At 40.6% G+C, this 284,336-nt stretch overlaps 10 protein-coding genes across 13 annotated transcripts; 7 read left to right on the forward strand and 3 right to left on the reverse strand.

Moving 5' to 3' along the window:
* Positions 1–7,298: 7,298 nt before the first annotated feature.
* zgc:110329 (uncharacterized protein LOC550500 homolog) lies at positions 7,299–34,395 on the forward strand. The gene is made up of 8 exons (XM_031740880.2): positions 7,299–7,618; positions 12,667–12,852; positions 15,352–15,426; positions 16,910–17,005; positions 23,975–24,091; positions 25,880–25,930; positions 27,437–27,553; positions 32,847–34,395. Exons 1-8 carry the CDS (start codon positions 7,532–7,534, stop codon positions 33,174–33,176), a joined length of 1,059 nt encoding a protein of 352 aa, XP_031596740.1. The 5' UTR covers positions 7,299–7,531; the 3' UTR covers positions 33,177–34,395.
* A 27,546-nt stretch (positions 34,396–61,941) lies between these two features.
* On the forward strand, positions 61,942–92,289 carry slc4a5a (solute carrier family 4 member 5a). The gene is made up of 23 exons (XM_039620928.1): positions 61,942–61,970; positions 62,102–62,262; positions 66,168–66,320; positions 67,037–67,150; positions 68,787–68,842; positions 70,387–70,544; positions 70,638–70,725; positions 73,499–73,653; positions 73,933–74,061; positions 74,699–74,873; positions 80,443–80,576; positions 82,107–82,378; positions 84,611–84,672; positions 85,007–85,198; positions 86,166–86,279; positions 86,628–86,789; positions 86,936–87,114; positions 87,307–87,379; positions 87,800–87,868; positions 88,422–88,595; positions 88,962–89,141; positions 89,245–89,303; positions 91,636–92,289. Exons 1-23 carry the CDS (start codon positions 61,966–61,968, stop codon positions 91,799–91,801), a joined length of 3,030 nt encoding a protein of 1,009 aa, XP_039476862.1. The 5' UTR covers positions 61,942–61,965; the 3' UTR covers positions 91,802–92,289.
* Positions 92,290–92,435: 146 nt separating this feature from the next.
* ogfod2 (2-oxoglutarate and iron-dependent oxygenase domain containing 2) lies at positions 92,436–98,086 on the reverse strand. Of its 2 annotated transcripts, none has more exons than XM_031740877.2 (7): positions 97,852–98,086; positions 97,676–97,732; positions 96,159–96,269; positions 95,971–96,070; positions 95,134–95,258; positions 93,927–94,184; positions 92,436–93,802 (listed from the first exon to the last, which is right to left on the reverse strand). In XM_031740877.2, exons 1-7 carry the CDS (start codon positions 97,984–97,986, stop codon positions 93,536–93,538), a joined length of 1,053 nt encoding a protein of 350 aa, XP_031596737.1. In that variant the 5' UTR covers positions 97,987–98,086; the 3' UTR covers positions 92,436–93,535. The 2 variants fall into 2 exon arrangements, with proteins under 2 accessions (XP_031596737.1, XP_039476863.1); XM_039620929.1 differs by having other exon boundaries at positions 96,159–96,285; positions 97,852–97,926.
* A 1,772-nt stretch (positions 98,087–99,858) lies between these two features.
* zgc:113436 (uncharacterized protein LOC503528 homolog) lies at positions 99,859–105,065 on the forward strand. Of its 3 annotated transcripts, none has more exons than XR_005614994.1 (9): positions 99,859–100,496; positions 101,001–101,194; positions 101,291–101,402; positions 101,511–101,649; positions 101,761–101,815; positions 101,914–102,171; positions 102,250–102,366; positions 103,130–103,254; positions 104,528–104,638. XR_005614994.1 is itself a non-coding variant. In XM_039620290.1 (9 exons), the coding sequence occupies exons 2-9, from the start codon at positions 100,328–100,330 to the stop codon at positions 104,800–104,802; spliced, it is 1,302 nt and encodes a 433-aa protein (XP_039476224.1). In that variant the 5' UTR covers positions 99,860–100,197; positions 100,273–100,327; the 3' UTR covers positions 104,803–105,065. The 3 variants fall into 3 exon arrangements, 2 of the variants coding, with proteins under 2 accessions (XP_039476225.1, XP_039476224.1); XM_039620290.1 differs by lacking the exon at positions 103,130–103,254 and having other exon boundaries at positions 99,860–100,197; positions 100,273–100,496; positions 104,545–105,065; XM_039620291.1 differs by having other exon boundaries at positions 103,130–104,534.
* A 1,288-nt stretch (positions 105,066–106,353) lies between these two features.
* LOC116321090 (ATP-binding cassette sub-family B member 9-like) lies at positions 106,354–117,172 on the forward strand. The gene is given in 12 exon segments (XM_039620882.1): positions 106,354–107,800; positions 109,741–109,855; positions 110,049–110,179; positions 110,267–110,472; positions 113,259–113,456; positions 113,556–113,684; positions 113,769–113,957; positions 114,128–114,301; positions 114,768–114,927; positions 115,409–115,516; positions 115,519–115,544; positions 115,666–117,172. Coding segments are annotated over 12 exon segments (2,427 nt in total). The 5' UTR covers positions 106,354–107,130; the 3' UTR covers positions 115,987–117,172.
* A 1,516-nt stretch (positions 117,173–118,688) lies between these two features.
* Positions 118,689–126,220, forward strand: LOC116321093 (ATP-binding cassette, sub-family B (MDR/TAP), member 9). Its single transcript, XM_031740854.2, has 11 exons — positions 118,689–119,800; positions 121,031–121,145; positions 121,285–121,415; positions 121,503–121,708; positions 122,321–122,518; positions 122,618–122,746; positions 122,831–123,019; positions 123,201–123,374; positions 123,845–124,004; positions 124,486–124,622; positions 124,744–126,220. The coding sequence occupies exons 1-11, from the start codon at positions 119,128–119,130 to the stop codon at positions 125,062–125,064; spliced, it is 2,433 nt and encodes an 810-aa protein (XP_031596714.2). The 5' UTR covers positions 118,689–119,127; the 3' UTR covers positions 125,065–126,220.
* Positions 126,221–128,474: 2,254 nt separating this feature from the next.
* vps37ba (VPS37B subunit of ESCRT-I a) lies at positions 128,475–147,972 on the forward strand. Its single transcript, XM_031740856.2, has 4 exons — positions 128,475–128,677; positions 135,430–135,601; positions 143,283–143,365; positions 145,511–147,972. Exons 1-4 carry the CDS (start codon positions 128,573–128,575, stop codon positions 145,997–145,999), a joined length of 849 nt encoding a protein of 282 aa, XP_031596716.1. The 5' UTR covers positions 128,475–128,572; the 3' UTR covers positions 146,000–147,972.
* Positions 147,973–149,835: 1,863 nt separating this feature from the next.
* On the forward strand, positions 149,836–184,207 carry ppp3cca (protein phosphatase 3, catalytic subunit, gamma isozyme, a). Its single transcript, XM_031740872.2, has 13 exons — positions 149,836–150,752; positions 156,276–156,473; positions 158,651–158,775; positions 167,097–167,208; positions 169,305–169,450; positions 170,985–171,124; positions 174,248–174,325; positions 174,410–174,504; positions 174,618–174,743; positions 174,827–174,904; positions 176,605–176,689; positions 177,571–177,668; positions 183,187–184,207. The coding sequence occupies exons 1-13, from the start codon at positions 150,692–150,694 to the stop codon at positions 183,345–183,347; spliced, it is 1,503 nt and encodes a 500-aa protein (XP_031596732.1). The 5' UTR covers positions 149,836–150,691; the 3' UTR covers positions 183,348–184,207.
* Positions 184,208–191,671: 7,464 nt separating this feature from the next.
* Positions 191,672–208,125, reverse strand: LOC116321094 (zinc metalloproteinase-disintegrin-like batroxstatin-3). The gene is made up of 22 exons (XM_031740855.2): positions 208,042–208,125; positions 204,431–204,519; positions 204,224–204,300; positions 203,972–204,050; positions 203,708–203,784; positions 203,110–203,293; positions 202,897–202,959; positions 202,705–202,776; positions 202,403–202,572; positions 201,892–201,973; positions 200,431–200,564; positions 199,868–200,045; positions 196,100–196,189; positions 195,613–195,808; positions 195,422–195,527; positions 195,147–195,303; positions 194,980–195,060; positions 193,724–193,811; positions 193,522–193,627; positions 193,331–193,421; positions 193,105–193,254; positions 191,672–192,752 (listed from the first exon to the last, which is right to left on the reverse strand). The coding sequence occupies exons 1-22, from the start codon at positions 208,097–208,099 to the stop codon at positions 192,720–192,722; spliced, it is 2,361 nt and encodes a 786-aa protein (XP_031596715.1). The 5' UTR covers positions 208,100–208,125; the 3' UTR covers positions 191,672–192,719.
* A 23,751-nt stretch (positions 208,126–231,876) lies between these two features.
* On the reverse strand, positions 231,877–249,735 carry LOC116321291 (zinc metalloproteinase-disintegrin-like batroxstatin-3). The gene is made up of 19 exons (XM_039621300.1): positions 249,678–249,735; positions 248,451–248,503; positions 248,212–248,288; positions 247,960–248,038; positions 247,696–247,772; positions 246,896–247,079; positions 246,663–246,725; positions 246,471–246,542; positions 246,171–246,340; positions 245,902–245,983; positions 241,931–242,064; positions 241,367–241,544; positions 234,564–234,653; positions 234,078–234,273; positions 233,887–233,992; positions 233,594–233,750; positions 233,427–233,507; positions 232,506–232,593; positions 231,877–232,406 (listed from the first exon to the last, which is right to left on the reverse strand). The coding sequence occupies exons 1-19, from the start codon at positions 249,733–249,735 to the stop codon at positions 232,321–232,323; spliced, it is 2,031 nt and encodes a 676-aa protein (XP_039477234.1). The 3' UTR covers positions 231,877–232,320.
* Positions 249,736–284,336: the final 34,601 nt, after the last annotated feature.

A 284,336-nucleotide genomic window follows, 5' to 3' on the forward strand; every position in this document is an offset into this window, starting at 1 on the left:
TTTAGTTTCACTTTCTCCTGTGGTGTCATCATGTTTGTGTCAGCTGTTTCCCCATGTGTTTCCCTTCCCCTCATCACCTCCTGTGTATTTATTCTGTGTTTTTCCATTCGTTCCTCGTGACGTTGTCTGAGTTATGTTCCCCCACATCTTGTCATAGAAGTCATAGTTTTCATAGTAAGTCATAGCTTTCATAGTAAGTCATAGTAATCATAGTTGTTTCATAGTACCTCAGTCTCGTTTCTCTTGTCTTGTTATTTAGTTTTCCCAGTTAGGTTTTCAGTTTGCTTTTGCCCCTTTTCACTTTTGTTCAAATTTTGATGTTCATGTTCATCAGCCACAATAAAAGGCTCACTTTTGTTTCGAAACTGAGTTTCAAAGCAAAAGCGTGTCCACACTTGGGTTCTCCTCACACACCCCACACGGTCTGCGGGACACTTGCTGCTTGTAAACACCTAAAGCTAACCTAAAGCTAGGTCTTTATTACTTATTTATTTATTTTGGAATATCGGATATTGTAGAGAGACAGGAGAAATCCCAATATAAAATAATATGGTTAGGCTGCATAAACCACACATACACCACTGTTAAACAAACTGTTGTATACTTTAATGAAAAATCTCTCGGCGGACAGACTGGCAGCACACCTTAAACACACAAAATAATTATTTTCTGATTTAAACTTAAAAGCAACGCAAAGCTATAAAGCCACACTGGCAACTATTTGTTGATCTTTCCCTTCCTCTTTCAATTAGTCACACAAAAATCCATCATCTCCTCACTGAATGAAAATGCCAGTTGCAATACTTCTTGACATTACATATATTAACTGCCAACACACATATTTCCCACAAGGTCAGTGAGAGCACCGACCAAATTACACAGAGGTCAAATCAATTTTGCATCCTACCTCCTGCAAGTGACTGAGTTCTAATAGGCAGTTTGAGGATGACGGACCAGGCCCAGGACATATTTAGAAGAATTAGTATTTGATCGCTGTGGGCATTCAATAATCCAGCTTTTTATTGCCTTCATTTTGAAAGTTTATAGTTGCACTTTAAATAAAACTAAAGTGAAAAGTAATGTTCCCTGATGTGCATGTTTCAGAGTAACAACAATTGGGCTGTTGCTCCAAGAAAAAATAACCAGGAGAAATATTAAAATATAATATGGATCCAGTGTTGTGGAAATACTTTATATCAAGGAAAAGAGAGGTGCAACAGCTGTCATTGATGACTCTTTTAATACTTTTTTATTTAAGGTGGATCCACTTGAACACATCAAAGATCCACAGACTGAGATGTAAATGAAAAAGGTATTTTAATAATTTAACAATAACTTTGCTAAATTATCAGGCAGGTTAGTACAAAGTACAGCTATTGCAGATGGCAAGTTGTTTATGTCATACAATCCAGCCTTGGTCATGTGAAGAAGCTGGTGAAACTGAAGCTATTTCCTTCTCTTTTTTTTTAATCAGAAAAAATATTTGCGAGTCACGTCTGATTTTCAGCTTGAAAGAAAAGCTAGCTTCGCCTGAGCTTCTAACAGCTGTCATCAGTGCATCTCTCCACGGCAGCCGGGGCCTTCTTAAACCCAACTGCTGTGATGGAAAGAGGTGTTGCGTGAGTTTGATGTGAATATAATAGCACCAGTCAGTCAGAGTGAAAAGTGGCATAATGTTGTAAGCAATGTGAGCAATAAAAGTCCAAAATGTGACAGATGCTTTTGGTTGTAATGGAAACAGCAAAATGATATAAAATGGCTCTCATTCATTCACCTATGTATATCATCAGTGGAAACATGGCATTTCATAGTCATATAAACGTTACGCAAAATGAATTGATCGCTTGTTTATTGCAAGAGATACTAAAACATTGGGCATCGTATTATTTTCAGAAATAAGCTGTTTAGGCAAACAATACACACAACTTGGGTTCCTCCCTGCGGTCCTTCAACAGTCATATCATCTCCCTCGTTCAATTCTTGATTCCACTGGGCTTTAAGCACAGATATGACTATATGGTTTGAGCAGTGTGGTTTGATCAGCCATGACAGAAACAAGGCAATCTTGTCTGACAAATGCATGTAAGTGATGAGAAGTGCCAAGTTAAGTTCCTCATCTTATTACCTAGTCAGCTAACTTTTTGTGTTGATTCAAAAGTCTTAAATGAAGAATGTGGAGGAGGTTTAACATGTACATCCACCTCTGCACTCACCACTGAAATGATTTACCTGCAACAGCATCTCCAAGTGAAGAATGGCTTGTCAAGCTAAATAAATCAGGCTAAAGTGTATGAAGAAGCCATTAACTAATTGCACAAGTTCATTTTCCTGCTGTTTTTATATGATGAAGATTAAATAGCAAAAATGAAGAGTTGTGATTAACAAGTGCACCTCAAGCTGTGCAGTAGAATGGTGAACTGTCCAGGGTGTATGACAACCATGATTAACGGATGCACCAGAAAACCTAAATTAGAAAAGGGTTTAAGAAACTTTATATATGGATAGATGCACCACACACACCTGCATCTCTCTGCACTTGCTTGCAAAGGGGCATCCACACAGAAAGAGACTGATAGCAACATGGTGACCAGAGAACATAAAGATGGTCACATTCTGTGATTTCAGGCAACAAAGGGATAAATAACCACTAGTGATCCGAAGTAGTCACCAACTTGTCTCAACTTCAAGGTTAGCAATGAGAGCGAGGACGCCTCTGACTGACATGTCACAGGGTGGTAAATATGTTAGGGGGTTATCTAGGCAACTGGATCACAGAGAGTCAGCTAGCAACCCACCATCAGCAATAATGTTATGAGGAACATGGTTTTTGGTCCAATTTCCACTAGTTCCAAGGTGCATGAAGGAAAGTCTGAAGAGATCCAAATCAAGAGACAATTGCAGTATATAGAACAGCTTTATTGATCAGTGCATTTTGTCATATGCCCTTGATGATGACCCTAGTGAAGGCCACTAGCTGACATACATGGATTATTCAGCATTGCCCTGTTGGATTTACCACAGACAGTAGAAGAGAGTGGGTGTGTTTTTATTTTATTTTATTTTATTTTATTTTATTTATTTAGTTTATATATATATACATATATATCTATATTTATATTCCATGCATCTATTTTTCTTTGTAAATTTCCCACATTGCAACTTGACAGTTTGGTCAGACAAACAGGTATATTATACTAGCAATAGTAAAGTAGCCTTGAGCTGTTGCCTCAAGCAGAGGTGAGAAGGACTTTGGGTAGCTCACTTATTTCTAAAGCTATGCCCCGAGGCTCTTTTTCATGGTGTTGAGAATGTATAAAGAGACCTGAGAAGAGATGTTCAAGCCCTGCATATTTTCTCAATCACTGCATAAATTAGCAGTGATTGTTACAGATTACAGAAATTGTGGGATCAAGCAGATCCATCCATCATAATACTGTTCAGACGCTGCTAGGTTAACACATTGACTAGATAATCACACCCCTAACCAGCAGGAGCATGGTTTACCAGAGTTCAGCAACCTCATCCACAGTCCAGACGTCTAAGGCTGGTATCCGGGATTCAGTATCTATTTGCTGTAGTGTCTGGGATTTAGTTTTCAGATGTTGTCAAAGCAGTTGATTAAAGCCAAGCCAAGCAGCTGTGGCTCAGGAGGTAGTGCAGGTCATCTACAAAATGCATCTACAAATTGGAAGGCTGCTGCTCTAGTCTGCATTTTAAAGTATCCACAGTGTCCTCTAGCAGTACATACATACTTTGCATTACAAGGGCTGCAAAATTGATTGCTGTGGATGAGAAGGAGAGCTCTGTTAGCTGGTGAACACAGGTCAGGACAGTGTGTGTGCTATAGCTATTGAGGGTGAAAAAATCAAGCAAGAGCATAATATCAATGTACTCTATCAGGTAAACTGAAAGATCCTTTTCTCACCTGATCTCAGGTGAGGAAAAATGTACCTGAACAGATAATGATATGATAGACAAATTGTTAAAAGAACAGGTCACATGCATCTGATCTTATTGTTATCTGTGATTGAAATTCACAATTCACTGCATAAAATAGAGCAAATGTGGAAAATATACACTATTATATGCTATATGATACAATGTATTACAACATAGAGCAGGAGAGTATGTGCCTTGGAGCTTATTGTCATCATAAAAAGCAGTTTCGGTGAGTGTGTGTGCACTGATGGCTTGAAGCAGGTTGGCAGAGAAAGAGCTGGATTCAGATGACTTAACACAAGCAATGAGCTGAGCTGAAACTCAGTTCTACTCCTGCAAACTGTCTTCCAGTCTCATCCTGAGGTATCGTAGAGTCATGAAAATATTTCTGAATTCTTTTTTTCTGAACTTTTAGATGTTTTGGTTTTTCAGAGGTTTTGGCATAAAGCTCCTCCTACCTATCACGGAGAATGCAATCTCAATTATTTGTGGAAGATGTGAGACTTTTTGTGTTTCCTTTAATAAACTGCTGACACCAAAGAATTCAGAACATATGCAGATAGGGATGATATATTTATTTAATTCAATATAGATCAAAACATATCCTAATGAGAAGCAGCTGGAAAGATGAGGGCTGTCAGTGGGAACCTATCGGAGCACTACCGTTCATTCTTACCTTTGTCCACTAATTTGTGGTGATTGCCCATGTATGCAGTGGAGATAAGCTTCCTTTCATTTGCAATGCTTGATAACATAATTATTTATTGATCTCTAAGGAAAATTCCCCCTTTTTATTTCCCCCTTTTATTCTGAGGTCAGAAGTCAAGGGCAGACATGGAAAAACCACGTCCTACTTAGAGACTAATATGGCACAAGGATTGCAATAATTGATTACATTTAAAATTGGTATGACTCATGCTAGCCCAGCCCTACCTGTGCAACATACAAAGCGGTGCGTACACAGGGGGTGAGGCTGCACGTCATCTAAAAATCCAACACAGCTATATGATTGTCCCGCTACTGAAGAACTTTGAAAAAATGAAAGACAGAGATAAAACATCTTTTAAAGGTGATGATCTCAGAAAAAGAAACGGCTCTGATAACATAATTTTAATCTATTTGTGAATGCCCAAGCAATTACATAAAAGCAAGCCAAACACAGCATGACCAACAAGTAACAAGTGGAGGCAACAAATGACGCAACGTAAAGCAAGAGCTGGGATTAGCTGCGAGTCATTTCAAGGCATTACAAATACTCATAGCAGCTTGTTTCTTCCCCTGAACTGTTTGCACACATGTTCACATTTCTTTTACATACATAGACACATGTTCATTTCAGTATCTTTTATTTATTATATCAATTTTTTGAAATGCAACATACACTCACGGCCACTTTATTAGTCACTTCTTGCTAGTACTGGGTTCAGCTCCCTGTTTGCCTTCAGAACAGAAGCATGTAATTCTGCTCTGCATTGATTGATAAAAAGTGGAAATCTATGTGGAAAGATTCTGTCTAGATTTTGATCAATATTGCCACAACAGCATTAAGCAGCTGCTGCTATTGGTTAAATATCCATGATGCAGATCTCCCATTTTATCATTCCCAAAGATGCTTTATTAGCTTGGGATCTGATGACTGTGGAGACGATCGTGGCTGTGGGGCGATTGTGGCTCAAGAGTTGGCAGTTCGTCTTGTAATCAGAAGGTTGCCGGTTGCCGGTTCGAGCCCCGGCTCCGACAGTCTCAGTCGTTGTGTCCTTGGGCAAGACACTTCACCCGTTGCCTACTGGTGGTGGTCAGAGGGCCCGGTGGCGCCAGTGTCCGGCAGCCTCGCTTCTGTCAGTGCGCCCCAGGGCAGCTGTGGCTACAATGTATCTTGCCATCACCAGTGTGTGAATATGGGTGAATGACTGAATGTAGTGTAAAGCGCTTTGGGGTCCATAGGGACTAAGTAAAGCGCTATACAAATACAGGCCATTTACCATTTGAGCACAATTAACTCACTGTCATGTTCAAGAAGCCAGTTTGAGAGGGTTTGATCATGTGTGACCTGGTGCATTATCTTGCTGGACGCACCATCAGAAGATAAGTACACTGTAGCCATAAAGGGATGGACATGGTTAGCAACAATACTCAGGCAGGCTTTGGTGTTTAAAAGATGCTCTTTTAGTACTAAAGAGCCCTGAGTGTGACAAGAAAAATACCACACATCATTGTACCACCATCATTAGAAGCAGCTCTCATGTTGTTTACCCCAATTTCCAATTTCTGACTCTACCATCCAAATGTTACACCAGAAAATGGGACTTAGCAGACCAGGATTTTTTTTTCCAATGATCTATTTCCAGTTTTGTTGAGACTAAAGCCTGAGTTTCCTGTTTTTAGCTAAAAGGAGTTTAGCCGGTGTGGTCTTCTGCGGCTGAGACCCATCTGCTTCAAAGTTTGATGTACTGTCAGATATGCTCTTATGGAGCAACAACAAATTTGGATCAAATAATAAGTGGTTATTTGAAATACTGTTGCCTTTCTATCAGCTTGAAACAGTCTTCCCATTCTCCTCTGGTCTCTGAAATCAATAAGGCATTTTTACCCTTAAAACTGCTGCTCATTGGGTATTTTGTCTTTTTTGACCGTTCATTGTAAACCCCAGAGATAGTTGTGTGGGAAAATCCCAGCAGATCAAGAGTCTCTGAAATACTCATATCAACCCATTTGCCACCCTCTTTGGATGTTAACAGTCCACTCAATGGACATTATTAGCAGCAAAAAGGTCCATAAACCACTTTTTATCCCCATTCCACAACTTCAACAAGTCGTCATGACCATGACTACATGCCTAAATGTGCTGAGTTGCTGCCACATGACTGGCTGATTAGATATTTGTGTTAACTGCCAGCTGAAATGGTGTAACTAATTAACTGCACATTGATTGCGCACTGCTTGTAATAGTCCCTACTGCCTGTATTCTCATTTTATTTATTTATTTTTTAATCCAAAACCTATTCATTTACAAACATTTTTCACGCATTTATTTAGTTCGGTTTTTTTGGGGGGGGGTATTTTATTTTATTTTTCTTAGAATTCTACTCATTCAAAGACAGACTTTTGTCAGCATCTTGAGGGCATTTTGCTACCTCAGGGAGCCATGAGCACCTTTGATTAAAGTACAGACTGTGTCTTGCTTTACATTGCTATGTTTTTCCCATAAACGCTACAAAAATAAATATATATCAATAAGTGCAAGAATTTGAACTAAGCACCAAATGCTGTTACAGGTGTACAGTATCTGGCTGCTGAATTGAAGTAAATGAGGTTTTGTGCACTGCCCCTTTAAGAATGTAGTCAAAACAAAGCGTGGACTGGCCGGCCGCACGGAAGTGGTTTTGTTTCGGTGGTGAGCCACAATAATATGTGAGAAATGAGAGGTGCTACGTTATTAAAACACAACTAGGTCTCCTAAAAGTTTTTGTTTTGTATTTCTTCAAGAATATTTTATTTTTCATTAATATTTTTTATATCGCTCGAACTAAACGAGAGATAGCTAGTTAGCTTTTTTTTTTTTTTTTAGCTAGCTTTATTATCGCAAGCAACCATGCCTTCTTACAATGAACTAAGGAAAACCAACTACTTCTACTACTTCATCAAATTTACCTTAAATATCTACTCGATGGTCTTCTCGGTAAGTTTCTGGTCCAAAAATTAATGTCAGCCTTGGTAGTAAGTTCATTTGCGCTGCAACAGTGTCTGCTAACTGAAGAACCTAAGCATCCAGTATCATCGCCAAGTCATAATTCCAAAGATCATTGAAAACACTGGTGTTTCAATATATACCACCTTCTCTAGAGTCATGTGTATTTTGTAGCATATAACCTAAACCATATTGCAAAAATACATATTCTACTCTGGAATTCGGCATATGTCACTCAACAAAGATAAATGGTCTTTGAACTGTAATTTGAATGGAAATCACTGATTTGCCTTATACACTGGCTAACTTCCACCTACATATGGGGCACAGCTTCAGATTGGATATGTGTGTGATCAAACTGAAAGAAACCGCCTTGTGTTCGATAGCACACTTTCCACACTTACTAAAATATTATAATTATTAGGAAATTAAGAGTTTCTAATCACTACTTTGTGTTGGGAAATGTAGGATTAAATTGGGTGTGTTTTTCCAATGGTTTTCGGTTTAGAATTGTCTGGATGCTAGCTAGCTGGTTACGTCTGCGGAAAGACATTTTCCCGTAAGGCCCCATGTATCGTCCCAAAGCATAACCTGTTATAACACCTGCCTTTTAAATAAGACAATGCCGAGACATTCATTCCTCAATTTGGCATTGAAACAATACACCGGGGGCTCGGACTATCAAACAGCATCGTGGTGCAGGGCGTTGGATCCAGTTAAGGGTACGATGATGCGAGTAAATAATACGCCGACAGAAAATCCGGCCCCGCTGATAGATGCTAATTTGAGTTCTTTTCCTTCTTATTATAATTCCTAATAATATATCGTATCATGTGTGTAATGCAGGTTAAATCCAGAAATTGTGTTTTTTATTCATGTTCATTCGATTATCTTTATTTAATCATCGCGGTTGTACAAATAGTTTAATGTACATAAATAACATTATTACACACAGATTATTCAGTTTATTACTTTAAGGTGAGGGAAGGTGAGCAAACAGAAATAGATTTCTTTGACTCCTAACTAGCCCAGCAGATAAATTGACTAATTTAAATTTTATCAGTGTAAACACTGACATAAAAATGCCCAGTTTCATTAGGATGGTCAGGCTTATGCAAAGGTGACATCAAAATCTGACATTTCATTATTGCATGTACAGCGCTGTTTTAGTAAGTTGCACTTAACCTTTTAACTTTGGTTTTAGCTGCAGAAGTTCTCTATCCCTGCAGGAATTTTGGCAGCTTAATGAACAATCTGCTTGAATTTTCTCGTGTTATTCCTTCATAAAGCGGCTGGTGATAATTAAGGATCCTTTCTACTTAAAATGCTGGAAGAGTCCATGAATGTCTTGCAAGGGCATTAAGAAGTAAAGATGAGTCATTCTTAGCATGTGTTTTTTTTCTGCCTCCCGGCTTCCATAACCCCACCTCGATACCACTTCCACAAAAAATGTTAGAGCAATGTTCACAGCCAGCTATATATAAGCTTAACTTGTTTCCATTAGCACTGCAAACTACCGTTCATATAGTCAGCCTTCACCTATGTCTCTCTCTTAATGCTTAATTATTAATTATTAAAGTCAAACACGCACAGAATTGTGTCAATGTGTCACTGTTTTTGGCCCCCTCACAACCCACTATGGTTTTGGGGGTTTGTGATCCATTTGTGTTAACTCTTATCTTCTTTACTACTGTGAGAAAGGTTAGTGCTGATATTGGAAATAAGCCAGATGTACCGGATCTGCCAGTGCTTTATAGATGGTTGTGAATTGTAAATAGAGCTGAAGTAGATGGACCCTACTCTTAAAGCAGATTGCATCTGTTTCCAAATGAAAATCAATAACAGGGAAGCAACTACGGGTTGGTCCTTCCCTTTTTGTACCACTTCCATTAGTTAAACAACCCTCTATTTTTCTCATATGTCAGTGGAAAGTAACAAGTAACTAATAAAACTGTCTGGACACCAAAGTGTAAAGCAAGGGTGTGACTATGGACCTGGGGTTGTTTGTGATTATATAATGATGATCATTATTTTTCACCAGCATACAATTTTGCCCCTTTTTCTGTGCCCCATACAATCCTTTCACATTTTCTTGCCTTTATCCAACATTATGTGAGCAACGAGGACAGCTCCAGCCCATTTTGGGGTTTGTTTACAAGAAACCAAAGCTTCTGAATCTGTACATTTAATAGATTGGGAGATTATTTACTTTAGATTTTATCTATAAAGGTCATATCTCTTAGGAACGATTCCTAAATCAGCCATACAAGAGAATTTAGGCAGTAAAATGAGGCCATTATCACTAATATTGCGTAATGCAGATTGAAAATGTCTGAAGGGAGCATTTCCTGCCTTGTGTTACTGCAGCAACAATGTAATTCTGCTCTCATTTGATTTGATTTGCACAGAGTGACAAAACAAACTGAACGCAGGCTAAAAGATGTTCCTGTGTTTTTGCTTTCCCTGTAGGATTGGTGGTGTTATTTATCCAAACTTAAAATACACTGGCTAATCTCTGCTTTCAATTGGGGTTGAAGTCTGAGTTCTGTTAGTATTTGCTGTGAGCTGGGATGGCATAGAAGAAATGAAACATGGGGGCACGGTGGGTTAGAACTGTTGCCTCACAGTAAGAAGGTTGACCAGGTCGACTCCATCTGCTGACCAACCAGTCTGTGGGCCACAGTTGTTGTTGGTCAGCTAGGCGCAGAGAAGAGTGAAGTTATATCATACAAAGGGCTGAAGTGAAACCAAGATTTTAGAAACTGTGAAAAGTGTCACTGTAGCCACTATGTGAACCTTTCATGCTTTCATCCTTTCATGCTCCTTTTCCCAGTGAACTCCGCTATAGCTACCTTCTCTCGGCCCACTTGTCAGCCACTCAACATTTAGCATTAGCTTACGTCATCTACTTCAGCAACCCACACTCAGGACCTTGGAGGACTGCACAGGAGCACATCTCGGGTCTCCCCATGCCCCCCCCCCCCCGTTAGCCCTGTGACAAATGGCAAGATCTATGAAGCTTTTCGCCCTGTGGTAGCTGGGATAGGGTCCAGCCTATAAGCAGAAGAGAATGGATGGATGGATTGATGAAAGACGAGCCTAAATAGGCACATGATGCCGTAATTGAGGCCTAAAAATTCAACAATCAAAAGTAACGCCAGGGACAGTTTTAATTATCTTGAAATTTCACTTAGAAGTTTAATTCAGTATGCTTGACAAAAAAAAAACCAAACTCTCTCTTGCACTCTTTCTTGGTTTTAATCAGACTTAGAATACTTTATTAATCCCTAAGGAAATTATGTGGTTACAGTTGCTCCAAGACAATAACAGTAACAAACTGCACTAAATTAAATAATATAATATATTACAAAGTTTACAAAATATAAGAAATAGCTCTAATATTTTTAAAAAGCTCAATTATAAATATCCATAATATTGCAGAGGTGAAATATACAGACTGACATTTTACTCTAAAGCTTTGTTATTTTACTGTAGAGCACATGCAAAAGGGTTTAACTGTTGCACTGTGTACTGTGCATTAGATGGAGGAGTTGTGCAGGGAGCCACAGGCAGGAATGATTTCCTGTGTAGTTCAGTGGTGCATCTCAGTCTCTCACTGAATGTGCTCCTGTGACTGGCCAGCACATCATGGAGTGGGTGGGAGGTATTGTCCAGCATTGTCGTTATTGTGGACATCTGCCTCTCAAACACCAGACACAACATTACTGGCCTTGTGGATCAGTTTATTAATCAATTTTCCATAACATTAATTATTTAATACATAATTAATTAACATTAATTATGTATGTATTGCAATAACTTCTTTGATTTTGACTGCGTCAGCACCATATTAGGTATACAGCATTGTCCGACTGAGTGACACAACTTTGCTCTAAGTGATAAAGACTGGCAAGAAACCTAGCATAGATTGAGGTTCATCAGGTCATTACTCATAACTCAAAGTTTCTTTGTGTGATCTTGATTAATCTCATTAAAGACTGGTGCAATCTTGTACATGCACGGTGACTTTGCTCAGCTGTGTGAAGCCTGAAACCTCTCACTTCCGATCGCAACTTAAAATTTGAGCTATTGAGCTGCTTCCTCCTTTTAAGTGTAAAATGGTTTGGGCTTATAAATTGCCAGTTGTGACTTCACTTTCTTTCATTCTCTGTGTAACGTCAGTGAGTGGGTATATTGCAGTTGACATAGTGGTGCAGTAGTCGGCTGGCTGTGGCCTTGCATGTTGCATGTTCTCTCTGTGCCTGTATGGGTTCTCTCCAGATTCTCCAGCTTCCTCCCACGGAAGGAGGCATGGGCTGATAGTGTACTGTTGTCTGTCCTCTGTGTTAACACTGTCACGGTCTGGCGGCCTGTCCAGAGTGTACCCAGCTGCTCGCCCAGTGACAGCTGGGACAGGCTCCAGCCCCCACTATGACCTAAGTTGGATGGACAGATATAGTTGAATTTTGAGTGGTCTGGAGCCTCATCCTGGCTGAGACGTAACACTTTCGCCTAACAATAATTTTTTAGTCTGGCCTCCAATAACCTGTGACATTAGAAATTATGTGGAAGTGACCTTTGCTAAACTATTAAAGATACTTTTTAAAGAGGGATTTTTGTCACTTTTCAAATAAATGTGTGAGTCAGCCTTTAAGCAGGCAGGGTAAATTGTTTGCATGCTAAAGCTTTTTTACCCAAGTAAGAGAAACATACCAGTCAAATTCATATCGTTTTTGTTTGTTCCTTTTCAACAAACTGCTTTTAGTTTCCATTTAGTAGCTCAGCCTTGTCAGTTGGCATTGGCATTTCTTCTCAGACAGTTTTGACTAAAAGGGCATCTTAATTCTGAAAAGTATTAAAACAAGTGTTGAAGCAGGAAATTTAGACTTTAAAGTCCTTTAAAGTTGTCAGTCTGTACTACTCACCAAGCAGTATCACAGTAAATATACAGGTAAATATAAAGTTTTTTTGTATAAGATTTACTGAGGTATTCATCGCATGACCTCCCTCCGATTCTCTGTTTCTCTGTCTGTCTCCAGCTGATGGGTCTTTGTGTACTGTGCGTGGGAGTGTATGCTGAAGTGGAAAGGCAGAAGAATCGAACCCTGGAGGGTCTTTTCCTGGCTCCTGCCGTGGTGCTCATCCTGCTGGGCTTGGTCATGTTCACTGTGTCAGTGGTGGGCATGGTTGGATCCCTCAGGGACAATAAGACCCTGCTACACATGGTAAGGGAGATGTAGGCGGACAGGTGGGGGATGTGTCTTGCAGGTCCTGCTCATTTCCTAGCTTCATATTTCCTGGAATCTAATAAAGTTTCACTTTGCGGGCTCCCAGTTCAAAATAATCCTGGTTTATCTTATACTGGGCCTTGGTGCAGCGCCTCCATTCATTCTCAGCTTTGGACATGTTTAATATGAGCGCCTACCATCTTATATATGACAGAAAATAAGAAGAAGCATGAATGGATAAGGTTAACTGTACATGATAAGTAGTTGTCAGAAGTTTATATGCACTCATCATGGGCATGAATGTCATGGTAATTTATGGTTTTTAATTAGTTTTTTTTTTTTTTTTAACTGTTCTTTTTGACAAATGACAAACCATATCGACAGTTTGTGGACTAAGCCAGCTCCGTGTCAGGAAACCAGCCAGTTCAAATGAACTCTACCAAGAAGAACGATCAAATATCCAGTCAGAATTATGCCAGAAGCTTGTTGATGTAAAAGCATCTGGTCAAGGTGCAACTTGCTAATGGACATTTCACTAAAAATATTAGGGAGTGTGTATATATTTGAGCCTTGTGTGGAAATCTAAAACTAATTCAAATGTGTGCACACACTTCTTGTTTTTCAAAGCCAGAAAAATGTATGCCGTATAATCATTCCACCCTGGAAAAAGAACAGTTCAAAGAAACTCAGACGTTCATGACCGTGATGAGTGTATACAAACATCTGACCATGACTGTATTTTATATTTACAGAACGGCATCTGTGTTGATGCTATTCTTTTTGATACAGGATAACTTATTCATGTTTATGTTCACGCTGATAACTTTGTAAACTTGACATTTGGTTTCAGAATGAAATGGGTAATGAAAATTAAAAAAATATTTAAATTTCGTGTTTGTGGACATATTCATGCACAAATTGCCACACGCATCAACTTGCATAAAAATGAATTCACAGAATTTAAAGCACTGATCACTCTTTACTCCTTAAACTCAGCACAGCTCGAGGTTTGACAATAATAGGAGGAAAAAAACTCAAAGGGAGCAGGGAAATGTTCTTTGTGGTTGCTGTGTAACAATCTAATTAGCTAGAGCTAAATAACTTAAATTGAAAGGGGGATTAAAAGTTGGAAATAAAGAAATGTAATGCCTCTGTTTATATTGTGATGAAAAGAACTAATTTTATATCGTGAAAGACATGAAATTAATGGGGAAATATAAATTATGTTCCCTTCTACTGGTATTTGCTTCCATTTATATCAAGCCGATTTTACCAAGTTCTTTTGTTTTTTGTTTAACTCTGTTTCCAACAAACTGAAGAATTAATTGAAGATTTAATAACAGTTTTACTAAAGCAGCGTGCCTGGAACCAGTTCTTAAGTGTTTTCTGTTAAAACAGACACTAATCTAAAGCTTACATTTGAGCCAATCAGTACATGCTTAAGCCAAATTGTATAGTAGCAGAACATCTGCAGATTTGTGTATTGTTGAAATAAATAAATAAAAATACTTTAAATGCTGGAGGACGGGGTTCAAATCAACATATCAGTAAGCTTAATAATAATAATAATGTCAGTGACCTAATAAACTGAAAGTCTGAACTCTTACAATCTATTAATAATTTACAGTAGAATTACAGAGAGGCCATTCCTCACTTATAAATGATCTTTGAACAAGTGTTTATCACAGCTTTCAGATAATGCACAAACAACTCAACAGCCCCGTTCATTTTTGTCCATCATCAAGTTAAAGAAGTAAAATGAGTTAGCTGGCCCTGTTTGGCTTCAGCTGTGACGAGACAGTGCTGGAAGCATGCCACGGAAAAGCCGGGGGTGTATATACACTTAACAAATAAATCCAATTAGCTTTGAACTTTTTTCCATTTCTGTATGACAGCAGGTCTTGGCTTATCCTTTTCAGGGTCGCGGGGGGCGCTGGAGCCTATCCCAGCTGTCATGGGGCGAGAGGCAGGGTACACCCTGGACAGGTCGCCAGTCTGTTGCAGGGCTAACACACAGGGACAGACAACCATTCACACTCCCATTCACACCTAGTGGCAATTTGGATTATCCAATTAACCTATCCCCACAAGCTGCATGTCTTTGGACGGTGGGAGGAAGCTGGAGTACCCGGAGGGAACCCACGCAAACACGGGGAGAACATGCAAACTCCACACAGAAAGACCCCGGCCTGATGGTGGAATTGAACTCAGGACCTTCTTGCTGTGCGGCAACAGTGCTAACCACCGTGCCACCGTGCTTTTTTTGGCTTATTGATTCATTTATTTTTTAAGTTTAATCTGAAACGGATCCATTATGCTGTGCATCTTTGTGTTGAACAACTGAACTGAGCACATTTTGCTCGATTACAGAATAAAATTTATTCTTGGTAAAAAAAAAAAAAAAAAAGTAGATATAGTCTGTTTTCTTAGTTTGTCAGCACACCATTACCCATTATACTTTTATGCTGTGTAACTCTCTTTTTTCTTCTTCCACAGTTCCTTTGTGTTCTCTGTGTCTTGCTGCTTCTCCAGGCAATTGCTCTCGCCACAGCTCTGATCTTTGAAAAAAAGGTAAACATCTCATTTCCTCTGTGCGCCTATTGCAGTCTACTCAGTCCACAGTGCAGTGTTTTTGAGGGGGGGTTTGTATGGTTTTCAGTCCCTTCAGTGTTTTGTTTCCTCATCAGTCTGACTCATCAGTCCCCAAAACTCTATAATGATGAGCCAAAATGGAGAGTTTGGAATTGCTTATTTCTTAGAAATGGAAGACTGGAATGCCTCATTTATATTTGTATTCAGGCCCTTTGTTAAGATACTCGCGGTTGTGCATGCTATACAGCATCCTGTTTCTGGTAAAGGGCCTTAAGATGCTAAAGCTCAAAGAAATATGCCTAATTTAATTCACGGGCATGATTACCAGAGGCTCACTCCTGCCTACAGATGGTCAGACAGTTGATGGTATTTCAGATGGAAAACCAAATCACGAAGTTGAGAGAATTGTCTGTTGACCTAGTTGATGAATCTCCTGCAATCCACAGATCTGAGAAAAGATGCATGAATGTTTCTGGACCATTGCAAGTTGTGACGACTACCCCATGATTAACAAAGGGAAGACGTTGCAGCCAACAACAGTCTTCTTAGATATGGCCTCCTAGGAAAATGTAGTCAACTGGGATGAAAGGCAATCAGTAATCTCAAAAATCACTATAAATGAGCGTTAACCAGGCAAACATTGGTGCAGCTTTTCAGCAATTAGACCTTTAAGGTAGCCTGTCCAAGCAGGAGCCATCCCTCAGTAATAAGTACATGAAGGTCCACTGGGCGTTTGCACAAAGACACCCCAATGACTTTCAGACCATGAGATGGAAAATATTCGATTCTGGTGGATCAGAAACCGCAGGCACTACATGACGGTGGCAGCATCATGCTCTGGGCATAGTCTTCTGCAACAGGTTCAGAATTATCAGAATAAATGGAAGGATGAATGCAGGAAAAGATGGTGCAATCCTGAAGGAAAGTATTTTCCAGTGTTCTTGTTCTTATGAGGGGAAATGGTCTACATGTTAACAGTGGTTTTATGCCCTTGAGTAGCACGGTCCTGATATGAACCTAGTAGAATATCACTGCCTATCACAATATCACAAGCCTGAAAGTTGCTGTACACTGACACTCCCCTACCAAACTGGGTAAGTGTGCGCAGTTCTGCCAACAAGATGACCTTTAAGACGAAAGATGCCAAAATACAAGTGTGTCAGCTGGTACATTAAACTGCTTTTATTTTTTATAAGTATTCAGACTCTTCACTTATTATTTAGTAAGTAAAGCCTTCTAGAGAAAAACAAGTGTAAAAATGAACTGAATCCATTTTAAAATGAGCCCAAAACATAACAAAATATATACAACTTTGAAGGTTCAGAAAACCTTCTGAATGTACTGTACATTACTCCCAGTCAGAACTATGATCAGATCTGGTCAGCCCAGCATTTCTTCACTGTACTTTATGATTGCCATTATTTATAATCATCCTCTGTGTTTCTCCCTCTGTGTCATCTAGACGTCTGCCTTGTTTCAGAGCACTATACGAGAAGGAATAAAACACTACTACGACGATCTCGACTTCAAAAACATCTTGGACTACGTGCAGCAAAAGGTAGTGACGCATTAGAAAATGTTGACAGACAGGGCATCTTTTGTGAAATACTTTTCTATACAGGTGTCGTAGCAGACTGATGAGTCAATGTTGTTGACATAAAAAGGTCTGGGATAATAGGGTGTGAGATGTACCATCTAGAGGTTATCCAGATAACCTTTTAAGTATTTCATTTGCTTGAGTTTGCAGACTGTGTCTAAAGTCTCACTCAGTGATCTGCCAGTGGATAACCAGAGTAATTGTCTCATTATTATAGTATATTAAGCTGCACCTTAATAGGAGACAGTCTCGTGCTAGTTCACCCTTCAGAAGTGCTTGTACATGAAGTAGTTCACACTCACAGTAATTTTTAGTGGTTTTAGGGGTTATGAACTGTTCTTTTTCAGCAGGGCTGAGATGTACCACCTGTCCTGCTCACCACATTCCACTTCCTGAAAAAGAAAGTACCCAGTTTGACACATGGAGGGAGATGGAGTGCTCCCAAGTGCAAGTGGGATTTCCAGGGAGCGATCTCTGATATTAGTACAAGATGTGATCAAAATGTTAGGAGACTGTTCCTGCTGCATAAAAATGTAGTATGGTACGGCTGTGGGCAGTGTTACGGGTCCGAAATTGAGGATGAGAGTAAAACAATGATGGTCCAGAAAAGGCCGTTCAAACAATTGATTTTAATGAATGCACGCAGCGTGGAGAGGTGCAAACTGCAAAGCAGTTGTACATCTCTACCCAAAATACACTCTAGATTGCTTTTATAACATCAGGGTATTGTAACGCCCCTTCTTGCGTTTACAAGCACATAATTTGCATGTAGAGAACATTCATGTATTTTAAGAATTAACTGCAACATAGAGGTTCCTCCTTGTGGCATACTCTTCCGAATATAGTGATGACCTAAGGCCTTTGAGGTCACCATGGACTGGACATCCTTCCGTCACCTGTAACTAAGCAAACTCAAATACCACAAGAAGCTGAATACATTCAGGCCTTTGCTCAGCTACTATTTTACTGTAACCATATACTCAGCATATGAGTTATGATACATATATATTTAACTCAATCATTTTAAAGTAGTTATACTGCACCTGTAATAAACATGTTAATATTTGATTATGATAACCCCTATAATATAAATTATAACATAATGCCAGCAACTTCAATAAACACTTTGATGAAATGATAATTAATGCAATGATAAGATGATGGTTATGTAAAATAATCCCTGTAATTCCACAATTCCCTCTCTTGACGTCTTCCAAAGACGTCACTACACCATTCCCAGGTCCACTACCTTCGCTCTGACCCTCTCTAGCCGCCCCCTGACTCAGCAAATCCGACAACAACCTCATGTCCTCTAGGTGGTCCAGCAATAAAACACCAGCTCCCACTTGTCCTGTTTGTCAACCTTTTATTTATTTCCCCTCTTGGTCCCATCACTCACATTCACTCCCATGCATTCACACATGATATTTTTGCTGATCTGCAGCCTTCTGCGCACGTGATCAGATGCTCCACATCAGCAAAATGAGCTCAATCATTTGTTTTATTTCGTTTTTCCTTTTTAGGAAAATAGTTCTCTATACTTTTGACTGGATTGACTCGCTGCAATCCTTACTTGGTAATTTGTCCGCGCCGTCAGTTCACTCTCTTCCAGGCCTGCTTAGAGCAAAATGAGAAAAAAGAGAGCTGATTGTTAGCTCATCAAAGTACAAAACAAAATCACCTGACAGGTTTTTCTAAGTGCACTGTTATAAAAACTATGGGCCCTTTTAGACCTGTCCATATTTATCAAAACTCCCTCTATTAAAATGAAAACAACAGCCCCAAAAATCTTAAACCATCTTAAATTTCACCCATTCAACACACCGAAAACCTCGCCAAAAGCTACACCGTTTCGTACACAACAATAACCCCGGTTAAGCACTTTACCATACTCAGATTCAGCCTAACACCTTACAACAATGTGTCAACACTAATTTATACACCTCCTAATCAAATTTGCACCTCTGAACAATCTACCCCTCCTTTAAGGCCTCAATCACACACACACAGCAAGCTCCTCTGTCCACATTCACACAAGCTCTCAAACTTTTCCATACTCAGCCATATCTCAACAATTTAACTTGGCAAAAGAAATACATGTTTAAACTTTATCACATTATTTAATTATTTTCATTTTCTTTCTATACTAATCACTTACTTTGATCAATCAGTGCAAGAGCACTCCTGAGTCACTCTTATAGACACTTTTCTTTTGTTTTGTTTTTTTTCCATCTCTTTTAAATCTTTCCATCAATTTTATTAACCATTCACACCATTCTCTCACTCATACAAGCAGCAAGCAGATCTTCATTGCATATGCTTATGTTCTTAGCCAGGTTTTTAATCAATATCTGTTCATTAAGCTTCAGGAGCTTGTCTTTATAAGGTTAATGCATTTTCTGTTTGTGTGTGTGTATGGGTATATGTTATTTTGCATCTATGACTTCACAGTCTCCCAGACTTCTTCCCAACTCTCCAGTTAAGCAGTCAGTTTTCTTTTTCCCCGAGTTACTAACCCACATTTTGATTTCCCACCTTAAATTACCGCCCTCCTGGTCTTCAGCCAGGAGCTGGGCTTGCTTTTCAGGTTCCTGGACACATCATGCTGTGAACAATTCAACCAGAAACTTGCCTTAACTTATCCATAGATGTTAACCTCTAACTTTCTTCCGACTGCTGGATCTGGAGAGCCGGTCCAAGTCTGCTTTACTCCTGAAAATAACAAAACTAAAACATTTTCATTATTATCACGGACGCCTAAACGACCCATTTCTCTTTTTCTAGTCAAAAATACCAATTATGCCATGTATGTAAGCGTGTTCTTCCCTGCATTTTATGTTAATTGGGTGTAAACTGCTTCTTCATTAAATTAATTCGTTGAGTTCTTCGTTGCCTTGCGATGTATTCATGTTAATGTACACTACGTGTAAGCTGTTTCTTCATTGCATCCTATATATTCATATTTAATTTATGCATTTCACCACTGAGCTTTAGATTCAAACTATCTCACTTCTGATTCATTTCAAAAATATCTCACATGTAACAATTTGTATGTGTGTTTTCTATTCATTAAGGTAATGACAATTATTTCTTTCATTATTCTTACCTTTTCTAATGTTTACCTCTTTGTTATGCTGTAGTGGACATCCCTAAACAATTCATGAGTTCAGGCTTCAATTTTCAATCCAATTATATCCTATATTCTCGCAGTCAAACTCGTCCAGCTTCATCTCTCACTGGTCCTCTCTGCACAATGTCCTATTCGGGCTTCAAAGCTCCAGCAAACACAGTCTCAACTCAGCTGCTGTCTTCTTCTCTGTTTCTTTACAGTCTTTCTTTCAGATTAAGTCCCAGCATGGCAAAATATCACTCAATGTCCAGTGCTCTTCCACAATTCTTTATCCCACTGTTCAACTGCCCAGCCTGTATTTTCACAGTACATGTTGCAGTATTCTTACATGCTGCTGCTGGTCGTCAGTCGTCATCAGTGTTAATGGATCAGTGGCACTGTCGTTTGCCTGCTGTATTCAAGTCCACGATGTTCTATCGGTCTTCATCAGGCGATTGACTGTCCTTTACGTGTCTTCTCGGGGTGAAGGACAAAGTAAGAGCTCAAGCTGCACAATTTCGAGCCAAAGACTGGCTTATTTTCTCCCAATTCTTTTAATCTACTTTTCTGCTGCTGAACTCAAGGTTGCAAAGTTGAAAGACGCCCACCTGTATTGACACACTAAACCATATAATTAGTAATATATGCATTTTTCTTAAAGGCTTCATTTGCTTCATGTGCCTAGAGTTAACTCATCTATCTCTCTGTGTTCTTTCTGTACACACTCAGTTCCCATATATGGGCATGCACAGTTCCTGTTCACTATTTCCTGTCGCTGCAGCCCCGGTACATAGAGCAATATTTCCTGTTCCTCAAACTAATCTAACTCCTTTTTTTTTTGTTTTCTTGAATTAAAAACACTTTCAAACTTTAGCACATCCTACTTTTCATCACAGAAGAAATATATTTCACACTCCTTTATTCCATACACACCTTTTAAATGCTCTAACCTCTTTCAGACGCCATAAATCGTCTCACACGCACTGCCTTTCTCTCTCTCAGACTTCCCTTTTCCCTTACTCAGCCTTTGTGTTTTGAAACTAAAAGAGGAAGGACAGCGTAATTTAAAGTGCGCATGTTGTCACTCAACAACACACACACAGAAAATGTAACTGTATATATTATCTCAAACTGAAACAAAACCCATCTAAAAATCCTAAAACATCTTACTTGACACCCCAAAACACACATCGCTACAGACATCTTTATTAATTAAATTATCTCAAATTCACTTTCAGTTCTCAGAACCCAGGTAACGGTCTTAAGTATCAACAGTTTATGTATCCTATCTCAAAACCCCACAAAAGTCATACAGTCATGGCAAGAAATAAAACTTTACTTACATATTGTAATAAACAAAACCAGCGTCTTAAGTACGTGCACCAGCAATGTGTAGCAGTCTCTATTAACTTCCTCATATTCTATTGACCTCTCAGCTGCCTTATTTGCATTCTCACACACACACACACAATCTAAAAATAATACCAGCCTGACTCTCAGACTCAGACAAGTCTCTTAATCTATTTACACAGACGTCCTATGATTACAACTGCACAGATTTTAGGCTTCTCATTTCAAAACCTACACAATTTAGACAATTTTTAAATTAACGGTCTGACCGATAAACTCCCTGAGTTTTTGTCATCAATTTAACCAGTCTCGGCCCCGGCCGTGGCCAAATATCTAAGACCCTACACAATTTAAAAGCATCAATCAACTCAACCCGAAAAGCCCTGTTATGTGGACACCCCACATCCCAGGCTTCCCCAAGTTTTAAGTTAAAGGTAGACGCCCGAAACCCGGTTTCTACTGACCAAAAAGTGCAAACCACCGCCCGGACGGCAAACTGACCCAGTCAGTGGCCTATTTTGGAGTTTCCCAAGTTCTCCACGAAAGGCCAAGTCGGACTATCCCTATCCAAGGAAGATCCCGAGCGTCCTCAGGAAATTTGGGCGTCACCTCCGAGAAATGCACTTGTTAGACTCCCAGAGTCCCGCTCTATACAATTTAATTATTTTGAAGACACCCTAAAATCACAAACCCACCATATCGGTGTCCAAGCCCGGCTTTATATTCAATTGAGACTTTAATGTCACAAACTTCACCAATTACCTATTATTCTAAATTCTCTTTATCCTAAATCCTCTTTATTCTTATTCCTTTGGGACTTTAACCGGTACCTTTAGTGAGACTCTAACTCACTTTTACTCTTTTTCTTATCATTACTTCAACTTCAACTTCTCATGAGATTTTCACCAAAACCAAAACAGACCTTTACCAGTAATTTTCAGTGAGTAGACTTTCAATTTTGTCAGAACCAATTCAGCACTGTTTGGAAATAATTCAACAGGTAGTGCCTTACCTTTGAATAAGCCGGCTTATGTCCACTCACTTCGACCACTGACTCGTGTCTGCCTGTTTGAGCACCTTGGACCCTCTCAGTCTCAACCTCCAACTTTTCTCCCTCAACCGCCAATGCACCAAATGTTACGGGTCCGAAATTGAGGATGAGAGTAAAACAATGATGGTCCAGAAAAGGCCGTTCAAACAATTGATTTTAATGAATACACGCAGCGTGGAGAGGTGCAAACTGCAAAGCAGTTGTACATCTCTACCCAAAATACACTCTAGATTGCTTTTATAACATCAGGGTATTGTAACGCCCCTTCTTGCGTTTACAAGCACATAATTTGCATGTAGAGAACATTCATGTATTTTAAGAATTAACTGCAACATAGAGGTTCCTCCTTGTGGCATACTCTTCCGAATATAGTGATGACCTAAGGCCTTTGAGGTCACCATGGACTGGACATCCTTCCGTCACCTGTAACTAAGCAAACTCAAATACCACAAGAAGCTGAATACATTCAGGCCTTTGCTCAGCTACTATTTTACTGTAACCATATACTCAGCATATGAGTTATGATACATATATATTTAACTCAATCATTTTAAAGTAGTTATACTGCACCTGTAATAAACATGTTAATATTTGATTATGATAACCCCTATAATATAAATTATAACATAATGCCAGCAACTTCAATAAACACTTTGATGAAATGATAATTAATGCAATGATAAGATGATGGTTATGTAAAATAATCCCTGTAATTCCACAGCAGGAACCAAGCGCAGACAATAACTGTGCAGAATTAGGAATCTGTGTGGTGTAGCACAGTAAACATCATGGCCTGTGTACTGCTGCACAGTGTGACTGCTTCATAGGGAATGACAGCCAAATTTAAATCGAGTTCAGTTTGCCTTTTATAAGCACTACACTTAGATTGCACCTAGTGCCAGCTCTGCTGACCTAACACTCTTCAGATACAGGATATTTATTTATTGAACTTTAAAGATCATCTGAAAAGGACATTTAAGCTTTCAGTGTCTACTCAGAAATGATATGTTGCCTCTTAACTATCACAGCGTTTTCAAAGGCTTTCTATCGAGGGACTTTTTCATCAGCGGAGAGTGCAGTAAATCCTGCTCCTGCCTGTCCTCCTGTCTTATCTGTACAGAGAGTGTGCTGTCTTGTGTAACAGCATGCAGCTGTGCTCAGGTGATTGCAGAGATGGAGATGTCCTTTGTCAAGGGGAGAATTTTCTCCTTGAAGTGCTTTAAAATGATAGCCTTTAACTGATTGCCAGAAACTCTCCTGTCTTTACATGACCACTTAATTTCTACTGCATTGCCACAGTGACATTTCTGTAGGAGGTGGATATACAGGCACCGCTTTGAATTGGCCACTCTTTTGTTTTGTTATTGCTTCATGCTTGGCTCCTAACGGCCTTTTCCCTTTACCCTCATTTATTTCCCAGTTTTCATGTTGTGGAGGAGATGAGTATAAGGACTGGAACGTCAACCAGTACCATTTCTGCAATGGTACTGGTCCACTAGCATGTGGGGTTCCATACACATGTTGTATTCGCCACAAGGTGAGTTCAAACAACACACATACACAGACAATACAAACATGGTATGGAAGCTGTTATTAAAACCATGCTGTTTCTGGTGCTTGTTAAGGATTTATTTACACCTTGAATCCAGTCCATTGTAGTTCTGATAATTGAGAGCAAAGTCAGTTGTTACCTTTCAGTTTCAATGCTGGTCAAACAAAACATTTTTTTTTTAAAAAGAAGAAGAGCAGGTAACATAAATCAGCTCACAGAAAACTCAATCATTTGAACATCTGAACCATTAGCTGGACACGAGCCCATGTAAGGGAGTCAAATTTAGAAATGTCTTTAAGCTTCTTTTTTTCAATCAAAGACTCTTATTTATAGTTCAACACTGTATCTAGACACTGTATAAAATATAACCGGGGACATCGGGGTTACATTAGCAGACACATGTTATTAGTTTTCCACTGCTGTTAGTGAGTTTACAGTTCCCAGACACCATAAAAGAGGAAAGAAGACACAGGCAACTTGTACTTAAATATCTAAATGTTTACCTCAGCTGCTTCTTGTTTCTGTTAAGTATGGATCACGATCAGATGACTCTTTCTTTGCACCGAGGCTAACCGAGTTAGAATAATTGGCGTTTGATTGAACATCGATTTCTGCCCCCTTCACTGGAGATATGGAAATAGTTTAATGCTTTAATGCTGTACATTTATGTTCCCGTGCTTACCATATAATTGCATGTGTAAGGCTATGACTTTTGTTGCTCACTCATCAACAGTGAAAATTGATTTGCTGCTTACTCCTTTGCTTGCAGCTACAGGTATTTGAAGTCTTCTGGAAGTTAGAGAGCTTAGCTCGCAGCTAAAGCAGAAACTTAGGTTTGAACTACTTGTTTTTCAGACAGGTGTATGGCTGCATGGGCATATGAACAACACAAAGTTTGTGTATGTTTGGTTATTTCAGAGGCCTCAAACGGCTCTTTAAACCAGCCTCGCAGACATTCTCTCTATAGTGGGAACACATTTTAGAGCCACTTCAGCCCTGTAGTTGGCAAATACTGATATCTTGTGGCCAGGAAAGAGTGATGTCATCAGTGATATTACCTTGCCTTGCTGCTCTGTCTGATTATCTCTGTCCTGCTCATACATGTCCACAAATTCTCATCAGGGTAGCGATGGCCTGTGTTTTATCAAAGAAAGAAGGGGGGATTTTATCTCCACAACCCATTCGTAATTGATTTTGTGAGAGAAAAACATCATCCAGCTAACAGGAAATAGGGTGTGAATCAAAGGTATGAGCCTTTGGATGATTTCTTTCTCTAAAGGAAATGTTGGTCACTTGCGGCCACCTTTATCTCCCATATGCCGAGTATCATTCTTGCTCTTGTGCTCAAAGCACTGATAGCGTCTCTGGAAGCAGTGGAGTGTGCTGAAGAAATTAATGACAGAGTTATCCAGCACTCTCTCTGTCTCTCTCTCTCTCTCTCTTGCTCACGTACGCACGCACGCACGCACGCACACACACACACACACACACACACACACACACACACACAGACAGACAGACACACACACACAGAGCGATAGAAGAATTGCTTATGAACATAGCTGAACGTTGGCTATGTTTGTGCCATTATCAGTTCCTATCTGTCATGGCTGCAGCCATTTTGCCAAGGCTTGAGTTTACGCTCTAGTTGGCAGGGGACAGGACCCCCCCGTGAGGAGCTTCAGTCTACATGTTCCCATGGTGGTGTCTCTGGTCACCGTGGCTCAGCTTAAATCTTGTCTCTGACTCTGGACATCTTTGCTCTTTGCACAGACGGGAGAAGTCATCAACACCCTGTGTGGTTACCAGACTCTGGATAAACAGGTAGGAACAACAAAACAACTTTTATCACATGGTTTTTCTATCTGTGGATCATAACATCAACATTTTTGGAGATGTCATATATACGGGTCAACACAACCACCATGTAACTGAGGGCGAGCCACACCTCCTGATGCACAAAAGTATATTGAAGTAGATGTTGTTGTTTTTCTGTTCAAACGCTGTTTCGTATTACCGACATCTTAATCTTCTGTCGAGTAATATGACATCTACAGTGAATCTTGCAGTCCTGCAGCTGCTTTTTTTGACAGCCTTACTCTGTCCAATCCTGTCAGTGCTTGACTTGAAAACACTTCTGTAGGGGACTAAATGTAATTTGATCTCTTCTCAACACTGCTGTCAAATCTGTCTTGCCTTTAAGTGGAGATCTACATACAAACAAATCTGTCTGAACACTGCTGCCAAAGTAAAACACACACACACACACACACACACACACACACACACACACACACACTGAAAGATACGTGATGAATACAACTTTAATGTGTTCCTCATATATTACTTGAGTAACCCCCTTTTTTCTTTACCTGACTTTAGTATAATGTAGTATTTGGGAAATGCTAATACTGTAAGAATGCATTTATTTTAATGGCTTTCACTCATCTTGTATTCAGTTTCATTTGTATTACTTTATATCTACTTTTATAATATCTACTTTTTAATGTGACTGCAGAAAGTGACTTCTACCTCACACCAGTCAGCCACAGCATTAAAACCACCTGCATGATGTTGCATGGGCAAGACTTCTGCCAATGATCCTCTGTCTGTTGTATTTGGCACGGGTATTGGCACCAGAATTCTTGTGGGTTTTAGGGTGGGGCATCAGGCTTGTTCCAGCACATTCCACGGATGCTTGACTAGATTAGGATCTAAAGATTTGTATTGGCCCGGTCAATGCCTTGAACTCTCTTTTGGGTTCCTTGAACCCAGGGGTAGGCAACTCCAGGCCTCGAGTGCCGGTGTCCTGCAGGTTTTAGATCTCACCCTGTGCCAAGACACCTGAATCAAATGATTAGTTCATTACCAGGCCTCTGGAGATCTTCAAGACATGTTGAGGAGGTAATTTAGCAATTTGAATCAAGGACACATCTAAAACCCACAGGACGCCGGCACTCGATGCCTGGAGTTGCCTACCCCTGCTTGAACCCTTCCTTCCATTTTTGTAGTATAGAGAGGCGTTCTGTCCGGCTGGGATAGAACGCAGCCACTGCTATCAGGGAGCACCGTTAGCATGTATGGAGTGTGCTTGGCTTGTACCAGTGTTTTTGTTGGTGTTCATGTAAAACACAAATTCACACAAGTGTGCCCAGCTGGTCACTGCATTGTAAAGAGATCAATGTGAAACTCTTAACCTGTCTGTGGTTTTAATGTTGCGGCTAATTAGTGTTACAGTTTCTCTACTTCTGCTTTATTTTTAGCGGCAGCTCAGTTTGACTTTGAAAATGAAACTGTCTTGTTGTTGTCTTCGTCTGGTCTGTGTATCAGCGTGAAACCCTGCATGAGCTGATCTATGTGCGAGGCTGCATCCACGCAGTCAACCTCTGGATGAGTGACAACATTGGAAAAACCGTTGGACTCTGCTGCGCCATTGGGCTGCCACAGGTAATTAAAAACTCGAGGCACCGACTCACTGAAACGCGACTCTTTTGGAAACCAGCTTTCAAAGCATTTGCACTTCTTCCGCAGAATCCTTTTATCAAAACTGTAAGCCATCACTTACTCTGACGGTTAGGTTCATTAGCTTTGAAATTTTCCTACCTGGCAAAGAGTCTACCATTTCTGCTGCCAGAAAAAAAAATTTGTTTGTTTGTTTTTTGTTTTTTGTTTTTTCAGTAAAACCTAAGCTAACCTTCAACTGCTTCTGCAGATATTTATTGAGTGTGGATGTTGTTGTTTTTGTTTTCATAGTTTCATTGTAATAAAATCTGTCTACTGCAGTCCTGGTGGTTAACTAACTAACTACCACATTTGTATCTTCTTTTTGTTGTGACAAAAGTAAAATACTCATCATACGTTGTGTCATAATACAATATTTCTGGAGCACTTGTTTTATAGCTTTGCCCTTTGCTTACACAGTGCAGACTTTCAGCTTTAATTTGAGGGGATTCACCAAACCATGACAATAACCATAGAGATGCTGCTTTTCTACACAGTCTCCTGCTTTCAGTTTCCAAAATATAATTTTGGGATTTTCCCAAGTTGACATAATCAAACACAAAATGGTTATTTTTAGCACTTTGGTAGGAATAGAAATAAGATGAAGCAAAACGTGCTGCTTGATATCTGGAAACAGCAGTTTCTCTATATGTTCCAGCCCTTTATTACAGCTGCTTTCTGTTGCTGTAGTAAAGGCTTGCCAAAGGATTTGTGCTCTTTGTTAGTGGGTCTTCCTGGCAGAATTATCATTGCAGAATATTTCTACTCTTTTATCATCTACAACTCCTGGATGCCTTTTACTAATCACTGTTGTCCCCGTGTCGTTGTAAGCCATGTCTCCATGGCATCAAACTACCTCATTTGTGTTTTATACGTTATGCTGCACACTTCTGATCATAAACTGGCATTTTTTTCTTGTGTCATTGAGTTACTGCTTAATCTCAGCATCCCTGGTCCAAAGAATCCTGCTGCAGAATTGCTCTGGCTTTTCAGATTTCTTTTTGCAAATTGTAACCTGGCTTCGCTGTTTCTTGTTTTTTTTCCATCTTGTGGTGAACCCTCCGTATGTCCCCTCACGAAGTAGTCTCCTTTTGCTAAATGTGGATAATTGTATGTCTGTCTCCTTGAAACTGCACTGGGCTCTCTGATGTTGTCATTTTTGGATAAAATATTTATTTTCAAATGAAATGAGATGAGATACATTTGTCATGGATGAGTTAGTGAATTAATATGAAATTTTCTCTAAATATACCTGTAAGGGAAGCAATCTCTTAGTATTATCAGGAGACCTCAACTGATGAGGTACAAAGACACCAAATCGATCTCATCTCTGTTGTTACTCTTCTAATACACTTAGCTAGTTCCTTCTGTTTGCACAGGTTTAAGTTCACATGTGACTTCCCCAAATATTATGAATTATTAGAGCTCCCCAGGTAATACCACCCTGATGTCAATAGGGTTTAAGTTCCACATTTAATAATAAATTAAATTGTAATTTAAAAACTGACTTTTGGACAAAATTAAGAAATCAGGAAAGGGGCGAATACTATTCAACAGCACTGTTTGTTGACTTGGTGCCAATAAATGACAAGTGTTACCTTAACATCTTGCTTATTGTGGAGGATGAGATGGGGTGAGACAGAACGATTTGTCTTCAAAACATGTTTTTTGTTTGCGTTGAAGTCGGGGTCTATGCAGCAAATTAGAGTCCTTGGGCAGAGCAGCATGAATCCGCAATATATCAAACCTTATCTTGGCATGATTTAGGATACCTGCATGTAAGAAGCATGTGGGAGTTGTTAGTAGTTCTCAAAAGCTTTTTGCATGATTGATCAGCCTTGTTAATAAATGCATTAAACACACACAGAAAATTGATTTTTAATGATACATCAGTTTGGATTTGTTGTTGTTGTTGTTGTTGTTGTTGTTTTTTGTTGTTGTTTTTTATCTTGGACTCTACTGGAGCAGCTTGGGATGATCCACAGTGCAAAATAATCTTGGTCTTATTTTAGGCCCTCAGGTTGTCCTCTATCTGACATGAGCAGTTTTGTTCCACAGGAAGGATTTCAGATTTGCTCATTTTAGTCACACTGGTGCTATAATGAACATTCTCCTACACATTCATATATTACATTAAGCAACACTAACTATATGTGTTGATGCCTGATTTATTCATTTGTTGTGTGGGTTCAAAGTGATGTTTCATTCAACTCTGCATAAACTGATACTAATGAATCATTTATTTAATTTGTGGTCTCCTGCAACCTCTAATGGTTGATCTGCATGTGCAATGCCAGGTGACCTTCTGGGAAGACTTTCTCTGTTTGGAAGCAGCTGAAGCTGATCAAGTCTTGGGAATCTAGCGAGCCCCCAGTTTTGTTTGTTGATTTTCATTCTGAATTCTAAATTTACCTCTGATCTGACTTGACTTTTATAAAAGAGTAGCTACTTTTACCCTGTTACAGGTGGATATCATTTTTATAATACAATGCATTCCAACATATCCATTTTAGAGGGCGCTCTACTGCTGCTCTGCTATTGTATTGCAGATCCGGCATTCACATGACCCTCTTCACAGCAGAGTAATGGCCGAAGCTGCATAAGGAAATTATGAATGGAATTTTTCTGTTACCACTGTGAGTGTTTCTCTGCCAAACTGTGCCGGCAGCTCGCATTAACAGAGTCCACTGTTCTGAGTTCAGCACATGAAAGAGCAGCTCTGGCACCAACGTGCAGAACAAATCTTCTGCATTATTGCTGCTGCTTTACTGCCATCAGCGAAACCCCTGACTAGTTCACATACCAACACTGGCATTGTGTGCAGTGTATAGAACAAAACCATGTCCACTAATCCACTAATTGGAAGATGGCTGTTTCGATCCAACTCCTCCAGTCAGCATGTCAGCTGTCCTTAGGCAACTGAACTAATCTGTTTCAAATGATTACTGAGCATTAAAATGTATAGAAAAAGCACTGTGTGTGTGCGTGTGAGAGAGAGAGAAAGAGAATGAATGTGGATGAATGTGCTCAGTGCTTTTTACTGAGTAGAAAAGTGCTATAGTACAAGTCTGTCCACCAGCTTCTCAAAGAAAAGGTAAAATAAGTGACAGCAGAGAACTTGCATGGATGAGTAGCATTTTCTTCTTGTAACTTCCATACCCAGCCCCAATAGCCGCATGTCTTTGGACTGCGGCAGAGAACATGCAAACTCCACACAGAAAGGCCCTGGCCTGATGGTGGAGTCGGACTCGGGACCTTAGCAGCAGTGCTAACCACCACCGTGCTGCCCCCAGCTTCCTCCCAAAGACATGCAGTTATTGGTGTTAGGTTCATTGATGAATTGCATTGCCCAGAGGACTGAGTGCAAGTGGTTGTCTGTCTCTATGTGTTAGCCCTGTGATACACTGGTGACCTGTCCAGGGTGTACTCTGCTTCTCGCCCTATGACTGCTATGATAGGCTCCAGCCCCCCTGTGACCCTAATAAGGAAAAGCAGAAGAGAATGGATGGATGAACTTCCATACTGAATCCAACCTCAAACCTAAACAGAAAATCTGTTTCAATAATAGAGTACTGTGAAAAAGTATAGGTCCCATTCCTGATTTCTTAGAGGTTTTTCTTTTTGCATATTTGTCACACCCTGTGTGAAATAGTTGTCCCCCCGTTAGCATCAATAACTGCTATCAGATATTTCACATCACTGAGGAGAAATTTGGGCAAATGGTAAATGGACTAATTCTTATATGGCACTTTTCTACCCGCCCGGAGTACTCAAAGCGTTGTATACAACATGCCTCATTCAGCCATTCACACCCACTCATACAACACTTCTAAACTCAAGTGCAAACTAATAAACACCCACACACAGTCACACTCTGATGAACGCATCGGAGGGCAACTTGGAGTTAGGATCTTGCCCAAGGATATTTGGCTTGCAGACTGAGGAAGCCAAGGATCGAACCACCAACCTTCCAATCAGTAGCTGATCTGCTCTACCACCTGAGCCACAGCCACCAGCACCCCACTTGTCTTTGCACTTAAAAAAAAATTCAGCTGCATTGGAGGGTTTTTTCAGCATGAACAGCCTGTTTAAGGTCATGCCAAAGCATCTCATTCTCATTGAAGTCTGGACTTTGATAAGGGAACTCCAAAGTGAAACACCCAGAGGTGGACTTCTTGGTATTTTGGATCAGTGTCCTGCTGCATAACCTGAGTGTCCTTGAGCTTCGGAGTATGAACTTTCAGGATTTTCTGGGAGAGAGCAGAATTCAGTCAGTTCAAGCAAGTCGTTCAGGTCCTGAAGCAGCAAAGCAGCTCCATCAAACTACCACCTCCATGTTTGAATGTTGGTGTGATGTTCTTTTTATCAAATGTTGTGTTACTTTTATGCCAAGTAGAGTTGGAAAGTGCGTTTTTCCCTTAATAAATTAAACTGTAATTTAAAAACTGACTTTTGGACAAAGTTAAGAAATCAGGAAAGGGGCGAATACTATTCGACGGCACTGTTTGTTGACTTGGTACCAAATAAATGACAAGTGTTACCTTAACATCTTGCTTATTGTGGAGGATGAGATGGGGTGAGACAGAACGATTTGTCTTCAAAACATGTTTTTTGTTTGAGTTGAAGTCGGGGTCTATGCAGCAAATTAGAGTCCTTGGGCAGAGCAGCATGAATCCGCAATATATCGAACCTTAGCTTGGCATGATTTAGGATACCTGCACGTAAGAAGCACGTGGGAGTTGTTAGTAGTTCTCAAATCCTTTTTGCACAATTGATCTGCCTTGTTTTATAAATGCATTGCACAAGGAAAATTGATTTTCGATGATCCATCAGTTTGGGTTTTTTGTCATTGTTGTTGTTTTTATTCTTGGACTGTACTAGAGTAGCTTTGGAGGATTCACAGTGCAAAATAATCTTGATCTTATCTTAGGCCCTCAGGTTGTCCTCTATCTGACATGAGCAGTTTTGGCCCCTTTGCCTTTAAAGTCACCTTCATTTTAAAGGTGCTCTGATGACCATATTAAGAAAGTCCTTTCCCATTAGAGACTACTTGCAGGTACACTGACCTCATTGTTTCGAACTATGTTTAATGCAAATTTCCACCTTTTTTAGTGTATATATATATATATATATATATGACAGAAAACAAGGGAAAACACTGGTATTTGATAAATTTTTCATGATTAGCAACTCAGATGATGACTGATGGGATGACTGTATCTTGATCCTCTTCCTGCAGCTGCTGGGCATCGTCCTGAGCTGCATCTTCTGGAACCTTCTGGTGGAGATGAGCGAGTCAGCTGACATGGTGGACTTCAAACTAAAGAAGTTTAATTACAGCGAGTTGGACCTGGCTGGTGCCGGGTGGTGCATGTGCCTGCCCAGGGACGGTGGCTACCTGCCCGTCCCAGCCTCAGAGCCTGAGCGTGACCCCATTGATATTCACCTGGAGAAGCTCAAGAAGCAGCCACTCCGTACACACTCTCAACTCCAAAAACTGCAGCAATCCAGATCTGCCACCGGCCTGGATGAAGTAGACGTTGGCCGCAAGCATAAAAGGGAACACTGAATGGTCTTTTTTTTTTTTTTTAATCATTATTTTTTTTAAAGTTATCATTATTATTTTGACCTGTCATGCCTTTCGGGAGGTTTTTTTGCCTTTTTTTCTGTCACTGTAATAATTTTGTTTGTTGGAATTGTGTTGCACTACTTGATAACTGAAACTTTCTGTAACTTGATCAAACAAAATTTGGTCAGTTAAAGTGACTAAATGTACTTTGACACTTTGTGGGTGAATTTGTTTACAACAAAATGTGAGGGAACAACATGCAACAGGAACCTTTTTTACATTTCTTTTGTTTGTGTCTGTTGATCTTCAATGATTTGTGGCACTAAATCATATTTAATTTAATTTGTATAGCCTTTGAAAATGAACTACAGGATGTCTCCATGTGCTAAAGCTTACCTCAGGCTATTTTGAAAATAGCCCAGTAGTCAGAGCACAGTGTGGTGTATAAATTATAAAACCTTGAAAAAATGTTTGGGTTTTTTTTTGTTTGTTTTAAAAGTGTTGGAGAAATAGGAGTAGCCAAGTATGTCTTGCGTGTAGCGTCTGTGACGGATGTATAGAGTTTGTGTATTATTTGGTTTAATTATGATTTCTATTTAATTTTGTGAAGTCGGTGTACATTGTAAGACTGATAGTTGTGGAATAACATGGAATGCATGTTTTGTACTGTATATAAAGTAAGTTTAAAGCGGGGTCGCGGGAGACAACAAAAAAGCTCAGTTTGTGTTACACGTGAATTATATTTCTACATCCCAACTACGTCATAACTTTCGCAATAACCAGAACCCCATTTTAACCATGCGCTGTAACCTTCTACGTAACCCAACGGGAACCTCATGAGAAATCTAACTACACGTCAGGTTGACGCATGCCGCAAAACTTGAATGGCGTGGAAGTTTCCAGTGTAGGGATAAAGGGAGTTTCCGGTTACTACACAAGTTAATACTTTAGTTTCCTGCAGAATTCTTAATCAAGCTTTTGGCTCTCAGCGGGAGGGGGAGGGGTCCATCTACTCATGTTTTTCAACTAATCTTTTTATTCCTCCCATCTTTTAAAGGAACAACTATAAAGGGATTATCCAGACTACTAATCCAGTGGGCCAACAACTCTGACAGTGGCAGTTTTTGTATCTGAGCAATGCACTGTTTTGAGCTTTCCCTCAGCTCTTGCTTGTATCAAAACTACTGTTCATTTCAATAAAGCTGAATTTATGTACTGATCTTTTTAATTCTTTTTTTTCTCAGGGCTGTTTGCATATGAACAGAATAAAGAATAAAATGCTCTTATGACCTCCAAAAGGAATTATTTGACAATAGCAGCATTTCTCTGATAACACTGCTGAAACTTTTTCCAAAAAATTGAGGGGAGAAAGCAACAATAAATGACTTGCCAGAAATCCGAGTAAGTGCTTGGATTTCCATGTGTGACGTCTTCCTTAAAAAGTATCCTAGCTCTAAACTGAAGATTGAAAATTGTTCTCTAGTTTTGGTACTGAGGGGACAGTGCCACGTTAATGTTAGACCTCAGAGGGATAAAACCACTCTGCATGTACGTATATCGACCTAAGCTCAAAGATCCTGTTGGGGCAGGATGTATTTTAAAGGTGTCTGAACTCCAAAACTGGCTTTTTGGCTGTCATATTAGAACTTTGGAGTCCAATGGAGGCCAACCTGTATCCATAAAGTATCCTAATTAACAGACATATAACATGCTAGAGTTTTGTGCACCAACGTTGGAGCACAGTCTTTTTAGACATGCTGCACCTCACAGGAGGTCATAATATTTATCATTCATGGTTCATTCAAATGCACTGACATGCCAAAAAAAGTCAAGAAGTCCAGTTCAGTGTAGTTATTTGACAGGGGTCACTACATCATCGACCGACTTACTTTTGTAGCCAGCATTGTGGCCTCTTCAGAAACCGCAGTTAGACACTTTGACAGTGGCTTCATCTTTCCTAGCCTTCAGGACCTGGATGGCTTGCCCCTCCCTGACCCTGGTTCTGCTGGAGGTTTTTTCCTCTTAAAAGGGAGATCTTCCTTCCTGCCATTTCCTAGTACTTGCTCACAGTGCATTGCTATTGACTCTTTCTGTCTTAGACAAAATGCAAATAGACCAAAAATGATCTTGGTCCACATGTAGATAAGAATTGGCCTCTGCCTTTAGGACAAAGAAAGACTGTTACTTTTTTGGGGCTAAGTTCTTGTTGTTTTTCCTCACCCCATTTCACTTACTGCCTCCATAAGCCCTAGTTTTTTGTTTTTTGTTTTTCATTCTCAAGCAAGGCATAAATGCATACAGCTCGCTCGCTGTCTGCAGGTCATCGTTCTTCACCTACGCACATCACCTCCTCCTGCATTGAGACGATCACACAACATTGGGTGGAATCATTACAAGAACTCAGCTAAAACTTAAAACTAAAAAGAAAACCCTCAATGGCACGAGTGCAGGATGTGAGCACAACCAGATAAGCCATGATTGGGATAATTTACACATGGATTTTATAGACACGTACATATCTACTTTCTACAGCTTTATCTGTCACAGAAGAGGCTTAATATCAGCGTGACCTGCTGCAAAGGTCACATGTGTTGTGCTCAAATACTAATATACAGTCCCAGGATTCTTGGAAAATTGCTGATATTATACCAGTCATTGCAGCATACGCTGTCAACAACCAACAGTGTGTGATGAAGGGAGCCAGGGAAGTAAAATTATATGGTTTTGTTTTTGGTCATTACATTACCACCATCCACAGAATTGAAGCCATTATGAATGAGCTTTTTTTTGGACAAGGTCAAGCAAGCTTTACTGAACAAAATATATTACTACCACAGACCAATAAAACCCATATCATTATACAGGATTGTGCTATAACATGTATCAAGCATATATTCCAAAACAGAACTCAGGTTTAGGAGTCTCTCAGTAGGTAGAAGAACACAATAAACTGAGCACCAAATAACAGATATTGGACTCCAAATTAATGCTGTCAGAGCACAAAACTCGGGACCCTATTGAGGTTTCTTACGTGACGTCATGGGCACATTGCTCAAGATTTTTGTAGCATACTGGATGTGAAAAATGTGTATTCCCTGACTGGTAGGCAGTGGTTCCCGGAGGTTCCTGACTCTCAGAAACCAGTTGCAAATCAGTTCCAAAGACAGTGCTGCACCAACAACCTACTATTATATATTATTATATACAGTTATTCTGGTTGCTAGCAGATTGCCATGGTAGTTATTCAGATTCCCCTTCAAAGTGAAAGCTGACAGAGTAATCTGTAGCGACCAATAAAGTAGCGGGTATGTGAAATGTTCATATACCCACTTATAAAAAAACCAAAACTCAGTTATATTCCTTATATGGCATAACTCTGCACAGTCTGAAATCTTCTCACATTTAAACCATCACTTACAAAATAATACAGTTTACAGTCAACCGCGTTAGCGCAGTTAGCTCGTTAACGCGTTGACCAGGTGTCCAGCCCCGTATTTTGAAATGTATTTTAGCACATATATTTTTTTGGCCATTTTTTGTATATTTTGAAATATATTTCAAATTACAAATTAAAATTATTTAAAATCATTCAAAAATACATATATATTTTATATATACTCATATATTTCAATCTAAGTAAACACATTCACATGAAACGACTGAAAAAAATCTTTATTTGATGTCCAAAACATACATATAGCATATCAATCAAGCAAGGAACATACATTTTATAATTTTATTCTCATAACATACTTAAACATTCTAAAACAAACACACTTCTTTTCCAGCAGTCTGAGTTCCTCCAGCTTTGAATTCACTGCAATCCCCAAAGCCCCTCTGGACACATCTCTTCCTTACGGCCACTGTAACAAACAAAAGTCACAGTTCTATTACTTTTATCAGAGTTAAAATAAAAATATGATTTATGTTAGCTGGCTTCATTTAGCAAACAGATATTTCTGTTTATATAGATACAGATATTAATATAGATATATTTCACACAGAATTTTACCTCTTTTTTTTTTCCCTCGATGGAAAGTCTATCCAGTTCACATTACAGTAATACTAACACCCCTTTAGGTCATCTCTCCTTACCCTCCAGCATTCATAAATCTGTTGACCTTCTTTGTCTGAGACCAACCACTACAATGCATCATCACCTATTTGTGCAATTTTTTTAATGGTTGCAAAGTAAGTTACTTGTGCAGTATGCAATTTTAAATACACAGAAAGTCTTCACTTACTATATATGGCTGTCACAGTTTGCTTATCAAGGGCAGTTCTTCGCTCTGCGCCGATGTCCATTTTGATCTAAAGCGTGAACATTTGAGTGTCTGACTAGTTTTAGATTTCCAAAAATCTGATCTTTGTTCATCTAAACATTTGAACTACAATGATATGCTATTGAGAGAAACTTTTATGGGTACTTTTTAGTAAAGAAAGTGGTGACAGAGAAGTAAGCTTTTTAAAATACTATTAGCTAACCATTTGAACTGACTTTCAAAGCTGTTTACCTTTTAAATTGCTGTGGATCAAAACTGGCTTCCAGCCATTGGAAGAACACGCACCATTGAAGTGGCTGTTTGGGCCTGAAAACAACAAAAACAAACAAAAAACAGGACAATATATAAGAATCTGGAAGGGTAATAAATCTCTTCTGAAGCAACATAGTTCATTTTGGGTGAAAAACAAAACATTCCTCTAAAATATATATACTGACATCAGCAATCAACATCATGATTGTAATTATTTCCCACCTAGTTCCATCTACTGCTCTGTGCATGTGTCAAGCACTACGATTGTATCTATGCATATAAATTCACCATATATATCCTGCAAAAATGTCTTGTTATGGTGAAAAAAGGCCAACAAACAAAGGCATGCAATCAGAGGTGAGAAATTAATCAGGAATATCAATTATAGGTGAACTATTCTTTATCTACTAGCAATCAAGTTTATTTAACTAAGAAGCCTGAGATATTTGAATGTAAAATAAAATAAAATAAAAAAATAATAAAAATAATATGATGTAATAAAAATGCACAATTTACATTAAGGACATCTGCATTTGTATCCACAGGCTAAAAGTAAAACAGTAAATGTGTTAGTAATAGTACAGGTATTTGTAAAAGAAAAAAAAAAGAGGCACAGTAACTGTGACTCTTCTAGTGGGATGCTAAATGCAGAGATCTAAATTTACAGTATAGTACTGCATGTACAGGTAACTGTGGTGTGAACTGTAACTGAATCTCAGAGAATCTCAGAGAAATTAAATGTAGGGCTGCTCAATTAATCGAATTTTAATCTCGATTACGATCTGGGTTTTCAACGATCATTAAAAATGACTGAGCCGATTATTAGCACCTCCCTCGTGCTTTACTCTCGCGCCTCTCCGTGTGGCAAATCGAGCGCACCTCTCTGCGTTTCGAACACGCGTCACAACAATTAAGAGGACCCGAGGGAAGCTCGGAAAGCTAAGCAGAAGTTATGTGGAGAGGAGAGGATAATGGCTGCTGAAGAAAGAATGCCGTTGGTTGAAAAGAGAGGTAAAACGACTTCAGTGGTGTGGAAACCAATGTTCCCTCTAAGTTGCGCACGTGCGCAATTGCGCACTGCTGGCACGGTCTCTGCGCACAGAAAATCTGCGTTGCGCACAAAAAAAATCTAACCTGAATTGAAATTAAAATTAAAACTTTAACAATTCTGTTTTGCAGTGTTAGTAAGTGACTGGCTGCTCCTGTGTGGGATTAGAACGATGCCACCTTATCCTATAGTCCAGCCAATAATGCGATTCACATTCGTATACGCAGCCAATCAACGTTGTTGACAGGCTATGACAGCGTCCTTATGTGCCGACACCGGTGTTTTAGCTAGCAAAGCGGCGTGGCTGATGTGGAGTGAAGCCACGTTAATGACAACGTGTACAACCATTGGAGATGTGAGCAGGACAGACGGAACAATTGACGGAAAAAGTGTGGACTTTATACCAGTTTTTAAATTGTGTTGATAGGCCACGTAAAACCAGAGTTATGATAAAAATATATGCAATGTTTGGTTTTCTTCCTGAATACTATCGTTGTTTATATTTACTGCGGGAAGAAACGGTAAAAACGGCGTTTTATAAGGAAAACGCTCGAAAGCGCTCTCCGCCTGTGAGCAAAAACAAAACCAAAAACCGCCCCACCCTTTCCTATTGGTCGAAAAAAGTACCATGTCGACCAATCAAAAAATGATATGGCAACGTGGCGTCTAGTTGTTAAGAAACGGGGGGATGTTTTAGGAGTGACGGCGGTGTTTTGAGATGTGAGAGATTTGAGACGTTTAGCGCAAATCTTGTGTAGTTAGTGTGTAGTTAGTGTGTAGTGTAGTCAATAGTTTTGTTGGTGTGTCAGGACAATGAGGCGGCTGCTGAATGTTACAGGTGTTACAGGAGTGATACATCTCCTGCTGTCAGGCCTGCAGGTATCAGGCTGTTGTTCTCCTTCATCTCATAGTGGACAGAAATTATTTTTGGAGTGGCACAAATAATTTGTGTGGCATCAGATTTGATGCAGAACACCTGATTGTTCTGTAAATAGTTTGAAATGTTTATTTAAAAACGCCTTGGCTGCATTAAAAAAAATAAATAGCTGCAAAAAACTTTGTTGTTTGCCAAACTGAGTTACTTTTTTGAAGAAGTAACTATATAATTAATTGCCCAACATTGGTCATTATATACTATATTTTGCAGACAGAGTTACAGGACTCTCCCAGATTACAGACTTGTAATACAAGTCAGAGCTTTATGAAGAAAAAAAAAGAAAAAGTTGTGTTTTCAAAATTGGAGTTCAAGTTATTTTTACTTCCAATAATGTTAACATACTACACAGGTCATGAACAGGATTTTTTTTTAATTTTCACTGTAAGTGGGCTAAAGCAGTTAATTAAAAGTAGTCTAACATAAATGTAAATGCTGTAATTTGATTTGATTTTAATAAACCATGTAACTTGGATGGATTAGATGCTGGCGTGACCACAGTGCACACGTCTGATGTCGCTCACAGTGGTCCAAGGGATCGCTCAGGGAGTTTGTGTGTTCGCTCAGACACATGAAATATTTGAGGGAACATTGGTGGAAACATTATGGGTTCGCGGAGTCAGACGTGGATCAAATATTGTGCAGTACCTTGAAGTTCACTAAACATAGATGTTTCCATTTTTCATTTATTTTTTATATTGCAAACATTTGCACTGTAATCAGTATTTGCACACTATTTTATATTATTTTTTGACAATCTTTAAAGCCATTATTCAATACATTGTTATTGTTAAATAAATATCGTCAAATAATCGAGATCTCAATTTCAGTGAAAATAATCGTGATTATCATTTTTGCCATAATCGAGCAGCCCTAATCAGGGGGTCCTTTGTCCCTCTTTGGGGGTAAACTCCCACTGGGTTTAAATCTGGGACTCTCCACCATTTGACCCTTAGAACTGAAGAAGCTTCTCGGATGAGAGGTGAAACATCTTCAAGCAACTCAAAGAAGTCCAGAAGCTTTTCTTTCCAAGCTCCTTAGATGCCTTCAAATAATGTTTCATCAGCGTGTCTCTCACTCCTAACTGGCTCAGCGACGCAAAGAGGCTGATTTTTTATATAGAGTGTATCTCTAAAGTTTGTAAGTGTGCTTTACTTGTTCCCCATTTTGTTATGTTACAGACTTATTCCAAAACCGATTAAATTTGTTTTCCCTCCACAGTACCTCATAATGAAACAAGAATAGATACTGGTGGAAACTGGTAATACTCCTTGGCCACCTAGTAGATGCATCTGTGCACCTTTGCACACTGGGACCAATTCAGCCAAACAGTATGCAGTATGACCAAGATACAGCCAGAGGTTGGCCATAAGATAGACTTCTCCTCTTCAGCTTCCCAAAAAAAGGCTCTCAATCAAAACATAAACAGACCATCCATAGTGACAGGTACAAGAAGCTGTTCTCAAAAAAGAAAAATTCCACCTGCTATTGTGGAGAAGTTGTCTGAACTGATGGGAAAATATTTTTCCAAGCATAGTTCTGTTCTGAATAACCCATAATGTTTTATTTAGGGGGCCATGTAAATAATTTGCATTTACTGAATATGTACTTACTAAGTACCACTGTTCAAAAATTGAATAAAGAAACAAACAAATTTTTGCCTTTTTAAAAAAAATTAAAACCACTTTGTTACTGATGTGATGTTCTACAATGTAGAATCAATGTCTATGTCTATCTATAGTTTTCAAATGACTAAATGTTTACATAAAATCATGACAGCATTTAAATAATATCACCCACTACTAGCATTCTGTAATTTACTGTCTCTTTTGAAAACTTATCACTACATATACAGCACAAGACTTTTAAGAGTATTTAACAAGAGCATTTTTCCCTGGTTTTACTACCACACTGGGGCACATGTTCACCAAAACGCAGCAAACCTTCACCATCTTATCCAGAAGGGTCACCTCTTCACCCTCACATGGAAGTAATCTGATTGGCATGATGGTATGTAGCATGTAGTTTGTAGCAGGGATTTCAGCGTGCCCCATGTGTAGCGTTGGAACCCAGTCACGATGTGTTTCATTCATTTCATAGGCTGGTTTGCCTGCAATAATGCCAAATAATTAGCAACTCTATAAATAGAAGGTAGTTCTGCAAAATCCCTCATTAGGATGTTTGTTCTAATTTGCTATGACATTAGTTTTATTTTCAATGCGCTCTAACAGGCTGTAAAGAGTAATATGAACTTATTTAGAACTTACCTGAATGAAAATGTCTGGAGCACCAACAGATATCTGGGGATGGTAGAGAACTGGATATCAGCTCATCTCACAGCTTCTATCCAGGCTAGACGCCTTCTTTTGGTAACATCCAACACATAAGCTCCCTCATGATGAGAGAGCCCAAAGTTAGGTCCTATTAACCGTAGGTTAATAGCTAACTGGTGCTCTTGCTATATACATATAATAAAAGTACATGGAAATGGAAACTTTTTGGGGGACACAAACCCCAGAAAAGAAAAAGAAAAGATTTCTGCTGTCAGGTCTTTTCCCTCTGATCCTGAGACAGAGGGAGAAGCAACCGGTATCTATGCAAAGAAGGGAAACCCTTCTAAACGGGAAAAGCAGTAGAGGAGCCAAGGCAGTAGGAAATATGAAATTCACGTACATTCTATATATAAAATTTTCAATGTAATTCACTAAAACACTAAAAGTCCCATGAATGATCCATTAAAGATGTGAAGGCGGCGGCGTCCTCCAAACGCCTGAGGGGTCTGACAAAATGCTTTTGCCATTATGTAATCTGTAACTTCCACCTAGTATGTTGATCAGTGTAATTTTCAATGATTAAACTGTAGTAGAGACGAGCAAACAGATTGGCAGATCTGAGAAGAAAGAACCTTTGTTATGAAAGTGATTTTTATCTTTTATTACTTATATCCTTTAGAGCTAAGATTTAAGTTTGTATCATTTATCACTTATATCCTTTGAAGTAAGTTTTAAGTTTCATTTATGTTCAGTTTAAGTAAGTTTCCTTCATGGTTTGAGTATCATTTGAGTGTGACATTTAGTCTAGAAGTCACACATAGTTCAGCTGTGTATGAGCTCAGGCCTTATGTCTGGCTAGGACGAGAGGTGTGAGGTGAGCTGGGGTGCAGAAGTGGTCATGACACATACATAGCATACACAGCAGGCACCCACACACACTCACACACACACGTACACTCCATAGTAGATTCATTTTAGTAGGTAAGAAGTTAAGATGTATTTTTGCTGCAAGTGCAAATTGTGCCGGCGTACTGTCAGATGGTTACAGGAAGTGCACCTGATGTTCTGGGAGATAAGAAGGCGCTCATGGTGCGACACTGGGATGGAGATGAGACGTAATGTTCTTTAAAATTATGGTAAAGGTTAACGGAACATTTTGTGGTTTAGGTTGACGTAAGCTGTATTGTGTCTGTTTTTGCAAAAGAGGGGGCTTTGTTGTCTTACCCATATAAAACCTTTGTCTAATTATTGTAAGTTTAGTTCGATCGCTGACTTTGCCCAGCGTCGGACTCCGCGCGTGAAATCAATAAATCTTTGCTTTGATCACATCTTCTGGACCAGAGTTGTTATTTGCTTGTGAGCCCTCCGTACTCCTTTTCTCCAATTTTTGAACCTTAACACGCCCTATCTCCACCACTTCTCTCCAGCAGCCACCGAGGGACAGGAAGAAAGCGGCAGTCACTCTTCTTTAATTACCCAGAGTACCTTTTAATCATTAACTGAGCGAGACATACCCCGCAGGGGCAGAGCTCCGAGTTACACCCGCTGCTCAAGCATGTGTCAGGTATCTCTTCTCCCGAAGTAGGCGAAGCCATTTCTCCCCCGGATGACATTTCCATCTTTAAGAAGGAGGACCGGAGGGTATGTTCCAACTCCTCAGCCTCACTGTGAAAATCTTTTCCAGGGTGCTGGAAAGGAGAGTCCATCCATTTGTCAAACCTCAGATGCAGGAGAAACAAGTGTTCCTGGTCGTGGAACACTGGACCAGCTCTTTACCCTCTCGAGGATACTTGAGGATGCATGGGAGTTTGCCCAACCAGTCTACATGTGTTTTTGTTGACCTGGAGAAGGCATTTGACCGTGTCCCTCTGAGTGTTCTGTGGGAGTTGCTTCGGCTGTATGGGGGTGTCTGGCCCATTGCTGCAGGCCATTCAATCCTTATACAGCCATTGCAAGAGCTTGGTCCGCATAGCCAGCAATAAGTCGGACTCGTTCCCTGTGGGTAATGGGCTCCGCCTGCCCTTTGCCACTGATTCTGTTTGTAATTTTTATGGACAGAATTTCTAGGCGTACCTAAGTGGTGGAAGGCTTTCACATGGGTGGTCTCAGAATCTCATCTCTGCTTTTCACAGATGATGTGGTTCTACTGGCTTAATCGGGTGATGGCCTCCAGCTCGCACTGGAACAGTTCACAGCCGAGTGTGAAGCGATGGGAATGAGAATCAGAATCTCCAAATCTGAGGCCATGGTCCTCAACCATAAAAGGACGGAGTGCCCACTCCGGGTCAGGGACAAGTTTCTGCTCTAAGTGGAGAAGTTTAAGTATCTTGGGGTCTTGTTCACGAGTGACAGGAGAAGGGTATAAAGGGTACGTACCAGTCTGTCGTGGTGAAAAGAGAGCTGAGTGTAAAAGCGAAGCTCTCAATTTACTGGTCGATCTACATCGCTACCCTCACATACCCTCCTACAAAGGGTGGCTGGCCTCTCCCTTAGAGATAGGGTGAGAAGTTTGGTCATCCAGGAGGGGCTCAGAGTAGAGCCACTGCTCCTCCACATCGAAAGGAGCCAGTTGAGTTGTTTTGGGCATCTGACAAGGATGCCTCCTGGGCGCTTCTTGGTTGAGGTGTTTTGGGCATGTTGCACTGGAGGCCCCAGGGCAGACCCAGGACACACTGAGGAGATTGGCTGGCCTGGGAACACCTTGATGTTCCCCCAGACAAGCTGGAGGAGGTAGCCAGGGAGAGGGAGGTCTGGGCTTCTCTGCTTAGGCTGATGCCCTTGCGACCCGGCCCCAGATAAGTGGAAGAAGATGGATGGATGAAAGGACTGTAGTTAGGTATAAACTAGTTTCTCTAAAACCTTTGACAGAAAAGGGAGTTTAGAAATGGGCCTGAAATTAGAAAGAACAGAAGAGTCCAAGTTTCACTTTTTGAAGAGATGCTTTATGACAGCATGTTTGGAAGCAACTGGGACACAACTGGAATGCTGTCTAGCGTGCAATAAGAAGGCCATATACGCTGAACTATATCAGTTAAAAAGGGGAGAGTGCCAACTGCCATTCAGTGCCAACTGGACTGCTTTCTTTCCCCTTCAAGTGGTCCCCCACAGGTTTTGTATACTTAGGGATATTTATAACTCCAAAATTTAAACAAATGTATAAAGCAAATTTTGTCCCTCTGTTCGAGAAGGTAAAGCAGGATTTGAAGAGAAGGAACTCCCTACCCGTTTCCTGGCTAGGACGTATAGCTTTGGTTAAGATGAATATTTTGCCTCGACTGTTATATGCTGTTCAAATGATTCCAGTTATAGTTTCAAATAGGGTGATGAAGGATCTGAATGGCTGGCTAAGCTCTTTTATATGGCGCAAACACAGACCAAAACTTAAGATGGCTACACTACAGCTCCCAGGTTCAGTAGGGGGTCTAGATTTACCAAATATTAGAAGATCTCAAATGAGTACTCACATGTTTTATTTGTGACTGGGTCACAAATAATTCAGGCTCTATCTAGTTGGGGATTGAAACTTCTCTTTCAAAGTATCCATTAAGGGACTTACTGTTCTTTAAGAACTTTAAAGATATTAGATCTAGCTGTGATAATCCAATCACACTTCATACACTTAAGGCCTGGCGGTCAGTATGTCGACTTGAGGGAAGGTTGAAGTTCACATCTATGTTCACCCCTACTGTGAATAAACTTGACTTTCAACCTGGGATGTTCAATATAGGTTTTAAGCAATGGAGGGACAGGGGGGTTCACAGACTGGGGGACTTATTCTCCAACAATGTGGTTATGCCATTTGACCAAATGGTTGAGAAATATTCTCTCCCAAAACATGACTTTTTCCGTTATTTACAGATAAGACATTATATCTTGCACAGTACTAACTTCAGTGAGAGCCATGAAGTCTCCCCTGTTGAGAAATTATTATTTTTAACAGATAAGGAGGTACCTGTGAAGATATTTTATAAGGCTTTATATTTCGTACCTTCAATGATGTCACAGAGGCTTAAAGGCACATGGGAAAAGGAGCTAAGTATAATAATTGATGATGAAGAGTGGAAAGATGTCTGGAGTTATGCCAAATCAGTCTCAGTCTGTAATCGTACCAAAGCAATACAGTTAAAAATCATACACAGAATGCATATATCCATATTTCACAGACATCAATATAATCCTACCCTTTCACCCATGTGCCTCAAATGCAAGACAGAAATTGGTACCCTAACTCACAGCTTCTGGTCATGTTTGAAATTGCAAGAATATTGCTCTAATGTGTTATCTGAAATGGAGAAGATTCTGGGTTGTGAATTGGAGATGGACCCTGTGTCTCTCATACTGGGCCTCCCCGGTTAATATCTAAGAATAACAGGAGGTTGTATTGTATTCTCACCTATGCGGCGAGGAAGAATATTTTACTCCAATATTTTACTTAATGAAAAAGCACCAACTATTAAAGGCTGGCAAAGAGTAGTGTTGGATCTAGTGCCATTGGAATATCTTACATGTGTACAGCACACAAAAACAGACTAAGGCTACGTTCACACTGCAGGTCTTAATGCTCAATTCCGATTTTTTGATCAAATCCGATTTTTTTGTCTGCTTGTTCACACTACACATAAAATGCGACATCAAACGCTCTCCAGTGTGAACGCTCAAAGCGGCCCGCATGCGCAAAAGAAGAATTCACACACAACTCGCTCTGTTTAGACCCAGAGCAAACAATATTGTTTGACTGATGGCCCTTAATATAAAGACTTCGGACTTTATGTTTCCAGATTTTTGCTTTAAGTTATTTTGTTATTTACATAATAATGTAGATGACCTAATAATGATCCTTTTTGCTGTTTTAGAGGAGCGGTGCTTCAAAGGATAGTTGCAGATTTCTGTCAGAATCTGCAGAAAATACAGTAAAAATAAAATGTTCACATTTCTCCAACGTTGTCTTCCCAACAGTTTCACCGGATGGTAGGAAATCGTTCGCGATGTCCTATCGGGCGCTTCTCCGGGGCTGATAATTGGCGTCTGTCTCGTGTCAGTGACGTAAAAGACGGATTTAATGCGACATGACTGTTCACACAGCAGTCGCTTTCTAAAACATCGGATACGTATCGGATTCAGTACCACATACGAAAGTGACCCAGATCGGATTTGAAAATATTGGATTTGTGCCGTTCACACTGTCATACCATGATCGGATACGGGTCGCATAGGGTAAAAAAAATCGGATTTGATGCGCTTTCGCCTGCAGTGTGAACGTAGCCTAATTCTTCAAGATGTGGGAACCATACTTGAATTATGTGGAACCTGACGTCTCTAATATGGGATATAGGATTCTCTTGAGTGTTCAACCTGCATCGTACTACTGGGACCACGGGTATTGTACTGTGTTGTATTCTTTATTTAGTTAGTTTTTTTATTTATTTATTTATTTATTTTAGATGGATCTGAGCTTTTGTTTTGTTTTGTGCTTAGTTCTCAGTCTGTTTGTTTGTTTTTGGGGGTTTTTTTGGGGGGGGGGGGGGGGTTGTTTTGTTTGTTTGTTTTCGTTTTTTATTGCTGTGAACTGTAAACTTTATTGTGTATGTGAAAATGAAAAAACTAATAAAAATATTGTAAAAAAACAAAAGAGGGGGGGGACACTTGTTCAAAGAGAGACGCTGGGCAAACAGGAGAAACAGCAGGATCTGTCGCAGGATCAGAGGGAAAAGACCTGAGAGCAGAAATCTTTTCTTTTTCTTTTCTGGAGTTTGTGTCCCCCCAAAAAGTTTCCATTTCCATGTACTTTTATTATATGTATATAGCAAGAGGACCAGTTAGCTTTGCACAAAAATACCTGGAAGAATTGTCCTTTAGTGCCTGTGCTTTTTTAGTCTTAATTAAAGTCCAGTTTCCTTAGATGTTTTAAGGACACACTGCATATCATCCCAAGATACAACATCTTTTTGGCAAACAACTCTTTGAGAATCACCTTCCTGGTGCAAAAATACTATTCTATCCCTGTTAAACTATGTTATCTTTTAGCACTTTTTCGTAAATCCAACTAAATGGGAACAAATGATGTGTTTTTGTGGCAGGCTGCTAATAACAAAGTGCCTAAAGATCAATTTTAAAATTGGTTCTTTGCTAATTTTTCCTTTTGTAAAGAGCGAGAAAATGTTAGTCACTGTGAACTCTGACTCTACCTCTTTACATTAGTAAGATGGACAAAAACTCATGCCTTTGTGGAGACTTGATTGAATTCCCCACATATCTGTTTCAGTTAGAGGGAAAAGCTGACCAACCAATCTGCAGTCAATTTCACACCAACCGCTCCATTTGCTGTTGGGTAAAAAGACACATTTGATACCATAAGCTTCTCCTTCAGAGTATCACAGACTTTTTTCCTGCTGAATGATTGCACAGGGGCTTCTCATCATCCATGTCTTGTCTCATCCTCCTGCCGAACTTATGTTATGCTCTTCAGAGCTGTTCATCTTTAGTCCCACTTCATTAGGCTTTAACAAACTACATTTAACAGCTTATCTTTTGTGTGTTATGCTAAATGAGTTTGAACAATATTCAGAGAAACAGGGAGGATTTCCCATCCACACACTCAAACAAACTTCACTCAGAAGAGTTTCTGGGAACAATGAGTATTACTGTCCTTTGTTTTACTATTTATGTAAGAAAACGACTTCATGTCATAAATTCTCTTAGGATGTACCTCATAGAGTTATGACCTGTGGCAGTGCATTAGTGCTAAGTGGCCTCTATCATTGTGTTAGTCAGCATTAGGAGCTTGAACAAATGTTCCAAAACATGTCATGTCAAGACAAAGTGGCCTCTTCTTACTGGATTAATTACGATGATGTAAAAGGCAGAGAAATGCAGCATAGGGAGGAGGTTGGGGTGGATGGACGTGTTAACGAAATGTTTATAAATGTCATCAAAATGTTGATTTTATAGTGAAATCATATGATAAAACTGATGATGTATTAAAATCTTAATATATTAAAAAAAATAATTGAAAAATAAAAAAATAAAGGAGAAGGAGAAAAAAAAAAAAAGGGACTAGGGTTGGAGGGCAGCGGGGTAGGTAGGTTTAGATAGTACTCAGGGTTGTAATATCTTGTACAAAATCACATCTCATATGCTTAACATAGTCCGTCCATTTAGACCATATTCCGTAGAAGTTATCCCTTTGAAGTTTAATAGAATATGCCACTTTTTCCATCGCATAGATTTCTTGTACTGAATGTATCCAGTCTTCCATCATTGGTGGTTCAGGATTTAGCCATCTTCTCATAAGAGGCTTTTTACTTGCGGCCAGTAGGATATACAGGAGTCTTCTGTCGTTGGAATTTAGTTTATCCACTGGTACATTGCACAAAAAATGGTCTCAAAAGTTGAAGGAAAACAAAAGAAAAACATTTTGTAAATGATCATGAATTAAAGACCAATACTGGCGGATGACTTTACAGTCCCAAAAAATGTGGAAATGGTTGGCTCCGTCTCCACCACATCTCCAACATTTATCACCAATTCCTCGGTATCTTTGTTGTGCAGGGGTAATTAGGTTTTTTTCTTTTCTTTTTTTTTCTTTTTTTTTTTATTATTATCTTTTTTTTTTGTTGTTGTTCTGTTTTTTTTTTTTACATATAACTTAAAAATGTAACAGCAAAGAAAGTGTAAAAAGGCATACAATTGTTTTGTTCAACTGCTGTCCAAATAAAATAGATAATTTAAAAAAAAAAAAAAAAATCTTAATATATTGCATCCATTTTATTCTGCTTATCCAATTCAGAGTAGCAGGGAGACTGCAGCCTATCCGAGCTAGCATAGGGTGAGAGGCGGTGTACCTCCTGGACTTGATACTAATCTGTCTCAGGGCTAACACAGAGAGAGACAAACATTTGCACTAACTTCAAACTTATAGAGCATGGCCGTAACAATAAGTCATAATCTGTATATTTGTATGTCTCAGGTGAGCTGTCATAGGCATGCCGGTTTGCAATTCAATCATTTAATACACACACACACACACACACACACACACTATAAAGGTCTATTAAATGTGTATTATAATACACATTTAATAGACCTTTTTTTGGCCATAGGATTGTCACATAAAATTAATTTGCCAGTGGTGTTTGAAACAGTCATCATATTGCTTGGATTGTAGGAAAAATCAGTCTGCATGGTTATTTAAACTGTTGCACTTGTTTCTTTTATATGCTCCATGGCATTGACCTACATTATCAAATACCAATGAACAATAATAATAATAATAATGGATTGGATTTATATAGCGCTTTTCAAGGCACCCAAAGCGCTTTACAATGCCATTATTCATTCACGCACACATTCATACACTGGTGGAGGCAAGCTACGGTTGTAGCCACAGCTGCCCTGGGGCAGACTGACAGAGGCGAGGCTGCCATATCGCGCCATCGGCCCCTCTGGCCAACACCAGTAGGCGTTAGGGTAAAGTGTCTTGCCCAAGGACACAACGACCAGGACAGAAAGGCCAGGACAGAAAGGCCGGGGGATCGAACCGGCGACCTTCCGGTTACAGGTGCGCTTCCCAACCCCCTGAGCCACAAGCCAGTAAAGCCTAGCGTCCTGTAGGTGAAGATTATACAGAGACATAACTATATTTCTCTTATATTTAATATCCATCCATCCATCAGATCATTATGATTTGAGTCCCTAAAACTTGATTGATGAATGACTTTCCACCTAAAAGCCATTAAGGACATTATATGGATAAGTTAGAAGTGACAGTTTAATCGTCCCTGAAGAGATCATTTGGAAGTGGAAAACTTATTTCTAAAACGACATAATCTAATGCCTTTAAATACCTTTACACGATGCTAAAAAAAAAATAAAAAAAAATACTGGTAGTTTGTAGAAAAATTTTTAAAAAGTAAAGAAAAATATGGATAGGGTGGCAACTGTGCACTAGAATGGTAACAATGAGACAATCCCCAACTGGGGTTTTTTTGGCTAGTTTTGCATTTGGCTTGGGTCAGTGTCACTGCTGGTAACATGAGGCAATACTTGGACCCTACAGAGGTTGCACATATAGTCCAACTGCTTTTGAATGGCACATCAATAAATGCCAATGCCAGAAGATTTGTTGTGTCTCCCAGAACAGTTACAAGAGGATGGAGGAGATCCAGGAGACAGACACTTACTAAACAGGCTCATAGAAGGTCCTTAATGCGTCAGCAGGACCTAATCTGATCCTTTGTGCAAGGAGGAACAGGATGAGCACTGCCAGAGCCTGAGTCCTACAAAATGACCTCCAGAAGGCCACTGGTGTGAACGCCTCTGACAAAACAATCAGCAACAGACTTCACTATGTGCCACCCTGTGCTTTTAATAAATGCACAGAAGCACATGGGAGCCCTATAAACTACTGAGTACCGTTTTGGGTTGCTGCAATGAAGTTTCAGGAAAATAAACTAGCCCTGTGCATTATTTTGTCTCTCTGATTTTCCCCAGTCCATATCAGGATAGATATCCACAGCATGATTTTTCCCCCATTAAGATTCAATGTGTTTTGAAAGTGTTACTTTAATTTTTTGAGCAGTGTATATGTTACTTATTTCTGAATTATATTTTACTGTATATTATTCTGAACATTTTGCATAATGAGTATGCTGCTTCAGTTACTTTAATTACATTTTCAATATACAACTTGTGCTAATTTAAAGTTTGTTTGTTTTTTAAAAAGCCTAATTTTTTTCCACTTTGCAAAACATCCATCCATGTAAATGACTTTTCATGTGATAAATCTGTAATAGGACACAGGAGAGCAGCCTGAAAATCACGACCAATGTTTTCTATGCTAATTTTCTATACAGATTTATTTCTGATTAAATATTCTGATTTGATATTATAAAACTGGCCAGACTGGTGCCTGTATTGACTGTGCAGTCAGCCAAGAAATGAGAATGCAGACAGAAATAACAACTAACAGAGAAATAACAACACACTCTGATCAGTGGGTGGCACTACTGGGACAACTGGATGCTCACCAGTGTCAACATTCTTCATCTTGTGGAACTATGAATGTCAAAGACAGCAGCAAGACACTGTGTCTCTACCACCATGACTCAGACTGACTTTTGGCTTAAATGTTATAAAAATCTGAAAACCTACTCCCAGTATGTGTGCTGGGTGATCGCCCAGTTATCCCACTAGTGCCACCCTCTGATCAGAGTACTGTATATACTATTCCCTGATCATATGTCTAGAGTGACCAGTGGGGCACGCTTGTGTGGAGTAATTAAGTAAATTCTAATAAAGCTCAGAGGTGGTCTGCAAAAGAAATACATTTAAAACAGAAAAAACACAAACAAAGGGCTTTCAGGAATAAGTCTGTAAAGGACAATTAGTATGTAATTTCAATGTAACTTAAATCTCTCTTAAAATCTCTATAAAGCTTATCAACAGATGAATGGTTTTGTTTTTAAGTGTTTAAAATCTCGTCGTGGATGATGCAGTGACTACAGACCTGATAATACACAATAGACCAGCAAATACCAACACCCACAGATAACATGGCAGCCCAAGTCATCACACACCAAAGGAACTTCAACACTGACTTCAAACCTCTCCACTCTTCCCCCAGACTTGGAAAAATGAAAAGCAAATTTCTCCTTAGCCCAAGTAAGATGCTTGTGATGTTGTCTCTGGTTCAGGAGCCGCTTGATATTAGAAATGTCACAGCTGTATGTCTTATTGTAACATCTGACACCAGCCTCCTTGTAAAGGTTTTGCCAATCGTTGCACCAACTTTTCATGAGCGTGTTCACAGATCTGTGATCATCCCCGCTGCTTGTTCACATTTTCCTGCCACACTTTTTCCCTGCAGTCAACTTTCCATTATAATGGTTCAATACAGCACTCTGGAAACAGCCAGCCTTTCCAGTAATGACCTTCTGTGGCTTACCCTCCTTGTGGAGGGTGTCGATGACAGCTGTCAGGTCAGCGATCTTCCCCATTTTTGTGGCTGCTAACAAAAACAGAGATATGCTGTATTTATATTGGCTGAATGGTAATTTACTGAGATCAAAATATATATATCCCAGTATTTTGAGTTACCCTTACTGTCAAAACTAAAACCCAAAAAGGCTCAAAATATTCCACTTTTTGGTGAATGAATATGTTTTTGAATTTAATCACAAATAATAAACTCTTAAACAAGTACATGTGTATACTGACAGTATTCTGGTCAAAATTTGCAGTCACTTCAAAGCTGTAATAAATTCCCTTCGAGGCTCACATAAGGTCACTGCTGTGATAGCTTGCTATTCTTTATTGCTTTTCCACAGTCCTATACATATTGACCTATTGGCCCAGTATAGAGATTCTCTACCAGTGGCTGGTGTTAACCATATTCTGAAACAGCTTCCTGCCTGAAGCTCTCTGCTCAGTCCTCGTTGCCCATTATTGACCCAGTCACGAGAGAGAGAGAGAGAGCGAGAGCCAGTTGGAGAGACAGACAGAGACAAATACAAAGGAGCTTTTCGCTTTGCCGACTTTGTACCATTTAATAGTTTGTTGGAGCTCCACTAGCATGTTTTCATTGATGCTTCCCCACAAGCAGCCAAACTCTTTTCTTCTTTTGCTTACTCCAGCTGACAACTAACCCAGGTAGGCTTTAGTATGTTTTTTCTTACTATGTGATTCTTTTTGTTGTTGTTTTTCTTTTTTTCTTTTCCCACCATTGATTTATCTTGTTGCCTGAGCAGTACTGTGTCATTTTCTCAGCCTTTTGAGTCACAGATGACATTTAGTCTCTGTTTTTCCCACCCTTGGCTCCAGGCCTAACACATGTAAATTAAACCAACAGTGTCAGTAATGTGGGGAGTTTGGAGAACTGTGGTCTGTGAAACTAGAATTCTGTCATCTTCAGCTCTTTGTGACAGCTTTGATCATGTCTAAGGCAGTCACACGAGTAGTGTGTGATCAATGGCTCTTAAAACATTTTTGCTTTATTCCCACAAGACACTGGTCTGTTCTAAAGGGAAATAAAGTTTCATAAACAGTCTTTGAAAAACTTTCTGAGAAGCTAATGACATGTGGAATCATTCTTTAAGCTTGCTGAGGCACTAATGAGCCCCACTTATCCAAAGTACTCAGATCCCATCTCACTTGATCTATAGTCGCAAATTTAACACACACTGCCTGATATTAGAAATCGTACTTACAATGTTAATGAGCAAAGCAAGAATTCAACCTGTGAGTGACTGGTGTGTACTGTATGTGCCTGTTTCTTAATATTTATCTTTTGCTTATGAATGTACTGATGTGTAACAAATTAGACACTGTAGTTGTGTCAGTGAAATCATACGACCTTTTTCCTTATTAAAAGTAATTAAACACTTGTCACTGAAGTGAAAAACTATCACTTTCAAAATTATTTTTCCAGTTTCCTCAATTTTCTCCACATTAAGTTTGCTGGACCAGATACATTATTCCACCACAGTCAAAAGATCGACGCTCATTGAACAAATCCGAATTTGGCCTACAGAGACTTGGCAGAGCACTCTGTCCCGTGTGCACGCTTATGTACGAGTATGTTTCATGTCTCTATCAAGTGACATGGGGTGTTTGGAAGCAGGGAGAGCCTATCGATCAGCTGGTGGGGGGAGCGAGAGTTGCGCCTGCAGCTCTCGCTCCATCTGCCCACTGGGTGTGAAGGACACTGATGTGACAGCGCTAATTACAGAGGCAGGAAGCCAGCGCTATAAACATTCACAACAGCAACTCAAGCGGGCTCTGGCTGGCTAAACTCCACCCTCCACCAGCCACTTTACACCTCATCCCTCAGGGCAGATTGTATTTCAAGAGTTCTATGTGAAATGAGGTATTATCCACAAAGTCCCGTTCAAAGAAACACTGCTGTAGAAATCAGATGTGTGTAAAACAGAAACATCTGTGACAAACAGTAAAAAAATGCATGATTACAGTCATCATTTATGTTTTTTTGTTATTCATTTGCTGCCAATTAACTGTCTTACATTTTTTTAAATATAAAAAACAGCAAAATAGGAATCTAAATTTGTGTAAATCTAATTTGAGGTATTTGTGTTTGTCTTGTGAGGACAAGAAGTCTGATTTAAGGAGATACTTGTGTGCTCTGAGTACCTTTTCAGTAAGAGGTCAAGAAAGATTATTTAATTTTACTCTCTATTATGACTTTGAATAATAAATATATACATAAGAATGTTGCCTTTTAAAGCTTGAATAGGCAACATAGCTGTGCCATCATTGGACAAACAATCAATAATATTCTTTCACTGGATAATGAGTTAAGCAGAGGATATAGACCTCTGGGCTTTGAATACTGAGGGAAACCGAACATCAGCACCAGCTTAGTTTTAGTGATGAAGAAGCACATGCCCATTCTCATCTGGTGAATGGAGCTTTGATAGGAGGGGGGAGCTGTAGGAGGGTTTACTTATCTATTTATTTCTACACCTCCCTTTGTCCAACACTCTCTTTAGAAATTTCTGATTATTTCAACTTTAAATTGTAATTATGGCTGTCTTAATTCAGCATCAGCTCTCTGACATGTTTAGGTTCCTAGAGTAGTAGATTTTACTTTATTTTTTACATTTACATAGTAATACTATTTAATAATAGTTTTCTTTTCAGCTGTAAAAAAATATTAACATATTATCAACCCAGCAAATGGATCTGTTGATGCTGAAAGAGCCTTTGCTCCATTGAGCTTAAGGAAACTGAAGAATGGGGCAATGCCTTCATATTAAGTTCATATTCAGTTACATTGTAACATTGTACATTGTTACATTGTAACAATGCAATACACACACACATACACACATCTATCTATCTATCTATCTATCTATCTATCTATCTATCTATCTATCTATCTATCTATCTATCTATCTATCTATCTATCTATCTATATATATATATATATATATACTGTTAACATAAAAAACAATGATAAGCCCAGCTTTGTTATTGCCCTTATGCTGGGAAGCTGACAAAATAGGAAGTAGGGTGCACACGAGCCCCCTTCACTGCCTTGCTCACTATTGTATCTCGTTTAATGTATTTATTTTTTATTTTACTTATATTGCTTTTAATTTACATTTATCATTGTGTGTTTTTAACTTTGGTTATCCATGATACTTTTCTTAAATAATTGTTTTAATGTGCTAAATAAAGATTATTTTTTAGCATTATTACAATAAATATATACATACTGCAATACTGATAACCCTTTTAAAGACAGTTGTATGACAATAAAATATTATTTAAACCCTAGAACAATAATCAGTGATAATGACTGCAGACCTACTTTGCCCATTAATGCAACTGAGCCAATGTTATTTTTTTTAAAAGGGAAAAAAAAATTAAGCTATAAAAGTCTATATTTGGGCTTTTTAACTAACAACACAGACCAGTCCTAACTTGACTAATTCAATTTTTGATTGGTTTCCTCAAACAAATGTTGACCGTGAAGCTGAAAACTGTAATTATTCTGTAATTACTGAATTTCATTCACAGCCTGCAACTGGAGTACTTTAAATAATGCCATCAATGTATAAAGGAAAGCCCACGCTCAACACCCACCAGCAGGAACAAGCTGCCTTTAAGCTCAGCTGGTGGCATCCGATGCCACGTGTGTTACCCTCTCATTTATTTTAATTATGCACCATTCTATCGACTTGGCCACCCTTTAATTATTTTGCCATTGATCCTCACAGTGACCCAATAAGCAGGTCAGTGAACAGGAGCGGCTTCTGCTGCTGCCGCAGGCTTCGTTCTCAGATATAGAGCAACGGCCAACATACACACGTGCACATATGTAGTGCCATCATAGCTACGGTTAACAAAGGGAACTCGAGAGATAAATATGTGCGCACTTTTACACTGTGCATTACACAGCAAACACACACAGTCTGCCTAGAGTGTCTTGTCACTCTCTCTTCCTCTTTAGCAGGATGGAGCATGGAGACCGAGGGATGGGAGTCTCTCACCTTCGCTACGAGGATGAGGAGGGTGAGTGTGTGTGCACCTGTGTGCTATCCATGTATTGGATCTATCACACACTGGCCCTATGAGGTTATAAAAATGGGAAAGTCATTCTACCCATTTTAGATTTTTATGTTAACATGACTGATCACACTAACTTCTAATTTTCAATTTGTTTTTAATTTTTTCTGAGAGCCTGTGTGGGTGACTGTTGTTAATGTGCTGCAAATGAGCAGTGTGTGTGTAATTTGGGGGGCTTTGGGGAGTTGTTGTATGCATGTTTGTGTAGCTTCACGCTAAGCAGCAGCTCGGCAGGTTCTTTATGCAAACATCAAATATTGGCTTGTATCTCTCTGTAGTTTAGAAACTCCATCTGGAGTTATGCGTGCAATTAGTGCAATTAGTTTTACAGCACCATTCAAATTGCTAGCATGTCATCCAAGATTTTGTTGCAAAATGGAGGTTGTGCAAGCCAAGCTATGAGACTGTGACTGTGAATAGGCCTAATTTTCTTTATTTCTGTGTCAACAGTGACAAATCGCAACATGCTGCAGTTGTTAATAACCACACAAGAGCTGCGAAACATAATTTATTCCGTTCGTTATAGTAGTTTAACATTCATTAAAACACTCCTGAGTATGAGGGATTAATGAAAAATCTCATTAGGTAATCTGCCAGTGTTTTTGGCTGTCAGTCAACCAATTCAGAGCGGTTCATTTAGCATTCACCGCAACCGCCTGTGTTACAGAAATCTGTTCTAAATGACACCTGTTCATAAAACATTATTGCCACCGTCTGCATATCTGGAACTCTGCAGTCTATGACCATTGAAGAACTGTATGTATTTGTCCACAGATCATCAGTCCATCTACATTGGTGTCCCAGTAGCTCGAAGATATCGACGTAAACGCAGGCGAAGGCGTTCTAGTCGAGAAGGTAGCGACATGGACAGAGACAGACATTACAGCCACCACAGACACCAAGAGCATGACCGGTACAGAGAGATAGATATGGAGGAGGGATTCATGGATTCAGCAGAGCAAAGTCTCCAAGACATCAACCGTACAAGTAAGTCAGCGGTGAGAGACGTGACATGACACGTGACATGTCTTGTCTGTCAAACACCAGACTCTGAACTGGAAAGGTGCTTTTGTCACACTGAAAAAGAACCCTACTGATAGAGCCTGAACTCTTCTGTTGAGGGTTGGCGTCTACTAATCTCCTGTCAGATGTTTAATGATCCTAGGTAGCTCTAACCAATCAATGAAAACGACATTTTTCACCCTCAGCTTTATTAAATCATGGGAAACAAGACTGTTGTTGTCATTGTGACATACTTTAATGTCACCTTTGCACTGAGGCGACACATTTTTAACATGAAACATGAAATTTATTGGACGTTTCCCTATGCTACAGTCCCACTAGGGAAAATAGTGATTACAGATTGCCGTTCATTGAAAACATGTGCAATGAACTGTTCATTTTTTGAATGACTGCTTCAAAGCTGAGACCAGGTCTGTGACCATTCACAATCAGCTGCCACCTACAAAGTGACTTCAGGTCTCAAGAAGGCTATAACAATATAACAATATAACAATAACAATAACGTGGAGTCAGTCTGCTATCATTCTGCTATCAGTTTGCAATTAAATGTCGTCAGGTTGCAATCCTTTTTTTCTTTTGTTTTCATTGTTTTTTAATCTTTTAAGTTGACCCAGCTTAATAGGAGAAGCACTCCTGAAAAGCCAGAGTGCTCCTTGTCGCTGAAATAACAGTCTGCTCCTCTCTCTGAGCCTTTCATCATCAACAATTTCATGTACTCTTTCAGAAATTGCTTCAGTTATGTCTCATATATATATAACTCATTTTCTACACATTGCTGTCTTTTATTTGAACATTTAAAATAGCTTTTCATATTGCTTCCTCCCAGCTTTTTTAACCAAGAACAGCAGGAGTCCAAGACACAGCCTGAGAGCGGCTACCTTCTGTTTCAGGTTTGAGTAATAAGTAGTCTGGCAGAACGCTGCTGTTGTGGCTTTCAAAACTTTGTCCAGGAAAGTTGCCCACTCTCTTAAATCAGTATGGTGCAATCAGTGGAAAGGCAGCAGAGGTGTTTACTTTGCCTTGATTGTATGCTTACATCAATGCAGCCTTTTGGAATCCACGTGCCACCTCTGTACATGGTGGCACGTGGAGGACAACAACATGGACAAAGACGTACAACAAAACAATGAGAGAAAATAGTAATCCATTACTTAGAATTAAGTAAGTCGTACTCTACACCAAACAGCAAATGTTGGAGGAAGAATGCATTCTTTGATTTTGCAGTATTGATTTCACAATCGCATGCATTCAGAAAAAAAACTAGTGAAAAATATTTAAGTGAAATGTAGTAGTTATCAATAGAAACTTCAATAATATTGATCAATGGTAGATTAAAAGACAAAGCTTGTGGATTTTAATTACAGTCTATAGGTTTACAGCCCTATTCACAGCTGGCAACTCATTACCCCAAAGCGCAACGCATGAACACAGAGTCCTGCTCAATCTCCCTGCAGATAGTACGACGACACAATGGATTGGAAGCGCAGTAGAGTTGTGAATGACTAACTGTAATCAGGTGGCACTGAGAGATCCCAGCTTCAATATGACAGTCATTACTGCTGGGACAGTAGATGAAAATAACAGAATGATTGGGCTCAAAATATGGTGACAATTAAAATATTTAAAGTGAAAACTTTGGTTACACTTTACAGCTTGAAATTTCAAAATGCATTATTGTAGCTGCAGTGGAAGAGAAAGTGACTATATGGAAAAGATTGTATGTTTTAGTTGAATTTTTTTGCAAGATCCTCGGGTCTTTTAAAGCAAATACAAATTCTAATAATGTCAAAAACATCCTTTCCTTCCGTGAAGTGTCTCCAGCGGCAGAGCGGCTACGTTACATCCTAAGTGAAGACGATGACATGCCAACACCAACGCTCTTCACTGAGATGGACACTCTACAGAGAGAAGGAGACGAGCTAGAGTGGAAGGAGTCTGCCAGGTGGATGACACTCAAACAGACAACAAAGTGAAAATATACTTGTGAAACAAATTATGTGCTTTTCCTGGTTGGCTGGTTTAGAATGTCTTCTTGTAAAAAAAAAAGAGACTGAATGTAAACATAAAATGAAGGACAATTTTCCAGCTCCATGGTTTATAGCTTGTTTAAAGCGTATTCAGAACTATAATTTTGTTGGGATGGGATTTCAGAGGAACGACATTTCAAAATTAGAAAAAGAAAACTGGAAAAGAAAATATGTTGAAATCATGATTGAATTTACCGTCTTGAACACAGCTCTCTGGGTTCGCCTAAAATTGCCATTCTTGTTCATGGAGGTGGTTCAAATTGCATATTGTGCTTGCTAAATTGTGCTTGCTAAGGTGTCAGGTAAATCATCAGTAAGGTAAAGCATGATTGGGCCCGTGCAGGCTCTTAGGAGGTTTTATTGCAGAGGGTGACTGCTTTCTCAATGCTAGATTTGTATTAGACAAAGGAGTTATATATCACTTCCATTGTCCACTATCTGTTGTTAGAGAACATCTAGTGCATGGGTCTGTATATCATGGTTAGAGCACACTATGGAAATTTCATGGACTGGGAGCATTTAGTTTCCATATATGCTTGATTACTGCAATATTATGGCAGCAGTGTTCAACACAAAAGTCAAAATCTTAATATCTTTGCATTGCAAATCTTGCACAAATGTCACAGACCAAATTTAAATGTGCTGTAGTGAATAAATGTCAAAGAAGAGATTCTCCAGTTCAGTGGCTACAAATAGCAAAAATGCAGCAGTTGGGCATGACTCCAAGAGTCGTGTTAGTCTGGAACACAGTGTGAAACATGGATTTAGCTACGGTGACATCAACTGTTGATTTCTGATGTCCCATTTTGACGCCTCAAGATTTTGGTTTTAGAAGAACTTTGTGATAAGGAGTTTCTGGTGGTGAAATCAATGAGCATACCGTGAATATTTATCCTTTTTAAAAAAAACATAATATGGTCAAGATTTACAAAACACCCTTAATTTTTGTATTCCATATGACCCAGAATGAAGCTATTACATGATCATGATTGACATATGGTTTTCACATTCATTCAGGCATATCTGGGAGGAAACCAGCAACAAGTAACCTGTTTGTGTCTCCTGTTTAACCAGTAGTCTGCTGTGTTTCAGCTCACAGTCACAAACAAATAAAAGATCATTTTTTAGAGTCCTTGTTAAAGCTCAGCCCAAACACACCTTTACATGCTTCCCAGATCATCTATGATGATTGAAGCTGCTTTTAGGCCTCATGTGGGACAAGATACAGATTTTATGTACTAATTAGAATATTTACAGAAGCCATCTTGCTGCATTTGCATTCTGCTTAGAATCACCTTTAATTAGAATTTCAACTAGTCAAAATTACATTATAGAGTCACCAAAAAGAAACTGATATATATAATTGGTAGTACTGCTCTACCTATTAAATGTTAAAAAGGATTTCAATATTAGCTCAGCATATCTGAAAAGAGTATGCTAATCAGAGCGGCATATCTTAAATATGTTGACTCATCAGAAATGAATATGCTAATTAAGGCAGTAAAATATTGTTATCAAGGACACCATGAGCCCTTGTAATGAGGTGTACGGTGTGAGCTGCTAAAAGCTCAGCCTAATGGTGTTCTATAAATTTATAGCACTAATAACATTAAGTAGAGGCTTGGACCTAAGATAGTGATATTGCTCAGTACTGATTAGTACTTAGAACTTAGTACTGCTCCGAGAGACTGCTACTAAATGAAAATAACCTGCAAAAACCAATCACATATACTTAGCAGTGGCCCTGTTGAGTTTTTTTTTTTTTTTTTTAATAATTGTTTGGGGCTTTTTTTTTTTTAGCCTTTTGTTGTTATTTGATGGTGGAGAGAAGACAGGAAAGCTGGAAAATCGACCAGAGTAAAGTCATGTGGTAATTGGCCTCAGGTTGGATTTGAACCCGGGTCTCTGCATTAGCCATCAACCAGCGCCCCAGACATGAAATTTTAGGTAAATTGCATTCCTCACCTATTCTGTGTCTCTGCATGTTCTTGCTGCCTTTAGGTGGGTGAAGTTCGAGGAAAAGGTAGAGGAGGGAGGGGAGAGGTGGAGTAAACCCCATGTGTCCACACTGTCCCTGCACAGTCTTTTTGAGCTCAGGACATGTCTCCAGACAGGAACAGTGCTGCTGGATTTGGACGGCTACTCGCTGCCTCAAATAGTTGGTGAGATTCACATTTATAACTGCACTTCTTTATGTGTGAATAAGCAGTCAGAATTCACTGTTTTCAATAAGTGCGCTGCAAGCCTAGCAGGTCTTTAGCTATTTGGGTTTTTTGGTGGTGGTGGTGGGGGGGGGTTGCAACGTCTTTCATATTTACAACCATTTAGCTAACATAATTAAGCTAATCATTATGTTAGCTAAATATATTATACTCCATTTCCACATAAGTAATAAAACAACAAATGCATTAATAATACGTGAATAATAGAAGTATATCAAAATATCAGTATGTAATTTTAGTAAGTTATGAGACAGCTGTACTTTATAAAATTAAACATTGAGTTGTTTTTGCTAAACAAACTGGTTCATTTTAACACCTGTACCTGGGTTTCTCAGCTATGACATTTCTGTAAAGTTTATAGTAGTTAACCTTCTACAGACACCCTCTTTATTGAGGTTTTGCAGTCACACAACCACTCACAGGTATGTGATGGCAAGTGAGTTAGAGACTAGAGACTGGTCTGCAACCATCTGGCACCCACTGGTTAGGAAGAAAAGAATATTTATTACATGACTAGTTGGCATGTGGTTGGTAAAGGTTGATGCCAGTTCCTGTAAGATCAGTTGCTAAATCCCCAAACACACAGGTGTAGACACGGGTCAGTGATCTCCTGGCAACCACCAGTCACTAGGGATAAATGTGTATTTCCTGACCGGTTGGCGAAAGCCTTCTTATGACTGTCTTAGTCAATAACAGATTGCTGTTGATACTGACACCCGACAACTTCCATTAACTATTATTTTAGCATAAACTAGTGCCACAGTAACATTACCTACAGTTGTAAATTGCTTTATCAGTATCCCTTGCTTTATGAATAACCCTGCATCATGACCTGTGTCATCTTTCTCTTTTGCATATCCAAAAGCTCAAAGTGTAGCTACAAATGCATTAGTATGGAGTCAATAAAGTATAAAAAGAAATACAGTTAAAAACAAGAAAAAATCAATGAGTAAATGTAATGTTTCCCAGTTCTCAGTAAAGTCAATGCTCAATAAACTGCAGGAACATTTTCTAGCACATATCAGATCTTTTTATATTTCCTTAATTTTCCACTCGCTGGTCAAGTGATTGATAAGATTGTTTTAAGAGTGGTGCTCCAAAAACAGGTTACATTTTTCTCAGTAGTAGTTGGTTGTAGATGGTTATTGATATTTTTTTGTATAGTATAGATGTACCTTTATCCTTCTACATAGACTGAATTTAGATAAGCTTTCTCTTCTTTAAGTATTCTCCAGGAACAGTTCTCCAGGCTCCGTGAAGGAGATTCCAAAGCTCTTTGGCTGTTGGCTGCATTTTGTTTCATTACATGTCATGATGATCCCACACTGCTTCTGTAATGTTGAGGACTCTGAGGAAGTTCTGTTGTGTCTTTTTGTGTTCAAGTATGCCTTTACTGCATTGGCAGTGTGTTGGGGATCATTGTCATGCTGGAAAATGAAGCAGCTGCCAATCACATCCTTTCTAGGTAGCATAGCATAGTGGATCATAATCTGATTAATTGTAATTCCATCAGTTTTGCTGACAGACCCTCCACAATGTTAATGCTTCACAATAATGAATGTTTAAACATTTATTATTGTTCCTTATTGAAACAGAATTTTCAAATTGCATTTTTCACTCCGTAAACCCTGTTGTCACTGATTTTCAGTCCAGTTCTTATGTAACTTGACATACCTCAGCCTTGATTCCCTCTTTCTATTTGTTAAAAATGGCTTCTTGTCAGTTACACTTCTACTGAGACCATTTCTGATGAAGCTTCAGTGAATTGTAGATCTATCAGCTGAGCGTCTCTCAGGTCCTGTGTCAGGTCTTTGTTGGATTCATTGCAATTTCTTCAGGACATGACTTTAGATACTGTTCAGCTCTGTTGTAGATAGTTGTTTTGGCCTGCAACCTATTCTTTTATATATTTATAGAAGAATAATTTATAAAAGAATAAATACTGTAATAAATCTAATAAATATTAAATATTTATTATATATACAATGTTTTCAACTAATAGCTCTTTGGGAATCACCTTGTGGTTGCAAAAATTGGATTTTATGCCTGTCAAACTGTTTTAGCTTTGGCATTTTCATAAATTCAACCAAAGAAATGGGAACAAACAAATTGTGACAGGCTGCTAGTAACAAACATAGATTCATCCCTTGAGTTAGGTCTGTTACCTAACTGTTAGTGAAGTCTTTTTTATGCTTGAATTCAAAAGTAAGTGTTAAATAACTTAACTAAGAAAAAAACTCCATTCTTGTTAAAATAGTCAGATACATAACTGGGCTGAAAATGAGTGAAAAAGCAGACAATCGTTGAAGGGAAAAAACAGGGAACTATTGCTCAAGACAATTTTAAAAGTAAAGGAAGAAGTATACAAGTAAAAATGTCCGGCTTCTATGAAGCAAAATATAAAGAAGTGCTGGCTCAAGATTATTGCACAGTACAGTATAGAAATGGTAGTTTCCTGAATATTTTTTCTTTACCATTTTCTGTGTCAAAGAGAACAGTTGGAGTGTTTCTGAAATGTTAAACCCATTACTGGCCAAAAACTTTCTTCTTGTATCATTTGTGTGATCTGGACCAACACAAGACAACAAATTCACATGACACCACTTTTCATTTTGCGTCTCATACAAACGCATTTTAAGCTGTCCTTGTGTCATTTCACAATATTTTATCTCTGTATTCCCCAAGACATAACCTTAAATTACCCACACAGATTGATAAAAATGTCTTGTCAGTGGTGGTGCAGGCAGTAGAACACTTGACCCTGAATCACAGTGGCGCTGGTCCATTGTGCTGTCCTGTCCTCTTTAAATGTGATTTGATCTTGTTCTGAAATGAGTTTTTTCACTTCCGTCCAAGGTGCTATTAATCTATCTCGATTTTCTGTCTGGAGCTCAAATGAAGCAGGTTTGTGTGCTTTTTAGCACACTGGGATTTTTAAAATGAGCATATGGTGAATAATTCTGACTAATTCGTTCTTGTCTTCTGGTTTGTAAGAATATAATCTTTAATTCATTTGATCTCCTTGTTCATGCACAATAGCTGTCAGCCTTTCTCTCACTATGATAAAAAGCATCCTGCTGTTCATTTAATTGAACTTTTATGCAGCTGCAGAGTCAGACAATTTTTATAGGGTTGATCAGGCTGAGACCATTATTTTAATTGGGGTGGCACAGAAGCTGACGTCTTGTTAATTTAAGAACCAACTTTTTTGGTCACTCACTCGTATAATTCGCTTGTGCGTGCATGACTACCACGTAGAAGCACACCACAAAGAATCACATTATAGTAAGCTTTTTGTGTAACTATAAATAGCTTTTTTATTGACAATGAAACATTTCCTTACTGTTTATAAAGCTCAAATAATAGATTTAAAACATGGCCGTATTGTAACAAGAGTAAATTTCTGCTGGCAATCATGCTTAAAACTTTAATGAGATTCACCATTAGTTGTTTAGTGGCCACTGGTCAGACTCCTAAGAGAACATGCAAATGATAATAGTGTACAGTCATACCACTTTGATAGGCACAAGCACAACCCGTTGTTCCTAAGTGGCATAAGCCAGTCTCAGGGGCAAATGAGACTGCGTCATTTTTTACACTGAACAACAAGTTGCCATTTCAAGTAACAAGTTAGACAATTTTAGATGTAGATGTAGGCAGCATAACAGAACCATAGACGTATAATTTACACAGAAATTTAGTATATACTTATCATCAGTATATGCAACAAAGCATTTCATTGTATTACACAACAGCAGACTACAGTCAGTGTTATGAAATTCTTTTTCAACTCTAACTTCCAGTTAGGAACTCTTAAGATGTGAAATTTTGTGTCTCTTTTCTAGATGACATCATTGAGAGACAGATAGAGGAAGGCATGATATCTCCTGATCTCAGAGAAAAGATCAGCTTTGTCCTGCTGAGGAAGCATCGACACCAGACCAAGAAACCGATCCACCGTTCCTTAGCTGACATTGGCAAGTCCAGCTCTTCTACCAGTGAGTCACCCAACTTGTGACACAGATTGACCTGCCCTGTGTAGCTCTATGTGAATAATCCATGAGAGGAACGATATGCTACCTATAGTAGGGGTGGGTTATTAATTTTCTCAAGGGACCACATGATAAACCGAGACTGTTGGGGAGGGGCGCAGCTGTAAGCGGAACTAATTTCTGCTCAGTGTTAATTTTATCTCATTATAAACGACAACTAGTAAGAGTAGATGTTATAATTTGGCCATAATTGTGGCTAATTGGGAAAATTAATTGCTCATTCCTAGTCTATAGGATAACAGGTCGTTGATCTGACAAACTATTACATCAGTTTGAGTTTCCCATGACTGATAATACTAAACACATTGTTGGAGAGCTAGCATTATGAAATGCCATCACATGAAACAACACTGTGAATCCCTAAGTTATAGCGATTCTTTTTCTTTGTCATTGGCTTCATTCTGGGCTGACACGTCATTTTGATGCCACTGAGAAATGAATTATGCATATATTTAACTCACTCACTGAATGAATGAACACTCTTGAGTCAACAAGGCTCATATCCTCCACAGGGGATGTATTAATGTTTGATGAGTTAATTACCACTGTAGCATTTCCACATCTCATCAAGACAGGGCACATGGTGTTCAATAAATCATAAAGAATCTCCTCCAACAACTGATTCTGTTGTGTTTCTCTTCCTGCTTCCCTTCCCCTGGCAGATCGGAATGTTGGACCCCGAGGTGGAACGGGTCCGGGGCAAATGGCCAACTTCAACAGGTCCACAGAGGACCTCCGAATAAAGCAGCAGTCAGCAGCCAACTATGGCCGCCTGCGTGAGTGTCAGGTTTTGGCTTGTGAAGCCGGTTGATGTTTTTTCAAAATAAAAGTCATTATATTTTTCCTTGTTTTAAGAGCACTGTAAAGAGTCAAAGCCTTTATAACCATAACTGTATCATCCTACAATCTCCAAATAACACATTATAGTTTCACTTGTAGATTGCTGTTTAACATTTCTGCATATGTGAAGACTGAATAACTAAATTCAGGACACCAAGCTCAGATTGTTAGCTGATATTTACAGGCCTCTTCTTATTTATGTACTCAGAGGATACTGATTTGTCAAAGCCATTTCTCCTAATTCTGGATTTTCCTCCTAACACATGGAAAATTTGCTCTTTAGTGATCCTTGAGCATAAATAAGGACGGGACAAAATGTACATTGAAAGTAACTACTTCATGACCTCACGTGGTGGCATTCATAAGAGACTGAGATTGACAATATAGTGTAGATGAAACTGAGATGATGGGGAAAATGGTGGACAGGAGAGGAAAGCAGGTCAGAGAGCAATGAACTGAAATGACGCATTATTTCATTGATCAGTAAAATGCACACACATGCTGACACAAAAGTACTGTCAATAAATGACTGCTTTTTTCATTTTTAGAGGTATTTTTACTTTTTCATTTACATGGATATCACATAGTGCACCATAGATAATTATCCTTCAGTTTAGTGAACGATACATTGTAATAGTATTGAGCCCCTGGATTCCCACCTCTAATGACAAGAATTATGGCTGCTGAAGTATTCAGAATTCAAATAGTGATATATATATATTTATATATTTCAGTATATATACTGAACATAACAAGAAAAAGCGTTCAGAAAAGAAACATCTCGTTTCAACAGTTTCAGTTTGTGATTTTTCTCAGAGATTCGCCATCTTCTGCTAAATAAAGCGGGTGATTTGTGCTACAACTTGAAATTACTTTTGATTTTTTAAAGATTGATTTCCAAGACTTACATCATCCTATAAGTTACACCCAGTGTGGTTAAACTGAAAGTGAAGGAAATGGGAAAAGTAGCACCAAAAGAACAAAAAATACAAAAGACAAACTGTTTGCTGATTTAAAATGATGATCTCCAAATACATTACAATGCAATACAACTTTGCAATACACTCTATACCAGGGGTGGCCAACTCCAGGCCTCAGGGGCCGGTGTCCTGCGGGTTTTAGATGTGTCCTTGATCCATCACAGCTGATTTAAATGGCAAAATTAACACCTCAACATTCTTTGAAGTTCTCCAGAGGCCTGGAAATGAACTAATCAGTTGATTCAGCTGTGTTGACCCAGGGTGAGATCTAAAACCTGCAGGACACCGTCTCTCGAGGCCTAGAGCTGGCCACCCCTGCTCTATACTATATACAATATACTGCAGCCTTTACAACCGCACCACTAACTGGGACAAAACTGAAAACGTACTTTCTGCACCTTACTTCCAAAATGCATGAACATCATAAAATATGACTTTATGGCATCTGTAGTGCATTAGACTGTGAAGATTTACCCAATAGGTGTATCTCATAAAATAACCACTGAATTTATGTGCCAGTTATCAATTTCAGGGCTGAAATGATTCCAAGTAGGTAAAGAGTAATAACTGTATAACTGTCCCAACCTCGCAGGTCACGCCCAGAGTAGGAGTATGAATGATATCGCGGACACTCCAAGCACAGACCAGGTGAGTTATTACTGAAACCAGCTCATTATATTCAGTACATTAGGGATACATCCTTTACGTGCGTAAGGCTTTTTAAAAAGTGTGTTTTATAGTTGTATGGCTGTGGTTTGATCCTGACAATGACCAAATTCATGTTCCTGTCTTTTCTACTGGCAAATGTCTATCTGTCTGCACTGAGGGAATCTCTGGAGGATACCAGTGTTTCCACTCTGTTGCCTTTCATTATTGGACAGATTGCCTACCAGTAAGGCATTTCATTGTATTGAATTGCTGTTTCTTCATCACTCATCAATTTTTCATTGCAGCTGCTCGCTAAGGTGGCAGTAAGTGACAGAGAGAGTGTGCAAACACATAACTCACTCATTAGTGAAGCTGATGCAGTAATGTGAGTTAAACCTGGCGACGCATGCCAGTGCCGCTGCAAAGGCGTGCTGTTGTCGCTTCGATTAGGCTACAGGGCTTTGTAACTGACAGGTCAGATTATGTGTCAGTCACTGGGAGGGATTGTGTAAAAAAAAAGAAATGAATGAGAATTTAAAGGGTGCGATGTTGGCCATAAAATTTGTCCATGACAGTCAGCGGGGGGGCGAGCACTGTTCCAAGGGCTGTACTTATCGTTTGGCTGGCTGTTCAAATTCTATTTTGAGGTCTACATGGGCTGCATGTGACAACGGACAAGCGATTGTTCATTTTGTTACAGCGTGTATTTGTGCTTGTGTGTGCCACATTTTCTGTGTCGATATTGAGCTGGCACTGAGAAAAAGATGGATTTCACTGTCAGTCCATCAGTCCACGTGCTTCGCTCTCACATGGAGCCACAGATTCAGGTTATGGGTTGTTGAAAAGGCTCTCCACTACTCTGTGTTATCGTGCATCAGTCCAATTTCCTGCCGCACCTTTAGATGTAATCAAACAGGTCAGACTGGTTCACCATTTCGGGTCACAGGCAGTTGTTTTGCCTCTCTGATTGTTTGTGTGCATTTCTTTAAGGATTTTATGCCCATAGGATTGCATTTAAAAAAAAGTCCTCCCAGGCTAATCTGCCGGATTTTGAGAGACTGTCAGTAATGGCAGAATGAAACTTGAATGATCCCTGTAGGTAGATCCAATCACTACACCTACCAACACCGTCACAATAAAAGCACACGTCTCAGTTACAGCAGTCTTTGTCTTAACATCCTCTAAACTGAAAAATGACTTTATAAGATAAAGAACTTAAACAGCTCGTTCAGTATTGTTACAATATTTTCACTTTGGTGTCATACATGAGAGAATGAAGAGTAATACATTTTTTAAGTTACACAAATGATTTTGTAAGCAGTTTATTTTCTGTATGTTCAGTTTAAACTATGAGAGCATGACAGTAATACGTATAGGAAACTGAAGATTGCCATAAGATGCAAAAACAAAACAATTAAACATGTAAAATGAAATATGAATACCTCAGAACAAAGTCTATAACATGTAGGAATTACACAAATTCTACCATGCCGAAACGATAATGCTGGACTGCGTTTTCCCCTTTTTCTGCCTTTTTTCTGTAGTTGAAAAATAAATTCATGAAGAAGATCCCCAGAGACGCGGAGGCTTCCAATGTCTTAGTAGGCGAGGTGGACTTCCTCAACAAACCTTTTGTAGCGTTTGTTCGCCTGGCCCAAGCTACAACTCTAGGAGGTCTGACAGAGGTCCCTGTTCCCACCAGGTAAAAATCACTACAATATGTCATTACTCGCCAACCAACAACAAACATCTGCAGTCCCAGGACATACCTCACATTTGTTTCCTCACTCTACAGATTTCTGTTTATTCTGCTGGGGCCCCAAGGAAAGGCCAAGTCGTATAATGAGATCGGCAGAGCAATAGCAACTCTAATGGTGGATGATGTAAGTGCCTGTCACTGTGTGTTAAAATCCTTCCATAGTATGCGTTCTTCATTAGACTTGACAATCTGACGTTGACATTTCTCAGGAAACCTGAGCAAAGATAAATGTAAAGATTCTTCACAGTTCCTGTAAATGATGTGTTCAGCGTCCACTGGAATGTCCAGCATTATGTTTAGAGTACGTCTGGAAGTGATGTTGATTGTTAAGCATCAGTTATGAGCGGGGTTTCTATTTGGATAATGAGTCATTAATTGTTTTCTAATGACAATGTTATTCTCTTCCCTGAAAACAGTTTGAGCTGTTATTCTGTGTTGTGTCACTATGCACAAAGTTACTGTGTGTCATTTTAATGGCAGATACAAACAGTAAGGAAGTGACAGGCTGTTATTTTAAATGGGTCCAAGTGCAAAAGAAGCACATTTCCCATCCACAATTAAAACATGATTATAAGTTTGTGGCTGGTAATTTGAAGCTGACCTATTATTGAGTATTGACTATTATTATGTGGCATCTCAATAGGAGTTCAATCTCTCCTCTCGTGCCACACTGACAAGGTAGTGCTGGTCAAATTTAAGAGCAGAACATGTTTATGTGTAACACTTTATTTAAACCTGTTCAAAAACTTCACCAAGATTAGGTCAGCAGCTGTCAGACTCTTCCCGTAATAAAGACAATATTCCATTAAGTGAAAACATTCAAATTCTTACTTTAGTAAAAAGAAAAATACTTAGTTGGATCAATTATTTTTATAACTTAATTAATTAAGTAATACATGAATTAACAGTACCAGTCAAGAGATTGGACATTCACACTTATTCATACCTTTTCATCTATTCAGATCTTTTTAAGTGGTGCTCTATTTGGTGAACTAGGTAATTGCAGGTCCTTTATATACTGCCTAGCAGCAGTATATAAAGGATGTCAATGTTAATATTGCATCATTCATCTTCCAGAGTAATATTTTACATTAGCAATTCAAATCTTCCAAATAAATGCTACATAAAACTTTAAAATAAATGTTGAGTGGCAAACAGAAACATGTAAGTAACAAGTACCTCAGAACCTCATCAAGTACCTAACTGTTCCAAAGCAGATTACCATAACACACATTATATTCCACCAGTGGTGCAGATTGAAGTGGGAATCAATGTTGGATCAAAGGTGCTCTGATGAAGCTTTAGCACCACCAGCAGACTGACCATTGTGTTTTTGTTAATATTGTTTCAATAACCATCAAAACTATCAGAATGTATTTTCATGACATTTAATGTCCCAAAGGAAGCAAGACAATCTGGGCAGTTATTTTAAGGCCCCTATATAAATTAGTGGGAGAAGTTATAACTCAGTCGGTACATATGGGATATATAATTGTGTATATAATTATCAGGGAAATAGAGTAAAAAAATGAATAATATAAATAAGATAAATCTTTTTAAAAATTGTTTTCCAAGCAAGAGTTTTTCTGTTATATGTGCACAACGTTTCACAACATTAAAGCTTCATTAACAGCACAATCCACAGTAAAGTGCAGAGCAACGCTTCATCCAAACCCAACCCACCAGCACCAACAGTGCTAATTTATCTTAGCTAAGAACAAAACTAGCACTGCTAGCTAAGAACAAAAAAATCTACACTGACCTGTGTCATTTGTCTGATAATGGGTACACAGGTCTGTCAGCACACAGCTGCAGCTGTCATGAAACTCTATGTGTCTGTCATTGCAATAGCATGATTGGCTCATATTAACAGATTTCTATTGAGGATTCTTTGAGTGCCGTGCTTCTCTCCTACAGGCTCTCATGTTCAGTTATTAGGCTTAACTTAGATAACTTTGGCCATGTCCTGTCCTTTCAGTATAACACTTTTTTGCAGTTGATAATTATTATTTGCCATAAAGAACTGAATTTACTCAATAATAATAACTAGCATTAGCATTAACCTCTGATTGGTGCTAAACATTAGCATGTTTAACTAAGAGGGTGAGCATTTACACCACTGCACCGGCTAGATTTAAGCATGTTAATTTAGTCATTGTGATTATGTTAGTGTTCTCTTAAAACAGAGAAAACCATAAGTCCATAGTGCTGGTTATACACACGTTCATTGACTCTATAACATTACCATTACAATCGAAATGTAATGCTAATTTTTCCTAATCTTCTTAGTGGCAAAATGGTCCTTTTGTTTGAAGTTATTCTTACTTCTCTGTATGTGCCAGCCATCTGACTGTAAAGCATCTGTCCTAGGTAAAGCAAATAGCCTGTGCAGTTATTAGCTTGATTTAACTCAACCAAAAAACATGGCAGCACCGTGAAAAAGGGCTCTGATGCATCTAATGACTGTTCTACAGATCAAAACCAAGTTAGGCTATTTGAAGTGTAGTTAGATGGAGAATATCAATAAAGTACCACATCTACTATTTGGAAAATATTTCTAAATGGGGCCAGTGCTCATTAGAACATTGTCACTGCCAATTAGAACCAAACCACTGCTTGATTTTTTCCCCCTGTTGTTGATACAGCCTTATTTAGAAACATATAATGCTGGTGCGCACTAGTCTCTTTGGGTATGATTAGTGGCTGACTGGCAGTTATTCTTGAATTGAATCCAGCTGAGGACAAATGTCGATATAGCCTTAACAACCAATGTTCAATATGTCTCCATCAAAGGTGACAGGCAAACACAGCTTATTAGGGCAGTACGTACTTATTACTATCTCCAAGAGAAACTGTAAAATCTTTTCCTTTTATTTCTCTGTCTTCCTCCCTCCCAGCTCTTCAGTGATGTAGCCTACAAGGCAAGAGATCGGGAAGATCTTATTGCAGGAATAGATGAGTTTCTGGATGAAGTGATTGTGCTTCCACCTGGGGAATGGGATCCCAAAATCCGCATTGAGCCGCCTAAGAAGGTTCCCTCGGCTGACAAAAGGTTGGGGATATCTAACCGCCTGAGTAATACATATAAAGGTCAAAAGCTGTAGGTGAACAATGAGCAATGTGCCAAGAGCAATTGCAAACTATACTAAAATTGTTTAGGTCAAAATATCGAGTTACAGAAAAATAAATGTTCTCTGAAAGAAAGGGTGAAATTGTGCCTTTCAAGGCACAAGGTTGAAACAGCTTATAGTCAGACCCTTCGAGTGAATAAATATATGTGAAAAAAGTTTAAATCTCATATTTGCTCACATGTGTGACATGTCCTTTGCAGGAAGTCAGTATTTTCCCTAAATGAGCTGGGACAGATGAACGGCACAGCTGGCGGAGGAGGAGGCCTGGCAGAAGACGAGGAGATGCCAGTTCAGCATGAGCTTGGAGAGGAGCTGGCATTCACTGGACGGTAGGCAGCCCGGGCCGCGTGGCAAACTGCTGTGAGGTTTACACTAAACACAAGCAGACTCTGGGAATTTGAATATGTCCTTATCAAAATTTGGCAGAATGGGAAAGTTATTTAAGCACACCTGTCCTAAAAGTTGCCGATACTCCCTTATGAGCAGTGTGGCTGTAGGTACAAATTTAATCTCCTGTAAAAATGGACAGTATTGCATTGCCAGTTTCAGCTGTGCCTGCAAAAAGAAAGAAACAAAGAAAATTGAACGTTCCTTGTCTTGTTTTGTTTCAGAGTAGAAAATGTACTATAAAAGGATAAATACAGCTTTATCCAAATCCAATTTGCCAATGATAACCTGAGAAAATTAAGAAAAATTGCACCTGAGAGAGTAGGATTCAGTGGTAAGTAGTACTTACACTTTGTCAAAGTCAAAACACAGAAGTGACTTTTTAAAATTGGAGAAAATAGACTTAAAAGCGACAAGCAGTGACCTCTCCTGCCTGCAAGTATAGCTGTCAAATCACTGTGTAAGTGATTCATGGATATAGTCTCTGCTTTCTTGCTTCAGAGAAAATACTGTGACATGCTGAGAGGCGGAGTGTGTGAAGCATCCTAACCAACTGTGTCGGTTGTTGTTGTGCAACAGGTTCTGTGGGGGTTTGTACCTGGACATAAAGAGGAAATTGCCGTGGTTCCCTAGTGATTTCTACGAAGGGTTCCACATTCAGTCCATCTCCGCTGTGCTTTTCATCTACTTAGGCTGCATCACCAATGCCATCACCTTTGGTGGGCTCCTTGGGGACGCCACTGACAATTACCAGGTAATGCTGAGTGCCGTAATAACGATTTGAACATTTGGAGAAAGCACTGTTTGAAGTGCACTGCAGCTGCTACCTTGCTGGAAAGAAAATTCCTGCTACCCAGATCGATAGTAAGCATTGAAAACAAAGCATCGTTTATTCAAATCACAGCATTTGTGATAATTGCTCAAAATCACCAGGGAAACAGCTCTTTGTGGCTCCTAGCCGTCTCTTGTTTGTCATTTCCCTTTTGTCTGTGGACTGCTATGGGATGAAAATAGCATTAGACTTAATCAGTGATTTGAACAATAAATCTTTATTTTTGTAATTTATTATAGATCCCAAGCAAGCTCAAACAGATGGGGCAAAATCACAAGCTCACTGTTTTTGACATAAAAGGGGCCAATTAAATCCAGTAGGTGCTATTTCTGAAATGGTAGGGGTCTTAATCCTTTTCCCGAAGTATCAAAGCCTGGTGGGAAGGTAGGCAATGAGTTTCAACCTCATTAACTTGTTCATTAAAACAAGTCATCCAACAAGCCAGCCCATAGCTTTGTTAAGTTTGAATCAAAATATCAGAAACTCTGAAACATACACATCTCATATTTTACATCTCTGCTATTAGCATATTGCTGTGCCTGTGTAGTTCATGCTGTTCTGCCTTTTTCTCTCAGTCCTTCTTTCTATGAGTTTTATCTTGAATCTTTTAATCCTTTAACTAACTATATACAAAAAGTTATTTTCTATATTGTTGCCTGTGTTCGACAGAGTAAATGCTGTAACTGTAATAACTGGTATTATTTAGGGGAACTGAATTGTGATTTTTGTTTTTGAAAAGACATTTCATTTTTTTGTCATCATGATGTTTTTTCCTCAAACCAAACGTTTAGAGAATTCCCGCCACACTGTAATTGCATTGAAGATAATCAGATTATTCTTGATATGCTTAGCTAACGTCACTCTAAACCCCTTAATAAAGTTCCTTAACAAGGAAGGCAGAGAGACTTTAAGTCTAGACAGGGACTGAACTCCAAATGAGTACAATTCCACAGTAAGTAAGCATTACATTGTTAAAAATTTTAAAAATGGTGGAGCTGCTGTCTGACCGGTAGAAAGCCTCTGACAAACATTTTTTTTTCTGTTTTTCATCTCTGGTTGTTTGAATATAGAAATGCCCTTTATATATGAGGAGAAACATTATTTTTAATTTAAAGTGATGGCATTAATGATACCCTAGGAATAAGAGGTTATCATATGTTTTTATGTTTTTAAAATTCTTTTTTTGTTGCGACTGGAGAAAATCTTGCAGGGAGACTTAAGGTAAGTGATGTCTGTGTGGGCCTGGAGACTGCACCTTGCTTTGATTGCTTTAATTGTCTGTGATTTTGATGAACTTGGTTGTAAAAAGTCTTTAAAAAATAATTTTAACATTTTGATGGCTGGCAACAAGACATATTTACTATCATTCAGTTTTCAAAAATAACACAGTCACATTAGTTAAAACACAGAAAACAGAACGGTGAGACCAGATAAACAGAAACACCAGCTGTGATGTCACTTGTCATGTTGGCACAACAAGACGCAGATGAATGATTTTCTGTTTTTTGTTCTGGCTCCTTGTGAATGAGGAAACAGCTGCACTTTGGCCTTCTAGTGGTCACAGAACCTGGTGGAAAATTCTGCAATATATGTTTTATGTTATGGTATGAAAGAGACTGATGCTGTCAGCACTGCTGTTTGACAGCATTGGCCATGAATTATTTAATATTACTGTAGATCCACCGTTATTGTTCTGATCTGTCAAGATGGCTCAGCCTTCAGATTTTTTTTATTATTGTTAAAAAATATCCACAATATCTGATGTAATCCAGAGTTATACGAGTTTTAAAAAAACAACTTAACTGTAATTATGCATCTTCAATCTTGCAGGAATGTACAGTACAGTGAAACAGCAAAAACCTGACAAATGTGGCCCTTCGGTTGATGCATCTGTTGTTCACTGAAGCCTCATTAGAAATGGTCTCAGTAGAAGGGTGGCTTTAAGAAGCCATTGGAAACAGGAAGGTATACAGAATTACACAAGAACTGGAAATTCAGTGGCAGTGCATCTTATGTCACTATACATCCAAATTCAAATCAATCTCCTTTCAGTATCCAGGCATCTTTAAAACACAGTGGAGGCTCTGTCATGGTTTGGGGCTATATTTCAGCCAGTGGTGTTGATGAAAATATGAATGCAAACAAATGCCGTCTGATTTTGATTCATCATCTTCACCGGCTTCATTTTTCAGCATAATAGTGATCCCAAACACCGCCTGTCCAAGCATACTTAGAAGTGCACAATGGAATAATGCCAGTCATGGATTGGCGCTACTGGAACATTAAGCATTGTTGTGGGAACATTTTAAGAGAACATTGAACAAAAGGAACAAAAGAAGAGCTTTCAGTGTCCTTGAACAAACCCGAAGAAATGTTCCTGAAGACATTCCAGGTTATACTATCAGATCTTGATGTCAGCTAATCACATCAGTAGTTGAAGCACCAAAAAATAGCAGAAAGAAGATCCCTTTCTTTAACCTATCAGTAATTAGGCCAATGTGTAAGAGGATGGACTTCCGGATTACCTGGAATGTTAACTGGCGACCTTTAGTGATAATTGAGTAGTGTTTTAATAGTATTTCAAGTATTTCAGGATGAGTGTGCATGTCTCATAGTCCACTGTCAATGCATGCTTTGGCCATTGAAGTGGAGCAGCAAGCGCAGGCGACACATGTAAACACAGGCAAGTAGCAGCAGTAGATTAAAATCAATGGGTGTCTGTTCAGGAAGTTCAAGCATAATTTGCGTGTCATGTTTATGAAGTTAGGTAAGATACATATTGAGTCTTAAGGTCTACGCAGCTAGTTTGTCATATCAGTGACACAGTTTTCCTCTGTTTAATTTAGTTTGTCTATAATTAGATAATCTACTTCAGTGCATCATGGTGTTATGTGAGAGAAACTACAAGACACCATCATCAGTTACGTTTTGCTGCACAGTCATAATACAGTGAGTCTGTTATTTCATTAATGTGAACCTGTCCTCACTGGAGTATTTGGCTTTGTAAATAGGCCCCAGAGTCCACTGCAATGAGGTCAGAATATTCAAGATTCTTTATTGTTTATAAATATCTATACAACAAAATTATATTGCACTCAAGACTGACTCAATAAACTATGGAACTCCAAAGTGTTCAATGACAAAGTGAACAAATTTCACTTGAAATTCTTGCAAATGCATTAAAAAAAATAGATATATAATATGTAAATAAACAACTGGTCAAAAGTTTTAGAACACCCCAATTTTTCCATTTTTTTGAAATGAAAAGCATAGTACAAATAAGCAATTGTATTCTAAAACTCATCAAAGTTTCCACCTTTGGCAGATATAACAGCTGAACACACACGTGGAATTCTTTCTACAATAGAAGTCAAATATTCTTCAGAAAGTTCTTCCATATCTGTTGCAGAAGTTCCCATAAATGGTTGCTTGTAGGTTGCTTTGTTTTCACGCCTTTGTCCAGTTCATCCCAAAACAGCTCGATGGGGTTCAAGTCTGGAGACTGTGCCGGCCACGCCATGTTTTTTGGCATCTTGGACTTGTGTTTTGGGTCATTATCTTGCTGTAGGATGAACCCCTGACCAACTAGGTCGATACCAGAGGGTACTGCATGGCCCTGCAGAATGCTGTGGTAACTGCTTTGGTTCAGGGTCCCTCTCACTCTGTACAAGTCACCGACCCTGGAACCAGCAACACAGCCCCAGACCATCACACTTCCTCCTTCATGACTGACAGTTGATGCCACACACTGTAGGCCTACTCAACGGCATACAAAGGTCCTGCGTAATGAATTGACTGCGAAATTTGAAGACTTCAAATTTTGATTCATCAGTCCAGAATACCTTCTTCCAGTCTTCAGTAGTCCAATGGTGGTGTTTCATGGCCAAGGCAGGCCTCTTTGTCTTATTCTGACATCTTAGCAATGATTTTCTGTCCTGTCAAACCTGCAGCTTGACGTCTTCTCTTCACAGTTGAAAAGCCTTGATTAATTTCCATTGCTACAGAACAGCTTAAAATTGGTAACCCACTGTGTGTTCCTTGAAAAAGGCCTTTTTGTATAATTCTGAAATGAACATTATTTTCAGTTGAGTTTTCTAGGATGCTAAGTGTTTTTTTTTTCCTGGAGAGAGAGATGAAGATGTTTTCCAGGACAGATAGCTGTTGGTTTGTGATGTTTTGTGCAGCTCTGCTGCAGAGCTACTTCCATACCAATGAGTGAAGGGGAAATTCTCAAAGGACCACTGATGTCCACTGAGAGGTGTTTACTCAGGAATTTAAATCTGGGCACTTTCTCCACCATCTCCTCATTGATGTATATGGTGTGTGCTTCCTACTAAGGTCAATAATCATTTATTTTTGCTTTTTAAAGTGAAGTATATGCAGCCCCAACATGATCGTGTTGTCTGCAAATTTAACTATGGTGTTGCTTGGGATGGTACGCGGTCATGTGTGTACAAAGACCAAAGGAAGGTACTCAACATACAGCCCTGAGGCACTCCTCTGATGAGTGTTAGAGTGGAAGAGTGGTGAGGATCCATCCTCTCTAACTGCGGTCACTTTGTTAAGAAATTTCAAACAACCCATGAGGAGATATTGTGTTGAATACCTAGGTCAGACATCTTGGAGAACCGTCTGCTGGTGAAGATGGTATTAAATGCAGAGCTGTAGTTCACCAACAGAAGCCGTGCGCATGCCCTGGGTTGCTCCAGGTGGCACAATACCATTTAAAGGGTTGGGGAGATAGTGTTTTCCATTGATCTGTTAGTCCTGTATTTGTACTAGTAGTGGGAGTCCAGGCAGCAGAGCAGCATTAAGGTGTTGCAGGAGCAGTCTTTCCATGGACTTCATGAGCAGAGGTGTCGGTGTCACAAGCCTGTGATCATTATCTGAAGTTACGGCTGCCTGTTTTGGTACCAGCACTATAATGGATGTCTACAGGCAGGCGGGGATGCACTGCATCAGAGATGGTTAAATATTTTTAAGAACACCTCGCCCAGCTCTGCAGCACAGTCTTTGAGAGCTCGTGCTGGGATGCCATCTGGTCCAGCTGCCATCCATGTGTTGATTTTTCTGATATGTTCTAGTTCATTGTGGGCTGTTCTCTTTTTTCTTGTTACGCATCAATATCTTTGCACCACTCAAAAACAAACTGTCATAGACAAACACACAGGTCCCGACAGAAATAACTCCAGATTAGAGCTTTGACTTGCCTGTATTGCTTCCCTGTGAAGCCTTTTGTCTTATGTCTAATGCTCTCAAACACAGCAGTTGCTATCACCTTTCACCCACCAACACACAAAGAAGTCTTTGTTTTTTTGTTACTCTGCTCTCCTCCTCATCTTGAATTGCTGTCTTAATCAGCACCAGAATACTTTGCGATTTTTAGTTGCCTGTAAATTTCACAAATTGGTGTGGGAATCTCATTCCACAGCAGCACTTATTTCAACCCTATTACCTCTCTCTCTCTTTCTCTCTGTCTCTTTGCCAACAGGGTGTGATGGAGAGTTTCCTGGGTACAGCCCTGGCTGGTTCTGTCTTCTGTTTCTTTGGTGGTCAGCCTCTCATCATCCTCAGTTCCACTGGACCCATCCTCATCTTTGAAAAGCTACTGTTTGAATTCAGCAAGTGAGCTGCTTTAGAGCATAGTAGATTTATATACTAGGAAGGTTCATGTTCTGAAGAGACCTCAGTAATGTCAGGATCTCACCTCACCACATTATTATGTTTACGGTTTGCATTAAAATCATTTTAGGTTGAAGAGAGATAGTTGAAATGCTATGTGCAGTATGTAGGAGCATATGGATGGCTGTATTTACTTCAGGCTGAATGCAAATCCAAATTTCTAAAGACCTGCAGAAAGAAGAAGATGAAGAAAAAAAGGATTAATGCCTTGATTCTAATTTGCTGGTTACTTTAACCAGAAAGCAGCCGGAGAAGCTCTTTTGCCGTTCTGATCTTTGCTCTGACTGCAGTTCTGCTGAAGTAATGAGTTCAGCTACTATTAAATACCAACCCTCAAATCCACTTTGCAATCACTTGTACTTACCTCAATTTATACTGACAGCCCTGATACCAGAGCATATACATGTAAACACAGCCTGCTACATAGTGTTTGTACTGAAACAGTGAACTATTTTAAGTGTGAACAAGAACAAAATGTTAGCCAAAAATCAAACTGTCTTTATTGTCACAGTGAAAAATTCTAAGAGGTATATTTGTTTATACGAAACATTTGTTTGCATGAAACAAACTAGGTCAAGTAGATGACATCCCAGCCTGATACATACTGATGCACCCAAAAATACCAGCGCTTTAGCTGGTGTTGTATTTTCCTCGGGAGTCTGCAAAATGTGGTCCTATACAGAGCCAGCGTTGCAGAGACAGCTTTGAGATTTCAGTATGTTAGTTTGTAGAGGGTTTGTTAACAAGACAACATGACAGAAAAATGCAGTCACCTGTATTTAAAGGTGAGATAAAGATTGACAATGGGTGTGATCCGATGCCTTTGTGCAGATGATGCATGTAATAATGTAGTAATCGTTGCTAAACGCTCATGGGTCAGAATATCAGCTTTTTGATGGCCATTAGGGCTGGCGTGATGCAGTGACACAGTGGACCTTCTCAAAGATTAAATAACATTAGTGGGCTTCCACATGAATGCTTATCTAACTTTATCACATTTGACTGTGTATAAAAACTGAATAAACTTGGAAAAACATTCAACAGTTTAAATATACAGAATTATAACCAGTTAAAATGGAATCAATTAAAAAGCAATAATTAAAGCTTTTTTTAACTTGTGTAAATTTAATTGTGGAAAGAATTATAATCATATGCATGCAAAATATATATGCATAATAATAGATCTATTTTCTGCATGTGACTGATAAGATGATGATATAAAGAAGGAAGGATAAGAAGTCCAAACCGAGTCCTTCTTGTTTTAGTTGGTGATTTCGCCTCGCACATATCATGTGTTTGATTACTCAAGCCTTGATATTTGTCTGTAAACACTCCAAGCACAGTTGTTTTTCCCCATCAAGCTGCTCTATATTCAGAGATAATGTACTGTTTGCACAACACTGGATATCTTTGTGTTCTGAGCCTAAATTCATCATTGCTCCCACCTGTTTTTCTGACCTGTCGCTTCCACAGGAACAACAGCATAGATTACATGGAGCTGCGTCTGTGGATCGGCATGCACTCATGCCTGCAGTGTTTCATCCTCGTAGCTACAGATGCCAGTTACATCATCAAATACATGACGCGTTTTACAGAGGAGGGCTTCTCCAGCCTTATATCCTTCATCTTCATCTCCGACGCCATCAAGAAGATGGTGGGCGCCTTCAAATATTATCCCATCAACACAGACTTTAAGCCCGACTATGTCACCACCTACAAGTGCGAGTGCCTGGCCCCAGACCCGAGTGAGTTCACCCCTTGACTCAGGGATAGAGAGAAAAGGGGGATTATTAGTCTCGTTGGACTGACATCACAGGCAGATTACAGAAGCAAACTCGTGTGTGTGTTCACTTTATCAACAGCTTTATTTGAGAATGCCGTCAACTTTAATGTCTTATGATTTAATGGCTTGACTTCATTGGTTTAATTATTATGTATAACAATATGTGAATAAATGCAGTACAGCAAACTAAATAACTTTAATTATGGATAGGACTCATGATAGGGTCATGAACCAGGATTTATTAACAAGATCTGTTGATTGTTGACAAGAAAAGAAATTGTCACTCAGTGTTATTGTCAATTTTATTTATTTCAGCTTTGATACTTATTTCAACATAAGAGTTAAAATATTAAAACTAATTTCAGAAGTATATCAAAAAAAAAAGATTTAAAATGAATGTCTGTCGAGGTAATAATGCACATCAGTTTTTAGTCGATCAGGTAATGATGAAACGTTTGCCTGCTACAAAGAAATGTTAGATCTTTTTTTTTTTGTCCACTGGTTTCCTTTGCAGTGTGCACACACTGACAGAGCAGTGTTCACTTTAATGGCATACATCATTAATGAGTCTCCTAGCAGATGCCTCCTGCGGTTATTTTAGGCTGCCACCGGTCCACATTATTTAGCACACTGAAGATTAAATTATACTGTTTTAGCTGTTTTTGCCCACCTATAGCTGTACAGGCATATCAAGCATATGTTGGAGGCAACTTATTACAACTGTTAACATCACACAGAGTGGACTGACAGATAACTACACCCTAATAGGGCTGTGGATGTCTTTGTCATCATTTGCATATTTATGATGATATCTGGAGTAGAGTTATAATAGTTTTGTATTTTCTAAATACTTTTTATTTTTATTTCATTTTGACTTTTTGGTTGCGATTCAGTATACTCATTTCAGCCACCACCAGTATTTGTATTGTTTGAAAATGCAAAGTTTTAGTTTCAGTTTTAGACTTTATAATTAGTATTACTGTATGGGGGAGGCAGACAGGGGCGCCACGGGAGGGGCGGGGTGCGGGGTGGGCACAAGGTAAGGCTGTCCTAAGTTGGTAATAATGTAATAAGTTTGCAGAAAAGCTGCTGCCAATCCCTGGACAGATCACTGGTGCATCTCAGTGCCAACATAGAGACAGAAAACAGTTCACACTCTTACCTGATCCAACACTTATCTGTCTTTATTGAACACGTTTGCTCTTAAAGTCGACTCCGTTCTCGGAGAGTGAATTTTGAGCTGCTTCTGCTCAGCTCTGCCGAGAATCATTAAAGTGTTAATTGTAACTTTAATCAGTCAATCAATCAGTTAAAGCAGATTATTATGCATTTCAAAATCTTAATTGGTTTTTATATGTACCTATTTTCTGTGATATCAGCTTTAATAGCAGGAAATTAACTAGGCATATCATTCTTTTCTTTCTCTGTTTTTGCCATCTTTTTCAAGTAACCTATATTTGACAACAGCATAATAAAAATGGAAAGTTGTGTTTTTGGTGTGCCACCCCAATATTTTTAGTGCCCCCATATGGCCACGCCTACAAAACAAATCTGGAGCCCCCCCCGATGTAAGAGGCAAGATTTAGCTAAATCACTACAAGTATTACAAGAAAATACAAGCAACTTTTGAAAAGCGGTTGACTCGCAGTCCTGTAGATATACAGAGCCTCAAATATACCACTAAAACAAAGGATATTTCCTCTACATTTTTATGTTATTTTACTTTGTTTTTTGAAGTTCACAAAATTGCTTCAGATAGTTTTGATTTTTTTAAAAGTGATTTAGTCTAGTTTTCTTTTTTTGTTTGTTTTGTTTTAGTTATAGTAACCTTGATCTGCAATGATAAATAACAGCTTTATTCTTCTTGGGTTGAGGGGTTTGATGACGGTAATCTACCCACCTTTTTTCAAGTGCAGGTAATTTGCAGTCATTTCTGCAGACATTGATTTCTGTAACTGATTGTTATCTTGTTTGCTTTTGCCATGCACAAACAATTTGGCTGCCGTCTCTTGCAAGTGAGTACCCCTTTGTCTGTCTGCATGGGACTTGGAGTGCTCTCTGTCCAGCTGCTGGATTCTCATTATATTTTGCGTTTCTTCTTTCCTCCCCTTTCGTTTTCTTCATCACCGCGTCTACACTTCCCGACTCATTACCTGGCTCCTCCCTACTCTCTTTCTCCCCAATCCGTGAACAGTGGCTGCAATGATCTTCAATGGTTTAGCTCCAATGCCAGATAACAGCTCTAGTGTCTCTGGGGTGAGTGCTTGCTTTCATTAAATGTTTAATTTTCTACTTTTTGGTGCTATATTTCAAGATAAATGTCCACAGAGTTGGCGACATTGCAGCTGCAGACAACATTGTAATTGTTAGAGAACAGCAACATGTTTGTTTACAGCTAACCCAGGTGTCAGCTCTGTCTCTAAAAGAAGTCGCTTTCTCTCCTCTGTGTCTGCGTCTCTCCATCAACCCCACTGACCTTTCACTATTACTAACTTTACATCTGCGCCAACAATTTTTCGCTCTCTGCATGTCTTTGTCGAAACACTATGCTCTTCTTCATCCTCTCTTACTGCTGCCACCACCATCCCAGTTGAATGTGACAGCTCTGGACTGGAGCCAGCTAAGCAAGAAGGAGTGTGTGAAGTACGGAGGCTCTCTGGTGGGAAAGTCCTGCAAGTACGTCCCCGATCTGGCCCTCATGTCCTTCATCCTCTTCTTTGGCACCTACTCCATGACCGTCTCCCTCAAGAAGTTCAAGTTTAGCCGCTACTTCCCAACCAAGGTGGGTAAACTATCTGTCTACATACGTGTCCTTTTGAACCAAGTCACACAACATTTTTGCAAACCTCATAATTAACTTTTTCATCATAGTGGAGTGAAAACAAGCATTAAAAACAGTCTATTTAAAAAAAGACCTATACATGCAAGCAAAAAGACGCAAATTAATGAGAATGTACAAACCAGCAGAATTGTTTGAGCAGGTGCAAGAGAGCCTGGAGAGATGGAGGTAAGAAGTTAGACTGAATACATGTATGTGAATGATACTGATATGGGTGGAACAGTGAAACTGCAAGTAGAGGTAGTGAAGGTAGATGTATTTAATACCTGGGATCAGGTATGAACAGGATTTGTAATGAGCATATCAGAGGGACAGCTCAGGTTTACCGGTTTGAAAAAAGTCAAAGAGGCAAGGCTGGTTTGGGCATGTGCAGAAGAGTGATAGTGGATATTTTGAACGAAGGATATTTAATATGGAGCTACCAGGCTGGAGGAAAAGAGGGAGATCCCAGAGAACATTCATGGGTGTAGTGAAGGAGGACAGGAAGAGGGTTGGTGTGACAGAAGAGGATGCTAGGGTGAGATGGAGGCAGATGATTCGCTGTGGCTGAAAGAAGAAGAAGAAGATAGTGTAAACAAATGGCTGCCAGGTTTTTGAAAGTATTAGATGTCTTTTGGGCAGAAAACCTAGCTTTTAGATCATTGTTCTTTCTTTTTACCTGCACAGCAATGCTTCTAACAGGAAGTGGAGAGTCAACCAGACAAAGAAGTAATTCTTCTTATTTTATTGTATTCTTTTTTCAGACACCAGGATTACATTTGACTAAAGTGAAACTTGGCCGGCTACTTTTCTTTTCAGTATTTATGAGCAGCTTCCTGCATATTAGACCTCAGAAGCATCTCATCTGTAAGTTCTGCAAATGTTTGTCTTTGTAATACAGACTGTTCTCTTTTTCTGTGTTTGGCACCAGCTGAGGAAACTCATCAGTGACTTCTCTATCTTCATGTCCATCATGACCTTTGTTGGGCTGGATATGTTAATGGGACTCAAAACCCCCAAGCTTATTGTCCCAACAGAATTTAAGGTAATAGGTTATTTCCAAACTGTTTATATTTAGAAGATAACAAGTAAAAAACAATTTCCAAAATGAGCAGCTCTATGACATGTTGCTGTATTAGGGACTGGTAGGGAATTTTGAATGGAAACACATGAACCTTTTGGATAACAAACGTGCCCAGAGTTAGAAAAGAGGATTCATGCTGCCTTTATATCTGTTAGCGTTGCAGGCAAGCACTTTGACTTTCTACAGATTGGACTAACTTTCCACAACAAAAGAACTTCATCACACTGGCTTAAAATTACGTTCTAATAGTGATCTTGTGGAACTGAATCCTCGCTTTTAATGAAAATAAAGCTTCTTCTCATATAACAGCCAACTCGACCGGGTCGTGGCTGGCTTGTGATGCCTTTTGGGAAGAATCCGTGGTGGGTGTATCTGGCCAGCTTTGTGCCCGCCCTGCTTGTCACCATCCTCATCTTCATGGATCAGCAGATCAGCGCTGTCATTGTTAACCGCAAGGAGAACAAACTTAAGGTAGGTGTGCAACCAGTCCAAACAACATCAAAAGCCAAAGTATCAGTCACGAAACAGCGCTATGAATTCAGAGAGAAGCCTATCAACTCACAGCCTGCACCTTATGAGGTCGCTTTTTATAGAAATGATCTTTGTTTCCCCTGCAGAAAGGCTGTGGCTATCACCTGGATCTGTTCTGGGTTGGAGTCCTGATGGCCACGTGCTCCTTCTTGGGTCTGCCCTGGTACGTGGCTGCCACCGTCATCTCTATCGCTCACATCGACTCTCTGAAGATGGAGAGTGAATCGAGTGCTCCAGGAGAGCAGCCGCAGTTCCTCGGGGTCAGGTCGGTCCATAGTAGCATAAAAACAAAGAGCTTAGAAATAAAAAGGAAAGTGCAGTTTGTCAAATAGGCTGCCACTACCAACATCACAGAGCTACAGAACCACAGTCCTAAATCCTTTGTAGCTGACGTAGACGAAAGCATTGTGAAACTGACTTGACGCTCTCTTGTGTCCCATCAATGTCAAACATACAGAGAACAAAGAATGACAGGCATACTGGTGTTTGTTCTCACTGGAGTCTCCATCTTCCTTGCTCCTGTACTTAAGGTATGAGGCGCATAATGGATGATTTTATTTTTGTTTTTGTAATTGCTAATTGCTGTTTCCTCAAGATTTGTTTTTATTATCAGCAAAACTCAAGATGCTCACCACTTTTCCATACAGGGCAACAAATTCATTCTGAAAATATGTGCAATAAATTGGGATTATGAAATAACGATGTGCAATATATAAATTAAAAAATTAATGAATCAATAAATTATGTTAAATAAATTTAAGGTACCCACATTTTGAAGCCTCCATATTAGTTTTTCAGTTACCCAGTTTGGGTGGTTATTAGCTTGGTTAGCGAGCTGTGTCTACAAACTCTACACATCTACTCTCATTTTTGCTAAGAGTCAGAATTTCACTCTCATTGTGATGCTGTGAACTGTCTTAATTATGGCTGACATGTACTTTCACTTGCAGTTCATCCCCATGCCTGTGCTGTACGGTGTCTTCCTCTACATGGGTGTAGCGTCTCTCAGTGGAATCCAGGTACCGTGCGTATGCCAGCTGGTGTTATTTATGATTTGAGTAATTTGTGGCTGGGCAGCTTACTTATTGAGTTACACACAGCAGATGGAAAGTGGCTTATTTAAAGCTTTTAAGCAAAAAATGTAACAATAACAACCAACAGGTATGCTGATACCATTATGTCCATATAGACCGCAAAGATAAAGAAATTCGACACAATGTGTGAAACAACAATAAATAAACTGCACTGTCAGCGAATGTTTGTGTTTCTCAGGTGTCTCAGTTTACTGTACAATATAAAGCGCCTTGAGGCGACTTTTGTTGTGATTTGGCGCTATATAAATAAAATTGAATTGAATTGAATTGAATTGAAAAGGCACATTTTGAAAGAACAATCAGAAAACTGTAGCTCAGAGTTCTGTGAGCTTCACCTACAACAGTGCATGATCAAGCAGAACCGTGACACATACAAGTCCGCTCTAAATAATTTAAGCATTCATGATCATTGTAAGTTTATTTGTATTTAACATAAATTCCTGCCCCTCAACCCTCTTGTTGTCATTGCCTTCCACAGTTCTGGGACAGGATAAAGTTGTACATGATGCCTTCCAAGCACCAACCTGACTTCACCTACCTGCGTCATGTTCCTCTCAGGAGGGTACACCTGTTCACTCTGATCCAGATTATATGTCTGGCTGTGCTCTGGGTCCTCAAGTCCACCTTCTTGGCCATCATATTTCCCGTTATGGTAAGTGTGATGAAATACTCCCTTTTGCACCACAGCTTTTTTAATGAATCCTGTGTTGTGAGATGGATGGAGCTGAGAGGCAAGTGTTTTGAAATGGAAGAAACATAGCTGCTAAAACTACATGAATCTTTTCCACATATAGAAGCTGTAAATGTGCAGAATGTGTAAAAGCAATAGTTTTAATGGCGTTTTTAAAGCATATAAATACTGCTCTGATTTTACTGTGTCAACCAGTGATTCCTGTTAACATCATCTATGCATGGCATCCAGAAAATCATAGTCATAGCTTAACTCATATATGAGATGAATATTACCAGGAGCTGAAACAAGCTCTGTGTGTTGGTCTGTCTCTGTGTCAAACACCAGATCCTGGGTCTGATGGTGGTCAGAAAGATGCTGGACATGGTCTTCTCCCAGCACGACTTGGCGTGGCTGGATGACCTCCTGCCTGAAAAAGAGAAGAAGAAGAAGGATGATGACAAGAAGAAGGGGAAGGAGAAGGAGAAAGAGAAGAAGAAGCCCAAACCTGATGACAGTGAGGAGGAGGTGAGAAACTCAAGCTTTTGCTGACCCCTACAGGACTGACAAACCATGACATAAGTGTGTGAAGCGCACCGTCTGTACTGTGTGTGTATGTGTTTGCTTGCAGGACAAGTACCACGGCTACGCGAACCACTCACCCAGCTCTGAGTCAGACTTGGATCGAAGGTACTGTGTTCTCAAACTGCACATCCCCTACAAAGACCTCATCTATCCTGATGTCACACAGACTCAGTGGGGAGCATACTGCCAGGCTGCAGCCACACGCAGGGCTCTTTAACACACACAGATATATATATGTCAAAGTGCAATCGTCTGAATGAAAAGTGCACAATTAAAGGGTCAGTTCACAAAATGTACATAAGGATCAGTGATACTCGGTCAGTGATGTAGCATAAAACATAAAACAGTCCAAACTAGGAAAGTGCATTCAGCATAATTTCACACACTGTTTAAATCCTGCATATAAGCACAATTTTGAAGAACTTATAGTATTTTTGTCCACAACATCTCAAAGGCTTGTAATGTACTTCTAGTAGCATTTAGAAGCATTTGTTAATTTGCAGGTTCAGATTATAAAAAGAAAATATAGCCAACAAATACCCTTTGATGTGTTATTATAAATTAAGATATGCAGATGTTCAAAAATAATTAAAAATAGCTCCAACTTTACCAGTTGGTAATCTCCTTTGGTTTAAAGCTATATTAATCCCACCCCCCTCTTTTTTTGCAGGGAATATTTCTTGGGTGGAATGTACCTGCAAAAAAATGTACTTGTTACACTGCACTGATTTCTGTATGGCTCATTACCACTAGAGGGAATTGCATGTTTGTGCAGTTTGGGTGAACTGGAACATAGATAAAAATAAGAAACTTTAACTGAATGGCTCATCAAACTAAACAGGAAACTGACAAATACTTGGATAGACTCGGTCGCATGAAAATTGATCACATAGCCTTTTTATATTGATACACTGACTTATTGCACACCCTTTAACAAGAGATTCAATTCATGGAGTTTTGTAAACATACACATGTTCAGTCCCACGGTTGTCATCATGTGTCATGTTTGAGTTCGGTCTCCTCTCCATGCACTTTAAGGCAATGCAGATGGTTGTTGTGCTGAACAGTGTAATCCTGAGTAATGTTTTAAATGTCTGACAGCCTGTGTCTGAGCTGCCCTCTGCACACACAACTCAGCATGTTGTTACTCTTCACTGCTCGCCTTAAAGCAGTATAGTTTTGCTATGTATCTCAAAGCCTTCAGTGTTTGTTGTGTAGTTTAACATAGTGTGCGAGCAGTCAAACTAGATGAAGAAGTTATTGTGTGGTCTTTTTAGTCCTGTGTGTATCTAGCACATAGAGAGGATATATTGTAGGCCTCTGTATACACAACTGTATAATCATCCATGTGCAGCATACATCATTTGGTTGTTTCTTTTTCTTCCATGTGCTGAATCTCTTTAGTACATCAGTCACACCTGCATGTGAAATGTAGTCAGACCCCAGCTCTCCAACCCGCCTCCGTCCCTCACAGCAGTTTCATTGCATACATTTTGCACTGAAAGTGCCATTTACATTATTTAACCATAACTACTGTAACTTTGGGCTGTTTGCCCTTTGTGGCTGATTCAAATGTTCCCATCATGTCTGCATTGCTTTATTAGAGGCATGGTTTGGAATTGACACTGTGAACTTGTTTGCTTACATGCAGCCATCTGTTGAAGTACATAAATTCTCTGTGACGTTATTTTATTGAAGGATTTATACAAGCACAAAATGCACTGATCGCCGGACCTTTGAAGCTATTGTGTAAGTTTTTATACAAATCTTTACAACATTTGCTGACATAATGCAAAAGGCAGGCATGCATAATAGTGCACAATCAAAAACTCAAAAACACTTGATATCAGAGTCAAAACAAATTTATCATTGCAAATTAACATCTAAAAAAGCAGGATGTTTTATTATTATTTTATTCCAATGTACTCAGTAAATTCAAGCTATGTTTGCTCACGGTTAATTTAAACCACAGGCTGCATATAAAAGATGGGCATGGCCACTATAGCATCACCCAGTGGTTAATGAAGTCCTCTTATGAAAGCTAGACCAGCATATTCACCATCTATTTCCCATAGATGTCTATTCAACAAGACTTGATTTAGAAACCAGGGCTCCCCCTGCTGGCCATTAGAAGGAATATGAGTTTAAGGCACGAGTGCACTGGCTTTACTTTTCAGACCATAATGTAGGTACAGTCTATGTCATTCACAATGTGGGAACCATCAGCTAGTCTGCCTACTCCCTGTGGGAGCAACAGCCAATATTTTGGGACTGATTTCACTGGTTAGCTGAGCGCTAACCTAAACTGCTGTAGTCATCGTGTCTCACAGCCAAGCTCCGCCACATTCCCCTCCCCTCCTGGTAGAACCTCTGTGTCTTTGGCTATGGGTGTGTATGGTACCTGGTGTGTATGGTAACTGGACCTTGCCCTTCTCAGCATCACCCTCCATTTGAAGATCTCCTGCCCGTCGTCTCCAACCATGCCCATGGGCCGAGGAATGCCGTGCCCGGTACCCCAGGTCAAGATTGAGATGGAGTCAGATTACGATTCAGACATCGACCACCACCGGCCTCGTGACATGAGCAGTGAGACCACATTATAAAGCTGAGACACGATATCTCATTGACTGAAGAACATAAAACAAAGTGTGGACAGACTACTGAAAGCAGCCAGTGCTGACCCGCAGACAGCACAGGAGGGCACAGACACCCGACAGCTGAACCCAGTGAGATGGGACTGATGCAATAACTGCACTTAAGATAAGACTGCACTTGGATAGGTTTTTTTTAAAATATTATTTTAAACTGGTCCATTTGGCATACATTGCTCTGAATAGTACATTGAAAACTATATACTTGTGTATGTGTATAATGTAAAGGACTGTAACAAGCGGAAATATTTATCTGTATAGTGTTTGTTGTGAAAATGTATCTTATTATAGCTATATTGTACTATCATTGTAATTACACTAAATCCACACTATTCAAGGCCCAAACTTACTGTACTATGCTCTCATAAGCCTGCGTGTACAGAATTGGATTTCAGTGCAAGAGACATGAAAATAAGCAATACCTTAGCAACCAGAGCCATGCCTTTGTTGCACTTGTGTTTTGGTGTGTTTGAATATGCAACAGTGAACCTGACCCTCCCCACCTCCCAATTTCCCCCCAGTTCAACACTATAATAGCACAAGCAGGAGTAAAAAGAAACAACCAAAAGGCCATGATGTTGTGATGTTTGTTGAAAAGAATCCATTTATTTTGTAAGATGTAGCGAGCAGGTTCATATTAGTGTTCTTAAAAAAATCTGTGAGAAATTAATTACTTCAACCACATAGTGAAGACATTTACACACAAAGAATATTAATGAACTAACAGAATTTGTGTAATTAAACTTCCATTATTTCAAACTGTGCATGTGTTTTTTCCTCAGAGGTATACAGCAGGGATGTATCGCAGCCAAATCTGTGGCTTAGCAAATGTTGATTATTCTAGCAGTGCTTTCATTCTTTCTGATCCAAGACCAATGAGGCACATTTTGCTAAACATTAAACCTCATGTATCGGGTGGGGGAATACAACAAGGCTTTAACATGAGCAATGTGGACTTCTGCAGCCACACACTTCAATAAATACATTTATAAACAAATATGCCATCTTCTTAGAAATGCATTGATCTAAAATATGATAGATGACCCCGTACAAATTCTGACTTTGTAGATTCTCAAACATACAAGAGACACCTACTGATGACTGAAATCCAAAGGACAATTGTGCAACAACAAAGAAGTTGGTAGAAGAAAAACTTCCAGGGCGAAAAAGAGAATTCTAAATCCTTATTTTAGTAAAAAGTCAAAGTTTTAAACTGTTTTAATAAGATCTGATTGGTGATTCTGAAAATGCAATATCCCATGATGACTGGCAATATTATCTCTAGAAAATATTAAAAAACAGGGCACTGCACTGAATATCTGAGCACAGTATTATTATTACTACTATTCACCGCAGATGACTGTTCCTCCCCAAGCCTCCTTCTTCCTGTTCAAACTGAGTTTTTCCTCCCCACTGTCGCAATGTGCTTATTCATAGGGAGGGGTTATCTGATTGTTCGGCTTTTCTCTATTATTGTAGGGTCTTTACCTGACAATATAAAACACCTTGAGGCAACTATTGTTGTGATTTGGCGGTATATAAATAAATCTGAATTGACTATTACTAATATTTATAAAAGAATCATCCCAATTTCAAATGAGTCATAGTGCTCCATAAGAATTCATTCACTTTAACATTTTCCTATAATCAGCCAGTCCAGTCTTTAGTCAAAAGGAACTGGATGCATCACGTCAGCGCACATGAGATGTTCTGTGGTGGCTCAGAGTGTTTTGTGAAGCCATCAGCAAAGCCCTCCGCTTCCACCAATGTGGGGGTCCTGTTGCACATGGGGCACTGTTTATTTCGTTCCTGTGAGGCTCTCATCCAGATGATGAGGTTCCAGCGCTGACCAGAAGAGATGGGTAAAGCACCGTGCATATGTTGACCCCGATGGAGGAGGCCCTCAGTCACCCTGTGTTCAACCTCTGAGCACTCCGTCTCACTTACAGGAACCTACAGAGAGGGCAAAAACGGTTAATTATACGTTTTGTATCAAATAATTTTTAAATTATCTATATGTTTTTAGTTGTACATAAAAGAAATGAAAAACGTATCTTAAATCATAGGAGGACATCACCTGTCTCATATCACCAAAATAAAGGTTGCCCTCAGTGAACTCCTTGCCCAGTGAAACATTCAGGGTGACTTCTGCATTGTCATAGTGGTAGCTCAGGTCCAGATCTTCATTCATGTCATATTTGACCACAAAGGCCTTGTGACTATCCAGACAGCGCCCCCCACAGTCTGGATAAAGCAGGGAGGTGAGTGGCAGCAAGTACTGTTCACGGAGAGGTGTGATGAAGTGCTCGTCAAAGCCCAGCTCATTAAGGAGAATCTGAAGATACAAAGAAGAGCAACGAGACAACTTATACAGCTTTATTTCTAAAAAGGTAGAGACACTCTCTGAAATCTTAATAAAAGCATAAATACAGGAAATTACAAATCATTTAATTAATAAATTGTTATAACTCCAAAAAAGACAGCATATCCATGTAACACACAAACAACCTCCTGTGAAATTTTTAGCTAATTCAGTGAAGTATTAGAAAATAAGTAATTGCATTTATGTAAATTTTTTTTGGCTTACACATACAGCCCCAACCTCCCATCACCCCCACTCGGTTGCAGCAGATGGCTGCTCCTCCTTGAGCCTGGGTCCAGTTTCTTACGGTTAAAAGGACGTTTCTCCTTCCCACTGTCTCCAAGTGCTTGCTCGCAGGAGTTTGTCTGAATGTTTTCGCTGTATTATTGTAGGTTCTTTACCTTAAAATATAAAGTACCTTGAGGTGACTTTTGACTGCACAGATTGCTGGTGGTTGCCGTCTCCAAATAATCATGTCCTGATTTGGACGCTCTGAGATCGGCAAATTTTTGGAAATAACTCATGAGTATGCATTACAATGCATTTCACTGCAGTAAGCAATTCAACTCAGCTGGTTGCCAACCAGTTGTATTTGGTTAAATCCCCATATAAAATCTGTCTACAAAGAAAAAAGAGACAGCATTGTGGGAAATCATGGATGCTGAATCCTCCAAGCTAAAAAGGAGGAACAGCAACAGCTTATCACCGCATAATCCGAAAGCCAGCATCAGTGATGGTATGAAGGTATATTTGGCATGGATCACTTGGACATCAGTGAGATTAGACAAAATCTATAATAATTCAAACTTGTGGCCCCAAATCTTGCTTTTAGAGTCATTATGTAAACATCTGGCCACAACTGTACAGTTAAGGAGATGGTATGGAGTGTTTTTAGCGGTTTCAGAAGGCTTTAATTTATTACCCCATACTGGTTCATTGTGTTGGGTCTTCCTTTAGGGGCTCCAGACTGCTCAAAGTGCTCCAACTCCTCCATCAGATCCTCACAGAAGCTCTTGTCAAACAAAGGAAAGCGATACACTCTTGGAGCTGCAACAGAGAGGAGAGAATGAGTTAAAGATGCTGTGTGGCATAAAGCTGTGGAGTTAACGACAATAAAATGTCTCGATTGTCTTGAGCTGTGGTTGTCTTGAACTTCTGGCACTGTGATTCTAGCTCTTTCTTCTCCACCATTTGTTATAAATCAGTAGTTCTATTAATAGACATCATTGCTTAGCATTCAAACTGAGCCATCACTTCTGTTACGGCCCTAGCAGGGCCTGCCATGACTTTGACCCTGCATGAGTGTGTCCTGCCATCTCTTTTGCCTTAGGTGCTGCCTTTTTTAGTACAACTCAATCTACTCAGCAATTAAACCAGAGAAGTCCAGAGAATGGAGAGCTCTGATGCCAGAGAGCCTTTTATTTTGGCTTGCAGCTTGTGAGCTGTGTTTGCTGTGGCTCTGTGTTACTTTCTGGAGATAAAGCCTTTTTTTAAACTTACTATCTGGTGACTAAGTCCTGGATCTTGCCATTTTTTCCTTTCTTTCAAAGGTGATCACAGCTTGTCCATCTCTTTAGTTGGATTTGTAATAACAATATTAATAAAAGCCTTAATTTAACAATGTCGCCTCCATGTCTCCCTTTTCTCAATTCGCACACTTTTTGTTATTCTCCCACATCACCTGGACTTTTTAGGGAAATGTAACAACTTCATATTTGAATCTCTGTCTCTGAGGAGTTGAAAGCACTTCCCAGCTTACCTGCTTGTTCCTCCAACAAGTCTAAGAGGCCTTCTTCGGTGGCACTGCTGCTTTGACAGTACTCAACAATCTGTTTGAACTCTGAAGCAAGGTAGGACTCCTGAGGGGAAGTGAAGTGCAAATGTGTTTTATAAAGGTGTTAATGTTACATTATTCACAATGCCGATGATGGTTAATGCAGTGACTACCTGGAGATGGTAGACATGAGGATGCAGAGGCTGGTACATATCTTTGATAGCAGCAGCTCTTTGAGCAGATGTCACACCTAGATACTTTCGTCTGGCCACTTCCTGGGAAATCTAAACAGGGCGAACACTTTCAGTTTATTAGTAATGCAACAATTTCTGATTTGTTACGTCAGCCTCTTTTCATAAAATATTAATTCTCTAGTTATCTCAGCTCTGCTTGTTATACCTTCCTAATCAGATAGGCTTGAATGTTTCATGGCATTAACAGGTCATTTATGAATCCCAATGATATTGATACCATCCTGAAAAGAGATGCTCCTTTCTCTATTAAGCTGATCCAGGGCCAGCAAAATTGAAGTGCACATAGATGCCACTAGTGGAGCATCAGCTGTTCTCAAAGAGCTGAAAAACATCTGTACTACAGATGTCAGAGGCAGCAGAGTTTAACTGTTGAGCTGGCTAATCGCTCACATCCAGAACTGCCATGACTTCATCAGCAGCAGCTTAGTTTTCAGTGTTTTTTATATCTGAACACAAATACCAGTACATACAGTATGCCCCAGCAAAATGGCAAAAAAAAAAAAAGGTATGAATAAAAAAAATACCACCAATCCTAAGCTCAATCTTCTGCCACCTTTAACTTCTACCCCTGTCAGGATCCCTCCATCTCTAGAGGAACTCAAAAATAAAATCAACTAAACAGCTGCGTCAGGTTTACGTTCTGCATTATTATGAAATGAACTACAAAAAAGGATACAATGATTTTAAAAAACTACTTTAAACTATGAATGTAGCATCAGGTCCTGTTGCAGTGCCAAGTCAATACCAAAGCATATGCCCACTGCTTCTAAACACAGGCAACTTTTACAAGTCATTCAGAATCTACTACACTTGAAGGTACACTCTTGATGCCATAATACTTTTTGGTTCTTAATTTATAAGTGCTACCTTAAATGTTTTATTATTAGTGGTCCAGTGCGGTTATTTTTTATTTGATTTTTTTTTGGTTTTTTATTGTTGGGTTTGGTTTTGCCAGCTTTAACGTGAATAAATAAGCGGTCTGCAGCAAAACTGGGTTTAGGTCATCACTTTGTCTTCCAAGACAACGACCAAAAACACATTACAGACCAGTCAGCATTACTGACTGGTCTGTAGTCTGAATCCCACTGAAAAGCTGTGGGGTGAACTAAAGACCAAGGTCCATCACAGAAGACCATCAAAACCAGAGGAGCTTGAGAGATCCTCCAAAGTAGGAGGGATTGTTCAGTGTGTGAGACTTGTTGCAAACTACAACAAAGAGCTGCACCCTCTTATCCAGCAAAAAACAAAAACGACTGACTGTTAGCATCAGGCACGCTATTGGAACTGGGAAGTTTTTGTTTTTTGTGTGAAACCATTTTGTTTCTGTGTACAAAGCACAATAATGTAAGATTGTGAAATACAACTGGGATGCTTGAAACAGCTGTGTCAAAAATCCCTTGGCCTGTTTAACAGCACTTGTAAAATACACTTCTTACCTTGTTGAGCACTCCCTCAAACTGTTCATCCGTGACGCAGCCCAACTTCTTCAGCAGCTGCGCGGTAACAATTAACAATAAATACGCACCTGTCAGCTCACAAAGTTGCCATGTCACCATTTCTCATCATATTTGTATTTCTCATATAAAAATGTAGCAAACTGGTATCCACTCACTGCTTGGTAGTCCAGCCTGAACTGCTGCTCGGACACAAAACGAACATGAAGCTTGTATTCCTCCAGGAAAATGTTATCAGTCGTGAAACAGTCACAGGTATAAAACCGAGGCTTTTCTTTGCCCTCATTCGTCATTGCTGCCTGTTCAAAGATAACTGTTTAAGACACAGCGAAAAACATTACCACGGACACTACTGTCAAACGCACGCGCTGTGACGTTGCGCTCAGTGACAAATATGTCACCTCCGGTTCGACGTCCTCCAAATTAAAAGCACCAAACATAAATACATAAATCCAATTCCACCCGTCGTTAGCCTCTCCGTCCAACAGGCGTCAAAAACATGAGACAGTTGTATCAAATATGAACAGCCTTTATATACACTAAGCGTAGGTTCATTTTTTAATGTTTATTTTCATATGTGTGTGTGTGTGTGTGTGTGTGTGTGTGTGTGTGTGTGTGTACTGTATGTCTGTTAGTGCGTGTGTTGGGTGAGTGGTGTTATAATCTGTAGACAAATATAAGTATTAACAAAACATCCACCTGGGAGTTAGATGGAAACAATCATGGACTCCATATACATCAAAAAAGGGACTTTTTGATTTTACATGTTTTACACTGTATGTGCAGTAATGTGTCAGTTTAAAATTGCTCTAGTTGAAGTTATGACGCCTGTGATTAGACTGTAACCATGAGTGTTAACAGAACTAAGGTGCTTTCAGTATGAAACTACACTTTTTAATATGATTTTGAAGGTTCCTGGAGGAACATTGGATGCACTTGTGTCTGGATTATTGCTTAGTGAAACTTGGTTGACACTGAGTCCATATGGATCATGTGCCACATGTTCCCTGAACCAGATGGTGGACAACGGTGGGATGCTGCTGACTTCAACTGAAGGAGTGGGGGCTCGAGTCACAGAGGGGTCTTACTACTCAGCCTCCATCTGAAGTTATATGTCAGTTTGGTTTTTGTTCTGTATGGAACGCTTGACCACCTCTTTATCCTCTCAAGGATATATAAGTGTGCACCAGAGTGCACAACAAGTGTGTTTTGTGGACTTGGGTCGGTCCACCTTCTGTGGGAGGCGCTTTATTAATATGGGGGGTCTGCCCACTTACTGTGAGCCATTTGGTGCCTGTACAACTGCAGTAAGAGCTTGGTATGTATTGCCAGCAGTAAGTCAGACTCTTTCCTGGTGGGTGTTGGACTTCGCCATGGCTGTCCTTTGTTATGATACTCTTCATAATTTTTATGGACAGAATTTTTAGGTGCAGCCAAGTGGTGGAAGGCTTCCATTTTGGTGGCCTCGTGATCTCATCTCTGCTTTTTGTGGATGATGTGGTTTTGTTGCTTTTTTGAGGTCGTGGCCTCCAGCTCACAGTGGAGTGGTTCACAGCCGACTCTGAAGCGGCGGGAATGAGAATTAGCATCGTCAAGCCTGAGGGCATTTATCAGCTGGAAATTGGGTTATTACAAACTCTGGGCCAGACACGAGTTTTTAACCGAATGGAGGAATTTAACTATCTTTCATCTTGCATCCCCACCCTCAAATATGTTCACAAGCTCTATCTAATGACTGAAAGAATTAGATCGCCCATTGTGGCTGGCCTCTCCTTACTTCTGCATCAGATCTACCCTACCCAGCAACATTATAGAATAGAATAGAATAGAATAGAATAAACCTTTATTATCCCACGGATGAGAAATTTCGGTGTTACAGAGCTCTTACAGCAAGGGAAAATAAAATATAAAAGGAAGACACAAGGTGGTCCTATAAACATAACCAACCGAAGTTCGTATATACAGGTATATACAGGTAACAATGTACAGAATATGTATAGAAACATTAAAAAAATTGTACGGAGATATGTATAAGATGTACAGGGTTATGTATAAAATCTACAGAGCTATGTATAAAATGTACAGTGAAATTGCATAACCTGAAGTGCACCACCCACATGAATGGCGTGGAAGGTTGCAGTGTAGGGATAAAAGAAGCTTCCGGTTACTACATAAGTTGGGACGTAAATTTCCAGCTTAAGTCTAAATCAAGCTTTAAGTCGAGATTTACGATAGATGTATACTTTTTAGAGCTACGGTCAGAAGTTAAGTCATTCGAGAGAAAGTGATGCAAATAAACAAAAAACAACCAACCAACAAAAAGATACAAAAAAACTTGTCAAAAATTAGCAAACAGCTACTTCCGGCTAACTTTTAGCTACGATTGTTTTGTTTTTGTTTTTTAACAGACGTCTCTGAGGACTTAGGTCTATACTTCCAGAAGGGGGTGCTAAAGAAACAATAATTGATAGCAACCACCTAAAGGACAAAGTAGAAGAAGACAGGTACAGTATTTTCATCCTGACCTGTAACTCTTGTGTTTCTGTAGTTTAGATGCTAATGATGCCGTTGGGCAAAAGGTATTTCTATGTTTAATAAGGAGCACACTGGCTGTGCTCACTTTCGTCCTGTGAAATGCTGAGCGTGGAGTCGCTGCCAGTGGCTGAGGAGGAGGTGGTTGAATCCAGCTCCAACAAACTCGGAGATATTTACACGTTTGTGGCTAAAGGCAGTTTTCCTCAGACGATGAATCCGATACGAAAGAAGAACCTCAAGAGATACGCTCAGAAATTCATCATCGACGGTAGGGCTTCATTCAGTAACTCGGTTCAGCAGTGGTGTGGGTTGCTTTTGTTCATCTCCAGCAGTCAGTTTAACTACTGACTTCTCACTCCCCTGATTTAAAATTTCCTTGCTAGGCTGGTGTACCGTTTAGGGCATGACTAGGTGGATCAGTAGGGATCTGCAGAAAATTCGGCTACTCAAAATTATTGGTTCCGTGTAACCATCTATATGTTTACGCATTTAAATTCTAAAACTGATCCTCGGTGCTTGCAAAAATGAGCTCTTTGGTACTTTAGGTGAAAGCGATTATAGGAATAATATTCATTTTTAGATAACTTGTTTATATGCCGAATTAAAGAATAGACCACAGCAGTTTAAGGAAGTCGAAAGTTCTGATCATGTAAATGTCTAATTTTATAAGAGATCAAGACAACATTAAATGCCTACATTTATAATGCAATGTGGTGTTACTTGGGACTAAGTCTCTCACTACATGATTCCCTGATTTATATCTGTGTTCAAGAGGGCAAGCTGTACTATGTGGGGCCCAAGAAAGAAGAGAAGAGGGAGGTGGTGATTGAGTCTGAGAGGAAGAGGCAGATCTTTCTCGAATGCCACTTCAGCGATATTGGCCATCACCTGGGCCAGAAGAAGACCGTCCACAGGATCCAGAGCAAGTACTACTGGCTGGGAATTATCAAGGACGTCGTAGACTGGGTACACACATTTTTCTATGTATGGTGTTTGTTTGTTTTTTTCAAATCTGGCGGGAATGCTGATAACAGTGTCTAACTTTTGTTACCACTGTTTCAGATAAAAGTCTGTGAAACGTGTCAGCACACAGAGAGAAATAAGAACCAGTCGAGAACTATTCGGCCAATAAAAGTGGATGCACCTTGGGAAATTGTCGGGATTGACACGATAGGTTTTTGCCTCAGTTCACTTTAGCAAATTCTCTTTTATTATGTCTGCAAGATCAATTCTTTCCACAGATCTTAGGCTGAATGTGTGGTTTTTCTCTTCTCTTCATCAGGGGCCTTGCCAGAGACCCAGAGAGGCAACAAGAATGTCACGGTGGTGATTGATTACTTCACTAAATGGCCAGAGGCTTTCCCAGTGCAAAAGACAGACGTTGCCTCGGTTGCAAGATGCATCTCTAAATGCATATACAGGTTGAAAACAACTTTATTGCAGACCATGCACATGAGCAAAATTAGCAAGAATTGAATGCCTACAGTGGTGCTTTTCAGCCTGATGCTGATCTTTGCTCTGTTTTTAATCAGGTTCGGTGCCCCTAAAATGATAGTTTGTACACAGAATGCTGACTTCTGTGATAAGGTGAGACTGCAGCAGCAGAGTCGTGTAAAATAATAAGATTGAGAACTGTAAGTCAGCACTACGGAGGCGTGTTTTGATCTCGATCTGTAATTTTCTAGGTGACAAAGGTGCTGTGTGAAAGGTGGAGCATCACACAGAAGGTCTCTCCTGTGGATCAACCTCAGCTCAACCCACTCCACGACTGCACAAGCCCTCTGTTGAAAGAAGCCATACTGCAGATGGTGTCGGAGAAGCAGGCAGAATGGGATGATTTTCTCGACCCTGTGCTGTTTCTGTTCAGGACATCCACCAACCCCACAACAAAGTTCACTCCTTACTCTCTCATGTTTAACAGGACAGCCAGTTTGCCAAATGAGGTGAGACTGCAGGAGATAAGTGAGCTCTAAACACCTGGTTGGTTTTCCGGTCGTCAAACATAATTTCTTTTCACGTAGAACGCAGCGAGTCGGCTGAATCGTGACGAGCCGGAGCAGGATGTGTACTCTATGAAGGAGAAGGCCTCTGCGTACATGAGTGTCATTCTGGAGCAGCAGAACTCTGTTAAGCAGCTGGTAATTCTCATCATTCTCTTCTGTCTTCCTTAAGTAAAAATGGATGCTGGTGATCGAGTGTGCGATCGCGCGAATTCAGGCAGAGGTCAGGAAGTCTGTCATAAAACAATAGTTGCATGCTAATAAAGTCGTGTGCAAAAGTCTTGAGCCACCAAACATTTCCTTATATTTTGCCAACAAGGAGCCAGATAGTCTTGTCATTTTCCTAAAGTGGTCTTGAACTGCAGTTCTCCAGGCTCTGATCATTCTTCACTCATTGTCAGTTCAGCCCTTGTACCTTAATATTTGCAGGGGAATGGTTTCTGTTATGTTAAGCCACTTAGCACTGATCTGTGAATCACTCAAGCATAAACAAAATGCAGCTAACTCAAGGGATGAGTCACTGTTGTGTCCACACATAACAGACAACTTGGCAAAGAATCAACTTTAAATTGTACCTATAGGTACTTTGTTACTAGCTGTCTGTTGCAAGAACACACAATTTGTGCACTCTTCTTTAGTTGCCAAAGATAACGCCTTTTGACAGATGTGAAATAGTATTTTTGTACCACTAAAGATGACTGCCAAAAACTTGGCATATGTGGACACATTGTGCGGTGTGTCCTAAGGAAACGGGACAAGTGGAGGACAAATGATGTGGCAGGAATGAAAACAACAATCTACAACAGATGAACCGTATGAGAAAAGTCATGTCTGTAAGAATTAGAAAAATATCCCGTAAAGCTGTGACAAAGAATCTAAGACATGTGTCTGACCCATCTAGCGATCCCTGAAACCTCTTCAGAAATGATCTCAGTGGAACGATGACTGACAGGAAGCTATTGTTAAGGAAGGGAAATGGGGAGAAAAGGCTGAGGAATGCCAAATTCCACAAGAACTGGACTGCAGATAAGTGGCAGCAAGTCTTATGGAGTGATAGATCCAAATTTAAAATATATATTGTATTTTAGTGTGTTTAGATAAATTGTTGTATCTGTTCCCCTGAGCAGTCAGGGCATTCACAGGAAAAGCTGCATTCTCACACACACACACACACACACACACACACACACACACACACACACACACACTTTCATATCTTAGTGAGGACATCTAATTGACTTAATGCTTTCCCTAGCCACTTACGCTGACCATAACCACCAAAAACGAATGCCGAACCATAACTTAATTGTAACCCTGACACTAAAACCACATTTTGAGTCTCGAAAATGCCTTCAAACTCGTGGGGACAGGCATTTTGTCCCCATAAGTGACTGTTGGTCCCCACAGGTATAGTGGCATGCCAATTTTCTGTTCTCACAAAGATGTGTACATGTGTACTCACACACACACACAGAGTTCTCTTATTCTGTTATATTATCTATCAGATATAAATTCACACCCACACGCTGAGGGTTGTGTCGGGGACAGTTTGCTTAGCAACAGTTCCACATGTAGACTGGAGGAGACAGACTTTCTGTCCCGCAGCATTAAATTTTATTTCCAATTCATCTCATCCCTAGAAGGAGCAACAAATGCTATTTTAGTGTATTTATTGTATATAGAAGTTCTAGTCTATCGTGCTAGTATCGTACCAGCAGTGGTATCCATAATATCAATATTTGGATTGATCCGCCCCCAATAAGTGATATATCTCAAATCTGCAGTGAGTTTGGCAATTCTGATGAAAGCTTGGTATGGTATTCAGGACAGCTCGAGCAACCAACCTAAGAGTATTGATAACTTGGCACTTACCTCATGAGCATGAGGTACTTGAATCTTTTGTTTACACAACGCACAGTGAGCTTCTTTGGCTACCTGTGTTCTAGGAAACAAAGCACTGAGCTAGAAGAACTCAAGAAAGAAAAAAGCTCCATAGTTTTTTGGGGTTTTTTACGTTTACTGAGTCACTACAGCTGATAGCAGTCAAGATAAAGTTCTACAGAAGTTAAAAAGGTGATCTCTGGTTAATGAGTCCCTTTTTTGTCGTTGTTGTTGTTGTTGTTGTTACGTCACTGTATTTTTAGACAGGACATGGCAGAAATTTGATTGTAACACCTTAAATTAAATTGATCTATTAGAGAATCCCATTATAACATCCTCCATAATCTCTGTTATTAGCCTTAAATTAAGTGACAACAAACGTGCATGGAAGCTCATTTGGTTTTTGTCTCTTTTATACTTTGGTTCCATGTTCAGGTGTTATCCAATATGAATGCAGCCTACAAACAAGAGAAGAAGAATGCCAAGCGCAAGTCACACAACATGTCCCCAGTGACCTTTAAAGATGCAGACCCCATGTTTTCTCCAGGAGAAGCACCTTCACTGAAAAAAGTGAAAGAGGAGCGTTTGTATTTGACTTTTCCCGTTGAGACGGTGCTGGCCACCGAGCAGAGCAGCTCAGAGGATGTAAAGACTGAGTTAGTGTATCACTTGGCTGAGTCCGATGTAAACTGAGAAGGGTGTAGGTGCAGAAGATGTTCCGGATGTTGGTGATACTCAGGTCAGTGCAAGGCACCAAAGGTACCTGAATTATCTGGAATTTCATCCGGAATCCAACCAGCGGTCCACATCTTCTTTTATGCCCGCACTCTTTTCCCCAATGAACTGTTGTTTCTCCTGAAAATCATCTTAACTTATTTTCATTTTGCAGTACTATAAAGGTATCTGTACCTTTTATTTGCTAAAATACTTTACAAATAAAGGTGTTGTTTCATTTATGTATCCTTGATGTGTAGTTATTATTAAAGCCTAACCAATTTGTCATTGAAAAATTGTTATCCGATCATCGATCATTGATATTGGCATTTACAACAACAGATAAATGAAAATTTAAGAAGTAAAAAAAAGAGAAGAGAGAAACACCCTTTCAATGTGTTACGAGTGTCGATATTGCATGGTTTGTCCACCAGAGGGCACTCTACACCTTGTTGCAAGAGTCCCTGTTGATTTAAAATTTATATCATCTTTGAAAAATATGCTGGCTCTACTGCACAACACACAAACTACAAAAACAAATGTCTCACTGAGCGAATAGGTTTATAAATATTCAAATTTGTTGAATTAGTCATAAGTAATAATAGAATTTTGGTTTCTAAACATGAGCTCAAATAGTAGTTATTTCACTTTAGTTTTAATCCATCCATTCTCTTCCACTTATCCTTGTCAGGGTCGCGGGGCGGCTGGAGCCCATCCCAGCTACCACAAGGTACCAGTCTGTCACAAGGCTAACACACAGAGACACTCACATTCACACCTATTACCAGTTAACCTAACCCCACTAACTGCATGTCTTTGGACTGGGAGGAGCTGGAGTACCCACAGAGAACCCACGCAAACTCCACACAGAAAGGCCACGTGGTTGATTTGAACTGAAGACATTGCTGTGAGGGAGCAGTGCTAATCACCCCGCCACCTTGTTGTCTTAGTTTTTATCTCTTCCAATAAATCACAGATATGTATGAAAGTCACAATCATTTTGAGAATTTCAGTTTAATTCACTAAATAACAAAAAGATCACAGTGACTGTAAAGTTGACTTTCACAAGCTCAAAAGTCAGTGGACAAAATAACACAAACACCAAGATTCTTTAAAACTCTGATGCCATCTTTCAGTCAGATATGACCACAGCTGGGAGGGTTTGCTAGGCTTCAGTTGGCTTGAGTTTACCTTAAGAAGCTCTGTGTTGACTCACATGATAGATGAGATGACCTAAAACGCAATGCAACAACAACCTGTTAGTAAGTCATTAACTTACTGATAGTAATTAACTGATAGTAACTTAGCAAGTCATACCTTTGACCCGCCAACCCAGTGATGTCATATTGGTGTCAGATGGCACTGTACATGCTCTAAAAACAGAAGCTTAAAAGACTGATTGTTTTAAATCCAACTTCACAAACAGAGTCATACATATTATGTTTCATGTCCACTTTAATGGAAAACTGGGAGGAGCCAAACTGGTCATTTTCAGCGAGACTCTATGGTAACATCCGTAAACCTAAAAGGAAAGATGTGTCACTCTGTCTTCTTTCCTGTAACTTTAGCCATTTAAAAGCGGGTTCCTGTAGTCTGCAGAACACGAGTGGGCATTCTTTAACCATCAGATGTTGTTGGCTTCGTATTCGGGTTAGGGACATGTGAACCTCTTGAGTAGAAAAACACAAGATAGCAAAAAGATGAGCTGGTGGTACAAACGCTCAGTAGTGTTCCGCAGATAATCACTGCCTGCTCTTAATCTTCTGTAATCTAGACCCCTCAAACGCCGGTATCGAAGTTCATGTATTCGTTACATGAACTTGAGTCAGTTTGGGTTGTAATGCATGTGTTTGAGGACAAGATTGAATAAGGAGAGGGGTTTCAGTGAGTTACTGAATGCTGTCGAGGCTGGACAGTAACAGGGATTCAATACGGAAGTCTAACGCAACGCAGCTGACCGCCCTCAAGAAGCTAATTCACAAAGCTAGCCAACATTGTAGCAGGATATGTGTTACAGTAATGTTGCGGCATGGCTGGACAATCATTAACGGTGTAGTGACGTCCTAAATGTTGGTAGTTGTAATAAGACTACTTGATATTTTCTGTGCAGCTGTATAAAACGGCAAAAGACCGGAAAGATTATTTAAAATAGTTCGGTTTTCCTGGGTGTGTGTGTTCTTGTCTGGTGTATGTTTTGAGAAACTTTTCTCCCATTTTATTCAAACCGCTGCTGCACTGTAACCGATCATTTCTCAAGCCGCTGTTTGCTGCTTTGTGCCGCTGCTGCTCTCTGTTCTGGTAATCAGCATGGGAATCAACGTGGCTGTGGGCTGCATCGTGTCATTCGTCCTCCTGGATGTTGTCACAACCACTGTCCTGTACGCACATGGATCACAGCTGAGCACCTTCGCAGAGGATGCCCTCAACTTTAACATCCTTCAGTCTGCACTGGACATCTGGGGGACAGTGCTGCTCCGAGCCTCCCTCCTGCTGGGAGCCTCTTTAGGGGTGACATGGAACAAGGTGGACGGCCCGCAGAGGGTTGCTAAATCCACCAGCCTTATTCTCCTCATCTGTCTGATCATCATCACCTATACACTGTCCAAGCTGCTGATGCTGACTGAGGTGAAGACTTTGAGCATCAGTCACCAGCCCTGGCTCTTGAGCCTGATATGTTGGACTTGTGCCTCTTCTCTGGGAGTAATGCTGCTCTGGAGGTGGCTGGGGAAGGAGCCCGAATCTGACAGCAGTCATAGTGGTGACAGCAGCACCAGTAGTGGTAGAGGAGCAAGGGGCCATGAGGACACTGAAAAGCTGGTGGAGACAGTTGGCGAGGAGGAGCAGGAGTTGGGCTCTGAGAGAAAGAAGGAGAAGGCCAGCAGCTCAGGGGCCACACTGGGACGCCTGCTGAGCTACTGCAAAAAGGATGCTGAGCTGCTCTCTGTTGCTGTCCTCTTCCTCATCATCTCTGCTGTGTGTGAGTGTCCTTAATGTCACATTATTTACTGCTGTCTGTTATAAAGGACTTAGACATGCTGCCCAGTGCAACTGACACGACAGTGAGTCTGCAGGTTCTGACTACGCTACTCACGCCACATTACACAACACTTTCAGCTTTTTAACTGCAGATAAGTGCTATGGTAGAAAAACAAGTGCATTCTTTTCAATATGTTCCAGTTATTGATGCTTTCTGTCATTGAATTATTAAAAGGACCCCTAACTCGCCCATATGGGTTCCAGTTGCTAAAAAAACAAATGTTTTTTGTCATAAAGCCCAAAGATATTGATCAGTATATTGATCTACATTACTAACCAGAAGCCTCACCCACCTGCTGTTCAAACCTTCTGTTTCAAAGGACTAGCCAATTAGAAGAAAGTTGACTTAAATAGTGCCTGTGCCAAGGCCCTGTATAATATACGCTGGGATTCATTTCAACTCTGAAGCATACAGCGCGTCTCTATTAGAGTCCTACTAATAAAAATAAAAGAGCTGGAAATGGTATATTAGGTGAATGGTAATAAATGTCTATACCTACATTAATAGGTCTAACTAACTCTAAGGCTCATTATTGTTCATAACAGTGGGCTGAATGCTAGAACCTCCAACAGCACTCAGAGTTTTATCAGTTTCATCAAATCTTTAACTTATGGAATATCATTAAATACACACATTTCATTCAAATAATTTTGGAAGTTTGCTCATTTTCTTTGAAGTGCAATTTAAAAATCTGAGGTATTTTCTTTACTTGTACATCTAAACTATGCATTTGTCCATCCATCCATTGGTTTGTGCTGCTTAAAAAGCGATTACAGGGGCAACAGTCTAAGCCAGGGGTGGGCAATCTCAGTCCACGAGGGCCGGTGTCCCTGCAGGTTTTAGATTTGTCCTCGAACCAACACAGCTGATTTAAATGGCTAAATTAGCTCCTCAACATGTCCTGAAGTTCTCCAGAGGCCTGGTAACGAACTAATCATGTGATTCAGGTGTGTTGACCCAGGGTGAGATCTAAAACCTGCAGGGACACCGGCCCTCGTGGACTGAGATTGCCCACCCCTGGTCTAAGCAGAGACACCAAGAAATCACTTTCCTCCACCTCAGCCTCCAGCTCTTCCACAAGGATATCCCAAACCAGCCGAGAGACATAATTTGTCCAGCATGTCCTTGGTGGGCCCAGGGATCTCTTTCTTGTTGGGTATACAAGAAAAACTTCATATTGGAGGTTTTCAGGAGGCATCTTAACTAATCTTCCCTTGCTGAACTGCTCCCCAGGAACTGAGCATCTGAGCTCTAAGGGTGAGCCCAAATACCTAGAGGTTCTGTTCCTAAATGTTAGAGAAATATTTGGGACAAGGGGAGTCCCAAAAAACAAAAAACACCCTCACTATGAATGTACAGTGACCTTATTTTTCACTCTGATTTAGAACTGAATTAAAAAAAAATGCATGCAGCATGGTGGCATGGAGGTTACCACTGTTGCCGCACAGCAAAAATGTCCTGAGTTCAATTCTCCATCAAGCTGTGGCCTTTCAGTGTGGAGTATGCGTGTTCTCCCCGGGTACTCCGGCTTCCTCCCACAGTCCAAAGACATGCAGTTAGTGGGGATAGGTTAATTGATCAATCTAAATTGCCTATAGGTGTGAATGTGAGCATGAATGGTTGTCTGTATGTGTGTGTTAGCCCTGCGACAGACTGGCGACCTGTCCATTGTGTACCCCGTCTCTCGCCCAATGCCAGCTGGGATAGGCTCCAGCACACCCCGCGACCTTGAAAGGGATAAGCGGAAGCGAATGGATGGATGGATAAAAAAAAATTATATAAAATTTGATGCTCAAGTTGTCACAAATCCTTTATGTATGGATCATCAGTTCAACTTAGACTTTAAAAAACATTAAGTAATGATGACTCTTTGCTTTCAGGTGAGGCTTTCATACCGTACTACTATGGGAAAGCCATAGACAGCATTGTGGTTCACCAAAGCATGGAGTACTTTGCTAAACCTGTGATCATACTTGCAGCACTGGCCTTAGTCAGGTGAGCATCTGCAGTTGTAGGTTTTAATTTTTGTTTTTTATGTCTTGTTTACATTTTGTTGTAAATTACACAGAGGAATGCATTGTGCTTTTATAGTGAGATGACTCAAAGCTGCTTGATTTGTTTAGATGATGACGTGTGTTAAATTCCAAACCACAGAACTGCTTCATGGCAGCCTTTTCTCTCTCCTCAGTTCACTTGCAATCGGAGTACGAGGAGGTGTCTTCACCCTGACGTTTGCGAGATTAAACCTTCGTCTCAGGAACCATCTTTTCCGAACCTTGATGAGGCAAGAAATTGCCTTTTTTGATGAAAATCACACAGGTGATGTTGAACGCGAGTTCCTGTGCACACGTCCCTCCCTTCGTATGATCTGTTCTAATGTAATTCCACGCCCGTGTCACCCTGCAGGTGACATCCTTTCACGTTTGTCTGCTGACACCACCCAGGTGAGCGACCTCATCTCCCAGAATGTCAACATCTTCCTGCGGAGTGTCATTAAGGGCGTTGGCTTCTTCATCTTCATGTTCGGCATGTCCTGGAAGCTCACGCTGGTGACCATCATGGGATTCCCTTTCATCGGTCTGGTCTCAAAACTTTATGGTGAATACTACAAGGTAAAGTAGTTTTGTCTGAATGTTAATTTCTTTATAGTTTGCTTCCAAGAAGTCAGATATTATTGTAATTTTTTTAAGTGGTCTTGAGAAATAGTTATTACAGTTGTTGAGTATTGCAGCATCAACAGCGATCAACTCGAAGGGAAATGACGACGGAGGCAAAAATGTCCTTTACATTTTGGGAACTTTGTTCCACATTAGGGAACGCGGCAAAACCTTTCCTCACGGGTGCCATTTTTGTTGGGTTACACTTTCTCTCTCAGGGGCGTGATGACGCAGCATACGTGTCTGCTTGTGGTGACAAATAAAATACTGTCTCTCTGTTAAACAACACCATAATGCAGTTCAACACTTTGTACAACATGAGTACACATAGGGTGACCAACCGTCCTCTTTTCCCCGGACATGTCCACTTTTCACGTTCTGTCTGGGGCGTCCGGGGGGATTTTCGAGATGGATGAAAATGTCCGGGTTTTCCTGTAGGCATACAGAGGACCCATATGTGCGACTTCGTCCCCGAACTGCTGCGTTGTAAGTGGTTGTTCCGCACTCACAGACGGGACAGAGTGCGCAGCGGCGCACTGAAAGATGCCACAAGATGCCAAAGCGCAAGTGCATCTTTTCAAGCAAACTGCAAAACAAATTTCCCTTGTACCATCCCTCGGAATAAATGGGAGGCGGAGTGCACTATGTGCAGAGCTGGCAAATACGTTTGTGTGTCTAACAAAGGTTTAAAAACGTATAAACAGGGGTGCACATAAGTGGTCCGCAGGTGCGCATTCGCTGTCAAAATAAAAAACGTGCACCAGATAAGAAGTTGCAACGCTCGTTTGCGTACATATAAAAGGCACTGTTTTTGCCCGCTAGAGTGGGATTTTCACGGCATATTCTGCACCACATCTCTGTGCGTTCATCATTTGTTTGAAGCCAGCTCACCTCCTGCAACCACTTTTCCGAGAGTACGAGCTTCTTTTGCGGTTCGGACATTTTTTGGAGGTGGAGGAACACCAAAGTAATTGCTTAAAGGAGCTTGCTTCTTCGACATCTTTAAGAGTTCTAAACAGATGTCTGTCCTCCTCCAGAAAATCTTATGTACGCAAATGCGCGTTGCAACTTCTTATCTGGTGCGCGCCTTTTATTTTGACAGCGAATGCGCACCTGCGGACCACTTATGTGCGTCCTGCATATAAAGGCTGTGCGAGGCGAAAATTCATCTAGTAAGTTCACTGAGTTCTTTGTTACACCTGGGAAAAACGAGGATGTTGTTGTATCTGCAGCAGAAGGTGCACTGGCATTTCATACTATGAAGCGTCACAATAGCTACAGACCCATGGATTGCACTTGTGTGTTGCTAAAAAAAGAAGCATTTCCAGACTTTAACAAAGCAAAAAAGTGCCCGCACCAAGACTGAAGCTATTGTCAATGGTGTCATAGTGCTACATTCAGTTTAAGTCACTCTTTGAGCGCTTAATAAAATCCAGTACTGTGACATTTCTCAGACTTAAGTAACCATGGAACAGAGAATATATTCCCAATCATACTTTGACTGGAAGAATGGTGGCGTGCAAAAAAAATTAATTGAGGTTAGAAACGCGAAATGAGACAGCAGAAACCATTGCACAATACCTCACTGGTCATTTTACTTATACAAATGAGGTATTATTTCTGTAACGTTATTTAATTCTAGAGGTTTTTAAATAATTTTTTTTGCACTTGTTGACTTGTAAAAGCCTATAAGACATTTTTTATTTCACCATTCATTTACCGCACAGAGAAGGCATTATTTAAATATGTTAAAATTGTCTTTAAGCAAACAGTATTATTAAAATTCTTCACGACTGGGCCAAGTGTCCTCTTTTTTGGAAATCAAAATATGGTCACCCTAGTACATACGATGTATATCTTAACAACAGTAAATGTACTGTCAGGTATAATGTTGTTTGGATGAGCTGCTCTGTTATTTTTGGCTAAAAGTAGTTCTCTTTTCTGTGTGGGGATTTGTTTTTAAGAAGAAAGCTACAGTTAGCCTTTTGTGCATTTAGTGAGAGTATAGTGTAACTGTCTTCTTGTCAAAACAGTAACTCTGTGATTGTCTACTTGTGACACATCTGGGGGACATGTGTAGATTGTAAATAGAAAAGTGTGATAAAGGACCTGACACACACTGGATTTCTGTGCTCATGCAAGTGTTTATTTGTGTGTCAGCAGCTGATTCTGTTGTTTCAGCACCAGGGTACCGGGGGAAACAGTCACTCCCTTGTAGGGCTGTGTGATATGACCAAAATTTCATATCCCGATGTAAGACATTTATCGTCCCGACAACGGTATATATCACAAAGTTTTTACATTTTCTGTAAATTCCATGAATGTCGGGCAACTCGATTTGCGTGAGGTTTTTTGGGTTTTTTTTTTTAGCTGGTCGTGTACCTGGAGTCAGGTGTTTTGACCGATAAACGTCAAAGGATAAAATCAGTCGCTTGTCCGTCTGTAGTGTGGTTATCTTAAATGTAAGAGAAAGAGAGAACTTTAAGAAATTCTACAGTGACCATCAAAACGATGAAAAAATATTGCCGTAAACAGTTTATTTTGCGACACCACGAAACAAACAATAGCGTAATATGTAACGATTGACGTTTTCATATCATCATCCGATATACATCGTTATATCGAACAGCCCTACTCCCTTGCGGCTCCATTTATTTCCTCCTCTGTCACCGCCATCACTATATACATAGAGAAGAAAAAGGGTCATTAAACTGAGCACACACACCTGCCCTCTCTTCCAGAATCTGACCAAAAAGGTGCAAACAACCCTCGCAGAGGCCAATAAAGTTGCAGAAGAAACCATCTCAGCCATGAGGACGGTGCGGAGCTTTGCCAACGAGAATGGAGAGGCCGACTCCTATTACGCCAAACTCTTAGTCATGTTCCAGCTCAACAAAAAGCAAGCCCTGGCCTACGCTTGCTACATGTGGTCCAGTTGTGTAGGTATCTGCAGTTACCCTTTACATAATTCATCTGCATGGTTTATTTAGTGGTCTCTGTTTTTACCTTACAGCAAGGGATTTTTGTGTGTTTTCCAGATCTCAGAGCTTGCTCTCGAGCTGGCTATCCTCTACTATGGAGGCCACCTCGTGATTACTAATCAGATGAGTAGCGGCGCCTTGATATCTTTTTTCATATACATGCTAGAGCTTGGCGAATGTCTTGAGGTATTTCATCTATCATTCTCCACAGGTCGTTTGTTTTCTGTTCTGAAGACACGGCAATGAATCCATGTTGTCCTCACTTTGCAGAGCATTGCATCAGTGTACACGGGCCTCATGCAAGGAGTTGGAGCTGCTGAGAAGGTTTTTGAGTATCTGGATAGGAAACCCGAGCACCCCTCTGATGGCACAGAGGCTCCGGAGACATGCGCCGGTCTGGTTGAATTTAAAGACGTCACGTTTGCCTACCCGACACGCCCTGAAACTGATATTCTCAAGGTTTGTCCTCAGGGATCCTGAACACCTGAAGAAATTGGTCTGTTTGACTCATGGTGGTAGAGATGAGGGCAGTTTACTAGAAGATTGCAACAATATAACCAACTAAACGAGGGTGAAGTTAGGATACGGTTGACATTATGTCTGCTTAGTTTGAAATGAGTCTTTTGCAGGGGTGTCATTCCTCCTGCGTCCCCGGAGAAGTGACTGCCCTTGTGGGACCTTCAGGCAGTGGGAAGAGCTCCTGTGTGAGTCTTCTGGAAAATTTCTACCTTCCTCAGCAAGGCCAGGTGCTGCTGGATGGAAAGCCTGTTCAAAGCTTTCAGCATGACTACCTCCACTCCAAGGTTAGTCAGTGTATAAGACATTTTATGTGTAATCTTTGTATAATATCTGGAGACTTGGGTCAGTTTTACTTTTTCACATGTAGAAAACAGCAGGAACTAGACTAAGCAGGAGGCCTGGCTCTGATACAGTGTTCAGGAGGCTATATAAACATACTGACAGTGAATGCACCAAACTATTAGCTGCACTATTTGCACAATCCAACATCACAAGAACTTTTGTTGAGGGGTTGTCTGAAAATCTCCTGAAAAAGCAAAACTGCCAATGCCCATCTCTATGTTTTCTGATTTTCCTGCCCTGTGTCAGTTTCTGCTGGCAATGACAAAACTAGTCTCAAAAAGAAACAAATTAAAAAGGTTTAAAAAACTACCATTACCATACCATACTTTGTATACAAATACACCCCTTGATCATGGCTTGTTAGTCTTCAGCTTACAGTAATTTCTATTCTTTATTGTGTGTCTGCAGGTGGCTCTTGTAGGTCAAGAGCCTGTGCTGTTTGCCCGCACAGTTGAGGAGAACATTACCTATGGCCTGACTGATGTCCCCAGGGAGGCAGTGCTGCAGGCTGCCACCAAGGCTAATGCTCATGATTTTATTACCACTCTTCCTAAAGGCTATGAAACAAGTAATTATTAAATCTGTTCATTTGTACATCAGCTTTTTATGTGCTCTATAATGGACATGCTTATTAAGCTGGGACCTCAAGAGGAAAAGTCACATTTAACATCGGTCCCTGGCAGATTTGTTTTACTATACAGAGCTTTACTGTACATTGCAAAGCTGCTTGCAGAGGCATCAGAAACTATAGGTTGGCTGACACAGCTTAAGTAGCATGCACCATTTGAGATCTGCCAATAGGATGTGTGGAAAAGTAAGAAGTGACCATGACATAGTGTCAGCCACACTGAGATCAGCTGATTTGCCAGGCTTGCCAGCTGAGCCTGACTCCAGGGTCTGCTTAAAACTGACACAGTGCTCAGATTTAAATCCACAAATATCACAGCCATACAAAAAATAGAGCTGTGTTCTGTAATAAAGAAATGAAGATGTGTTTCATAAGATGAAATGATGTATTTGACTGACTTTCACCTTACTGTTTTCTTGAGGTGTTGGTGAGAAGGGCACACAGTTGTCAGGGGGACAGAAACAAAGGGTTGCCATTGCAAGAGCTCTCATCCGCAACCCTCGAGTTCTTGTCCTGGATGAGGCCACTAGCGCCTGGATGCAGAAAGTGAACACATTGTAAGTGTTATCAAAGCCAGAGGAGAGCTTCAGTACAGCAGCTGTTACCAAGCAGACATGCAGCATATTTGCATTATGGAATAATATAGAGGTGCTGATGTATCTGCTGAATTCACTGCAGGTTCAGCAGGCTCTGAACAATATCCTGCGGGACCACACCGTGTTGGTGATCGCCCATCGGCTCAGCACAGTGGAGAAGGCAGACAACATTATTGTAATTGACAGGGGCCACGTGGCAGAACAGGGATCTCACAGTGAGCTGATGGCCAGCGGCGGACTCTACTCTAAGCTGGTTCAGAGGCAGGTCCTGGGCATCGAGACCGGGTCGGAGGTCCTACACTCACCACAAAACGCCAGCTGGAAGTCAGGTGGAGGACAGCAGTGGAGAGGACGAAGCAGCAGCGGCAGCCTGAGCGAGTCTGAGTGTAGTGTGCGTTACTGAGAACGACCTGCAGTGTGGATGTGGCACTGGACTGTAATTAAGTTAAAAATACTGCATTTGGGTTTGTAATCTGTTGGACAAAGACACAAGTTTTGTAGTTTTCCACGTGCACACCACCACAGTGGATTTTAAATTCGTCAGTATGAGACTGATGTGCAGACTTTTAGCTTTAATTCAGGGGGTTTCATTGGCAAAACTTTTCCATTAAGAGATTAATGGTTGCATTATGGGCATTGTTTTAATGCAGTTGTTTTAATTGTTTTTTAAAGAAAGAAAGAATTCTGTCATCATGCACTTTAATTGTTTTGCTGTCTCTCTGATAGGTTAATTTAGGTTTTGCAGCCTAATGATGGCCTCCCTCACTTGCACTGACCTCTCTTTGGGTTCATATTTGAAATTACAGTGAAAAGCTATAAAATACACATTCAACACTTTAAATCAATTTCAGATATTACATTGGTAATGAAATAGCAAGGGAACGGGCCTCAGCTGTCCATGTTAGTGCTTGTACAGCCACAGGGACAAAAAATGACAAAAATTGTACGTCTCCAACAAATTATTGACCTATCTGTTTCCAAACATATAAAACAGGGTGGGGACAAATAAAACTTGAATGAATAGCCTGTTTGGCTATTATATTAGCTTTAAGGAAAATGTGTTGCTGTTGATGTGCTACAAGAAAGGGATGATTGTATTTTGTGTTTTTGTTTACCCCCACATTACACTCCAGCAATAATTATTATTCTCTTGAAACTTCCTCAGGATTTAGTTCTGCTGTTGTATTGTTTTCACTGTAGCAGGCATGGAGATGCTGGTTTGGTTTTACTGTGTGGAGTAGGTGGTATTATTAGTAAAAAGAAAAGACCGGTGCCTTTGTCTGTGGAATAGTGTGCAATAAGAATATTATATGATTGAAAATGAATAGCACTACAGAAACATACTGCAATTGTATTTAACACTGACAATGAAAAGTAAATGTAGCTAAATAAAGTATTCCTTTATTTTTGCAGACATGTTCTCATATATGTATGTATATATGGCAAGTGAATATATTCCGTATATGATGGTAAAATCATATTTTTAAATGGAAATAATGAATCATGAAATATGAATCTTACAGTATGTTGATCTACGGTTTGTCTGTTGTAATACTGGCAATACATCCTAATTAAAATTCTGAATTGTATTTATGTTGCTTCAATGTTGCTTCTGTGACTCTTTCGGAGTAGGGCCCTATGGTATAAATTAGCTTGAGAAACTGGTGCTCTGACAGAGAACCTAAGAGATGTCAAAACTGATGTAGTTATGAACACAGAAGAGTTCAGACAGATTTTTGATCTTCACCATGCAGTCAATCTGGAAAGTATCTGGTTGGCAACAACTTCATTTTAAGTATGAATATGATTCCCCCCCAAAAATTCCAATGCAGTAAAAGCACAACCGAATAGAAAAACACACACTGGAACACTGTCAGTCTTTAACTGAACTATGAATTATTCCTGAAGACTGCTTACAGAAATAATAAGAAAAATTGTCTCACTGAGTTCAGGCTGTGTTAAAGAGTAAAGGTGGTCATACTCACACACACACACACACTCATTTTCATATCTTAATGAGGACATGTAATTGACACAATGCTTTCCCTAAACGCTTACCCCAACCATAACCATCAAAAACGAATGCCTAAACCGAACCATAACTTAATTGTAACCCTGACACTAAAACCACATTTTGAGTCTCACAAATGCCTTCAAACTCGTGGGGACAGGCATTTTGTCCCCATAAGTAACTGTTGGTCCACAGGTATTGTGGCATGCCACTTTTCTGTTCTCACAAAGATGTCTACACACACACACACACACACACACACATAAAGTTCTTTTATTCTGTTCACATTATCTATCAGATATAAATTCACACACACACGCTGAGGGTTGTGTCAAAAAAACAAAAGCTCTGTGTTGACTCACATGATAGATGAGATGACCTAAAACGCAATGCAACAACAACCTGTTAGTAAGTCATTAACTTACTGATAGTAATTAACTGATAGTAACTTAGCAAGTCATACCTTTGACCCGACAACCCAGTGATGTCATATTGGCGTCAGATGGCACTGTACATGCTCCAAAAACAGAAGCTTAAAAGACTGATTGTTTAAATCTAGCTTCACAAACAGAGTTAAATCTGTGAAAGGTTTTCGGAGTAGGGCTCTGTGTTGTAAATTAGCCCAAATACATGTTGTGTTTCATGTCCACTTTAATGGAAAGCTGAACTAATAACACTTACACAAACCGTGACTGACCAGATTTTAGCCTCGGACCTGTGGCTATTAAACATTCACTAAACCCACTGTTTGCTGGGAGGAGCCAAACTGGTCATTTTCAGCGAAACTCTATGGCAACATGCGTAAAGGTAAAAGGAAAGATGTGTCACTCTGTCTTCTTTCCTGTAACTTTAGCAATTTAAAAGCGGGTTTCTGTTGTCTGCAGAACACGAGTGGGCATTCTTTAACCATCAGACGTTGTTGGCTTCGTATTCGGGTTAGGGACATGTGAGTTACTTGAGTAGAAAAACACAAGATAGCAAAAAGATGAGCTGGTGGTAGAAACGCTCACTAGTGTGCCGCAGAGAATCACTGCCTGCTCTTAATCTTCTGTTCTAGACGAGCTTCGATGCCGGCGTCCTCTCAAACGCCGGTATCGAAGTTCATGTATTCGTTACATGAACTTGAGTCAGTTTGACTTGTAATGCATGTGTTTGAGGACAAGATTGAATAAGGAGAGGGGTTTCAGTGAGTTACTGAATGCTGTCTGGACTGGACAGTAACAGGGACTCAACACGGAAGTCTAACGCAACGCAGCTGACCGCCCTCAAGAAGCTAATTCACAAAGCTAGCCAACAATGTAGCAGGATGAGTTGTAATAAAAACTCATGTATATTTTCTGTACAGCTGCAGAAAACCGAAGAAAGAAAGAATATCTAAACTCGTTTTCCTGGGTGTGTGTGTTCTTGTCTGGTGTATGTTTTGAGAAACTTTTCTCACATTTTATTCAAACCGCTGCTGCACTGTAACCGATCATTTCTCAAGCCGCTGTTTGCTGCTTTGTGCCGCTGCTGCTCTCTGTTCTGGTAATCAGCATGGGAATCAACGTGGCTGTGGGCTGCATCGTGTCATACGTCCTTCTAGATGTTGTCACAACCACTGTCCTGTACGCACATGGATCACAGCTGAGCACCTTCGCAGAGGATGCCCTCAACTTTAACATCCTTCAGTCTGCACTGGACATCTGGGGGACAGTGCTGCTCCGAGCCTCCCTCCTGCTGGGAGCCTCTTTAGGGGTGACATGGAACAAGGTGGACGGCCCGCAGAGGGTTGCTAAATCCACCAGCCTTATTCTCCTCATCTGTCTGATCATCATCACCTATACACTGGCCAAGCTGCTGATGCTGACTGAGGTGAAGACTTTGAGCATCAGTCACCAGCCCTGGCTCTTGAGCCTGATATGTTGGACTTGTGCCTCTTCTCTGGGAGTAATGCTGCTCTGGAGGTGGCTGGGGAAGGAGCCCGACTCTGACAGCAGTCATAGTGGTGACAGCAGCAGCAGTAGTGGTAGAGGAGCAAGGGGCCATGAGGACACTGAAAAGCTGGTGGAGACAGTTGGGGAGGAGGAGCAGGAGTTGGGCTCTGAGAGAAAGAAGAAGGAGAAGGCCAGCAGCTCAGGGGCCACACTGGGACGCCTGCTGAGCTACTGCAAAAAGGATGCTGAGCTGCTCTCTGTTGCTGTCCTCTTCCTCATCATCGCTGCTGTGTGTGAGTGTCCTCAGTGTCACATTATTTACTGCTGTCTGTTATAAAGGATTTAGACACACTGCCCAAACGCAACTGACACAACAGTGAGTCTGCAGGTTCTGACTACGCTACTCACGCCACATTACACAACACTTTCAGCTTTTTAATTGCTGATTGCAAGAATAAAATTAAAGGAGCTGGAAATGGTATATTTGGTGAATGCCAATAAATATCTGTACCTACATTAATAGGTCAAAGTAATGCTGAGTAACTCTAAGGCTCATTATTGTTTGTAACGGTGGGCTGAATGCCAGAGCCTCCAACAGCACTCACCGTTTTATCAGTTTAATCAATTCTTTAATTTATGGAATATCATTAAATATACATACATTTCATTCAACTCATTTTGGAAGTTTGCTCATTTTCTTTGAAGTACAATATAGGTATTTTCTTTACTCTAATAACAAATTCCTACATCTAAACTATGCATTTGTCCATCCATCCATTGGTTTTGTGCTGCTTAAAAAGCGATTACAGGGGCAACAGTCTGAGCAGAGACGCCTAGAACTCACTTTCCTTCACTCCAGCCTCCAGCTCCTCCACAAGGATATCCTAAACCAGCCGAGAGACATAATTTGTCCAGCATGTCCTTGGTGGGCCCAGGGATCTCTTTCTTGTTGGGTATACAAGAAAAACTTCATATTGGAGGTTTTCAGGAGGCATCTTAACTAATCTTCCCTTGCTGAACTGCTCCCCAGGAACTGAGCATCTGAGCTCTAAGGGTGAGCCCAAATACCTAGAGGTTCTGTTCCTAAATGTTAGAGAAACATTTGGGACAAGGGGAGTCCCAAAAAACAAAAAACGCCCTCACTATGATTGTACAGTGACCTTATTTTTCACTCTGATTTAGAATTGAATAAAAATAATAATAATTTTGATGCTCAAGTTGTCACAAAAAACATTTATAAATGGATCATCAATTGTACTTAGACCAGGGGTGTCCTGTGGGTTTTAGATGTGTCCTTGATCCAACACAGCTGATTTAAATGGCTAAACTCCCTCCTCAACATATCTTGAAGTTCTCCAGAGGTCTTGTAATGAACTAACCATTTGATTCAGGTGTGTTGACCCAGGGTGAGATCTAAAACCTGCAGGACACCGACCCGTGAGGCCTGGAGTTGGACACTCCTGACTTAGACTTAAAAAAAAGCAGGTAGTCCTAACATTACGTAATAATGACTCTGCTTTCAGGTGAGACCTTCATTCCGTACTACTATGGGAAAGTCATAGACAGCATGGTGGTTCACCAAAGCATGGAGTACTTTGCCAAACCTGTGATCATACTTGCAGTACTCGCCTTAGCTAGGTGAGCATCTGCAGTTGTAGGTTTTTATTTTTGTTGTGTTTACATTTTGTTGTAAATTACACAGAGGAATGCATTGTACTTATATAGTCAGATGCCAAACCACAGAACTGCTTCATGGCAGCCTTTTCTCTCTCCTCAGTTCACTTGCAATTGGAGTACGAGAAGGTGTCTTCACCCTGATGTTTGCGAGATTAAACATTCGTCTCAGGAACCATCTTTTCCGAACCTTGATGAGGCAAGAAATTGCCTTTTTTGATGACAATCACACAGGTGATGTTGAACGCGAGTTCCTGTGCACACGTCCCTCCCTTCATATGATCTGTTCTAATGTAATTCCACGCCCGTGTCACCCTGCAGGTGACATCCTTTCACGCCTGTCTGCTGACACCACCCAGGTGAGCGACCTCATCTCCCAGAACGTCAATGTCTTCCTGGAGAACGTTGTTAAGGGCGTTGGCTTCTTCATCTTCATGTGTGGCATGTCCTGGAAGCTCACGCTGGTGACCATCATGGGATTCCCTTTCATTGGTCTGATCTCAAAACTTTATGGTGAATACTACAAGGTAAAGTAGTTTTGTCTGAATGTTAATTTCTTTATATTTTGCTTCCAAGAAGTCAGATATTATTGTAATTTTTTTAAGTGGTCTTGAGAAATAGTTATTACAGTACAGCGTGCCGCAGCAGGGAAGGCGGACGCAGCTGCGCAGCATCACAATCACACCTCGCCAGCTTAAAATCTGTGCTCTACCTGCTGTTTGTTGTTGTTGTAGAAGTGTTCAGCTGCAAGCTGTGTATGTAATGTGACAACAACTGGTAAATAAAAGAATAAAGATGCTGAAAAGCATGTTCATTTCGTCGGGTCTGCCGTGGTCATTTACGCCAGGTTTGATGTTGTTTGGATGAGCTGCTCTGTTATTTTTGGCTAAAAATAGTTCTCTTTTCTCAGTGTGGAGAGTCGTTTTTACGAAGAAAGCTACAGTTAATCTGTTGTGCTTTCAGAGAGAGTATAATGTAACTGTCTTTTTGTCAAAATAGTAACTTTGTGATTGTCTACTTGTGACAGATCTGGGGGACGTGTAGATTGTAAATAGAAAGGAATCTCTGACACTATTCCCAAACAGGCTCTTTACTATTGATGATTAGATAACTTTTATAGTTTCTTCTGTTCTTTCCAGAATCTGGCCAAAAAGGTGCAAACAACCCTCGCAGAGGCCAATAAAGTTGCAGAAGAAACCATCTCAGCCATGAGGACGGTGCGGAGCTTTGCCAACGAGAATGGAGAGGCCGACTCCTATTACGCCAAACTCTTAGTCATGTTCCAGTTCAACAAAAAGCAAGCCCTGGCCTACGCTTGCTACATGTTTTCCAGTTGTGTCGGTATCTGCAGTTACCCTTTACATAATTCATCTGCATGCTTTATTTAGTGGTCTCTGTTTTTACCTTACAGCAAGGGATTTTTGTGTGTTTTCCAGGTCTCACAGCTTGCTCTCGAGCTGGCTATCCTCTACTATGGAGGCCACCTTGTGATTACTAATCAGATGAGTAGCGGCGCCTTGGTATCTTTTTTCCTATACATGCTCAAGGTCGGCGAATGTCTTGAGGTATTTCATCTATCATTCTCCACAGGTCGTTTGTTTTCTGTTCTGAAGACACGGCAATGAATCCATGTTGTCTTCACTTTGCAGAGCATTGCATCAGTGTACACGGGCCTCATGCAAGGAGTTGGAGCTGCTGAGAAGGTTTTTGAGTATCTGGACAGGAAACCCGAGCACCCCTCTGATGGCACAGAGGCTCCGGAGACATGCGCCGGTCTGGTTGAATTTAAAGACGTCACGTTTGCCTACCCGACACGCCCTGAAACTGATATTCTCAAGGTTTGTCCTCAGGGATCCTGAACACCTGAAGAAATTATTCACAGGTGGTCTGTTTGACTCATGGTGGTAGAGATGAGGGCAGTTTACTAGAAGATTGCAACAATATAACCAACTAAACGAGGGTGAAGTTAGGATACGGTTGACATTATGTCTGCTTAGTTTGAAATGAGTCTTTTTGCAGGGGGTGTCATTCCTCCTGCGTCCCGGAGAAGTGACTGCCCTTGTGGGACCTTCAGGCAGTGGGAAGAGCTCCTGTGTGAGTCTTCTGGAAAATTTCTACCTTCCTCAGCAAGGCCAGGTGCTGCTGGATGGAAAGCCTGTTCAAAGCTTTCAGCATGACTACCTCCACTCCAAGGTTAGTCAGTGTATAAGACATTTTATGTGTAATCTTTGTATAATATCTGGAGACTTGGGTCAGTTTTACTTTTTCACATGTAGAAAACAGCAGGAACTAGACTAAGCAGGAGGCCTGGCTCTGATACAGTGTTCAGGAGGCTATAAACATACTGACAGTGAATGCACCAAACTATTAGCTGCACTATTTGCACAATCCAACATCACAAGAACTTTTGTTGAGGGGTTGTCTGAAAATCTCCTGAAAAAAGCAAAACTGCCAATGCCCATCTCTATGTTTTCTGATTTTCCTGCCCTGTGTCAGTTTCTGCTGGCAATGACAAAAACTAGTCTCAAAAAAGAAACAAATTAAAAAAGGTTTAAAAAAAACTACCATTACCATACCATACTTTGTATACAAATACACCCCTTGATCATGGCTTGTTAGTCTTCAGCTTACAGTAATTTCTATTCTTTATTGTGTGTCTGCAGGTGGCTCTTGTAGGTCAAGAGCCTGTGCTGTTTGCCCGCACAGTTGAGGAGAACATTACCTATGGCCTGACTGATGTCCCCAGGGAGGCAGTGCTGCAGGCTGCCACCAAGGCTAATGCTCATGATTTTATTACCACTCTTCCTAAAGGCTATGAAACAAGTAATTATTAAATCTGTTCATTTGTACATCAGCTTTTTATGTGCTCTATAATGGACATGCTTATTAAGCTGGGACCTCAAGAGGAAAAGTCACATTTAACATCGGTCCCTGGCAGATTTGTTTTACTATACAGAGCTTTACTGTACATTGCAAAGCTGCTTGCAGAGGCATCAGAAACTATAGGTTGGCTGACACAGCTTAAGTAGCATGCACCATTTGAGATCTGCCAATAGGATGTGTGGAAAAGTAAGAAGTGACCATGACATAGTGTCAGCCACACTGAGATCAGCTGATTTGCCAGGCTTGCCAGCTGAGCCTGACACCAGGGTCTGCTTAAAACTGACACAGTGCTCAGATTTAAATCCACAAATATCACAGCCATACAAAAAATAGAGCTGTGTTCTGTAATAAAGAAATGAAGATGTGTTTCATAAGATGAAATGATGTATTTGACTGACTTTCACCTTACTGTTTTCTTGAGGTGTTGGCGAGAAGGGCACACAGTTGTCAGGGGGACAGAAACAAAGGGTTGCCATTGCAAGAGCTCTCATCCGCAACCCTCGTGTTCTTGTCCTGGATGAGGCCACTAGCGCTCTGGATGCAGAAAGTGAACACATTGTAAGTGTTATCAAAGCCAGAGGAGAGCTTCAGTACAGCAGCTGTTACCAAGCAGACATGCAGCATATTTGCATTATGGAATAATATAGAGGTGCTGATGTATCTGCTGAATTCACTGCAGGTTCAGCAGGCTCTGAACAATATCCTGCGGGACCACACCGTGTTGGTGATCGCCCATCGGCTCAGCACAGTGGAGAAGGCAGACAACATTATTGTAATTGACAGGGGCCACGTGGCAGAACAGGGATCTCACAGTGAGCTGATGGCCAGCGGCGGACTCTACTCTAAGCTGGTTCAGAGGCAGGTCCTGGGCATCGAGACCGGGTCGGAGGTCCTACACTCACCACAAAACGCCAGCTGGAAGTCAGGTGGAGGACAGCAGTGGAGAGGACGAAGCAGCAGCAGCAGCCTGAGCGAGTCTGAGTGTAGTGTGCGTTACTGAGAACGACCTGCAGTGTGGATGTGGCACTGGACTGTAATTAAGTTAAGTTCCCTTGTGCCATTAGCTATGAAGAGCTGTCCACTCAGCTTTTCTCTAGTCTTTGCACATCCACATTACCAATGAGCACTTGCTACCCAGTTCTGCTGGTAGCCATACATACACATGTTTGACAAATGATGTGGTATGCTTCACATCTTGAGCTGTTCTGTTCCTTCTCCATAATTTTCTCTTCCTCTTATTCTGTTTTTCATAACCATTGAAAGAATTCTGTCATCATGCACTTTAATTGTTTTGCTCTCTCTCTGATAGGTTAATTTAGGTTTTGCAGCCTAATGATGGCCTCCCTCACTTGCACTGACCTCTCTTTGGGTTCATATTTAAAATAACAGTGAAAAGCTATAAAATACAAATTCAACACTTTAAATCAATTTCAGATATTATGTTGGTAATGAAATAGCAAGGGAACGGGCCTCAGCTGTCCATGTTAGTGCTTGTACAGCTACAGGGACAAAAAAACGACAAAAATTGTATGTCTCCAACAAATTATTGACCTATCTGTTTCCAAACATATAAAACAGGGTTGGGACAAATAAAACTTGAATGAATAGCCTGTTTGGCTATTATATTAGCTTTAACAATAGGAAATGCAGGAGAGGCGTTGTTGTATTTTGTGTTTTAGCTTTTAATACCTCCTTATTACACTCCAGCCATAATTAGTTTTTTTTTTTTTTAAAATTCATCAATATTTAGTTCTGCTGTTGTATTCTTTTCACTGTAGCAGGCATGGAGATGCTGGTTTGGTTTTACTGTGTGGAGTAGGTGGTATTATTAGTAAAAAGAAAAGACCGGTGCCTTTGTCTGTGGAATAGTGTGCAATAAGAATATTATATGATTGAAAATGAATAGCACTACAGAAACATACTGCAATTGTATTTAACACTGACAATGAAAAGTAAATGTGGCTAAATAAAGTATTCCTTTATTTTTGCAGACATGTTCTTATATATGTATGTATATATGGCAAGTGAATATATTCCGTATATGATGGTAAAATCCCTTTTTTAAATGGCAATAATGGATCATGAAATATGAATCTTACACCCGCTGTGTCTGTTGTAATACTGGTAAAATATCCCAAATAAAATTCTGAATTATATTTATGTTGCTTCAATGACAACGACTACAACTGAAATAACATTTATTTATAGACTGAAAATGACTGAAACCTTAGTAACTAACCAATATGCAAATTTTAAAGCAAAAATTGACTAGTAACCATAAAGTCCATATAATTGCCAATTAGCTGTTTCTTCTACGTTGCTCCATCAAAATAAGAAGGCTTCAGGAATCTATGATGGATATTTTACACTATAGTACGATTATAAAAATAATTGTCAGATTAATTAATTGTTGTCCTCGCGACAAACCGTCATCCACTGGGCTCAGGCCACCTCTTTGCTTTTACACAAGCGCCATCTAGTGTTGTTGTCACGGTCACGCATTTCAAATAAAGACTTGGGAATCTTTAAGTCATTAGCAATAAAACTCTCTCTATAAAAACTGTGTTAAACGCATATTTCCTGATTAAAACCTAATTTCTTTTTTCTTTTTTTTAAAGATGAATAATTTGCAAATCATCTAAGCTTTTCATTTTAAATTGTGCAAAAACAAATTGTGTATGTGTATGTAGTATTTGTAAAGCTAAAAATGGCCAATGTACATTAAACTAAGTAGATTAACTGACAAAGGTTCAGTAACATGGTTTGATATAAATGGAGCATTCCAAATCTTCCTCCCTGCTTAGTAAAAGAAAACTGTGGGCAGATAGTTTGCTATTTACGAATACTGTTGCTCAACGCAAAGTTAAAAGAGTTAGAGGATTTCAGTAACAACTTTTGTGTGTGTGTGTGTGTGTGTGTGTGTGTGTGTGTGTGTGTGTGTGTGTGTGTGTGTGTGTGTGTGTGTGTAAATGATCGAGATTGCATCCTCAATACTAAAAAGAAGAGGAACCATATAATTCTATATAGGGTTTTAATTTTGGGGGTTTTGTTTTTTGTTTTTTTTAATTAATAAAAAACCCTTATTTCATTAAGATACTGCCAAAACACATTCCTTATGTATTACAGCAACATGGCTTTTTAACAAATGAGCGCAGGTTCTACTCTGGCCTGTCTACAGTCCAGAACTGTCACCCACTGGAAATATTTGGCCTACTGTTACCTGACAAAGCATTGACGCATCAGCATTCAGCTGAAATCTAATATCAATTTTTCAAACTACAGCAATTGATCTTCTCAGTTCCCAAAAGCTTGTAGAGTGCTGTTAAAAGCAAACCATGATGCCACATATGGGAAGCATGCTCCTGTTCTCACATTAAAAAAAAAAAAATCTTGCTATTCAACTATATACACTATATATAGATTGCAATATATAGAGTGTAAAGATTTACATACCTTGTCCATCTCCTGTACCATTTTTGGTTGCACCATATATACTGTAATCTAAATGCGTTTATTTTACGTTTTGTTTTTTTGTCATTTTCAACATTTCATATGTTATTTTTGTACTTAAAAAAATAAAACTTCTTATTGAACATGAACAAAGTTTCAAATAATGAAGTCACTGTATGTGTAAGTAATCCCTGTGGGTCAAAGATGGCTTCCGATACGTCAGACAGATTCTTTGCTCTAGCTCTGTACGTTGTCACTGAGAATGGATATCCCCAATATGGTCATCACAGGCATACAGCTCTGGTTGTGAGCTTATAAGTCCTGCCCACCTGCTGTTTGTGAAGCGACTGTGATTTATAAACCTATTCTCAAGCATAATAGTTCACATGTAGCTGTGTTTAAAGGCCTTGGTTAAAGAGAGTGAACATGTGGAAACAGTGTGAATCACATTTACACTAATAACATACAGTATTTTGACATAATATTATTAACAATTAATATAGATTTTTTTAATATAGTAATGATGGTAATGGTGGTGATAGTGATAATGATATTAGTGGCTTTACCAACAAGTGCAGTTCCTGTAATGGCCATATGAGGGTTGTCTCTAAAAGTCAATGAAATTCTATTAATTTATCAGTCTTAGCTTTAACTGATAGATGTCTGTCTGCATTGCACCATGCAGTTTTCGGGTACATTTTTTATAAGGAGGATTGCTTAATACCTTACATTCAGGCCATTCAGGCCACACAAATCAAGTCTAAACTATTACCATCTTTTACGTCCAGTCTATAACCTCTGTATGTTGCTAAAATCATAAAGAAATGTAATTTTGGTTTGTGGCCCATGAACTCGGAATGAGTTTGACACTCCTGCCTCGTCGGGTTGCACACTATTGGTTCATTTTCCCATCGAAAGCAATATTTCTGACAGCACCTGAAGGCGGCACTAGGCCTGTATTCTCTCTACTTCCTGTAAGGGAAGCTCAGTCAGCTGTCACAATTTGAGGCGAGAAGAGAGGGACCACAGCGGAGGAGAAACACACAACAGCAGCTAAAATGTCTAGTTTTTCCAACAAGTTGAGCGGGTACACGATGGTTCAGCTCAACGAAATTCTTGAGAACGACGAGAAGCTCACAAAAATGGTACAGGAGATGGACGAGGTATGTAAATCTTTTGTAGTCCAGTGTTAGCTACTGACTCTCCTTTCTCGGTCACTGTGTGTGTTTTTTCCCTCTCAAGCCTTTGTTGTGCTTTCCCAACACTCGCTTGGTTCAGTTACTGGAAATGGCTGTTTCTGGTCGCGGTGAGGATTTAATGTTGAACGTGTGTTGTCAAGCGAACTTAAACGTCTCGTAGCCCAAAACAGGGTTAACCACGGGCCGGAGCATTGTCTTAAGTTTTAACGCTCCGGAGTTCCAAGGTTTCGACATAGCTTCTTCACAAACCTTTCGTTTCCCAGATAACAAAAGCCTGTCAGTCTTTTGTAGTAATCACATACAAGAGTACGACTTAATAGTTACATTTTGGCTCATATATTGACTGTCTGGCTCTGCTCCAGCAGCACAAGGACTCAGCAGTTTCTTTTCACGGTGTCATAAGTCTGTCTTTCTGATAAGCCCACTTTCCCCCCCATATGCACAACGATTACAGCCATGCTGCCCAGAATGGTTAAAGCGCAGACAGATATTTGGCATATCAAGACGAAAGGCTAAAAGATTAGCATTTTATACAGGATTTGCCCTTCTGATTATTTCCCTTGCGGCTGCTCCTCTTAAAACCGTCTCTTCCACTGAGGGTTTTAATCTTCCCTTATGTTCTCCTGCTGAATCAGCCCCGCCACCAGGGGCGTTTCCAGGATATTTCAATAGGGGAGCATTGGAAAAAAAATGCCCCAAAACAAGACTCCCCCACCACCACTCTCTCTCCAGGAAGGATAGATAATCAGATTAAAATTTTAAAAAGCGTAGAAAGCAAGTCCAGGTAACATTATTTACGGATACTTGCGTAAAAGCCACAGTCCTACTTAAGTAATGCAAACAAAATTAGCATTAAATATACTTAAAATAGTTAAAGTCAAATTGGTCACCCTTCTTATTAATATATATTTATTACAAGATCATAACTATTTAATTATTGTGTATATGAGTTTAATATTGGCACTGAATGTGATTTTAATTGTACTCAGTCGAATACTCCTGAGTAGCCAATACAGCGTATTATATAAGTAGATTAACTGTACCCCTGCCCACCAGAGACGTGCTGCTGGAACTTTTTCCCTACCAAGTGCTAAATCCAGAGGAAACTCTTCACACCTCCGCTTTTCACCCAACAGCTTGGACCCGATTGTTTATCACAAACATTAAATGCACATTGTCAGGACATGGGAATTTCTTGTCTGTTGTCATGACGCTGAGGTGTTGTCTAATTTTAGCTTATTTTTTGCGCAATAGTGACTCGCTGCCTGAGAGGTGATGAAAAGCCTCTATTCACAGAGCCGAGAAACTTGAGCACAAGCTTCTGTATATCAACATAAGCTCAGTTTCAGCTTGTAAAAGCAAGACTACAGGCCTTAGCCACTTGGATGAATGCTGAGCTGTGAGTTGGCCTTTTGTGTTGTCGCTCCTGTTTTTCATCCACACCCTGTCTGATTGTCTCTATGGTTTCGTTTTCCCAAGTCCCATAGGTTACAGAGAGGGAGGAACAGGAATGACACTGCAGCTGTTGACTTGCGTTAGTCATAAGATTACAGGAGATAGTCAGAAGAATGGGACAGTTGAAAACATGCCTGAACCACACTTGAAACTGTCTGGGAAATTTTCTGCTTACAGTACAGTGGATAAGAACAAAGGCAGTAGGTGTCATAAGGCACTGAGTGAAACATGAGAGTGCTGAGAGGCACTGAGTATCCAGTTGTAGTATCCTGAATGGAAGTACGCTTTTCTGTAAGCAACAATCTTCTTGTTCTGTAAAAAACACACTGGCTGTGTTGGCATTTGAATAATGCAAATAGCCGTGTTGTGAATTTGTTTAGATTCAGTGCGTCCTGTTTTTGAATGACTAACAATTGCTGGTACGCTCCATCAGGCTGCTAAGATGTTGATTACCCAGTTTTTTTTTGTTAATTCTGTGTGATGTTTCATCTTATTTAGGCTTCCTTTTATGCTGTCCATTGTGTAAATCAGGAAGTATCACTTTAAAGTCTATGTGGTTGTGGGTGCAATCAGACATTGACTTGCTTTCTTAATGACACAAATTATACCCATACCAATCCTGTTGATGGTGTTGGTGAAGAGCCAGCTTTCCATTATGCTGTCCGTTTTGAATTAAGATTAATGTGGCTTATCTTTTAAGACCTTCACTAATCCAGGAATTGTGTTGGTCAAGGTTGTAGAATGTTATTTTCAAGTTTTACTAATGATGCCAGTAACATGTCATGGTGTCAATGAAGACCTAGCAGCTAACTTAAGTAGCACGAGCGTCCGTAAAATCTGGAATATCAGAAATTTGTGGGACACAAGGCTATTCTAAAGTAATTATCCATACAATGCAAGGCATTCTCTCCATTACAAGTTGAGGCATTTTATTTACAGCCACATTTTTTTAAAATGCTGACCAAAGAGCCAAAGCTCTATTAAGAATGTATAAAAATCCCATCTGACAGTAATAAATGGACAATTACCCCTTAATTAATGTTTTCAGAGAGCAGACACAGAAATTTTTTAAGGTTTTACTATGTTCATTTTTGGAGAAAAACATCTGACACTATATCATGTGCTGTTTTACCTAAACATGACAAATACATGCCATCTGTGTTTACTAATATTATTCAACAATTAGAACACAGCTTATTATAAACTAGTCTTTGCATTCCAATGCAGTGGCAGGAAACCTCGCGTGTGTGGGACGTGCACAGTTTTCCCACGCTCACTAAAATGGCAGCTCAGGTGCTTGTATAACCTTATGTTCCTCCCAACCCCGCCTTTACTCTGTTAGTTCACAGTAAAAGGATTCTAATTTGTTTATTTTGAGATTATTTGGTTACATTGCAGGTGGACTGTGCCTATGTGTCAAGGTTCCCCCTGACCCTCTGTCTGACCTCTACTTCTCCTGTTGTGCACCATATGTGGTCAAATTTAACCCAAACTGTATCTAAGGAAGCACTTCTTAAGCACTTCTATACAACATTTCTTTTTTTTTTAATGCTTATTTTACTGTCCATTTTGAAGCCAGTTAAGATAAAGATGGCTTTTATTATTTTGTAAAGGGGAAAGTGTCTTGCTCAAGGTTTGTTTAGTTGGGGAGTGTACATAATCATTCTTATTCTTTTGTAATGATGACAAAGGAAACCCGGGGTTCATCCTTTTGATCATGTTGTTGAAGAGCTAGGAAAACAGCGCTAGGTTAGCTAGCTTTGGGCCTAGCTTTGGGATAGCTTGTTAGCTCAGTAACAGTAACGAGAGAATTGAGACTTTGATACTGGTGCTTTGACCTGTAGTACCTGGTATTGACCATGCAATACCAGGTCTTCCAACACTAGATTTGCTAATTTGCTAGCTATCTTTGATGAGAATCTCCATCAGTAAAACATTTCACTTTATCTCAAAACAACAAAAAGGAATAAGGCGTTGGAATAGCGTCTTAGATGCAGGAATGGAAACTTCCACACTGGTGTTTGGATCTACAGTACTTGTTGTCGAGCATACAATTCCCCTTTTTGTGCCAGCAACCTAAGAATCCTGATTACTAGAAATAACTGAACAGTTGAGTCTTTTGACATTACATCACACTGTCTGAACGTTTAGACACAGCAAAACTGATTTGCCACAATTGTTCCTCTTCTCTGAGTGGAATTCTTCTGACCCATGCTGTAGATTCGAAAGAGCCTGAACTTTTCACCTTTCCACTTAAGAACTCTGCAGCCAGTCTGCAGTTTCAGACTTCATCATTGTATTTCTCACTTCCATAACCGATGCAAGATGTGATTCTAGTTTTTTCATGTTTCTGTGAGTGCTGCGTTACAGTGACCTGAATTCAGTTGTGGTTGTTTCAGCATCTCTCCAAAGTTCAGGTCTGTGGTCCATCCAGGCAAGCGCTCAACCTACATTTGTTGTCATTATTTCAGGAGGGAGGGCAGCGATGTAGAGCATTTCCGCAAGTAAACAATAACATGGTTTTGCTCTGACAGAACAAGCCTGCAGTTATAGATGCTATTTAAAGCTCTGTGTCCTTAGTGGGGCCATAATGAATGAGCAAATCAGATCTTCCAGTAGGAAGACCAGTCACCTGAAGATGTGACAGTGCAAAGTATAGTTATAGTAGACTTGTTTAGCTGCTTTTACTGCATAAAATGTTTCCTCCCCTCATTCAGTCCAACCACTGACTACTTTTAGAAACTATTCCATAAGCCTGGCCTACGCTGTGGAGTATTTTTAGAGTCTTCCTGTGTTCTCGCCCAGCCATAGTTGAGTTTGCACATAGAACATGTTGGATGTGTGAAATGAGTCATCAGAGAAGGAACAAGAGATTTTTTTCTTCTTCTTCTTTAATCCCCTGCTGTTCCAACTGTAACATGTTATTTATCCCATTTGTCTCCATTGTTTCAGTTCATATTTGTGTTGACGTAATACTGCACCGGTTATTCAAGAGCTCGTCATTTAAAAACAGGCGTGGATGGAGTTTTCCACAGTGAAAAAAAAAATGATGACATCAAGATGTTTGTCAGACTTGTTTCTATTGCTTATGGCTCATGATTCATATATATATTTTTAAATCTCTGAATGTTCCTTTTATTATTCATGATTTTAACATTGAATCGTAAGTTGCTACAAACATCAGCACGGTTCAAATTGCTACTGTGCCCCCAGCATTTTTCTCTCACGTCTTTGTTTTGGTCCTCTAGCTAAAACTGCACAAGTAGTAGATGTTTTTTTTGAGTTTTACCAACAGTCATATGAGCTCATTCACTGCGTCTTCCAGGTAAAGAAGCTTATAGTCATTGCTTCCTGCCCACTGTGTGTGTTGAGGTTAACAAGTGGTTAAGTGGGTAATAAATATATTCTGCAGTATAATTTTCAATTATTCTGTTCTACTTTCCCACACTGAGTAGAATAGAGAGCAAAAACACATTTTGACTTACTTGTATGTTATTCTAGGGTTGTTGGCACCACTGTTACACTTTCAGTCATTTACAAGTCTGATTTTTGTCTCTTTTGTCGACTGTTTGTAACAGTTGATGAGTTAATAATTTCTTTAAGAATTCTTGTATCAAGTGTTTTCAGAACTACGACGATGTGTTGAGCAACAATGTAAAAAAACCCCCCAAAATGTCAAAATGTGCACATATGTGTGGGAACATTTATCTAAGATACTTTTAAAGCAAAACTTTTGCAAATTGCTGCTCATATAAAAGTCCTAGCTGTTCTTTGTTACATTTGTATAGAAGAGAAAGCCTTTGGTCTTGCAGCCAAACAGTTGTTTGAAGATGTCACTTTAGATTCTTCACATTTGTTACAGGTGGGTTTTTTTTTTTCTGCTATTTTTTTGATTTCATAGACTGAAAATTTAAAGACTCAAACATTTTTGGCATGATATTTGAAAACAAAGCTGTTGTTAGTTGTATTATTTTTTCTATTAGCATTGATATGACAGTATATTCTGATGAAATTGTCAGTGTGTGCACTAACATTTATGTGGAAAATAAAGAAATCCTTCATATCTTGGATTTAGAATTACAAATGTGACCGTTTCTTTCCTATCTAAATTATCTTCTTGTCATTTTGTAAAATTTTGCGCTGTTATTAAAAAAACAGTTGGTTTGATTGTAGGTGTACAGGACTGTGCAAAGGTCTGAGCCACCTCTTGTTTCTTTGTTTTGTTTTCAGGGTATTTTTCTTTGGACTGCTTTTGCACTCATTTTCAGTCCAGTCCTTGAGCATTTTCAGAAAAATGTTTTGTTGAGCTACTTATCACTCACCAAAACATTTGAACTCGTCTGCACACAACAGATAACTTGGCAAAGAACACATTTTAAATTTGATCTTCATGCACTTTATTACAAGCAGCCTGTCATAAAAACACATACCAAAAAAGCCAGCCAACGTTCAAGTAATGGCTTTGGAATATCCACAAGGAGCCCAGAGAATCATTTCGGAAGAATAGAAATGAGAAGAATTTCTATTCTACTGGAATTGTACAAACTCTGTTTCTGTCCTACATAGTGTATTTCCATGCAAGCTGGCACGTTTCAATAAATCGCTGCACCCGTTCCCCATTTTCCAAGCAATATTTAAAGAAATGAGGCTGCCTCTGTGCCTCTACATTAAGTGTGCCTGCTTAATGTAGAGGCACACAACAAGTGAGTCATCAGGAAACAGGTGTTTACACACCTGAATGGAATGGAGCCCAGAACATGATTTGACCTGCAGGTTTCCTGCCATGACAAATCAAAAACGTGTCCTCACGTCAGGCTCATTGTTTGCTAATAAAGTGTACTGGTTAGGAAGGTTCATGTTTCCTCTCTTTATATTCTTTTTGTTGTCTGCTGCTCTACTCGAAACTTTTAAAGAGTTTAAATTTGACCAATGATGATATTTTTCTTTTTAGATGGAAAATATCCAAAATGACAAACTATAGCCTTGAGCAAGGCTGTTCAGGACTTTCTTTTTTGTTTATATAGATTTTTTTTCATGCATGGTTAAAGCTGTTTAAAAATACTGAATATTTGATGTCGATCAAGGCAGATGAAAGTTTGGGGTTTTGTGGTCAGAATTTGTCTTTCTAAATATGTGCAGATGTTTGTAGAAGATTCCTCTAACCAAACATCTTAATTATTGATGATTATATTAGTGTTCAGTGTTGAAAAAAGACACTTTCTCAAGACAGATATTAATAACACTTATTTCTTGTTTTGTAGATCCAAGAAGTCCAGCAGAACAAGGAAAGGACACTGGGCAACAACCGAACCCTGGCAGAGCAAAACCTCGCCCTGCAGCCCAGACTGGAGCACAAGAAAGAGCAGCTCATCAAGCGCTACAGCTGTCTGCAGGAGAGCTTTGAATCCTATCAACTCCGCAAGTCCACCTTAGGTACGGCAGTAGCAGTGTGGCTACTATAACAAGATAGTTTTAGAGACATTTTTTATTGATCGGTTTGTCTTGAATTTTTAACGTCCAAAGGAAATTTGAACACGGTTATCCGTGAAGTCACTGAGAAGTGATACTTGCAGAAATGCTCGAGGGAACAGCCTGAAACGGAAAAGGCACACACACGGGGTGTTTTGCTTATCGCAGCTGTGCTTTTTAAACTCCTTGTTTAAATAATATAATACACTGTGGAGAAAACAAGTTTACGCTCACATGTTAACATCCTAACAGTAAGTACATGTAAATATCTGCGTACACGCCCTTCACATCATTTCTGAACAGAGTTAACATTTCTGTTTGTGATCAGAAACAGAAGCAAGTCATGCCTGAGCTACTCTGTTTCAGACTGCAAATGATAAACATCTTAACCAATGACCTAGTTAGCTAATAGTTTGTTAAACAGAGGACTGTATTAAATCTTTTTAATATCTTTTGTTCTATTCATTGATTAGTAGTGGAATCAGTTATTGTATTCAATTTTGAGACATTTCTATCCTTTACATTTTTTAACATGTGACTGAGTAGAAAAAAATGAAGTTTTCATAGTGCCAGTAATCAACGTCCCCATCACCCTTCTCTAAGTTTTGATGACGGAGCCAAGGAATGGATCGCTTTTCATTTTTAAAACCCTAAATGGCTAATGAGTAGATGGGTTTGGTTACTTATTGATCTAGTGGTGGAAATGCTCAGTTAATCTTACTTTGGCACTTGTAAGGGTAAAAACAAAGTTCTCTCTAAGCTTCTGTTTTGTTTTGGATTTTTTTTTTTTTGTCTTTTTTTTAATCAGTCTTCCTGTTTACATGACACTTAAAGGTAACCATTTACAACACAACTGTCATTTCACAGTCACTACAGTGTCTGGGGTACTTTTAAGATCTGTTTAGGATTATTTTAGGTTTTTTGTTTTTTGTTTTTTTTTACCTTTGAGAACCCTTTCTTTGCTGCGAGCTACACGTGAGAAAGAACAGCTTTATATGTCAAGCGGTGTCCTGACGTGATTCTATCTGTGTAGATCTACAGGTCCTTCTTAAAAAATTACCATATTGTGATAAAGTTCATTATTTCCTGTAATGTACTGATAAACATTAGACTTTGATATATTTTAGATTCATTACACACAACTGAAGTAGTTCAAGCCTTTCATTGTTTTTAATATTGATGATTTTGGCATACAGCTCATGAAAACCCAAAATTCCTATCTCAAAAAATTAGCATATCATGAAAAGGTTCTCTAAACGAGCTATTAACCTAACCATCTGAATCAACGAATTAACTCTAAGGCTACGTTCACACTGCAGGTCTTAATGCTCAATTCCGATTTTTTGATCAAATCCGATTTTTTTTGTCTGCTTGTTCACACTACACATAAAATGCGACATCAAACGCTCTCCAGTGTGAACGCTCAAAGCGGCCCGCATGCGCAAAAGAAGATATCACACACAACTCGCTCTGTTTAGACCCAGAGCAAACAATATTGTTTGACTGATTGCCCTTAATATAAAGACTTCGGACTTTATGTTTCCAGATTTTTGCTTTAAGTTATTTTGTTATTTACATAATAATGCAAATAACCTAATAATGATCCTTTTTGCTGTTTTAGAGGAGCGGTGCTTCAAAGGATAGTTGCAGATTTCTGTCAGAATCTGCAGAAAATACAGTAAAAATAAAATGTTCACATTTCTCCAACGTTGTCTTCCCAACAGTTTCACCGGATGGTAGGAAATCGTTCGCGATGTCCTATCGGGCGCTTCTCCGGCGCTGATAATTGGCGTCTGTCTTGTGTCAGTGACGTAAAAGACGGATTTAATGCGATTTGACCGTTCACACAGCAGTCGCTTTCTAAAACATCGGATATGTATCGGATTCAGTACCACATACGAAAGTGACCGAGATCGGATTTGTGCCGTTCACACTGTCATACCAAGATCGGATACGGGTCGCATAGGGGCGAAAAAATCGGATTTGATGCGCTTTCGCCTGCAGTGTGAACGTAGCCTAAACACCTGCAAAAGATTCCTGAAGCTCCCAGCCTGGTTCATTACTCAAAACCGCAATCATGGGTAAGACTGCCGACCTGACTGCTGTCCAGAAGGCCATCATTGATACCCTCAAGCAAGAGGGTAAGACACAGAAAGAAATTTCTGAACGAATAGGCTGTTCCCAGAGTGCTGTATCAAGGCACCTCAGTGGGGAGTCTGTGGGAAGGAAAAAGTGTGGCAGAAAACACTGCACAACGAGAAGAGGTTACCGGACCCTGAGGAAGATTGTGGAGAAGGACCGATTCCAGACCTTGGGGGACCTGCGGAAGCAGTGGACTGAGTCTGGAGTAGAAACATCCAGAGCCACCGTGTACAGGCGTGTGCAGGAAATGGGCTACAGGTGCCGCATTCCCCAGGTCAAGCCACTTTTGAACCAGAAACAGCGGCAGAAGCGCCTGACCTGGGCTACAGAGAAGCAGCACTGGACTGTTGCTCAGTGGTCCAAAGTACTTTTTTCGGATGAAAGCAACTTTTGCATGTCATTCGGAAATCAAGGTGCCAGAGTCTGGAGGAAGACTGGGGAGAGGGAAATGCCAAAATGCCTGAAGTCCAGTGTCAAGTACCCACAGTCAGTGATGGTCTGGGGTGCCATGTCAGCTGCTGGTGTTGGTCCACTGTGTTTTATCAAGGGCAGGGTCAATGCAGCTAGCTATCAGGAGATTTTGGAGCACTTCATGCTTTCATCTGCTGAAAAGCTTTACGGAGATGAAGATTTCATTTTTCAGCATGACCTGGCACCTGCTCACAGTGCCAAAACCACTGGTAAACGGTTTACTGACCATGGTATTACTGTGCTCAATTGTCCTGCCAACTCTCCTGACCTGAACCCCATAGAGAATCTGTGGGATATTGTGAAGAGGAAAGTTGAGAGACGCAAGACCCAACACTCTGGATGAGCTTAAGGCCGCTATCGAAGCATCCTGGGCCTCCATAACACCTCAGCAGTGCCACAGGCTGATTGCCTCCATGCCACGCCGCATTGAAGCAGTCATTTCTGCAAAAGGATTCCCGACCAAGTATTGAGTGCATAACTGAACATAATTATTTGAAGGTTGACTTTTTTTGTATTAAAAACACTTTTCTTTTATTGGTCGGATGAAATATGCTAATTTTTTGAGATAAGAATTTGGGGTTTTCATGTGCTGTATGCCAAAATCATCAATATTAAAACAATAACGGGCTTGAACTACTTCAGTTGTGTGTAATGAATCTCAAATATATGACAGTCTAATGTTTATCAGTACATTACAGGAAAATAATGGACTTTATCACAATATGCTAATTTTTTGAGAAGGACCTGTATCTATCTAATCTATGTGATCCAGTCAAAAGCAGTTTTTACACTACATATTTGATGTAATCAACATGTCATTATGGGTGTACTGCAGAATGTGCATTATGGTCATATTTGGTGAGGAAACACTAAGAAACTAAAGGTGATAGCAGTTTCCTGTTGCCAGGAAGGTGATGTGGTACATAGCCTTCGTTCCTCATTGTTTCTTCTGTTTGTCTACATGAACACATACTCGAGAGACCTGTTTGACCAGTCGTCACATTTACTGTAGCAGGCCTCAGCCGCCTTGTTGCCAGAAGTGCTGTTCAACATGTAATTGCACCTCAGGTTGAGAAACTCTTGAAAGCGTTACAGGCTTGTAGCGTCCCTCACCGGCACACCTTCACTGCACTTCAGTGTGCGAAGAAGACGGCGTGACGATGTTTGTGACCTTGGTGACGCAACGGTTGCTAAGCAGCTCACTCAGAATAGAATGCGAGTCATTTATTCCTCTTGTGCACTGATAAAAGTTTGACTTTGGCTCCGTCTCTGCTGGAAAGACAGGCTCTCACAGCTTTCAAAGGTTGTCACGGTCAACGGGAGATTTCTCAGCATGTTGTGAAAATGAAGTTCTGCTAAATAAGTTTTAGTTGTCAAGGAATCTTTTCGCTTGTTACCGTGTTATCAGTGTCAAATATTTCAAGCTCTCTTCTTGGTGCTTGGACTGGTGTTATACCAATCCAGTGTGTTTTTGTGACCTTGTGATTTTGTTTGTTGCCAGCATGAAGTGGCTTTTGTCAAATGTAGGTTACCCAGTGCCCCCCACCCCCACCTGCCATGTAGTAGTTGTCCTAGTTGTGGATTTGCTGGAGAGTAGCTGGGGAGGGACAGCGATGCTCAGAGCTGAGAGAAACACAGTCATTTGACCCAGATGGGAGATTAGACGTACAGTAGCTTGTTGTGCGCTCGTTTGCATATTGTCAAACACCAGCTCTCCCTCATTTCCTGTCTTTTTCTCCAGAAATTATATGGCCTCTGCTTTACCCTTTACTGTCCAGTAGGCACTCCCCCTCTTTTCTACCACCACTATCCACTGCCTTTGAGGACGCCAGCCCTCAGTGGAGCATTGTGCTGCCAGGCAAGCTGCTATAAAACAGCCACAGTGGGTGGGAGGGAGTGTGGAAGTAGGATGAAAGAGGGAGGGAGAGAGAGGCAGGCAGGCCAACAACTCCCCCTTTCCACATATTCACAGCAGAAGTTGATGTGGATTCATTTACTAAATGGCCGTCCCATGATCTCTAGGCCCAGACTGGTGTTGTGTTCACCCAATTCTCCACTGAGCCAGAGAATTGGAGCTTTGTGCGAAAGAGTGCCGCTGATGTGCCTGAGAATCTGCCTTGTTATGGGAGCGAGGTGGAAACAATAAGAGATGGGAGTTCACCCCGGCAAAAGGCTTCGTGTCAAGCATGAAGCCCCGGCCAGGGAGTTTTTTCTTTTTTTGAAATCTAATGGCAGCATTTTGGATTTCCAGGAAAATCTGACCTCTTAACACAGTTTCCAAAGGCTGAAATTCAATTCAAGAAAAATAAAGTTTTACGTTGTCTTGTATTTCCTGAAAGTTTGCCCTAGGTAATAAAGGTAGAGATGGTCTGTTCTTCACAAAGTCAGTGGAAATGATGAATTTTGTAAATCTGTTTCTACTATTGTCCATTATCATTGTCGTGGCCTAAAAGAATAATAATAATGGATTGGATTTATATAGCGCTTTTCAAGGCACCCAAAGCGCTTTACAATTCATTCACGCTCACATTCATACACTGGTGGAGGCAAGCTACGGTTGTAGCCACAGCTGCCCTGGGGCAGACTGACAGAGGCGAGGCTGCCATATCGTGCCATCGGCCCCTCTGGCCAACACCAGTAGGCGGTAGGGTAAAGTGTCTTGCCCAAGGACACAACGACCAGGACAGAAAGGCCGGGGATCGAACCGGCGACCTTCCGGTTACAGGTGCGACCTTCCGGTTACAGGTGCGACCTTCCGGTTACAGGTGCGACCTTCCGGTTACAGGTGCGACCTTCCGGTTACAGGTGCGACCTTCCGGTTACAGGTGCGCTTCCCAACCCCCTGAGCCACGGTCGCCCGTATAAGAATAAGAAGTGTTCTTCTATCAGTCTATCAGCAACTTAATGATGGAATCAAACGTCTCCAGCATTCGGCACATATCATGTAGATGATGATCATAAAAAAGTGCAAAGAAGGTGAGAGCTCAGAGTTTCTTTCTCACATCCTGCATAAAGAGAAAGCAATGTAGGCTATAACAGTTAACCTTGACCTGTTTAGCGACAAGTGATTTAACTTATAGTAATTGTTGAACATAAGTGGAAAGAAATATCTGAAACAAGATGTATACACTAAGAATGTTTTTGTCTTAGTCTTAAAAGAATAAACTTAAGCTGCTGTTTTACGACCTTGACCCACTTAAGCATCATGTGTGGCAAAGAAGAGCATCAAATAATGTCCATTATTTATGGTTTTTGTTTTTGTACTGAAAGGGTTAAAAGGGTTTAAAGTTGTTATTTCTTGATGAGATGACAAGCGGCCAAGCTGCAGCTTTTATCTGAAGTTGATCATTAACTAAAACCGTCATGTTGCTCTTCTGTGTGTTTGAGCTCTCATGGACTCTGTCAGTCTAATTCTCATTGTGTTAGTATTCAAGTCCTCAGCTAGTGTGTTAAATGTGGTCTGATCACAACAAGGACAACATTTGCTGGTATATTTCAGTGTTGGTGTTTAAAAGGGTTAGACAGGTAACTACAATTACCCACTGTGTAATTGTCAAGACTATTAACAAGGTGTGTCTGAAAAAGCCTTCACTATCTGTCATGTTTTCCACGCGACCTTTGGATTCATTTAATGAAGCGTCTTTATCCCAGCATTCACCCATACTGATTAAAAAGGTTACCACTAACTTCCCTGGTTTTCTGTTTCCCTTAATAAAAGACCAACATTCGGAACTAATACACCAGAAAAGCTGCATGAGACTTTGACTGTGGCCTTGGAACACAACTTGGCGTGCTTAGTCTCATGTGGGAGGAAGCACATGTTCAGACAGCTGGGAAATCTTAGAGTGGTGCTGCCAGGGAAAGTGGGACCAGACTGAGATGAGGGGTAGGATTAGGTGCTTTAGCAGTTCCTTTTGGGGAACCCTAAGCTTGTTGTTATAATAATAATAATAATGATAGTAGTAATAATAATAATAATGATGATAATATATGTAATGTAATATATTGATGAAGGGACACTCGGATTGTCTTTACAATTTCTTGGACTTTTCAAGCGATGGCAGCATTTTTGAAGCTCTACAGCTAGTCTGTCTCTGCCTTAGATGGCCACGCTGTACAGTCACAATGTAACCAATTGCAAAAAAGAACGCCTGCTGTTCAGTATAGACCACCAATGAGCCAACCTGTACTGTATTTTTCTCTTGAAATCAAGCTCCCTTAGACCAGTGGATGGTCTGTTCCAGCTGTCATAGGGTAGCATGTTAATGTTTGCACTTTTGAGCTACAGGTAGCTTTCTAGCATGGATGTATACCAGTGTTGCTCTATGTCAGCTCAAAATCTTGATTTATTTGCTCCTCTTCCAGAAAGTCCAGAAGAGCTCATCAAGTTAGACTGGACTGTGTGTAGATGGAGAATAGTTTGGTGTTCTTGGTCTCACTGCCAGGATGCTGTCCCAGCTCCAACTGGTATAGACTTTCATCCCTGCATAGAAACACAAACAAAACTGTGCTCCTCCTTGGAGACACCAGGGCAGTTTCAGTTGACTCAGTTGAGCTTTGCAAGTTCATGGCAAACAGATGTGCTCTGACGGTTTGGAAGTGCCAGTCCCAGGACACTGACTGGCAGCATTCACACGTCCCGCCTCAGCTTTGTGTAACAGGCTCATTGAAACCTTTTAATGCCAGAACATTTGTGTTTAAAGCGATGTCTTTTTATGAGCTCCTTGGTTTGAGAATACATCTGTGTTCCTTTGAGCAGTGTGTAAACACTACGTAATCATCCCGTCACTCAAATGCCTGAAGAATTGTGAACAGCTCTACTATTTCACTTCCGTCAGAGAGCTTACAAGAGATAAGAAATTATGGGTTTGACTTGCTACCTGTATTTGCTTTGTTACATCGTGGAAAACGATTCCGGTTATACAACCAAGCACTGTTAACTCTGACTGCTGCAAACAGCGACCACGCCTCCTCCCAGTTCAGGCCCAGCACAGTAATCTTTGTGTCGTTCCTCTGTCTTCCTCTTCAACAGACCACAAGTCCGGAAACACCTCCCTGGATATTCTGCTGGCCCTGCTTCAGGCAGAAGGAGCCAAAATAGAGGAGGAAACAGAGGTAAGCATTCTTCAGCTGTCACCACGGATGACTTCAGGTATCCTCAGTCAGTAATTCTTATACCTGCTGCTCTAGTTGCTGGTGTGTTGTCCTACAGAGGCTTCATTGTTCATATCTAAGATCCCTGTTGGAGAGTATGTGGGCAGCAAAACAGCTGACATAGAGGTGACAGCTACCTGTCCCATCAGTGTTTTAAGCTGTTCTTCATCAGATTATACACAGTCATGTAAGAACTGTGCTTATCATTAAAAATATTCCAACATCTTTTTTTTTCTCATTTATTTTTCAACTGTACAGAAACCCCTAGCATGAACCAGTACCACACAACCCTAAATAGGCCTTAAAATGTAATAAAAAAATACAAAACAAAACACAAGTGCTACAGCTACAATCTAAACTCACAAAGGAACAATAAAATATAGACGGAACAATACAGTGTGGTGTAAATCGCATTCTGCAGTAGCTCGCTACGAGTTGTTCTCAGTTGACATTTTAATAACAGTGGTGAAGTTCCCAAACATGAGCCTGTTTCTAATGAACTACTCTGAGCTATTCTTTGTCAGTACAAACTTCCTCCTACATTCCAGGCACTTCCCACACTGGATTCATTTGCCATATTCTGCAAATCAATCAGATTACTTAAGTATATATTTGTCAGGGATATGCAATCGGTTTTACAGCTTGAATAACTGTAAATCAGGGCAGCCTAAAACTGTTTCCTCTACAAAAACATTTGTGGTCATCATGGTTGTGATAGTGATTTTTGGTATGAACAGTCATGGCCTAATTACACAGGGGTTAAATCTCAGATTTGTGCAGCTGAACTTCTGACTTTTTTAAGAGCGTGTGGGCACAGATCATATTAGAATGTGACATTTCTTCTGCTAGTCTCAGCACTGATTGGCTGCTTAAAATCAGCTGCTGTGCAAGTCTTTTACTCTTTACGCTCCCAAGAGCACACGCATGTAGTTCTTTGGTTGCAAGTATTGTTAAAAATACTGATACTTGGATGGCAGCATCACATTTCACAAATGTTGACAGAGTCAAGTATATCACTGTATGGCATCAGGTCCTGACAGCATTTTTAAAGTGTCCCAGTTTATTTGGAAACAAGGATGTGCGTCGGCTGTTTTTTCTGGTGTGTTAAAAACATTAGAATACAAGCTACTTGTAAACTGGTATGGTTGCCAGTGTGTACACGGAGTACTCTAATTCTTTTTAGGTACAGTGACTCTAATTGTAACAGATGTTTTACTTGGTGTTTCTAAAAAGTTTGCTTCTTCAAGCATCAAACGCAGAGCTACTCATTGATGATTAATCTCAATCTTCGATCTTACAGTCAATAACTGTACACTGACTGTTGTCATTATAAAATATATACTGTAAATGTGGTAGATGGATGTGGAAAAGATGAGACTCGTGCTTCTGTACGTGTCTGATAAATACCAGACTTCTTATATGTGCATTGCAGTCTCTAACCTACATAGAGAGCAGGCTGCTGCCATTGATGAGTAGTGTTAATATAGTTTAGTAGTGTAGTGCTAAAGTGATATTTGAATTAGTTTGATATGTTAATGTGGGAAAATTGTCACTTTTTGTGATATTTTACTAAATGGAAGTGAGTGAACAGAGAACCCACCATTAGATGAATCATTTTAAATGTTACATTCGTCAACAGTGAGTGATTCTCCCACGATGCTATTCCTATCAGTGTGACTCATGTTGACTCTCTCTCAGTCTTATCAATTCAGTTTTAGTCATATAGCAGCAGTTCACAAAAAAACATCATCTCAAGACACTTTTTGTAGCCAGGTAGAGAGCCCACAGTATCAGGAACAGAACTCTAAGGATCACATGATCCCTTATCAGCATGCACTTTGTGACAGTCGGGAAGAAGGAAGTCCCGTTCTGCTTTTAGAAATTTCGAAACACCAGTAAAGGCCTTTGCACACCAGAGCCCTAAAATTTGTACAAATATTTTGTGTGTTTAAAAAATATTTTTCAGACCCCTTTTCTTATTGCAGCCATTCACACTGACAGCGTAATTTCAGTGGAATCTTTTGCAGCATTTTTATTTATTTATTTTTTTGGATTAATCTTGTTTATTCTCTCTCTAACTCTGCTCCAAATCCCTTCTGTCCACAGAACATGGCTGATTCTTTACTGGATGGGGAGATGACTCTGGATTCGTTTATCGATGCCTACCAGAACAAGAGGAAGCTGGCCCACCTGAGACGGGTTAAAATCGAGAAGCTGCAGGAGATGGTGATGAAGGGCCAGCGGCTGCCCCAGGTGTCAGTCCCTCCCTCCCGCTCTCAGGAAATTTCCGGAGCTGCTTCTCTCCTCAGCGAGGCTGGCAGCAGCTCCTCTTCTCCCCTCGCTCAGCCCAGAAGGAAGCCACCGCCACCACCATCCCAGCCAGCACCAATTCTAAGTCCACCTCCAACCGCTGAGCCACAGCCTCCCTTCTCGTACCCAGCATCTCCATACCCACCCATTCCTCCCCGAACAGGGCAACCCTTCCCCAGCGTCCCCTCTGGCTACCCCAACAGCTACCTCTCTCAGTACCCCCCTGCTTTGCCTCAGAGGGCCCCACCCCGGATGGCCCCACAGCCTGGATTCATCATGCAGTAAATTTAAAAAAGTTGTCACTACTGGAACTCGTCTGAGAACAATTTATTTCCTGTGTTGTCTGCCTTCTTGGATTACGACCAAACACAACACAAGAAAGCAGACCTGCACCGGCTGGTCTGGTCGGCCGAAGCAGATCTCCAATAAACCTCTATGGATTCCTGCTCACATCTCATTCTCACCAACAATCCTCCAACAACAAAAAGATGAGCTCGTCTTCGACTCTTGTCCAGCCTGAGCACCTTTAGAGGAAGTGCAGCAGGCTGTGGTGACAGCGTGAGTCTGCAGGCTGCTGAGCTGGGACTCCTCATTTATCAGCACTTTCTGTCTCCCAGCCATCTTCTCACCTTCCCTCAAACATGTTCCTCAACTTTTTATGATTATTGCGAAAAAAAAAAAAAAAAAAGGGTTCGATTAGTCATTTCCATCTGCAGAGCACTAATTTACTGATACCTTCAATGCAAGCAAGGAGAGACCCTAATTACTGTGCAGTTTAGATGAAAATAGTTCCCAGAATATTCAGGCGAAAACTGCATCTATGCTGTGACTTTTTTTTCTAAATAGGAAACATTCATAAGGTACATAGAAATCTTTGAATTTCAGCATCTTCTTATAATAGAGTACTGAGTTATGTTAATAATAGCCAGGATAGACTGATCGACACGTGTAAAAGAATGGCTGACTGGTCCATCTCAGGGCACAAGTTTTTAAAGGGGTTGTTGAGGAAGGCGATGGGAGGCTGAGCTTGTAAGAAATAGAGAGCGAGTAGGCCGGTGTGGCCTCGCATAATGAAGGATTCGTGTATAGCCATACAGTACACTCAAGATGTGTGTTGTTGTTCGTTTTGTTTGTTTGTTTGTGGGTTCCTGTGCTACACTCCTCTTTTATGATGTCGTTAACACCCTCAGTTGGGGTTGGAAGTGATGCCAACAGTTCTTTGGATCTCATCAGTTTTCTGTCACACTGAGCACCAAAGACTTCCCACATCATTCCGCGTTAGTTTTTTCTTTTTAATGTAAACAGTAGGGTTATGTACCATCGTTCCTAACGTATCTGTTTGTGATATTGAGCTAAAACACTCTTCTTATGTACATGCAAGCCAGGTGTGCTGATGGGAGGCAGAGGTCAACCTGGTGTGGGAGAAACATTATTCTGGTGCAATTGTTTTGGAAAAAAAATCCATTTTTTCCCCTCTCCTCCTGACTGCGGTCGCTGTGCACTGTTGAAGAGCCACGAGTGCCTACACTTGAAGTGACGTTGATGACGTCTTGCTGACTACTCCAAGTTTCTTTATGTTCACATGGAGAACCCCCACCTCCCACCCCGGCCTCAGATTAACATGAAAAATGAAAACAAAACAGGTTGAGCGTTATCTCCTCCCTCTCTCGCTGACTCTCTGTTCCACGAGACAGTTTAGAAAAAGAAAAAAAAAGCCTGACTGTTTTTGCTTTCTCACCGGTAGCAGAAAGCCCATACTTATGTGCCAGAGAGACGGGACACTCCCCCAGGCTCTGTGCCAAGTGGTGCTTTTATTTCTGCTTCCAACTCCTGGAGGGATCTTACTGGTTTTTGTATTTAGTGTTTCCCTTTCTCTTTAATTGGTAAAATAACAGGGCTCGTCAATCACTTGTGTCATGTCTCATGTGGTTGAACTTCACATGCAAGCAAATGTCAGCAGGAAAAAGCAGAAGCTAAAGCATCAACGTCTCTATGAACCAGCATTTCTAACGACTAACAACTGATAAATCTTTCGTGCATGGCCTTTGTTCTGTGTTCATTTTGAGGATTCCTATTTAATACTACTTCCTTTTTTTAGCTCTTGAGCTGCTTTTTGTGTTCGAACTGATCCTCTGCATCCATGGTTTTATATGTGATTGGTGATAATTTCAGTGTAATGTTGTAGGTATTTACTTATAATGAATGTTTAAGTGGAATTTATTGCTATTTTCAAGTTCAATAAATCTGTTCTTTTTGTATCTGTTTTTCTGCAGGGCTTTTTCTGTAATCCACAGTTTCCTCAGAGTTTCACAGAACGGTTGCTTTTTGACAATGAAATAAGACTGCCATCTAGTGTTCCATAGTTTTTATGCAATGAAAATGTCCTCTAATGTGGGCAACGGTGCCACAATTCGCACAGTGCTGTGCAAAAGTCTCGAACCACCCCTCGTTTCTTCTGTATTTTTTTTTCCAGGAAAATGCAAAGTAGGTGCAGCAATTTATCGAAAGGCACAAACATAAATGGCAAAAACAGGCAAAAGCAGTTTGTACAAATCTTCTGTGAACAGATGTACAGCTGTACGTGATTGTTGGACCTGCCCTTTCTTCTTTTGTCCTCCATGCCTCTAGTTTTAGACTAATAGCTCTTTGGGAATCACCTTGTTGCTGCAAAAATGCTATTTTATGTCTGTTGTCTGAGTTGTCTATTGTGCATAGAGACAGCTTTGATCTATCCCTTGGTTGGTGCCTTTTGATGCTGGAATTCACGGGTCAATGTTAAGTAGCCTAGCAAACAAAACAAAACAAAAAACCATTCCTGTAAAATTGGTTAGATACAAAGACTCAACTGAAAAGCGGCTAGTGTCCAAAGAAAAACTTTTAAAGACCGACAGAGAGCCTGGAGGCTTATTGCTCAAGAGCACTTAAAAGAATTACAAAGAAGTCTAATTCCTTTAAAGGAAGGCATAAAGAAATGAGGGGTGGCTCAACAGTTATGCACGATGCTCTAAATCTACAAATACATGAGCTGGGGGAAAAAACAACTAAACTCTGGATTTCTGCATCTTAATCTAATTCACACTGTTATACAAAACAAAACAGAATTATATTCAGAACTGCTTTTCCCAGCCTGCACTGTGAGTAATTACTCACTGTGCTAAAAATAAATACAGCGGATTGTATAGAAATCTATCACAATTTCAAATTAAACTCTACATTTATTTGATATAAACGTGTGTCCATGCAGAGTGGTTGTCCACTACAATATGATTAGGTTAAATAGGCTACTACATCATAAATGTTGTGTCTTAATAAGAGGTGTTTTTGAATGCATGCAATGGAAAAACCTACTTTGTCTCTCGTTGGACCTGTAAGTGCACTGAAACACAACAGTGTGCACCTTTACTGAATTCAAAGCTATTCCTTGAGAAAAAACATGAGCCTTTAGTCACACTTCTATGGGTACTAAATAATCTCTAAAGTGGATCTACTTAGCTAGCTTTACATGATTCAATAAAAAATATCTATCTTAAATGGGTGAGGCTCGTCCTCCATTGACAAAGACAAGCATTTTTTCCTCTTATGCCACACCCTCTCTTAAGCCAGCTTTCTTCTAATTGGCTGCTTCTAACAAACAGAAGGTCTAAACAGCAGGATAGTGGAGCAGAGTTGCTGCACTGAACAGTAAGAGCTGAGATTCTGAGATGACCGTATTAAGCATATCCCCTCAATTTGACATCATTCCGATTCAGGTTTTTAAAAAATGTATGAGCTGAGCAATTAAAGCAGTCTGAAGCCTGAGCTGCTGGCTCACATGATTACTTTTACCTCGTAATCGGACATTTTAACAATAACCATTCACATGTTTAAGTCTTCCTATAGATTCTAAATCCTTTCTTATGTATACATTTTCTATATAAGATCACACATTCTAAAGTATCAGCTAAAACCAGTTTCCAAGTTATACGATCGAACTTTGCACTTGGAAACCAATAAAACTAAGGAAGCGTTCAATGACAGTTAGTAAAATGACAATCCAAATGAGAACGCCAGAGGGAGACATTGTCACGTTTGACATAGTAACTTGTTATTAGCTGGCGTGGTATTTGGTGGCAGTCTCTCCATTCGCTTATATGTAGCAACCAAGCAAACTGCGGGTTACTTTAAAAAACAGACAATACGAAGAAGTGGGTTTGTGGTTTCGAACCCACCCTTAAATCACGTGTTGCGTTTCCATAGTCACGTCACATGGGCTCCACCATGTTGTAGGAAACCCGCCGCTGCTCCTCACTCACTGCCAGATTAGAGTTTAATCCGAGGAGGAGGAGGAGGAGGAGGTGGAGGAGGATACTCTGTCAAGACGCTGTCTGCATCTCGGGAGGACTTGCGCTCTTTATGCATTCAGAATAATCGCGATTCGCGTGCTGCTGTCACTGTTTCCTTCAACGAGCGCCCTGCACACTGAAGATGAAACGCCAGTCTTCCGCTGCTGTCTTTGCCTGTCCGCCGACTTGCCAATACGTTAAGATGTTAGCTGGCTAACTAGCTGAAAAAGAGTAACTAAATCGGATTAGCTGCTAACGGCAGCCTCCCTCTGGGTAACAACCGGGTATTATTTGCTGCGCTTGACAAATATAGACCATCAAGCGCTTGTCAGTGTTTGCGTTAATTGTATTTCTACGACAGTGTCAAAATTCCTATTTTGTGCTTTAGTTATTCGCTAGTGTTAATGTTTCTGCAAGCTAGCTACGTTATTAGCTAGTCAAACCACAACAAAAGCTGGACCTCTGTCGTTCTCTAGTCTGTACAGTTCGTTAGGGAGGGCGAACATAGAAGTAGTAGTGCCTCTGAACCCCCACCCCCCCAGCCGAAAGTCAAGACGGAGGTGACGGCCAGACTTGGGTGCTAGCTGGTCCTGAGGCTAGCGGGCTGAGAAGTGTTCGAGATTTAAGCCCCGACACATTAGCGTTCAGTGGAAACATGTCAGGAAAGGATAAAGACAAGCCGGAGAAACAGTCCACAACGGAACGGCTCATAAAAGGTGAGAGTCTCTCACAGTACCAGCGCATCATGCATGATTTGACTAGAAGCTAACGTTTGGTACAGAAAACCACCTGTAGCTTTTGAAGAAACTTTGTTTAAACACACTCGGGCTGTTGCATGACAGAGTTGCACTTGATGGTTATACCTGGTCACACAAGTCACGCTTTATAAAGTGACATATACACTTAAAGTCTCACCTTATCATCAGTACGTGTGTGAATACTAATGTGTATTAGTGCAGTCTCATAAGCCTTTCAGTTTTATCAGGGGGATGCTCAGATATCTGTGGATGGACCTGAATCAGGTCAAGATCATGATTTCATAAAAGTATTATTTCCACACTTGGCCACTGGTACCTATGCCAGTGATCGCAGCTTGGCACAAATCAAAGCTGAGAAGCCGCTCTCTCCGGTTACCTTGATATTTCAGATGAATGAAATCTAAAATCGTGAGGCCTTCTCTTGGGAATACCCGAGGTCTGCTCGGGTTACCAGCGGAGCTCGACAAGACAGATTCCTTCACGCTTACATCGTCCAGGCTCATTGGACAGACTGGGCGAACATCTGTTGTGTCTCCCGTATGATGGCTGAGGCATAGCTAAGTCTGAGGTAGCCCCCCAAAGAAAGAGAGTCTAACCCCACCCCTGTAACCACCACCACTTGCTTCTTAATGCCAAAGCAGCCTCCATCTCTGTCTGCAAGGGCACTAGTAGAGTGTCCTGCCAGGGGACTGGAATGCTGAAGTGTGAGCCAGGAGGGAGAGAGTGAGTTAATTGTGGAAAGAATCTCCCCAGTGATGTTCCCAACATGGCCAGCCACATGGTGGAGAGAGAGAGAGAGAGCGCATCAAAGTGACAGGGAAGAGAGAAGGACTGTAGATTGAAGTGAGGCTCGGTTTCTTATTAGTGCAGTTAAAAAAAAAGTTTAAAAACCCACCGCAAAACACTGCTATGGGTTTGGGTCTACCGTCTAACCTGTGACTGTAAGAGGGCTTAACTGATAGACCTGTTAAGACTAATGCTCCTCTGGTTGTGTAAGTCAGCAGTTAAGCTCATTCACTTCCTTTGACCTGGTAGCTCAATCATTCGGTCATTAAACCTGGTATTTCGTCCCTCAGGCTGAGTTGGGTCTGACAACTGAGTGATGCCGCAAGACCCTCAGTGAAGATGAGATTTGGCCCTTCGTAAAGATTCGTGTCACTTTTGATCCGCATCGAACTCGATTATTGCTCCGTGTTAAATCTGACCCTGCGCCTAAAATAAAATCAGAGACGGGCTACAGGGGCAGCGGATGCAACTACCACCCCACTTGATCGAGTGACTGAGACGGGAAATTAAAACCCAGGCTGTGCCTGTTTAGCTCGTGAAGGGTAATGCATTCACTGATAATTAGAGCAATCTGAAGTGGACTTGACAATTCATGCAGCCACAGTGCACTGCATTCATCTCTGCCCAGCCGCATCTTTGTAATTCAATCCTCCCCCATTGTGTGGATTTTGAAACAATAGCGAACATATTCGAGACGCCGGCTCATATCACTGTCCAAAACATTATCCTCAGCGGGCAGGATGGCAGATAGTCGCGTCTTTGTTTCTTGAATCGTTTGTTGTCCTGCCAGGCTGTGGGTGTTGATGCGGTGCAGTAGCGGCCCTGCGTCTGTGTGTGTGTGTAGTTTTGAAGAGTTCATCAAACATTAATGCTAATTAGGCCAGGCAGCCTCTAATAAGAAGCCACTCTCAGGGCGGTGGCAGCTTAATGTTATATTATTAGCTTATTATTTTTAACAAAACATTTTTCTTCACTGGGTAAATGAGCGGGTTGCTTCGCTCCCCCCCCTACCACAAAGTGGAGTGTGTGTGTGTGTGAGTGAGTGAGTGAGTGAGTGAGTGAGTGAGTGAGTGAGTGAGTGAGTGAGCGTATGTGTTTACTGGCAGCCAGAGGTTCATTTGTATCTGTGTTTGAACAGACAGCTCCAGTCTTGATTGTGCAGGCAAATCAACCCCAGAATTTATTATTACTGCTATTATTATCATTACTGGAGGACAGCAGGCTCTTTCCTGTTGAGCTGCATGGCTTGTTCACTCCACTGGCACTGAGAAAAGTTATTGTCAAGCATGTGAGGGGAATGGGGGGGGGGGATTACCAGCTAGCCTCCAGGCAATTGCTTGTAAATTTGGTCAGCGCTGCTATTGCCTGAAATGTTTAACAGTCAGGTTATGTCACGTGCACGACACAACCCATTCTGTATCTTTATGATTTTTTTTTTTTTCTCAAACAGGGCCTGCTCTGTCTGTACAGGAACCTTCTTCCAGTGTGACAAAGCTTTTAAGTAAACAGCCCCTGAATCTCGAAGCCCTTGCTAATAGAGGCTTTACCTAATCTGTTCTTAAGGCTCGTACCTCAGCTTACAGCTCTCTTTGCGGCCGTGCCTCGTAGGCCTGGGAGCACTTACTGTTTATTTATACCACACTAGCCAGTGCATGACAGCTTGTCCTCAACACAGGCTAGTCAAGTCGGAGCTTTTCCACTACAAGCCAGGCTGTAGTCTGTCGCCCAAATAACATCTTGTGACTTATTCACTTGCTTTATTGCACCAGCAATAAAAACATGGCATTTATTTCCTTGTGGGGGGAAAAAAAACAATCTGCAGATCTGCCTCTAAACTCCTAGTCTAGACTCATGGCATGAGCTTGAGTGACAAATACATTTGGCAACCCCAGGCACCACATCACTGATTAGTAAAAACACCCACACTTAAGTCTGAATCCCCTTTTTTTTCTCCTCAAATTGCAGTTTGATTTACTGTGTGTGGGTGTGACAGTATTCTCAGAATTCCTCTCTCTCGCCTTTCTGCAATCATTGCCGCCTGCACCACTTAGCCGATACTGGTGTTTGTCTCCTTCCACGGTTCCTGTGAGGAATGAGTTTAAAAGAAGGGTCATCTGCACGATCCCAGATCGGCTCACCTCATTATGTGTGCCATACAGACGGTGGCTTTACACCATAATTAATTGGTAGCATAATGCATTTGTGTTTGCTTGGTCTGTTGTTGGGCGTACCAGGCATAATCCGTTTTACCTCTCAGACCCAGGCAGTGAGAGCTTGGATCTCCCTCCACTATTGTTTTGAACTAGCGCAGATTAGTCGGCAGCTATCTGCTCCTGCAGCTTTATGAACCCATGATGCCAGTGTTGGAGCACTAATCTGCACTGTGGACACTGTTTTAAAACAGTTATGCAATTTTGATATAATTCCCTTCATTATAGTCTCTTGTCAGAGAGCTAGATTAAATATTGCTTCCGTGATTACTGGCTAAACTAAAACGTGTTGTTTTCCATACACGGTAAGCTAATGCCCCAACTGCATTGCTGTCACACTGCCGGGTTCTCTGTGATACATTTTCCAGGTTTACTTGTTACTCGCTTAATTGTGTTTTGATCGTGATGCTTTCAGGTCTCAGCCTCAAAAGCACTGACCTTTAGTGATGATGGTAAAAGGATTGTGTAGGTGGTGTGGAGCAGCTTATGGGGGGAGGGAGGGTGCGGCTGGGGGAGGGGGGGTTAAGTGAGGTGCAGGGCTTCTTGTTGTCTGTCTTGTGCATCTCTCACATGGAGTTATCATGTAGGTGTATGCGTCGCTGCTTCTGTGCAAGTAACTTTGTCTTGGCTCAGTCAAGGAAAATGTCACACCTCATGATTTCAACTGAAGTGAATACAGGCTGAGATCCATAATGTTTTTTTTTTTTCTTTACTGCTTTTTTCTTTTGTGTTACTTCTGGGATAATCTGTCCTTATGTATCAGTACTACTTCTAAATTAACATTTTGATCCAAGGTGGACTGCTGGGACCACACAGTCTTATTCTTCTGATGCCTTCTTCCTTTTCAAAGGGAGGTTTTCCTCCCCGCTGTCACCAAGTGCTAATCGGGGTAGCGTTATTGTATTTGTCTCTATATTATTGAAATGAAAACTCTAATAAAACTGTTATGAAACTACATCAACAGAACTAACGCACACCAGCTGTTTGACACGCTGCCCTCTGGTCGGCCATCTGATCAGTCCCACACCTCCAGACTCACAAACAGCTTCTTCCCCTGGGCCATTCGGACTGTTAACAAACACTGGCCCCCCCACACCCCACCCTGCCCACTCACCAGTAACCCTCATCATTCAGGCCACTCACACACGGACTCTATTCAGATCAAGTCTGCTCTTTGCACTTTGCAACTTGTTCTCTAATGTGTGCCTTGCTATTGTTTTTGTATATATTGCTCTTGTTTATATTTTTCCTGTTTGTTATTTAGTTATAATGTCTACTGGTTATATTTTATTCTAGCACAGTTGGTTTGGTGCACCCACATTTTTGTTGTACATGTACAATGACAATAAAGGGCTATTCTATTCTGTTCTATTCTATTGTAATTAATGAACGCAATAATGAACGTTGAAAGTATTTTTGGTGATCTGCAAATATACTAAATAAGTCCTATGATTTCTTTTTTCTCCAAGCCGTCTCCTTTTTTTCTGTCTATATAAAAATAAGATTGAATCATAATCTGCGGCTGCCCACAAATGGTGAAAATCAGTTTATCCTTAATTGGTGATGGTAGTTTCTTCTGGAGAATCAGGCCTTCAGACTTTGCATGCAATGGTACCAGATGAAAACTTTTATTTTCACATCATGCTGGAGTTTTTCTTTAGATGAGATTAAAAACCAAAAAAGGGAAAAATTATTTTTGACTGGAATCTTGATCATTACCAAGAAACCCAAAGAAACTTCTTATCATGATGTATTTCCACTTCACTTGATTTGCTAGACAGTCTTACAACATTACTACCAGACTAGTATGTCTGAAGTGGACATTAACAGCTCTGTGCTGGTGCTGTGGTGGGACCAGATTACACCATTACAGATTGTCTTTGTTTCACACTGGTTACGCCCTTAATGTTAGTTAATTCCAATAAAAATTCCACTAATGCACTTCATCTTAAGAATGCAGCGATTTTTGATGTTTAGACACACTGAGCCACATTTGAACAACTGGGCCAATAATCTTAATGCAGCAATTTTGGCAGCATTGGCTGTATAAACACGAATGAATATGTTGCCAGCAACTTAGTTACTGTCGATGTCCTTATAGGCTTGACTTTGACAGCTTTTTAACTTTTCATCATCATTCAGGAGGAAGCACCACATCCCGTGACAATATCAAGATTTGGTCCCACCCCTATCATGGAAGGTTTTTCTCAAATGATTGAGGATTTGTTGATGTTTATTGGTGAACTATAATGACGTCATCTTGGATGGTTAAGAACAAGCAAATCTAATAAACGATAAATAATGAGCATCATCATGCTTGCGTTTTTCAAAATTGTCTGAGTCATGAATCCAGGCAGAAGTTTGAATTTTGGTACAGATTGTCTCACTCCTCTGACGGCATCGCTCCCCTTCAGTTGTCATGCAGCTGCCAACCTAAGCTCAAATATGACTATCATAATGATTTTTTTTTTTTGTTAATCAACAGCTGTGCCATACCCTCCACAACATAAACTGACTATGAAAGAGCTGTATGAAGATGGCAAGCCCAATGCTGAGCTGCTCCGCAACCACCTCGTCAAGGAGGGCCGCGTGGAAGAGGACGTGGCTCTCAAGATCATCAATGACGGCGCCAACATCCTCCGTCAAGAGAAGTGCATGCTGGAGGTGGAGGCACCTATTACAGGTGAAATGCTCGATATTAGGAGCTTAAGGAGGACTGTGTCATGTATTTAGTGAATTTGGAAATTATTATTTACGTATTACTTGCATATTTTTTCAGATCTATGTTTCCAGGATAATCCAACAAAAATGCAGGTTACCCTTGAGCTGGAGGTCTACTGTTTGGACTCTCGATAATATTGCCCACCCACCTGTGCTGTACCCTACACTAGATCCATTTAAGAAATTGTGCTGCTCCTCTGTAGCTGACTTTGAACTTTGACATACAGTAAAGAGGACAGTTCAACAGACAATCACTGTCAAGTAGTGTAAAGCAGGTGGATGTAGAATAAACAAGCTATTTGAAGACATCTGAGCAGATGTTTAAAGTCGGTGATGCTTCAGCATTATTCCACTGCAGGCTTGTTTATGTTCTATGGCTGACGCCTCACTCTTTCACCAGACCAGAGAGCCTCGCAGGCTGTCAGTCAGGCTTTGAAAAGTGTCGGCTCCTTCTCAGCTGACCTTTGCATACTCTGTTTTGTTTTTCAACCACAGGAAGCAAAACCCTGTTAAAACTACTAAAGCTAAACTCTGGGGGAGGGGATGACAAGCATGATAAATTGGCTTTGCATGTTTATGTGATTGATTAGAATAGCTCATTTAGCTCATATAGCTTGTATAGCTGAGTAGTCCTAGGTAAAGAGATATGAGAAGTATTCCTTGGTCAGTTGTTCTTTAAATACACATGAAGTATTTGTACAAAGTCCTGGCTGTGCTCCTGTTTCGTTCTCATTGAACCCACAGATAGGTGGCTTTCATTTGCTGCATAATTCAGAAGTAGTGACTTCAGTGACAGTGAATAATAAAGAAATCTGCAATTTCAACTTAAAAAGAATTCCCCCCTCCACCTCTACAATGTTTGAAAAGGTTAGAGAGGTACCGCCACGGTCCGTATTGTTATGATAAAGGAAGTGACTTTTTTCTGCTCCCATGTCACAAGTGGTCACTGCAGCAGGTAGCTCCACATGCTTGTTTTGTTTTGAGTTTTACTTCAGATGCCTTTTCTGACGCAACCCCAAAGGGCCTTGTGTGTCTAGCTGGAGTCGAACGAGCGACCGTTGGCGTGCCAAGCAAACATCAGCATTTACCACTTAGCTTAAAATTTAGCATGCAGTATACTCAATCTTTAATAATCTGTTGCAGTGTCTATAATCCTTCTATGTATATATTTCCATTCATTGAGGGGATTCTACGCTTTGTCCAGTCACAGGTATAGCTGATGCATTGGTCACTGCTCTCACAAACTGTGAGATCAGCACAGCTGAGTAACCATCTATCTGTATGCTTGAGTATGAACTCGCCTCACTGCACTCTTCATCTAAAAGGTGCGTGTCTGTACTCAGGGAAAAGCACAGCTTTAGTAACTGGAAATGAAGCGAATGTAGGTTTTTATTTTTATTTTTCCAACTTCTTGCCCCTGTGCCATCTGGATTATTTATAGTCCTACAATAATATGAAATAGATAGAAAGACCGACCTGCTTGTGGGCATGAATATCTGAAACAACATTAAACCATCCTGCACGTCAGCAGTTGTGATGTCACATTAGCATGGTTTGAGCCCACTGGTAACCTTAGTTTCACCGTTCGCTATTGACCTAAGTTGACCTGGTTCCAGGTTCCACGTGGATATGTACATGCTTTCACACCTGTGATCACACAGGCTACAAAGCATGCATCCTCTAGTCACACTATATAAGGTATAACAAGAAAAACTGTTGGTTGGTGAAAAGGAGAACGCAGTGACCCTTCTCAGCTTCAGAGTGAAGCAATACCTACTTTATCTGAGTGATTGCCTTCTCCCTATGATTCTATTTCTATGCAATGCACGTTTTCCAGGATTACAGGTCACAGATATACTATCACTGATCATAGCAGAGTTTCCATCAGAAGAGTTGTTAAGCCTGGTGGGTGCAGCAGTGGCAGCCACCAGTGCAGTTCAGAAATGGGCACTATACAATTATCATGAGATCAGATCTTGATCTGAACTATCACGTGTTAATCACGTGCATATAATAGAGCCTTTTGGTTATTTTATGGCCATTACTTACATAAGAGAAGCATCTATATCCACAATAAGTAATATGGTTATAATATGAAACTGAGAAATTAAGAGCAATGTGTTTGTCTGTCTTTGGCAGTATGTGGAGATGTACACGGACAGTTCTTTGACCTTATGAAGTTGTTTGAAGTCGGAGGCTCACCGAGTAATACACGCTATCTTTTCCTTGGTGACTACGTAGATCGAGGGTACTTCAGTATTGAGGTGAGTAGTTGTGTTAATATATTTGAGTCATTTTTATTTTACTTTAATAATATTGAAACATTTATTTCCTCTTTTGAAAAGGAACATTTTTCACTCTGGTATCAGTAAACACTGTATGAACATGCTGTGTAGGTTTGGTTCAAAGATAATGCTTTAAAATTATCTGCAGTTATCTTGGAGTGTGTCAGTGTTAAAAGGTTATTTCTTCCAAATTTTTATATTTTCATTTCTTTTTTGCATTTAAATGTTTCAGTTTTAAGGATTAAAAAGTCCTTTACAATAACAAAAAGTAGCAATTTGAAAGCACTTAGCTTAAGTAGCACTTTGAGATTTAATTTATGAATTTAAAGAAATAATCAGACCTATAACAATGTTTTTGTTTTTTTTTTTTGAAGGGTTATTCCTCATTTTTCCGACTGATTTCACATCTGGCGACTTTGAGTAAAGCGTTTCAGATATTTAAGCTGGGCTGTTAAAAATGCTAGGCAGACTCTTTCTTCTGGGAAATAACTGGATTGGGAAAAAATGCTAATGTATTAAATCACTATTGTTTATCTAACAATGTGATATGTTTTGGTGTATTCTAACTGTATGCCTTGTATGTTTAAGAAAAAAAGCTGTCTTTATATCCAATTTGAATACAAGTGTTACTGTCAGAAAGTCAAATCTAGTTTAGTTATGTTTTGGTGGCTTCTTATACTGCTGCTAGTATTCTAAGTGTAAATGACGTTGTAGTAAGACCACTGGCTGCAAGTCAGATTGAAAGGGCTGGAGCTGATGTAATGAAAAGCATTTGGACATGAGCGTGTTTCAGTCCCACTTTGATTCTGATGGTTGCTCATGGTGAGAAAGGCTACTAAAATGTGAGTACTACTGCAGTGCTCCTTGACCAAATGGGTTTTTGTGCCCTAACTTTTATTTCAGTGACACCTCCAAAGGGCACACTTTCTACATGCTGATTAGAACAGTTAAAAATAAGACAGAGGAGTGGAGCAGAAAGCTGCAGTGCGACTCTTAAGATCTCTGGCTGGAGGGCTGTGGCTGTAGTGCATTTGAATTTATTGCAGTTATAATGGTGACCTGGTTTAAAGTACAACATAAATCACACATTTGGAATGGTTTGTGTACATTACAAAAAAAAAGCATTTACTTATGTTTTGGTCCCAAGGAGCCGGAATTTCTTGTAGCCTTTAAATTTGTCATGAGCCGTTGTTCTCCAGGCTCTCTGAAGGTCTTTAAAAGTTTTTTTTTTTTTTAAGACATTGGCTGCTTTTTCACTTATTGTCACTCCAGTTGACGAATCTGACCATTTTCAGGGGAATGTGTGAGGGTTTTTTTTTTTTTTTTTTAAGCCACTAAACAGTGGCATATGAATCAAGCATAAGAAAAGCATCTAACTGAGGGGATGACTCAGTGTTATGTCTACACATAAGAGGCAATTTATCACTGAACCAGTTTTAAGCTGTGTTTTTAGGCACTTTGTTGCTAGCAGCCTGTCACAAAATCTCATTTGTTTCGATTTTTTAAGCTGAATATAAGAAGCTAAAGAGCATTAAGGTTGTTCTGGTGGAACCTGGTGGGCAAGCAATTGCATAAAAGTTACTAGGTCTTAAGTTTAATATATATATAAAAAAAATGCAAATGATTCCCCTTTGGCAGGCATGAAATAGCATTTTTACACCAAAAGGTGATTCCAAAAGAGCCTGAAACTTGGCAGGTGTCATCGTGGTGTGCATTTGAGGGAACTGGACACATGGAGTAGGGCTGGGCCATGTTCACGGTAATACCGGTATAATGTTAGGCAATGATAAGAAAAGGAAATATCGCGATAGAATATGGGTAAAACACAAATGCCTTTGTTTTCATACGCACATGGCAGAAAAGCATGGCGGCGACGGAGAATGAGAAGGGCGAAAGCGGATCGTTGAATGAAACAGATGGACCAGAATTGGTTTGTAAAAATGCTGCAACTTCAGTGATGTGGAACTGGTTTAGCTTTTGTCCGTCAGATACACACCAAAGCACATTTTTGGTAGAGCATGCTAGCGGTCCGTCGTTATTACCGTGTTTTTTGGAAAATACGGCACACTTAAAATCAATCCTTTGATTTTTCTGAAAAACTGACCTTATGTATGAATTCTGGTTGTGCTTACTGACCTCCAACTGATTTTATGTGGTACACGGCGCTCGAAAATCTGTCAAAAAATGTTTTAGTACGACTTAAATAAGATACGAAGCCGCACCGCTTGATGGATTGTCGGAGCATTACGGCTACTGTAGTCAGGAGCCTCGCGGAGTGATACGTACTGTGCTTTAACATAATATTACCGTATTGTGTGTGTATAACCTCTTTTTAAGTTTTGTGGATATTATACATGGTTATGCTGAGGATATGTCGGCCAATTTCCACTGGAAATGCCTTTTGGTTAAACTGTCAGCGAGGAATTTGCATAAAAAAACAGCTGCTTGTTTAAGTGAAAATACATTGATGGGTTTTTTGCACTAATGAAGTTGCGGAGTTATAAAGTATTTTGTCTCGCGTCAATTTTATCGTCAGTTATATCGTTATCGCAAATTTTCAAATGTATATCGTGATAAATATTTTTGGCCATATTGCCCTGCCCTAACATGGAGGATGAAATAAGAAGGGGCAGACCTAAAACTATCTATAGCAGATGAACAGCTGATCTGAGAGATGCATGTGGCCCTTCAGTTGAGCCATCTACTGTTTACTGAAGCCTCATCAGAAATGGTCTCAGTGGAAGAATGTATGTGAAGAAGAAATTCTTAAGGGAAATGCGGAGAAAAGGCTGAGGTATGCCAAGTTACACAAGAACTGGATTCATCTTGTCAGAATTGATGGAAACGGCTTCTTTTTTCTTCTTTTTTCTTTTTTTGAGCATGTCAGTGATCCCAGTGATCCTGTTACAGCACTGTCCATGCTGTAAAAGCATAAAACACTGTCAGTCATGGATTGGCCTCTCCAGACCTTGACATTCTTAAAACAGCGTGAAAATTTGACAGAAAACAAAACAAAAGGCAGACAGCATCCAAAGAAGAGCTTCGAATGTCCTTTTTGTACATACTCCATTTGTCTTATATGCTATGTTTCCATGTCTGTTTGCACATATTTCTGTGAATCGTATTGCTGTTTGCCATTTTCCTAGCACATTATTAAGAAACGAGGGGTGACTCAAGACTTTTGCACAATATTGTATGTCAGCACTCATGCTGGTAACAAAAACTAGGGAGAAATTACGCCAGATGGCAGTGAAATAGCCTTGAGAGCCAAATTTGTAAAACAACAACAACAAATAAATAAAAAATGGATACCTTGTGGGAGTAGTGTGAATTTCAAGCTTCACTGTTACTTACTCAGACTCACTATGAGTTAGTGTATTAACAGTGGGTTCCTTGTAGCACACATTTCAGATTGTTCCTGTAAGTACTTTTCTTGATCTACATTAAGCACTCTGTGGAGCATGAGTTCTCGTAGAGCAAGTAAAGTATTGATGTTTTAAATATAAATAACATTTTGACAGTTCAGGTGTTGACGACTTCTTTCCTTAGCCCCAGACCTGCTAGGACCGGCTTTTGGAGTCTAAGTTTCCTCCTCCTTCCCGACTCCTTGTATACGTGACAACTTAAGAAAATAGTAACTGTAAAAGTTGTTATATAACTGAAAAGAGCCTAGAAATAGTGACTGTTTGGGGCCCAAAGCTGGTCCATAAGTGCTTGAAGGGAGCCGATCAGACATCGCTGCACCTTTTGATAGTAGATACATGGAGCATGGAGTGTTTTTTGTTTTTCTAAAGGGCATGTGCAGTCCTGATTCATGTCCTCAAGTATGTTGAATATTTGTGGAGAAAAAGCAGAAAATGAAAGCTATGTAAGAGTCAACTAGGAAGTATGCTAACATTTTGAGCCTCCTCTGGGGTCTTTTGATGGCCCTGGGTTATGCACTGAGGTGGGTGAAATGTCACAGATGAAAAAAGGGCAGAGAAGTAGCAAAGGGAATGAAAGGCTCTTGATGATGAAGATAGATTTGTTTTTACTAAAGACTCTTATATTTTTTCCACCACATATTTTTCTAAAAACAGTGACGCCTCTTAAGAATCAGCTTGATTTGTTTGGGTACGCTTCTTGTGGTTCTAATACTCCACAACCTACTCTGGCTGGCTGGGGTCACAAAGTAGTGCACAACTAACATGCAGCAACTAATTAAAAGTAATGGGATACACACATAATATGCAGCCAGGCAATTATTAGGATATAATTAAAAATGCTGCTGAGGGGAAACCAATCTTTCGACCTGGGAATAACCTGCCAGGATAGTTTTTTTTTAACAGTACCAGACACTGGATTAGCTTTGGAGCACACATACAGGACCAGCACAGTTGGGTTTTTGTTATTGTTTGCCATATTTTTATATACTGTTTTGATGATGATGCTCATGAGCACATGAGCATAAGATCAAATGTAGTCATTGTATGTGCAAGTAATCTGTGTGAGCTGAAAACTCAGGCTTCAGACTGCTCTGAATGCTCAGTTTCAGGCAGTGTTTGTAATCTCGGCTCTATGTCCATGAGAGACACTATCACTATTGTGGTCATCCCAGGGACACAACTCAGAAGCTCCACCCATCTGCTGTTCAAGCTTTCTGTTTATAAGTGTCAGCCAATCAAAAGAAAGCTGGGTTAAAGTTAGAAGAAGAGGGACAGCAGAAGAACTGGGGGCTTCACCAAGGATGAGATAAACAAGCGTTATTTTAAACTGTGAATCATACAAAGCTAGTAGTAGAAGCTTTGCATGTAGGTGAATTTAACGATAAAAGATGGACATAGTTGCTGTGAACTCACCAGTTTGGACTCTGATCCATACGGTCCATATAGAATAGTTGCCAAAACCATTTTTTCTTATATACAAGGCTGAAAATATGCTTTTAAATTGTCTGTTTATGTATATTAAGTCGATGAGAATTCACTTGATTTTTAAAGACAGCCTCAAAATGTCAGTAGAGAAATTGCAGTTTCTGTTAGTTGATGGGTTCATTTTTTTCCCAGAAGTTCTCCCTTTTGTTAGAAAAATTGAGATGAGCAACTTCTTAATTGATCTATTTTTCTTAATTGGTCTAGAGCTAAAACAGTGGATCAGTCAGTCATTCTAAGGGAAAACAGGTTTTTTTCTTTTAAAATAAATTAATCATTTAAGTGAATTTAAAAAAAGAACTTCCAATTTCACCTTCTAAATTCTGATAATTTGTAATGTGCACAAACCATTCCAAATGTGTGATTTGGAATAATTTGAAATTAGATGGTCTTTTTTTCCTTAACCTCCTAAGACCCGAACTCTTCCACGACATGCATTTTTAATTTCTCTTTGATATCTGGGCATATTGGGGCCCGATGAATGTAAAAACAAAGAATTTCCAGATTATTTTTTTTTACCTTATTTTTGTTTTTAAGAAAAATGAGAGCCACAAATGAGGATATTCATTTAAAATTTTGATAGAACAGTAGCAGTATAATGTCCTCGTAAGTGGATATCAGGCCCATGTAGAGCAAAATTGAGTATTTTGGTCTAAATAACCAAAAATGTGATGTCCACATATGTGGACGGCAGGTCCTAGGAGGTTAAAGACTTTTGATTGAGGTAGATTATTACAATGATAAAATTATCATTAATTGGCAGATATTGATTTGTTAAAATAGTGATCAAGATCTCTGAAATGTGTCATTGTTTCTACACATGAGAGGAAGCAGCCTAAAATCACCATGAAACAGCACTGAAGTGTAAAAGCTATAGATTTCCAGCCATTTGATCTCACTAGCAGGAAAAAAATGCTCTCCTTTTTTAGGCCACTTCAGTAATGCATAAGGCAGATATAGGAAAATGGATATCAGGATGTGGTTACCTAGGTAACATAAAGAGTCACCGCAGCCTCTTGAAGCAGTGCGTTACCACTGCAGGCCAGCAATTTGCCAAAGTCTAAATTCAGTGTGTGTGCACAACCTGTTTTATTCTGTGTATTTCTTTATTCACTTAGTGAATTCTCTTTGATCCAAGCAACTGTCTCTTTGGACAAACCGTCCAAGCCCCAGCTCCACCCCTACATAAACCAGGCACAGGCTGAAGAGAGTGCGTATGTGTGTGTGTGTGTGTGTGTGGGAGATGAGGTGAAGGTAGCCTGTGTTCATGTCTGCCACACAAAGCTCCGTGCCCCTTCCTTTGTCTTCTTTCCCCCACTCGTGAGTGGCTGGCTGAAAGAGTGCAGAGAGCTCTCATTAAAACCCATGTCAGCTTCAAGCCACTCGGAGCCATGTCCTTTCCTCCGCCTCCGCACATAAGAGAGAGCAAGTCACACCGACAGCCCCCTCAACACATTTACCTGCACTTCACAGTCTGATATTCCTCTCAGTGATCAATGTGTATAAGATGAGATGGGTACACCCACCACCACCTTATTTCGACATTGCGTGAACACACACCTGCAGGCTCCGGTTACCTTGGCATCTCGTTGCATCGACTTAATAGCGGGCCATGGTTTGCACATGTTAAAAAAGCGAGTTGAGAGTGTCAAGTGGCAGCTATTGAACAGTGCATGAACTGAAGAGAAAGCATGTTCATTTGGATTGTAAATGCTGGTCTGTTCTTTTTTTAAATTAGAACCAGTAATGTAGTCACAGGAAACCCATCCTACTGCTTCTAATATTTGGTTAGCAAAGGGAAAAACAAACAGTTGTTTGGCGTATGATGGTTAATGTGTGTTTGGAGCTTCATGTGACAGAAAGCAAATAGCAGTTGTAGCAGTTGCTACAGGACAGTAATTTAACTGCAAAATGACATAAGCACTCATACTTTACTTTTATATAGGAATATAACCAGATGGCAACCAGTCTGTTTGAGTCCCGCGTTGCAGTGAGACACATCGTGTTTATAAATTAAGCAGCAGTTATTTGGAAACCTTCACCAATCTGTCTGAGAGTGTTTGTAGTGAGTCTGTGATTGTTTGCAGACAGGTTGTCTCCCACTAGGCAGCCTGTGCAACTACCTTGTGATCAAAACTGGTTGCCCTAATGCTAGGACTGCACATTCATTTTAAGAGCAGGGAATAATGGAGTGATAGATAATTGCCTGAGTAATTATTCCGACTCTGAACATTTGCTGTTGCCAGTATTTCTAATATGAGCATGCTTCACTAAACATTATTGTGTGTCTACCATTAAAGGAGGCTCACACATTCTTAAGCGAATTAAAAATATGATGTATCTTGCTGCAAGGACATAATAAGGGCGTCTCTCATCCTGAGACCACCTGGAGGCCCTCCATCGTCTTGGACTGCAGCTGGCAAAGTAGTCCTTGTTCTGTTCTGTAACCAATCTGTAAGTGAGGTTGGCCTAGCACATGAACCAGCTCTCTTCAGCTACCCGCTGCTTCTGCTTAGAGTCAGCCTGCATCTTTCAGCAGATCTCCAGAGCAGGAGTACCATTGCCAGCTGCAGTCCAAGGCAGTGGCGTTGAAGTCTTTCTGTGGGACATGAGTCCATTGGCTGTGTGAATTCCCTCTGGGTACTCTGGTTTCCTCCCACCATGCAAAGACATACAGGTCAGGTTAATTGGTAATTCTAAATTGGTCATAGGTGTAACTGTGAGTCTGAATGGTTGTCTATTACTTGGTGTTAATACTATGATAGATGTTTCCAGGATGTACCCCAGCTCTCACCTTATGTCATCTGGGATACTTCCTTCCCATGATCCTGAACTGGATAAGTGATTAAGGCCGGGTGGCCAGCCAAAATAAAGTCTGTGTGCGGGAAATACTGGTAATGTCTCCTCTGCATCTCCAGTGGCTCTAAAATCTGAAAATGTTAATAGTAACAAAATTTTGGAACACAATCCACAATAGTTACAATGTTTCAATACTAACACAATGTGAATTGTGTTGGAAAGTGGGGCTTTTTGCTGCCTTTGAGAGGGTCATCTGGGATGCTAATACGCTTGTTGTAAAAATGTCAACATATTTAAGAGATGATTAGATGTAGTTCATATGTAGAGAGACAACACATTTAATTAACATGAATATTGTTTTTGCTTTTTATATAGTGTGAAATTAAACCAAAAATCAGTTCCTGGGACTTTACATAGTAAGGTCCATACCTTAAAACCTTTGAAAGAGCAGCTCGACAGTTCCCCCTTGAGCAGCTCTTGATGACAGTGGTGAGGGAAGCCTGTGTGTGGAGAACACTGAATATATTTGAATAGAATTATGAGCGCACGTCTCTGACCTTTCTCACATTTTTCTCTTGCCGTCTCTCCTCTCAGTGCGTTCTCTACCTCTGGTCTCTCAAGATCAACCACCCCACCACACTCTTCCTGCTGCGTGGGAACCATGAGTGCCGGCACCTCACCGAGTATTTCACCTTCAAACAGGAATGTAAGTGTGCTGCTTTTCTCAGCTGTATGAAGACCAGCCCAGGGGGCTCATATGCTCTCTGTACCACTTTAAATTGACCTGTATCAGTCAGCCCTCAGATTTCACACATAACCCAGACATAATGGTGCAGTCCGTTGCTAATAGTGTGAGTGCAGGATTGCTGTCGCAGGTATTTCCTTAGTCCCGTTGATAGTTCTTTTCACTTTCAAGTACCGCAGACACAAATGAGGAATTGAAAACACAGTGCTGGGAAACATAGCTATGTTAAGTCAGACTTCATGCCAGAGAAGTGGAGTGTTTTCTCTATTCCCCTTTAGTAAAATGACTAGCGCCCCATAAGTAGGACACATTTGTGACAAACACGTTGAACTGGGAAGTCCCGCCACAACATGCAACAGTTCATCTGCGAGTCTCCAGCGAGGAGATGAAGCCTTTGTCCCGTTTGTGTTGCCGACAGCAAACTGCTGAAGCATGGAGAGCAGCGAGGCATGCTGTTGATGCTATTTAGACAGTTACACTCACACTTTGATTTCAGTCAGTGACAGCTGCGCGCGTGTGTGTGCGTGTGCCTGCTGAGCAGGTGTGGAGGTATTAGCATGCAAACTCAGAAAGCAGTCGGCAAAGAATGTCTTGCCAGTTGCAAATAGATTTCACTCACTGCATCTCTGCTCACACCCACCCACATGCCACCTCATCTGTACACACACACACACACACAGACAGTTTGCCACCTGTTAATGCTTCAGGCTGTGGTTGGCCGAGTGTGAGACTATGTATATAAGCTAGATATGCTGATAGATTGGAGAGGTTGGCTTCTTTGTTAGACTGGGGTTGGGGCAAGATATTGATCGGAAAAGCTTGTTGATCGATAATCAGTTCAACACTAACAAATTTAATCAGAGAGATTAGGGATTGTTGAAGTAATTGATTACAGCTGCGATCACACTTCTCTCGTAGCCTTGTCTTGTAGTGCACAAGCGGTTGGTAGAAGTAGTAAAATGTGGCAATCCAAGTCAGTGTGGCCTCACACAATGTTTTAACCCATGTTGCCTTACTGTTTGTCTAAAGTGGTGCATTAATGATTTTAGAACGTTTTGTTTTTTCAGATTTAACAGTCAAGAGTGGGGATTATTTTGTGATTTATTTTATGATTGATCCTCAGAGTCTACATCACTGCCACATCCATTCCTGCGATTCCTCCACATCCCACTGCTATTCTCATGAATGAGAATAGCACTATACCTTCACATCAGCACTCACATAGGAGGAAAAAGGGTTGAAACCTCCCTCTGTATAACCTGTTACACAATAAGACAAGTAACAGACATAGAGACTTGCACAAGCGGCAGAAACAGCGGCTTGCTACAATGGATTTGACAGCAACTTTGTTGTGTGGTAGATATAATGCGGCTCATAGCCTCGTGAACAAGCGCGATACAATGACGACCTGTTTTATTTAATGAACGAATTATCTTTGTTCTCATCAATAAACTGTTTTAGCATAGTTTATTATCACCAAGCACACTCATCTTATCTGTTATGGTCTACAGCCCCATGACGTAGTTTCTGGGAAGACATGGGTTAGTGTGCGGAGAATATACCTTAGAGTTAACCTAGATTCATAAGACAGCATTACCTCTTTACTTTAGCTAACTGCAGAAATAGCATTTTCCCATCTCATCCCATGAGTAGTGTTTCATTGTTATTCCAACTAAGCTTTAAAGATGTTCATTTACTAAAATGTACATTTTCACAGAGTAAAGAACTTTAATTTCAAAGCTCCACACTCCCCTTTATGACCTGAAAGTAGCACTGTCTTCAAACTGGCACTCGCATTGTACTGTCCTGGCTGCTTCTCCTCTATAAGGCATTGACTTCCTCCTGACCTAATCTGACCCTTTCAGTCTTCTGCAAGTTGTGCTGTAGAAGCTGTCTGGAAACAATCACCAGTGGCACAGTTGGCAGCGCAGCTCTGCTAGCTGCTCATAACACGTCTACCAAACCTTTGCTGTAGTGAGCAAATTCAACAGACTTTTTGCCATTTCTGCCAGTAATTATGACCTCAGACTGAATCCTAATCTTTATTTTCACTGCAGGTAAAATTAAATACTCTGAACGGGTGTATGACGCCTGCATGGAGGCCTTTGACTGCCTGCCCCTTGCTGCCCTACTCAACCAGCAGTTCCTGTGTGTACATGGCGGACTCTCACCAGAAATCAACTGCCTAGATGACATAAGAAAAGTAAGTGATCGACCGCTGGCTTGTGACATTATCAAGATCTGCCTGTCAAGTTAATCTCTTTTATGTTCCAAGAATATGTGTTAAAGTTTCAGCTCTAATCGCAGATCATTCACTCCGTCATGCCTCATTACACCTGATTCTAGCTGTGATGTACAGCCTCTTCCACTGTTGGCAGGTTGAAATCCAGAATGGGCATTTCCTGTCTGTGCCATGGATGCCCTGGTTGAATTGAGGCAGGACAACCAATATGGCTGTTATTGAAAACAAACGTTTTGCAATAAAGTGCACATTTAACAGCACCAGAGGGTGACATGAAAACACAATAACATCTAAATTAAGTCATCAACTTAGTTTACTATATTTAGAACGAAGGCAGGCTTAAACTGGCTTCACTTTTCAGCTTTGGAGCTACGTTGATCTCTTATGGACAGTTAAAAACTATAAATACTCGTCGGGCAAATACTTTTGGACTCTGTTTCTCACATTTCTTAAAATTTTATTTCCTAGAACATGTTCCCTGTGTTAGACTAGTTAGGATCAATACTTGAAGAATGAAGGATAGACTTGTTGATACAGTATTACAAATAACAAAATTGGCTGATAGCTGAATCTAATACTGTCAGTTTGGCTTGGACACAAAGAAATTGTTACAAAAAATGACCTGTTTAAAAACTCTTCATGACAGTATTTTTACATTTTTAGTCAGCTTAATATTAATCTGAATCAACAGATAAATACCAGACATCACTCAACACCTTATTTGATGATATGCCGTGTTAGCCGATATCAGTCAGCAGTGCTGATGTCGGTCAATAAAAATATTTGGCTGTTGTAGCTATTAAGTTTATGAAGTTTGATAAATTAGAGCCCAAGTGATTAGTCTGCGATATTATCGGCCTGTACTAGATATTTGCTGATTCACTGGTATCAGCATTTATAACAGGCAATAAATGAAAATTTGACAAGTGGAGACTGGATAAACCCTCTTCAGTCGTGTTTTGAGTGTTGACGTTACATAGTTTGTCCGGCAGAGGGCACTCTGCAACTTCCCTGTTGGCAACATACATTTTTGGAGTGCCACAAACACAACTAGGTGAACGGAACAAAGTCCAACATAAATAAGTAAATAAATAACACGATATCGCAAATGTTAGAGGCGTGTTTTCTGTTTTGTGTGTCTGATAGAAAAAAGTTGTTGGGATATTGTTGTCTCGGTGGGGCTCTAGTCAAAATAAAAAGGCCAGAAATTGTTTATCAGTTTCTATTGTTTAACATGGGTTGAATATGCGTTGTAGCCTTTCACAAGCTTCTCAGCTTGTTACATTAGTTCTGTACCTGCTGACAGAACTAGTGTAACAAAGAGAGTTTGGTTAAAAATGCATTTTTTCAGTTCCTTCCATGTCATTTCTATCGAGGCAGTTGAACGGAGGGCTTTCATGTGAGAGAGTCCACTTCCTTGACTTTGTGGCTTTAGCTACTTTGTCACAACCAAACAGTTCCTCTGCTAAGCATGTTTGTATTTTGTGCTCTGCAGTTAGACAGATTTAAAGAGCCTCCAGCATTCGGGCCAATGTGCGACCTGATTTGGGCAGACCCTGGTGAGGACTACGGCAGTGAAAAAACATCAGAACATTTCAACCACAACTCCGTGAGAGGCTGCTCTTACTTTTTCAGGTATCACATAAAACTGCTGCTTTTAATGTTATTGTAGCGCTCTGCACAAGCACTGCTCTTGTAGACCACTTTAATAATAATAATAACGACGAATCGAATAGAAAATGAGCTGCATTGCGCAGGTCACAGGTTGTGGATTCATTGTTTTATAGGTCAATCAGCTTATTGAGGCACTTTCAAAAATGGCCTTCTCAAAACAGGTTAGCAGATAAAAACAGCATGTTCAAAATGGGTCGACACATTCAGTATGCCGTTACAAAATAGGTCAACAGATTCAAAGAGCTCCTTCACAATATTCTGTGGAAATGGGTCCAGCAATGGTCAAGAGCAGACAAACATGTTAGAGATTAGCACATTTAAATGGCTTGTTTAGAATTCAGTGGGTTTAAAGATACAAAACGCTTATTCAGAATAGGAAACAACAGTCAGGTGATTACGTGTAATAAGATTAGAGAGGAAAAACATGAACAATGCCTGTCACAGTCCTTTATGACAAAAAATGTTAGGTTGAGATAAGCTAAATCAGTTAGCTTGGAGCTAGTTACATCAGCTGTGTGCAACTTGCGATGTAACCAGCTTCCCCAGTAAGTCTGTATTAAGTGAAGATAAATGCATCAGTTAATTAAGAGATTGCAACAGACCTTACCAAGAGATGGCAGCTTAGGGGAGTTGATCAGCCACTTTGGATGGACTTATCATAGCTTTGATTTTGTGGTCTCCACGTGACTAAAGTAAGTACTTTTAAGAAACTATTTAGCTCATATTTGGGTAAACTTTTGTCACAGCAGTTTGCAGTGTTTCACACATTACACATGCATAACTCACAGTGTCAGAATGTCTAAATAAAGGTTTCTTCCTGTTTAGAATGTGGTCAGTTTTCAACAGTCTTTGAGGCTGACACAAAAGTTAGCCAAATACAATAGACGACCTACATTCAGCGATGTCAGCAACTCTGCACCAACCTAAATGTAAAACACTGTAGTTGTTATGCTAACTGTCAGCCAGCCTTGTTTGATAAATCTAGGAAAGGTATGATGACCTTCTACTCCAACAACATTGAAAGGATTGCTTGTTCCACTGGTGTAAACTGCTGTCTGTTTGTATAAACAAGGTGACGACACACGGGCAAAAAGCAGTGATGCCTGCTTTTGATGCAGTGTGAATCTGAGCTAACTAAGGCCTCAGTCAGAAAGGCCTAGAGATCAGTCAGGGAACATCTGGCAACCACTTGGCGAAAAATGGACATTCCCTGAATGGTTGACGAGCGGTTGCTGGCAGGGAAATCTGCAGCTAAAACCCAATTCACTCCGGCCTATAGACCGGTCAGTGACTTCCTGGCAACTGCGTGCTAGCAAAAAGTGTGTATTCCTCGACTGCTCGGTGGAGGTCGCTGGCTGAATTTGGTCACGACCAACTGCATTGAAAACCCTCCTTCTGATTGCTTTGGTACTCAGCAGGTTGCTGTGTTTGCCAAACGTTTGCATGGAAGACGTCATCTTGTCTGCAAACACTTGCACACTGCTCACTAAGCAGTAGTGAAACATGAAAAGTGTGAGGCAAACCAGAAATGAGGAATGTTCACCTTCAGACTAAAGGGTGTTAATCTGGTGACTGCAGAGATCTGCTGGCAACCAAAACAATCACAATGATATTTTTGGTGCAGCAGCATTCTGTTTGCAATCAATTTCACCTTTTTTTTTTGTTTCTCAAAGTTGTCAGTGTGTTGCTGAGTGGTCTGTAGGCCCGTGTGACTGATGCCTCATAAAACTAACATTAGATTAATAAAGCAGCATCTCAATTATTGTAAAAGTATAACAGGTGCTAGCATAATTTAAAATTTTGGTTAAAATGCTGTCTAAACCACTAATTAGATTTTTTTACATTTGTATCTCACAAAAATAAAAACCAAATATTTTAACTGATTGGCTAAAAGATTGTTAGCACAAACTGTGGGATTGCTGCTAACTCTGAAATGCACAGCTGTGCAAAAAAATAAATAAAACATAGATAACTTAATAAAGTTTTGGGAAATAAGAACACTGATACTGAATGTAGACGTGATTTGCTGGAGGTTTTGTGAAAGTCTGTAGTCCTTGAGTTGATAACGTTTGATTGGCAGTGCTATAGACATTTCCTCCTTTCATAGTGTAAGAAATAGTGTAAGGACTGACTAGTTTATCAAATGTTAAACCAAAGTAATAGTGATAAAACACACTTGTTTTGTCTTGTGTTGCAAGTCCCTTAGAGCCCAGATTTACTTACTGTTTAGTTCAGCTTGAGCCAAGACTGTGGAAGGAGAGGTTTTAGTCATCAAGATTTCCATCAAAAGAACTTGAAAGTAAAACAAGGTTTCCTTTGATGAACCTGCTGAATGATTATTTAACAGCTGCTTGCAGCATGCTCTCATTTATCTCTGCATCACTGAGGATCTCTCTCACCTGGTCTTCTTTGAGCAGCACTCACTAGTGTTCCTCCAACATCCCCTCCTTTCCACCTTTTTTCCTTTCTTGTATTAATCAATTTTTGTTAGTTTTTATTTAAGTTCAAGGAAATCCACTGTGAGATTGTGGGGTTTTTGCTCCCACTGGTCAATAATTGCATGGTGGTTCTGGAGTTGCTGAGTAAATGAAACAAATAATTGTGACTATGATTTTGCCTTAGTCAAATATTAATGCTGGTTAAAACAAAGTCTGCATGTCTAAAGTCTGTTCATATTGCAAATATCAGAAACCATTGGTGCTGGTTTGATGTTGCTTTGTTTACTCCCAATAATTTCCTGAGCTAATGGATTAGTTGTACTCTAAAGTAAAGTAGTTGTCCTCATCTAGCCTCTGCTTGGTCTAAACTTTTTGTAGAGGCCAGCCAATGCTGCTGAATGCCCATAAATACACCAGAGCAACCGCTGGATACTGTGCATCTTTAAACTCTGAGCTCAAGAGGCCAGAGGGCACAGCATGCTGAAAATAAACGTGAAGGCATCTCCTCAGGCCAACAGTCAATTAGTAACTGATCTTAAGAGGCCTCATGCTGCTCCGTCTAATGGTTTAAATTTGGAATAGGCTTTGACCCCTCTGTTAGTGGTTTTAACTGGTCAGCCTTCTCTGTCTCTTTTTCTCTTTGCAGTTACTCAGCAGTCTGTGACTTTTTGGTAAATAATAACTTGCTGTCGGTAATAAGAGCCCATGAAGCACAGGATGCAGGGTAAGTGGTATTTTGAAAACACATTTCCAGCATTTGATGATATAGAACGTGTTTAATGGGTCACTCTTATTTATGGCTGCACAGGTATCGGATGTACAGAAAAAGCCAGACCACAGGTTTCCCTTCGTTAATCACAATCTTTTCAGCTCCAAATTACCTAGATGTCTACAACAACAAAGGTCTCTGTCTTTTCTTTTTTCTCATACCTCTCTCATTATTGTATTTTTCTTGCATTTACCCGTCGTCAGTCCTTCAATGTCTCCTCCCGTCTCCTCCCCTCTTTCTATCCTAGCTGCTGTATTAAAATACGAGAACAACGTGATGAACATCCGACAGTTCAACTGCTCCCCGCACCCTTACTGGTTGCCCAACTTTATGGATGTCTTCACGTGGTCTCTGCCTTTTGTTGGAGAGAAGGGTACGTCTGGTGCCGAGTTTGAAAAAAGTGGATTGGAGGCCGACAACGATTCTTGTATTGAGCTTTCTATGATTCATTTACAGTGACGGAGATGCTGGTGAATGTACTCAACATTTGCTCAGACGATGAGCTCATGTCAGAGGGAGACGACCTGTATGAAGGTAGGTAAAAAAAAAAAAAAATGCATGTCTATTATTACTGAAGAAGCATCCACTCGAAAACGTTCATCTAGAAATGTTTCTGACGGATACTTTACTCATAAACATAACCAATGGACTGGGATCAGTACAAAAAAAAGAAAAAAAACCCCACTAAGTTGGGGAGGGTCATTAGCGAATACTGCCAGTGTGTTTTTCCACAGTGGTAATCTCACTAAATTGAGAAGAAGCTGAAATGAAAGCATTGTCATCCAGGCAAACTGTTGATTATTTAGCAATCTTTGGGAGTCCACCTCTCTTTGTAACACGATACCTACTGGTCACCATTCTACTAACATCAGTAATAATGAACAAAGCTACGACAAGCTGATGTGATGTCTTTTCAGACTTTTTTCTACGAGGGCAATCCCAAAAGTCAGGTCTGCTATTCTGCGCAGAATCGCCTTCCGGACAAATGTTCTTTCAACTTTGGGAGCAGGTGGTAGTCACTGGGTGTGAAGTCCGGACTGTATTGCGGGTGGGTGATGAAGTTCCAACCAAAGTTTTGCAGGAGAGCGACAGTTTGGGCGACGTGTGGATGCGCGGTGTCGTGGAGAATGCTTGCGCGCAGTGTGCAACTGTGTTTTGGGACTGAAAGAGGGTATTGTTGGTTGACTTTCTGCCTGTTGGGACCACAATAAATGCTGACAGGTACTGTGAAACACTGGAAAAACTCAGAAGGCCATTTCAGAACTGGAGAAAAGGAATGCGGAGCAAGGACCTAAGCATTCTCCACGACACCGCGCGTCCACACGTCGCCCGTGATGTAAATGTTATGGAAAATAAACGGTTGTTTGTATTTCTAAAACAATAGGAGACCTTACTTTTGGGATTGTCCTCGTATTTACCAGTGACCACCTACTCATAGTGCTCCTAAAATCAAACACGTTTACTTAGTGATGAGCCAGATTAATGTGTCCTGGACACAAACTTCTCAGTGGGTTTGAATTTTTGTTAGTTTGGACAATTGCATCCAAACAATGACGAGAAAACTTCTCACTTTCTTTCTGTTCTTCACACATTACAGTAACCTGTGAATTGTGATGGATCATGAGCTGGATGAGCTACTAGTCACATTGTAGACTCTGTTTTTAGTTCATTGTTCTCCAGAATTGTAGCAATCAGGAAACAAAGGAAATAATCTTTCTCACTGACACACATCAAAGATTATTTTTCACAAATAATAGGCTAAGGGAAGGTTAGGATTATTATCTATGGTGAGTCAGACCTGAGAAGGTTAAACTATATTTAGCTTTGATACATGATAAAAATGTGTTAAGGTGTGTTTTTGTCTAAAAATCCATAAATATAGGTGGCCTGCTCACCTGTGCACATCTGCTTAGGCTGTAGACTTTATACAGATTCATTTCTGCTTCTTCAGTGTATGACGATTTTAATTTGGCTTTTAAATTGGATGAAGTGATAATGAGTCCTGGCACTCACTTAGCTGACATGGAATGCTGGCAGGTGATTTATGTGTAGCACTTAATCATAATTCAGCCTCTGTCACACATGGCTGATGTTGAAGAGGGAGTTCTGGTCCCTGAAGTACACGCACTCTGCTCTGAGACGAACACGTGACCAAAGAGGGCGAAGAATATCAGTCTCATGGGATGGAAAGTGCCGTGTGCTTTGTCTTAACTCATACTACGCACTGTTTGCAGGCGGCACCTCAGCGATGCGTAAGGAGGTTATTCGGAACAAGATTCGTGCCGTGGGAAAAATGGCCCGAGTCTTCGCAGTTCTCAGGTCTGCCTTGACTTTGACATTCTCTTTTTTTTCCATCTTTTTAAAAAAAATATATATAATCCCTGTTGGAAATGCTTGTGTTCATGTATATATGCTAAAGGGATTTCAATGAGCTCAGTGCACTGGGTCATCACAATACCAAAAATAATTTGCAGGGCACCACAGGGCCAGTATGCAGCAGGATTGGTGAAGCTGAGTTTGAAAACACAGTGTTGGCCTGCTGGGATTAATGAGCGGACACGAGATGAGTCACGATGCACCTAGACTCTGTAATGACATTAGACATTATTCCAGATTAATGGTGCTGCTGCTAGCTCGTCACACTGCTGCAAGTGGACAAGCAGCCTATTTGTCAAACGGCTCTATATGTCGAATACTGAAAGGGAGAGGGGGGGTAAAAGAAGACTAATGACACTTTCTCAATGTGGCTTTTTTATTTTATTCATGTTTGTTACATTTTTTTCAAATGCACAGATGTCTCTGTAGGATAAAAAAGGTGATGTTTGACTTTGAAGTGTCTCGAACTAAAGCAAAGGGCTCATTGAAAATGCAACACGTTAACACAAAAGTGTGCTAACACAAATCTGTACACTAAGAACCAAGACTTAAAAATATTGGTTCAGCTGCTAAAATTGACACAAGTTGTCAGTGACCCAATTACAGAAGCAGGGCACATGCTAGCAGGTTGGCTGGAGACGATTAGTGCAGATAGTCCATCGAACCAAACAAAGAGTGGATGAGACGGAGCAGGTGAAACATCCAGTGACCTCATGACCTCGTGGTTTGAAAACCGCCTCTAAACCACCAGGTGTGGGTCGCTGTGCTTGTTGAAACGTAAACTGTGTGTGCTCTTCATGTACCTGTGTGTTGTTTTGGACTAGGGAGGAAAGTGAGAGTGTGTTAACACTCAAAGGCCTGACCCCAACTGGAACTCTTCCAGTGGGAGTGTTGTCTGGGGGAAAGCAGACCTTACAAAGCGGTAAGTGTTTCTTATACTGTGTAACCTTTCCACTGTGTCCATTTACCACTTAGCTCTAACTAGACAGGTTCATTTCTTCACCCTGTGTCACAGAGTCTGTTTTTTTTTTTTAAGTACACCTGTTTTTCACCCTATTTTTGCTTTTATTACACACTTAGCTTTTCTTGCTAAGATTTAAGTTTAAAGATTACCCTTATTTTCTTGTGGCAGTTATCCAGTTATCCTAGCCTGATTAGGTTACGTCTATGCTAATATATACATTATACACTTGCTGGCATGTGAAGCAAGTCAGAAGAATGGTGGTTGAAGTATTACTGTCAGGACTCTTAAGTCCTCCCTCTGATACCCTGATGTCTGTGGGTATGTGTAATAAGTTTTGCAACTAAATGATGTTATTGCCATTTTTTTTCTTGCAGTTGATTATGTTTACTCTGTAGCAATGTTGTGTTCATTTCACCTGATTAGTTGGATGATAAATATGCTTTAATCATCAGTTTTACTTACAGACTTTCAGGTCTTTGTTGCTCTGTTGTATTGGCTTCAAACTCTGATGCAACATTTTGAGTGTGAAGTCATAAAAACTGACATATTTCAATATGTTTGCTCTAATTATTGTTTTTCTTTAATTGAGTACATCTCTAATGGGCTTAGCTGTAGAATTAACCTTCACAAAAATAAATTCCTTTGGTTGTGTTGCAACTAAACTAATAGTCTAATATGGGGAAGCCACAGCTTCCGTGTTGGGCGTTTGTGTTTGTGTTGCAAAAGAAGCAATGTGGAAAATAAGGACATATCTGTGCATCTCAGTGACGCTGAAGAGACACGTGTTCAGATACATTATGAGCAGGGTTTCACATAAGTGGTCCGCAGGAGGAGGACAGACTGGAGGAGGACAGACATTTGTTTTGAACAAATGTCTGTCCTCTGGTGCGCGTCTTTTATTTTGACAGCGCATGCGCACCTGCGGACTACTTGTGTACAGCCCTGAATATGATACAGCCCTATACATGCAAACATATGTCACAACATGTCCTAATATGAATGGCCAAATAAGCACCCAGTGACATTTTAAAACTGCCGGGCCATTCAATCTCAAATCAAACAATTTTAAGAACATTTTCTCCAAGATGCATAAAAATGTCACACTCCAAAGTTTGGATATATTTTGAAAATAGTCCATTGACCTGTCACTTGCATTTTTTTTTAACATTTTAAAATCTGAGGCCATTTTTGAACATTCATGTTTCAAAAACTATTAAAGATAAAAGTGTGAACAGTTTTCTGAGCTTTTCCACCATAAAAATGAGTGAGAGTCTTTAATTTAGGGACAATAAATCACAACATGAGTTAAAATATGAATTAAAAGAAAATCGAAGTCTTTGAAAGTCCCATATTTGAGCACACACTAACCAAAAAAAATTCACGTTACAAATGAAAATGCTTGACAATTTCTGAATACCATAAATTTGTATTTCACAATAATGCAAAAATGAATCGTGTACAATAATATTTAACATGAAGTTTTTAGTCACAGAAATAAAGAAAATGCTATTTTCATTCAACTTTCATGCTGGATTGAGCAAGTACAACAAGTTGTATCATAAAAATATCAGTAGATAGCTTCTAGATGGTCTTCTAATTATGACTGAGAAAATAAATTTGTTAAATTACCGATTTTTGATTTTTGAGACCTTCTGCCCTGGATGTGTTTTATAATTCAGTTAAATGAAAAAGGCCAACGATGATTTGAGATGGGATGAACCTGCTGCCATGTGGGAGACTTTTTCTAGAACAACTTCAGTATGTTATAAAAGAAGCATCCAAGGGTTGTTTATTAATCCCAAGTTTGGCGATATTGATGATATTATTATTATCAGCTACACTGATAGCAGCAAAGCTCCACTGAATGTCTATCTGTGAATATCCGATACAGCAGCTTCCCCATTCGATTATAGTCTCTTTGAAGGGTTCGAGATCAATGGTGGTATTCCCGCCACAGGAAGCAGTGTCAGGACTTTGACTGCCCCCCGCCTCCATGCGGCAGAAAGCTTTGGGGCTGAGCTGTGGGCCGGCTGGTCGAGGAGGTCAACCTGTCACCTGGAAGTGGCTGCTGACCCTTTGATCTAAAGGTCAGCACCTGGCCTCACCTGCCACAGGACGTGCTGGGAGCCATGCTCTGCCGTGCTGGAGGCTCACAGAAGTTGCAGGGCAATCAAAGGGAAAACCACATGTTGTGACCTTTCTGAGAATGTCATTGTCCATGTCTGTTCCCCCAGTCACAGCTTTCAGATCAGCTAGGCTAGTTCAAACAAGGGGAGTAGGGGGCTGTGTGTATTTTTATCCAGTCCTCCTCCGATTCTCCGATTCTTGTTTGATTTAATCTTGATGATAGTATACCTGTGCGTTTTATGAACACATAACATCATTGCTGCACTAATTAACTCCAGTTTGCATCCAATTTAAAGGAGAAATATTCATCATGTTTCCAAAAGCTGTAAACATTATTTTAGTTCACTTTGAAATGAAGCTGATTGTACATGCATAAATGAGTGTGTGTCTGAAGGGAACCTCTGACTGCATGTGTGTTGAGCCTTTGGATGGACTGCCTGGTCATGGTTGTGCATCTTGCCCCCATCTTAGACTCTTAGTGTTTAACCAAATCCCCCCTCGGCTCTCCACACCTAAGTCCTCGTGACCCTTTAACACAAACACCAGCTTAAAACTCCAACACACTTCTTCACTCTAACCTTTCCACCCAATCGCCTAAGTGTTTTGGTGACGCTTCACAGCTGCTATGAATTTTTGCCTCCCTTTGAATGAGCCATGGGTGTTGGCCTATATTCTGCCATCTGTTTCTCCAGATTATCCCACAGTGGTGTTCAGATTGATTTTTTTAGTTTTATTTTATTTATTTTTTTAAATACTGTTGTATTTGCTGTCTCTGGCTACTTTGATGACTTCCTTTTTCCCCTCCTTCCTCAACTCCCATTAACATAGCTACCATTGAGGCAGCTAAAGCAAAAGGTATGCATTGGCTGTTTGGCTCAAATCCCCCTGTCTGTGTTTTGTGTGTGTTGTTCACCCTTTAACACAGACCCACTCCTCAAATATGTATTTTTCCCCCTTTCTGTAGTGTCCCTAATGTTTATTTCTATTGATTATCCTGTTATAGTGAATCCCGTTATTGCTGGTTGCTCTTGCATCATCAGAATCTGTTGATAACACTGGTTCTGTCATTGTAAAAATCAGCACTAGTGTTTTCTTTGATAAGGTAGAATGAGGTGGAAACAGGAACAGAACATGAATTGAAACAAAATGCTTGAATGAGAAAGAAGTGAACATAAGTAATTGCCTTTTTGTAATTGCTGTGCTCTGTTTGTAAGTCTTTTTTTCTCATTTTTTTTTAATATAGGCAAAAACCAAATTTGCACAGGCACTAATTAGGACTTAGACTGTGTTGCTAAATGGAGATTCAAAAAGTGTCAACTACCACTGTATAGTTTAAAGCTTTGGAGGATTCAGGTGAGCATTAGCTAAATCAGGCTCGTCTCTGTATTTCTGAAAAATAAAGACTGTTATAAAGAGGTTATATATTTTGTTTTGTCGATCGGGTTTAGGACATGATTTGTCCTTTGTTGATAAGAAGTCCCTGGCTGTGGTCACATAAGCGTTTCTTGCAAAGTGTGGCTCCCCACACAGAGAAAAGCCTGCTAAGACCTGGTTAAGATAAGACCAGGGACATCCCTGCCTGGGATATTTTCAGAATCTAATCCTGATGCACCGTTTGGCTGTTGCTACACCGCTCGTCTCATCTGGTCGACAGTGATGGTTGGCGGCTCAACAGGCCTCAGTTATCTCATCAAATCCATTAAATATTCTATTGCAGAAGACATTAATAGTTAATGTTGTAGATGAGGTAAAGGTGTTACTTAAAATTATTACTTACAAATAGTCATCAACCTTTTATGTCTTGTTTATCAAACAGATGAGCTCAAATAGCTCAGTTATGTTTCAAATGTATTCATTTCAATTGATTGTTTTTTTTAAAGTAAACTTTTTAGGCCATGAAAGTGTACGTTGCAACAATCGTTCATGTTTTTTCATCCTATCACATGTCACTGTAGACTATTACCACTCAGAGTTACATTTGCCATCAGTCTACAAATTTTAGTATCTGGTCATTCACACCTTTAGATAAATATTTCAGATATGTATCCAGCACTTTTAGGGAAATATTATAATTAATTATTTTGTGTAACTGTTATTTACCTATGTAAATATGTTAGCTACCTGTCCTTTGCTTTTAGCTTATTTTGATATTTATTTACAGCTACAATAGAAACAATATCATTTTACTATTTATGTCAAGTATCAGTCTAAGATTGTAAGCAATTACTTATCTATTAATTTCAACCACATTTCCTTTATTTTAAGCAGCTTTTTGACTAAATTAAAATATAAATTAATATTTATTTAATAATTAATGTGTTAATTATTTTACGTATTGACTATTACTTACGTTTCAATGCGTTTTAATTTTAGACAATGCGTTCGCCCTAATCATTTCACTTATGTAACTATTACCAACATTACTAATACATAACCTTTCATTTCAGATAATTGTTGCCTTATGTAACCTGCATTTTTTGCTAATTTTTTAAATTATGCATCAATTACTTTTAGCTAATTAAGCGATGTGTGTTCTTCTGAGCTGTTTTATCAACAGTTGGCTAACTACATCGATGCACAAATGTATTTTATCAGATCATTTTGAGTGTTAACTATTTTATCACTGGGATAAGATTATTTTGGACATTGTTTATCACAAGGACCAATATGTCATTGTACCGTATTCGTTATTTCAAATTAAAAATGTTTTCAAATTGGAATCTTTTTATACAACAGTGTGACAGATGCAGGTCCAAGTACCGCTGGTTGGAAATCACTAAACTCAAAGTTGAAAAATACAATTATTTTATTCAAGGAACAATTTTTTTTTTAAAATCACGGACATCTGATTGTGCAAGAGTGGCCTTGAGGGTTTTTTTGTTTTTTTTATATAATTCCCATATAAAGTGTTAACCACTGAGTTTTTACTGTCTGTTTACTTTGATAAAATGACTGAAATATATGAACTGTCTCTTACAAGTTTGCTTTCCGTTTGCACTTGTTTTCTTTCTGGTTTCCTTGGCCGTTTTGGGACATTAACGTAAGTCTATAACGTGTGAGGTGTTTAATTGGTGTAGTTTGTCCCACTGGTGCTTGAACGTTAGGCGTCATTATTTAGTCGTGCATGTGTTGTATTTACAGATCATCCGTTCTGTGATTAGCAGATACTGTGTTTATTGCTCGTCAAATGAAATTCCACAAGGAATACATTTTGATTGAAGCTGATGGAAGAAAAAAAAAAGAGAAAGCTAAAAATGTTTACGGCGAATACTTGCTGTGACGCACTGCTATTACTTAGCTGTTTCTACCTTCTTTTAATTTTCCCTTTGGTTTCTTTTCTGCTTTTTAGCAATTCAAGGCTTTTCTCCCACGAGGAAAATTCGCAACTTCGAGGAGGCGCGTGGCCTAGACAGGATAAACGAGAGGATGCCTCCGCGCAAAGATGGCCAGCAGCCAGATGGAACCACAATCAACACCAACACCCCCAACAAGAACGGCACTGATGGATAGGCAACTGAAACACTACCCTGCCATCTTTACACAGCCCACACCACCTGAGTCATAGCCCCCAACTGCTCTCTCTCGCTGTCTCTCTCTCTCTGTCTTCATCTGTCTCCTCTGCTGAAGCTGCCTGTCCATCATCTGCTCGCCCACAGCCGGGCAGTGAATGGAAGCAGAAACATCAGTGGATAAAAACAAAAGGAGCCGCAGTGCTGGGAAAGCACTACCCAGCTGCTCAAGAAAAGACAAACATTTGACTCTTTTATTTATTAAAAATAAAACCTATTAGATATATTGTGTTATAGCAAGAAATTACTGAATGAAGACATTTTACAGTCGAAATGTATTCTGTACACTGAAGCTATACATGTCGAAACGATTAAAAAAACCAAAACAAAACAAAAACCAGGATTTTATAAATTGAAGTTGGTACCAGTAGATGAAGATGAGTTTTTAGTCATGTTAAGTTTGTTTTTTGAACTGTTGTTCTTCGTGTGTTTGATAAGGGAAAGTACAAATGCTGTAGCCTCATCTGGGTCTCGCGAGATTCTTGCCGAGACATTTTGGACACTTGAGGTTCTACATACAGTATGCCTATATCTACATCAGTCAAAAGATAAATTGCATATGTATTAAAAAATATGAAGGGAAAGAACTATTAAATTCTATCTTATCTAATATTAATAATTAAAAAAAAAAAGTAAAAATTTCTATGTGAAGACTTATGTCTTTAAGACTTTGTCTTATTTATACATTTTGAAGCCCTAAAGGTGGTTGTTTTTTGTAAAGTATTTTGTTCACTTCCAGAGGAAACCTTTTCCTGTATTATGATTTGTAAATGACACGGTTAAAGTGAAGGATTAACTCTTTATGTGCAATGATAGTTTGTATTTCTGGCTGTCTTGTGCTGGTTATGACTTGTGTTCACTTGATGGCAGCTAGGAAGTTCTTGCTGCCCTTAACCCCCCTCAAAAAAAGAAAAGTACAAAGCATGTCTTATTCTACACAGCAACCAGACCTATTAATACTCCTCTCTGGGTTTGAGCTCCGCACATGAAGATTACACTAAAAGGACCAGATTTCTCTCCGGTTATTGGACAGAAGAGGACCTGCATGTCGTACTCTCCTCAAAGCAGACTGATGTTCATTATTGCGTAGGAAACTTCAGTGTATTTAACTGAAATATGGCAGTTTGATGTGATCTTTTATTGTAAAACACTAAAAAAAAAAAAGGGGGGGGCGGGGCATGCTTTTGGGGGTTTACCTTTGTTTCTCAGTCTGTATTAGTGTCTCCATCTACTGTTGATTAGGCAGTATTCTTTTAAATTGTGATAACCGTGCATATCGAATAAGGGAAACATTTGACTTGCAGTGAAGCAACAGCACTTTGACGTTGCCGTACTTAAATACGATGGACTGAGTCATTCCCCCCGGCAGGGACAGCTGTCTGTCAAGGCCTAACAGTACTGTAATCATCTCAAGCTTGGCTGACTCACATACCCAGTATCTTATTTTTACAAACTATGGTCACACAAAGGTGGTGAACCATTAACACCTGCTGAGATTGCTGCTGTTGCTCCCCCCCCCCCTCTCTGTCCTCTGAAATGTTCAGGAATCCAGCTCCGCTCTGGTCTGAACGTCTCCACTCCTCACAGGCACTCCCAACCCTTTAAGACCTGCTTTTTCTAGGACACGCTGATCTGACTCTACTGGTGCTTCGACACACCTGACTGTAATTCAGTTGTCTTTCTGTCACTCATGGAACGGGGACATAAGCTTTAAGATTTGCTATTCTGTCGTGAGTTTAACCCCCCCACACACCGCTTTTTGCTTTTATTTTTTGGGAAAGAAAAAAAAAAGCATGAGGCATTTGTGTTCATGTGCCATGCCACCTTGGCCACACATGTCAAAATCTGATCTGTGCGTGTGGACGGTGAACAGAGCCGAGCCAGGAGGCTTTTGAGTCTCACGTGATTAAAGATTACGTTTCTTTTTATCCTTAAATTTTCCAAAATATTGTTGTTTGCCATTATGTTCTGTAGTTTCTGGGAAGGCTTCTGAAAGTGTTTGTTTTTTTGTTTTGTTTTATTGGTTTACATTCAGAACTGTGATGTTGACATTTATTTTAAAGGTAAGGCTTTATTGGGTGAGGCATACAGTATACTGACCTCCTGTTAGGTCCTATACATATCTTGCAGAATGTTAAAAAAATGTTGTTCATCATATCAGATCTTATAATAGCTGTAAAAAAGGGGGATTAAAAAAGCTGTACCGTATTTGTCATGCGAGGCCATGAAATCTTTTATGTAGATGTATCACTTGGAAAAAAATAAAATGAAATTCAAATACAGTGATTTATGCGACTTCTCTGTTCTATTGAAAAAACAATGTTTTAAAGAGCTTAAACATTCATTCTGGATCCCCAACACGTTCTCACTCCCAAAGCATATACTGATCAGCAACAAGAAATACTGCTCATGCCTGATATTGTGTTGAATGAAAGGAACTGTTGTCTAGAGCATTGAGGTGAGGTGAACAGCACCGGTCAGCACTGTCACATAGCTAGAAGGTTGGGGGTCTGAATCTGCTGCGGTCTTTTTATGCCTGTGTGAGTTCAATTTTATTTATACAGCGCCAAATCACAACAACAGTTGCTTTAAGGCGCTTTATATTGTAGGGTAGACCCTACAATAATACATACAGAGAAAAACCCAACAATCACATGACCCCCTATGAGCAAGCACTTTGGTGACAGTGGGAAGGAAAAACTCCCTTTTAACAGCAAGAAACCTCCGTCAGAACCAGGCTCAGGGAGGGGCGGGGCCATCTGCTGCGACCGGTTGGGGTGAGAGAAGGAAGACGAGATAGAAGACATGCTGTGGAAGAGAGACAGAGATTAATTACAAGTGTGATTCAATGCAGAGAGGTCTATTACCACATAGTGAGTGAGAAAGGTGACTGAAGAACAAATACTGAATGCATCATGGGAATTCCCAGCAGCCTACGTCTATTGCAGCATAACTAAGGGAGGATTCAGGGTCACCTGGTCCAGCCCTAACTATATGCTTCAGCAAAAAGGAAAGTTTTAAGCCTAATCTTAAAAGTAGAGATAGTGTCTGTCTCCTGAATCCAAACTGGAAGCTGGTTCCACAGAAGAGGGGCCTGAAAACTGAAGGCTCTGCCTCCCATTCTACTTTTAGATACTCTAGGGACAGCAAGTAGGCCTGCAGTGCGAGAGCAAAGTGCTCTAATAGGGTGATATGGTACTACAAGGTCATTAAGATAAGATGGGGCCTGATTATTTATGACCTTTTATGTGAGGAGCAGGATTTTGAATTCTCTCTTTCTAGTTCCTGTCAGTACTCTTGCTGCAGCATTTTGAATTAACTGAAGGCTTTTCAGGGAGTTTTTAGGACATCCTGATAAAAATGAATTACAGTAGTCCAGCCTTTAATATGTGCATTGAAGGACATATCCTGGTCAAAAATGACTCCAAGGTTCCTCACAGTTCTCTCCTGCTACTTTGGCTTCCTTACATAAAGACCTGCCTGTTGGGTTAACTGATGGTTCTATATTAGTTGTAGGTGTGAATGGTTGTGTATGCCTTTGTGTTAGCTTTGTGATGAACTGCCGACCTGCCCATAGTGTACCCCGCCTCTCACTCTATGACAACTGAGCTGCGCCCCATCTAGGGCCTCCCTTCTTCTCCTGCTGGGATGGATGCGCATATATCGCCGAGATGTTTGGTGTTAGGTCTTTGGTACTCTTGGGGGGCTGCGAATGGCCCGGTCCTCCTGGATCCATCTCTGTCTGCCTCTGGCTCCAGGGGGGCGTTATTGCAGCTTCCCACCCTCATACATTTCATTACAAAGACACACACGCAGACTCACACTTGTTCTGGTTCTCTCTCACACACATACACACCACAATAAGATATGATTTTTGTATCTGTGTATTTTTTGAATTTGTGTCTTGTAGGCGTTGTATACATACATACATTGCAAATTTTTATTTGCACTCTGTCCTTTAATTATACCCCCCCCCTTTTTATTCTTTCCTGCCTGTCCTGCCTTAGACACCATAATGTACACCACATGTAATGTAAAAGCTTTAAATAGCACGAATAGAATAAACAAATGTTTGTTTATAAATAAACAAAACAAGAACAAGAAGAGAGAGAATTTATAGAGCTGATCTTTAAAAGCAAGATGTTTTTGGAACAGGAAAAGCTGTGGAAAAAATCCAGCAAAGACCCAAAAGATGCATCTGGTCCTTCGGTTGAACCACCTACTGTTCAGCGAAGCCTCATCAGAAATGGTCTCAGTGAAAGGGTGGCTTTCCAGAAGACATTTTTAAGGAAGGAAAGAACCAAAAAACAAAACAGAAAGGTACCTGGATAGGGAAATACACATTAAAACATCATCAGTCATGGACTGGCCTTCCCTGGAGCCTCAACCTTACTGATGCAGTGTGGGATCATCTTGACAGAGAGCAGAATAAAAGTCAGCCACCATCCAAAGACGATCTTTAACATCCTTCAAGAACCCTGGAGAACTATTCCTGAAGAGTACTTCAAGAAATTACAAATAAGAAGATGGTTGGGTGGATGGGATCACCACAATTTGTTTTAGCGGTTTGTAGCTCATCTCCTCTGTATTCTGCGAGCATTCTGTATAACCTGCTGCTGTGCTCTGAATCGCTCATGTAGCCCTCACAGATCGGCTCATTTTTTCTGTTTTCAACACATCAACTTTCAGAACTGACCATTCATTTGCTGTCTAATGTGTATGTCTCACCCCTTAACAAGTGATAACTTGCCTGTTTAACATTGTGTACAAACCTGGTGGTCCTGCTCCTAATAAAGCATCAATAAGATGCTCACTTGGCAAACAGAAAAGTACCGAATTGTGCTGCTGGCCATTCTTTACTCAGTCAAGTCTGATTTTGTAAATAACATAGATAAAAATGTAAATTGTGTAAATGTATATTAACATGATACACATATCTTAATATATAAATATATATATTCTGTTAACACTGCACTCGAATGCACCACACTGCATCAAACTCAGACAGTCACATCAATAAAAACAGTTTGAAATATTTATATGATTCTGAGAAAGAACTGCCTCCAGATTGTGAAAACAGACTTCATTTGGTCATGCACAGTCATACTCTGCCTTTACCTGGACAAAATAAAAATCATGAGTCACATTCAGGGGCGGAAATGGTTGTGCTTATTTTTAACAAAGCAGACCAAACAGTGCCTTAGAATGCAAAAAGAGAGTCCCTGTGATGAAGCCCTAAGCGGACGGCAGGCCAGTAACAATCAGAGCCCATTTTGTCCCTCCTGTAACCAGTTAGATGCTTCAACACTGCATAAAAACAAACCACAGAGGAAAGTGGTGACAGCAGCCTCTTACTGACGACTATAAGAGCTGTTAGGAGTTGGCTCTGTGTCAGATATCAGACCCCTGGTGGAGGTACAGTCAGAAGAAAGAGCACAGAATGACCATACACTTAATAACTCAGTTTTGATTTTTAAAAACTCTTTTGAGTCATCGGGTAGCTGTTTAGCAAAGTTAACAAACAAAGAAGTGAATATAAATACTGACATTGCTCATTGCATGTCAGTAATCAATGGGCTTTGATCAGTGGTTGTTGATCAATGGTCATGAGAATTTGCATATTAATGATCAAGGAACTGGCCTCACACCCCATTGTTCACCAGTGGGCTGGTTTCAGTCATTGTGTCTTACTGATTGTAAGGCTGGGGAATCCTGCAGTCACCTGGACGGGTGACGAAAAGTTTCTCCCACTGAAAACGCTACGTTCAGATGAACAGAATCAACAGCAGTGTTGTTTTTAAAGCTTGCTGGACTGTTTTTGAAAGGTAGCTAAGTGGTGATAAAAACTACTGTTGTGCTGAAGACGATGACCAGCAGTTCAGTTCAGTTTATATGATGCCTATTCACAACTACTGTTGCCTCACAGTTGTATTGTGTTGTTTTGTTTTTAGTGAAAAGAGCTTCTGCAAACCCAAATTCACTACAACCACCTTCCTTTTAACAGTTGTTTTTTATTCTGCCCCGTAGAAGTTTGTAAAGAACTGTAAAATATAAAATCTTAGATAATATCTTAAATAAGATAAGATATATCTCGTCTAATCTTATTTAAGGTTGTTCCACCTATTAAAAAATATAGACTAAAAACTGAACAGAAAATGTGTTATGTTTCACTTTGAAGCCATTTCACAAAGTCTGACTGTGGTGATCACTGTGCACAGTGAAGCTCAAGAGTCTAAATGAAGGCACAGTTTTGAAAGGATGAGGGCTTTCAAAATGAAATATGGCAGTGTGGGTTCAAATATTTACACTATCTCAAGTAGCCACTAGATGGCTGTAGTTGAGCAAGCACAAGTCTTTAAACTGAAGGTCATTATTTACAGTTTTCCAAACTACCATAGGCTGCAAAATGCTCAAAATCACAGTTAAAAAATAAAATAAAATAAAATAAAATAAAATAAAATAAAATAAAATAAACAGATAAATAAATTAAATGTCAAGAAAACATTAAAATGGAAAAATGTAGGCCATAACTTGTTAATTTAAACATATTCCAATATTCTTTATGTCACTATATCTTTCATTAACGGTAACTTCTATCATTGCTGTGTGTTTCTCATACCCAGCAAGCAAGTGGAGGACTGTGCTCCTTGTCTCCTTGTGTGCGCCTTGCACAGGATAAAAGACGTGCATGTTAGAAAATGAAGGCTTGCATGTTTCCCAGGATCAGATTAAAGGGCTCAGGGATCATTCCACCAGCCTTCTGATTGGTAGACAAGGTGCTCTTCCACCTGAGCTACAGCTGCCCTCAGTCAAAGTGACCTGAATATGCAGTTCAGAAACACAAAAGTACTAGTTAGTACCTCAGTAAAGGTCCTCAGAGCTTTGTAAGCATCAGCTTAGATGACCCTGCCCTCCTGCCCTCCAGCTGCTACAGCTGCCGTGGGACACTGTGCTGACAAAGTTAAAATGAAGTTGAAATGAATAGACTATAGAAAAAAAAAACAAATTTTACCTACTTATCAGAAACAAGAAACAACTCATGTTATTTCTGTAGCTGAACAATAGAAATAATACATATACAGTACAGTGGCTCAGGCAGGTACCTCTGTGCAGATATTAGAGCAGTTAACCAGGTTAGACCAGTTACCCTGTTACACCATCATGTTAGTATCAAGTTTGATCAATCCTCCCACACCCTGAAAAAACTGAAAAAAATTGCACAACACATTTTTAAGAAAAAAACAAAACAAAAAAAGCTGAATGTAGCAAATGTGATACAAATTAAAAATGAATGAATGCAACATTTTTTTTAAAATGGTTTAATAAACACACAAAGGAAATTAAATATTCTGACAATTACTTCATAATTTAGGCCTTAAAGAGTAAATTCATTATTCAGATGCTACTTTTGCTGCTTTGAGGATGAATCTGTCTCACAAACCATCAGCTATCATCTCAGGACTTATTCTATGTGGGCAACAGGTGATGTTTTGGTGCTTCTGATGTATTCAGTTAAATTTTATTTATATAATCACATCAGCAGTTTCCTCAAGATGCTTTATAATGTAAAAAACCCATAATAATATAGAGAAAACCCCAACAGTCAGACTACCACCTAAGAGTGAAGGAAAAACTCCCTTTTAACAGGAAGAAACCTCGAGTAGAACCAGGCTCAGGGAGGGGCGGCCAACCACTGTGACGCCTTGGGAATAAAAGGAAGAAAACATGTCGTTTGCAAACATCCTGGGCCACGACTTTCCTCTAAACGGACTTCTTCTTACTTAAATGAAGCTCCAGCTTGTTCAAATACAGGTGGGTCCATAAGTACTTAGAAACTTACAATTTTTTTGTAATTCTGTGCACTGCCACAATCAAAGCTTTGCACTAAACTGTTTAAGAATTAAAGCTCATTTCATGCACTTTCCCAAATTTTTAGAATCTGAAGTATTTTTATGGCCGGATGAAACCTGTTCAATTTATGGCCAACTTATACCCTCCAAGAGTGCAAAGACAGCATGTTTAGGTTCACTGGTGATTCTAAATTGGCTCTAAGTGTGAATGGTTCTCTCTTAGTGTGTAAACCCTACACCGGGTGTATCCCACCTAATACCCTTTGACAGCTGGGATAGGCTCCATTCCATTGTTGTTCTGTTGTTCTGCTTCCAACATATCAGCTTTAAGAACTGTCCATTCACTTGCTATTTAATTGATCTCACCCCTTATCATGTGCCACTGTGTAACAGGATAAGGTTCTTCATCTGTTAGTGACTTAATCAATTTTATTTAATCATTGTACAGCATGGTCCCGCTTTACAAAGTAAGTGCATAGGACAAAGTATACAGCAGGACAATATTATAGTAAAAAAAATATTGGGAAACAACCATAATGCAAACAAATGTAAAAAAATGTTTCAATATAAGAATTAAGAAGAATTATACAACATCAACTTTAAAAACATCACAGTCGTTGGTTTTAATGGTGTGGCAAACTGATATGTGTCTTACCGCTTGCATGTGAGACCTAATCTTGTATACACGTTTAGTGGTCCTGCTTCTAAAAAGGCACCAATAAGAAGCTCATTTGGCATCATGCTTTTGTTCTTTCTCTACTCATGCAGAAGTCTGATTTTGTAAACAAAGTAGATAAATATGTACATTTAGATAAAAATATAAATACAACTCAAACTTTTACAGTATCATGAGAGAAAGCATGGTTTAAAATATTAAAAAAAAGCAAACACTTAAGGTGCTTTATAATGTTCAAGTGGTGGGGTAAGTGCATTCTTTGAGTTCTCTGAGTGCATTCACTTTAAAGTAGAGCACTGTAGAGTGCAACAGAGAATCGCACTCCCCTGCACCACAGTGCGTAAGATTTTTGACTGTCACATCAAAGTCAGCGAAATTTATAAGGATTTTAAAAACACAAATGAAATATGAAACTGTAACAAATTCTGAAAACTGTTATAACATTTTCATTAGGTAATGCACACACACTCATATTCTGTGCCATTACTGTGACACAAAGAGTTTTGAGTCACATTCAGAGTCAGGGATGTCTGTACTTGCACTTGTCTTGTTAGAGATACTAACACTAGTAGAGATTGTCTGTATCTCTAACCCTGCAGTCTGAAAAAGTGCCTTAGAAAATAAAAAGCGATGAAGACCTCAGCGGATGGCATGCTAGTAACAATCAGAGTCTGGCCTGCTCCTCGTGCAATCTGTGAGTCATTATTGCTTCAGCACAGAGAAAGCGGTGGCAGCAGCCTCCTACTGAGAGCAATAAGAGCTGCTAAGAGATGGCACCACGCAGACATCAGACCTTTGGTGGAGGAACTGGCCTCAGAGCCTGGAGGACAAAAGAAAGATGCATATGTCCAAAAATGTTAAAGTGACATTGTACTAATTTTTATGTTCATTTTTATCTTCAAATGACTGTGTGCAATATAAAATGAATCACTTACAGCACTGAGAACAGAATTAGTAAAGTTACCATTAACTTTATGAAATGGTTTAGCATCTTTTAACTCACTTATTTTTTGGGGGGAAGCTAGCCAACAAAGAAGGAGACAAGCAACCAATTATATGTGTTTTTTGTTATCCAATCAAATTAAAGATTCTCTGAGTTGCTGGTTAAAAGACAGTTTTTTTCCAGCTGGAATAGTAAAGAAAACTGGTCAAAGGCCGGTGAGCTCTGGTACCTGCCGTGCAGCTGCGTAGTTTGAAATGGGTGGTGTGGGTTTGTTCCCTGGTGGAGCTGGTGCAGTTCTGTGAATCTGAATGACTGGTTTGGGTTTGGTCCCTGCTGCAGGTGGCGGAGGTGGAGGTCCTTTAAGCTTTGGTCTGCCAGCCTACAAATTTCAGGTATCATTAGAAACGTGTCGGAACAGTTTTTAGATCAGTATGCAGCTCCATTCAGAACATCACCTGTTGGCCTGATGCAGGGTAACTGGGTGGAGGCTGTTTGCTGTGGTAAGCCGGGTTCTGCACAGCTATCTGCTTCCTCTGAGTTGCTGCACTGCAAAGAGAGATTGAATCAACAGGTGACGACCCTCATGGAGGCGAGTTTGCAGAAACAGAGGCATACAATGGCCTCCAGTAGTGTCATGATTACTCACGTTGGCAGGATGGGACTTTGACGCTTTTTCCAGATGATTCCTGCGATGGCTGCAATGATGCCTAGGAGCACTAGTGTAACCATGACTGCAATGAGAATAGTTTTTCCTACAGAGACAGAAAAAAATCAGTTTGCTTGGGTTGTAGTTGTGCAACATGACACAGTAAATTGAACTTAATCTGGAGACTGAAGTAGTTACTTACCAGTACCACTAAAAGGTGTGTCCACTGAATCACAGTTGGGAGACATCCACCCAGGCTCGCACTGGCACTCACTTTTGTGGTTGCACACCTGGAGAGCACAAAGAAGATGTTGCCATTATTAGACTTAAAAAATTGCACTTCAGTGAATATGCTTTATTTAAAAAACAACAACAACAACAAAAACACTGACCTACCTTTTGAATTTAAGGAATATAAAACACTCAGCCCCAGTATAACTGGTGGCATGCAATTAAGTAGATTTACCCAGTATATAGTAATATATAGTGTATTATCTGTTTTTCATCACTTTAGTTTCTGACAAATTGACTCTAGTTAGTTTTATTTAATTTTGCATAGAGTATACGCAAAATATGTATAAGATGTTATATGATGCTTATGTTAAAATTAAGTTAAATTAAAAATATTTAGAGGTTTTCAAGTTTTTCTCAGATCATTCACATTTCAAAAAGTGAAATTTTTTTTGTTATATCTGTTTTTTAAAAAATAAGTTACAAATTGCACACTTATTCAGTGCATATTTGTAATCACACTGCAGTTTGCACGTGGTTCTAGAAAAGCATACATGAGTAAGTTTGGGCATGTCTTGTATATCTCACATCAGCATTTCAGGGATGCCTTAGAAGGATGTCTTTGTCTTTATAGGGTTTAACCTTTAAAACAACTGGAGCTACATGGCCACCACTGGTGTGGTTAACACATCCACTCCAAATATTTAGGTTATGTTTCACAGTTTTTTATTTATTTTATCATCTTATGTTATGGTGTTATTGTGTTGTGGTTTGCTACAGATCAACTGATTTTTTTGGCATATAGGGGCTTTTATATCAAAGTAAAATCCTGGGTTCAAATTTATGAAATGAAACAGAATATTAACAAAATACCAAAATAATGCCCCCAATAATGACTCCATCCACCTTTTACACATAATCTATATTTTAAACATGGATATGTTAGATTAGCTCCCCTAGTGAAGGATTTAGTTAAACTTTGCTGAGAAAAATCACACAAAAACTACTTTTAACCCTTTGATTTTGTAAAGTTGATCTTAAATTTCACTCTTAGTGGCATTAACATCTTTAAAAGCAATAGAACCCTGTTCACAACTATGAGGATACACAGCTTCCCTTATCAGATAAACATATAATGAAAATAACCAGAACATACAGTCCAGCACAGAACTGTTATAAATCATTTCTACCTCAATGGATCAGTTTTTGGTGTCATCATATACTCACAGCATGGCCTGGGCATTTTGCTGAACAGTTGGTGTTTCTGTACGCTGTCTGCAGATCTACACACTGATTCTGACTGCAAACCTTGGAAAAGTCATATATTTAACTTTAAATATGAACAACTACATTGTAGATGTAGTAAGAAAAAGTGGATTCAGGAAGCCTGCTACCTTTCCATCTCCACATTTAGTCCCCGTTTCCACCTGGCCTTGGTCACTGGTGGTGTCTGAGAAGAACGCTGCCTTGCATGTGCCGATGCTGACCATCCGGCCGTAGTTTGGGTTGTCATTACCGCCTTCACAGAAGAGCTTTCCACAAAGAACATCTCTGCAAAAGAAAGACAGTGATTGTTTCTGATCATGTTCGGTTAATATGAAGAATGAAAAATCAAAATAAGGGTCGGCTGCAGAGCAACTGTCGCCCTGTACATCCTGCTGGGACTCACTCTTGCTGACAGGGGATGAACTGATCATTTGAGGGGCGTGTGCAGAAGGCATAGTAGGTTCCTCTGGTGTTGTAGTTATAGCATCCTTGTCTGGCCTCAATAGCACCTGATAGCACCAGGAGATTGCATAAAAACCTAATTCTCCATATGACTTTCACATACATCAATATGTGTATTGGCAGGATACTCACCTGATCCATACATCTTGACACACTGCTTAGGTCTCTGTGGACACTGGCCGTTGTAGCAGTACCCTTGGCCTCCATCACATGGGAGCCCATTCACAGCAAACACATCCTCTGGACAGGTCGTGCTCTTCCCATCACAGTACTCTGCCAGATCACAGTCATCCTGCTTTGCACGACACTGTCTGGAGGTAGGCAAGATCTGTGCGGAGCATATTCCATCAACGTGTAAATTGTCTGAAACATTGTTTTTTTCTTAAAGTGTAAATTGATTAAGAATTCCAGCGCTATGTGAAACACCCGACTGCGTGAGCTCTGTAAACAAAATATCAATATGCAATACTGTGGTGTTGGTTCAAACATTTGCCATATCCTCTAATTACTTGAGGACTGTAGCTGAGCAAACAACTGGATCACTACAGCCGGAGGAGAGACTTTCAGGGATGAAAATAAGTGGCACCAGTTACACTTATCTGTCTTCTTACTGACTCACCTTACAGTTCTCACAGCACTCGCCTTCAGCACATTGTGAACCCTCTTTCAGGGTGCAGGTGGTGGCGTTGCAGCAGGGATTGGTGCACTCCTACAGGGACAACATAGATTAGAACTCATCAGGCTGCTGTTAGGTCTTACTGCTGGGATGCATTATTAAACATCTGTTTGCTCTGTTCCCGTGAGGAATCTTTCTCGCTAGGTTTCATGGTTTATTGACGCTGATGAATGATTTCCACTGTGGGTGTTCGCTGGCCTCATGATCACACATCACGATGTTCATACTACTAAAAGCAATGTCAAGTGTCACCAATATAGTGTATAATCACTCTTCTCAGTTTCTACTTTCTACTTCCTTATAACTTGATTTTCAGGAACTTTTGTGGTATAAGACCATTATCGAGTGTGAAGCACAAACATGTAAGAAAGTGTTGTAAACAAAATACTTATTTTTCAAAATCTGTGTTTTCAATATAACCACAGTCAAGGGAATAAAAACGTCTGTATGACACAGCTGCCATGGCAAATTAATCCTAGCATGTTTAGCATGGCCTTGATGAAGTTGCTGGCCTGTAAACATTCAAAGTACCACCTAACATGTGTGAATGTGTGTGTGAATGGGTGAATGACTGAATGTAGTGTAAAGCGCTTTGGGGTCCTTAGGGACTGAGTAAAGCGCTATACAAATGCAGGCCATTTAACAACAGAATAACTTTGGTAATGGAGAAACATGTAAGACGCAACAAGCTGTTTTTGCTTATTGCAGCACCCCTGTGGTCGAAAGAGCCAACATCATCCGCATTTGCACATCTTGGTGTTTTGAAACCAGCTGGGGCGAGTGAGGACTCGATGTGGTTGTGAAAGCACATGCTCATTTGGGCTTTTCAATCAGTTATTATCCAGTGAGCACATCTAGGGTTACTCTCCTTAAAAGAAACAAAGTTTGCATAAAGGATATCATGTTTTGTTCAGTATGATGTGGAATGAGTGACTGAGTCCGTAAACCCATCAGGAAGTGTTCAAAGAACGCTCTTCTCCTATGGACTTCAACAGGCCAGTAAAAGAATGCGGCTTTGACTTCACTTCTTAACACCTAAAACTATGTTTACCATTCATACTGTCTATGATCCCCAAGTTGCCCCATCTGCATGGTAGTCTATGGGGAAGTTAAAATGCATACTCTGTCACTCTCCCTAACAAACTGCTTTTACAATCCTTTCCATATCAGGCATCACCATCGTCTGTATGGGAAGCATAAACAGCATACAGATGTCTTGATCAGCCAACATTCCACCCTGGGAGTGCTGCTTGAGTCTCCACATGTTGGAGTCTGTTATCACTGGCCTCCGCAACATTGTTTCCTCCCAGCTTCCAGTGTTTCTTCTAATCCATGCACAAGAATTTAGGAATATTGAAAGGTAAACTCAATTGAAACTCAATTCAATTTGCTTCTTGCTGCCGTTCCCAGTATGAGATTTGAGGATCAAAAGAAAAATCTATCTTAGATTCCAGAAGCAAAATAGGAAACAAACAGGAGAGACATTTTCTCTAAGTGCAGAAGTGGATCAGGGAACTCATCACACACTCGTACAGTTATCTTCAACGGATTTCTGTTGGTTTTGCAGTTTTCAGTAGGGTCATGCTTAAAACTAGGTGAAAGCTGCAAGCTGATGAATGACCTGTTTTCAGTTTCAGATACATGAGGGGTACTTCCCAGAGTCTGACCTGCTTAGGCCAGAATCTGCCCCTTCCCCAGTCATGTTGGTTACCAAGATACCCAAGTACTGCGGAAGTACTGAGCTGCTCTCTACAAATAATTAAAGTGATCTTGCAATGCAATAATGTACCATTGCCTGTTTTCTGATTCGCTGTTTGCTGTTTCTTCTCTAGTCAATTTTCACTCCAAATTACAATCCTTAATCCGTCACATTCACGTCTCCTCTAAGATGAGAAACCAGTCAGTTCAGCCACGTGTGGAGATTCTGGGGATTTTACGCATCCTAAATAATTAAATGTGGTACTCAGCTGATGAATCTCATTCATGTCACTCCACAAGACACAAACGTTTTCAGTTGATTATTCACTCTCGCCTCTCCAGTGCTGCTTCCGGACAAATGGACTGCTGGTCAGCAGATCCTTCTCTTCTTGCATCCGATTCAGTTCCAGCATCATCCCATATCCAGGTTTTCCCACATTAACCATGTTTTCTTTACCTGTGGTTCTGCTTTTCCTGTTTCTATGTCCTGCAGGTCTTAAACTCCTGGCAAGCTGACATACAGCTGAATCAAAGTGTCTTCCATCATTATTCAGATTTCTGCTCCTTGTAACAAGTTGTTCATTCTCTGAGCTTCATCAGCCCCCATGCTTTTCTGTAGGCTCTCCATTCACAATCTTGGCCTTCAGCGACCCTAGAGCCTTCTCACAGGCTCTCTGGCTTTCTCCCTCTTCTGTCCTTTGAGAGCTCTCAGCTTTGTCGCAGGATCTATGGTCGCTCTTCTGGCCTACAGCAGCCTTGAGCCTACAGGCTCTGCTTCTCTCTCTTTACCCCAGTCCACACTTATGCCTTATCTCCCTTGAGCCTTATCACAGTTCCAGTCTTTAGTCTGCCTCGCACTTCCTCTTCACTATCTGGAACCATCTCACAATTTTCTCACTCACCATGCTGCTTTGATGATGGTAATTTGTGCTGTCGCACTAATTAGCATAATAGCTTGGAGTCCATTTCGCTGTGATGGGCCATCAGAGTCGAATCTAGTCTAGTCGAAACACCATTGAATACTATTTGTACATCAATAAATCATGTTCAGTTCCTTCTAATGATCTGTCCTTGTTGAACTCCAGCAGAGGTGAAAACAGGTCTAAACATCACTCTGACTGGAATGTTCGTCTCAACGAAAACCACAAGCTGTTCAACTATTACACATCTTGAACTGCAAGCGAGCAAAAAACACTTCTCACACACGCTGGAAAAAGAATCCAAAGTGTTTGCATAAGTTAACTTAAAACAATAATTTCTCTTCAGCTACACTGTTGCTATATTTCTATACAGCTACATAAAAGTGTTAAGAAAGCACATAAGCCCATACTCCAATTAATACTGCAAAATAAAAAAGTAAATCAGCAGCTCTTCAGCGTCTGGTAGAAGTCAGTTAAATACTGGGACTTGAAAAAAATATATATGTGTGTCTGAATGCACAGGCTCAGGCCCATTCGTTATTTCATAGAAGGTACATATCTGGTATGTATCAGAAAGCTTGTTTTCTCACATTGCCTCAGAGCAAGCAGCTCATTAAAATAGTCAAGATCAGACAAAGGAAACATGGAGCTGAATTCCATTCTGAGAAATCGATAGCTGTAAGGCAGAAGCCATTTCAGACCTGAGCATGCACAGACACAGCTCAGAATCATGGCATAATAGTAATAAATGAATCTGTACTTGCTACATTGTTTATCAGACTAGTCTCTGTAAGTGAGAGGCCAGCAAGACATAAAGAAATAGAAGTTTGTGAACCTACAATAGGCCTATGCTGCTGAGGGCTTTCCTCTACTGTTGCCAAATGCTTGCTCATAGGCAGCTCTTTGATTGTTGGGGTTTTCACAGTGTTTTGTTATAAGATCTTTATCTTACAAAATATAGTGCCTTCAGACTAAAACTGAACTGAATTGAAAAAGAAAAGCTCTCCTTCACCAGATCAGATCATCAACAGCATGTAGATCAGATCAACTTGCTACAAAATTAAAGTTTTAACCAGCTGATGTGCTTATTTACCTGCACAGAGCCACAGTCGCACTGCTCTCCTTCCTCTTTGAAGCTGTTTCCACAGACCGCGGGAGCCACGATACTCTTGTAGTTTGGTTTGTCCAGCAGACAGCTGGGGCTGCGGCTTGTTAGGTACTTTTCATAGTTGCTGCTGCTGCAGCTACTGAAGCTTCGAGGAGTTTTCCAGCTGAAGAGGAACAAACACATTATTATTATCTTTTTTTGTGTTATCTTTATCAGTGTCTGACACTGGGCAGACATGGCTGCACAATAGCTGCATGGTGGTACAGCATGTATAGAATGTGCTCTAAACATGCTCACACACGTTCTTCAGTCTCATAACCATGTGAGATTAAGGACTGCACCAGCTGACCTCCTTTTTGCTCCCAATACGCACAACAGTACTTATGTTGTTGTACCAAATGAAACATGTTCTGATGATCAAAACATTTAGTGAGGGTTGTAAGGCTCGCGAATGTTTATTTACTGTCACTTCTTATAGCCTGCATTTATTTGCTAACATAAAGAGTCTGTGTTTAAGTTGCAGGATGCTTCAGAACAGCTTTTCTTACCTGAGGGCTGCTGCCATGATGCAGCTATCGTCAGAACATAAACAACCACTGGAGTCATCGTGGTTCATGCCCAGGTTGTGGCCCATCTCATGAGCCAGTGTTGCTCCCACTGCTATGGCTCGGTCACTGTGATCCTAAAAAAAATGAAGAACAAGAAATAAGAGTAAAAAGTCACTAAGAGCAAGACAGAGCAATGCAATAATGTTACATGTTTGTCTCATTTTCTCAGTCTATTCATTCGGGACTTTCAGACAGCATGGATTTATTGACAGAGTCACCATAGCGGTCTACATGTGCAGTGCAAAAAAGGATTTTGTGAAAAATGATTGGTTAGTCAAAGAATGAGTTTTACACATTGCAGTTATGGAGATGTGTGCATCTCAAATGGGCAAAGAAGACTTTGTAGACTGAGTCTAGTTCTAGATCATAATTTAATTTAGTTTTTCTCTTTTAGCAGGAAGTGGTCACTACATATTGGTGATAAAATGATGGAAATGTCTTTCTCTGGTATTTGGTCATTAATCAAAGTATCAGATAAACAATTAAGTTGATTTTTGAGGTGCGAATGAATGACTGAACGAAATAACTGAAATCATCCAGTGGATTTAGGAACATCCATCCATACATCCATTTTCTTCCGCTTATATGGGGCCGGGTCGTGGGGGCAGCAGCCCAAGCAGAGAAGCCTAGACCTTCCTCTCCCCAGCCACCTCCTCCAGCTTGTCCGGGGGAACACCAAGGCGTTCCCAGGCCAGCCGAGAGATATAATCTCTCCAGTGTGTCCTGGGTCTGCCCCGGGGCCTCCTCCCAGTGGAGCAAGCCCGGAAAACCTCGTCCAGGAGGCGCCCAGGGAGCATCCTTGACAGATGCCCGAACCACCTCAACTGGCTCCTTTCGATGTGGAGGAGCAGCGGCTCTACGCTGAGCCCCTCCCGAATGGCCGAACCTCTCACCCTATCTCTAAGGGAGAATCAGCACCTCCAAATCTGAGGCTATGCTCCTCAGCCGGAAAAGGGTGGAGTGCCCACTCTGGATCAGGGACGAGACCCTGCCCCAAGTCGAGGAGTTTAAGTATCTTGGGGTCTTGTTTACGAGTGATGGGAGAAGGGAACGGGAGATCAACAGACGGATTGGTGCAGCGGCTGCAGTGATGCGGACGCTGTACCAGTCTGTTGTGGTGAAGAGAGAGCTGAGTGTAAAAGCAAAGCTCTCAATTTACCGGTCGATCTACGCCCCTACATTCACCTATGGTCACGAGCTGTGGGTAGTGACCTAAAGAACGAGATCGCGAATACAAGGGGCGGAAATGGGTTTCCTCCAAAGGGATTTAGGAACATGTTTCCAAAATTCACAATTATTTATCACAGCATGAAGCAAGGGCAGACATTCTGAAGTCAGTGAGATATATCATCTGGGAAGCATAAATGCCTGAATTAAATTTGATTGAATTAAACCACTCACCTGTACTACCCCGACAGAGTGACCAGAACAGAGAGTCCCGATGAAAGCAAGACCCACAGTTGCTCCTTCAAAGTCGATACCACTGAAAGATAAGATCAGAAAGCCTTTATTCATATCCAGGATTCATATCATCCATCTACTCACTTATATTTTCAATAATATTAGCTTAGCTACTACTAGATTAGATTGGATTAGATTTGATTAGCTACTTTCCTGAATGTGGAGGTGTGAACATACAAGCACATTCTTATTTAAGATTCAATAATGGATCTGCTTGCGGTTGTATCTTGTGTATAAAACACAAGTTACACAAGCATTATGTGGAAGCTTAAAACCTCTTAAGCTGATGTGTCAGGCCGGTTTAACCTGGGAGAAAAAAATATGGATACTCACAACTCAGATTTCTGAAAGTTGTTTTCTCTTTCCTGCTCGGTTACTGTTAAAAGTAGGAGACATTTTGCTCCACATGATTTGAGTCTGACTGGATTCTACTTATAGAATCTATCCATACCTTATAAGATGTGCGTTGTCATGTTTTATCCTGTTCACCAGCTCAGAGTTTCTCCACTTCATGAAAGCATCCAGGTTTGCCCCTGCTGGGGGGGTCACAGATATCAGGTCATCATTCGTCCATATCTCCAACCCCACCAGAGCAATAAAGGTCCTCAGAGGTTTGTAGACCTGAAGAAGACAACATTGGAGATGTCACATTATACTCAAACTGCTAGCAGCTACTGCAGAACAGTATGTAGTACAGCGTGTCTGTATTGGTATGGAATCTGTATAGAAATAGCAAAAAAAACCCGGACTCACCATGTTGACAAAGTTGACAATCTCAAATATTCTCTGTCTCATCTTCTTTTGATCCCTGTTCATCTTCACATACTGAAACACCACAAGACAAATTTCTCATCCTGTTTCTCAGCAGTTTATCTTATAGAAATCAAATTTTTGCAAAACCAAGGGGAAAAAAATGAAAATGCTATAAAAGAAGAATAATTTTACCGCACGGTTATCAGCAACAAGGACGAGCTCAAGATATTTCTGCTGCTGTACAATAGAAATACCCTGAAGAAAAAGAACAACTGAAATCAAGACTTTGGGCATGTCTACTTAAACTTTGTCACATTTAACTTCAGATAGTTTGAAGACCTAAAAGGTTTCAGAGGTCATGACTTGGAGGAACTCTGGTGAAGAGGACAAAACTAATTGTGTTACCCCTGATCTAGAGCGGCTGCGGCTTGTTGGAGGTTCATAGTCGTCACTCCAGCTGGTGTTAGTGACCCCACACACGGCAGGCGTGAAGTTCTTTTCATTAAAAGTCGTCACTGCATGATCCCCCTCATCGTCACTGGATAATGGCTCAATCAGGTATCTTTGTGCAGACGTTCTGAAGTAACCCCTAAACCAAATCATGCTGGTTAGATCAGTTCATTCATTTTTCAGATGTTGCTTTGAGGCTGAATTAACCTGGGAACCTGTCTGCTGTCGTCTGAAGACTTGGTCTAATTTAGGCCAAACTGGTTGAGGGTTAGGATAAGGTTAACATCTAAAAAGTAATGAGAGTATTTGCACAACTTGTTTCTGGTGAACCAAGGTGGCCAGAAATCTATTCATCTCATATGAAGGTTTAACATTATTAATTTAATCCGTTATGCAAATACAGAAACTGCTTACTTGGCTTTGTGGCTTAATACAACAAAGGAATGAAACTTTGAGGTTATTTGAATTATTATGACTTACAGTATGGGTGGGTATTGCTTTGGAATGATGTCATGACAGTTTAAATAAGGCAAAGATAAAGACGGTGGCTCACCTGAGTCCATCACAGGTACTGATGCTAACAGATGACTCACTGTCGTTCACAATCCTCCCATGATAGAAGCAGTGATCCTGGCAATGACATGAAAATAGTGACTGTGTTATTAAATGACAACATTTTAAATTTCTTTTCATCTGCTTATGTCTCCAGCATTCACTAACAGCCTTAAAAGCCTTTGAAGCGTTTTAAATCTAGTAAAATGTGCAATTTTACAGCTGTAAGTTTGAGGTAAGTTTGTCTACAAATGCAAACACTTACAATGTCATTCGGTACTGTGGTGACTCGAGTCCCATCTTCTTGGTAGTAAGACTCAGAGTAATCTTTGGTAAGTAATTCACTGAATACAGAAAGATAAAGAATAACATAACATGATAACATGAGTTAAATTGCAGTTTATTCCAAAAAATTGCTTGTTTTGAAACAGGGTATTTTACATTACTTGTATATCCATGTTTCCACTTATTTTCTCACACTGCACAGACACACAGGTTTAGAGAAGTGAAAACTTACTTATTTCTTTCTAGTTGCATTTCTATGTCTTGTCCGCCCACAGTCATTGCATACGTAAGAGTGTCTGGTCTGTGGTACTGTGGGCAAAAAAACAGGAAATTTTGCTTCTAGTCATTCATTTTTATTTTTTCATTTCCCTTGGCATGCAGAAAAACAGCAGCTGATTTGATTGTCGTCACAGGATTTAAAATAGAAAAGAAAAAAAACCTCTGCGTGTCTTTTTCTGATTGTGTGAAGTCTGACCGGTCGAACCACCTCATAGTGCGTTCCCTCCTCAAATTCAGGACCATGGCTTTCTGTGGAAGTGAATCACATATGTGTGATTAGAAGAAGGATATTAATTTTGGATGCTAGTGTCAGCAGGGTCTATTTTGTAATTGGATAGCCGAATGCTTAAGTCATTGCTTTCATTATTTGTGTTAACTAATCTCGTCTGATCACATCCTGCTTTTCTAAAAATTTTATGTATCTATTTATTTTTAACCAAACCAATAAAACAACAACAAAAAAACAACACTGAGTACATAATTTGATATTCCATTCCAAAGGTCATTTTGGTTGCAAACATGTGATCATTGTGACTTCAAACATTTGATTAAAGTTACATTCTCAAGTTTGAGAAAAAACTAAATGACTTTGGTGACCCAACAAATCCACCCTGACCTGCTCCCTGTGAGATTTTGCAGTGCTCAAAACAATAACAATCAGTGTCACTATTTTTTATTTGTGATGTAAACAAAAATTGCTTGAATAACTTTATGTGTATAAATAACCAACTAAACGATCACATTGATTATTTCCTAAAACAGCACTTTGACAGAGCTTCAAACACATCCCACTCTTTCCGTTTACTTGCTCCACTTGGCTCGGGGGCAAGTAGGTGGGTGATATGCATTATAACAGTACAGATAATAAATGTAATATTAAATTCAGAATAGTGAGATTACTTCAGAAATGTCCATATTTAGGTTGCCTAATTTTAAAATGTGATTATGTGTCATAGTGACAGCTTGCACACTGCACGTCTGGGGTTAGTTTCGAGAGGAGGACAGTCTCGAATAACAGCTACTGACACACAATAAGATGAAACTGATATCAGTCGTCTCATCTGACTAAAGTTCAAAGTGAGAGGATTTATTTAACACCCACAGAATTTTTTGCATTTACATGCCTTTGTTTATTAATAGTTCTTTACTTCAGGAAATGCACTTACTGAAATGTAACATATAACAACAGGGATTGTTATATGTTGTTATTCATCCAGCTTCTAGTAATTTTCTGTTGAAAGTTTTTAAAGTTTCTAATTTCTTCAAAGTTTAAATATTTGAAGTTTTTTGAGGTGATACTGACTGGATAATCTTTGAAAGTGCTTGAGTTGTTCAGGTCATTTTTAAGCTCAAAAGGCACAGTTCGAGGTTGAGGAGAATGATACCATTACAAACAGTCAAATAATTCCTCTACAATTAAAATAAAGTAAGATAAGCTGCTGAAAATGGGCAGAATTTATTTGTGGGAGACTCCAGGTTTCTTTTGTCCCTCAAACTCCATGTACAACATGAATGACTCCATATAAAGCCGCAGCCCTTAGGTTTAGGAACTTTTCTCTAACTCCAAAAATAAATGCAAAACTTCCTTCTAGAAGCAGCAACAAAGAAAACAGTTAAAAAAGCTTCAATGTTTCCAAAAGTTAAGACAAGCTGAAACATGACTGCAGCTTCACACAGCATACACACTTGTGACTGGACGCACAAACTTTCTATTGTATAATATAATATAAAATGTGTACAGTTAACAACAGAGAACCTGAACCTTTGCCATGGTAACCAGCTGTCAGTGCAGTGGACTGCTGATAACCTTTTAAGGCTCGTTCCTGGTAACAAAGCCTTTCGTAAACAGAAAGAGTATATCCTTATACCAAGTTAGTCATTGGCTAATTATGAATACTTTCGCAATGATGTCCCCTGGAGAAAGAGGTGAACCACTTTTTTTTTCACAGCTATAGTTTCTTATTGTCCACATAGAAATATTGACATAATACATACCCTGCAGTAACGGGTGGTGCAGAGGTTGCTTTCTGATTCCCCCCCCCCCAGGCTACTAAGAGGCCGTTTTAGGGTTTTACCACCATCTTTGCATTATCCTGCACCATGTACATAAGCTTCTCATAATAAGAATAAGAATAAGAACAACTTTATTTATCCCGAGGGAAATTCTTTTGTCCTGTACATGCTCAAAGCACCAGGAGAGACAGAGGAACAGATGAATAAGATATAAGATATACAATAAGAATAGTGTACAGTAATATACAGTAGTAGGATAGTGCAAGACATGGTATCAAATAACTCTAACGAAGTAATATACATAACTATATCCTGGTGAATAAATAACTTAACTATCAAGTATTGTGCAATAGAATAAAGGGAGTAGCAGCATATGGTGGGGGGATGAAACAAATATTCAATAAGTACTCTTGGGTAATATTGCACGGTCTGGGAGGGACCAGAATAACATTGGTAATCGTCTCAGGAGAATCACCTACAGAGTGAGGAAGAGTTATACAGTCTTATTGCCACCGGCACAAAGGATTTACTGTGGCGGTCAGTTCTGCATTTCGGGGCAATGAGTCTTTTGCTGCGTTTGCTCCCTCTCCTAATGGAGATTTATATGTTGAGAGCCTGGAGGGAATTCTGTGAAATCTGACACAAATGTCCACCTCAACTCAAAAAAAGAATAGACATCAGATGAAACTTCTTTTTTTTTTTTGCCTAAACTCACCAATCCATGCAGTATTTAACAGAATGTTCCACATCACATTCACAAGGTGGGGATTTTTACTCAATTATGACATTATTACTGATATTGACATAAAACAAAGTGGAAACTAGGTGTACTTTACAGAGCCTGCAGAAGTAGTGGGATTAAATTAAAGGTCAACTTCTCAATTTATAATCACATTTGTAAAAGAGTTTCTTGATATCAACTTTAGCTAGAAAATGTTATTAGTTCCTTTTCATGGGAATTATTGCTTCTGCATTCCAGATTTTCTCATAAAATCATCCTGCTCAGCGTAGCGTTTTTCTTGACTAAGACTCTGACACAGTAGCCAGTTCTGTAAACTTCAGATCATTCTGTACCATAACTTGCTCCAGCAACCAGATGCAGTACATTTAATTAAATAATTAATCATTATTATCATCTTTTTTGTGCTTAATTCTCTTCTCACTTTGTGGAGAAACATTTACAAAATTAAAATCCTTTGCTTCATCAAGAACATTTGTGACTCAAGATTGTATTTCCCAGTCTGCAAAACCTGCCTGGAAGGAAATGATTAAGTCGCTCTGAGTCACGGTTACCTGATGACCTGGTACATAGTAGCACCTGAGAGGGTGTTGGCTTTGTTGTTTTCCATAACTTACCTCTGAGGGAGCGTCACAAAACTAGCAGTGTGTTTACAGTAATTCTTTCTCTTTCTGTTATTTGACTGTAATGAGCGCGCATAGAAAATGTGTTCAACAGGCGTGAGACACAGCCACTGTGTTTTAATGTTCCCTTTATAATCAAATGTCTAGTAAACAAATGCAAAGGGCTGAGAGGCAAATTTGTCTGAGCATGAAACATGAAACAGACCAGAGTTAAAGCGCAGTGCCTTTAATTCCTGATAAAATACATCCTCATTGGCAAGGAGTTTTAGAGGACTACTTGAGGAAAAGAAACCTGCCACCGGTAGAGGTTTGAATAAACAGAAGGTAGGACAAAACTAGGTTTTAGTTATTAAGTAGCCAGCATGCTCGTGGAGGTAAAAGTATCCAGTGACTTACCCGAGAGCTTGAGAGAGGCATATAGGATGAGGACCCACAATAGGAGGTTTCGTGTCATTGTCCAAGTGCAAACTGAGTGTAACAGAGCACACCAGCACTGTAATGAGGATTTATAAACTAGGAGTTCCTGTTCTGTTGACCACGCCTACCTCTTGACACCTCTTACAAACATTCACTTCAAACTGGCTCAAACATGCCGCTGCTTGTGTGGTGACATGTAGAAAGGAAGAGCTTAACATGCTCCATGCTCCTACATAATTATTAAGTGGCAAATTTTCACGTGCTATAAGCCTTAAGCTTTATCAGTACTTATTTAGACATGTACATGGAATCAGGTCGTAAACCTCCCACCTTTTTAATGAATGACACTTAACCTCTTCTTGAAAGCCATAAATAAGCAGTATGACTCATTGTGTGTTGTGGTTTAAGCTTTGCTGGCATTTCCGTTGTCGCACTTGTCATGCTGATGTAGAAACATCATAAAGTTTCACAGTATTTTCCAAATATAGGTATTAAGTGTCTTGTAAGCTCTATGCAGCAGTGTGGACTCTAGTTCCTCAAACTCTGTCCTTCACCCACTGAACACATGCTTGGAATTAACAGTGATTGGTGTGTTTTGAAAGCAAGTTTTCTTCTTCTAATGACTCAGTGTAAGACCAAATTCACACAGGAAATGAACGAGCAAAATAAGAAGTGCATTGATATAATCAATAGCCCACATTGGTCAGCTAAGTGAACATCAACAAAAACTGTCAGAAAAAAAGACCTAATTTTAATCAGTAACAATCCAATCAGGTGAGAGTCTGTGTATGGAGTAGCTATAGGTGGCTAGATTTGTGTCCATGCAAATCTTAGGAATAAAAAAATGTTTTTGCAATTTTTATGACTCTCATTGATTTATGAAGTTCCATTCACTGACAGTAAAACCACTAAAGTGAATGACTGTCTCATAGTGACTGAGGAGACTTAACCGAATAGTGAGAAGCAGCAGTTGTAAGGGGTAGACAATAAATCTTTAAAAATGAAGCCAGAGATTAATGTTGTTATGATAAAATACTTCATAACATCAAAGTCACAGCTTTATTACAATCTGCTACTTGCTGCTAACCGCTTCAAGGTTGTCGTCTAATCCATCACTCTCATAGATCGCTGTCTGGAAGTATTATTCAGACAACATGAAGTTGTGCATGTAATTTCTTCAACATTAATATTTGTATCAAACTGACTCATTGTTTTGTGGTGGCACAGTTATGCAACTGTTAATACTCTTGCTACAAGGTTCAGTGTTTTAAACACCCGGAAGATTTCTGGATGGAATTTGCATGTTGTCCCTGTGCTTGCTTGGGTTTCCAATTGGCACTCCACAATACAAAGATATGTCCATGTTAGTTAACTGGTAATTCTAAATTGGCTATATGTGTTTGTACTGTATAAGTAAATGCAAAAAGAGCAAATGCGGGTTTTAGTGACACCAAAACAGTTGTCTTAAGTGGAAGATCCTGTAGTGTTCAAGCCCCCAGCTTCTACAGTACTCACATGAAAGAACGCGTTCTTGGCAACATGGACAAAATCTACACTCACCACTTTCCCAGTTTGTTAGATATGGCTGTCCTCTTTTTAAAAACAATTTCAAGTCACAGGATCTCAGTTTTGATAAAATTCACAACACCTGTATTTATATAGCGCTTTACTTAGTCCCTAAGGACTCCAAAGCGCTTTACACATTCAGTCATCCACCTGTTCACACACTGGTGATGGCAAGCTACATTGTAGCCACAGTTGCCCCGGGGCACACTGACAGAGGCGAGGCTGCCGGACACTGGCACCACCAAGCCCTCTGACCACCACCAGTAGGGAACGGGTGAAGTGTCTTGCCCAAGGACACAATGACCGAGACTGTCCGAGCCGGGGCTCGAACCGGCAACCTTCCGATTACAAGACGAACTGCCAACTCTTGAGCCACGATCGCCTGTGATGGACTTCGGCGGCATATTTCTGTAAGAGGAGATGACCCTGAACAGAAGCTGCAGCCAATACTAGATTCAGTCTGAATGTCTTGACCACTAGAATCATTTTATGCTTACTAAACCACGAGTAGCATATATTAGCCTCTTATCAAGCTAACCAGTGCAGTGAGTAACTTTTTGAACAACAGAAATGTTTTTGACGCATCACCAATATTTCAAATAGGTTTTGCCAGAATTGTGTCAGGGTCAAGAACAAATTGTGCTGATTCACAACATGTTCATATCACTGACAGCATCAGTTAAGTAATCAAACATCCTTCCTCTTCCTGCAGGAAAAAAACATCTTGTGGCAGTGCTTTTTCTCGATTTGAACACACAGTTTACAGAGCTGGCAGTGTAACCCAAATTAATCTTTAACTGACAGATTAAAAGGACAACTGTGTGGCATGAGAGACACTGATCACAGAACAGATCACTGTTAATCAGACCAGTGATTGTGTCATTCTGTGAACCACTGAGGATACAATCCGCTGACCTAACAGCTGTGAATCCATCATCCAGAAGTAATGACTTTAGCAAACTTGCTGTTGAGTAAACTGGTCATGATGAAAACCCCAATAAAAAGGCTTTGACATTTCCAAATCAGGGGTACCAAAGTGATCATCAAGGCCACAACATCCTTCCTATGAACAAACACTTGGCAATAGTGAGAACCAGGAACCAGGCTCAGGGAGGAGCAACCATGTGCCACAAGTAGTTGGGAGTGAGGTGAAAGAGAAGCAGAGAGACACAATGACAAGTAAGGAATCAATGGCTCTTTCCTTACTTATCATTTGATGAGCTCTTTCCTTACTTATCATTTGATGACTCAAAGCAGACTTGAAAATAAATAATCATCAAAACAAAATGTTCACCCAAACATCAGCTAAGAGGCACTGTATAAAAACAAGAAATAGGAGTGCAAGTGCAACTTTGCTATTGTGATGCAATGTGTTAAGTAGAGGAAGCAGTCTATCAACCCACATTTCTCAGATACTACATATCTTCCTTATTCTGCAGAATTACATTTGCTGGAGACTAGCTATGTACAGAATCATTACAGTATGGGACTCTCCACCCCCACAAAATTTGGAGGGTCAAGAAAAACAGATCAGGAACAGGAAAAGAGGAGGTATACAAATGAAATTCATAAAATCAGAATTTAAGAATTATGTCATTTGGATAACCTTATGTTGGAGTGCCTCTCACCCAGTAACCACTGGGATACGTTGACGACTTCCTGTCACCCCTCATTGAATAAGGGTGTACATCAGTTTATCAGGAATATACATGTAAACACACTGTGAAGTGCACTGTTGGGAATGTTTCTGTTTTGGTTTGATCTTGAGCCCATCACAGCACAGAAACAGCTTTAGTGAAGCTACAAATACTCTTTTTATGGCTTCTGACGGTGCTTTCATCTCTGTGCTTGTCCTGCTAGACCTCTTATTACCTTTATTACCTTTTATTACCTTTTATTACAGCAATTAGAACATGCTGTAGGTGTTACATGTACTGCACTGCACTGGTTTGAATCTGTCTATCTATTATTTAACAGACTTCAATTTGTTCGTGTGAATGGAAAGTCCTCTTAACACACTAAGGTTAATTATGGAGTTCCACATGGTTTCAAGCTAGGACCAGTTCTGATTATATTATATATGCTTCCCTTAGGTAGTAGCATTAGAAGGCATGGCATACATTTTCAAGACTATGCAGATGATACACAACTTTATCTATCCATGAAGCCAGATAACACAAGGTCTGGATGCCCCATGTTAGGCCCCATGTTATCTTGTAAGACCTCATAGTGCCATCACCCCAACAGAGCCCTTTGCTCTCAGACTGCTGATTTACATGTGGTTCCTAAGATATCTAAAATAGACTGGGAGGCAGAACCTTCAGATTCTGTTCTATTTCTTCTGTAGAACCAGCTCCCAGTTTGGATTTGGGAGATCTCTACTTTTAAGATAATGCTCTTTGATAAAGCATATAGTTATGGCTGGATCAGATGCCCCCGAATCCTCCCTTAGTTACACTACAATAGGTCTAGACTGCTGGGGGCTTCTCATGATGCAGTGAGTATTTCTTTACTTACTCTGTGTTTATATACCACTCTGCATTTAATCATTAGTTATTAACATAATTGTCTTTCTTCCACAGTGTCTTTCTATTCTAAAAAGCCACAGCATTTCCAAGTAAACATTACTAGCTTTTTAGCTGAGATTACAAAAACAGTAGAGGTGCTTTTATTGGTAGCAGATTTCAGTCATGTATTTAAACTCGCAACTTCCTAGATAGCAAATTCCTAATATCTGCCCAGTTTATGGTTTAAAAAAATATTTTTTTATCCCTGTGAGTCCATCAATAAAGCCGTATTTGAGTTCACTGCGGCTTTGAGCCTAACTGGGTTCTAATCTTGCCAGCCACACAGCAACATACGGCATACAGAGTAGAGCAGCAGTCTGTACTGTATTTGACTAAGACTGATAACAAGTATAAAATCAGTTATAGGAATAAGCCATCTACCTGTGTTTTCACTGAATGCAATCAGAATATTCCAAGCAAAGGATAACATTTACAGATGAATGTATCTTTCAGCAGATGATTAGATTAAATGAATCCTTCTGTCTAGCCATAAGAACACAACAACCTAATACAAAATCTTAAAAATGTCCATCACATTCCCCCGCTTTTAATCATTTATTCATCACAAAACTATTTACACATATACCACAACCTAAAAATCCAAACAAGTTCAATCAAGCTCATCACTGCATGAACATCCCTCTATTTATATTAAACAATAAAGAAAACTAAAATAAAAACTGCATGTAAACATATGTTACGTAGTCACTTTCAGATTCTTCATCAAAATCAAAATAAGGTGGAATCCAATGAGGGGTTGAGGACAGATTGCTCAGAGACTGTCGCTTGAAGTCAGGCGGACGATCGACCAATCAACCCCATCATTTCAACCTAACATACTGTACAGCACAAGAGCCAGAATCATTAGCACAATTAAGACTGGAGCACATAATCATACTAACTATAGTCCCAGCCAAGAATTATGGAGAACAGCCAGTCAGAGAATCCAGATTTGTGAGAACTAACTTGTTTAGCCATTTTTGTTTATAATTCTTTCATCAATACCGTGTCCATATGTATTAATATCCAGGTTATAGGTACAGCAGGCAGTGCCAGCACAATTATGCTCTTCTACTTCCCCAGCAGCAGACAGCGGCATGGCACCATTGAAGAATTTCAATTGTTTTAAACAATGATGTTTGGCATGCAAAGCAGAACTACAATGTATCTGGGCTAGTGTGCTGTTGACAAATATGACTGCTCTGGAAGAATAAGAGAAACTGTATTGGGAACAAGCTAAGTTGGATCAGAGTAAGCAACAATATCACATGAGGCCATCACGCCCTTTTCAGCTGCAGCAACAGCTTGTACACAGCGAGGTATTCCTGTTCCATCACCATCTAGGTTTGGTGAAAAAATAGGCTACAGTTCATTGTCTCTCTACATGATCCTGCAACCAAACTGAAGTCATGCAACTACTTCTCTCTGTCTGCGTGAAAGATCTGGTGGGGTCATGGAGACCCAAGGTTGGCGCAGATTTAAATCAACAAGAACTTGCTCAATCTCGTCCATGCCACTGCATCACATGACTGTAAGTGGTGCTTCCAAAACAGCATAGTTGCAGATAAATGTGCAACAGTAGAGGCACATTTCTAAAAAGCACAGTGCTTGCTTCTTTGTTACATGTTTTGGTATGTTTGATCTGCTTCAACACGCTTGGGTGGGAGGGATTTGCCTTCAGTTGTGACACAAAAGGTGAAGTGTTGTTTTCCAAATTGCAGTTTGGAAAGACTGCCTTCGCGTCTCTCTGCAGAATGTTGCATTTAGCATTTAGCATTAGGAAATCCTGAGACAAGATGGTTTGAGGGTTTGGAACATTAAGGGCTCTAAGCTCCATAGCTGCATTTACTAACTGCAAGTGTTGTTTAAATAATCGCCACTATGTAGGCTGAGCTTTATCATACTTTTTTAACAGGGAAAAGTGGTGTGTCCACTGGTTAATTAATGCACTGAACATTGTTGCTGGTGAGGCCAGTGAGTCCAGAGTGTCCTGTAGGGTTGGAATAGCTAGCAGGTGCTATTGTAGCGCATTACCAAATGAACAGCATTACAGGGAGTGCAGAATTATTAGGCAAATGAGTATTTTGTCCACATCATCCTCTTCATGCATGTTGTCTTACTCCAAGCTGTATAGGCTCGAAAGCCTACTACCAATTAAGCATATTAGGTGATGTGCATCTCTGTAATGAGAAGGGGTGTGGTCTAATGACATCAACACCCTATATCAGGTGTGCATAATTATTAGGCAAATTCCTTTCCTTTGGCAAAATGGGTCAAAAGAAGGACTTGACAGGCTCAGAAAAGTCAAAAATAGTGAGATATCTTGCAGAGGGATGCAGAGGGACCACATGTCCGTGCTGCTGATCCCTGCATACACTCCCATTAGGAGAAGAGCCCCCCCAGTCACAAAAACTGTGAAAACCTGGCCAGAAGGTGCATCACATCAGCTGCAGGACTGTTTTGAAAACACGGACTGGAGCGTGTTTGAACATCAGGACCTCGAAGAGCACACAACATCAGTGCTCTCATATATTAACTTCTGTGTCAACAGTGTCACTGTGGACAAACGTCTCCGGGTGTATTCCAACCAGAAACCCTGGATGACTAAAGAGGTCCAGGTCCTGCTGAAGCAACGTGACGCCGCTTTTAGATCCGGTGATGGTGTGCAGTACAGTGCAGCCAGATCTGAGTTGAAAAGAGGCATCAGAGAAGCCAAGGCAGCGTACAAGAGAAGGATCGAAGACCACTTCAGCACCAACAACTCACGACAGGTATGGCAGGGAGTTCAGCATAACCAACTACAAACCTTGCAATACCACATTGACTGAGGGCAATGCGGAGCTTCGCGGAGGAGCTGAACCACTTCTTCGCATGCGCTTTGAGGTGAAGGGACCAGAGGCAGCAGCAGCAAAAAACATCGGACAGCAGCAGCAGCCCAAGCCTCATAGTGCAGGAATATGAGGTGAGGCGCACACTGAGGGCAGTGAACCCCAGGAAGGCCGCCGGACCAGATGGGGTAACCGCAAAGGTCCTAAAAGAGTGTGCAGACCAGCTGGCTGGGGTCTTCACTAAGATCTTCAACACTTCACTGTCCCAGTCCTGCATCCCGCCGTGCCTAAAGTCAGCCACAATTGTCCCACTGCCAAAGCGTACTAACATTAGCAGCCTCAACGACTACCGACCAGTTGCTCTAACACCTGTTATAATGAAGTGCTTTGAGAAACTGGTCCGACGTCACATCATGTCCTGCTTGCCACCACACTCGACCCACTCCAGTTCGCATACAGAGCTAACAGATCAACTGAAGATGCCATTGCTACAACGCTCCACACCACCATATCTCACCTGGAAGTGCAGGGCCGTTACGCCAGGCTGCTCTTTGTTGACTTTAGCTCTGCTTTCAATACGATACTCCCGGACAGACTAATAGTTAAACTGCTGGAAATCGGACTTCCTTCTACCACCTGCCGCTGGATCAGAGACTTCCTGTCAGACCGTGTACAGAGAGTTAGAGTGGGGCCTCATCTTTCCTCAGCCCTCAGCCTCAACACCGGCTCTCCACAAGGCTGTGTACTGAGTCCCCTACTGTACACTCTGTACACACATGACTGTGTTAGTACCCACCCAGACAACGCAGTCATCAAGTTTGCAGATGATACCACCGTGGTGGGGCTCATCTCAGGGGAGATGAGACGGCGTACAGAGCTGAAGTTCAGAGGCTGTCAGATTGGTGTGTAGATAACAACCTGGACCTCAATACCACCAAGACAAAAGAACTGGTAGTTGACTTCAGAAGGAGGAAGTCTGAGCTGCAGCCTGTCAGCATCAACGGGAGTGTGTGGAAAGGGTCTCCAGTTTCAAGTTTCTGGGTGTGCACATAGACACAGACCTCCAATGGAGCTCTAACACCTCTGCGGTCTTAAAGAAGGCCCAACAGCGTCTCCACTTTCTGAGAATCCTCAGAAAAATGGACCTGAAGAAGGAGCTGCTGACCGTCTTCTACCGCTGCTCCATTGAAAGTGTGCTGACATATTGCATCGGTGTATGGTTCTCCAGCTGCACCACAGCACACAGAAAGGCACTCCAGAGGGTCATCAATATGGCCCAAAAATCATTGGACATCCTCTTCCCTCCCTGAAGGACCTGTACAGCACTCGCTGTCTCAAGAGGGCACGCAGCATCCCTACGAGACTGTACACACCCAGGACACCGGGTGTTTAAGCTGCTGCCGTCTGGCAGGAGGTTCAGGCTGCTGAGGTCCCGAACAAACAGACTCAAGGACAGCTTTTACAACAGGGCAATAGCCCTAATCAATGCAAATAGCTGACCTGATTGGCTACCTGCCTGGACTTTTTTAGGGGAGGTAACAATGTTTAAAACAATAACAATAATAATATTTATATTTATAACAAGGTGCAATAATAATTAATGTGCAATAATAACAGTGTGCAATACACATAACACTTATTCTTCTTTTTTATTTCTAAGTTAATATACTGTGTTGTGTTGTTTGTGTTGCGTTGTGATGTGTCATATCGTGTCGTGTTGTGTTATATGTAGTACCGACGTAGGACAGTTTTTCCAATTTCATTGTACTACTGTACTATGTATGACTGTGCAATGACAATAAAGAATTATCTTATCTTATCTTATCTTAGCAGTCTTAAAATTGCAAAGCTTCTGAAGCGTTTCATTCAAAATAGTCAACAGGGTCGCAAGAAGCGTGTGGAAAAACCAAGGCGCAAAATAACTGCCCATGAACTGAGAAAAGTCAAGTGTGCAGCTGCCAAGATGCCACTTGCCACCAGTTTGGCCATATTTCAGAGCTGCAACATCACTGGAGTGCCCAAAAGCACAAGGTGTGCAATACTCAGAGACATGGCCAAGGTAAGAAAGGCTGAAAGACGACCACCACTGAACAAGACACACAAGCTGAAACGTCAAGACTGGGCCAAGAAATATCTCAAGACTGATTTTTCTAAGGTTTTATGGACTGATGAAATGAGAGTGAGTCTTGATGGGCCAGATGGATGGGCCCGTGGCTGGATTGGTAAAGGGCAGAGAGCTCCAGTCCGACTCAGATGCCAGCAAGGTGGAGGTGGAGTACTGGTTTGGGCTGGTATCATCAAAGATGAGCTTGTGGGGCCTTTTCGGGTTGAGGATGGAGTCAAGCTCAACTCCCAGTCCTACTGCCAGTTTCTGGAAGACACCTTCAAGCAGTGGTACAGGAAGAAGTCTGCATCCTTCAAGAAAAACATGATTTTCATGCAGGACAATGCTCCATCACACGCGTCCAAGTACTCCACAGCGTGGCTGGCAAGAAAGGGTATAAAAGAAGAAAAACTAATGACATGGCCTCCTTGTTCACCTGATCTGAACCCCATTGAGAACCTGTGGTCCATCATCAAATGTGAGATTTACAAGGAGGAAAACAGTACACCTCTCTGAACAGTGTCTGGGAGGCTGTGGTTGCTGCTGCACATAATGTTGATGGTGAACAGATCAAAACACTGACAGAATCCATGGATGGCAGGCTTTTGAGTGTCCTTGCAAAGAAAGGTGGCTATATTGGTCGCTGATTTGTTTTTGTTTTGTTTTGAATGTCAGAAATGTATATTTGTGAATGTGGAGATGTTATATTGGTTTCACTGGTAAAAATAAATAATTGAAATGGGTATATATTTGTTTTTTGTTAAGTTGCCTAATAATTATGCACAGTAATAGTCACCTGCACACACAGATATCCCCTAAAATAGCTAAAACTAAAACAAACTGAAAATTACTTCCAAAAACATTCAGCTTTGATATTAATGAGTTTTTTGGGTTCATTGTGAACATGGTTGTTGTTCAATAATAAAATTATTCCTCAAAAATACAACTTGCCTAATAATTCTGCACTCCCTGTATTGTGTTGGGGTGTGTACATTGCAGCTCTGAACCGCAAGTACAGTGAGGAAGTGTGTGAGTAAAAGACACCGAACAAATAAATACTGTGTGCCAGGTGCATATGTGGGGATTTCTGTAGTGGCAGTCTTGGTACAATTATCAGACATGTGTAAGGGCCCAAATCCTTCCATGTGTCACTGCAATGCTTTGAGAGATGGGCCACAGAGCTATACACATCAAATGTGCTGCTGTGTGCAGATTTTAACTGCACAAACGCTGCGCATTTGTGTTTCAGCCAGAGCTGGTATGTGATAGTAAAGCCTTCATTTCTACATTCATTCTTGAGACACTGAAACTCACTATCTATTCCCACTGGACAGATACTGGGGACACACTGAGGATACCAGTGGGGACACCTGGTGGACCCCAGTAATAACAGAAATTCAGTTTGAAATTACAATTTATGGATGTGCGTGCATGCGCGCACACACACACACACACACACACACACACACACACACACACACACACACACACACACACACACACACACACACACACACACCATAGTTGCTACAAACTTCAAGGAGCTGAAAATTCCATAGAAGATAAATTTATCTTCAAGTTCAAAAAATGGCTTTGGTCACGTCTGTGTGGATTGGTTGCATGTTATTGTGTGTATCCTGAATGTGTGGTACCTTCAACGTGAGCTGAGTCTCTCTTAAACCCCCTCCCAGGCTCATTCTTTCTGGCCATAGCTATCACCAGCAGCATTGTCCTCATTAGGGCAATTTTTAGCTAAATGCCTGTCTCTCTGCCCCTGCGACTCCATCCTCTAGTGCTTGGACGGCCTCTTCCTCCACCAGAAGTTTTGATACTTGGTTAGGCTTGCCATGTGGAGCTCTTTTCTATTTCTCATTTTTCTTCATTTGCTGGGCTTTAAGGTCATTTTCAACATGACCATGATGCCTGACCTTTCCTAGTGTGTAGTTTTCCCAGGAAACAAAGTTTCTCTCAACCTTTGCCGCCATCTCCTCCCAGAGACCTTTGATATAGCCATTTTTCAGATCAGCTTCCCTGTAATCTCATTGCCCAGGTCTGCAGGGTGGTCAGTGCCATTGTGTACAGTGAAAACATCAGTCAGGCAAACATAAAATTCCTGGATAGTCTCATCATCCTTTTGTTTGCATGCAGAGATTTTTGTATCCATACAGTATCCTTTGTATCCGTTTCAGTATCCATGCATGGAGGAAAAGTCTCCAACTAATTACATAGGGCTCTTATGTCTTTACTATATGCCTAACTGGCATCACAATGTTGTCTGCAGAGTCTCCTGTAGGATAGTTGCTAGACATTTTGCCCAGCGACTGGATGGTCTGCATGTTCCTGCTAGGTATGGTGGGCTATGGGAGAAAAAGTGGAGATTGCTGTTTTCTGATGACTCAGCTTTCTGATGTGAAAGCTCTGATGATGAATGTGCTGTGGTCAGTACTAAGTCACTAGAAGAAGGAAGGATACAAGGACACTTTCTCTGGGAAGATTTGTTTCATCCTTCTTTTCTCCAGCTGTCTTCTGCCTCTGGATTCTGTGTCATTCCTCCACACTATAGCACGGACCCAACACAACCAAGGTGTATGCCACTGTTAATGTTTTATTTTGTGATTTCAAACACATGTCTGTTGTTGCTGTTAGATGCTGACTCCACTTTCCAGCGTCTCTCCGTCAGCTGCTCCAACTCCTCTCCTCCTCCGGCTACTGAAAAAGGGGATGCATGATTAGAATGATGGACCCTGCTGAACCCACCACACCAACCCTCCCCTTGCTGACCACACAAACACACATAAACATGAATACACATATAAAACATGAAATCCCTCTTTTTAAAAAAAAAATAACTGTCACCTCATCTCTCACCATCGTTCCTACAAATCCCAGAGGAGATAATCTGGCTTGAAAGGTTGCCTTGCACCACTGTTTAAACTCCAGAATCAGCAAAGGGATCCCAATTCTGACAGTGCAGCCCTACTTCTACTTTAGCACCAAGAAGAGCCAAAGCACGTAGAGTTTTGGAATCTTTACATGCTCAGCCTGTTGTGCTGCAAGTTTTGCAACCTGGCCTTACAATGTCTCGCAGACCTGGTTGTAAAACTGCCCCCCCAAAAAAAGACTTTCAGATAATGACACATGGCACTGAGTCAGCTAGGCAGAAACTACCCGAAAAACTCAAGGAGAAAGAAAATGGAATGGAAGTTCTGGTCTGTGCTGTTAGGCAGCCTGCAGGATACGCAAATGCTCTGGTTTTATGGTGCAGTTTGAGGAAGATGGGGGAGGCACTGGAAAAAAAGTCATGGCCTGTTTTTCAGAGAAGAATTTGCATTTCTGGGAATAGAGTCTTTTTTTGTGTGTTTTCAAAAAGCTATGACATTTAAACAGCTTGTTAGTCAGTTCTTACCATAACCACATATTTCTTCATTAAACTAGTCTCCATTCTTCAGGTTGATGATACTGTTATTTCTTAAAATAAACAGTTAAGTAAGTCCATAAATGGCAGGCAGGACACAAAAAGCTCTTGTCTGGTTGGCTTTCTCACACGCCCACTAAAACAACCAGGCTAAATTAATCTCCTGTCACCGTCACTGTTCTATAATGGCATGTACAGATGAACAACATGACGCTATTCTAGAGGTTAAGCCAAAATATTTTGGCAGGAATGTGGGCATCTTGAGCTAATAATGTCAACTTGCTTAGAAAGTCAGCAGTATAAAGAAAACTACTACTAATCCCTTTGTAAAAAACACTGTTGTTGTTTGGCATGAAGTACAAAAAATGTTGAATGACTCTCCAAGGTTGTCCTGTTTCTCCCCAATTTGGGGAAATGAACTCTTTGCTCCGGCTAAAAATGACTTGGGCTTTAAAGAATGGCTTAACAAGGGCGTTGCGAAATTACAGGACTTATATGAGGAATACTCTCTAATGTCATTCAGTGAATTAAGGGCAAAGTTTAATATTCCACAGAAACACTTCTTTAAGTATTTACAACTTAGAAGTTTTATTCTGGCACACTTAAACAACTCTGTGCATCAACCCCCACTCTCCATCCTAGAAACTCATGTTACAAAAACTATTTTGGTAAAAGACTGGTGTCCCAGTTGTATAGCATGTTAGTTGAAAACCATAAGGACAACTCTGATAGTAGAAGACGGAGTGGATTAGTGACTTACAAGAAGATATTTCATCTACTGAATGGAGTAAAATATGTTTAAAAGCACACACTCAAACCATTAACACTCGTTTGAGAATGATACAATTTAACTGGATAATGCGAACATACATATCCCCTGTGCAATTGAATAAATTTGATCCTAATATAATTGATCTATGCTATAAGTGTAATAGTCATCAGGGTACACTATACCACTGCCTGTGGAAATGTGAAGAGATTCAAAAATTTTGGAGCTCAGTGTTACAATATATCTCTCAGATCACAACTTCCCCTGTACCGCTTTGCCCTAAGTTATGCATTTTAGGCTTGTACCCAGATGACTGTACTCTGTCGTGTGAGGAAAGAAAAATGGTCGATCTTTGTTTGCTACAGGCCAAACGCTGTATTGCATTATGTTGGAAGAATGTTGGTTGCCCCTCTTTTAACCACTGGTTAAACAACTTAACATCGAGTTTAGCTCTTGAGAAACTGACCTATATTGTTAGAAAGAAGGCTTCTGAATTTTACAACATTTGGAAGATATTTCTAGATCTACTGAGGAGTGGGGATTTGGGGGGGGCGGTGGGTGAATAAGATAACTAGATAATGATGAATAATGTCTGAATTGCTGTTGGGAATATACTGTGCAACCTACGTTATGATTTTTTTTTTCTTTGTTTTGTTTTTTTTTTGTTGTTTTTTTTTTGTTGTTTTTTTTTTTTTTAAATTGTATTTATTTGCATTGTTTGCTATTTTAAATTATTTAATTATTCACTTATTTTGAATTTTTTATGATTAACATTTCAATTATTACTATTATTACTACTAGTATTATTATTATTATTATTATTATTATTATTATTATTATTATTATTTTTAATACCTGCCATATGTTCATTATATTTTTGTGTTGGATACTGTTGAAAACCAAAAAAAAACAAATAAACATATGTTTAAAAAAAAAAAAAAAAGAAAGTCAGCAGTAGTGACGGGTGTGGATGTGGTCTCAAGGTTCGGTGCTTGAAACCAACCTCAGAGTGCGATCATTATCTCAAAAACTAGCTGGTGGTGGTATGTAAAAACCTGTCATAGTTGGAACAAGGCGGTTTATGAAATGTCTTTCCTGAAGACGTCGTCACGGTTCATTTTTGTACTCTTTTGGGGCCATGAGTCTGAGACCTCTAAGTCAGTGTATATGAGTCCTTCTGTACTGTGAAGAGGACATCCTGGAGTTTCTATTCATGCCACACTTCTGGGGGTTTGGCTAACAGAGCGCACGGACTTTCTTGCTTTCACATTTTATGGTCATAACCGAGGTGATCCTGTTGCTATAAATCTAATTGTTTCTTCAATGTGAGAGTCCTAATGTGGATTTTCTAGCATTTAACAAATAGTTTTACACCTTCCAAAATAAAGCTTTTATTCAATGTTCTTTGCAGGACTTACAACCTCACAGTTTCAACCTGTGTCCAGACTTCAGGAAGTATGATCCTATGATAAATTATATTGAAACACGATTCTAATCTGGCTTTCCATTCGGTGCTCAATTGACATGCCAAAGAACAAATTTATATGACTGTGGGAATTGTATAAAATATTTGTATATGCCACATAAATGCTGGCACTCAGTCCTCTAGGCAATGTTTATGTAAATGCTGACCATAGTCTCCTCCTCTGAGCTTTCACCTTCCTGCTCGAATGCCTGGCCCTCCTCCACCTCATCTCATGACAGCACTGAGTTGGAATTCACCTCGCCACAGAATCGATGGAGTGAAATCAATCAGCCCTCGGTCATAATCCATACATGATCACTGTTAGAGTGAGAAATAGAAATAATATCATATCTTATCATTCAACAAGTCACAGTGTTCACTACAAAAGGGACAGAAGATAAAAAATAAATAACTTACAATTGAACACACAAAAATCTAAATAACAAACGTTTTTTCTTCCGGGTGTCACGAGGTTATTCTCTGTGTGATATTAGGCATAGGAACTGCAGCTGCTCAGCCATGAAGTGGGTGTTTACACGGCTGAGCAGCTCCTCCCCAGCTGTAATGGGTAGGCAGCGTGGGGCTTTTGTCCATGTAATGCATCACACATTCTCTATTTCCTGCTTCTTCACCATTTGTTGATTTTAGTTCTTTCTTTTTTCCAGTTTGAATAATGAAGTACGTGGTTGGTGTAGGCTGAGAACAAGAAATACAATAAAAAACTGTTTTTCAGCTTATCCGAGCTTTCGGAAACAGATTGTTCTCTGAAGTCTTCTTTTGTTCTCCAGAAATTTTGATTAGTGAAGAACCTAAAAGTCAAAAAAGATTGACCTCAGCACTGACCTCTTAGCAAATTCCTTAAAATTCAGTAAAACAACAATACTTGAGTCCCCAAAGCCTCTAATATTCACACATGTACTTACTTGATTTTCACACACAAATCCCAGTTACATAAAAAACAAGCAATAATATAATCAAGAACATCTGGACTTTCCAGTATTTCACCATTTGTGATCTTCACTGTGCAAATACCTCTTAAAACTGGGTCTGAAAAATGTAGTTTATTATTAACTTCTGATGCGTTAAATGCAAATAAAACAATGCGTTATGACGAGAGAAAGCCCTGGCTGGAATCCTTGTGGCAATAACACTGATTGATCAGCGGTTTCCTGTGAAACTGGTGGAGTTTTTAATCAGAAGTTTAATCATTTACAATTGTGTTATGTAACAAATGTGTTACAACTGGCTATTTATCCATTTGCATCATTGCTAATCTACCAAAATTAAAAGAATGGACACAGTTTGGCATTTTGAGATTAAAAATTCATAGAACATAAACAAAGATAGAGAAATGAAATCAGTTTTTGCAAAACTTTAAGTTTTCCTAACACGTGTCAGATGTTAATGGAGTAAAGCTGAAATAGGAAGACAAACCAATCCATTGTAATCTCTTATCCAACTGGGGTTGAACCTGAGGTGGAGACTATTACAGCTGATATGGGGCAAGAAGCCAGATACAATAAAAGCAATGAAAAAATAGGAACACGTAAAGTTACATTTCTATCCTAAATGTAAAAATGTCAAATTAAAAAGTGAAAGTGCAGACAGGTGGACACTTTCAGCTCATCTCATGTGTTCATAGCAGCTGAGTGTTTATGAAGTGAAGATGCTGCTCTCTGCTGATGGGGTTGGAAACTGCAACCAAGTGATTCTTTCAACTTGAAATCTGAGGAGGAGGGACGATTTGGTTCATTTACAGAGGACAAATGTTGAGGTGGTATAACGAGAAGTGCCATTTCGGGGGTATTTCCTATTTTCATTTCCCTACTTATGCCAAAGACAATGCATAAGCATAAACACATAAACAAATTGGCTTGAATGGCAATGTTAGAAATGTAATTCAAGTAGCACAATAATAATAATATCCATCCATCCATTCGCTTCTCCTTTCCAGGGTCACAGGGGGCGCTGGAGCCTATCCCAGCTGTCATAGGGCGACCTGTCCAGGGTACACCCTGGACAGGTCGCCAGTCTGTCGCAGGGCCAACACACAGGGACAGACAACCATTCATGCACACATTCACTCACACATTCACACCTAGTGACAATTTGGATTATCCAATTAACCTATCCCCTCAAACTGCATGTCTTTGGACGGTGGGAGGAAGCCGGAGTACCCGGAGGGAACCCACGCACACACGGGGAGAACATGCAAACTCCACACAGAAAGACCCCGGCCTGATGGTGGAATTGAACTCAGGACCTTCTTGCTGTGCGGCAACAGTGCTAACCACCGTGCCACCGTGCTGCCATAATACTACTACTACTACTACTACTACTACTACTACTACTACTACTACTACTACTACTACTAATAATAATAATAATAATAATAATAATAATAATAATAATAATAATAATAATAATAATAACAACAACAACAACAACAACAACAACAACAACGACAACAACCCAAATAATTAAGTCATTAATTACTAGGATACCTACTGACATGTTGTCTTAGTTCCTGATGTTTAGAGAGCTCACACTCGTTATGGTTCACAGGAGTTCAGGAGTGAGTGATGAAAGTGAGACTACATCAGAGTCTGTCTCTGGACTGGTTGTTTGCTGCTGCTATGAGTTCAGCAAGGTTAGGTGAACCCACAGCTGGGAGTGGTTCCCTGGTGGGTGGGAGGATCATACTTCAGCTTCAATATTATAGGTATGTTGTTCCTGGTTTGAATGTCAGGAAAGAACTGGTCTGGGTAATTGCGTTTTGAAGTTGAGCTAGATGATGATAATGATTTGTCTTCTCAGTGTTTCAATAATATTTTGTCTCCCCCCCCCAAAAATGGCTGGAAATCAGTGAATTTAGGCATGTAGACATGTTCAAGATGACCCAACGAAATTCAAACTGAGCATCAGAATATTAGGAAGGAGAGGTGATTTAAGTTACTTTGAACAAGGCATGGCTGTGGGTGTGAAATGGGCTGATCGGAGTAATTCAGAAAATGCTGATCTGGGATTTTCCCACACAACCATCTCTGGAGGTGAAGGAGAAAAGAAGAGGTAGAAAGCCTGAAAAACACCCATCTTTAGTAGACAAAAAGTCTACAGTCCTTCTGGACTGTGTGCAGAAAAAAAAAATATAGTTTTTCAGCCTGCTTATCTCACTTTCCTTTATGTGCCTTAACCTGTACATTCTGTGTCTACTACATTAATGTATTCATGATTTAACAGTTCAGTTTCATTCTTTCTGTACTGACCTCTTGTGGCAAGATCTAATGATGTAACTGCTGTGCTGTCTTATTTATCAGTTACTGCCTTTAGGTGGCACTGAATGTCTATAAGACAGCAACATTTAGGTATTTGGAATTTTCCAGTCATCTCTATCTCTATTTTTGATCATCAGTCTGCAAAGGCAGATTTATGCCTGTACTCTGCGTACTGCAACAGAGCACTTATCTTTTCTGTCATTTCACATCTACTGTGTTTAGAGTGTAATATATGATTTTCCATATGATGTTCCATACTTAACATTGTTGGAGCTTTTATGTTGTTGGGTAGTATAACGGCATTACATTGAATTTGGTGTTAAAAATACACAGTGACTGATTTTCATGTAAACAAATAAAATGTCAAGGGACAGAACTGACTCAAGCGCAGACCAGCTCTTTAGAATAAAAGTCAGGTTATTTACAAAAAACACCAAAATGTCGGGGTTTCCGGTGTTGTGCCAAAAAGTGATTGCTGGCCAAAAACTGATTTCCAATGTTTCTGTGTATTTTTTATGTGTAATATCTTTACGTATCTTCGTAAACAGACTTCGGTGAACAGGGTTTACAAAGGGGTTATATATAGAATTAAAAAATTATCTGTTTTTCAAGTATCTTTACAACTCTGTGTTATTGTACTTACATTATAACCAATCCGCACCTTTATCCCCACTTAAAATATTTTTACTGAACTATTGTAATATTTGCTGCCATTTCTTCTGTCCTCTTGGCCAGCTTACTCTTACAAAAGACATTTTTAATGTTAATGAGATTTTTTTAACTGCATAAATAAAGGTTATATAAAAGTCACTGCCAAAAACTGATTGCGGCTTCTACCTTGTTAAACGAATGTTGTTTGTGGCTCAAGATGACTTTATGTCATCCATGGGGGATGCATTTGACATATGTTTCACATATTATAGCCCAACAAGTTACTTATAGCAGTTTAAATACGAGCAATCAGTTTTTGGCAAATACCGGAAATCAGTTTTTGGCAGACAATCACTTTTTGGCACAACACCGGAAAGGGGAAGAACAGGTCCGTGCACACAATTCAATCCACACACTGCTCCCATTAATATTCCACGCTTTCGCTAGGTTTGCACCATGCCACACTACCAGACTCGGGAAACAGGGACCGGTCCAGGGAATCTATATACAAAGCGAACACGATCAGAACAAGCTAGAGATTTGCACCAAGACAGAGATTTGCCAGAACTGTATGAACAAAGGTTACTCAACGATCCAGCAACGAGAAGCAGTAAGCCACCAAATTAGTAAGTGGCCCAGGTAATCAGGCAGCTCAGTGACAGGTGGGTAATCAGATCAGGTGCAGAGGCCAAGGGCATGAGCCCATGATGAGCTCCGCCCAGGCAGACAGAGAACAAGAGAGAGAGAGAGAGAGAGAGAGAGAGAGAGAGAGAGAGACAATAACAAAACATGTACCCTGAATGCTGAGTCAGCCAAGGAGACATGGAGGCCATGACATAAATAAATAAATATTTTGATGAGGAGCCACAAATTTTTTTTTGAGTAACTCTCAGCAGTTATTTGGATATGAAATAGTTTGTAGGTGTGTTATTAACCTTATGAGATAATCTAGTTTTATTCCGGTACAGAGCCATCATTAAGCAAACACTTACTCAAATAAAATTTCTTGTCAAAATGGCTGTAAAAAAGGAAATACATAATGCAAGGCAAAAAACATGAATGCAGTCTTATCTCTCTTAGGTAAACTTTCTTTTAATTTCTTTAAGTGGTCTTCAGGATGTCAAGGTTTGCTGCGTGGCAGGCAGTGGTTGGACCCGAACGCAGGACTCTGAGACGGAGTATTTAACTTAAAGGTAGCAGCTTTTATTCGCTGGCTAAAGTAAACTGAGAAGCACAATACATGAGCACTAGAAATAAAACAAAAACTCAAGCTAGGAAGAATGACCTAAACTGGGAGTACATGACATAACCTAACATGACAACATGACGAGTGAGGAATAGTGGGAGGATGCGACAACAAACAGGGGAATACTGAGGACTCAAACACCGGCAGGATAATGAGAGGATAGCGAACAGATGGAAACACAGCTGGGACTAATCAGACACAACAGGACAAAGGGGAAGCAAAACTGAACACATTAACATAGGACGCGAGACTGTCAAAGTAAAACATGATGTATGCACAGAGACGTGGACTTGACACTGAGACAAGACTGACTGGATATGAAACATGGAACACTAGAAGATAGAACAACGAATGTAACATCAAGAGAACTAAAACCATGAATAACAATAATGAAGAAATATAAATTAAACCCAAAACACTGGGTCACAGACCCAGTGTTTTGGGTTTAATGGGTCACAGACCCAGTGTTTTGGCACAGGAATAGTTTTCCACGCTTCCTGAAGGACATTTAGAGCTCTTTTTTAGATTTGGGCTGCCTTTTATCGGTTCTCTGTCAAGATGATCCGACTAAGCTTACAAAAAATGTATAGTCCGGGCTCCGGAGAGGCAGATCCATGATGGTTAGTGTTTCACTGTATGTTATTCTACCCAGGTATGAATTTCCTGCATTGGTAATGTGTTTGGGGTCATTGTAATGCTGAAAATTGAAACTGCTGCCAATCAGATGCTTTCCACATAGTATTGCACGCTGGATCAAAATCTGACTTTTCTGTGTTCATAATTCTGTTACGACCACTTGTCATATGTGTTTGTTTCTGTCCCAACAGCGCATAGGTAAGACTATATGCCATTCCTGCGTGGGGTGTCCGTATCCAGTGAGGGTCCTAAGGCTAGAACCCCCATTCTAAGCGAGCCTACCGCAGACATGCCGGCTCGGACGTCGCCTGGATCGTTGAGGAACCATCGGTGGCAGAGGTTTTTAGGAATCGTCTCAAAAAGATGACACTACTAACAGCTGTCAGTCACCGCTGGCATGGGATTTACCCAGAAATAGTAAAAAAATAGTAAATAGAAATAGTAAAAAAGAGCATGACGTAATGGTAGATGTCGCCAATGCTAATATGAAGAGGAATCCCCATCTTCTCCAGCACCCGAGCTCCCCCCGCCATAACCGATGCATTTACAGCCTTAGCCTCGCGGTCCCGAGGCGATTAAGACCAGCATCCTGAAGTTTTTCCCCAGTACTGAATTCTCCAGCCTGCCAGTTTTCCAGTAGTCACCAACAGGTGATGTTTTGGTATTTCTGATGTATTGAATTAAATTTTATTTATATAATTACATCAATAGTTTCCTCAAGATGCTTTATAATGTAAAATGTAAACTCCATAATCAAAAGAAACCCCAACAGTCAGATGACCCCCGAAGAAGGAAGGAAAAACTCCCTGCAGCAAAACCAGGCTCAGGGAGGGGCGGCCATCTGCTGTGACGTTAGGAGTGAGACATGTAATTTGCATATATCAATATATGACAAATTGGCTCTAAGTGTGAATGGTTCTCTCTTTGTGTGTTAACCCTATGCTGGTGACCTATGCAGGGTGTACCCCGCCTCGAATAGGCTCCATTCCATTGTTTGGAATGGAATCTCCACAAACTACTACAAGCTACTATGTAGTAGTTTGTGGAGATTGTAACGCATAGGGCAGGCTTTAACTCTGCATTCTGGGAGCATCATACAACCTGTTCCTGTGTTCTGCAGTCAGCTCATTTTTTTTCTGCTTCCAACACATCAGCTTTAAGAACTGTCCATTCACTTGCTGTCTGATTTATCTCACCCCTTACGGTGCGTTCACACCGAACGCGATAGACGCGACCAAAAAGCGCCAGACGCCCCTAGCTGGTCGCGTGCACATTCAATCAATCAATCAATCAATCAATCAATCAATCAATCAATCAATCAATCAATTAATCAATCAAAGCTTTATTCGTCACATGCAGGTTGCCCTGCAGTGAAATGGGACCCCCCCACCTTACACATACAACACAGACATTACTTGGGGATACAGGTCGGAGATTGGTAGCATGAGAGAAAAAACATTGAAATGTACATTACAATGGGAAAGTACAAGAGGAAAAAAAGAGACCCCTACTCATGCTGTGCTTCCATGGTAGGACAGCATGAGAACAGGAAACTAAAAAACTCCTCTGCACAAAAAAGCACATGAATGTCCACAGCACAACATTATGAAGGACATGACAAGCCACGGGGTTGGGTGGGGGGTGAGGAGTCATCCGAAGCGAACACAGCAGCCGCCCTGCACAGCGCTATCATTCCAGTGCGGCACATAGACCCGCCGTGTTCCCCCGCAGGAAACAAGCATCGAAGGCGTTTGGAAAGGGAGGGGGATCCGTGTATGCTTATCAGTGTAAGTGTATGTGTGTGCGTGTCCATAGTTCAGCGGAGACAGTGTCCTTCGCCCTGCCAGGCTAAGTAAACAGTCTACCAGCCAACCCAGGTGGCCTTGCATGGGATGGGAAGGAACAGTCTCAACATAGTCGTTATCAGGGATTGTTTTGATCGGCTCCAGCCTTGAGCCCGCAGCTGGCGCCGGAGGGGTAGCCACATTATGATTGCGATTTTCTTCCAACAACTCATGAGAATTTCGAGCTGTTTCTTTTAGCACTCCGACACTGGTCCCTCCATCACCCGATGGATAGCTGCGAGTTTTTCCATGATGTTATTTACCTTCAATTCCGTGATCTTGTCACTCTTTTGCTCACAGATCAGATTCTGAGACCTCGCGACCAACTGATCCGACCAACTGATCCGTGATGTATTCCAACTTCCGCCCATAGTTGTTGATTTGAGCGGATTCTTCCCTGATGTGTCCCAATATCCGCTCAGAGATGTTATTCTGAGTATTCACTGCAGCCGCAATTGCCTCCAAGCTCTTGACCATGTCCCCGTCTGTGAGCCCTTTCTGAAAACCCGCACCTCGTCCCGTCAATTCAATCTCAGCGGGCAGCTTTGCGACATTCGCACCTCGAAGCGTGTCCAAAGCGAACTGGTCGCGCTTTAAAATATGCAATTTTCACGCACGTGAAGCAGAAATGTGGGAGGAAGTAGTGCCAGACAGTATGTTTGCAAGATGGCAGCTGTCGATCTAGCGTTTAAAGAGAGAGTCTCCCTTCTCTATTGACTCTAGAGAGCAGAGCAGCAGCGTAAAAGGCGCTTTACACATTAGTCATTACAAAAATTTATTTGAAATAATATTAAGATGCTCAAACAGAAAAACATTAAACATAAATATATAAAATATAACTATTTAAAGAGAGACAGGAATAAAAAGGACCCAGCTTAAAGTGGAAGAGCCTCAGGGAGAAGGAGGAGAAAAATAAGAACATTGTTTTTGCCCTGAAGAGCCGGCTGCCTCATCAGAGGCAGCAACTAGTGACTGCTAGAATGAATGGCTTTGGCTGGACCTGCCCCTTTGAACTAGGTCAGAGCATCACGTCACCAGGCTCCTGATTGTTTGTCGCAGCGCGATTTGACACTGGAGTTCAGATTTTTCCAAATCGAGTGGTAGACACGATAAGCGCGAATGCACAAAATGCACCACACAAATCTGCTTCTGAAGTTTCGCGCGACCCCCAGTTGCGCTTCATCGTACTCCTTCATTGACTTTATATGTAAAGTCACTGTTATCATGTGCCACTGTGTAACAGGATAAGATTCTTCATCTGTTAGTCACTTAAACAATTTTATTTAATCATTGTGCAGCATGATCCTGCTTTACAAAGTAATAGGACAAAGTATACAGTATAGCAGGATAATAATATAGTAACAAAATTATTGAGAAACAACCATAATGCAAACAAATGTAAAAAAATGTTTCAATATAAGAATTAAGAAGAATTATACAACATCAACTTTAAAAACATCACAGTCGTTGGTTTTAATGGTGTGGCAAACTGATATGTGTCTTACCGCTTGCATGTGAGACCTAATCTTGTATACACGTTTAGTGGTCCTGCTTCTAAAAAGGCACCAATAAGAAGCTCATTTGGCATCATGCTCTTTTCTTTTACTACTCATGCAGAAGTCTGCTTTGTAAACAAAGTAGATAAATATGTACATTTAGATAAAAATGCAAATGCAACCAAACTTTTACAGTGTCATGAGTGAAAGCATGGTTTAAAATATTAAAAAAAAAAAAAACACTTAAGGTGCTTTATAATGTTCAGCTGGTGTGGTAAGTGCATTCTTTAAGTTCTCTGAGTGCATTCACTGTAGAGTGCAACAGAGAATCACACTCTCCATAAGAGTGGTCATGATTGCGGTCATGATTACTCACGTTGGCAGGATGGGACTTTATCACTTTTTCCAGATGATTTCTGTGATGGCCACAATGATGCCTAGGACCACTAGTGTAAACTTGACTGCAATGACAATAGTTTTTTCTACAGTGACAGAAAAAAATCAGTTTGCTTGGGTTGTAGTTGTGCAACATGACACAGTAAACTGAACTTAATCTGTAGACTGAAGTAGATGACTCTTACCAGTACCACTAAAAGCGGTGTCCACTGAATCACAGGTGGGAGACATCCACCCAGGCTCGCACTGGCACTCACTTTTGTGGTTGCACACCTGGAGAGCACAAAGAAGATGTTGCCATTATTAGACTTAAAAAAATACACTTCAGTGAATATGCTTTATTTAAAAAACAACAACAAAAACACTGACCTACCTTTTGAATTTAAGTAATATAAAACACTCAGCCCCAGTATAACTGGTGGCAATTAACTAGATTTAGCCAAATTTGAATTACTTGGACTTTTCTTGTGTATTCTGTTCATAGTAACATATAATCCGTGCTTCATCACTCAGAACAGTCACTTTTCAAAAACAATTGGTTATATCTATTTTTTAATAAAAAATAACTTAAAAATTGCGCACTTCATTCAGTGCATATTTGAAATCACACTGCAGTTGCAAATGTTTGCACGTGGTTCTAAAAAAGCCTACATGAGTAAGTTTGGGCATGTCTTATATATCTCACATTAGCTTTTCAGGGATGCCTTAGAAGGATGTCTTTGTCTTTATAGGGCTAAATATGACCACATTAGGATTGAAGTTATAAAACATAGAGTTCAAAACTCAATGCAGGCAGTAACAGTTACTCCATCCACCTTTTACACATAAACTATATTTTAAACATAGATATGTTAGATTAGCTCCCCCCGGCTAGTGAAGGATTTAGTTAAACTTTGCAGAGAAAAATCACACAAAAACTACTTTAACGTCTTTAAAAACATTAGAACTCTGTTCACAACTATGAGGGTACGCAACTTCTCCTCTTAATGATATTTTGAAAACATATGAACTAATAATGAAAATACCAGAACATACAGTCCAGCACAGAACTGTTTTAAATCATTTCTACCTCAATGGATCAGTTTTTGGTGTCATCATATACTCACAGCATGGCCTGGGCATTTTGCTGAACAGTTGGTGTTTCTGTACGCTGTCTGCAGATCTACACACTGATTCTGACTGCAAACCTTGGAAAAGACATATATTTAACTTTAAATATGAACAACTACATTGTAGATGTAGTAAGAAAAAGTGGATTCAGGAAGCCTGCTACCTTTCCATCTCCACATTTAGTCCCCGTTTCCACCTGGCCTTGGTCACTGGTGGTGTCTGAGAAGAACGCTGCCTTGCATGTGCCGATGCTGACCATCCGGCCGTAGTTTGGGTTGTCATTACCGCCTTCACAGAAGAGCTTTCCACAAAGAACATCTCTGCAAAAGAAAGACAGTGATTGTTTCTGATCATGTTCGGTTAATATGAAGAATGAAGAATCAAAATAAGGGTCGGCTGCAGAGCAACTGTCGCCCGCAGAGCAACTGTCACCCTGTACATCCTGCTGGGACTCACTCTTGCTGACAGGGGATGAACTGATCATTTGAGGGGCGTGTGCAGAAGGCATAGTAGGTTCCTCTGGTGTTGTAGTTATAGCATCCTTGTCTGGCCTCAATAGCACCTGATAGCACCAGGAGATTGCATAAAAACCTAATTCTCCATATGACTTTCACATACATCAATATGTGTATTGGCAGGATACTCACCTGATCCATACATCTTGACACACTGCTTAGGTCTCTGTGGACACTGGCCGTTGTAGCAGTACCCTTGGCCTCCATCACATGGGAGCCCATTCACAGCAAACACATCCTCTGGACAGGTCGTGCTCTTCCCATCACAGTACTCTGCCAGATCACAGTCATCCTGCTTTGCACGACACTGTCTGGAGGTAGGCAAGATCTGTGCGGAGCATATTCCATCAACGTGTAAATTGTCTGAAACATTGTTTTTCTTAAAGTGTAAATTGATTAAGAATTCCAGCGCTATGTGAAACACCCCGACTGCGTGAGCTCTGTAAACAAAATATCAATATGCAATACTGTGGTGTTGGTTCAAACATTTGCCATATCCTCTAATTACTTGAGGACTGTAGCTGAGCAAACAACTGGATCACTACAGCCGGAGGAGAGACTTTCAGGGATGAAAATAAGTGGCACCAGTTACACTTATCTGTCTTCTTACTGACTCACCTTACAGTTCTCACAGCACTCGCCTTCAGCACATTGTGAACCCTCTTTCAGGGTGCAGGTGGTGGCGTTGCAGCAGGGATTGGTGCACTCCTACAGGGACAACATAGATTAGAACTCATCAGGCTGCTGTTAGGTCTTACTGCTGGGATGCATTATTAAACATCTGTTTGCTCTGTTCCCGTGAGGAATCTTTCTCGCTAGGTTTCATGGTTTATTGACACTGATGAATGATTTCCACTGTGGGTGTCCGCTGGCCTCATGATCACACATCACGATGTTCATACTACTAAAAGCAATGTCAAGTGTCACCAATATAGTGTATAATCACTCTTCTCAGTTTCTACTTTCTACTTCCTTATAACTTGATTTTCAGGAACTTTTGTGGTATAAGACCATTATCGAGTGTGAAGCACAAACATGTAAGAAAGTGTTGTAAACAAAATACTTATTTTTCAAAATCTGTGTTTAGCATGGCCTTGATGAAGTTGCTGGCCTGTAAACATTCAGATATACAATAGATTTCATCTCAAAGTACCACCTTTGATCAATTTTCACTCCAAATTACAATCCTTAATGCATCTCATACACGTCTCCTGTAAGATGAGAAACCAGTCAGTTCAGCCACGTGTGGAGATTCTGGGAATTTTACGCATCCTAAATAATTACATGCGGTGCTCAGTTGATGAATCTCATTCATGTCACTCCACAAGACACAAACATTTTCTCTTGATTATTCACTCTCGCCTCTCCAGTGCTGCTTCCGGACAAATGGACTGCTGGCCAGCAGATCCTTCTCTTCTTGCATCCGATTCAGTTCCAGCATCATCCCATATCCAGGTTTTCTAACATTAACCATGTTTTCTTTACCTGTGGTTCTGCTTTTCCTGTTTCTATGTCCTGCAGGTCTTAAACTCCTGGCAAGCTGACATTCAGCTGGTAGTGGAATCAGAGTGTCTTCTCTTCTGTCCTTTGACAGCTCTCAGCTTTGTCACAGGATCTAAGCTCGCTCTTCTACAGCAGCCTTGAGCCTGCAGGCTCTATTTTTCTCTCTTTACCCCAGTCCACACTCATGTCTTATCTCCCTTGAGCCCTATCACAGTTTCAGTCTTTAGTCTGCTTCGCACTTCCTCTTCGCTATCTGGAACCATCTCACAATTTTCTCACTCACCATGCTGCTCCAAATCTTATGCCTTACCCTCGCAATTACTTCAATATTTCAATAGCCTGGTTGCAATTACATTTTTTCAACTTTATATTTAAGCTTGTAACTGACATTTATGCAATATAATGAAGTAAATGCAGAATAAACACAAAGAATTCTATGCTTAAATTCAAAGAGAATTTGAATAGTTTACTTCAGTCTTTTAACACAGGTTCTCTCCTGTGAAATAGAACTTTAAAAAAAAACCTATATACTAATAGGTAAGTATACACTAATATATAATATATATTAGTGTTGTCAAATAATTAAAATGTTTAATCAGATTCATCACAAGGTTACTGTGGATTAATTTTGATTAATCATGATTAAATTTTTAATCTATATTAATTGCATTTCATTTTGCATGAGCAAACAGACTCGAGAAAAAAGGGAAAATATACGCACTTAACATGTTTATTGAACATTTTGCATATTCACAAAAAACTCTGTAAACATTTATCCACTCTCTCTCTGTCACTGTTAGGGAGACACTTCAAGTCCTTGAAACTAGGAACGAAATCTATGTAAAGCGTGTGTTGTCAATGATATTAATAGGTCTGCAGTTTGTTGCAATCCACTTGGCAATTGTGTCAGTCAATGGGAGTCTCCAAATTCATGGGCTGCATTACGTCACAGCGACGCGACGGAGGCTGTCCAAATTCGTAGACTCCTCCGAATGCAGCCGACAAATGCGTCCTCCTTTTCCCCGGGGGCCAGCGACAGGGACAAAACGGGTCCGGAGGCCGACCTCGAGGCTGGACCAGGCGAAGCTGATGCAGAGGCTGGATCGGACGAGGCAGGACCAGACAGCAGCGTGGCAGCTGCGGAGCCAGACGGCAGCGTGGCAGCTGCAGGTGGTGGCACAGCAAGCGACAGTGTGGAAGCCGCAGGCGATGGAGCAGGTGGTGGCACTGCAGGCAGCGGAGTTTTAACAGCTGTTGGAAGCACTGCAGGCGATGGTGTGGAAACCACAGGTGGAAACACAGGAGGTAGCTGAGTGGGATCAGAGCCGTCAGCGGACTCAAGGTGCTGGAGCGATTCCTCCGTCTCTTCATCAATGACAGATGGTTGAAGCGGCTCCTCTGGCCCCTCAGCGGTGACGGATGGCAGAAGCGGCTCCTCGGGCCCCTCAGCGGTGACGGATGGCAGAAGCGGCTCCTCAGGCCCCTCAGCGAGGACGGACGGCAGAACCGGCTCCTCGGGCCCTCCAGCGATGATGGACGGCTGAACGGACCCCTCGGGCCCTCCAGCGGAGACAGGCAGCTGAACGGGCCCCTCAAACTCTCCAGCGGAGACAGAAGGCTGTAGCGGTCCCTCTGACCCTCCAGTGGAGACAGAAGGCTGTAGCGGTCCCTCTGACCCTCCAGTGGAGACAGAAGGCTGTAGCGGTCCCTTGGACCCTCCAGCGGAGGCAGGCACAGGACCAGTAGGCACAGAGACCTCTGGCGGGTACAGAACAGAACCAGCAGGCGTGGGGACCTCTGGCAGGGATGGGTCAGAACCAGCAGGCGCGGAGACCTCTGGCAGGGACGGGTCAGAACCAGCAGGCGCGGAGACCTAAGGCAGGAATGAAGCTGGTTGGAGCTGCGCAGGACAGTGGCTCTGTTCAGGCAATGACAGCAGGATGCAGTCCTTAGCTGGCCGAATGAGCTCACTGGAGCTTCCAGCGTGGAACGGAGGTGGCAGAGTTAACTCCTCAGAGCTCTCAGCAGAGACCAATTGCTGAGACAGTCCTGTTGAGCTCCCAGGAAAGACAGGTTGCTCTGGCTTCTTCGTGTCCAGGGGTCCAGAGTTTATTGAATGCTGATATTCATTCTCTGGGGAGGCCCTGGAGAGAGTAAAGGTCTCTAAGTTGGCCAGGTCTTGAGGAGCGACAAAAATCTGTGTAGGGCTATCCTCCTCCTGAAAATGAGTGGGTGGAGCTGGTAACACAGGAGACTGAACGGAGGTCGACAGCTGAGCTGCGGGAGACTGAACGGAGGTCGACTGAGCTGCGGGAGACTGGACTGAGGTCGACTGAGCTGCAGATTGTAGTGCCGGTTGTGGTGAAGGTGGAGCTGGTGATTGAGTGAATGATTGAGCAGCAGGAGACTGAACTGGGGATAGCTGAGCAGCTAACAGAGCTTCTGGCTGGGCAGTTAAACGAGCTTTCGCTGGGCAGCTAAACGAGCTTCAGGCTGGACAGCTGATACAAAAAATATGTCAGGAGTTGGCGAAAATGACAGTTTTTCATTAAGATAGCCTCGATGGCGTTTATTGCTACCATCCTAGCCTTGATGTCTGAGGTGGTGGAAACCCGCATCATCAGTCCTTGGATGCGGGACAGGTCATGCTCCCGGGATAAGCCCACTGGGTCCATGTACTGGTCGTGTCGTTCTGTCATGGTGGGCTGTGTGGCAGGCAGGCAGGAGTGGTGGACCTAAAATGCAGGACTCTTGGAGACAGGACTTAAACTGAAAGTTTAAGTCCATATATTTAGAAAAACAAAACAGAAACAGAAAAAGCTGGGTCAAAATTGACCCAGAACCGTGACAAAAAAAGCACTATGCTGCTAAAAAATGAAAAATAGATATTTGCAAAATTCTGCCTAAATATGTATTTTACCTGGTTAATGTGTGTGGCGGGGCGTGGTCTGAAGCGCCGCTGCAGGGGAGGCGGACGCACCTGAGCGGCACCCGCAATCCTCCGCAATCACGCCTCGCCGCCTTAACGTCTGTGCTATCTGTGCTGTTGTGTTGGTATGTCTCGGGCTGTGAGCTGAAAAACCGCAACCGCGTGTGAAAAGTGGTCAATAAAGAGATGCTGAAAAGCAGTGGCGGTCCTAGCCTGTTTGGCGCCCTGGGCGAACACTCCCTGTGCCGCAAGCAGCAGTCGCACCTCGCAAAAGGAGGGCGCCCTTACTCCCAGCAAATGGGCAATAGAAAACCGATCGGTGCCTATCCCATTCCCAATATGCGCTGGCATGATGTCGGGGCAGCAATTTTTTTTTTTTTTTTGCTGATGCCCGTGATGCCGCCCTGGGCAACCGCCCGTGTCGCCTGCATCAAAACCGCTACTGCTGAAAAGCATGTTCATGGAAACATCGTCAGGTCTGCTGTGATATGTTTACAATGGGACTTCTGCTCCTGAACCTCTGTGCACAGCGTCTGCAAATCGGGGCTGTACGAAGTCACTTTCATCTTTACGCAGGACTGTAAGCTGTCATCTGTGAGGCGTGAGCAGTGTTTGTTTTTAACATAGTTCACAGTGGAGAACAGCTGCTGACATAATGTGGATCATAAGATCCATAATTGGCCTACCTGGGGTTGAAAGTCTCGATAAATGCACGGCGTTTTGGCGGGTATACCGGCTTCCGCGAGTGTGACGCTTATTTTGAGCGATGAAAAAATAATAGAATATAATTTTACTTTTATATTTCAATGTCACAATAATCTTTTAATTTAGAACTACAAGTTAAAAAAGAACTAACATAAATAAAATACACTTCAGCTAAATACTTCTAATTTATTTTACCAAACCACGCGGAGCCACACTATAAGAACTAAAGAGCCACATGCGGCTCCGGAGCCGCAGGTTGCCGACCCCTGACCTAGGGCGACCGTCCTCTTTTTTTGCACTTGTTGACTTGTAAAAGCCTATATGACATTTTTTTATTTGACCATTCATTAACCTCACAGAGAAGGCATCGTTTAAATATGTTGAAGTTTTCTTTAAACAAACAGTATTATTAAAGTGACCTTTATCCTTAAGATGCAGATGGACTGCTGAGTCTTCTCTGATACACCGGCTACATAGGGGATGACAACGTTGTTGCGTCTGTCTTTAAGACAGACAGACGCAACAACGTTGTCATCCCCTATGTAGCCGTGTATCAGAGAAACTCAGGAGAGTTTTCTCCAAGCACGACATCCCAGTGTACTTCAGACCCAGCAACACACTCAGACACAAACTGGTTCACCCGAAAGACAAAACTCCAAAACACAGACTTAACAACGTGGTGTATGCTGTACAGTGCAGCGAGGAATGCCCAGACCTCTACATTGGAGAGACCAAACAGCCACTTCACAAGCGCATGGCACAACATAGAAGAGCCACCTCCACGGGACAAGACTCAGCAGTCCATCTGCATCTTAAGGATAAAGGTCACTCTTTCGAGGATACCATTGTTCACATATTGGACAGAGAGGACAGATGGTTTGAAAGAGGAGTGAAAGAGGCCATCTATGTCCACTGTGAGCGACCATCTTTGAACAGAGGCGGTGGTTTACGACACCAACTGTCTGCCATCTATAATCCAGTTTTGAGTTCCCTCCCCAGACGCCTTAACGCCCACTCACATCCTGGGCCATCTGACCTCAGGAATTCACATGACAAGGTGGGGCCAGGTTTCACAATGGGCTCACCCGAAACCCTGGCTGATTAGGTCCCACACCCGCTTTCACACCTGGGCGCATGTGATTAGAGGATCACCAGGGGGTCCTTTGTCCCTCCTTGGGGGGATACTCCCACTGAGTTTAAATCTGGGACTCTCGGCCATTTGACCTTAGAACTGAAGAAGCTTCTCGGATGAGAGGTGAAACGTCTTCAAGCAACTTAAAGAAGTCCAGACGCTTTTCTTTGCAAACTCCTTTGACTACGATGACCTGGATGACTGAGAACCTTCACAGACATAAGTCCCACAAGTACATACAATTTGACACAACTACACAAGCATTGTTTTATCCTTTTAAACCGAACTTTAACGCTACTCTGTCAACAGCCTATTGTCTAAATCCGCGGTCCCCAACGTTTTTTGCGCCATGGACCGGTTTATGTCCGACAAGGTCCGGTCCGTAAAAATCGTCATTAAAATACAACCAGTACCGGTACAAAAAAACAAATAAAATGTGTTCATAACACACAGGAAAAGACACATATATCAACGATAAAAGCGAATAAAAACGCTGAAAACCATAAATTTCACACCCGAACCTCAACACTCGCGGCCCGGTACCGGTCAATGGCCCGGGGGTTGGGCACCGCTGGTCTAAATAACCGAGCTAATAGAGCTACGTAAACATAGCGAACATGAGAGCACCCGCCTGCAGACGTCAATAATGCAGCGTAATTAATAATCTCCCGATCTTTGCGGAAGTTATAAACTGCCTCCGGAACCCAGTTAAGGTACAAAAAAAAAATCTATTCAACAAAAATAGTGATGCAGTTCAGACCTGAGCATGCACAGACACAGCTCAGAATCATGGCATAATAGTAATAAATGAATCTGTACTTGCTACATTGTTTATCAGACTAGTCTCTGTAAGTGAGAGGCCAGCAAGACATAAAGAAATAGAAGTTTGTGAACCTACAATAGGCCTATGCTGCTGAGGGCTTTCCTCTACTGTTGCCAAATGCTTGCTCATAGGCAGCTCTTTGATTGTTGGGGTTTTCACAGTGTTTTGTTATAAGATCTTTATCTTACAAAATATAGTGCCTTCAGACTAAAACTGAACTGAATTGAAAAAGAAAAGCTCTCCTTCACCAGATCAGATCATCAACAGCATGTAGATCAGATCAACTTGCTACAAAATTAAAGTTTTAACCAGCTGATGTGCTTATTTACCTGCACAGAGCCACAGTCGCACTGCTCTCCTTCCTCTTTGAAGCTGTTTCCACAGACCGCGGGAGCCACGATACTCTTGTAGTTTGGTTTGTCCAGCAGACAGCTGGGGCTGCGGCTTGTTAGGTACTTTTCATAGTTGCTGCTGCTGCAGCTACTGAAGCTTCGAGGAGTTTTCCAGCTGAAGAGGAACAAACACATTATTATTATCTTTTTTTGTGTTATCTTTATCAGTGTCTGACACTGGGCAGACATGGCTGCACAATAGCTGCATGGTGGTACAGCATGTATAGAATGTGCTCTAAACATGCTCACACACGTTCTTCAGTCTCATAACCATGTGAGATTAAGGACTGCACCAGCTGACCTCCTTTTTGCTCCCAACACGCACAACAGTACTTATGTTGTTGTACCAAATGAAACATGTTCTGATGATCAAAACATTTAGTGAGGGTTGTAAGGCTCATGAATGTTTATTTACTGTCACTTCTTATAGCCTGCATTTTATTTGCTAACATAAAGAGTCTGTGTTTAAGTTGCAGGATGCTTCAGAACAGCTTTTCTTACCTGAGGGCTGCTGCCATGATGCAGCTATCGTCAGAACATAAACAACCACTGGAGTCATCGTGGTTCATGCCCAGGTTGTGGCCCATCTCATGAGCCAGTGTTGCTCCCACTGCTATGGCTCGGTCACTGTGATCCTAAAAAAAAATGAAGAACAAGAAATAAGAGTAAAAAGTCACTAAGAGCAAGACAGAGCAATGCAATAATGTTACATGTTTGTCTCATTTTCTCAGTCTATTCATTCGGGACTTTCAGACTGCATGGATCTATTGACAGAGTTAGTGTAGTGGTCTACATGTGCAGTGCAAAAAGCAGAAAAATGTTTTAAAGGATTTTGTGAAAAATGATTGGTTAGTCGAAGAATGAGTTTTACACATTGCAGTTAAGGAGATGTGTGCATCTCAAATGGGCAAAGAAGACTTTGTAGACTGAGTCTAGTTCTAGATCATAATTTAATTTAGTTTTTTGCTTTTAGCATCTATCTCTATACATATATATACACATATACATATATACACATAAAAAAAAAAAAACACCCATCTCGCCCCTGCGGGCGGTTTATCCTTCAAGCTCGGGTCCTCTACCAGAGGCCTGGGAGCTTGAGGGTCCTGCGCAGTATCTTAGCTGTTCCCAGGACTGCGCTCTTCTGGACAGAGATCTCCGATGTTTAGGGATGGGTATCGTTTAGGTTTTATCCGATACCGGTGCCAAACCGGTACTTTTGAAGCGGTGCCGGTGCTTAAACGGTGCTCAAACCGGTGCTTAAAGAATGGAGAAATCAAAATTGGTCTAAAAACCTCTCATGTTCAGCTGTTTTTTTTGTAAAAAGATAACAATGTTAGCCTTTTCTACAGCTATAGGGCATATATGGTATCACTCTTGGCTGGAAGCAGTGCTTAATCAATGGAAAAAAACACAAACTTTGTCCAAAAACCTCTCATGTTTAACTGTTTTCCACTTTTTCTTTGGTCATTTTAGCCTTTTTGGCCAGGGTGAAGGGAGTATCTGCCATCAAACAAGAAGACAGCCGCATGTAACTACGACGGTGTTTGCTAGTTCACCTTACATGCATTAATGTAATAATGTGGTTAGCACCTAGTGCTCCGATTACCACGGGGACCACCGTTACCTTCACCCTCCACATCCTCTCGAGCTCTTCTCTGAGCCCTTGGTATTTCTCCAGCTTCTCGTGTTCCTTCTTCCTGATATTGCTGTCATTCGGAACCGCTACATCGATCACTACAGCCGTCTTCTTCTGTTTGTCTACCAGCACTATGTCCGGTTGGTTAGCCACCACCATTTTGTCCGTCTGTGTCTGGAAGTCCCACAGGATCTTAGCTCGGTCATTCTCTATCACCCTTGGGGGCATCTCCCATTTTGACCTTGGGACTTCCAGGTTATACTCGGCACAGATGTTCCTGTACACTATGCCGGCCACTTGGTTATGGCGTTCCATGTATGCCTTGCCTGCTAGCATCTTGCACCCTGCTGTTATGTGCTGGATTGTCTCTGGGGCATCTTTACACAGCCTGCACCTGGGGTCTTGCCTGGTGTGATAGACCCCAGCCTCTATGGATCTTGTACTCAGAGCTTGTTCTTGTGCTGCCATGATTAGTGCCTCTGTGCTGTCTTTCAGTCCAGCTTTGTCCAGCCACTGGTAGGATTTCTGGATATCAGCCACCTCCTCTATCTACCAGTGGTACATACCGTGCAGGGGCCTGTCCTTCCATGATGGTTCCTCGTCTCCCTCCTCTTTCTTGGGTTTCTGCTGCCTGAGGTATTCACTGAGCACTCAGTCAGTTGGGGCCATCTTCGTGATGTATTCTTGGATGTTCGTTGTCTCATCCTGGACTGTGGTGCTGACACTCACCAGTCCCCGGTCCCCTTCCTTCCGCTTAGCGTACAGCCTCAGGGTGCTGGACTTGGGGTGAAACCCTCCATGCATGGTAAGGAGCTTTCTTGTCTTTATGTCAGTGGCTTCTATCTCCTCCTTTGGCCAGCCTATTACCCCAGCAGGGTACCTGATCACGGGCAGGGCGTAGGTGTTGATAGCCCGGATCTTGTTCTTACCGTTCAGCTGACTCCTCAGGACTTGCCTGACCCTCTGCAGGTACTTGGTGGTTGCAGCTTTCCTAGCGGCCTCTTCATGGTTCCCATTCGCCTGCGGGATCCCCAGGTACTTGTAACTGTCCTCTATATCTGCAATGTTGCCTTCTGGTAGTTCAATCCCCTCAGTTCTGGCTACCTTCCCTCTCTTTGTTACCATCCGATTACACTTCTCCAGTCCGAACAACATTCCAATGTCATTGCTGTATAGCCTGGTAGTGTGGATCAGTGAATCGATGTCTCGTTCACTCTTGGCATACAGCTTGATGTCATCCATGTACAGGAGGTGGCTGACAACTGCTCTGTTCTGTAGTCGGTATCCGTAGCCAGTCTTGTTAATGATCTCACTGAGGGGGTTCAGGCCTATGCAGAACAGCAGTGGGGACAGAGCATCTCCTTGGTAGATCCCGCACTTGATGGTGACTTGTGCTATGGGCTTGGAGCTGGCCTCTAGTGTTGTACGCCACATCCCCATTGAGTTCCTGATGAAGGCTCTTGGGGTCCTGTTGATCTTGTACAATTCTAGGCATTCCAGTATCCAGCTGTGGGGCATTGAGTCATAGGCCTTCTTGTAATCAATCCAGGCAGTGCACAGGTTGGTCAGTCTGGTCTTGCAGTCTCGGCTGACTGTTCTGTCTACCAGTAGCTGGTGTTTTGCGCCTCTGGTATTCTTGCCAATTCCTTTCTGTGCCCCACTCATGTATTGACCCATGTGCCTGTTCATCTTAGCCGATATGATGCCTGACAGGAGCTTCCATGTAGTGCTGAGGCAGGTTATTGGTCGGTAGTTGGATGGGACCGGTCCCTTCTGGGGGTCCTTGGGGATCAGGACCGTCCAACCTTCGGTTAGCCATTCCGGGTGTCTCTCGTTAACTAGCAGCTGGTTCATTTGTGCTGCCAGACGCTCATGGAGTGCAGTCAGCTTCTTCAGCCAGTAGGCGTGAACCATGTCGGGCCCTGGTGCTGTCCAACTCTTCATACTGGAGACCCTTTCTTGGATGTCTGCCACTGTGATGGTTACTGGACCCTGTTCAGGGAGGTCGCTATGGTCTGCCCTCAGATCCACTAGCCACTGAGCATTGCCGTTATGGTTTGCGTCCTTCTCCCATATGCTCTTCCAGTATTGCTCCGTCTCCAGCCTTGGTGGTGCTGTACTCTTATTGTTCCCTTGCCACTGAGAGTACACCTTTGCTGGTTCTGTGGAGAACAGTTGGTTTATTCTCCTGCCTTCTATCTCTCTGGTGTACCTCCTCAAGCGGCTGGCCAAGGCTGTGAGTCTTTGCTTGGCAGTTTCCAAGGCCTCAGGTATGGACAGCTTGCTGTATTTCTTATGCACCTTCTTTGTCGCACCTTTCTGCAACTCCATTAGTTGGCTAAGCTCCCTCCGTGCTACTTTGATCTTGCCCTCTAGCCTCCTTCTCCATGGAGGGTACTGCCCCTTGTGGCTGTTCAACTTATAGCCAAGCATCTCACTGATCTATTCTATTCTATTCTATTCTATTCTATTCTATTCTATATTTTTATTTATTTATTTTTTCCAAAGGTTTCACTGGGTAACTCAATAAGTATTGCATGAGTATAGCAAGAATCAGAAGACCATCAGCCTCAATATGATTTAGTCTTTGCAACATAATCTACACACCAAAAGACACTGGTCTCAAAATATTACAGTTTTGTATCCTTTGGGTTTGTATTTAAAGGTTTTTCACCTATGGCTTAACCCTTGTGTTGTCCTCAGATCATTTTTGACCCCAGGATGTATGGCAACACGTGTATGGAAATCCTGAGGACAACACAAGGGTTCAAAGAGGATTAAAGAGACAATAAAAACCCTCAAAATATTACAGAGGTAAGTAAGAACACCTCACCTGTATTACACCGACAGAGTGACCAGAACAGAGAGTCCCAATGAAAGCAAGACCCACAGTTGCTCCTTCAAAGTCGATACCACTGAAAAATAAGATCAGAAAGCCTTGAATTCATACCCGGGATTCATATCATCCATCTACTGACTTATATTTTCAATCCCCCCCAATTTGTTTTCTCTTTCCTACTCAGGTTACTGATGAAAGTAGGAGACATTTTGCTCCACATGATTTGAGTCTGACTGGATTCTACTTATAGAATCTATCCATACCTTATAAGATGTGCGTTGTCATGTTTTATCCTGTTCACCAGCTCAGAGTTTCTCCACTTCATGAAAGCATCCAGGTTTGCCCCTGCTGGGGGGGTCACAGAGATCAGGTCATCATTCGTCCATATCTCCAACCCCACCAGAGCAATAAAGGTCCTCAGAGGTTTGTAGACCTGAAGAAGACAACATTGGAGATGTCACATTATACTCAAACTGCTAACAGCTACTGCAGAACAGTATGTAGTACAGCGTGTCTGTATTGGTATGGAATCTGTATAGAAATAGCAAAAAAAACGGACTCACCATGTTGATAAAGTTGACCATCTCAAATATTCTCTGTCTCATCTTCTTTTGATCCCTGTTCATCTTCACATACTGAAACACCACAAGACAAATTTCTCATCCTGTTTCTCAGCAGTTTATCTTATAGAAATCAAATTTTTGCAAAACCAAGGGGAAAAAAATGAAAATGTTATAAAAGAAGAATAATTTTACCGCACGGTTATCAGCAACAAGGACGAGCTCAACATATTTCTGTTGCTGTACAATAGAAATACTCTGAAGAAAAAGAACAACACAAAGGAAGACTTAAACTTTGTTAATATAAGAATAATATTGGTAGACTGAAGCATGTATTAGTCTTTTCTTTGTCACATTTAACCTCTGATAGTTTGAAGACTTAAAAGGTTTCAGAGGTCATGACTTGAGGACAAAACTAATTGTATTACCCCTGATGTAAAGCGGCCGTGGCTTGTTGGAGGTTCATAGTCGTCACTCCAGCTGGTGTTAGTGACCCCACACTCGGCAGGCGTGAAGTTCTTTTCATTAAAAGTCGTCACTGCATGATCCCCCTCATCGTCACTGGATAATGGCTCAATCAGGTACCTTTGTGCAGATGTTCTGAAGTAACCCCTAAACCAAATCATGCTGGTTAGATCAGTTCATTCATTTTTCAGATGTTGCTTTGAGGCTGAATCAACCTGGGAACCTGTCTGCTGTCGTCTGAAGACTTGGTCTAATTTGAGCCAAACTTTCTCTTCTGTTGTTTTCACTTCAAGATTGTTTTGATTGCAGTGTGAGTTTAGTGGTTTTCAGCATTTTTAATTTTGTTTTCCTGAACTTTAACATGCTGACATCATCTTAATCATTATACATGTTGATGGTAATGTAATGTTTTGCTAGTTAGGTTTAATTAAAGTTAGAGATACTGTGAGGTGAGGTTTGGTTGAGGGTTACGATAGGGTTAACTTTAGGTTTACATCTAAAAGGTAATGAGAGTATTTGCACAACTTGTTTCTGGTGAACCAAGGTGGCCAGAAATCTGTTTATCTCATATGAAAGTTTAACATTATTAATTTAATCCGTTATACAAATACAGAAACTGCTTACTTGGCTTTGTGGCTTAATACAACAAAGGAATGAAACTTTGAGGTTATTTGAATTATTATGACTTACAGTATGGGTGGGTATTGCTTTGGAATGATGTCATGACAGTTTAAATAAAGCAAAGATAAAGACGGTGGCTCACCTGAGTCCATCACAGGTACTGATGCTAACAGATGACTCACTGTCGTTCACAATCCTCCCATGATAGAAGCAGTGATCCTGGCAATGACATGAAAATAGTGACTGTGTTATTAAATGACAACATTTTAAATTTCTTTTCATCTGCTTATGTCTCCAGCATTCACTAACAGCCTTAAAAGCCTTTGAAGCGTTTTAAATCTAGTAAAATGTGCAATTTTACAGCTGTAAGTTTGAGGTAAGTTTGTCTACAAATGCAAACACTTACAATGTCATTCGGTACTGTGGTGACTCGAGTCCCATCTTCTTGGTAGTAAGACTCAGAGTAATCTTTGGTAAGTAATTCACTGAATACAGAAAGATAAAGAATAACATAACATGATAACATGAGTTAAATTGCAGTTTATTCCAAAAAATTGCTTGTTTTGAAACAGGGTATTTTACATTACTTGTATATCCATGTTTCCACTTATTTTCTCACACTGCACAGACACACAGGTTTAGAGAAGTGAAAACTTACTTATTTCTTTCTAGTTGCATTTCTATGTCTTGTCCGCCCACAGTCATTGCATACGTACGAGTGTCTGGTCTGTGGTACTGTGGGCAAAAAAACAGGAAATTTTCTAGTCATTCATTTTTATTTTTTCATTTCCCTTGGCCGGCAGAAAAACAGCAGCTGATTTGATTGTCGTCACAGGATTTAAAATAGAAAAGAAAAAAACCCTCTGCGTGTCTTTTTCTGATTGTGTGAAGTCTGACCGGTCGAACCACCTCATAGTGCGTTCCCTCCTCAAATTCAGGACCATGGCTTTCTGTGGAAGTGAATCACATATGTGTGATTAGAAGAAGGATATTAATTTTGGATGCTAGTGTCAGCAGGGTCTATTTTGTAATTGGATAGCCGAATGCTTAAGTCATTGCTTTCATTATTTGTGTTAACTAATCTCGTCTGATCACGTCCTGCTTTTCTAAAAATTTTATGTATCTATTTATTTTTAACCAAACCAATAAAACAACAACAAAAAACAACACTGAGTACATAATTTGATATTCCATTCCAAAGGTCATTTAGGTTGCAAACATGTGATCATTGTGACTTCAAACATTTGATTAAAGTTACATTCTCAAGTTTGAGAAAAAAACTAAATGACTTTGCTGACCCAGCCGTCCACCCTGACCTGCTCCCTGTGAGATTTTGCAGTGCTCAAAACAATAACAATCAGTGTCACTATTTTTTATTTGTGATGTAAACAAAATTTGCTTGAATAACTTTATGTGTATAAATGACCAACTAAACGATCACATTGATTATTTCCTAAAACAGCACTTTGACAGAGCTTCAAACACACCCCACTACTTTTTCCTTTTACTTGCTCCACTTGGCTCAAGGCAAAGTGGGTGGGTGATATGCAGTATAAGATTACAGATAATAAATGTAATATTAAATTCAGAATATTAAGATTACTTTGGAAAGGTCCATATTTATGCTGACAAATTTAAAATGTGACTATGTGTCAAAATGTCAGCTTACACACTGCATGTATGATGTTAGTTCGAGTGGAGGATTCCTATGAGGTCTCCTATAATAGCAACTGCACCTGAGAGGGTGTTGGCTTTCTCTATCTTACCTCTGAGGGTGCATCACAAAACTAGCAGTGTGTGTCAAGTAATTCTTTCTCATTCTGTTTGTTTTTTGAGGCAATTTTTGGTCGTAATGAGTGTGAATAGAAAATGTGTTACACAGGTAGGAGACACGGTGTTTTAATGTTCCCCTTATAATCACATGTCTAATAAACAAATGCAATGGGCTGAGAGGCGAACTCATCTGAACGTGAAACATGAAACAGACCAGAGCTGATAAATAGGAGATTTAGGGGGCTAATTGAGGAAAAGAAACCTGTCCCCTGTAGAGCTTTGAATAAACAGAGGGTAGGACAAAACTAGGTTTTAGAGTGTGAGTGGAGGTAAAAGTATCCAGTGACTTACCCGAGTGCTTGGGAGAGGCATATAGGATGAGGACCCACAATAGGAGGTTTCGTGTCATTGTCCAAGTGCAAACAGTGAGTGGGATGTGCTGCGCTCACCGCAAACTAAAACGAAGGACCGAAAATTTGTGTTGCGCTGGTCGCTGCGCTCTGCTTGCAAAGCCCTTTTTTTTTGGCGGTCACTCTGTGTACTACATGCACCTGCTTCTTGTCATTTCAAAACATGTATCTGTCGGACTTCGGATCCTCTATGAAAGTTTGTGTTGTATTATGTTCAAATGTTTAAATAAAATGTATCCCTCATTCATAAAAAAGAAAGCTTTGTGACTATCCCGAATTGTGAAGAGTGTGTCGTTTGCACCATACTCCCCCTCCCCCCAATTTATAGGTCCCTATATATGCACGTAGACCGCACAGAATGTTTTCTTTCATCGTGTGGTTGAATTTAGCGCAGCAGTATGGCGTTATTGTGACTCTATACCGAGCGTACGTAAATAATTTTTGCAAGTACAAATGTGGCATTTTAAGGGGAAAATTATTTTGAGCAAAGACAAGCTTAATTTGAGCGAACAAAAATTATTGCTGCGTGCAATAAATGTATTTCAGTGTTTGCTGTTATCCATACAGTCATCCATATCTTATCCATGTAATAACAGCCCCTCTCACTCAGTTGTTGGCATTTACTCTTGCTCAGAGCTCTGCACTGTGTGCTGACAGACATCCGCGGACCTGCTCTCAGTGTGTCGACCCTGTCTCAACATCTCCCTGCATGCTCAACTCTTTCCGTACACCGTTATAAATGTGCCACAAAACCACCAATCACACACTTGGATGCAAAAATTCTGATTGGCTGTTTTGGTCTCAAATCAGCTGGCTAGCTACTGCATTCAGCAAACAAAATCCAGTGGAGTGGTTTGGTTTAAATTAAAACCAATTTTCGGTTCGTATGTTTAATTATTTTATTTTACAATACATAATTTTTTAAAAACCATTGTTGGTTTAGTATAGTGCTGTCGCATTTTTGTGAAACAGATTTGGAAAGAGTCAGTCCTGAAGAGATGTTTCCTCTTCAGCCTTCCTCCAGAAGGAGGGATTTTTGATTTACTCTGCATCTTAAAGGTTCCAATAATACAAAGGAATACGTTCAGGGTTTGGCACACATACTTCCCACCGCTGCCTTTCCCCAGCGTTTTGCACACCTTCTGAAGCAGATTATGTGTTTAGATAGACTTGTTATGATGGAAAATATCGATATACAAAGTGTAAATGATTGTTTGAGAAATTTTACAGTTAACTATATTACTGATTTTGTTAAACATCTTGTAACCATTTTCCTTAATATTACTCTAACAAGTGCATTTTTATTTAATTATATACACTAAAGCAGTTTTAAAGTATATTGTGCATCTTCTACTGAACTTGTGTTAGAGCTATATAACTGAGCATTGTACCTTATTAGCTTGTGATTTGTGTCTTCGTGGACCAGGGAGAGACAACATCAACTCAATGCATGGAGGCCATCATTCTTCACCACTGAACACGGAGATCCATAGAAACCAAATGTCCTTGAACCATTTGATAGCTATTTGGCATTTGATTTTTGATAGATTATATGATATTGTCCAGGTTTTGGTCATCCATTGTGCTGTATGTTCCTCTCACAGACAAGTCAAAATCTTGCATCCTCATGTAGATTGTCCTTCTTGAAACACCAAGACATTTAGCAATGCAGCTGACTGGCAGCTGAGTGTTCTTCAGTTTTTCTCTCTTCTGTTTCCACTTCCACAATGGCCACAGAGTGGTGTTAATTTCACACTGGACCAGATGATGAAGGTTTTGTAGAGCCTCTGCAATATCTGATACTGCCTGTTTGCTCGGAGAAAGATTCAAACAGAAGAAGCTCATGACAAGTTAAAAACTTCAAATAATCTAGATTTAGTGATTGCTGGTTTAAGCAGCTTCCAGGTTAGTGAGGAGTCTATGCATCATTTGCTGTCTCAGTATGTCCTGGTATATGCAGCAAATTACAGGGACAAGTAGTTAGAAAAATACAATGAAATAATGCATCTTAGACATAAACAACCCATAAAACAGACTATATGAGGTACATCATATTTCAAGTTTAAATAGTTTGCAAATTAGCTAGTGTCAGTTATCAAGCGAATATTAGTGCACAATTTACTTTATACTTTTCTTTACTTTACTTTAGCTTTACTTTAATTCATGCCATTTTCGTGTTGCTATTCAGTATTAGAAGACAAAAGGCTGAGCGAGCCAAATATAGTTTTTTGAAAAAATAAAATAAAATAAAAATGAGTCAGGTGAGTATGGTGGCGCCAGAACTTTGGTCACGACAATGCGACAGCACTATACTACACCAACAATGGTCTCAAAAATTATATATTTTAAAAATAAAATAATTAAACATTCTAACTGAAAATGTAGTTAATCTGATATAGTTTAAACCAAACCCCTCCACTGGATGTAGCTACATTTTGGATAGTGTTTGTGGAATGCAGTGGCTACCGAGCTGATTGAAGAGTAAAACAGCTATTTTGAATTTGTGCATTCAAGTGTGTGATTGGTTGGTTTTGTGGCACAAAGTTGAGCATGCAGGGAGCAGAGATTTTGAGAGCAACACAGTGAGAGCAGGTCCGCAGATGTCTGTCAGCACATAGAGGAGAGATCTGAGCAAGAATAAATGCAACAACTGAGCAAGAGGAGCTGTTATTGTATGTCCATATGGATAATAGCAAACACTGAAATACATTTCTTGCATGCAGCAATAAATTTTAAGCTTTGCTTTGCTCAAAATAATTTTGCTCTCAAAATGCCACATTTGTGCTTGCAAAATTATTTACGTACGCTCCGAATAGAGCCACAAAAATAACGCCATACAGTTGACCTCCTTGCTATTAGTCGCGTGAAGGTACGTCACAGTGTGCAGCAGAGCAGACCAGCATTGTGATGAGAATTTTTTAACTAGTCGACCACGCCTAAAGGCCTTAAGCTTTATAAGGCCTTATTTAGACATGTACATGGAATGAGGTTGTAAAACCCCCACCTTCTCAATGAATGACACTTAACCTCTTCTTAAAAGCCATAAATAAGCAGTATGACTCAAGGTGTGTTGTGGTTAAGGCTTTGCAGTCATTTCCGTTGTCGCACTTGTCACACCGCTGTTAAAACATCATAAAGTTTCACAGTGTTTTTCAAATATAGATATTAAGTGTCTTGTAAGCTCTATGCAGCAGTGTGGACGCTAGTTCCTTAAACTGTCCTTCACCCACTGAACACATGCTTGGAATTAACAGTGATTGGTGTTTTTTGAAATATAGTTTTCTTCTTCTAATGACTCCATCTTGGGGCCATCTTACTGACGTATTCATCGATGTTTGCTGTCTAATCTTGGACCGTGGTGCTGACACTCACCAGTCCCCGGCCTCCTTCCTTCCACTTAGCGTACAGCCTCAGAGTGCTGGACTTGGGGTGAAACCCTCCATGCAGGGTTAGGAGCTTCCTTGTCTTGATGTCAGTGGCTTCTATCTCCTCTTTTGGCCAGCCTAGTATCCCAGCACGGTACCTGATCACGGGCAGAGCGTAGGTGTTGATAGCCCGGATCTTGTTCTTACTGTTCAGCTGACTTCTCAGGACTTGCCTGACCCTCTGTAGGTACTTGGTGGTTGCAGCTTTTCTAGCGACCCCTTCATGGTTCCCATTTGCCTGTGGGATCCCCAGGTACTTGTAACTGTCCTCTATGTCTGCAATGTTGCATTCTGGTAGTTTGATCCCCTCAGTTCTGACTACCTTTCCTCTCTTTGTTACCATCCGACTACACTTCTCCAGTCCGAATGACATTCTGATATCATTGCTGTATATCCTGGTGGTGTGGAGCAGTGAATCGATGTCTCATTCACTCTTGGCATACAGCTTGATGTCATCCATGTACAGGAGGTGGCTGACAACTGCTCCATTCCGTAGTTGGAATGTTGTACGCCACTTCCACATTGAGTTCATGATGAAGGCTCTTAGGGTCCTGTTGATATTGTATAGTTCTAGGCATTCCAGGATCCAGATGTAGGGCACTGAGTCATGGGCCTTCTTGTAATTAATCCAGGCAGTGCACAGGTTGTTCATCCTAGTCTAGCAGTCTCGGGCCATTGCTTGGTCTACCAGTAGCTGGTGTTTTGCACCTCTGGTATTCTTGCCCATCCCTTTCTGTGCCCCACTCATGTATTTACCCATGTGCCTGTTCATCTTAGCCCCTATGATGCTTGACAGGAGCTTCCACGTGGTGCTGAGGCAGGTTATTGGTCGGTAGTTGGAGGGGACCGGTCCCTTCTGGGGGCCCTTGAGGATCAGGACTGTCCGGCCTTTGGTTAGACATTCTGGGTGTCTCTCGTCAACTAGCAGCTGGTTCATTTGTCCTGCCAGGCGCTCTTGGAGTGCAGTCAGCTTCTTTAGCCAGTAGGCGTGAACCATGTCAGGGCCTGGTGCTGTCCAACTCTTCATACTGGAGACCCTTTCTTGGATGTCTGCCACTGTGATGGTTACTGGACCCTGTTCAGGGTAGTTGCTGTGGTCTGCCCTCAGATCCACTAGCCACTGAGCATTGCCGTTATGGGTTTAGTCCTTCTCCCATATATCAAGCATCCTTCCTCTTCCTGTAGGAAAAAACAACATGTGGCAGTACTTTTTCTCGATTTTAACACACAGTTTACAGAGCTGGCAGTGGAACAAATCTCACACCTGACAGATTAAAAGAAGAGCTTTGTGGCATGAGAGACACTGATCACAGAACCACAGAATACGTTGACCTAACAGCTGTCAATCCATCACCCAGAATTAATGACTCTTTAGCAAACCTGTTGTTGAGTAAATGTCACGGTTCTGGGTCGGTTCGACCCAGCATTTTGAGTTTATTATGTTTTGGTTTATCTCTTGAATGATTGTTGTGTTTTTCGGGTGCTATTATTATTATTATTATTAGAATTCTGTGTCTGTTTATTCATGTTTAAGGATTTGTTGCCTATTGTTTGAGTTGCGTATTTTTAATTCAATTCAATTCAATTTTATTCATATAGCGCCAAATCACAACAGAAGTCGCCTCAAGGCGCTTTATATTGTACAGTAGATCGCACAATAATAAATACAGAGAAAAACCCAACAGTCATATGACCCCCTATGAGCAAGCACTTTGGTGACAGTGGGAAGGAAAAACTCCCTTTTAACAGTAAGAAACCTCCGGCAGAACCAGGCTCAGGGAGGGGCGGGGCCATCTGCTGTGACCGGTTGGGGTGAGAGAAGGAAAACAGGATAAAGACATGCTGTGGAAGAGAGACAGAGATTAATAACAGATATGATTCGATGCAGAGAGGTCTATTAACACATAGTGAGTGAGAAAGGTGACTGGAAAGGAAAAACTCAATGCATCATGGGAATCCCCGCAGCCTCACGTCTATTGCAGCATAACTAAGGGAGGATTCAGGGTCACCTGGTCCAGCCCTAACTATATGCTTTAGCAAAAAGGAAAGTTTTAAGCCTAATCTTGAAAGTAGAGATAGTGTCTGTCTCCCGAATCCAAACTGGGAGCTGGTTCCACAGAAGAGGGGCCTGAAAACTGAAGGCTCTGCCTCCCATTCTACTTTTAAACACTCTAGGAACAACAAGTAAGCCTGCAGTGTGAGAGCGAAGTGCTCTAATAGGGTGATATGGTACTACAAGGTCATTAAGATAAGATGGGGCCTGATTATTTAAGACCTTGTATGTGAGGAGCAGAATTTTTAATTCAATTCTGGATTTAACAGGAAGCCAATGAAGGGAAGCCAAAACAGGAGAAATATGCTCTCTCTTTCTAGTCCCTGTCAGGACTCTTGCTGCAGCATTTTGGATCAGCTGAAGGCTTTTCAGCGAGTTTTTAGGACATCCTGATAATAAAGAATTACAGTAGTCCAGCCTGGAAGTAATAAATGCATGAACTAGTTTTTCAGCGTCACTCTGAGACAGGATATTTCTAACTTTAGAGATGTTGCGCAAATGGAAGAAAGCAGTCTTACATATTTGTTTAATATGTGCGTTGAAGGACATGTCCTGGTCAAAAATGACTCCAAGGTTCCTCACAGCATTACTGGAGGCCAAGGTAATGCCATCCAGAGTAAGAATCTGGTTAGATACCATATTTCTAAGATTTTCAGGGCCGAGTACAATAACCTCAGTTTTATCTGAATTAAGAAGCAGAAAGTTAGCGGCCATCCAGGTCTTTATGTCTTTAAGACATTCCTGCAGTTTAACTAATTGGTGTGTGTTACCTGGCTTCATGGATAGATAGAGCTGCGTGTCATCTGCATAGCAGTGAAAATTTATGCTATGTCTTCTAATGATGCTGCCTAAGGGAAGCATGTATAATGTAAATAGAATTGGCCTTAGTGTGTGAAGAGGACTCTTCATTTACATGTACAAATTGGAGTCTTTTAGATAGATATGATACAAACCACTGCAGTGCAGTACCTGTAATACCTACAGCATGTTCTAATCGCTCTAATAGGATATTATGGTCAACAGTATCGAACGCAGCACTGAGGTCTAGCAGGACAAGCACAGAGATGAGTCCACTGTCAGAGGCCATAAGAAGATCATTTGTAACCTTCACTAAAGCTGTTTCTGTGCTGTGATGAGCTCTGAAACCTGACTGAAATGCTTCAAATAAGCCATTCCTCTGCAGATGATCTGTTAGCTGTTTGACAACTACTCTTTCAAGGATTTTTGATATGAAAGGAAGGTTGGAGATTGGCCTATAATTAGCTAAGACTGCTGGGTCAAGAGATGGCTTTTTAAGTAAAGGTTTAACTACAGCCACCTTGAAGGCCTGTGGTACATAGACGATTATTAGAGATAGGTTGATCATATTTAAGATCGAAGAATTAATTAATGGCAGGACTTCTTTGAGCAGTTTTGTAGGAATGGGGTCTAAAAGACACGTTGATGGTTTGGAGGAATTAATTATTGAAGTTAACTCAGAAAGATCAATTGGAGAAAAGAGTCTAACTTAACATCAATGGTACTAAAAGTAGCTGTAGATAATATTACATCTGTGGGATGATTATTGGTAATTTTTCTCTAATGATAAAAATTTTATTTGTGAAGAAGTTCATGAAGTCATTACTAGTTAACGTTAAAGGGATTGTTGGCTCAGTAGAGCTCTGACTTTTGTCAGCCTGGCTACAGTGCTGAAGAGAAACCTGGGGTTGTTCTTATTTTCTTCAATCAGTGATGAATAGTAAGATGTTCTGGCTTTTATGGAGGGCTTTCTTATAAAGCAGCAAACTATTTCTCCAGGCTAAATGATGATCCTCTAAATTTGTGACACGCCATTTCCTCTCCAGCTTACGAGTTATCTGCTTTAGGCTACGTGTTTGAGAATTATACCACGGAGTCAGGTACTTTGGATTTGAGGCCTTAGTTTTCACAGGAGCTACAGTATCCAGAGTCGCACGTAGTGAGGAGGTAAAATTATTAACAAGATAATCGACCTCTGTTGGAGTAGCGTTCAGATAGCTGCTCTGCTCTATGTTGGTACAGGGCATTGAAGATGATAACAGTGGGTGGATTATATTCTTAAACTTAGTTACAGCACTTTCAGAAAGACATCTACTTTGATAAAGTCTACTCTCCACTGCTGTGTAATCAATTATTGTAAATGTAAATGTTATCAGGAAATGATCAGACAGCTGAGGGTTTTCAGGAAACACTGTTAAATGTTCAGTTTCTATGCCATACGTTAAAACAAGATCTAGAGTGTGATTAAAGTGGTGGGTGGGTTCTTTTACATTTTGAGAGAAGCCAATTGAGTCTAATAACAGATTAAATGCGATGTTGAGGCTGTCATTTTAGCATCTACATGGATGTTAAAATCACCCACAATAATTATTTTATCTGAGCTGAGCACTAAATCAGATAAAAGTCTGAGAAATCAGAGAGAAACTCTGTGTAAGGCCCAGGTGGACGATAGATGATAACAAGTAAGACTGGTTTCTGAGTTTTACAGCTGGGGTGGACGAGGCTAAGCATCAGGCTTTCAAATGAATTAAAAGTCTGTCTTGGTCTTTTGTTAATTAATAGGCTGGTGTGAAAAATTGCTGCCACACCGCCCCCTCGGCCTGTGCTTCGAGGTTTCTGGTAGTTAGAATGACTCGGGGGTGTTGATTCATTTAAACTAACATAATCATCCTGCTGCAACCAGGTTTCTGTAAGGCAGAGTAAATCGATTTGTTGATCAATTATTAGAGTTATTAGAGTTCCATGTTTCTGTTTACTCGTGGTTAAGGATTTGTGTTCTCATGTTTTGTGTGGGTTTAGTTCCATGTGTCATTTTCTGTCTGTCTCTCAGTGTCGAGTCTGCGTCTTTGTGTAGTGATTTCTTGCTTCCTGTTTTATTGTGAAGGTCTGCGTCTCATGTGAGTGTGTTCAGTTTTACCTCTTGTCTCGTCTTGTTGATTACTCCCAGCTGTGTCCCCCACCTGTGTGTAATCTCCCTGTGTTTCTCTGTGTGTATTTAAGTTGCGTCTTCTGTCATTGTAGTTGCTGGTCCGTCTGTGTATCCACCCTGCTTCACCTGTGTGTCTCCCTGCTGTCTGTCGTCTTTTACCTCTGCTCATCCTCCTTCATGTTCAGGTCCTGGGGTCCGTTCTTCGTACCTCGCTTACTACATCCAAGATCAAATGACACATCCAAGATCAAATCATCGCGCCAACTTTGAGCTCGCTATTCCGGTTCTCCGAACACACCTGTTGTTGACGATTAGTACAGCTGGATGAAGTAATGTGAGATCACTGGGTGGCTTAAAAGGGGCTACGCATCGATAGTAGAAACATTGATCGGCAACCCTTTGATTGGTCGGCGAAAATGTCGAAGGAGCGCGCTCAGTATTTTTCGGCAGCAGAGCAAGAACTCTTGATTGAGGGATTTCAGGAGTTTCAGAGTTTAATTAAAACGTAAGGGAACACTGCAAAGGCTGCAAAAGCAAGGAGAGAGGGCTGGCAGAAAGTTGCTGACAAATTAAACTCGTAAGTAATTTATTATATTATATTACATTATATCCTCTTTCACATTAGAGCCACAACAGGACCCACTAGAACATGGGAACAAGTAAAAGTGAAATATAAGAATATTCTACAGAATGGTAATATTTATCACTTATATTGCTTTTAGTCTATGACAAGAGACCCTGAAATAATCTGTTTGTTTATAACAGCAACCAAGAAAAGGGCAGAGCAAATAAAGACAGGTGGTGGTCCTGCACGGCAGAGGAGCTGGCCCTAGGGTTGCCACCAGACCCATTGTTGAGGGCATCCCTGGGGGCAGCTCTTCCTTAGACGAGCAGCCGGGGTGCAGTAGCAGCAGCACCTTCATAACTGGTAAATGAGCTCATAATTCTATTTGTACAATGTAAAATATTTGGTTGTTGCCTTAATTAAAATGCTTTTTGTACTGTGACATTTATTGACATTGTGGGTTTTTTTGTGTGTAGTTTCACATAACACTCCATCACTTTTACCTGTTCCCATGCAAGGGGTGACTGAAGCATGCACAGCAAGTTGGGATCTATATCTATATCTATAGATCTATATCTATAGATCTATAGATATATATATATCTTTTTTTTACTTATTTATCGCTTTTATAGTCGTGGTCTCTCATCTTGATTACACGAAGTAAGTAGTAATAGTAACGAAGTTACTATTACTACTCTAAAATATGGATTACATCTGAAATAATCAAATACATGAAATAGCATGATTAATAGTACATTTCCCTTTTTTAGGTAATGACCTGTATGTATCTGTATGAAATCAATAAAAGAATCAAATACTGCATTATCTTTAGTTACATTGATAATATTTATTTATGGAAAAACAGTGGAGAAATATCGCTGTTGCTTTCGTATAAATGAAGCGGACATACCTGAGTGGCCGCGATCTAATCCTGTTTACATAAAGTAAGCCTGCTCCCGAGCAGGTTTACGCCACGGATCTGTTGCTATGACAGCAAGTCCCAGATGAGCTTCGGAGAACCGAACGATCCAAGATCACGCGAAATCGTCAACAATCAAATCCAGCTAACTTACTTAGCGAGGTACGAAGAACGGACCCCTGGTTTGTGTTCAGTAGTTTAGTTGTTCCCAGTTTAGATAGTTTCCAGTCCCGTTTGCTGTTTCTCCATTTGCATTTTGTGTTCAATAAACCACCTCACCTTCACGAGCGCCTGGGACTGGATCCTCCTTTAATATTTCCACACGGCTCACTCTACTCGCAGTGACAGTAAACTGGTCATGATGAAAACATTCGATGTTTTTAAAGCAATCATCAAGGCCACAACATCCTTCCCCTATCAACAAGCACTTGTCAATAATGAGAAGAAAATCCTCCATTTTAACAGAAAGAACCGTAGAACCAGGAACCAGGCTCAGGGAGGAGCAACCATATGCCACAACTAGTTGAGAGTAAGGTGAAAGAGAAGCAGAGAGACAATGACAAGTGACGAATCAACAGCTCTTTCCTTATTTGTCATTTGGTAAATGGTAAATGGCTTGTACTTGTATAGCCTATGGACCCCAAAGCACTTTCCACTACATTCAGTCATCCACCCATTCACACAGTCACACACTGGTGATGGCAAGCTACATTGTAGCCACAGCTGCCCTGGGGCACACCGACAGAGGCGAGGCTGCCGGACACTGGCGCCACCGGGCCCTCTGACCACCACCAGTAGGCAACGGGTGAAATGTCTTGCTCAAGGACACAATGACCGAGACTGTCGGAGCCGGGGCTCGAACCGGCAACCTTCCGATTACAAGACAAACTGCCAACTCTTCAGCCACGATTGCCCCCATTTGATGACTCAAAGCAGAATTGAACATAAATGATAATCGTCTTGATGCATTCTCAATCATCCAGGTAAGTAAATTTCAAAAGGTTGATTCTGTTCATTTGGACGCTACATCCAAGTGAACAGAATCAACCTTTGGAGATGAATGATCATCCAAATAAAATTCTCACGCTAACATGAGCTAAGAGCCACTGTATAAAAATGAGAAGTAGGAGTGCAAATGAAACTTTGCAACTGTGACGCAATGTTTTAAGTAGAGGAAGCTGACTGTCAAACCACATTTCTCAAATACCACATCTCTGCACATCTTCCTTCTCGTGCAGAATTACATGCTAAAGACTAGCTACATATAGAAACATTACAGTATGGGACTCTCCAGCCCCCCAAAATTTAAAGGGTAAAGAAAAACAGATCAGGAATATAAAAATGGGATGTATACAAATGAAACACAAAACACCAGAATTTAAGAATTATGTGATTTGGATGGACCTGTGTTGGAGTCCCTCTCATTCGGTAACTACTGGGATATGCTGAAGCCTTCCTGTCACCCTTCATTAAATATGGGTGTACATCAATTTATCAGGAATATAAATGTATACACACTGTGAAGCACACTGTTGGGAATGTTTCTGTTTTGGTTTGATCTTGAGCCCATCACAGCACACCTTTAATGAAGGTTACAAATACCCTTTTTATGGCCTCTGAAAGTGCTTTCATCTCTGTGCTTGTCCTGCTAGACCTATGTGCAGAATTCAATACCGTTGAAGGTGTTAAATGCACTACAGTGGTTTGAATCTGTCTATCTATTATCTAACAGACTTCAATTTGTTCGTGTAAATGGAAAGTCCTCTTAACACACTAAGTTTAATTATGGAGTTCCAAAGCTACCAATTCTGATTATATCTGTCTAATGATGCTTCTCTTAGGTAATATCATTAGAAGGCTGGGCATACATTTTCAATGCTTGATGATGATACCAGACTAAGCCAGATAACACAAGGTCTGGAATAATTAGGCCCCATCTTATCTTATAAGACCTCATAGTACCACATCACCCCAATAGAGCCCTTTGCTCTCAGACTGCTGGTTTGCTTGTGGTTACTAGGATAACTTTATTTATATTCAGCCTGGTTCTGCTAGAAGTTTCTTCTTGTTAAAAAGGAGTTTTTCCTTCCCACTGTTGCCAAAGTGCTTGCTCAGAGGGGTCATCCGAATGTTGTTTTTCTCTGTATTATAGCGCCCTGAGTCAACTGTTTTTGTGATGTGGCCCTATATAAATAAAACGGAATAGAATATTCCTTCAGAGGTAACCTGTTCGATATGCTTATTGCCTTGATGGCCGAGCTGCTGCTCTTGATTTCTGGCTGGCCAAAGTCCGGCTGGCCAATCCAATCCAAATCCATCAGTTAGTGATATTTTCCTGTTCTTGAGTCACCTCTCCCCCCTACCCCTGCGACTCCATCCTTTGGTGCTTGGATGACCTCTTGGATGACCTTTTGATACATGGTTACCATAGGCTTGCTATGTAGAGCTTTTTTTGTTCTTCTCATTTTTCTCCATTTGCTGGGCTTTAAGGTCATTTTCAACATGAACAAAGTTTCTCTCAACCTTTGCCGCCATCTCCTCCCAGAGACCTTTGATAAAGCCATTTTTCAGATCAGCTTCCCAGGCTGTAATCTCATTACCCAGGTCTGCAGAGTGGTCAGTGCCATTGTGTATAGTGAAAACATCACTCAGACAAAGATAATATTCCTGGATCATCCTTTTTTTGCATGTAGAGATTTTTGCAATGTCCATACATGGAGAAAAAGTCTCCAACTTATTACATAGGGCCGTAATGGCTTTCCTATATGCCTGACTAGTATCACGTGTTGTCTCCTGTAGGATAGTTGCTAGACATTTTACCCAGCGACTGGATGGTCTGCATGTTCCTGCTAGGTATGGTGGGCTATAGGAGAGAAAGTGGAGATGGCTGTTTTCTGATGACTCAGCTTTCTGATGTGAAAGCTCTGATGATGAATGTGCTGTGGTCAGTACTAAGTCACTAGAAGAATCTGTCTCTGCCACATGGTGTTCATCTCGTTTGTATGGTGGCAGTGGATGTGGAGGTTGAGCAGATGTAGCCACTGAGAGGGGTCGCAGTCGAGGTCATGATCCACTCTGACACACTGCCATAAGGAAGGATACAAGGACACTTTTTCTGGGAAGATTTGTTTCATCCTTCTTTTCTCCAGCTGTCTTCTGTCTCTGGATTCTGCCTCGTACTTCCACACTATAGCATGGACCCAACACAACCAAGGTGTATGCCACTGTTAATGTTTTATTTTGTCATTTCAACCACAGATCTGTTGTTGCTCTTAGCTGTGACTCCACTTTGCATACACCGCATTCCAAATTATTATGCAAATGATATTTTTCTCTGTTTTTTCTAAATAGTCGATTCAAATGACAGTCGGCATAATTTTCGAGTCATCGACCAATAGAGTATAATTCAAATGTTACTGAACAAAACTCCCAATGAAAACAGTATGTTTTTCAAAAATAAAAAACTTAAAATGCACTGTTCCAAATTATTACGCACAGAGTTTCAAAAGATTTTATAGGTTGTAGAGAATTGGAAATGGTCATTTGTTGAATTTGCAGCATTAGTAGATCAATTTCATTGAAATCAAAAGCTATTTCAATCAAAAACATCTTAACAGGTCAAGTTACATATTAACATAGGACCCCTTATTTGATAGCAGTTTTACAATTCTTGCATCCATGGAACTTGTAAGTTTCTGGAAGGTTTCTACTTGAATGTCTTTGCAGGATGTCAGAATAGCCTCCCAGAGCTGCTGTTTGGATGTGAACTGCCTCCCACCCTCATATTTTTTTGCTTGAGGATGCTCCAAAGGTTCTCAGTAGGATTGAGGTCAGGGAAGAATGGGGACAACACCATGAGTTCCTCTCCTTTTATGCCGACAGCAGCCAATGATGCAGAGGTATTCCTTGTAGCATGAGATGGTGCATTGTCTTGCATGAAGATGGTTGTGTTGCAGATGGCAAAGTTCTTCTCTTTCTACCATGGAAGAAAGTGGTCAGTCAGAAACTCCACATACTTTGCAGAGGTCATTTTCACACCTTCAGGGGGCAACTAGCTCTCTCCCCGTGATTCTGGCTCAAACACGACTCCACCACCTCCTTGCTGACAACGCAGCCTTGTTGGGACATGGTGGCCGTCCACCAACCATCCACCACTGCATCCATCTGGACCATCCAGGGTTGCACTGCACTCATCAGTGAACAAGACTGTTTGAAAATTAGTCTTCATGTAGTTCTGGGCCCACTGCAGCCGTTTCTCCTTGTGAGCATTGGTTAGGGGTGGCCGAATAGAAAGTTTATGCACAACTGCAAGTCTCTGGAGGATCCTACACCTTGATGTTCACAGGGCTCCAGAGGAACCAGCAGCTTCAAATATGTGTTTGCTGCTTTGTAACAGCCTTTTAGCAGCTGCTCTCTTTATCTGATGTATTTGTCTGGCAGAAACCTTCATCATTGTGCCTTTATCTGCACGAACCCATGTGTGCTCTGACTCAGCCACAAATCTCTGAACATTCTGGTGATCACGCTTAAGTTTTCAAGAAATATCTAAGGTTTTAATTACGTGTCCAACAATTTCACGCTTTTCAGCAGCAGAGAGATCATTTTTCCTTCCTATATTGCTTGAAAATGGTGGTCTGCTTAATAATGTGGAACATCCTTCTTTAGTAGTTTTTCCTTTAATTGGGCTCACCTGGCAAACTAATGATCATAGGTGTCCGAGATTGATTTCAGTGATACAAAGAGTACTGAGACACAATCCCATCCATGGGTTTAATTGAAAAACAACTTGAGAAAGATGGTGGGCGTTTATCAATATGCGTACTTGTGCGTACTTGCGTTCTCGTGTACTCGTGATACGTCATCAGTCGGAGACCAAGTACTGTTCCAATTGGCACGCATCAAGCCGAGAACGCGCGAAAAAGTCCCGGATGTGTTCTCGATCCGCCTGTTTTATCGAGCATGCATCGGTGTGGACTTGGGACAGCTATATATCCCAGAATGCATTTCGTCCAAAACTCAACAGCGGACTCCCGGCACATCGTTTTCAACCCCCCCCTGCTCGCGGACTTCTCACTACTCAGGTTAAAGAAACTCCAGCAGCTGTCTATAGTATTGAGTGTCCACTAGAATAGAAATAAAAGGCGGGTATGTACTCACCGAGAACACGAGTACGTACTCGCGTACTTGGGCATTGATAAACGGCCGGTGTCACAAAACGGCTGTGTGCAGGCAGGAAAAGGACCCAAACACAAAACTCACCGAGACAAACGTGAACTCAAAAACACTGCTTTATTGCAGGCATGGAAGGGAAATAAAACTAAACTGGGAAAACTAATAATAAATCATACATGAAAACACAGGGATAATCACATAGCTATGATGGAAACTGACAAAGAGAAACACAGGGCTTAAATACACTGAGGGATAACGAGGGAAATGAGACACAGAAGGAGAGCACAGCTGGGAGTAATTAGGCTGGAGGAGACAAGGGAAGCAAAACTAGAAACACTGACATGAGACACAGACCTCCAAAGTAAAACAGGAAACACACTGACTGAACTCTAGACATGTAAATTTAACAGACTGGGGAGACAGAACATAGGGACCTGAAACATGGGACAGAAAGACACCACGTAAGCACAACATGGAACACAGGAAGCCATATAACAAAATCTAAGAACTATAACCACAATAACCATAAACAAACCTAGGGTAATAATAACTATAAAGATCAAAACAGCACAACCCACATAAACATAATGAACTCACAGGGAAAGAGTAAACTAAACACATTTCACCTAGGAACGCAGGACCTCTTAAAAATAAAACAGGAAACATAATGAGACGCAGACAGGAGATCATGAACTTGACAACATAAGACACACAGACATGAAACACATGAAGGGCAAGGGAGACTTAGCAGGGGTTGAAAACACAAGAGGAAACTAATAAGCAAATAAGCAAAACTTATATAACCTAATGCAAGGCAAAGGTTAAAATATCAATACTACAGTCTAAATATCAGGAGAGCAGGCCATTTAAACATAAACCATAAACATCAAAATAAACTAAAACTCAAAACGCTGGGTCAAAAGACCCAGGATCGTGAGACATGGGGAGGTACTGGAAAAAGAGTCATGGCTTGTTTTTCAGAAAGGAATTTCCATTTCCTAGAATAAAGTTTTTTGTGTTTTTAAAAAAAAACCTATGACATCTAAATCTTAACTCAGCATAACAGCTTATTACAGACAACCATTCGCAGTCACATTCACACCTACGGGCAATTTAGATTGATCAAATAACCTATCCCCACTAACTGCATGTCTTTGGACTGTGGGAGGAAGCAGGAGTACCTTGATGATACTGTTATTTCTTAAAATAAACAGTTAAGTAAGTCCGTAAATGGCAGGCAGGACACAAAAAGGTGGCACGGTGGTTAGCACTGTTGCCGCACAGCAAGAAGGTCCTGAGTTCAATTCCACCATCAGGCCAGGGTCTTTCTGTGTGGAGTTTGCATGTTCTCCCCGTGTTTGCGTGGGTTCCCTCCGGGTACTCCGGCTTCCTCCCACCGTCCAAAGACATGCAGCTTGTGGGGATAGGTTAATTGGATAATCGAAATTGTCACTAGGTGTGAATGTGCGAGTGAATGTGAGTGTGAATGGTTGTCTGTCCCTGTGTGTTGGCCCTGCGACAGACTGGCGACCTGTCCAGGGTGTACCCTGCCTCTCGCCCTATGACAGCTGGGATAGGCTCCAGCGCCCCCCGCGACCCTGAAAAGGATAAGCGGAAGCGAATGGATGGATGGATGGACACAAAAAGCCCTTGTCTGGTTGGCTTTCTCACACGCCCACTAAAACAACCAGGCTAAATTAATCTCCTGTCACCGTAACTGTTCTATAATGATATGTAAAGATGAACAACATGACGATATTCTAAAGGTTAAGCCAAAATATTGGTAGGAATGTGGGCATCTTGAGCTAATACTGTCAACTTGCTCACAAAGACAGTAGCAGTGACGGGCGTAGATGTGGTCTTGAGGTTTGGTGCTTGATATCAACCTCAGACTGAGATCATTATCTAAAAAAACTAGTAGATGGTGGGTATGTAAAAACCTGTCACAGATGCAACAACACTGCTTGTGAAGTTTCTTTGCTAAAGACATCCTCCCGGTTAATTTTAGAGTCTGAGACCTCTAAGTCAGTCTATATGAGTCCTACTGTACTGTGAGCGGACATCGTGGACTTTCTATTCATGCCACACTTCTGGGGGTTTGGCTAACAGAGCACAGGGACTTTCTTGCTTTCATATTGGTAATAAGCGAGGTTAAGTGACACAACATCATGACCCTGTTGCTATAAATCTAATTGTTTCTTCAATGTGAGAGTCCTAACATGGATTTTCTAGCATTTCAGGAATAGTTTTACCCCTTCCATAATAATACTACTACAACTACTACTAATAATAATAACAATAATACATTTTATTTATAGGCGCCTTTAAGACCATCAAGGTCACCTTACAATAGCACAAGAACAATAGCCACGATACAATATAATAAAACATGGCAAAATCTGTCTGGAGATCTGGTGGAAGTGCATTACAAAGTCTTGGGGAAGAACAAATAAAGGCTCTGAGTCCCATGGTAGTCAGGCGAGCAGGTGGAACAGACAGAAGGGAAGCTGAGGAAGAGCGATGTGTACGAGGGGGTGAGTGTGTATGGAGAAGATCAGATAAATATGGAGGAGCAACATTATGAAGTGCTTTGAAAGTAAGAAGCAGGATCTTGAAATTGACACAGAGGTGAACTGGAAGCCAATGGAGCTGTTTAAAAACAGGTGTTATATGTTCAGTGGATCTAGTTCTGGAAATAATACAAGTAGCTGTATTTTGAACTAACTGCAATTTATGGAGGGATTTATAGGGATTTAGACCATAGAGAAGAGAATTACAGTAATCTAAACGAGATGTGACAAGAGCATTGACAAGTATGGTGTTACTGTTTGGAGTGAGTGAGGGATGAAGGCAGTTAATATCACGGAGATGAAAATAGGAAGACCGAGTGATATTATTTATATGTGCTGTGAAGGAAAGATTGCTATCGAGGATGACACCAAGACTCTTAACCTGAGAGGAGGGTGTGACAACAGAGTAATCAATGGATAATGAAAGACTTCTGGTTGGGACTTTGGTCAGTTTTGATTTGGTGACTGTAGCTCTCTTCACGACAATACAGACACAGGTCGGTTCTTTGAAATGGGTGTTTATTGCTTGGGCTTTCTCTCCTCCTTAGCTTCACCATCGCCAGTGGTGATGGCGATGATGATCATCAAAGTTTCCAGGCTGAGTCATATGCTGCTTCTGTGCCCAGTAGAAGAAATCCTTCCACGGCTTTCTTCGCTGAGCCACCTAAGTACTTTCTTAGGTAATATAGTTTTTCATTCTTTGGAATGTTCTTCCTTTCTATTAACGTTTCAAAGGACAGATGCCAGTCTTTGAACTTCAAGAGATCTCCTGTAAACAGTGTAGTCTCTGGTGTTGGGAGCCGATTTGCACTCATAGCTTCTACTATTACATTGACTAGATCTAAGCTATTCTGCTCTTTAGGCCTCAACAGTGAAGCTGGAGGAGACTGAGGTAGCTGTTGTGGACAAGGAGCTTGACTTGTGACTGCTAGGGATTGAGGAATGAATGGGGGACTTGATGCACTGAGTGAATGGGTTGTGACTGGAGGTACTATGGAGTTAGTGACTCTAAGCTCTGGCGGTACTTGACTACCATACAACAAATCAGTTGCTTCTATGTTTTCTTCAGCTTCATCATAGACCCTCACTCGAGCTCTAGCAGCATTCAGCTTCTTTACTTCTTCTAGGCGTGCAAGTATTCTACGTTTATCTTGGATTGCTTGCTGTCTGGTTAGGTTCTCAGCCTCTTTGAAGTTTAACATTTGAAGTTCTGTTTCTTCCCTTTCTTGCTCCTCCAACACTGCCAAGACCTCCTGAGTTGCAGCAGCTTCAGCTACAGCCGGTATTCTTTTGACAGAATGGCTGCTAGAGTGGGTAGAACTACATCCTGATTGACGAGACAGTGGTCATCAAAGACTCATGCATCCTTCTTATCACGGAATCCTGGCTACATCAATCCATTCCGGACTCTGCTATTGAGCTAGCAGGCTACACCACACAGCAACATGACCGAACAGTGGACTCCGGTAAGCGCAAAGGAGGGGGGCTCTGTATGTATGTGAACAACAGCTGGTGTACCAACACAGCGATAACAGACCGTCACCGTTCACCAGGCATTGAATATCTGACTGTCAAATGCAGGCCCATCTACCTACCTAGGGAGTTCACCGTTGTCATAATAACAGCTGTTTACATACAACCAGATGCTAATGGTAACTCGGCGATGACACTTCTGCACACAAACATATAATAAACAAAGCATTTACCCTGACGCTGAACATATCGTAGCAGGGGACTTCAATCTCGCAGACTTAAAAATAGCAATCCCCAAATTCCACCAGCACGTCAAGTGTGCCACTAGGGGTGACAAGATTCTGGACAAAGTTTATTCCAACATCAAAATGGGCTACAGGGCCAGACCTCTGCCGCATCTGGGTCAGTCTGACCACTTCTCACTGTTTCTAATACCTGCATGTTTTGACAGGACTAACTGGGATATCTTTGAACATCAGGACCTGGAAACCTCACAGACAGTGTTCTCTGCTGTATAAAACACTGCATAGCCACTGTTACAGCAGTCAAATGTATCCAGGCTTATCCCAACCAAAAGCCCTGGATGACCCGGGAGGTCAAGCAGCTGCTGAAGGAGAGGAACATCACGTTCAGGTCTGGCAACAGGGACCACTACACCGCAACCCGATCCAACCTGAAGAGATGCATTAGAGAGGCGAAGGGGGACTATAGGAGGAGGATTGAGGACCATCTGGAGAGTAACAACAGCCGGCAGGTGTGGCAGGGCATCCAGGCCATCCAGGCCATGGTACCGGAGGTATTGGAGCCACAGCAGCAACACGCCGCCCACAGCAGCACCACCCTCACCTCGTGTGGTGAGTGCGCCTCACCCCGTGTGGTGAGGTGCACTCTGCAGGCCGTTAACTCGAGGAAGGCAGCAGGTCCTGATGATGTGCCAGGTTGAATATTGAGGGATTGTGCAGAACAGCTGGCTGGGATCTTCACCAGGATCTTCAACAAATCCCTCGCACAGGCGACTGTCCCACTCTGCCTGAAGTCCTCCACCATAGTCCTCTTGCTTAAGAAGCCCCACATGACCAGCCTGAATGACTACAGAACAGTGGCACTCACCCCAGTAGTAATGAAATGCTTTGAGAAGCTGGTCTGCAGACACATCACAGCAGCCCTGCCCTGCAGCCTGGATCCACACCAGTTTTCCTACAGAGCAAGCCGGTCCACGGAAGACGCCGTAGCCACAGCACTCCATTCTGCCGTAACACATCTGCAAGAGCATGGGAGCTATGTGCGGATCCTCTTCGTGAATTACTGCTCAGCTTTTAACACCATCCTTCCACACAAACTGGTGGTCAAGCTACAAGACCTGGGGCTTCTATACAGCACCTGCATGTGGATCAACAGCTCTCGGGCTGTAGACAGAGAGTCAGAGTTGGCCATCACACATCCTCAGCCCTGAGTCTCAGCACTGGCTCACCCCAGGGCTGTGTGCTCAGTCCACTGCTCTACTCACACACACGACTGCACTCCTCTCCACCAGAGCAACATCTTTGTGAAATTTGCAGACGACACCACCGTGGTGGGGCTCATTTCCAGGGGTGACGAGTCTGCTTACAGAAACGAGGTGGAGCAGCTGTTGTCATGGTGTAAGGCCAATAACCTCCTCCTCAACACTTCAAAAACCAAAGAACTCATAATAGACTTCAGAAGGAAAAAGGCAGAGATCCAACCACTATTCATTAATGGGGACTGTGTAGAAAGGGTGGCAAGCTTCCGCTTCCTGGGAGTCAACATAGATGAGAACCCTTCCTGGAGTGCGAACACCTCCGAGCTGCTGAAAAAGGCCCAACAGAGACTGTACTTCCTGAGAATTCTCAGGAGGAATAACATCACACAGAGACTGCTGGTGTCCTTCTACAGAGCCACCATTGAGAGTGTTCTAACCTATTGCATATGCATCTGGTACCCTAGCTGCACAGTGCCTCAGAGGAAAGCACTCCAAGGCATCATTAACACCGCCCAAAAGATCACTGGCTGCCCTCTCCCCACACTGGAAGATCTACACAACACCCGCTGTCTTAAAAAAGCCCAAAACATCATAAAAGATACCTCACATCCTGGCCACTCCCTGTATGAACTGTTGCCCTCACGCAGACGGTACAGAGTAATCAGTGTGAGGACTAATAGACTCAAACACAGCTTTTTTTTAAAGATTCTTCATCTTTATCTGCTTCATGACTTTAAGCTGTCTCTCTGCTCTTTGAATAATAAATTCTGAGAATGACATGCATGTATCAACCCTGCGCCGCAGGTCTGGTTCAGGGGTTTGCACTTGACGGAGCTCCTCATAAACTACCCTTACATCAGAACAGGTGCTTTTTATGTTCTCAATAAGCTCAGTTAACCCATTCTCAGAAGCATCACCACTTAATAACTCCTTGGCTATTCGTGCATGACACCTCCACTTCTCATAGATGATTTTGTGTTTGCGTTGAATGTGCTTCAGTCTCTCATCTTGGTATTCTCTTCCCCTTTCTGTTAGGGTACGCACCCTCTCACTTCTTTGAAGCCCCTCTAGTTTTGCTGCAGATTCAGTGCCAGTAGCTTCAGCTTGAGCGGATTGTTCAGCATCTTTATGGCAGGTCTCTGTGCTTATGTCAGACATGTTGGGATGATAGCAGTGTGACTGTGCAGCTATTAAACTTGAACCAGATTTCTTCTGGACTATGTGTAAGTGAAAGTTGCAATAGACTTAATTTGAATAGCCAGTAAGGTTCATAAATGTATGTATGAGTCTTCCAACACGCTGTTGACTTCAATACTGAACTTAAGTTTCAAACAGATAAGAACAACAAAAATTACCTTAGCACAAATATATGAGTAAAACCTCAATAACATAACAATTTCTCCCCGTCCCTCTTCCCCGCTGTTTTTCTTTCCCTCTTTCTTTCTCCCCTTTCCTTCCCCCAGTCAAGTCTGTCCCGTATTCAGCAAGTGAAAATAAAATAAACAATAAAAGGTGAATCAAATGGACCATTACGGCAAGGCTGGGATGGTCCATTTGGTAAAGTAAATCCGTTGGGCATCTTTCTTCGCCTTTAGACAATAATTCTGATGGCAAAAGAACCAAACGGGACAGGTTAAAAAAAAAAAGAAAAAAACAAAACCTCAATAACAGTGTAAATATACTTAGAGATGTCTTAAATCCTCATCATTTACATTACTAAAGGTTTTCAAGTTTTCACATCAGTACTGTACCCCTTTAAAATTCACAGAAGGTGCCCTTTAAAAATCAGCAATTTTTTGTAAAACTCAAAATTACTCATAACCTGTGAGCTTGTTAAATATTTACTTGTTTGTTCTTTAAACCTTGTGATGTACAACAATTATAAATGCAAACACTTTGGATTAATCTCGACATTAAGCAAGCAAAGATAACAGATCTGAGTCCCTTAGTTGATAGATGTTAACATATCAGTGTTTGGTTTATTCAACATTTTGATTACAGTTTTATACAGACTAATATGTGTGACCTCGGATGACCTGACAGACTCAGGGTTGGTGTCATCCCTCCTCCTCAAACTGAAAGTCGAAATATCCAACATCACCAGCAGAGAGCAGCAGCTTCACTTTTTAAACAACCAGCTGTTTATGAAGTGAAGCTGCAGTAAACCTGAACTGCCTCTAGGAGGCTCTAGTATATTAACATTAACATTAACATGACATTTTACCGTGATGTTAAAGAATCATTTTGAAACTGGTCATTGCAATATTGTTTGAAAATGTTCATATATTGAAATGGGAGAAATCACACTATAACAGCTTGTGATTACAGGCAGCTTATGTGATCTCCAAACCAACCACTTCACAATTTCAGTTTTAATGCCCCTATCTGGAACATATTATCTGTTCTGCCTACCAACTGGTGGCATTCAGGGGTCAGTGCTTCTGCTGTTGGACATCCAACAGCTGGCTTGCATGACCTATGTGTGGAAAAATTGAACTTTATTGACTGCAAACACAGAAAGCATGACAACTGTGCTACTACTGGACTCCAGGGACATTACAGTCACTGCCTCACCACTGGTCTGACCTTGAAATGAATCTGGCTCAAGAGTTTTCCAATTTACCCGCAAGCCAAGATCCATAACACATCAGTGAGAGTGGAAAAAGGTCACATCCATTTTGAGATTTGACAGTGGTTAGCCTTCAGGCATCCAGATGCCTTCTTTTTGCTGATACTTTGAAAAAGGCAACATTTCAGAGACTGTCTTGCAACTTCATAGTCTTCATTTGAGATTAGAGTGGTGTATGGAGCACCATGTCTCAACAAATGGGGAAAAGGGGGCCCACAATGTAAACAGACTATATAATGCATGAGTTTATGGGATATGACTGAATATATTTTCTCTACAGAGTGTGGCACTTATCCACAGTATACCATTTGCCCTGTCTCCCTCCCCTCACCCCTAACCAGTCACAGCCGATGGCTCTGCTAGGGGTTTCGTCCTGTTAAAAGGGAGTTTTTACTTGCCACTGCTACCAAGTGCTTGCTCATAGGGGGTCCTCTGAATGTTTTCTCTGTAGGGTCTTTACAATATAAAGCACCTTGAGGTGACTATTGCTGTGATTTGGTGCTAAATGAATAAAATGAAATTGAAGAGTGGCATACATAAGAATAAATAAAAATCTTCATTTTCCTGGTACTACATCCATTCATCCGTCTGCCAATACTTACATATATTTTCTAAACCAATTCACTGCTGAAGGGGGGACCTGGAGCCTATACCAGCTGTCATGGAGTGAAACACCCAGAAAAAGTCTCCAGTCAATCACAGGGCCAACACACAACCATGCAGACAAGCACTCAGGCTGACAGTTGCACTTATGTTCAATTTAGAATAACATGCATGTCACCGGACTGTCTCTTACTCTTGTAAGATATGATAAACAAAGCATACATAAACTATTAAGAACTGGGGAGATTGTGTTAACTGTATTGTATTAGCAGAATATCATTACTAATCCATTGAGGATTTTTTAATGCAAGCTTCTCTGGAGTTCAAACACTGGGCTGGGGTCAAATCTGTCACACTCTTCTCTTGTATGTTCTTTGGTGGGATATGTTTGCATGTTGTGACCTGAGAAGTATCTAACTTTAACTACCAGTGATGGTTTGCGAGGCTGTATGGCTCTTAGAAGGCAATATATTTTATAGGTGGACAATTTTACTGACCACAGCATAGCTTTGTATAAATTCCATTTAAAAGTGTAAATGCAAATACACATTTTCCACAGGTCTATATCTTATTTACTAAATCACTTCCCCTAATTAGTGTGCTGGATTTCCTTAAGTTGATTACATTTAGTTTGAGAAACTGCTTGTTATCCACATTCAGTTTGAACTGCCGGGAAGAGCTACTGGTATAAACACAGAAAGTGGAAAGAAGCTACTTTGCAAGTCAACACTCTTCTCCGGTTGTGATCGAGTGTGGAATATTAGGCAGGAATTCTCTTAAGAGCATCATTTATACAACAGAACAAACACTGCATGCTGACTGATCCATCTTTCCTATTTGTTCTTGTTCTCTCATGCCCTGCTGCAAATCATACATTCCATGTAACCAATCCCCCCCTTAGGATTAACCTCTGGAATGTCTGTAAGGCTGTATGTTTATGTAATATCCTCGAGCCATCTCTTGCTTGTTTTGCATTCATTCCTTAAAAGCTGTAGAATAATACGTCTGTCATGTACATGTGACATTTAATTTGTATTTTTCTCAGGAGCCTGGCTGGAGACACGATGCTGGCAGGTTGAAGAAGAGGCTGCATTGGCTCCACACATGGCTTGTTTTTCATGTGGGCCACGTGCCGTGGTCCAAAGTGGAGCAGGGGGGATGATGATGCCTGCCCTGCTGTCCAGCATACAGCATAAACAAGGACTTAGAAACAGCAGCCTTTTAGTTTAATGCTACGTTCTGAAACTTATGACTCAGTGCTTGTCAGTACTTCAGTTTGCATAAAGAGTGGATCCCCTGTGGAGAGTAACTGTTGACCTAATTTCTCTTTATCTCTCACTCCCTCACGATTTTTGTCCTCGTTGTCACATATGTTATGATGCGTTTCACGTGAGGTCAAGAGAGCCCATCTCAGAGGAGATGGGCTTCTTGTTTTCCCAGCTGATATTTGCTCCTATGCCAGCTTTCTCTGCAATCTATCTTGGCTATATAGTAAATATACTTGCAAATGCATCCAAAAGACAGAGTTTTCTTACTAGACTGCTTTGAACCAGCCTAAAGCAGACACTTGCTCTCAGTTCCATATCCAAACTACCATGCTAAGCACTTTTAAACCTCCCTGAGCTCATAGAATTGCTGCGAGGCTCGGCTGATAGACTTCCTCTTATTGCGTCTATTTGAGGTCATTTCCTCTTTCTTTTAATTCACAGACTTATTGAAAAGGTTCACACTAAACACTTGTACATACGGCACTGTGAATAAGTCTTGAGCTACTTGTTATTTCTTTCTGTTTCACTTTCAAGCAGCCAGAAATTCTTCTCATCTTTAGAGGTTTGCTGGAGGTCTTTCAAAGCTGTATATGCACTCATTTTCGGACCAGTCATTGTACCTGACCATTATCTGTGATGCTAGATTGATTTACTCAAGCATAAAGAAGACACCTTACTCAAGGAACAAACTACTGGTGTGTTGACACATAAAAGAGAGCCCATCTCAGTTGACCCAAGTTTAAATTGTACCTTTAGGCACTTTGTTACTAGTGGTCTGCTGGGAAAAAACAATGAATAAAAATAATTTTTTTTTTCTGTTTTCTTTTCTTTAGTTGAGTCTATGAAAAACATAATATGAGAGGCATAGAATTATATTTTTGCAACAAGTAGAGTGTTGTCAGCTAAAATCTTGTCACCACATTACACAACGATGTGCAGTGTTTCTTTAAAAATCTGAGGAAAATTGAAAAGTGGGAGACAGAAGTGGCAGAGCATAACACTATCCACAGCAAATAGACAGTACCTGTAGGTCATGTCCTTAAGAAATAGGGGGGGAAATGCAGGAAAGTCCTGAAACGAGATCTGAGAGATAGATTTGATCCCTCACTTGGTCTACCTATTGTTCATTGAAGCCTTATGTGGTCTGATGTAAATGGAGGTGCATTATTTCCCCAAGTGACGTTTTCCCTTCTGTCTAAAGAGTAGGAGTAGGGCTATCAAGAAGCTATTCTTAATGAAAGGAAATAAGGAGAAAGGGCTGAGATACACCACATTACACAAGAAGTGGACTGAAAATCTACTTGTTTCCTATAACTGACGTTTTCCCTTCTGTCTAAACAGTAAGAGAGTGGCAGTTAAGAAGCCATTCTTCAGGAACGGAAACGGGGAGAAAGGGCTGAAGCATGCCAAGTTACACAAGAACTGGACTGAAATTCAGTAGCAACAGGTCTGGTGGAGTGACAAATCTAAATTTGAAATAGGGTGTTCAAATGGGTATCAGGTTCAACAGCAAATATCTACAGCCATCTGTAAAAGTCAGTCATGGTTTGTCGGCCAGTGGTGTCGAGAACCTTCACGTGAAAACACTCAGCAAACAGTTGATTGGCAAAGCATTTAATTATCAGCATGACACTGATCTGGTAGACACTGCCAATAGAATAAAAGCCTACCTGGGTAGAAAAACACACAGTGGAAGTCTGTCAACTGTCACTATCAGGTCAGTGGATCGAGCCACAGCTCCTCTGATTTGTATGTCCTTGGACAAACTACTGAGGTTAAGTATAGATAAAAGTACCATATGATTGTGTGTGTTACTGAGTGAATAAGTAGAAAGTGGCATAAAGGTTGCTCAACTAGTAAGTCTAAGTCATGGACTGATTTGGACCTCAACATTATTGAAGTCCAAACGTTGACAGAGAATGAAAGACAGAGCAACCAAAATGTCCTTCGAAGGCCCGGAGAACTATTTCTGAAGACTACTTTAAGAAATTACAAGAAAGCTGCTGAAGAGAGTTCAGTCTGTGTTGAAGAATAAAAGTAGTCACACCAGGCACTAACCATTTTCCTATTAAATCATAAGGAAACAATGGGTGGCTCAATACTTGTACATAGTACTGTCAACACCTTGAAGCTGTTATATTTGTTCTGCAGACAGAAACTGGCAGGAGTAGTCTGTGGAAGCTCTCAGTCGGCATTACTGTGGTCTAATAATTGTCCAGTGACTGTAAATAGAGGTGCATTATTTCCCATAAGTGACGTTTTCCTTTCTGTCTAAACAGAGATCCGGTTGTGTGATTGAAAGTGTCTGACCACCACTCTTTGGCTTTCAAAAATGAAAGAGTCATCTCTGTTTTCCATGTGTCTGCTTTACAAAAAAGGGATGTGCGGGGCTGTAAGTACGACTACTTTGATGTCACTTGAAACTTCTTTGACCTTTGACCTACTTTTCAAAATGAAACAAATGAATAGAACAGAAGAAACCAAGAGAGTTTATAATACATTAATGTAGACATAACATTTTTGCTTCCTGGCGTCGTAGAAATAAGCCAGCAGCAGCAACAGGTTCACTGGCAGGAGTTGGAGCTGATGTATCAGTAACTTGTGTTTGACAAGTTGTTGGCCAGTGAGCATGAGTACTTTGACCAAAATGTACAAACTGCATTAAATTCAGTATGACCTGAAAAAAGTGACTAAGAAGACAGTCCCATCATGAATTTAATTACCAAAGTCACCAAAGTTTAACAGTCATTTTTCTATAGACTTCCATAGGCCAGGACGTCTTTCTGCAGCCTCAGTTGGCCAGTTAAAAGGAACGTCTGCACTGGCTTCACTCTTACAGGCTATGATTGCAGGCTCCACTGAAAGTGTTCTGCACTTGATTTATCTTGATTTATTATCTTGCAATAGATGACTTGTTCATCACTGCAGACTTGACTTGCGTGCTCCACCCTCTTGTGTCTCTGATATGACCTTGCCTTCCTGCTAAGATTAACAATGGACCTACTGCCGACAGATTCCAGCCATTTCCTTTACCTGGTGCCGGACCAAGCGACATCAGCTCATACACTTCTTTGTCATGCACGCCATGGGGTCAGCACACTTTTATCACATCTGAGGTGGAGAAGCAGACGGCTATGGCACAAGACTGTGGTTGTACTGGGGGAACACCCAGCGTGTGAGTCAACACACTGAAGCACAGTTTAATGTACAACTAGGTGAAGCAGGGTGGGATTCACTCCAAGGAGATATTAAATGATTAGTTCTATTGATCATTTAATTTACAATATGTGATTGCATATCGAAACAATATCCAAGGCAAAGCAGATAAACACCTACATACACTGCAACCTTTACCAGCTGACTCAGCAGAGGATGCAACTCACCCAGGCTCCTTCAGCTTGTTATGGACCTTTATTGAGTTGCCAGGTTTATGCAACAAGCAGGTTTTGGAGTGTTGGCGAAGTTATGCAACAACATATTATCTGATTTATAGCACCACTTTACAGCAATAGTTATCTCAAGGCACTTTAAGGTGAGGAAAAGGCCCTACCATATCAGAGAAAGAATCCTGGTAATCAAATGATGTATAAAATAAGCACTTGGCAAATATTGGGAGGAAGAGATTGAAGTTCTTATGGAGAAAATATTAACCGAACGAATGGCAAACAACACAAAAATCAAAGAAACACTCTGCAGCTATCCCCGAAACTGTCCCCATTTACTTTACGTGTTTAACGTTCAAATCGTCTGAGATATTTGGTACATTTAGGCCAGATTACGCAGGAGGTGGAATATATCAATCTACATCCTCTGACTAACAACATCATCATTATTAACAAAGAACTGGCCATCTCTTTTTTGTATTCAAGGGTCAGTTTGTGAGTCCGTTTTTGTTTTTTTTTTAAATTCAGCTCTCTAAACATCGAGGCGTAAAGCGGAAACTGTATTGTGGGATGGTTTATTCATCACCTCTTAAGAAGCAGACGGCCTCCAGTGCAACAGGACATTATAATTCATCTAACTGAGTCACCCCGTGTTTACTGGTGCAGTGTTATGGAAACCCAGTCTAACCCTATCGGTTTCCTCCCCGTCTCTCCACCTCCACTCGCTGACTCTTATTGTCCTTAAGGCTTTGCCATGGAGACAGTGAGCCATGTGAGCCCCTGCAAAGCTGTCTGCAGCAGCGCATCCTCACTCAGAAGTAAAGGGTGCGTGACCGTGCTGCCCTGTTTTGCAGCTTTTGCTCATGATAAACAGAAACTGAAACAGTGTATGCAGGGCATGTGTTTTATGGCTGTTTTTCTCTTTGTACTGACTCTTGAGCTTTGAACTGTGCTCATATTAGTCTGTCCTCATTCCTTTATTCATTAAGCTATACTGTTATCATTTGTTTTGTATGTATGGGTCGAATTATAAAAAAAACAGAAGCTGTACTTAAATTTTCATAAAACTGGAACAACAGGAATACTTGTCCATAAATGCCTTAAAGCCTGGGCAAAGGGTTTAGGATTCAACACAAAGAAAAGGGATAGCAAATTAGAATTTGTACTTATAGTGTTGGGCTTGGCGGTAGTAAAAACTTACATATTCTGATGTGTTTGGTCCACTAGCTGATGTATGTTACTATGTCAAAAGATTCTTTAAGCGATTAAGTTTTATGCTATAACGGCTTGGGAGATCTGCAGCCTTATGATATCTAACATTAACAAAAGTAAAATAATGGTTGTGCTAAAACTTTCCAATATCCTAAGTGCAAGTGTAAGTGTAAGAGTTGAGTTTGACTTATATATATTATTATATATATAATATAATATTATATATTATATGCACTAATGTGTGCACTAATGACATTAGAAAACAAACCAGCTTATGGACGAGTGACCTCAGTACCATCCACCGTATCCAGTGATGCCCTGAATTGCAGGCCCAGTTCATGCTGCTGACTGGGGGAGCATCATGTGGATAGATGAAGAGGACTTTTCCTCCTGGGCCCCTGTGGTGCCACCAGCCCTGAACTGAGCTGCAGCCGGATTGAACTGGTTCAGTGTAATGGTGCCTTGCATTGCCTAGGTGTCCATGTGGCCTCAGTGCTCAGTCATCTAATCCACATCTACTGTTACCGCCCGGTCTGCTGTGGCTCCAGTGCTGCTCAGCCCAGCAAGCTGTGAAACAAAAGGTGATGATTAAAAGAAAAGCTGGCAGTTCCCGTGAAGACTTCATTCTGAGCATTTGGTCAAGATGGTGCTCATGTGATGCGTTTTGTATGTTTTAAATGAGCACGACATAAAACCAATGGAAGGTGGTTGAGTCACTACATCTGTTTTATAATTGAGACACTCTCCCGGACATTACTGAGCACTTTGAGTGTTTTTATTTTCGGCTTAACAATTACCAGAATTGGCTTGTTTTTTAAATCCTCAGCTGGACCCCCTGCTTGCATACAGCACTTGCAATAGCGGCAAATTCTCTTATAATATCACCGTTTATGTGTTACCATCATGACAACTGAGGTGCCAGTTACGTCTGAGTAATGTGTGCCGGCTTCACGCCTCTGCACCACTCATCTAGATCTTTCACAAGTTGCCTTTGAAAGCGCACTTAAGGGGGATATGTTTACTGTTCCCTTAGTGCACACACACACACACATATACACACACACACACACACACATGCACAGACACACACACACACATACTAGTCCCCCAGAGACTCCCACTCTACCCCCCAATGTCCTTCCCTTCCTGTCACATCTTACATAAGCAGCTGCTTGCCAAACAGACAGGCTGTGTGTTTGCTGCCAGGAGGAGATTCCAGTAAGGTCCTACAGTCAGATATAAACACAGGCCTGTGTTCTCGTATTGTAACCACAAAGCTGGAGCTTGGGGATTCATTATTTGCCATTATTACCAGCGCTTGTTACTGAGCTATATACACTAAGATGGCTTGACTCATTTACCAGCACTGACTTCTAAAACCTGCTTGCTTGTTTTCATTGCTATGAACAGATGGGTTTATTTTTAGCAGAGGAGTAGAATTCACATCTTCGTTTTTTCTAAATACATTTGGTCGATTGTGGTCAAACACTCTGGGCAGTCTTCTGATGAAACTGTAGCGGTATACTTTACATGTTTAAGGTTCAAATCGTCTGAGATATTTGGTACATTTAGGCCGGATTACGCAGCAAGAACAGCAAACAAGAATTGATGCATTTACAAAACACTGCATGCCCATATTAGAGAAAAGCAAATGCCCCGTAACCTGGGATCATTTAGTATCTTTGACTTATCCAGGATTTAGTGTGTACACATGTTGACATCTCAACTTCTTACGTCACCTACTGTTTCAACAAGCATCACTGTTCAACGATTTCCTAATCATGGATTTTTTTTTAAGAATTACACATGATGTTGATGAAATTATAATTGTTCTCAGCACGTTGTGATGCTAACATCTATATAATCTGCGCTCACTTTATGTAAACGAAGAAGGGAAAAACAATAAGGTATTTAAGCAAAATATGCTTCCTTCAAAGGAATAAGTAATCTTCAGGAAAATACATTTATTTACTCGAAGAATTTTGATCTGTCATGTGGTAAACAGCCAGCAGCTTTGGGTATGTCAGATTAGTTTAGCTTAGATTAAACGTACCATGCAGAAAAATGAGGGAAACAATGTCTATCATTTGAGTAAACACTATTGCAAGTTCTTGTTTAGAAGATAGAAAAATGAAAAGAATGAAAATAAGTAGGAGGTTATAAGTGAGACATGAAGTCCAAACTGACATGAACCTGACAAAAAAGAATAAAGCAGATGGAAGATAAAAGAATCATGTTTGAAATGTAAACAAGCACTCCATTAGTCTTTTTGTTCCCAGCAGGAAGTCCTATCCTTGGAATTACCCCCTATTCTTTTCAGTGTTCTATTCCCTGTCAGATCTGCAGCTTTTTATAGAAATTTTCTAATTCCTCAAAGCAATTCTGGCACTCACAACAACAATAACTGAAGATGCACTTTCCCTGAAACACACAGCAGAGACTCCTGAGCCAAACCAAGGGTGAATGACCTGACTAATGTATATGTCAGAGACTGTACATAAATGATGAATGGAATTATTATGACATCGTTTACTGGTTTATGGATGACCCTGAAGTCTTGAGTTTAGCGTTACATCGTCACCATCACTTTTCTTTTTTGAGTATGCATGCTAAGCTATCAACTAATGCTAGCAAACATGCATCCATAGATTGTCCATAGATTGCACACAATCAGGTAACTGTGAACCTACTACACATTATGTAGATGAGACAACTATAAGTAAACAAACAAGTGTACACGCTCTCTCAGAGGAAGTCAAATACATTCATGACAAGCATCTTATTGAAAAAAATTGGCAAGGGAGGGCTGAAGATGGATGTTAACTGATGCTAACCAACATGCCATGCTAACCCGACATCACATATCAGCAACTCCTCAAATTACATTGGAAGGGATATGAAGACCTACAAAAGTTGCTTATAATGCTTATCAGTATTTTTTGTCAAGATGGTTAACATGCCCCGGTTGCTAGACTCTGTCTGAAATCACTGGATCAAGTGGACCATGGTCAGTGCTCACTGCTCAGATATTTACCTGATTTATACTCCATTTTGATATTGACACATCTCTGTGCATTATCCTTTACTTTGTCAACGAATCAACGTAGCTCATTTCTGAATAATGACAGGAATGACAGATTAATGATAGTGATACTGAGGTGAATTGTTGAAGATATCTGTATTTTTCCGTAAGCACTCCCATTAGCTCCTTTTCGCTGCTATGCTGTTACTGAAACTATTTTTTGAAGTGGATCTAAAGTGGACAGACTCACACTAGGCAAATAAACTTTCATGTGAAGTAAGAATGTAATCAAAGTGTTGATCAGAGGGAAGGTAGTTTAAAAGTTTAGGACGCAAGAGTTCACGACGTTAGCTTGTAACTTTTATGTTGTTGTTTAAGCATCTCTTGTTAGCTGTCCAGAGACAGGAGGGTCGCATATCGGATCTGCTGACCATAACTAATTGCGACAATATTGAGATTAAATTAAGTATGTTCATGTATGTTTTCTTATGTTAGAAGTCTAACTTCAGTTCCTGCGTGAGGCTTAAGGTGATTAGGAAGAGGATGAGCTGGAGATGAAAAGGTGAGAGTAGTGCTGGAGGAGGCAGATGAAGAAGATGAGATGGAAACAACAAGAAAGAGATCATGAAAACATAAATGTAAACATTTTAAATGGTCAGATATTGTTTGAAACTGATACTGGTGATTTAAACAATTAAAAAAACTTAGAACAGTTGTACTATTATACTACTTATCTGATGCCGGTACTCGTACTCACTTGGGAACCCAAACTGACACCAACCAACAGTTTATAACTTCAGTACAATTTAAATGGGCATGTTTGACTTTTTTTAATGCACAGTTTTGACATCTGATAGTAGGAGAGTGCTGTTAGCAAGTCACATGTGATGCAGAGCTGTTTGTTACGGAGTAGACTTGCACAGGTCTTTTAAATCCAGAATTATAGAAGACAGTCAAAAAACCATTAGGATCTAAGCTGTAATTATCATGGCTTAGCTTTCTCTGTTTTTGCATTTTTAATTCTTTAAATAGTATACCTGTAGGTAAAGCACCTATTGCATGCATTACTATATTTTCATTTGCAGATTTTCTGCAAATTCTGTTCATATTTTTTTACTGTGTTTTGGAAAAAGCAAAAAATATATTTTTGAGACCTGCTTGTGTAATAAATACACAAACAATTTTGTGTCTCACACTAGTAAGCTGTTGTGCAATAATTCCAAGGTTGGGAAGGTCACTGGATCGACTCCTTCAGTCTAAACCTATCCTTGGGTAAGACACTGAACCTGAAGATGCCCCAGTACATCCACTGGAGAAGATATTTGTGTGTGTGTGTGTGTGTGTGTGTGTGTGTGTGTGTGTGTGTGTGTGTGTGTGTGTATTTGCATGTTAGAAAGTACCTAGCCATAGATAACTGTAGGAAAGTGTATGTGACTGGGTGAATGATACTTGTACAAAGTGCTTTGAGTTCTCAGATGTGTAGAACAGTGCTATTTAAGTAGCAGTCTTGTTTAGATAGACTCAATAATCATCTGCATAAGTAGCATAGACTATAAAGCAATTAATGCAAGGCTACCTGCTGCATTATGTAACCTTCCTTTTGCATCCCAAACTGTGGTTATAAAATACTACATGAGTCTGGAGCATTTCAAAACTGAAGTTTATGTAAACATTCTTTGGTAACGCCAGATAGCTCATGCCAAAATATGACAGTCCAATAAATCTGGAAGCTCTTCCAGAGATAGAATTATCATATTATAATAACGATATTATAAAACAACCATAAACAAAGATAAGGGCGAAACACAGTAAAAGTGGTCCAATAGATAAGACTGATCGCTAACTCTGTTACATAATT

The sequence above is a fragment of the Oreochromis aureus genome, linkage group 12 (genome assembly GCF_013358895.1).
Source record: "Oreochromis aureus strain Israel breed Guangdong linkage group 12, ZZ_aureus, whole genome shotgun sequence".
NCBI classification, from domain to species: Eukaryota; Metazoa; Chordata; class Actinopteri; order Cichliformes; family Cichlidae; genus Oreochromis; species Oreochromis aureus.

Bases quoted from the DNA above. Each gene is read 5' to 3' on its own strand.
- zgc:110329 (XM_031740880.2), top strand. From the start codon at position 7,532: ATGCCTTCTTACAATGAACTAAGGAAAACCAACTACTTCTACTACTTC. The intron at 7,619-12,666 runs GTAAGTTTCTGG...GTCTGTCTCCAG, and splicing joins TCTACTCGATGGTCTTCTCG to CTGATGGGTCTTTGTGTACT. The intron at 24,092-25,879 runs GTGAGTTCAAAC...CTCTTTGCACAG, and splicing joins CATGTTGTATTCGCCACAAG to ACGGGAGAAGTCATCAACAC.
- slc4a5a (XM_039620928.1), top strand. The intron at 87,115-87,306 runs GTCGGTCCATAG...TCAAACATACAG, and splicing joins CCGCAGTTCCTCGGGGTCAG to AGAACAAAGAATGACAGGCA. The intron at 89,142-89,244 runs GTGAGAAACTCA...GTTTGCTTGCAG, and splicing joins CTGATGACAGTGAGGAGGAG to GACAAGTACCACGGCTACGC.
- ogfod2 (XM_031740877.2), bottom strand. From the start codon at position 97,986: ATGACGAATGAGGGCAAAGAAAAGCCTCGGTTTTATACCTGTGACTGT. The intron at 96,270-97,675 runs GTAAGAAGTGTA...CGCCCTGTTTAG, and splicing joins TTGAGGGAGTGCTCAACAAG to ATTTCCCAGGAAGTGGCCAG. The intron at 95,259-95,970 runs GTAAGCTGGGAA...TCTCTGTTGCAG, and splicing joins CTTGTTGGAGGAACAAGCAG to CTCCAAGAGTGTATCGCTTT.
- zgc:113436 (XM_039620290.1), top strand. From the start codon at position 100,328: ATGCTGAGCGTGGAGTCGCTGCCAGTGGCTGAGGAGGAGGTGGTTGAA. The intron at 101,195-101,290 runs GTACACACATTT...CCACTGTTTCAG, and splicing joins TCAAGGACGTCGTAGACTGG to ATAAAAGTCTGTGAAACGTG. The intron at 101,816-101,913 runs GTGAGACTGCAG...GTAATTTTCTAG, and splicing joins ATGCTGACTTCTGTGATAAG to GTGACAAAGGTGCTGTGTGA.
- LOC116321093 (XM_031740854.2), top strand. From the start codon at position 119,128: ATGGGAATCAACGTGGCTGTGGGCTGCATCGTGTCATACGTCCTTCTA. The intron at 119,801-121,030 runs GTGAGTGTCCTC...CTCTGCTTTCAG, and splicing joins CCTCATCATCGCTGCTGTGT to GTGAGACCTTCATTCCGTAC. The intron at 122,747-122,830 runs GTATTTCATCTA...TTCACTTTGCAG, and splicing joins AGGTCGGCGAATGTCTTGAG to AGCATTGCATCAGTGTACAC.
- vps37ba (XM_031740856.2), top strand. From the start codon at position 128,573: ATGTCTAGTTTTTCCAACAAGTTGAGCGGGTACACGATGGTTCAGCTC. The intron at 128,678-135,429 runs GTATGTAAATCT...CTTGTTTTGTAG, and splicing joins TGGTACAGGAGATGGACGAG to ATCCAAGAAGTCCAGCAGAA. The intron at 143,366-145,510 runs GTAAGCATTCTT...TTCTGTCCACAG, and splicing joins AAATAGAGGAGGAAACAGAG to AACATGGCTGATTCTTTACT.
- ppp3cca (XM_031740872.2), top strand. From the start codon at position 150,692: ATGTCAGGAAAGGATAAAGACAAGCCGGAGAAACAGTCCACAACGGAA. The intron at 167,209-169,304 runs GTAAGTGTGCTG...TTTTCACTGCAG, and splicing joins TTTCACCTTCAAACAGGAAT to GTAAAATTAAATACTCTGAA. The intron at 177,669-183,186 runs GTAAGTGTTTCT...TCTGCTTTTTAG, and splicing joins AAAGCAGACCTTACAAAGCG to CAATTCAAGGCTTTTCTCCC.
- LOC116321094 (XM_031740855.2), bottom strand. From the start codon at position 208,099: ATGACACGAAACCTCCTATTGTGGGTCCTCATCCTATATGCCTCTCTC. The intron at 204,301-204,430 runs GTTTTTTTTCTT...TTTTGCCCACAG, and splicing joins TCAGAAAAAGACACGCAGAG to TACCACAGACCAGACACTCT. The intron at 200,046-200,430 runs GTAAGAAAAGCT...GTTCCTCTTCAG, and splicing joins ATCATGGCAGCAGCCCTCAG to CTGGAAAACTCCTCGAAGCT.
- LOC116321291 (XM_039621300.1), bottom strand. From the start codon at position 249,735: ATGACACGAAACCTCCTATTGTGGGTCCTCATCCTATATGCCTCTCCC. The intron at 242,065-245,901 runs GTGAGGTGTTCT...ATTTTTTTTTAG, and splicing joins ACTCTGTCGGTGTAATACAG to GATCACAGTGACCGAGCCAT. The intron at 232,407-232,505 runs GTAAGAGTCATC...CTGTCACTGTAG, and splicing joins CACCGCTTTTAGTGGTACTG to AAAAAACTATTGTCATTGCA.